Genomic DNA, 241,570 nt, shown 5'->3' on the forward strand with positions numbered 1-241,570 from the left:
TGTTGCTTCCTGACCTGCATACAAATTTGGACTCAGGTTCGTGACATTGTACAGGAGACAGGGATCAAGACCATCCCCATGAAAAAGAAATGCAAAAAAGTAAAATGGCTGTCTGGGGAGGCCTTACAAATAGCTGTGAAAAGAAGAGAAGCAAAAAGCAAAGGAGAAAAGGAAACATATAAGCATCTGAATGCAGAGTTCCAAAGAATAGCAAGAAGAGATAAGAAAGCGTTCCTCAGCGATCAATGTGACGAAATAGAGGAAAACAACAGAATGGGAAAGACTAGAGATCTCTTCAAGAAAATTAGAGATACCAAGGGAACATTTCATGCAAAGATGGGCTCGATAAAGGACAGAAATGGTATGGACCTAATGGAAGCAGAAGATATTAAGAAGAGGTGGCAAGAATACACAGAAGAACTGTACCAAAAAGATCTTCACAACCCAGATAATTACGATGGTGTGATCACTCACCTAGAGCCAGACATCCTGGAATGTGAAGTCTTGCTCTGCTTCATTCTGTATTCCAAAGCCAAATTTGCCTGTTACTCCAGGTGTTTCTTGACTTCTTACTTTTGGATTCCAGTCCCCTATAATGAAAAAGACATATTTTTTGGGTGTTAGTTCTAGAAGGTCTTGTAGGTCTTCATAGAACTGTTCAATTTCAGCTTCTTTAGTGTTACTGGTCGGGGAATAGACTTGAATTACCGTGACATTGAATGGTTTGCCTTGGAAACAAACAGAGATCATTCTGTCATTTTGGAGATTGCATCCAAGTACTGCATTTAGACTAATTTGTTGACTATGATGGCTACTCCATTTCTTCTGAGGGATTCCTGCCCGCAGTAGTAGATATAGCGGTCATCTGAGTTAAATTCACGCATTGTAGTCCATCTTAGTTCGTGGATTTCTAGAATGTCGACGTTCACTCTTGTCATCTCCTGTTTGACCACTTCCTATTTGCCTTGATTCATGGACCTAACACTCCAGGTTCCTATGCAATATTGCTCTTTACAGCATTGAACCTTGCTTCTATCACCAGTCCCATCCACAACTGGGTGTTGTTTCTGCTTTGGCTCCATCCCTTCATTCTTTCTGGAGTTTTCTCCACTGATCTCCAGTAGCATCTTGGGCACCTACCAACCTGGGGAGTTCATCTTTCAGTTTGTATCTTTTTGCCTTTTCATACTGTTCATGGGGTTCTCAAGGCAAGAATACTGAAGTGGTTTGCCATTCCCTTCTCCAGTGGACCACATTCTGTCAGACCTCTCTACCATGACCCGTCCATCTTGGGTGGCCACACATGGCATGGCTTAGTTTCATTGAATCAGACAAGGCTATGGTCTGTGTGATCAGATTGGCTAGTTGTCTGTGATTGTGGTTTCAGTCTGTCTGCCCTCTGATGCCCTCTGTGCCTACCGTCTTACTTGGGTTTCTCTTACCTTGGACGTGGGGCATTTCTTCACAGCTGCTCCAGTAAAGCGCAGCCACTGCTCCTTACCTTGGACGTGGGGTAGCTCCTCTCGGCCACACTTCTGCTCCATCGCAGCCACCATGCTTCATCAAGACAGTGTGGTATTGGCACAAAAACAGAAATATAGACCAATGTAACAAGATAGAAAGCCCAGAAATAAACCCATGCACCTATGGGTACCTTATTTTTGTCAAAAGAGCAAAGAATATTCAATGGGGCAAAGACAGCCTCTTCAATAAATGTTGCTGGGCAAACTGGACAGCTACATGTAAAAGAATGAAATTAGAACACTTCCTAACACCATTGTGCTTATGCTAAGTCGCTCAGTCATGTCCAACTGTTTGTGACTCCATGGTCCCTGCCAGGCTCCTCTGCCCATGGGATTCTCTAGGCAAGAATACTGGAGCGGGTTGCCATTTCCTACTCCAGGGAATCTTCCTGACTCAGGGATCAAACCCGTGTCTCTTTCTGTCCCCTGCATTGGTAGGAGGGTTCTTTACCACTAGTGCCACAACTATGCCTAATTATTTGTGGTGAATGAGTGAAGGAACAGGACTTATGACATTAAATAGCTAACAGAAAACCATCAGCTCACATGCCATGGGATGAATGGGGTGTGGGTGGAGAAAGAACCAAACAGCTTGCAGTTTTGATTGCTTTTAGGCAAAGATGGTTCTGTGACCCCCACAGTACAAGTTTAAAACAAACAGGACCACCTGGAATGAAATGAGACCAAAAGAGACTGTTGAGTGTGATACGTCAACAGGGAAATGTTCAGGAATGAAGTCATCTCATTAATAGTATAGTGAAGTTGCTCAGTCGTGTCCAACTCTTTGCAACCCCGTGGACTGTAGCCCACCAGGCTCCTCCGTCCATGGGATTCTCCAGGCAAGAATATTGGAATGGGTTATCATTTCCTTCTCCAGAGGATCTTCCTGACCCAGGGATGGAACCTGGGTCTCCCACATTGGAGGCAGACGCTTTAACCTCTGAGCCACCAGGGAAGCTCTAATTAATATAAGGGTAATAATCAACTAAATACACAAACTTTAAAATACATTTCCATTTTTAATTTAAAAAATAAATTACAGCAAATCTGAACAAAATGTTTTCTACTTCAGTGTATATCTTCTTACCCACTTTGTGTTTGAAACCCAACTAGTTCACACAATCAAGGCAACTGGGCTTTTGACAAAGTTTGGATGAACAATTCACAAAATGTGGCTAATGGATAAGTCTGGGATGCATAGCAAGCAGATAAGCCTTGGCTGGACTGTAAGCATCAGCCTGAAATCATGAACTTAAAAGGAAAACATTTTCCTTTTGTAGAGTAAAACTGATAATTCCACTCTCAACCCACCCAAAGGGCAACTTACCTTTTCCAATTTAACTTTACAATACTACTTAGTCATGAGGTAAGGATTTAAAAGCTTTGGAAGAGAAACTTAAGATTTCTTCTGACTCTCCATCCCTCTTTTTCATTCACTTAAAAGAAAGCTAGGCCTAAAAGGATTCTAAAACAATCATGTAACCTCAAATACACACACATATATATGCGTGTACATGTACTTTATATGAAGAAGTTCAGGTTAAGGTCCAGGGACTGACCAAATTGACCTGCCAAACGTATACCCTTTATAAAGTCTTCTTGTGTGTCAACAGTAGGGTTTTTTCCTTTCCATTAAACCTGCAAAATGACAGGAAGGACAGTACAAATGGAAGGGCCCTCTAAATGCCTTTGATAAATGACAGCAGATGCCAGGGAGACTTCCATACGGCTGGGAGAAGCCTGTGGCTCTCTGAGGTGGTAACTTGAGTGTACACTATTATCAAATTGGATTCATCTGTACACCTAAGATTTGTGACCTTAACTGTCTGAATGTTACACCTTAATTTCAAAACAAGAAATCACCCCATGACCCAAGGGCAAGGAGAGGGAAAGGAGTCTCCAAGCTTAGAGTTAGAAAAGGCAGCTTATAATCTCATATCCTGCTTGATCTCTGGCTCTGTCTTAGCGATCTGAGGGTGGCAGTTGTTTTTTTAATGGGTCTGACAGGGGAAAACAACTGTAATTTTGGAATCAAGGCATGAAGGTGGAGAAGGAGAAAGCAACCCCTGGCCCAGCACCTTATTTATGGCTTCCCTTAAGGCCAATGCCACTGTCTTGCCACTCCCATGACACACCACAATCCTCGTATCTGGGGCTGTTCCCTTTGAACACATTGGATTGTCACAACCTGGGTGTTAGGACAGTGTCTGACATTCAGTAAGAGTTTAATCTATGCTACATGAAACGATTCTTGGAAAAAAAAAAAATTCAAGACAAGTCGCCCAGATGGAGAGAGAGAGACAGGGAAGAAAGGATTTCAAACAAAAATTCCATAAACCAACACCCACAAAGGTTGTGACAATTTGGGGGCTACTTCCAAGGGCTTTCAATACTTGAGTTCTTATCAAGGAAAATAAGGACCAGTTGCTTCTTCAGTATTTCACCTACCTTTATGGTAATCCTAAAGCTTTGCAGCTTTCCTCTTTGACTTCAGGACAGACATTACTTAGGATCTTTTGTCAAATGGGACTCTTTCTGACCAAGAGTGAGTAGTCCAGTGTCCTCTGGGACCTCTTATTCACCACATGACCTGGAATCCTGTGTATTCAGGCAGGAGAGATCTAGGATTTGCATGAATGTGGGAAGGGAATCTTATGGGAAAACGTTATGTCAAAAAAGGAAATGTATTTGGGCACTGGTCTATTGGATGTCCCTGTGTGCTCAGTCACGTCTAACTCTGTGATTCCAGGGACTGTAGCCGCCAGGCTTCTCTGTCCATAGGATTTTTCAGGCAAGAATACGAGAGTGGGTTGCCATCTCCTCCTCCCGGGGATCTATCTTCCTGACTCAGACCAAATCCTTGTCTCCTGCGTTAGCAGGCAGATTCTGTACCACTGCGCCCCTTAGGAAGCCCCAACCTCTGACCAAAGGCCAGAACTTACAATGCACCCTTGTGACTTGAAAGGAACATGCTTCAGGTTTCTTTCTTTTGTGACGTAGTTTACATCCTTCTATTTTAACGGAGCATGTAAAGCTCATGAATCCCCTCCAGCCAGTCTGCCTTGCAACTTCTCAGAAGCTGCTCTGGGTTCCAGGTCAGCCCTGCAGATTCTCTTCCTCCTCTTCTCGTGCCACTTAAAATCAAGTCCAGATCTTTAAAAAAATTTTTTTTGGCCAAACTACGTGGCATGTGGAACCTTAGTTCCCCAACCAGGGATCGAACCCACCCCCCCTGCATTGGAAGGATGGAGTTTTAACCACTGGACCACCAAGGAAGTCCCCTGTCTTCAGGTCTTGTTAACAATTTGTCCCCAGTAATATATAAGATGCTACCTTTTAGAGAGGGACTGTTGTGTGCAGAACTAATCTGCACTCACCCTCCAAATTATCTTCTAAAAAAATAAAAATGAAGATCGATCATGCTTGTGGAGAGCTTCAAATATTATGTCGGCCCAGCAGAGACAAGAAAGGCCCACAGAGTGAGGATCTACTTCAGAGTCAGCCTCACTTGAACCCCTGGCAGTCTGCGTGGGAGGGATGACCTTTTTTGAAAGGCAAAAAAAGCTCAAGAGAATTTAAAATAATTCAAGGGGGTGTGCAAAGCTGAGAGAGGCCATAGCTGGGTTGATTCAACCCTGAACGGGTTACTTCCAGAGCCCTGGCTTCACATCTTTCTGCTACATCACATGCGGGTGCTCTGAGTGGAGCCAAAGAAAGAACACAGCACTAGCAAATATGCATTCTCATTTCTTCAGTCACCCTGGACACGTCTCAGAGGCTTTACTTCCCTGATGCTGTGATGAACTTACACGTCTCTCCTAGGAATGGTGGTGAAACAGGCACCCAAAGAGGCAGGCAAGAAAACCCCAATTTTTGGAAGTTAAATCTCTCTCTCTCTCTCTCCTCTGTGTGTGCTCAGTCACTCAGTTGTGTCCAACTCCTAAGGGCTATAGCCACCAGGATCCTCTGTCCATGGGATTCTCCAGGCAAGGTTAGTGAAGCGGGTTGCCCTGTCCTTCTCCACAGAATCTTCCCGACCCAGGGATTGAACCCAAATCTCCTGTATCTCCTACACTGGCAGGCAGATTCTTTTACCACTGAGCCATCTGGGAAACCCCCCACCTATCCTGGACCTCAAAGGCAAGGTGACCTGGCCAGGCTGCCGAAGAGTCCCTGGTGAGCATACCCACAGGCTGACCCAGGACATCCATACTCTAAATGTTTTCTATTTTGCCATAAAAAGCTAAGTAGTACAGAAATTATCTGGGACATTTCCACTATTGTTCCAGCTAGGGGTAGGGACTGAAGAATTCATCAGGGTTGTCTTCTAGAGATGTTATCTAGGTATAAACTCAATGAGAAAGCTGGGTTATTAGGGAGAGTCTGTAGTAGGATTTTCTGTGTTTAGCCTCAATTTCCTTATCTACAAAATGGGGGGTGGGTACTGGAGGACTTTTAAGGGCCGTCGAGCTCAAAAGGTCTTTAGTTCTGTGTGGCTGTTTACGTATCTGCTGATAATATTTGATCCTCTGAATCACCCTACCTTTTCTTCTGAAAAGAGGCCTGATGAGGGTACCGTGAACACATCATCAAATCAATTAAACAATCAAGAAGGAATAAATAATCAACAAGAGATATTGCACTGTATTCTCCAGGATAAAATCAGGTTGCAGATGGGGGGCCACCAAACCATTCCAATGAGATCTCGAAGCAAAGCAGTTCAATCCAGGCTTCTAAGTCCCTTATATCCAGTGATCTGAGCTCCGAGGTAATAGAAGAAACTGTGCCAAAGTCAGAGTCTTGGGAGTCTGTGGTAGGAAGAGGTGACTGCCGTGCAGAGAGGACCATTAGTTGGGAGTGTGGGGAACTCCTGGGAAGGTGGAGGGGGACAGTTTAGGTGGGTGGGGGAAACAGAGGCGCTCAGGGCTCACGGTTGAGTCCACATTCTTTCAACGATGATAGCCATTCCTACTTGAAAGCAGCCAATCTCCATGAAAAAGATGTTCTTTCCCGCAAAAAAAAAAAAAGCACAGGGAAACCTCAGAAAGATAGATAATTTTGGCTACCAAAGTACGTGATGTTGGTCTCTTCCAATAGGTTATATCACAGGGTGTGTCCACATGAGAAAACAATGTCTTAAGTACAGCTTTTCAGAAGCAAAGCAGGAAATTCCTGTAAGGAGTAGGTTTGTGAGGCTTTTCCCACCACCAGCACCAACGAAGAACTTATCCAGGCTCCTGGAGACCCTGGTGGTTCTGTGCTGGAGGCTGAAATGTAATAACGGTGAGGGAGAAACACAGGAAGTGGCCAACTATGGAATTCCACATGGGTTGGAGGAGAAATGGCAGGGCCTCAGGCATGGATCAAAAAGACGCTTTGGAAAAGACGAAACCAGTGTTGAGCTGGTGAACCTCAGTTCCAGATCAGGAAAGGAGGCCAGCAGGGACCCCGGGCAGTGAGGACCCTGCTTCTCCAAGGCCAATTCCCAGGCATCCGTGGTCCAGGTGCTCAGAGCTCCAGAGAGAGGATAAGATCCTTACTGGGATCCAGGCTCAAAAGAAAGGATGCCGGATTTCCGTACTTTTGGAGGTGGAGGGGGCGGGACTATGGCCTCTCTTCGGACAGGCAGTGGGGGTGCAATCTGTTGGGGTGGATACACAAAAGGAGACATGAGTCTTCCCTTTCTTCCTAATTTTGCCTTCTCCTCCACAATTCCAACATTCAGTGTTAGCTTAAAAGTGACCTGAGTTTATCTACAAAGCCTTTGCAAGGCAAAATTTTAGAGATATGACTAGTTTTATCTCCCCCTTTTCCCTTTTCTGTGTGTGTTGCTCAGCTGTGTGCAACTCTGCGACCCCATGGACTATAGCCTGCCAGGTTCCTCTGCCCATGGAATTCTCTAGCCAAGAATAGTGGAGTAGGGTGCCATTCCCTTCTCCAGGGGATCTTCCTGACCCAGGAATCGAACCCAAGTCTTCTGCATTTCAGGCAGATTCTTTACCATCTCAGCCACCAAGGAAGCCTCCCCAAAATAGCATTACTATGTGTTCAGCCATGTACGATGCTTTGCAGCCCCATGGACTACAGCCCACCAGGCTCCTCTGTCCATGGGATTCTCCAGGCAAGAGAACTAGAGTGAGGTGCTATTTCCTACTCCAGGGGATCTTTCCGACCCAGTGACCAAACCTGCCATCTCTTGTGTCTCCTGCATTGCCAGGCGTGTTCTTTACCACTAGTGCCACCTGGGAAGCCCGTATGTATAGTAAGGGCTCAGTAAATATGTGTTGAATGAATAAAGGAAACCACGGGAGGCCCTTCCAGAATGACTATCCCTCATTCACTCAGGCGTGAGTCAGAACTCCTGGCTTATTTCCCTCCTCTGGACCCAGGGTGAGGGCCCTTCAGTCCAATGAAACATCTTCCTTCCCATTGAAAATGCCTCTCTCTCTCAGGAAGGAATCAAAAACTGATCAGAGTGGCAAATCAATGGGACAACCTGCCTATCAAAACCTGGGGAAATCCAAGGTTACATTCCCATGAGTGGGTGCTCCCCGGCCCCAGTGCCCTTCTGTCACCTTCCTACCTCTGTGGGATTCCTCTGGCTGCTCTCATAGGGCTTGCTTTTGGGGGGAGGGGGCGGTGGGACATTAGCCGTTGTCGGTCCATCTGTCTGCAACGATGGGGAGCCTGGAAATGACACAAAGTAGATGAAAGCAGAGAAGTGTACTCACCGAGGAATCTCATGGCACTTCCGCTGGACACTGCCACCCTAAACCATCTGGTCAATCAAATCGCTAAGGTCACATTCTACAGTTTTTGTGGACAGAATGAAGACCTCTTACCTGCTGGGACACATGTAGCGCCCTTCCTTCACCAGAAGGCGTCATGAGAAACTCTTAAGTAAAAATTTCATGTTTTGTTAAAGGGTGTCACTGTTACACTGAAGATGAGAATATTTTCTAGAACTTAGGGTATTACTCTGTTCTCTGATATATCCCAAGTTCTTAGAAAAAAACATCTGTCACAAACTAGGTGGTTAATAAATACTGGTTATATTGGACTATTACAATTTATCATTTAAAGCAGCAGTCCCCAACCATTTTGGCACTAGGGACTGGTTTTGTGGCAGACAACTTTTCCATGGACCGTGGTGGCGGGAAGGGTTCAGGATGATTCAAGCACATCACATTTATTATGCACTTTATTTCTATTATTATTGCATCAGCTCCATCTCAGATCATCAGGCATGAGATCCTGAACTTACATACCCCTCATTTAAAGAGTGCAATATCTACTTCCTCCAGGAAACCGTGCCTGATTAACTCTGACGCTGGCTGACTACAGTCTCCTGTTTGGGGTGACGATCTATTCGTCCACTGCTCCTTGGTGTTAAGCGTCCCTGTACTTCATCTCAGGACTTGTGTACTGCTGACTCCCCAAACCTGAGTGTAATTTGTCTATTTCTTATCCTTTCAGACCCTTCTCCACATAAAGCACATGGCTACTTGGCCAACAGTTCCTAAATTACTTCCTATCTAGTTCTAGTCCAATCGATCTCATTTATACCATCAGCAATGGAAAACGGGCAGTGAAACCCCACGGTGCTCCCTGTACTGCTGCTAAGTCATGTCCGATTCTTTATGATCACAGAAGCTGTAGCCCGCGAGGATTCTCCATCCATGGGATTTTCCAGGCTAGAATACTGGAGTGGGTTGCCATTTCTTACTCCAGGGATTGAACTGGAGTTCCTACCTGGATTCCTACTCCCCACCCAGGGATTGAACCTGTGTTTCCTTTATTGGCAGGTGGATTCTTTACCATTGGGCCACTAGGAAAGCCCCACGGCTCCCTGTATAGAAAAGTTTAATGAGTCTTAGCAACCTAAGGACTCTGGCCAAACACTAATCTAATTGAATGACACCCATGACCACCAAACTGAACCAATTTGACTATCATCTCAGTCCTCTTGTGGCTATTTTGATTAAAAATGGCCCAGATTCATAAACATACTCCATCACCTAGTGAAATGACTATAAGGGGTCTCTACAGGTAAACTTACTCAGGGCCCTGTTCGCTTTAGGAGTGAGTTGGGGTGGGCTCAGGGCTGTTGACTGTGGAGGTGAAGCGCCAGGAAATGGTGTCAGCCGATTGTCCGACAGCTGGAGACTCTTGGGTCTCTGTGATTTCTTGGTTGGGCTCTAGTGGCGGGGGGAGAACAAAGCAAAACATTGTCACTGTGAAGAGTGTCGAACTCATCAATACTCTTTAAACAACCCTGTCTGCAGAGCAGAATCTTGTTAAAGGGCAAAATTCCAGGAGCCCTCTGTAAGTTTACCACACTAGCACATGGAGGGTACGAGGATGAAGACACAAACAGGGAATCCCCAGTGCACAGACTATTTTCTGGCTAGCCAATGGGTTGTGTCATTTAGTGTGATGAGCCACCCTGATTCTCAGGGATACCCGGTCCCACCACATTTAACAACATGATGTGGCTTATGGAAGAAAACGTACTTTTTATTTTTTTTTTAAACTGAAAGAAGGGAAATGACAATGTTTGGATGGGCTCATGGAACATGGTGGTGAGAATCACAACTCTAAGCATCGATCCACGTATTTTCACTGAGGATAGATCTTGTGCCATTACTGATTTAGAGAGCTGATCTCTGTACATGGTTTTCTCAGCACCATCTGAGATCTGAGCCCATCCTAGGCTGCTGTGTCCTGAGAAAGCACGACAGGCTTCAACCTAGTCACTCACAGTTATGATGTCAATGGTGAGAAGCCTGCCTACAGGGAACACGGTGGAAAACCTACAGTCATCTTGTTTTGGGTTTGTTGTTTTTACCATCAGATCAGGTTCTGGCACTTTCTCTGCGATGACCTGGGACTTGCTCAGACTCCAGTCTTTAATCTTGAACTTGCTCATCCGAGCCTCACTCTCCTCTTTGAGGGACAGATCTTCCACTCTGGCCCCTGACGAGGCCCTGCGCTCCAACAGTGGCTCCAGGCAGGACCTATCGGGGTGGGGGAGGGAGGGATTGGGAGGCCGGCGTTAGTGGATGCAAACTAGTGTACAGAGGCTGGATAAACAACAAGGCCCTACTCAACAGCATAGGAAACTCTATTCAGTATCCTGTAATAAACCGTAATGGAAAAGACTATGAAAAAGAATATATATGATGTATAACCAAGTCACTTTGCAATACAGTAGAAATGAACACAACATTATAAATCAACTACATGTCAAAAAAACAAAAGACTGACCTGTCAGCTACAAACAAGGACAAAGTCAGAAAACACTGATCACCTGCCAGTGAAAACTGATGCCCCAAAACCAGAGGGTACGACTCTTCAACAGCATCTTCACCTGTGGCTTCCTTCTCAGGTTCTAAACCCGAACTTCCAACTGCCAACTGAACATCTCAAGGTCTACAAGTAAGAAATGAGGCCATCCAAGCACGCCAAGAAAATACTAGTGAGTATTTATCTTATGCTAGGAAGATAAGATTTTACTAAACTTATAGGTAAAGAGAGAGCTCATACAGTAAGAGATGAACAGGCAGCATTATATAGTGGCTAAGAGCACAAGTCCTGGAGCCCTACAGCCTGCATTCAAATCTTACCTACATTTACTTGCTGGGTGACCTTGGGCAGATAATTTTTTCATACCTCAGTTTCCTTATCTGTAAAAATGGGGATAAGAATAATATCTATCTCATAAGGTCATTAGGGCTTCCCTGGTGGCTTAGACAGTAAAGAATCTGCCTGCAGAGTGGGAGACCCAGGTTTGATCCCTGCGTTGGGAAGATCCCCTGGAGAAGGGAATGGCTACCCAACTGCAGTATTCCTGCCTGGAGAATGCCATGGACAGAGGAGCCTGGTGGGCTACAGTCCATGGGGTCTCAAAGGGTCGGACACAATTGAGCAACTAATACTTTTTTCACTTTCAAAGGGTTATTACAAAATACTTACAACAGTACCTAGCAAATAGGTGTATGCATGCTCAGTATGTCCAGCTCCTGGTGACCCCATGGACTGTAGCCCACCAGGCTCCTCTGTCCATGGAATTTCCCAGGCAAGACACTGGAGTAGGTTTGCCATTTCCTTCTCCAGGGGATCTTCCTGACCCAGAGGTCGACTCTGTGTCTTTTTTGTCTCCTGCATTGGCTGGTGGATTCTTTACCACTGTGCCACCTGGGAAGCCCTAGCATATAGGAGAACTTCTCAAAAACAATTTTTTTTTAATTACATTGACAAATTTTAAATGCCATAGTAAGAATCATGATTAGATGCTGATATAGAGGGGAAGAATTTGATGAGAAACAAAAGTGTCTAGAGAGATTTTGAAATATCTCTCCCTAAACTGCTTATCAGTTATAAAGGGAAAAATAGTAAGTATTATTGTAATTAAAAAAAAATTTTTTTGGCCACCCCATGTAGCATGTGGGATCCTAGTTCTCTGACCCAGGATCAAACCCACACCCACTGTATTGGAGACACAGAGTCTTAACCTCTGGACTGACAGGGAAGTTCAATGATGTCTTCTTCCTCATTGGGCAAATGTGGGCAAGAGCAATAATCCACCTTGCCTGGGTCACAGCAAGAATAGGACCCCAGTCATCTGCTCTGTGTTTACTGCCCTAATGGATCAGCAATTACGGGGTCTCTGGTTCTCAATAACTACTTGAAAAAAAAATTTTTTTTTTAATGGGGCAGAGTTCAATTAAGAGAAGAGTTGTACTGAACAGAACAGAACTTCTACATGACTCTTTGAGACCCCATGGACTGTACCCCTCCAGGCGCCTCTTTCCATGGTGATTCTCCAGGCAAGAATACTGGAATGGATTGTCATGCCCTTCTCCAGGAGATATTCCCAACCCAGGGATTGAACCCAGGTCTCCCGCATTGCATACAGATTCTTTACCATCTGAGCCACCAGGGAAGCCCTTTCACAAAGTAAGTAGTATCCCTTTAACAGCATGACCGAAACCATAAAAGAGAAAAGCAAACCAGGTATTATTTAATCTTTAGGAATTTACAAGACTAAAAATAATAAAAATACCTAATATAAGTGAATATATTATGAAAAATGATATAGTCACTCATACATTTCATATGGCATTGCATATTAGTATTTGTGATAATACAGCAAGAATTATAAAGAATCTAAAAAAGACTGAATTTATGTATATGTAAAATTGAATCACTTTGTTGTCCACCTGAAACTAATACAACATTGTAAATTAACGATTCTCCAATAAAAATTAAAAAACAAAACAAAACAAACTGTAAAAAAAAATACCTCTCCTGAATAGGTCATACATGCTTTTGGAAGTGCATCCTATACTCCATGTTAACCAAAAGACTTAGAAATGATATGAGAATATATCTTAAGTGATCATAAAGCTAAATGTACACAAATACATGCTACTAATAATATAAATGCATTTTATATTGATACAACCTAAATGCTTTTATATTAAATTTATAATGAACTTTTATGATTACCTGTTTAGAGTGACACAGCTAAAACATCCCATTATAGGGAGAAGAATTAATTATGGCACATTCATATGCTGTACTGATAAACAGCCATCAAAAATGATGAAAAAAATCTTAATATTATATAGCACCGTAGATAGTGCTTATAATAAAAAGACAAAGAGGAAAAAGCAAATTACCAAACTCTATCCATGTGATAATTGCAACTATGTAAAGATATCTATGTCAATGTAAAAGGATGGATAAATAATTTAAGAAATAAAAAAACATTTAATTTCCAGGTAGAAGACCATTTGAACAGGTTATTTTTGTGGTATGGCTATTATAGCATGGAATTAAAAGATTACAAATTAAGTTTTAAGCCAAAAGATTTAACTTATATTCAACATTAAAATTCACACTGATGTTAAGTATTCATCATTTATATAAAATTAAGCAGTAGGTCACAAAACAGTACATCCCATGCTTTTCTATTTGAACACAATTATGAATTCACTCCTTTAAAATATTTTAAGTTTGATCACATGGAAAGGCACTCCACGTTTCCGGTAAGGAAGGTTGAATATCAAAAAGCCATAAACTCAATCCATAAATGTAACATCATATCTCAATAAAAATAACAACAGGATTCTAAACAAGTTAATCCAAAAACAAGCACTGAGTAAAACTAGCCAGGCAAATTCTGAAAAAAGCTATTAGACACTTAAAACCCTTTAAGATCTACAGTAAATAAGACTGAATTAGCAGAAGTGCATGAACCATATAGGTAGGTCTAAGAAATGGGGGGAAAGTCCATGAATAACCTAAAGAACACATTAGAATTTGATTTTTTTTTAAAATAAGGAGGACATTTCAAATCAGTAGAGAAAAGATGGTTTGCTCACTTAACATTATAGGCTAGCCAAGCATGGAAAAAAATTGGCTCTATACTTCATACCTTATAGGAGAATAAACTTAAAAAAGAATCATAGATTTTATTATAAATAGTGAAACTGTAAAATTAGTTTTTCGTAGTCTTACAGTAGGGAAGGACTTTAACCATGATATAAAATCCAGAAGTCATAAAATCAAGTATTAAGGTATTTGACTGCACTTAAACAAAAATCAGCACAACTAAATAAAAATTTAGAAGCAAAGTCAATAGACAAAGGAAAAATTAGGGTAATATTTCAGCTCAACACAAAGGGCCAGAATCCAACAGAAAAACGTACACGTGTGACCGCAATTCACAGAAAATAAAATACATACAAGCTACTAAACAAATGAAAAAATGCTCAATTTCATACAAGAGAAAGAAAACCACAAGTGCAACAAAACAAAATCCCCATGCCAAGAAAACATTTTCCACCTATCAGACTGGCAAAAATTAAAAGGCCTGATGATACACAATTTGGTGGCAAGGTGTGAGTGGCCAGGTACCCTTGCATAGTGCTGGTGGGACTATCAACGGTTATAATCTCTGTGAAAGTCATTTTATGAATAATTTTGAGAACTTCAGCTATATATGTTTAACAGTAATTTCACTTCTTGACTTTTTCTTATATTGCTATAATTAAATATTTACAAAGTAATTTTTTTCCATTCTTTTTTAAAATTAATTTTTATTGGATATAGTTGCTTTACAATGTTGTGTTAGTTTCTGCTGTACAGCAAAGTGAATCAGCTATATGTATACATATATATCCCCTTTTTCGGATTTCTTCCCAATTAGCTGACCACAGAGCACTGAGTAGAGTTCCCTGTGCTATACGGTAGATTCTCATTAGCCATCTATTTAATACATAGCGTCAATAATGTGTATATGCCAATCCCAGTCTCCAAATTCATCCCACCCCCAAAATAATATATATTGAAGATCATTCACTGCTATCACTACTGTGATAGTAAAAGGCTTAAATCAATCAAATGTCCATCAGGAAACAATGATGGAGTGTATTATGGTGTAGGTGTATCATGAGATATCTAACCTCAAAGAAAAGAGGAGGCTCTCTTTGTTCTGAAATGGAATGACTTCCAGATCTAGTAAGTGAAAAAAGCAAGGCAGATAGAGTATTATATACCACCATTTATATATCAAAAACATGTGGGAAAGGATATATATTTAGGAACTGCTTCTGTACAGATAAAAAGCTGCTGGAAAGGCACCAAGAACAGAACCTGGGGCACTTCCCTGGTGGTCCGGTGCTTGGGACTCCAAGCTTCCAGTGCAGGGGACATGAGTTCAATCCCTGGTCAGGAAACTCAAGAGCTACACGTCCAGCAGTGCAGCCAAAAAACAGAACAAAACCAGAAGACAATATCACTGGCCTCTGGAGAGTGGTACTGATAAGCTGGGAGTCTGGGACTGATGGGAGATTATTTTCATGATATACCCTTTTAAATTTCATATGTGATTATATTTCCTATTCATGAAATAAATTTTTAAGTTATTTTTAAAAACTGAAATAATGAAAGATTTCTCCAGTGGCCTACTGGGTCAGGATTCCCAGCTTTCACTGCCATGGCCCAGGTTCAGTCCCTGGGCAGGGAACTGAGATCCCATATGCCACCTGGTCCAGCCAAAAAAAATTTTAATTGAAATAATGAAAAACAAAAGGCAAGCAATAACTAGAAATTATTGTGAGACAAACTAGGATATGACTGGGTGGGTTGATAGGGTGTGACAGGATTATGGGTGATTTTTTTTTCTATTTTTCATAACTGTTGTTACTATCATGTAAATAATGATATTTCTCATGAGGAAGATGATGAGAAAGATCCCAAAACTAATAACCCAGGTACTGTGAGTTATTTTCCTATGAAGATGACACATCCACATTGACCAAGTTTCACTTGGGTGACCAAAGGCAAACATTAGGAAAGATTTACCTATCCTTCTTGGCAATTAGAGATCAAAGCCTTACCCATCAGATCCTGGTCTGGAAGGAGCGTTATCAGATGAGTTAGAAGAGGTGGAGATCACAGAGGAAGCCACTGAGGTGATGGACAATCTCCGCAGTGTGGATGACATGATGTAGGGGATCATCACAGATCCTGTGCGGCTCTGCTTCCGGTCGGTCAAGTTGGGCGGCTGAAGGAGACATGACCCCTCATGGTTAGCTGGCCTGGAATTAAGCCCCTAGCAACTGGCGCAGTTCCCACTGGTTTATGGCCAGTCCCATCTGTGTCAGTGCTGGGACCCCATCCTGATAGGCTGGTGCCTGTGCTTCATTGGCTGTTAAATACTACAAATGCTATATTCTTTTTCTGTAGTTGGGAAGATTTTATTGACACACTATTTTGCTTATTATGACATAATGAGATATTTTGTAATTGTGTATCACAACATCCTGACATTTTAAAGTCTAAGTTGTGAGTTCATTTTCTGTATATTTAACAACTCTACATTTATTTTGTTAAAGTATAGTTGATTTACAATGTTGTTAAGCTTCCGATGTACAGCAAAGTGATTCAGATATATATACACACACACACACACACACACACACACACACATATAAATAAATTCATTGGAAGGACTGACGCTGAAGCTCCAATACTTTGGCCACCTGATGAGAAGAACTGACTCACTGGAAAAGACCCTAATGTGGGGTAAGACTGAAGGCAGGAGGAGAAGGGGATGACAGAGGATGAGATGGCTGGATGGCATCACCAACTAGATGGACATGAGTTTGAGTAGGCTCCGGGAGTTGGTAATGGACAGGAGGCCTATATATATATATATATATATACACACACACACACTTTTCCATGGCTTATCACAGGATATTGAGTATTGTTTCCTGTGCTATACAGTAGGTCCTGGTTGTTTATCCATTGTACATATAATAATTTGCATGCATCTGCTAACCCCAAACTCCCAATCCATTCCTCCCTCACTCCCCTTGTGTAGTCCTCCCCCACTACCTTATATTCTTAGTTACAGACACAACTTAGGTTAAACCTGCCTTGTTTCTAAGACTAGAGAAAAATTCACCCTAATTTTCTATCAGTCCCATGAGAAGGGACAAACCAAGATGTTCATTACCATCAATAGGATAGCAAAACCTTTTGTCTGCTTCTCCAACTTAGCTTCTGAAAGAGGGCACTTAAAAAAAAAAGCATATACTGGAATAACAGAAGAGTTTAAGATTGAAACTATAAACCTAAAGCTTATCCTGGTGAATCTTAGGAAGTCAAGGAGCATGGATCTTCTGTCGTAAGACATGTCTCTGGTAGGACTGATTATCCCCATAGGCCACCATATCAAATCTAAATCTTAATACTGACCTGGGTCTAATAAAAACTAAATTCACTGAGTGAAAGCCACGTCTTTGCCATCTAGGAATTTGTGTAAAAGACAAATGTTCCTAAAAGAAAACTGGCAGCAGGTTAGGAGGTAAATTCATAGGAAGGCCTGACTAAACACTTGGATGACTGTGAGAGAGGATCAAAACGACACTTGGGAGAAAAAGGAAATAGAGATGGAGGCGTGGGAATTGGGGAACAGAAATACATGAAAAGAAATTCAGAGCTATGATTTGAGGAAACAGAGTTTTTAAAAATCTGGAGTTCAAGAATACAACTTTTGAAGAAAGTAGGATATGTTAAAAAGGACAGCTAAATGAAGATGGAACCAAGCATATCAACAACTGTAGAAGAGAAAAGGTTGGCCCATGTACCCCTCCACCTAATTTCTTGGAAGGAAAAGAAGAAAATTGTAGCTGTGAGAAATGTTAGGTTTAGTCGCTAAGTTGTGTCCAACTCTTGCGACCCTGTGGACTGTAGCCTGCCAGGCTCCTCTGTCCGTGGGATTTCCCAAGGAAGAATACTGGAATGGGTTGCTATTTCCTTCTCCAGGGGATTTTTCCAACCCAGGGATAGAACTCAGGCCTCCTGCATTGCAGGCGGATTCTTAACTGACTGAGCCACCAGCCAGAGTGAGAAATGTTACAACTGTTCTTAAAAAATCATGAAATCAGCTACATGCATTGTCAAATGTAACTCACAATTCTTTCTCCTCTTCAAAGGTGCAAAGGGTATGAATATTTCACCAAAACAAATAATAAAATTAAAAAAAAAGATTAGGAAAAACTATGAGTTGGACTAGATAGGACACAAATAAGTAGAGTCTGGGATGAGGAAATTCCCATTTCTAGTAGTGCGGTTTCCACAGTGTGGTCCCTAGTCCCACAGCACCACCTGGTGCACGCTGGAAATGCCAGTTCTTGGGCCTCACCCCAGACCAAGTGAATGAAAATCCCAGGGAACACGGCCCAGCAATCTGTCTTCACGAGCCTTCCAGGTTGTTCTGATGGTCATTCAAGTTTGAGAACCACTATCCTACACAACAGTTGAAGGTCATCAAGAGCAAACCATGCCTTTCCGACCCGGCCCTCCCTCTCCCACCCTGTCTGTTCAAGCCATCCCTAGTCTACTTTGACTATTTTGGCATCTGAAAAAAGGATCAGTATCACAAACAGTAGAAGAGACTAGAAAAAGGTCAGGAATAAGAAAAGCTCATAGGCTGTTGAGACAAAGCCTACCAGTGTTATGACCCCATAGCGCTTTTCCACTTTCTCCTTGAGTTCCCGGAAGCAGGAAGACAACCGGTCATGCAGTGGCTTCAGTTGCTCCGTCAGCTTCTCCCCATGGATGCGGATCCCCTCTGTCAGCAGAGGCATCTGGGAAAATGGCATGAGAGGAATGGGATGAGGTTTAGGAAGAGGGATGATTCAGATTTCGAGGCTGGGAGAGGATGAACGGTGGGGGTAGACAGGTCAACTGATGGACATAGAACAGATCAAATGAAAACGCTGTTTCTTAGCACAGGGCTTGGGAACCAGATGCCCTTGGGTTAAAGATGCAGAGGCATTCACATACCTAGGACACAAGTAACCAGGAGACCAAGCCAGGCAAACTCACATAAGCCTGGGGACCTTTCTAGGCAGGGGCAACTGATAGGTGTCACCTTGGACTGACCTGTATGACTGCATTTCCTCCCACTGTTTATAAAGGTAATGAGAGACAGAAACTGAGACCAACAATTCTCAGATGGAAACACATGCCAGTAAATCAACTGGGGGAGCTTAGTCTCCCTGCTAAGAAGACCACTCTCAACACTGCACCGTCTAATGAAATGCTCCTCCTGTGTCACTTTGCCAAATAAGTAGGACAGGCTGTGATTCTAAGAGTTTAAATAAAAAAGGAACCCTAAATGGGGGCTTGGAGATGGATGCCCCAGAGCAAGGGGTCTTCAACCTCTGGTCTAATGGCTGATAATCTGAGGTGGAGCTGATGTACTGATAAAAGGAATAAAGTGCACAATAAATGCAATGAACTTGAATTATTCCAAACTATCATTCCCAACCCCGATCTGAGGAGAAACTGTTGTCCACAGAACTGGTCCCTGGTGCCAAAAAGGCTGGGGACCGCTGCCCTAGAGAGTATCATGCAAGGCAGTCACCCAAGGAGCATGGGGTGCTGTCCCCCCACCTTCCCTGGACATACCTGCAAAGCTATTAGTCGCTTTAGCAGCTCAATCTTCTCCAGGTCTTCAGGATGCTCCTGCAAGTACTTATCTGTAAAAAATGCCTAAAAGGAGAGCATTGGCAAGTATTGATTAGAATGCATTCCTGTCTGTATATGTGACCCCGAAAGGAAGGGGAAGGAAATGGGAAGAGGGAAACACATCCTCTGTTCCTCCGGTGAACCAGGAATGATTAAGTAAACACAGATTCCATTCCTGGGATAGCCCTTAAATCACCAGTGGACAATTCAAAAAGGAATGGGGTATTTTGTAGTCTTTCTAGAATCATGCAATTCCTAGCAAGAGGACATCTTAACTATAGCTACATATACACGTCAAATCAACAGCACCAGCGGAGACTGTCATTCATTAAAATAAGTTCCCCAGAGAACTAAGAAAAGACCAAGTGACAATATCAAAAAAGTTAATCATGAGACTAAATGCCTAGATTTATAAAAGAGCAAAAAATTAACAGGCTGAAGATGTGGCTGAGAGTTTTCCTGCCTTGCAGACTGTATCACAATTACTGAAGACCTGCAAAAGTTTTAACACTTATACTCATCATCAATCTGAAAGGCTATTTTTAAGGAAAAAATGAGAAATGCTATAGATGTGGAACGGTTTTGAAAATATTAAATGCAGGTAAATGCAGGTTGTATTTATTATGGTATGTCAAGACCACATCACCCATGACATCATCAATAAATATTGATGTAAAGGCCCTATGATAAGAAAATAAACCCAAATTCAACCTACAAACATAGGTGTTACATGAAAGACTATGTTAAAGACAGAATTCATTAGGGGAGAAGAACCAAAGTCTATGGTGAACATTTATGCTCCAACAGAGTTCCAAACTAGAGTTACCTATTTCCTCCCTATACTATAACCATCACAAGCATAAGAATGCTTTCAGAGACCTTCAAATATCCCCCTTACTCTTTTCCTCCACTCCTTAGAAGGACCACCCCATTACATGAGATCCAAGAGTTCCAAAAACTATAGAATACAGTTATAAAAGAGGTCAGCGCATTTTCTGTGGAAAACAGAGTATGTGCAATATTTTTCCTTGATTGGTTGAACTGTGTCCCCATCCCCAAGGCACAGGTTGAAGTCCTAAGCCTAGGGCCTATGAAAGTGACCTCATATGGTCACAGACTAACTGCAGAGGTCTAGATGAGGTCATATTAGAATAGGAGGAACCCTTAGACACTGGTGTCTAACTGGTTTCCTTACAAGGAGGGGACATGAGAAGACAGATACCTATACACAGAGAGAACACCACGTGACGGGACAAGGAGAAGACAGTAATCTACAAGGCAAGGGATGCCAAAAGTTGCCTGCAGGACTTCCTTGGTGGTCTTGTGGTTAACAGTCTGCCTGCCAATGCTGGGGACATGGGTTCGATCCCTGGTCGGTGAAGATTCCACATGCTGTGAGGCAGCTAAGCTTATGCATCACAACTACTGAGCCCCTGCTCCAGAGCACAGGAGCTGCAACTGCTGACCTTACTAGCACTACAACTATTGAAGCCCATGAGCCCTAGAGTCCATTCACCTCAACAAGAGAAGCCACCACAATGAGAAGTGCACGCACCACAACTAGAGAGTAGCCTCTGCTCTCCACAACTAGAGGAAAAGCCCTCGAAGCAACAAAGGCTCAAGTCAGCCAAAAATAAATAAAAAATTTTTTAATAAAGCAAAGGCAGCCAGTAGCCCACAGAAGCCAGGAGAGACGCAGGGAGCAGACTCATCTTCACATGCCTCAGAGGGAACTGATGCTACAGACACCTTGCTTTCAGACTGTGAGGCAGTCAATCCCTATTGTTTTAAGCCACTCTGTTGGTGGTATTTTGTTATGGCAGCCCTAGGAAACGAATACGACAGAGAATATAAATGTATAGAATCCAAGAATCACAAAAAGGAAATGGGACATTTATGGAGCAGCTTGTTATAGCAGATTCATATTTAGACGGATTATCGATCTAAATGAAGTATTTAAGTATTTGCTTAAATCTTCAGCCACCTTTCAAAATACATGTACTTGGGACTTCCTGGTGGTCCAGTGGCTAAGACTCTGTGCCTCCAATAGAAGGAGCCCTGTCTCCATCACTGGTCAGGGAACTGCAAGCTGCAACTAAAAAGATCCTGCATGCCACATCTAAGACCAGGCATAGCCAAATAAATAATTTTAAAAATACATGTAGTTCAGGGCTTCCTTGATGGCTCAGTGGTAAAGAATCCACATGCCAATGCAGGAGGCCTGGGTTCGATCCCATGTCTGGGAAGATCCCACATGCCAGGGAACGACTGAGCCGGTGAGCCACAACTACCGAGCCTGTGCTCTAGAGCCCATGGGCCGCAACTACTGAAGCCTGCATGTCCTAGAGCCTGTCCTCCATGATAGAGAAGTCATTGCAACAAGAAGCCTGAGAATCGCCAACTAGAGAGTAGCCCCCACTTGCTCCAATCAGAGAAAAGCCTGTACAGCAACAAAGACCCAGCACAGCCCAAAACAAGTAAAATATTTAAAAAATACAGGTAGTTTATATTTTTGAAAGGTAATTTTTTTTAACCTATAATACACCCTAAAATTCCCAAAGCATCAGTTGAGTCATGGATCACCAGAGCAGAGTGCTCTGAAATTAATTATTCTAGCAGAGTCCTGCCTCACACCACAAAGGGCTGATAAATTACAGTAAATGGCTCCTGGGTTCCAATGACTAAGGCACTGATTAAAGAGCTGCCCTAAAATAGGTCACCTGTATCAAACTGGTAATGATGGATTTCCCAACTGACTGCAATAGCTCAAGGTGATCCAAGAATTTACTCTTTTCTTATACTGAGAAATATACAAAGTCACACATATTAATGAAAAGTATAAACTAATATTTTTGAAAAGTTCTTGAAATAAATTTGTTTATATATACTTCCTTTCCCTTTTCAATTTGAAGATGGTCATATTGGAAAAAACTTCATATAAAATTATATAATAGTCACAACAATGAGGGCTTCCCTGGTGGCTCAGATAGTAAAGAATCTGCCTACAATGCGGGAAACCCAGGTTCAATCCCTGGGTTGGGAAGATCTCCTGGAGAAGGAAATGGCAACCAACTCCAGTATTCTTGTCTGGAGAATTCCCATGGACAGAGAAGCCTGGCAGGCTACTGTCCATGGATTCGCAAAGAACTGGACATGACTGGGCGACGAAGCACAGCACAACGAGGCACAGACAAATGCTGCTTGATCCCACTTACAGAAGATACCTCTAACAGTCAAACTCATGGAGTGAGAAAGTACACTGGGAGAGGCCGGGGACCAGGGGATGGGGGGATGAGGAGTTAGTGTTTAATGGGGGACAGAGTTTCAGTTTAGGAAAGTGAAAAATTCAGCAGATGGATGATGGTGAGATGTAAATGTACTTAGTGCCACTGAACTGTACAGTTAAATATGGTTAAAATAGTATGTTTTATATTATTTGACTTTCACAATAAAAAAATTAAAATTATATAATTGTCACCAATATTGGCATATATAAATCAGAGTTTAGGGCGTTCTGAAAAAAAAATGAATACTTGGAAAGACACATTAAAATTTGTGCCAGATAGCTAATAGGAAAAAACACACACTGAAATCATTATAGTATTAAAAAAAAAAAGTATTGCCTTCTGGGTCCTAATATTGAATTCCATAGAAATACTGGAAATTATTACTGAACCCTCACATGGGCAAACTAGAATTGCTCTCTGGTATTAAGTCCTTACTAGCTGCTGAGAATAATAAGACTAAAAAAGGCTGAAAGAAGAGAAAGAAAGAGAGGACAGAAGAAAAAAGATCTTTCCAACAACAGACTCAGAGCAGTGGGAAACCCAATTTATCAAGAACATTCAAATCACACATTTCACCCCTAACAGGCAGAGAGAGACAGGAAGAAAACTGACACTGATCAAGCCTCTACCACATGGCAGGTGTTGTAGAATGTTTCTTATAGACAGGACGACTCCATTCCCGACATCGCTCTTGTCAGTTATGTATTTTCCTTACTTTTTCCAAATATGAAACCGGGGCTCAAGAGAAGCTAAGTATCTTGCCCAAGAGCACACAGCAGCCAATGGAAAGCCAGAACTGGGTCACAGCAGTGACTGATTCTGAAGCCCCTCATCTTCCCAGGGCACTGGGTACAAATGTAAATACAGGAACCCACAAGCTGCAAACTTTCAAAGATGTGAACATGCGTTCGCATGTCCAATCACACGAGCTGTTCTTGTGTCTGGTGTGCACTGCCACGTGCGTGTGTCCTCTACAAGTGGCTGTGCTTCGTGTACTTTCCTGTACAGAGTACACTAGTACAGGGTCATCATTTGAAGCCCAGGATGTCTGGAAGCAAGTGTAAGACAGGGTTCATGTAGCGAGTACTACTATACATTCAAGGTCCTGTACTGTAAGATTAAAAACTTTTTATTTTCCTGTTTGTTTACATGTGTTATTTGTGTGAAAAGTACTATAAGCCATTATAGTGCTGTAGAGCTGATTGTGTTAGTTGGGTACCTCGGCCACCTTTGCTGGATTTAGCAAAAAAACTGGATTCACACACATGCTCTTGGAATGGAACTTGTTCGTATGTAGGGGACTTACTGTTAAGAGAATCGGCCCATTTAACCTCTGCTTGTCCTTCCCGTCTGTCTCCTTTTCTTCCCCCTCATTTTCTGTGCTACTCGACAGGGGTGTTACTTGTTATATTTATATTCAAGAAGCATTAGTCCCTCAGTCGTGTCCAACTCTTTGCAACCTCATGGACTGTAGCCCACAAGCCTTCTCTGTCCATGGAATCCTCTAGGTCAGAGTATTGGAATGGGTTGCCATTCCCTTCTCGAGGGGATTTTCCCAACTCAAGGATTCAATCTGGACCCCCTTAATTGCAGGCAGAGTCTTTACTGTCTAAGACACCAGGGGAAAAGTTTTCAGGAAGACTCCCAAATTATTTAGCCACTGAAACCACACCTAACAATTAAAAACCCTCTATTATATATACTGAATGCATTCAGTTCTGTTCAGTTGCTCAGTCGTGTCTGACTCTTTGCGACCCCATGAATCACAGCACTCCAGGCCTCCCTGTTCATCACCAACTCCAGGAGTTCACTAAGACTCATGTCCATCGAGTCAGTGATGCCATCCAGCCATCTCATCCTATGTTGTCCCCTTCTCCTCCTGCCCCCAATCCCTCCCAGCATCAGGGTCTTTTCCAACGAGTCAGCTCTTCGCATCAGGTGGCCAAAGTATTGGAGTTTCAGCTTCAGCATCAGTCCCTCCAGAGAACACCCAGGACTGATCTCCTTTAGGATGGACTGGTTGGATCTCCTTGCAGTCCAAGGGACTCTCAAGAGTCTTCTCCAACACCACAGTTCAAAAGCATCAATACTTTGGCGCTCAGCTTTCTTTATAATCCAACTCTCACATCCATACATGACTACTGGAAAAACCATAGCCTTGACTAGACAGACCTTTGTTGGCAAAGTAATGTCTCTGCTTTTGAATATGCTATCTAGGTTGGTCATAACTTTCCTTCCAAGGAGTAAGCATTTTTTAATTTCATGGCTGCAGTCACCATCTGCAGTGATTTTGGAGGCCAAAAACATAAAGTCTGACACTGTTTCCACTGTTTCCCCATCTATTTCCCATGAAATGATGGGACCGCATGCCATGATCTTCGTTTTCTGAATGTTGAGCTTTAAGCCAACTTTTTCACTCTCCTCTTTCACTTTCATCAAGAGGCTTTTGAGTTCCTCTTCACTTTCTGCCATAAGGGTGGTGTCATCTGCATATCTGAGGTTATTGATATTTCTCCTGGCAATCTCGATTCCAGCTTGTGTTTCTTCCAGCCCAGCGTTTCTCATGATGTACTCTGCATATAAGTTAAATAAGCAGGGTGACAATATACAGCCTTAAGGTACTCCTTTTCCTATTTGGAACCAGTCTGTTGTTCCACGTCCAGTTCTAACTGTTACTTCTTGACCTGAATGACTGAATGCATTACCTCCAGTTAAATGGTGCTTCACCCAAACCCTATACAGTGGATTCCCACACAGTGAGCATTCCATTCACGCATTTCTAGAGTAACATATAAGACTCTTACTTGAACTAATTTAATTGTAGAGCCAGGGCCAGCATTTGTCCATGCAACCCATTGCACAACATGTCAGGGCAGGGATTCCTAGAATCTAGTTTCAAATAGAGTGTGGCTCTGTGTTTCCCACAGACGCTACTTCCTTTCTGGGGCATCCTCAGGTCTAGAGTCCACTAGAAAGCTTTCTACCTTCCAGAGGAGAGAGGGAGTGGGGGGTGGAATTCATAGGTAGTGAATCAAGCAGAAGTCCACCAGGCTGATCTTTTGGTGACTCTACCAGACACTGGCCTGACCCTGGCTGGGCGGCTAATAGTCTCTAGGAGGTGTGAGCTCAGGGAGAAGCTTTCCATTCATTTCATTTGCCCATTCCTAAAGTCGGGAGCATGAATACCTCTCAGAGAAATTGTAAGAAACTAATTCGCCAGCTGCACAATGCCACTGGAGAAGGAGGGAGAGATACACCCAACCTGGTGGCCCTGTGGGGTTCCCAGGATGCAGCCCACCTACCTTCTCATAGTTAGAGAAGCCCCCCATGACAGCTGGGTCCACGATGCCATTGAGCAGCATGGAGAGGGGATGCACAGAGAGGGACCGGTCCCAGGCATGCTGCTGAACACAGTTGCTGATCTTCTCATTGGTGAGCTCCATGGTTTCGATGGCATTCTCCAGAGGACTGATTTCCTCCTGTGGACAGAGCACATGGGAGAAGAGAGACACCGAGCTCCATGGTCACTTCTGGGAAGAAGCCCAAGCCTTCCACTCAACAGGAACACAATTCCCACCAAGCTATGGAGGAGTGATGTTCTGCTTGTTAAGATCACGTTTATTAATAAGGATAGAACACTTACTTGAAATGGTGTTGGTAAGCTGCAAGATAAGCTACTTTGTTTCTCAATATAGTTTAACACTTTTGCATGATTTCATAAATGACAGCTATTTTTATTTATACATTATAAATCCATTGAACACTCAGAATGTATGGAATCAGAGAGCAAGATGAAAACAAATGGCTAAACAGTAAAAACTAGGAGTAAGTAGAATTTTAATTTGTGATTTATTTAGAAGACACTCATTTTCTTTGCTAAGCTGTTTAAAATCTCAGAAAGTACAAGGATAATTTATATATCGGAGTTATGGTAATGATTATTTCTTGGGGCAAAGTGTCTATGGAAATTTTGAGAAGACAAAATTGGAGCTGTAAGAATGGTTGTTTCTTAGGCAAATCTTTCTTAAGAGATTCTTGAGATGATCAACAACAAGAGGGGAGCAATATATGTGACCCAAGACATTTGGGCACAACCAACAATACTCACTGCTAAGAGGTTTCATGCTCCTTTCATGAGAAAAGCTAAGAGATTCTGGGAGTCGCACATTCAGACCTACATTAACTCACCTTAGTATGGGTTCTATTGTTCATAGAAGTCGGAAATAATAAGATGTATTAGAATATTCAAGCTGGATTTTACATGAGAATCAAGTAAGATATAATATGGATTCAGAAAGAGCTCCTTCTGTGGAAATGTCTTCCAAACCAGATTCAAGAAAAATTGCCTTCTTCTTCACTTTACCCATGATCAACCAGCATGACCTCCTACTCCAAACTTGATACAAGCCTCTGTCCAAAATCACATTCACATTTCAAAAATAGTAACTTATCACTAGTGGGATGGAACACCTCAAACTTCAGATTTGTTCAAGACCTATTTCTTAATTGCTTATTTTCTGCAAGCACTGGGCTGAGAACCATTGTTACAAAAGTGATTAAGGTACAATTCGGCTGGAAGAAGCTTTGGACAGAGGAGCCTGGTGGGCTACAGTCCATAGGGTCGCAGAGAATCAGACACGATGGAGCAACTGAGCACATGGCTGGAAGGAGCATGTGATTTTTATAGGGTCAAGGTCAGAATGCAGAGGTCTCAAGACAAGTGAGCATGGGCGGTAACTCTTTAAAATAAGCCCAGGTTCTGACAGGGCATAGAAAAAGGGCATCTAACTCGGGTTGGGAGTTTCAGAGATGGCTTCCTGGAAAAGCTGGTATCTAAACTCAATCTCAATGGGAGTTAGGTTAAGAAGTAGGGAGAGGGCATTCTGGATAGAAAGAATGATCCAATGTCATAGAGGATTGAATGAGCACAGAATGAGCAATTTAGTTCCAGGCACAGAAGACCAAGTAGAAGAGGCTTTTAGTCCCAAAGACCCTGTCTACATGTGCTAGGAGCATGGGCTTTCTAGTCTAGGCACTGGGGAGCCATGGCAAGGTTTTGAGCATGAGAATGATACAGCTGGATTTTCACTATGGAATTCACATTCTGAGGCAGAGAGGGAAAGACCTAAGAAGCCACCAGGCAGGGTGGGGCCAATCAGGAGCCTTTTTCAACATCATCAGCCAGAGATGAATGAGAGTAGAAACAGCGCACCATAGTAGGACTGGGGGAAGAAAAAACCAAAACGGACTTAATAAATATTAGAAAGCTAAAAATGACCAGCTTTGGGGAGTGCTGAAGATGGATGTGAGAGTTGGACTATAAAGAAAGCTGAGCCCCGAAGAATTGATGCTTTTGAACTGTGGTGTTGGAGAAGACTCTTGAGAGTCCCTTGGACTACAAGGAGATTCAACCAGTCCATTCTGAAGGAGATCAGCCCTGGGATTTCTTTGGAAGGAATGATGTTGAAGCTGAAACTCCAATACTTTGGCCACCTCATGTGAAGAGCTGACTCATTGGAAAAGACCCTGATGCTGGGAAAGATTGAGGGCAGGAGAAAACGGGACGACAGAGGATGAGATGGTTGGATGGCATCACCGAATTGATGGACATGAGTTTGGGTAAACTCTGGGAGTTGGTGATGGACAGGGAGGCCTGGCGTGCTGCAGTTCATGGGGTTGCAAAGAGTCGGACACGACTGAGCGACTGAACTGAACTGAAGATGGAAAAGTCGAGGATAAGTGATGATGTGATGAGTTGAAAAATAAAAGGAGAGGAAGTATTCTTGGAGGAAAGAATGTAACTGATAGGAAACTCTAAGGAGGAATTTCAAAAATGTTTCTGGGTGCTAGCAGGATCCTTGGGGAGACAAGAGCCATTTGGTCTTATAAAAGAGCCATTCACTGGCAGTAACCTTTAGGATTGGTGTTGTTACATCAGTTTTATAAAGGAGTTCTATTCGACAAGCATGTCTTTTATTTCTCTTTTGGAAAATGAAGTTGGCTGGAGGAGCTAGTGAGTACCAGAGGGGGGGATTTAACAAAGGCTCTTATTTTATTTGGAGACAGAAATATTCTGAGTTCCACTTTCAGATGACTTACTATTGAGATCTGTTTGACTTCAAACCACTTGAGGATCCCAGGGAAGGTATAGGCAGTCGTATATGTGGTCCTTTCAATCCACATGGTCTGGTGGAAGGAAGGAAAGTGGGAAATGTTAGTTAGTTCCCAAGAAAAACAGCAAAATTCTCAGGTTTAGTTGAGATTCTATTGGATTTATTTTTAAAATTTTTAAACATTTTTTCATTTTATATTAACAAATTTTATTTAATATTTTATATTATTTTACTTTGTATTTACTTTATATTTAAGGAATTTTTATTTTTTTATATCGAAACTAACACAATGTTGTTTTCGTTTCAGGTGTACAGCAAAGTGACTCAGCTATACATATACATGTATCTATTCTCTTTCAAATTCTTTTCCCATTTAGGTTATTACAGAACTGTGAACAGAGCTCCCTGTGCTAGACAGTAGGTTCTTGTCGACTCTCTAGAGATTCTATTTTAAATGCCTCCTTAGTGAATTAGCCCAAATTTTCTACTAAACTTTAAAGATTCTATACGTTTAAAGCAGAAAGGAATTCTCTGTTAGGTCCCCCTCACTCTTTTTGATGGGAAATTTGAGGTCCAGAGAGGTGTGACATGCTCAAACCAAGTTCATGGTGGCAGCAGGCTCAGGAGTGGAGCCCAGTTCCTGGATCCCTAGTCTAGCGCTTTCCACTGAGAGGACAGCCTGCTGATGAGGTAACAAGTACATGGACCCGCTACACCAGGGCTGCCATCATTTCTGCTGTAGGTGCTGGTTGGGTGGATAGCCTCCATTCTGGATGTCAATTTCATCTTGTTTTAGAGGTCCAAGTGGTGAACTCACAGCAAACTCATTGTCAGGATCCTTTTCTCCTTTCCGGAATGGCCGAGAATACCTGAACTGCTGTACTTCGTTGGCTCTGTAGTAGCTGGGGAAAGACACAGTCACAATGCTGTGGCTTCTTTCTTACAATAAGCACTCCTCCGTCAAAACCTGGGACGCATTTCACATGGACTGAGTCTTATCCGTTAAATTTTCTGAACACTGATATAGTCTCCATGATGAAGGCTGGAGGTGGTACAGAACTTGATTTTATTGCACATCTTAATTACTGATGCATCTATCTCCCAGTTCACAATTTTAAAAGGCATATGGGGCTTCCCTGGTGGTTCAGTGGTAAAGAATCCACCTACGAATGCAGGAGACACAGGTTCCATCCCTGATCTAGGAAGATCCCACATGCTGTGTGGAGCAACCAAGCCCATGCGAAACAACTACTGAGCCAGCACTCCAACAACCAGGAATTACACCTACTGAAAGCTGTGGGCCCTAGAGCCCATGCTCCGCAACAAGAGAAGCCACCGCAACGAGAAGCCCGAACACGGCAACTAGAGGGTAGCCCTCACTCACCAGAACGAGAGAAAATCCCTCAGAGCAAAGAAGACTCAGTACAGCCAGAAATAAAATAATAAAACTTTTTATAAGACTTAAAGTAATAAAAAAAACTGTTAAATAAAAGGCAAAAGAACTTATGGCAGTGTTTGTGATCTCATTTGTATTACAGTTTCATCAGGCCAACTAGCATTTTAGCTTCTTAAGAAAACAGATGAGGCCTTCAGTCATGGGGGAACTCACCAAGCAAGGTGAGGTCAGCCATTACTGACCAGTGAATCCTTCTGGGTGGAAAAATGAACTAGGGGATCTGAACTCAAGAGCAAACTTCCTAATTTCCTACCCTCTACTAGAAAAAATAAAAATAAACCCCCCAAATTCTATGAGTTACCAAGCTCTTACCTTATACTGAACATGGAATAGATATTTGCTGTGGTCTGAACATTTGGGTCCCCTGCTCACCCCATGTTGAAATCTTAATGTCCAATGTGATGGTGTTAGAAGATGGGCCTTTGGGTGGTGATTAGCTCATGATGGTGGAGCCCTTGTGAATGGGGTTAGTGACGATATTAAAAAAGAAGAAACACAGAGCTTCCTCACCCCTCACTCCGGCAGGAAAGACACACTGAGAAAATGAACCATATATGAAGCAGGAAGTAGGCCCTTCCCAGATGCCAAAACTGTGAGGAATAAATTTCTGTGGTTTATAAGCCTCCTCAGTCTATGGTCTTCTGTTACGGTACAGCAAATGGATGAAGACAAGAGAAGGTCTTTCACACGGTAATGAATTTAAGGATTTGGTTTTGATAGACTTCTACATAAAGTGTGTGTGAGAGACACATGGTTTAAAATACCAAACAAAAAACCCCCACTTACTTTAAGATCTGCTCCGGAACTGGTTTATCCTTGTAGTTGGGTGGAAGGTTCATCACTGGCTTGACAGTGAAGCACTGCATGTCTGAGGAGCTCGTTAAGGAAGAAAGAGCCAGGAAGCTGTCACTGCAAAAAGAACTGCCTTTTCCTCTTGCTTTACCAATGGAAACACTACCCACACCAACCACTCCTTTGAAGCAAAGGCCAGGACCACACTGAAAATGAGGTTCCATTAGGTATTACCGCAATGCCTTAGTAAGTCATAATCCTAGAACACTTTTTTATCAGACACATGTCAAACAACCTTGCCAGAGGAAAACAGACATTAATGCAATTTCAGGAAAACAGGTGATTAGAAATTATTTTAACTTTGTTTTGGACAAGCATCCATCTGAAATATTCAGACTCCAGAGCCCAGGCAATACGAATTTCTTGTATCTTTGGATACCTTAGATTTGAACCTTAGACTTGAACTTTTCTGTCTTTACCAACAAAGTTTCCAAACCTATAGTTTTGAAACTGGCACTGGGTCTGGACCTAATATTGTTGTTGTTGTTAAGTTGCTCAGTTGTGTCCAACTCTTTTCAACCCCATGGACTGCAATCTTCCAGGCTCCTCTGTCCACGGGACTCTCCAGACAAGAATATTGGAGTGGGTTGCCATTTTTTCCTCCAGGGGATCTTCCCAAGACAGTATCGAACCCATGTTTCTTGCATTGGCAGGCGGGTTCTTTATCACTGAACCACCAGGGAAGCCCCAGACCTGACACTGACTCCCCATATTTCTCAACATGAAGGCTGCCTTCCACTGACACCAAAAATCACCTGGAGATTTACTCAAAATGCAGAATTAGAATTCACAGCTGGTGAATCAGAATCTCTCCATGGTGATTCTTAAATATAACACAATTGGAGAACCACTGGGCTATACTTTACAATGTTACAGCTTACAAAGCATTTTCACATAAACGATCTTTTTATCTTGATCTTCACAGAAATGCTATTAAATATTTGCGAAAAAATAAGAGTTCAGTTCAGCCGCTCAGTCATGTCCAACTCTTTGTGACCCCATGGACCTCAGCACGCCAGGCTTCCCAATCCATCACCAACTCCCAGAGCTTGCTCAAACTCATGTCCATCAAGTCGGTGATGCCATCCAACCATCTCATCTTCTATCATCCCCTTCCTTCTCCTCCTGTATCGTCCCCTTCTCCTCCTACCTTCAATCTTTCCCAGCATCAGGGTCTTTTCCAAGGAGTCAGTTCTTCACATCAGGAGGCCAAAGTATTGGGAGTTTCAGCTTCAGCATCAGTCCTTCCAATGAATATTCAGCACTGATTTCCTTTAGGATGGACTGGTTAGATCCCCTTGCAGTCCAAGGGACTCGCAAGAGTCTTCTCCAACACCACAGTTCAAAAGCATTAATTCTTTGGCACTCAGCTTTCTTTATAGTCCAACTTTCACATCCATCTAAGACTACTGGAAAAACCATAGCTCTGTCTAGACAGACCTTTGTTGGCCAAGAAATGTCTCTGCTTTTTAATATGCTGTCTTGGCTGGTCATAGCTTTTCTTTCAAGGAGCAAGTGTCTTTTAATTTAATGGCTGCAGTCACCATCTGCAGTGATTTTGGAGCCCCCCAAAATAAAAGTCTGTCACTGTTTCCACTGTTTCCCCATCTATTTGCCATGAAGTGATGGGACTCAAGCCAGCTTTTTCATTGTCCTCTTTCACTTTCATCAAGAGGCTTTTTAGTTCTTCTTCACTTTCTGCCATAAGTGTGGTGTCATCTGCACATCTGAGGTTATTGATATTTCTCCCAGCAAACTTGAATCCAGCCTGTACTCATCCAGCCTAGCATTTCTCATGATGTTCTCTGCATATAAGTTAAATAAGCAGGGGGACAATATACAGCCTTGACGTACTCCTTTCCCAATTTGGAACCAGTCCGTTGTTCCACGTCTGGTTCTAACTGTTGCTTCTTGACCTGCATACAGATTTCCCAGGAAGCAGGTCAGATGGTCTGGACCTAGGAAAATTCTTAAAGAAAATTCTTTAAAAAGCCAGAGTTACCCCTTTGGAAAACCAAGGCCTGGAGAAGTTAAGCAACTGGTTAAAATCAAATGGCTATGCAGATATGACTTTGGGATGAGCTCCAGGACTTGTGTTTCTACATCAAATCCATAAAGACCTCTTTTCATTGCCACACCAAGGAGGCATCTCAACTGTTTTCTGAACCCCCAAACTGAAACCTTTCTTTCCCAAGCATCTACTAAGTGTTAATAGGCCATACACTTCCCTTTGAAAGACATGTCAGTCAACTGCTCTATCGTTATTACTGACCATCTTTCTATAGCAACTGACCACTCTATACCTATAATAATTAATATGTACTGAAATGTTATTATGTGCCAGGGACTCTTCTCAGTATTTTACAGACAATCTTTACAAGAACTCCAAGGGGAAGAGTGATCATCACCCCCATTTTCTTGATAAGAAAACAGGCACAGAGAAACTGAGCTGCCCAAAGTGACATAGGAAGGGACAGCGCTGGGACTTGAACCTGGGCAGTTTGCTCCAGAGCGCTTTTTCTTATTTATCTACCATTCCCCACCTGCTCTGGCTTACCGACCTCTTTTAGAATACAGTAAGTCCTCTAAATATGAACCTTCGAGTTGTGAACTTTCAAAGATGTGAATATGCATGCCATGCCATCAACATCAGGCCTGAGTGAAATTGCAGCTTGCCCTCCTCTCCTATTGCTGATGATATCATCTCTACCATCTCCCTCCTCCCATCAGTAACTCTTCTTGCCTATTCACTCGACACCAGTCCCTGTATGCCAGCTGTGGTACTGGACTATGCACTTTTCAAGGTACTGTACTGTAAGATTAAAAGTGTTTTATTTTTTGTGTTTGTCTTTTATGTATTATTTGTATGAAAAGTATTATAAACCTATGACAATACAGTACTGTATGGCCAATTATGTTACTTGGGTACCTAGGCTAATGTTTTGGACTTATGAACAAATTGGACTTGCAAATGTACTCTTGGAATGGAACTTGTTCATACGTGGGAGACTTCCTTTACTGTTCAATTCCATAACATCTCTAATTTTTAAAATGCATGCAACTGGTTTTTCAGTAAGACATTATACATTACCAAAAGAGAGCTATGTGTCTTTATACAGGTTCCAGAATTCAGAACAGGAAGTCTACATTCTCCCCGGGCTCTGCCTGTGACTGTAACACACGTCCTTCCATACTCAAGATTTGCTTCTCATCTCCCTCTTTCAGTTACATCATAGCCCTGAGCTAAGGACATTAGGTTCCCGAAGCTTTTATGCAGATGGGACACTGAGTCAGGATGGTTAAATGAGTCTGAGGACAGGACCTACCTGCATTCAGGCACAGGACTGAACCCTCACCTTCTGTGGCTGGGCTGGGGCTGTAGCAGGTTCCAGAGCCCCGGGCCAGGACTTCCCTGGTGGTTCAGTGGCTAAGACTCCACACTCCCAATGCAGGGGGACTGGGTTTGATTCCTGCTCAGGGAACTAGATCCCACGTGCTACAAAGAGTTTGCATGCCACCAGCTAAAGATCCCATGTACTGCAACCAAGACCTGACAGAGCCAAATAAATTAGTAAATAATAAACGTTAAAAAAAAAAAAAAAAAAAAAAAGAGCCCCTAAGCTGTGGTGCAAGACAAGGATACACTGCTTGGGGGAAGACTTGATATCATCTCCTGGGGGGGTGGTGCTGCTCATCTTCTCCGCGTTGGGAAACTGGGTCAGCAGCCGCAGGCTGAAGTCTTCTCGCCTCTCGTACTCCTTCCCCCGGTAGATGAAGATCTTGTTCTGCAGGTCAGGACACGCAGGGAGAAGCATTAAATATGAACAGTGAAGGGCAATTGGGGATTCAAGTCTCAAGGAAGTCACCGTCCTCCCCAGGCTAAGTGCAGCCCCTCCCTCGCCACCACGTTCCCACTGAACACTTACTATGTGCTCAGAGCAACCGTCATATATGAAAGAGCTCACAGTTTATTTGGGGAGTTAAGTCAAAATGCTTCTCAAGAGGGTGCCCTAGGATGATAACTCGTGTGCAAGGTCTACACTGATCCACAAGGAGATAAGGAGTTTGCACCCTATCGGAAATTCATGAGGTCACTGGGCATGCTGCTTAGGTTAGCTGGTATTTCTCATGGCAAGAAAATGAAAGAATGAAGGGCATTCATATACACTGAGGTGCAAGCTCCTTTCTCATTCCTTAACTTACTGGATCTTACTTTCTCATCATGATCCAGTAAGTTAGGGAATCAGGACGTAAGTGACCCTGCCTCAGAGAACTCGAAAGTGCAAACAAGATCAATCAACAGGTTAGGTGGGAACAGAGAACAGGATTAATCGACAGCCAGTCCCAAGCCAATCCTGGAGATGGCTGTGGATGACAACATCAAGGTCTCATAGACAAGAACTGCTCTCAATACTAGTCTTTCCACTCCAAACTGCAGCTTTTTTTCCCTTTAATAAAATTAACAAAATTGGATGTTTTGGAAAAGAAATTTTTGCGAGGTCCCAGACACAGAAGAAATTTGCCTCACAGTTCCTGCAAGTTCAACTGTCACTGTTTTGATGGTTCCTGCTCCTCTCATTGTCACAAACATGAATACTTAGCTTAGTATCTAAAGCATACACGTATTGTGGTGTATTGTGTGTTCAGTCACTCTGTCGTGTCTGACTCTTTGCAACCCTGTGGACTGTAGCCCATGGTTCTGCTGTGTATGGAATACTCCAGGCAATAATACTGGAGTAGGTTGTCATTTCCTCCTCCAGGGGATATTCCTGACCCAGGGACTGAACCCATACCTCCTGCGCATCCTGCAATGCAGTTAAGATTATTTACCTCTGAGCTACTGGGTAAGCCCCACACATGATCCATTTTTAACTAAAATCTGGGCCCATACTGTCCTATAAAATGTTTCTTAAAAATCACTAGTCCAGATGAATGGACAAAGAAGACGTGGTACATATATACAATGGAACATTACTCAGCCATAAAAACGAACAAAATTGGGTCATCTGTAGAGAAGTGGATGGACCTAGAGACTGTCATACAGAGTGAAGTAAGTCAGAAACAGAGAAACAAATACTGTATATTAATACACAGATGTGGAATATATGGTACAGATGAACCTATTTGCTGAGCAGAAATACAGACACTGGCATAGAGAACAAATATATGAACATCAAAGGGGGAAGGGGAAGTAGGATGGACTGGAAGATTGCGACTGACATATACATATCTGGATTGACATACTGACATATAAGATAGATAACTAATAATGACCTACCGTATAGCACAGGGAACTCTACTCAATACTCTGTAATGATATATATGGGAACAGAAACTTAAAAAGAGGGGATATATTTATACATATCGCTGATTCACTTTGCTGTACAGCAGAAACTAATGCAACATTGTAAGGCAACTATATTTCAATAAAAAAATAAATCAGGAGAAAAAATTTTAAAAATCACTTGTACAGCCATACACTAAACATGTATTGAGCAAATTAGATCTGCTAAATGCTGGGGGTAAAATGGTGACCCTGCTCTGGTGGAAAGAAACAGAGAACGAGTAAGTTAATAAAATAATTTTGGTAATTTAAGTATCTTGAAGGCAATACACCTCTAGGCCCAACACAGAGGGCCATGAAAACTGCCCAGTCTTTTGGAATCGATGATTAAATGTTTCCAAGCTGGGAGAGATTTATGAGACTGATGTTGCATTATGTGATTTCATCATTCAGGCAGAACTATGGTGAGCTAGGGATTGGAGTATAAGAAAACACTAAGGGTATGACAACTGTGGAGAAAACCAGACAAGCAGAAGCTCAGCACAAGGGTGCTCAACCTGAAGGAGAGGGCTTCAAGGCACACTTGGGACTTGACTGGGTAGAGATGGAAGGATAGGGTTAGATGAGAAAAGGAGAGGGGAGGACAACCAGGCAAAAAGTACTGAGAGCAGGCAGAAGAAATGTTCTCGAGACTTCCTGGTGATTCAACGCTTAAGAATCCGCCTGCTGAGGCAGGGGACATGCGTTCAAGACCTGGTCCAGGAAGATCCCACATGCCGCGGAGCAACTAGGCCTGTGCATCACAACTACTGAGCTGGTGCTCCACAGTAAGCAAAGTCGCTGCAAAGAAGCCCACGCACCGCAAGGAAGAGTAGCCCCTGCCCACTGCAGCTAGAGAAAGCTTGAGAGCAGCAACCGAGATCCAACACAGCTAAAAATGAACTATTTTTTTAAAAAAGAAGGGTGTTTGGATGTGTTAGAATATGAAAGGCTTTGAAAGACAGGTCAGTAGTCCAAAGGCTGGGAATTTGCTGGAGGTTCTGGTAGGAAGGCTCAATGTGATGAAGGAAGAAGTGTCATCAGCCTAACGTGTCCAGCTGTAGGGAACTGCAGCAGGAGTCTGTGCGAGAAAGAGAAGCTGAGGGATCTCGTGTTGGAGCCTGTGGTATTTGGTAAAAAGCAAAGAGATGGGGGAGTGCGTGAGAGTTCTCAGATGAGAGCCTCAGGGAAGAAGAGTGGCACCAGTGACAGAAACAGATGAGAAGGAGGCCTGCTGGGGGCCAGGGGACAGGATGGGAAATTTACACATTCTGAGTTTGGGGAAATACTCCGTAACACAGAAGAGCATTCAGGTTACATCATTCATGTGGATTCTCTATTTTTCAGTACACAACAACAACACACAACATCTACAAACTCCTATACAGTTTATAAGAACTCCCATCTAACAGTCATTTCATTCTCAAATTAGCCCTGCAATGTGGACCTTATTTTTGTAACGTCCAGGTCAGAAAACCAAGACTTGATGGTTATATGATTTGGTCAAAATCACAGGTACTCAGAAGATGATTCAGACTCACTTTTTCAACTTGAAAGTCTAGACTTATTTTCACTGAATCACTGCTGCCACTAAGTTTACAACCATTATTCCATGTGAACTAATAATCACATGTAATAAGTGTACTAGCTATCAATATCTTACCATGTGTTAGTCACATGTGTTAGTTGTGTCCAACTCTTTACGACCTCCATGGATCGCAGCCTACCAGGCACCACTGTCCATGGAATTCTCCAGGCAAGAATACTGGAGTGGTAAGCCATTTCCTTTTCCAGGGTGTCTTCCTGACCCAGGGATCACATGCTGTCTCCCACATTGCAGGCCAATTCTTTACCGGCTGAGCCACCAGGGAAGCACCAATAATACTGGAGTGGGTTGCCACTGAACTGGGTAGCCATTCCCTTCTCCAGAGCATCAAGATGACAGCAAATTTAAGAACAGAACCTACTGCCAGGCTCCATCCCAGATCCCCTACTCTCGTTTCTCTCACTTCAGCCACTCAGTCGTGTCCAACTCTTTGCAACCCCAAGGACTGCAGCACGCTTGGCTTCCCTGTCTATCACCAACTCCCAGAGTTTGCTCACACTCATGTCCAATAAGTTGGTGATGCCATCCAACCATCTCATCCTCTGTTGTCCCCTTTTCCTCCTGCCCTCAATCTTTCCCACCATCAGGGTCTTTTCCAGTGAGTCAGTTCTTTGCATCAGGTGGCCAAAGTATTGGAGTTTCAGCTTAAACATCAGTCCTTCCAATGAATATTCAGGACTGATTTCCTTTAGGATGGACTGGTTGGCTCTCCTTGAAGTCCAAGGGGCTCTCAAGAGTATTCTCCAACACCACAGTTCAAAAGCAGAAATTCTTTGGTGCTCAGCTTTCTTTATAGTCCAACTCTCACATCCATCCGTGACAAATGGAAAAACCATACCTCTGACTAGACGGACCTCCGTCGGCAAAGTAATGTCTCTGCTTTTTAATACACTGTCTTGGCTGGTCATAGCTTTTCTTCTAAGAAGCAAGTGTCTTTTACTTTCATGGCTGCAGTCACCATCTACAGTGATTTTGGAGGCCAAAAAAATAAAGTTTGTCATTGTTTCCATTGTTTCCCCATCTATTTGCCATAAAGTAATGGGACTGAATGCCATGATCTTAGTTTTCTGCATGTAGAGTTTTAAGCCAGCTTTTTCACTCTACTCTTACACTTTCATCAAGAGGCTCTTTAGTTCCTCTTCACATTCTGCCATAAGGGTGGTGTCAACTGCATACCTGAGGTTACTGGTATTTCTTCCAGCAACCTTGATTCCAGCTTGTGCTTCATCCAACCTGGCATTTTTCATGATGTAATTTGCACATAAGTTAAATAAGCAGGGTGACAATATACAGCCTTGACATACTCCTTTCCCAATTTGGAACCAGTCTGTTGTTTCATGTACGGTTCTAACTGTTGCTTCTTGACCTGCATACAGATTTCTCAAGAGGCAGGTCAGGTGGTCTGGTATGCCCATCTCTTTCAGAATTTTCCACAGTTTATTGTGATTTACACAGTCAAAGGTGTTGGCATAATCAATAAAGCAGAAGTGGATGTTTTTCTGGAACTCTGCTTTTTTGATGATCCAATGGTTGTTGGCAATTTGATCTCTGGTTCCTCTGCCTTTTCTAAAACCAGCTTGAACATCAGGAAGTTCACGGTTCACATACTGAATCAAACCTGGCTTGGAGAATTTTGAGAATTACCTTGCTAGTGTGTCAGATGAGTGCAACTGTGTGGCAATTTGAGCATTCTTTGGCATTGCCTTTCTTTGGGATTGGAATGAAAACTGACCTTTTCTAGTCCTGTGGCCACTGCTGACTTTTCCAAATTTGGTGGCATATTGAATGCAGCACTTTCACAGCATCATCCTTTAGGATGTGAAAGCGCTCAACTGGAATTTCATCACCTTCACTAGCTTTGTTTGTAGTGATGCTTCCTAAAGCCCACTTGACTTTGCATTCCAGGATGCCTGGCTCTAGGTGAGTGATCACACCATCATGGTTATCTGGGTCATGACGATCTTTTTTGTATAGTTCTTCTGTATATTCTTGCCACCTCTTCTTAGTAACTTCTGCTTCTGTTAGGTCCATACCATTTCTGTCCTTTATTGTGCCCATCTTTGCATGAAATGTTCCCTTGGTATCTCTAATTTTCTTGAAGAGATCTCCAGTCTTTCCCATTCTATTGTTTTCCTCTCTTTCTTTGCATTGATCACTGAGGAAGGCTTTCTTATCTCTCCTTGCTCTTCTTTGGAACTCTGCATTCAAATGGGTTTATCCTTTTCTTCTTTGCCTTTATCTTCTCTTCTTTTCTCAGCTATTTGTAAGGCCTTCTCAGACAACCATTTTGCCTTTTTGCATTTCCTTTTCTTGGGGATGGTCTTGATCACTGTCTCCTGTACAATGTCAAGAACCTCTGTCCATAGCTCTTCAGGCACTCTATCAGATCTAATTCCTTGAATCTATTTGTCACTTCCACTGTATAATCGTAACAGATTTGATTGAGGTCATACCTGAATGGTCTAGTGGTTTTCCCAACTTTCTTCAATTTAGGTATGAATCTGGCAATAAGGAGTTTATGATCTGAGCCATAGTCAGCTCCCAGTCTTGTTTTTCCTGACTGTATAGAGCTTCTCCATCTTTGGCTGCAAAGAATATAATCAATCTGATTTCAGTGTTGACCATCTGGCAATGTCCATGTGTACAGTCTTCTCTTGTGTTGTAAGAGGGTGTTTGCTACAACCAATGCTTTCTCTTTGCAAAACTCTGTTAGCCTTTGCCTTGCTTCATTCTGTACTCCAAGGTCAAATTTGCCTGTTACTTCACGTATCTCTTGACCCCCCAGTCTGCCTTATACACAACCAGTGTTAACGACATGTAAATAACCCACCATCTTTTATATCCAGCCTGGAGCGTTCCTTTGCGTTCCAGATCCACATTATCAAATTGTCCACTCAAATGTTTTTGGATGTTTCAAATCTACATCACATGGAGTATGTCCAAAATCAAACTTTTATAATCTGAAAAGATGCCAAAACCCCTCTGCAAAGCGGTACCCACAGCTCTCTGACCCTGTTCTCTACCTGCCCTGTGTTCTTCAGGTGCTTCTCCAGCCTTATGGCTTATGAACCTGCTGTTCTCACTGTCTGGCCCCCTCATGAGAGCTACCTGGCTTATTCCCTTACTTCTTTCAGGGTTTTACTCCACTGTCACTTTCGTACTGAAGACTTTCCTATTCACTCTGTTTAAAATTACAACTCTAGGGACTTCCCTGGTGGTCCAGTGGTAAGACTCTGTGCTCCCAATGTGAGGAGTCCAGGTTCCATCCCTGGTCAGTGCACTAGATTCCATCTGCTGCAGCTAAAGAATCTGCATGCTGCAACTAAGACCCAGCACAGACAAACAATAATTTTTTTTAAAAAGATTGCAACTCAACCCCCATCACCAGGCTCTCTATTCACTTCCCCTGACATAGCTTCTCTACAATACTTGCTGAGTATCTACCCTGTAGGAGGCATTGTTCTAGCCCATCTGACATACTCAATATTTTACTTACCCACCTTAGTATTTTTTTATTTACTTGTCCCTCAAGAATATAAGCTCTACAATTTCAGGGAGTTGGGTTTGTTTTGGACTCTGCCCCCAGGCCTGTGGGCTTCCCTTGTGGCTCAGACAGTAAAGTATCCACCTGCAATGCAGGAGACCTGGGTTCCATCCCTGGGTTGGGAAGATCCCCTAGAGAAGCGAATGGCAACCCACTCCAGTGTTCTTGTGTGCAGAATTCCATGGACAGAGGAGCCTGGCGGGCTACAGTCCCTGGGGCTGCAATGAGTCTGACACCACTGAGCACGCATGCCCAGGCCTGTGTTACAGCAAGCACCACAGTGAGAGGTCAGTAAACACTTATTCAATGAGTGGATTCACTCTCCTCCTTAACTGTCCTTTCCCAGCATTGCTATCTGAGTGGACGGCTGCACTGCCCCACCAATTATGCAGACCAGAGAGCAAGGAATCGTTCTTACCATGTCCCTCTTCTTCTCATCCTCATCCCATCAGTCATCAAATACTGTTACTTCGTCTCCATCACACTCATCTTTCCACTTCTCTCTAAAGCCATTTCCCAAGGCTGGCTGTCATCTCTTCCCTGAGTATCTGCCATGGTCTCTATGCATGTCCCATCCATTCTCCATACCAAAGCCAGATGACCTCACCAACACAAAAAATGGGCACTGGCTCCCCACTGCTCTCAGGATGCTGACAAAACAGGATGTGGAACCCCAAAGCCCGACACGCTCTTCCCCTGCTTCCTGTCTCATCTCCCTGCCCACTTCTGAATCCCTCTCTTCCCACAGCACTGGTCTGTCACTTCCAGCGCCTGCCACACTCTTGCCTGCTCTTCCCTCTGCCTGGAATACTTTTTCCCTTTACCTCCTGCCCCTTTCCCCTTTTCCTCCCTTACCTTTACCTTACCTCCATCCCCTTTACCTCCTTAACTTCCAGTTCATCTTTCAAATCACAGGTGAAGCAGAAGTTTTCTAGGAAGTCTTTCCTGACTCTTAAAAAAATTTAGGTATAACTGACACAGTAAAATCTACCCCCTTAGTGCAGAATTCTGCCAGTTGTGACAGACATAACCACAACTACAGTTAGGATACAGAACAGTTTCATCACCATCAAAAATTTCCCTATGTTTCTCTGTAGGTCAAACTCCCCTCTGGCTCCAATTACTCAATAACCACTGATCTGTTTTCTACCCCTAGAGAAAGTACTGACTTGGTCAGAATGCCATATAAATAAAATCATAGAATACGTAGGCTTTAAGGTCAAACTGCTTTTACTCAGCACAATGCATCTGAGATTCATCCCCGTGTTGTGCGTATCAGGAGCTTATTCCTTTTCTTTCTTGAGCGGTATTCTACTGCATGACTATCCCACACTTTGTTGATCCCTTCAGCAGCAGCTCAGGGACTTCTGGGCTGTAGCTAATCTTTAGTGATTATGAGTAATGGTGCTATAAACAATCATGTACCATTTTCACGTCAACGTAGCTTTTTACTTGACTTGTGTATATACTACTTAACCAGCCCACCTAGTACAGAATACCTGTCTTGGTCAGTTTGAATTTTATATTCATTTATGTGGTTATTTAATTAACAACTCAGCCATTAGGGTGTAAAACCCATGAGACCAAGGACCACATCAGATTATAATCAGCACTGTATCTCTAATATCTGGCACACCGTGGTGGTGTTTAGTCACTAAGTCAAGCCTGACTTATTCGCCACCCCGTGGACTGCAGCCTGTCAGGCTTCTCTGTCCATGGGATTTTTCAGGCAAAAATACTGGAGTGGCACACAGTAGGCTCTTGCCACACAGCCATTGAATGAATGAACTATTTCCTTATTAGACACTGTAAGGAATGTATTTTCCTTTCCACTTTTTCTTTGCCTTTTTAAATTAGGGGAAGGAACATGGCCAATATATACGTACAACATAGCTCAGCACTAAAAGAGGCTTCTTTTCTGTGGGAGAAAATAAGAAGCTTTTTTTTTAGGTTTGTTTTTTGAGATTGTAAAATCAGTATCGCATGATAAAAAGTTTCTGAGAAGGAAGATAAACAGGGTCCTTCTCACTATTACAACAAAACTGGTTTAATTTTTGTGCAACTTTTGCAGTCTTGTCCTGGAGAGTATTTGTTTTCAAACTAGCCCTGGCTGGAAATCAAATAAACAATGAGACACATCAATCCACACCTTCCGCCAGCCTGACCCGCAGCAGCAGACCAGCAGAGAAGATGGTTCTGTTTTTCCTTTTTTCACTCCACCTGGGAAAAGTCATTTTGCAAAAGAGCTGCCAGAATACCAAAGGCGGCCAGGGGTGAAGAGACCAGCCGCTCAGGAAGTGGTTTTCCTCCCTGACCACCCACAGTGAGAACACAGGGCTCCAGCTGCTAACACACTAGACTCATCTGGAAAAGAGATGAAGACATTCCCTCCTCCAACTGCATGGCTCAATGGCCAGGGAGACCACCCTCGCGCTTCTTACCCGCAGGAAAGAAGGGAAGCCCTGTCCGTAGTAGCCAACAGCAAAGTACTCGGGCTGAGGCCTCATGGCCTTAATGATGTTCTCATAAAACGAGGCTCTTTTTTTCTGGAAGACAAAACAAGACATTTCATGGGGAGGTTACAAGGGCATCATCAGAGGAAAACAAAAAAGTTCAGGCTCTGTGCTTTGTTGTTTCCTATGTAACACAGAGAAATGAAAGGTTTTTGGAAAACATCTTGTGAGCCAAACACTTATCCTTCTGTTGGATCAGGGGTTTTGGGTCTGTGTCTATGAATGGGCCTAAGAGGGCCTGGGAATCCCTGTGCTGCATGCTCAGTCATGTCCGACTCTTTGCGACTCCATGGACTGTAGCCTGCCAGGCTCCTCTGTCCATAGGATTTCCCAGCAAGAATCCTGAAGTGGGTTGCCATTTACTCCTCCAGGGGATCTTCCGGACCCAGGGATAGAAATCATGTCTCCTGCATTGGCAGGTGGATTCTTTACCACCTGGGAAGCCCTGGGATTCCTTGCTGTTATATGCAGAAGGACAAATGTCTGTGCATTTCATCTGTGGGCAAAGCAGGGTTTTGCTTTCACCAGTTGCTTAAAGGGGTTCGGGACCCCTAAAAGGTTAAGAAGCACTTTTTGGGATTCAGGTGGGTGGTTACATTGGAACAGAGACACAGGAGGAAAGAAAGAGAGAACCTTCCAGTTCACGCAGGTAGTTTAGAATCAAGTCCTTGGTTCAGCTACAAGTACCCAGAAGGTGGTGATGATGTTCTGTTTTTCAATATCTGGTGTCATTCTTAACTCTTCCCCTGGAGAGAGGCTTTCTGGCCAGTGGGTACATGGTCAGCTTAAAAAAAAAAATTTTTTTTTTTTTTTTAAATTTTTTGGCTATACCACATGGCATGTGGGATCTTAGCTCCCTGACCAGGGATGGAACCAGTGTTCCCTGCACTGGAAGTGTGGAGTCTTAACCACTGGACCAGCAGGGAAGTCTCCAGCATCAGGTTTAAAGGAAGCAAAATAGGTATCCAGACCTGGGGACTTAGACAGCAGTACCACCCCCCACCCTCCACATACACAATGGTGTTAGCATGACTGTATTACTACACTACCTCCGTAAAAGGTTTCTATCACAATGTTTTCTTAGAAAGTTAACAGGTAACATTACTCACACTTGAGCTTAGTTTCTGAAATTCCTATGTGACTTTTTGCATGATGGCAGGAGCAGGTGCCATATACACTGACAAATATTTTTCAAAATGATCTTGACAATTATCTCCTCAAATTTTTACATGACAGTGGGTGACCTGACCTTTTGTGACCCTTCTACTAAAAATGACCCAATGTCATATTGTGTTGGCCTCCTACTGGGCATGGAAAAGGTTCACAGCTCTGAGGATGTGGACCACAGAACAAGTAACTCTATGAAGAGAAGATGTTAGAAGACATCGGAAGCATGGACAGTCTTCATGGAAGGCAGAGTAACCGAGAGGGGAAAGGGAAGCTCGATTAAGGACATGAAGGGTCCAAGGAGCAGCAAAAGGCACACAGCAGAGAGGGCTGCAGACAGGGGTCCTGAGCCCCCTATTAAGGATATTCTGGAGAAATACTGATGATAGCTTTTAGATCTCATCTTTCTTCATTTTTAATCCAAGCAAGGTGTACCTTCCCTTCGTAGAAAACATCATTTGTGCTGACTTGCTTACACTTATAACACCATTTTCATGACCACTATGCTCAGCTCCTCTGCAGGAGGAAAGACATCTTCTGATCCAGACTCACCAGGAGATCGCCCAGGCCCTCGTAGTCAAAAACTTTGCTCTCGTACGTCTCCGCCAACTCTTTGCTCAGCTTGATTGCCTTCTCCCACATCTTCAGAAAAAAAGAAAAGGAGGGTTACAAGTGGAGAACAAAGCAGTCATTGATCCAGCAGCAGAAGCCATTCCGGAGTCACTGGGCAGTGACTAAGGAGTCAGGTGGGTTCAGTTTCAGTGGATATTTCCCCACATGCCTCACTGCTAGGATCAACTAACCCTGGTTTCTGACATTATAAATCCACTGTACCTTGGCTGCTCTGCCAGGGGGCATTTTCCATTCTGTTTGCAAGAACATGAAGAACACCATGTGTCCCCCCAAAAAGCAATACTTAGTTGAAAGAACAAAGCACTAAAGACCACTGAAAGAGGAGGGGAACCAGTTTTGAAGCTTAGGTCTTGGGAGCATGGAAGTCTTGTTGGAGGGGAAGGGAAATAGGCATGGGCTCTGGCTCTGGGCATATGCATGTGTGTTTCTTCTGAGTTAGGCTGTTTGGGAGGAGGCAGGGGTATGAAAGTCTGACTGTACTGTTGTGTGGAATTTGGGAAACTACTTCTCCAATTCAGGGCACTGATTTGCTGTTTATAACTAAACTACCTACTTGGTCAAAGACAGCTTTAGGAAATGCCTTAGAAAAGTGGTCCCCAACCTTTCTGGCACCAGGAACTGGTTCTGTGGAAGACAATTTTTTCATGGATCGGGGAGGGGGTTGGTTTTGGGATTATTCAAGCGCATTACATTTCTTGTGCACTTTATTTCTATTAGTTATTACATCAGCTCCACTTCAGATCATCAGGTATTAGGTCACACAGGTTGGAGACCCCTGCCTTACAGCACTTATGACCAAGCAAGTTACAGCCAAATGCACATATCTGGCATCTGAGGCTAGTATCCCAGATTGATGAGCCTGTGTTCACTCTGGCTTTTCATAAAATGCCTCTCAGCTGGATACTATTAATAGCAGCATCTGGACATGTCCCATTTCAGTCGTAACCAGGCACCATGGTCCATTGCTTCTGGCTGCTGAAGGACTGTATTTGCAGTTCACACAGACTTGTACAACACTTTAAAACGAAATCTTCTAAGGCCATTTGCCAAATTTGTCCCTTCTGCAATCTCTGGGCCCGGACCACTCAAAAGGCTCTGAAATGTGCCAAATGGAGACCATTCCAGCTCAGCTAGAACTGATGCAGGAGGCCAGTCAACAGTACCATGGGGCCCAGTTCACTCCTTATTCGCCAAATGCTAAGCTATAAGAGACAGGGAGACAGCCTAGCGGAGAGGTTCTCAAAGTGTGATCCATGCCTGGTCTCTGGGAGCCCCCAGGACTCTTTCATGGGATCAATGAGGTCAACACCATGTTCTTAATACAAATACTCTTTGCCTTTTTTTCTTTTCTTTTCAATGTTTATGTATTTGTCTGCATCGGGTTTTAGTCGTGGCATGCAGAATCTTTAGTAGTGCATGTGGGATTTAGTTCCCTGACCAAGGATTGAACCTGTAGCCTCTGCGTTGGGAGCATGGAGTCTTAGCCACTGGACCACCAGGAAGTCCCTATTTGCCTTTTTTCAATGCTCATTCCCTTATGAGTCTACAGTGGAGTCTCCCAGTGGCTACAGGACGTGTGATGTCACAACATATTGGATGTCGAGGCGGATATTCGAATCCTGCTGTTTCTATGGAGCCAGATGATAAAGAGATTTGCAAAAATATTCTGTCACTTACTTTTTTGGAAAATACGGTCATTGTTTATAAACAGATATGATTTATATTAACAGGTAATAAGCTTACTATTGTTAAAAGAAAAAATATTTTAAAATTTTGTTTTAATTTCAAAGAATATAACCATTAATGGACATAGCCCCCATGAACAAAAGCTCTTGAGGCTCTTCAGTGATTTTTAAGCGAGTAAAGGAGTGCAGAGACCACAAAGTCTGAGCAAATACACTTGTTCTGTGCACCTCAAGTTATCTGTAAAACAGAGAGAGGATCGATATTACAGGGTTAGAGCAAGAATTAAATTAGAAACAGTCTGGAAATCACCCAAAATAGTAACTTGCACTAAACAGGTGGTAGTTATTTTATCATTATATTTATTTGACCTATTTATTTGATCAACAGGTTCCACTGGTAAAACAGTGGCGGCTGAAAATGGCAGGCTCTTAGAGAGTCAAATCTGGAAATCCTTTTTGTTGTTGTAGCATTTTCTTTCCCCACTACCTAAGCGTTTTCTTTTCTTTTTCAATTTTCAATTTAAAAGCCTTCCAACTGGATAGGTTTTCTCCAGATGATCAGAGATTCCATGACTTGGTGGCCCTGTTGATACATCTATTTTACTTTCCCTTGTAGGATTTAAGTTGCTTGTTACATGCAGTCTACGATGTGAGGCAAGCAGTGACCTAGGGATGGAAAATGCCCCAGGTGTCAGCCAACAACATCTTAAGAATGCACTGATAGTGATGGTACCAGCTCCTGGCCTTCAGCAGTATTTAAAAGGTACAATTATAAAAAAATAAAATAAAATAAAAGGTACAATTATGGCTATGAGAGTGGGGCTCTGGGCTGTTCACTGTATTCTCCATTACATTAAGTGTCCTCCACATAAGTGATCCTTATTTATTGCCTTTCTTACCTTGGGCTTCCCTGGTGGCTCAGAGGCAAAGAATCTGCCTGCAACTCAGGAGACTGGGGTTCAATCTCTGGTCAGGAAGATTGCCTGGGGAAGGGAATGGCAACCCACTCCAGGATTCTTGCCTGGAGAATTTCATGGACAGAGGAGCCTGGAGACCTACAGTCCATGGGGTTGCAAAGAGTCAAACATGACTGAGTGACTCACACTTTCTTACCTTATTTTATCAACTCATTTTCTCACCCATTAAAAATATCCAGCCCCCTTTGAATTCAAAGATATACATGGGAATAGTAAAGATTAAGTTTGGGGTCACTGCGGCATAATAAAAATCTGTCTGGTTTTTGTCTTGAGTTCCTGGTAGGGAGCTTCTAAACTCTTGAATCTCCCCAGTGATAGAAGTATCTTTGTAGTTCACAGTGGACCCCTCAGGAGACATGGGAATTGATACTGAGGTGACTTACGGCAGGCACGTAGATGGTCTGAGAATGGGGACTGGCCTTGCCAGAACCAACATCCATGTGATTTATGGGTGGCATGGGGACTCCTGCACTTGCAGCTGGCATCTGAAGTTTGGGCTGACTTGTTGGGAGCTGTGCCCTTAACCTGTAGGCCCTGCACTAACTCTGGCTGGTAAGGATCAGCAGTGTAATGTAGTAAGCGTGGCAGTCATTTCCCCCTTTGCCCTCACTCCCCCAACACTGACCTTGCCTTTGTCAAAATATGATATGATTTCTTGATATAGCTTCTCTTTAAGCTCTTGCTGGGTGTACACGTAGTAACTGTCCCTCTGAAGCAAATGGGGCACACAGGGCTTGTCAGACCACTGGAAAACACACAAAGGCAACACGAGAGATGAATGCAGCGCCGTTCATTTAATTAATTAAAGGGGCGAACACAAACAAACATTCACCTGGAAACCTTCACAGAAATATCTGTACATATCTGATTCATCCACATTTTCAATGATTCACTAAATACAAAAATTGCATACACACACACACGCACACAGCAGCTTCAAAACAAACAAGTGGCATGCCAAACGGACAAATACTGAAGGCATTCCATGAGGGTCAGGAATGAGGCGAGGCTGCCACCCAGCATGACTGTGGTCTTGCTGGAGGTCACCATTCATACAACCAGGTAAAAGAAAGATATCAAAGCATAAAAATGAAGAAAAGGGGGTTAAAAAAAACTATCACGTGAAAGCAATAATTGTATTTTTCATAATCAATCTCTTCACAAAGGTGCCTACTAAACACCTACCACAACTGATGAGAGAATTAAGTAGTGGGATTAAAAAATAACATATTCGGAAATAATTTAGAGATAATTAAGATAACAGAAGAAAAGATACCAATAAGGGTAAATTCAAAATGACTGGATATTCAGGCACAATCATGCAAAAGTACTTAATGCCACTCAACTGTACTTATTATACACGCATACAGTAGTAAATTTTACATTATACGTATTTTATCATAATTACCTTAAAAAGAGAAGATATCTAGGGATTAACATAACATCTACACAGAAAATGTTAACACACCATGGGAAGGCACAAAGCAGATCTGAACAAATGGAAAGTCATACCATGCTTTTGGATAAGAAAGTGCTATTTCATAATCATGGAAATTCTCCCTAAATTAATTTTTAAATGTCATGATTCCAAAGTCCATATGCAAAGATAAACAGAAAGGAATAAGGTGGAAAACTCTGAAAAAGAAGAGGAATAAAGAGTGACTAACAGGTCATAAAACATGCTGTAAAGAATTGATAATTAAAACAGTGTGGTTCTGGTGCATTATCCAACAGACACCCATGCAAAATACATAAAATCTAGAAAGAGGTTCCCTTGACTCTCCATATAGTGATTCAGTACATGATAAAGATGAGATCTCATACCAGTGATGAAACTGAACGTTCAGTAAGCAATATCCTCACTGAGCAGCGCTATACAGGGGAAGAAGTGGCGTCCACACGTGCCACCTTACACCAGGAGAGGAGAGTTTAACTTTCTGAGCAGCAAAAATGAAAAGATCTACAGTCACTGGGACTTCCCTGGTGGTCCAGTGGTTAAGAAACTGCTTTCCGATGCAAGGGACGCCAGTTCAATCCCTGGCTGGGGAACTAAGATCCCACGTTCCACAGAACAAATAAGTCTGCACACCACAACTACTGAGCCTGTGTGCTCTAGAGTCCATAATCCACAAGAGAAGTCCCCACAACCCCAACGCAGTACAGACACTGGAGTGTCTGATCACCCCACACTCAACAAGCTTTCCCCTCTAATCCAGTAAGTTTTCTGGTGCCCCATCATGAATATGAACTGTGAATGGCTGACTTGGAGCAAGTGGTCAAGCAGAAGACGTCAGTTTTTAATTCCAAACCTTAGAACAATGTACATGTATTCTTTAGGTATAAAACAAAATTGAAACTGTGTAAGAAAATTCATTGCTAGGGACAAAACTGGAGGCAGGGAGATGTAGAAGGAGGCTAAAAATGGAAATTTGGACCAGGATAGCAGCAATGGAGATAAAGAAAAATGGATAGGGTGGGGAGTGTAGAAGAGACTTCTGCACCCCCATGTTCAGAGCAGCATTACTCACGAGAGCCACAGAACAACTTAAGTGTCCATCAATGGATGAATACAAAGGTGGTTTATACACACAATGGAATATTACTTCACCATGAGAAAGAAGGAAATCCTGCCATCTGCAACAACATGGATGGAGCTTAAGGGCATTATACAAAGTGAAATAAATCAGAGAAAGACAAACACTGTATGATCTCATGTATATATGGCATCAGAAAAATCGAGACTTGTAAAAACAGAGTAGAATGATGGTTACCAGGGGCTGGCAGGTGGGGAATAGGAGAAAGACTGTTTAAGGATATAAACTTGCAACTAGTAGGTAAATAATTCCCGGAGATTTAAGACTGTCACATAAATTTTCTCAATTAAAAAGAAAAGATGGCTTCCCTGCTGGCTCAGTGGTAAAGAGTCCACCTACCAATTCAGGAGACACAGGTTCAATCCCTGATCTAGGAAGATCTCACATGCCTCAGAGCAAGCAAGCCCATATGCTACCAACTACTGAGCCTGTGCTCTAGAGCCCGGGAGCCGCAACCACTGAAGCCTGTGCACCCTAGAGCCCATGCTCCTTAACAAGAGAAGCCTCTGCAACGAGAAGCCAGTGTACGGCAAGTGGAGTGGCCCCTGCTCGCCACAAGCGGATAAAAGCCTGTGCAGCAACGAAGACTCAGCACAGCCAAAAATAAATAAATAGATAAATAAAATTCAAACATTTTTCAAAAAGAAAGTAAAGTGGATAAAGTGAGGGCAAGTCTTGGACAAAGGGTCCATGATTCTTGCTTGTGGAGAATGTGGGACCATGTGAGTAAAAGATGATGTATCTTTTATTAGATGGTGTATCTTTTATTAGATGGTGGTGCCTTTTAGTGAAATGGGGAGAAAGGAGAGGAAGGGACGAACCCAGGAGGCCAGTGGAGGAAACAGCTTGTGTTACTGACATGCTAAGTTCAAGGTGTCTATTAGTCATTTAGAGATTGATGTTGATAGAACAGTTTATATAGAATCTGAAGTTGGAGGAGCTGTCAGAGCTGGAAATAATTATTTGAGATTGATAATGGAGAGATGTATTTATATCCACAGCACAATATACATTCTCAGTGAGACAGGTAAATAGGGGAACACATGTATACCTGTGGCAGATTCATTTTGATATTTGGCAAAACTAATACAATTACGTAAAGTTTAAAAATAAAATAAAATTAGAAAAAAAAAAAGGAAAGTACTTCTACAGTTCTATATTTATTTACAAGTCACTTCTCTGCAGTTTTACATATTTTTAAGAACATATGGATCGATGTGCATTTTTTAAAAAAAATTAGAGTGTATTAGCAGCCTGAAAGGTGTGCTCTGCTTCCTAAGGAATTTTAAATAAATGATACCCACTCCTATGTTCACAGCAACATCATAAACAATAGCCAAGACATGGAAATATCAACTGATGAATCTAGACAATATGTATATACAGTGGAATACTACTCAGCCTTGAGAAGAATGAAATAATGCCATTTGCAGCAACATGGATAAACCTAGAGATTATCATGCTATGTGACATCAGTCACTTAGAGAAAGACAAATACTACATGATGTCGTTTACATGTGGAATGTGAAATACGACACAAATGAACATATCTATGAAACAGAAACAGACTCACAGAGAGAACAAGCTTGTGGTTGCTAAGGGTGAAGAAGGGTAGGGGAGGGATGGATTGGGAGTTAGGGATTAGCAGATGGATATTGTATATAGGATGGAAAAACAACAAGGTCTTATTACAGCGTGCAGGGAGTTATACTTAATATCCTGTGATAAACCATAATGGAAAAGAATATGAAAAAGAATGTGTGTGTATATATGTGTAAATGTGTGTGCATGTGTATATGTATATAACTAAATCACAAGAAGCAACAGAACTGGACATGGAACAACAGACTGGTTCCATGGTCCCCAATCGGAAAAGGAGTACGTCAAGGCTGTATATTGTCACCCTGCTTATTTAACTTATATGCAGAGTATATCATGAGAAATGCTGGGCTGGATGAAGCACAAGCTGGACTGAAGATTACCAGGAGAAATATCAATAACCTCAGATATGCAGATGATACCACACTTAAGGCAGAAAGCAAAGAAGAACTAAAGAGTCTCTTGATGAAAGTGAAAGAGGAGAGTGAAAAAGTTGGCTTAAAGCTCAACTTTCAGAAAACTAAGATTATGGCATCTGGTCCCATCACTTCATGGCAAACAGATGAGGAAACAATGGAAACAGTGACAGACATTATTTTTGGGGGGCTCCAAAATCACTGCAGATGGTGACTGCAGCCATTAAATTAAAAGACGCTTGCTCCTTGGAAGAAAAGTAATGACTGACCTAGTCAGCTTATTTAAAAGCAGAGACATTACTTTGCCAACAAAGGTCCATCTAGTCAAAGCTTTGGTTTTTCCAGCAGTCATGTATGGATGCGAGAGTTGGACTATAAAGAAAGCTGAGCACCGAAGAATTGATGCTTTTGAACTGTAGTGTTGGAGAAGACTATTGAGAGACCCTTGAACAGCAAGGAGATCCAATCAGTGCATCCTAAAGGAAATCAGTCCTGAATATTCACTGGAAGGACTGATGCTGAAGCTGAAACTCCAATACTTTGGCCACCTGATTGGAAGAACTGACTCAGTTGAAAAGACCCTGATGCTGGGAAAGATTGAAGGCAGGAGGAGAAGGGGACGACAGAGGATGAGATGGTTGGATGGCATCACCGACTCAATGGACATGAGTTTGAGTGAGCTCTGAGAGTTGGTGATGGACAGGGAAGCCTGGTGTGCTGCAGTCCATGGGGTAACAGAGAGTCGGACATGACTGAGCAACTGAATTGAACTGAAAGCACCTTGCTGTATAGAAGAAATCACCACAACATTATCAATCAACTATACTTCATAAAAGAAACTTAAAAGTAAGTAAATAAGTAAATGAATAATAATGGACATTTTCCCAACCTTGGTCTAAGTAGCTCTGCCTATTTAGAAGGTATACAAATACTCTTGGATAAAAGGGTCCTCCCTGAATAGGAGTTTTTCCCATCAAAATCATGACACGTACATGACGTGGTCCCACAGGCTGGACGGCTGACATAATGCCTTCCTGATCCACTCACCTGCAGGAGCTCAGCATGTAAGAGGAGTGTGTAGGCAGCTTCAGTGTAGTTCTCACAGTCCCGGTGCAAGTCTCGCAGCTTGTACAAGTACCTGGTCAGAAGGGGAGAAAGGAGGTATTCTGCCACTGGGGAGTTGATGGGATACTCGGCTCATGCCACAGCCAGGTGGCAGGAATAGTTACTTCCTAATCCCATAAGGCAGCAGTCCCCAACTTTTTTGGCACCAGTTTCATGGAAAACAATTTTTCCACAGACAGGGAGTGGGGGATGGTGGTTCCAGGTGATTCTCATGAGGAGTCTGCAATCTAGATCCCTCACTTGCGCAGTTCACAGTAAGGGTCAGGCTCCTATGAGAATCAAATGCCTGTGCTGATCTGACGGAGGTGGAGCTCAGGCAGTAATGGAAGCGATGGGGCACCACTGTAAATACACATGGAGCTTCATTCACTGGCCCGCCGCTCATCACCTGCTGCACAGTTCAGTTCTTCACAGGAGGTTGAGGACCTTGCTTTAAGTCTTTGTGCTGCTTCCTGTCTTTCCTAGTCCATCTGTTCTACTTGGTATTCTTCGTTTAAGGTAGTAGTGTTTAAATTTGTTTTTCATGTCTCAGACCTCTTTGGGAAGCTCATGAGAACTAAGGAATCTTTCCCCAAGAAAATGCATATGCTTTACATCCAAGTTTGTTCAGGGCTTCCTGAACCCAGGGCTAACAGTCCTTGACAGAGGGTGAATTTCATGTCTTTGCCTGGTTAGCTGGCTGGAGTGTCCTCCATCCTTCCCTGACACAGTCCTCGCCCTGCACTTCCTCATGTACTGATCTAAAGAGTTTACCTTTTCAGGAGGATGGGAACACATCACATACTATTTGGTTTCTCTCGAAGCATCATGGATGGTGTTCAGGTTTATCATTGCTTGAAAAGTAATTAATAAATCCATGACATAAACAGCAAGAGCAGAAATTTCCTTTGGCTTACCTTATGTAGATGTCCTCTCTCTTCTTTTCTTTGTAAAAATTCTACAAAAAAAAAGACACAAAATACAATTATAAATCAGTTATTGATGAGCTTGCCACAAAAATAGTCAAACCGCTAGCTACACTTTTCAACAGTGTCATTTTTCCAAAGGCTTTGTTCTTTCCCTTTAATATACCCACAAAATAAGGAAATGGCAGCATTTTGTTTTGGGTGTCTTTTTTTGGCCATGCTGTATCACTGCAGATGGTGACTGCAGCCATGAAATTAAAAGATTCTTGCTCCTTGAAAGAAAACCTATGACAAATGTAGATAGAATATTAAAAAGCAGAGACATTACTTTGCCAACAAAGCTATGGTTTTTCAAGTAGTCATGTACAGATATTGAGAGTTGGACCATAAAGAAGGCTGAGTGCTGAAGAATTGATGCTTTTGAACTGGGGTCCTGGAAATACTCAAGAATCCCTTGGACTGCAAGCAGATCAAACCAGTCAATCCTAAAGGAAATCAATCCTGAATATTCACTGGAGGAACTGATGCTGAGGCTGAAGCTCCAATACTTTGGTCACCTGATGTGAAGAGCTGACTCATTGGAAAAGACTCTGATTCTTGGAAAGATTGAAGGCAGGAGGAGAAGGGAATGACAGAGGACAATATGGTTGGATGACATCACTGAATCAATGGACCTGAGTTTGAGCAAGCTCCGGGAGATGGTGAAGATCAGTGAAGCCTGGTGTGCTGCAGTCCAAGGGGTCGCAGAGTTAGACACGACTGAGCATCTGAGCAACGTCAAGGTGGTATGTGGGATTCTAGCTCCCCAACTGGGGATAGAACCCAAGCCCCCTGCATCGGAAGCACAGAGTCCTAACCTGGACCCCAGGGAAGACCAGGAAAAGTTTCAGTTTATAAAAAGAAAAGTTGAAGAATTTTTTTAAAGACCAATGTGAGGAAAATCGAGGTGAACAGACAACAGGTCATAATACCCAAATCACTTGATACTCTGTTTTCTTAGGGAGTCAGAAATGGTAGGTATTTTGTTTACATTAAGCAGAGGAGACCACAGCTGCTAAATCTCTGAGGTCTTTGGTCCCAGTTATAATTCTTTAGGAAAAGGCAAGACCACAGGGTTCTACCACTTAGAGGGTTTTATGGACTAATTCTCTACTCATGGTATATTGCTTCTAGTGCATTTTCATCTGTGTCTGATACTTTTCAACAAAAAAGCAATCACATAAAAAAAGGCAGAGAAACAGTTTGAGCATGGCCTTCTGTAAGAGAGCTGAGTCAAAAGCTTATGTTGCATTTTCCATTCCTGTTTCTATATTTATCCTCAAGGTCTGAGGCAGTTGTTATCTGTGAGTTCAAAGCTGAGTTAGCCATTCCAATTATCTTTTTTTGGCCACGTGGTATAGCTTGCAGGATCCTAGTTCCCAAACTAGGCATTGAACCCGAACCCACAGCAGCAAAGGTGCTGAGTACTAACCACTGGACTGCCAGGGAATTCCCTTGGCCATTCCAATTAGACTCAGCAGGACACATACTTCAGAAAGGTTGTCAAGGGAGACCCTTGTGTCTGCCATATTTACTTAGAGCTGTGCAGTCAGGGGCGCTAGGCACTGCCCTCTTGGGGACCCAGGGATGTGGTACATACCAGCACGTTAACAGTACAGCTCATGCGGTTTTCCTTGCTCTCGTCATGCATGATGATGGTTCTGTAGTCCAGGAGATTCTCTAAGAGGCTGCTGACCAGGAGTGCGAATACTTCTCCGGAACTGGAGAGGTATTTATGTTTCCGGCAATGCTCTAGGAGCCTGGGGGGCAGAGGAGGAGACAAAATGCCTTGTCCCACACCTACATCCCAGCACCACCTGTGAGTGCTGCCCAAGGTCCTGGCAGCAGGTGGCGCTGGACCAAGAGACACACATCATGACTCCAGGTTATCCTATCCTGGAGCCTTCACTTACAAGGCTCTTTGCTGTTACTCAAGTTCTGCATTTTCTTTAGGTCTGCAGCTCAAGCCCCACCATCACTGAGAATCCCAGCCCATGATGCCCTTCTTTGAACTTCTATTTCTAAACAGAAGTATTTCTATTTCTTCTGTCTATACCACAGAAATGAGAACTTTTGCCCAAGAGGTTTGCGTGTACTATCTGATTCCTCTGGTCATTTGAAAGGATCATCTTTTTCCTGTCTTTATTCTCAGGCATCCTGAGGGAACTCTGGAGGGTCTTGGAGTAATGCCCAGCCTAGAGGAACCTAGGAACCTAGTAACATCCAGACATGTGGCTTTTCACATAAAAGTGTTATTTTTCAGGGAAAAAAGGCACAGGTGTAAATAAGTAAACAGAAGTTAAACTTTTGGTCTAAATTATCTCCCTCTGGACCCACATAGGAGCTTCTTAGATTAGACAGAAGAAAACTTGGTGAACAGGACAAAAAGTGGGTTCAAAGCACTAGACTAGACTCTGAAATTATTCTTGAGCACTGAAGATTTGTGCAGTCATATTTTTCTGCATTCATGATTCAAAAAGAATGAAGGAAAAACAAGATCTGTACGTGAAAAGTCACGATTTTTTTTAAGCGTAGTTTTATCACTTGTAAACACTGTGGTTATGTGTTTCTGTGTGTGGGTTAACTTTAGCATTTAATTCCTGTACAAGATCAAAACTGCAGAAGTGATAAATTGAGAGGTTTGAAGCTCAAATAGGCAGACCAAACGGATACAGGATGAAAAGATCAACCAATGTTCTTATCACCCATTACAAACAAAGTAAGACAGATTTCTAGAACTTCAAAATATAGACAAGTCATCAGTTCCATTTCTGAGCATCCTCTGTGCAGATTCCTTAAAAATTTTTTGAAAAAAAGAATAATAGAGTTGGGAGTGTCACTGTCCTCAACTCAGTCTACTGCCTACCACTTCCCCAAAGCAAGTAAATCCAGAAATGATCTAGGCACATATTCCATCAACAGTTGACCGAGTTTGCCATTATCATAAAAGTTCAGCGAACACAAGAAATGAACAGTTAGGGTAGTTAGAACCTAGGATGCTAGGGAAATCTGCAGGTAATAACAGTAACAAACATCAGAACAGCCCACATTTATCCAGCATGAGCTCTGTGACAGATACTATGTGAATACATCATCTCATTTAAATCCTCACCAAAATACAGATCCTATTATTGTAGATGACCAAAAAAAAAAAAAAAAAGGCATCACATAAATACAAAGTCAAAATCCTAGGATGTGGAAAAAATGGGATTTGAAGCACAATCTTTAACTCTAATATCTAAGTGTTTCTTAAAATTCTTTAATCCATCAATTAATTAATTTATGGCTGTGCTGGATCTGCATAGCTGTTTGGGGCTTTCTTAGTTGCAGCAAGCAGGGGTCAGTTACTCTCTAGTTGCGGTGTGAGAGCTTCTCATTTTGGTGGCTTCTCTTGTTGAGGAGGACAGGCTCAAGGCACAGGGGCTAAGCAGTTGTGGCACACAGGCTTAGTTGCCCCTTGGCACGTGGGATCTTCCCAGACTAGGGATCGAAGCCGTGTCCCCCGCATTAATAAGGAGATTCCTGACCACTGGAGCACCAGGGAAATCTTACCTGAGTGTTCTGAAACACTGTTTTTATATTGTTTTATAAAACGCTATTTTATATTGTTATTCCATACATGCAAAGGGTGCCAGAGTAGAAGGGCCAGAGGGTGCCAGAGAGGGAGGGAATGGATGAGCTGAGTTAGGGATGGAAGGAGGGAAATGAAAAGGACTGACAATGTACCTAGTGTTCCCAGACATCCTTTCCAGGGCATAAGGTATTTTAAGGGGACCTTGAAAAGTTTTCCCTTCTCCTCTAAATGACTGTTTTGAAGCCATAATTAGAGGAGCTAGCACTTTTGTTAAACTTCAGCAATTCAAACACTAGGAAAAATATCACCACTCAGTCGATCTCCCCCTCTCCTCCATCTGCCCTGTTCTTGAGGGCCAGGCTAGCCAGGAAAACATGAACATCTGACTCACAGCAGATAAATAAATGGCAGCAGTGGATGGTGTCAACTCCACGAACCTCACGGAAAACCAGTGTGGTGGTGACCCCAGCGATGCTGAGACTACTCAACTGGTCTGTAAGTGCAGCAGAAGCCCGTTTCGTCCATCACTAAATGATGCCGTCAGCTAGAGATTCTGTTTCTGAAATACTCACAGTTTTTCCAGAAGGACCTTGTATTGTTCGTCTCCTCTGCCCCCTTCTACTTCCTGGTCCAGCTTTGTGATCAACTCATTCTCAAACTGAAAGCAGCCAAAATTTCACAGAACGTCACAACCTCAGAAGAGGACAGGAAAGACATACAGCCAACATTTCTAGACTAGGACCTACCCCTCTACTGAATTGTGAACTCTCTTCAATATACACAGAGGATGATCACAGTTCACATCACTCATTAATAATGCACCTGCTAGCTAGCTAGCTTCAGTCGTGTCCGACTCTCTGTGACCCCATGGAAAGTAGCCAACCAGGCTCCTCGATTCTCCAGACAAGAATACTGGAGTGGGTTGCCATGTCCTCCTCCAGGGGATCTTTCCAACCCAGGGACTGAACCTGGGTCTCTTATGTCTCCTGCATTGGCAGGTGGGTTCTTTACCAACAGCACCACCTGAGAAGCCCAACAATGCACCAAGGCCATGTCAGCATTTTCTAAAGCGATCTGGCGTAACTTTGTCCTTTGCTTTATAATTGCAGAAAGAAAACTAGCCTAAATATTATTCTATCACAACTATGCATATAAAAATAGCTTAATGGTTTTAACTTTCCATTTTGGTTCCTGTTGAAGTCTTTGACAATGGGATTGCTTTTGCAGAGCTTCATAGCTGCAAAATCTTCCTTTTGATACTAATATACTATGTATTGATAGATAAGAAAACTGAAGTACGGGAAAAGGTATCAGGCAAACTAAGATCTCCAAACTAAAGACTTAAAAAACTAAAGCTTAATCCACTGTAACAGCTGTAAGAGACAGGATTAAAATGCATAAAGTCAAATTTTAATGATCCAGAGATAAGAGTGCTGCTTTAGGAAACACATACACCAAAAAGACTGCTTCTAAGACATGGCATCCGGTCCCATCACTTCATGGGAAATAGATGGGGAAACAGTGGAAACAGTGTCAGACTTTATCTTTTTGGGCTCCAAAATCACTGCAGATGGTGACTGCAGCCATGAAATTAAAAGACGTTTACTCCTTGGAAGAAAAGTTATGACCAACCTAGATACCATATTCAAAAGCAGAGACATTACTTTGCCAACAAAGGTCTGTCTAGTCAAGGCTATGGTTTTTCCTGTGGTCATGTATGGATGTGAGAGTTGGACTGTGAAGAAAGCTGAGCGCCAAAGAATTGATGCTTCTGAACTGTGGTTTTGGAGAAGACTCTTGAGAGTCCCTTGGACTGCAAGGAGATCCAACCAGTCCATTCTAAAGGAGATCAGCCCTGGGTGTTCTTTGGAAGGACTGATGCTAAAGCTGAAACTCCAGTACTTTGGCCTCCTCATGCGAAGAGTTGACTCATTGGCAAAGACTCTGATGCTGAGAGGGATTGGGGACAGGAGGAGAAGGGGACGACAGAGGATCAGATGGCTGGATAGCATCACTGACTCAATGGACGTGAGTTTGAGTGAACTCCGGGAGATGGTGATGGACAGGGAGGCATGGCGTGCTGAGATTCATGGGGTCGCAAAGAGTCGGACACGACTGAGCAATTGAACTGAACTGAACTGAGGACCAAAGATGGGCTATCTTAATTCTATGTCTAATTGCTTTACAAAATAAAATGCAAAAACAGAAGATTTTAGATAACTTTGATTTGTACTGTTCAGGCTACTGATTCTCCATTAGAAAAAAAAAAAAGAATTGGACTCCACATGCAGTAGTAAGGTGATCCACCACTCCTTACCATATGGAAATTGCCGTTTCCACTGAAATTGAACTCACACTGCATCATATCAAAGAAAATGGGGATGGTGGCTTTCCGAAGCTCTACTTCGGGGGTTAATGTGACTTCCAGAATGGGACCCACCATGGATGGGATGAATTTGATTTTATGGGGACCTGAAATGAAAGGAAGTGAGGATATTAAACAATTTCACCAGAAGTAAAGTGCTACAGTTTTCCTCCACAGGGCCCATAAGAAAAGAAAAAGTTGTGGGTAAAGCAATTCAATTCAGAAGTGAGTGACTAAATATTCTATTCTGATAACACGTGATTGTCATAAGAGACCCATACGTCAACCTGCACTTCCAGACACACAGACAAATCAATCGCAATTAAAATGACATTTTAACTGAATTAAAAGGAATTAAAATGAAAGACTTCCTCATGGAATGCATGGAGCACAAGGAGTGGTGTTCAGATTGTACACTTACCCAGGTTATACCACATGTCCCGGATCCTAAAGCCGATTTCCTTTCTCATGTCCCCGTATCTAGGAAGAAGACCATAAACCAGGAGAAAAATGTGCGGTGGAAACAAGAACATGTAATGCTGATACAATGATAAGGGGAGTTAAGAAAACCTGCGTTCTCTAGGTCACACTCAAGGTAGATAGTGAGGCAAAAATCACATGAAGAGATGCAGCTGACATGTAAATAAGCCCCCAAAAGACTGATACACATAGAGATGAGGGGACACAGACATAGAGATGGGGGTCCAGCAAAAGGTGGAGCCAAGTAAGTGCCAAAAATCACTGAGAAGATGAGAGCAACACACTTACTGAAGGGAGGAGGATGAGAAACACTCTGATTGCTCTTAAACAAAAATAAATAAAATACTAAAGAAAAGGAAGATGAATGAGGTATGACTTACATGGTAATATGGCTGATGATGTAACAAACATGCTGCCTGTATATACTTATATTAGAGTAACCCTTATCCACACCGGTACATTCTTTAAAGCGCTTACATTGGGAAGGTCTAGACATACATTCTCAAATGGGGTGATAACGTCTCCAAAGGGGTGAAAACTGGCCCATGGGGACAAAAAAAAAAGCTTACTGCTTTGGCATATAAAGTAAGGTATACATTTAGTACATAAACAGATATATTTAGTATATAGGTGGTATTAATATTTCATTGCCGGGGGGGTGGTGTGATTAGGAAAACATTTTTCTAAAAAGGTTCCAGGGACTTTAATGGCAGTCCAGTGGTTGGGACTCTGTTTCTAGTGCAGGGGGCATGGGTTTAATCCCTGGTCAGGAAACTAAGATCCCACATGTAGCATGGCATGGACAAAAGAGGAAAAAAGTTAAAAAAATAAAATTAAAAGGTTTCTTATAGAAGTTTACAAGGGAGGACAAAAATGTAGAGAAACACTGATCTAGACAGTGGTTCTTGGGTGGAGATGAATGAGTCACCTGGAAATCTTTTAAAGAATACAAAAGCTGGGGGCTGCTCCACATAACATGCCATATCAGAGGTTGGGGGCTTAGAAAATGGAAATAGGGTGGGTCAAAGGCAGATAAGGAGACTGTTCCCAGGGAATTCAAGTACAGATGTATGACCTACCCTGCCAGCAGAGATCTACATTCTCTACTCCTGTTACTATTGCACCCAACATTTTTTTCAAAATTCCTGCTTTGGAAATGCCTTCAAACGTCAGAATAAACATCATATTGAAAAATTTCTCTTACTATTCCATTTTAACAAAAGTATCTAATTTTACTATTAATATTATATAAGCATGTGTAGTCCAGACTGGCACATACTGGACAATAAATAACTATTCTTATTGCTTTTTACTACTACTGTTGATGCTTTTACTAAAAATAAGAAATCCTGAAAAAGAACTCATTTACATTCCTATAACCTTAATATAAATGTTTTTATTTCCTAAGGCTTAGCTTTACCAGTATGCATACACATTTTTATGTGGATTGTACATATAGTCACACTTTCCTGAAATGACCAAAACGAGAATCATTTATCCTAACTAGCCACTTTATCACATTTGGTGTCAACTCATTTCACCAAAATCAAATCCATCCCTGAATGAAATTATGCCATTTAAGATATTTTAAAGAATAAGACTAAGGTGTCCATCTTAAAAATCAAATATCTCTTGATAACCACCCCACTAGGAAATCTACAAAATAGTTTTTACTTTTATCTTTGAAAGTGCAGTCACTAAATCTCAACCTCTTAGACACCAATCTTAGTATTTAAGGGAAGAGTTAGAGGGATGCTAAAATAATTTTCCTAGAATCCCAGACATGCTAGCAGGGAAACAGAACAAAAACGTCATAGCCTTCAAATGATAAATTTCTTAAGCCCTTTTTAATTACACAGCCTTTAAGTTCCTAGGCTCTCAATGAACTTTGAAAAAGACTTGAGATGAAAGCAATGAAAATCTTCCCTAAATCTCTCATCACACTTGCACACAAGTCCATTTTGAATACTAAGCCAGGAATCTGGAGGGTATTTTTAAGTGATATGTTAGTCTTGGCTTCTCTGCAAAAGTAACTAAACCTGGGAGATAGACCAGTGGTGCCAAAGGAGTCTGCTCTGTGAATCACGAGTAAGAGCAGCACTAAGCTTGCAATTTGGATAAGCTGTCAGCAGGTGGCAGCTGTTCTGGGCGATGGGAGGACTTTCTGGCCTAAGTGCCTCTCCATGCAGGGATTTTATAAAAGAATGCGATGGTTGATTTGAAAATGAATGGGGCCCTGAGAAGAGATGTGAATCTGGGGCAATCTGAGGTTTATTAAATGATTATTTTAAGACCAAGGTCACTAACAATATGAGTAGCCAGGAAACAGTAATTTCCGTGATAGTAAAAATCCTGCTCTGAATAGAAATGGAAGAACCCCCTTCGCAATCGTAAGCACGTTTAAGAGGACACTTACTTTTCTACAATTTTGTTGCGCTTGGCTTGTGAGAAGGTTTCAAGCTGAAGGGACTCATGCGTGAGAAATGCTACTGCCAAATGGAAGTAATTGTTCCAGAGCTATTCAAAATTAATTGTGTGGGTAAAAAGAAATGGAAAATAACATTAATAAGGGTCATACTAAAACAGTGACACATAGTAGAAATTCACTCTCCAGAAATTAATAAATAAAGTAATATCCACAGGACATTTTTCTCTCTTGTGTTTCAATGATTCAGCCCTGAAAATTTTAACACTTTACTAAGATTTAAAAAAAATTTTTTAACTGTTATATTTGTTTCACTCTTGGGATAAAGGAAAATTGCTGCCAAGAAGTGCACCTATTTATAGTAGGTAGTTTGGCAATACTTATCAAAAGTCCTAGTGTTTTGCCAAACTTTTGAACTAGTAAATATTTTAGGACTTTATCCTGGAAAAATAAGGGTATTTAAAAAATATTTAAGTAAGTGCTATTTAACATAACAGAAAATGCAAACAACCTAAATTTTCATACATATATAAACACATATGTACATATATGCACACATACACATGTATACATATATGCAATATCCTCTGCTTATGTCTTCACTTTCAAAGTTCCACAGATACAAACACAGGCCATGACACAGCAGAAGCACATCACCAAGCAAATGTACCTGTACCGGAAGCAGAACCTTGTCTGCCCTCACCAGGACTTAGAATAATGCCCTGCATGCATAACTCTCTAACATTTGTTGGACGAATGAATGAAGATGGAGCTAGTGGTCACTTGTTTTGCTATCACTCTGGACTTTCAAACAGGTGTGTACACGCACTGCTCTCTGGACACACAACCATTTGTAGTAGAGGAATACCTGTGTGACTGCCTGCAAGCACTGTGTAAGGGTTCTAATAAGAGCTGAGGCAATCTGTCTTCCAAAATGAAACTCTCCTCCTGCTTCAGCTGAGAACTGAAGAAACTCCTAGGTGAACGGCATGCTTACCTGAAGTTCAAAGCTTGCCTGATCCATGAAGAATCTGGTGAGAACCTCAGCAAACTGATTTATGGCACGGAGGAAGACCCTGGCGGGGGGAAGAAAAACACACTGGATAAATAAGGCAAACTTCATGCTCTTTGAGACATTTTCTGGGGCTTCCCAGGTGGCTCAGTGGTAAAGAATCCACCTGCCAATGCAGGTGTTCAACTCCTGGGTTGGAAAGATCCCCTGGAGAAAGAAATGGCTACCTACCCAGTATCCCTGCCTGAGAATTCCCATGGACAGAGGACCCTGACAGGCTGCAGTCCATGAGGTAACAGAGTCAGACATGACTTAACATTTTCTATGTTAAAAACACCACCACCACCACAAATCAAGCCTGGATTTGTTAACCTAAGACCTTTAGATCTATCAAGATCCTTAGAGACCAAAAGCAGCACAGTCTACAGTGAAGGCCAGTTTCTCCAACTGTCTCTTAGCATCACTCAAGGCTGCATCACAGTTGAGCCAGTTGAGAGGATCAGCTCCTGAGACTCAGACCAGAGCTCTTTCTACTCTATCGTGACACTTGTGTTTTAAAGTCTACGACTTCGGATGCAATTGTTTCTCTAATCTGTATATAGCTGGGAAGTGTTTTCTAACTAGATATCAGGACTATGGAGACTTAATGCTTATCATAATAATTTATTTAGCTCTTGAAAAATCCTGAATCTGAGTATCTGTGCATGCGTGCTCAGTTGTGTCTGACTCTTTTCGATCCCATGGCCTATACAGCACACCAGGCTCCTCTAGACATGGAATTTTCCAAGCAAGAGTACTGGAGTGGGTTGCCATTTCCTACTCCAGGAGATCTTCCTGACCCAGGGATCGATACTGAGTCTCCTACATCTCCTACACTGGCAGGCAGATTCTTTACCACTGAGCCACCTACCACTTAGGAAGCCCCTAAGTATCTGTATTCAGTTCATTTGACTTGAATTCAACAAGTCTCTGTTGAAGACCAGCAACTGCAAAGCACTGGCTTAGGTTTTGTCTTGAAAGAGACACTTTCTGGTCTTAAGAAGGTTACAGCTTGGTGGGGTTCACCTGCAACCTGTAAATCGAACCTAGACCCAACAAAGAACATGGAAAATTCTAGGAGGGGGTATCAAATAGGTATAGGGAATCAAAAGGAGAGAAGAGGACATCTAGGTCAGAATGGCTTCCTTTGGAGATGGCATTTGAGAAGGACCTAAAGGAATGGGAGGCAGACTGATGGCCAGAGGCGATGGGGCAGGCACTGCAGGCGGAAGCAGCCAACGTGAGGGAAGGCACAGAGCATGCTCAGGCGCAGCAAGGGGTCAGTGTGGCTGTAGCGCACACTGTATGTGGGCTTCCCGGGTGGCGCCGGTGGTACAGAACCTGCCTGCCAATGCAGGAGACCCAAGGGATGTGGCTTCCGATTTCTGGGTCAGGAAGATTCCCTGGAGGAGGTCATGGCAACCCACTCCAGTATTCCTGCCTGGAGAATCCCATAGACAGAAGAGCCTGGTGGGCTATAGTCCATGGAGTCATAAAGAGACGGACGCAACTGAAGTGACTTAGCATGTACGCACATTGTATATGGTGGGAAACCGTGGAAGATACAGCTAGGAGAGCAGGGTGGGTCAGGATGCCGAAGCCTTGAATATTAGGATAATAAAGGCCGCAGGGTGGCACTGAAAGATGTCTTGCAGAGCTGATGATCAACACATGAGAGTGATGAGGTAACAGCAGAAAGAAGAGAGTTGAGAGCCCGAGTTAGAACGACTGATATAGCCTGGATGAAATCAAGAACAGGTGGGCATACACAAAGACCATAGAAGCAGGACAACCTTTACTTTACAGATGATGGACCTGAGGCAAAGAGACAAGACAGTGCTATACAAGGCTCAGAAATCTAGTTACCCGACCCAAGTTTTCAGATGCCGCCGGCCCCACAATGGGTGGTCTCACCTGTTCTGTGTCATATTCATGACCATCCAGTCTTTAGCGTAGATGTTCTTTCCAATTAGATCCTTAAACATGATAAAAGTTTCCATGAGGAAGTCCTGCAGAAAACAAATTAGGAATGACTGGGGGAAAACTGGGTTACACATCATATGCCTGGCTCGCATTACACTGATGGAAAGGGAGGAACATGAAGGCCACAGTCCCATTAACAGTCTATCTTTTAAGGTTCATGGGAATAACACAGTGTTTTTTTTTTTTTTAATTATTTTATATGGGAGCACAGTTGATTCACAATGTTGTGTTAGTTTCAAGTGTACAGCAGTGATTCAGTTATACACATACATGCACATATTCTTTTTCAAATCCTTTTCTCATTTGGGTTACTACAAAATATTAAGCACTGCTCCTTGTGCTATATAGAAGGTCCTTATTGGTTATCCATTTTGAACAGAGCAGTGTATATATAATACAGTATTCTTAGAGCTGTCCTATGATTTGATGTTTGTATCATATAATCTGGCTTCCCTGGTGGCTCAGATGGTAAAGAATGTGCCTGCAATGCAGGAGACCCGGGTTTGATCCCCGGGTCAGGAAGATCCCCTGGAGAAGGAAATGGCAACCCACTCCAGTATTCTTGCTTGGAGAATCCCATGGAAGAGAAGCCTGGCAGGCTATAGTCCATGGAGTCACAAAGAGTCAGATATAATTAAGTGACTAACAATTTCACATAGTCTGATGAGGGAGACAAGAATGAAAAAAAACTGCACAAATTTTATAAATTATAAAATAGACTATTGAAAAATTAAATGATTGGCTTAAGGCCATAGAAATCAAGAAGCAGAAAGCTAGGATCCAGACCTTTGGGTTCTGGATCCCAAGTCTACAGCCATAATATCATTAGTGCTTGACTGCCAAACGTTATCTGAATAAATCTACTGCATTTCAAAAGCATCCACCAATTGTGAGAAAACTGACACTTCTTTTTAACTTTTTGGAATCTTTTAAAAATTGAATTGTAATTAACACACAGTATCCTATTAGTTTCAGGTGTACTACATAGTGATTCAAAGGTTCTATACATGATCATCACACCTAGTCCAGTTCCATCTGTCACCCTACAGAGTTTTTAGAGTATTATTGACTGAATACCCTCTCTGTGACAGTACATCCTTGGTAATTATTTACTTTATAAACTGTCAGTTGGGGTCTCTTAATCCCCTTTACCTCTTTTGTCCACCTCTCTGCCCTCCTTCCCTCTGGTAACTACCAGTTTCTTCTCTGTATCTGAGTCTGAGAAAACTGATACTTCTAACAACTCTGAGTCCAGTTCTTCCTTATTACTCTAAGAACGGAAACAAAATGCTATAAATAAGAAGCAGAGTCAGGATTCTTCCTATTCCAGGAATGCTTCCGTGGGTAGCCTGGGGAGAAGGGTCCTAAAGGCTCCTTAAAAGAGATGTCAGCAGTGGACCATGATGACTGTAATAATTAACAAAAGCCCAGGATCGAGAAAATAGCCGTTCTACTCACAAGGCGGCTAAGAGGAAAAAAGTAACTCAGAAAAAGAAAAATCAGGCTAAAAATCAGCGCTTAAAAGTTTGGAAAGCTTTTAAATTTATTAGTTAGTTAAATTTAGACATTTTCCACTCAGATTCCTGAGATGAAAACCCAGTCCAATTTCTCTGGCACTAAACCGTGCAGTTTCAGCAAGTAAGGAAAGAACACGGGGCTGTGCAGGCAGGGGGCCTGGGTTCTATTTCTAATGATATTCCTCAGAGGCCCTAGTCCTGATGGCTACCCAGTGCACTTCGGAGGCCAAATAGCGAAGGATCAGGAACAATAACAGCCCAGAAGTCTGTGCTTGGCAATCTTCCTTCTGGTTCAGTGCAGACTAAATCATTTAGTGTGCAAGATTTTCAATTTTTCATCATACATTTTACGTGCACCCATTACTTATTAACTATTCCATTAACTTTTCTTCCCCCAAGTCAACAGGAGCTCATGGTTTGTGAAGTGAGGATGTAAAATGCTGGTTATCTGCTTCTGACACCGACTACGTTCAGCCCTAGGCGCTCTCAGTGAACTGTGAACAGTGATGGCATAAGAAGGGCAGCTCACAGGTCTCCCCAGGCCTTCCTTTCTCTCCTGCTTCCCAGGGTCCTTCAAGTGATTTCTTCAGAAGCAGTAGGACAGAGAGAAAGGAGGGTCCACTGAAGGTCAAAAGGCCTAGCCGCACCCGGCAGTTCTCCCACTAATGACCACTGTTCCCTTGGGAGCAATAATCCTTTTTTAATTAGATTATGCTGGGAGAAAAGTTCACATCGACCTAGAAAACAAAGGTTAAACCTGAGTTTAGGGTTGTTGTTGTTATTTTTTTTGCTTACTTAATGGAGCCAAATTACCAGGAGTTTGAACTTACTATAAATTTCTTTATTCTACCTGCTTTCAAAGGAAATCTTAAAAAATGTCATTCCCCGCCCCATCCCCCTGAGTAGGGATCGAACAAGGGTCCCCAGCATGGGAATGCAGAGTCCTAACCAGTGAACCTCCAAGGAAGTCCCAAGAAGTCACTATTTTTATATTAATTTTACCTTATGTAATAATAAAATATTATACACAGTTATAGTATAACATCATAATTATTATTGTAAGTAGTTGGTTCTCGTAGGTATTAACACTTACAAAGCGAGGCATTTTCCATAAGTCCAGCCATCAGTATTTACATTAAGCATTTCTTTTTTGGAGTGATGAAAATACTCTGGAATTACAGAGTTGTGACGGCTGCAAATGCTGTGAATATACTAAACAGCCATGAATTGTATGCTTTAAGTGGGTGAATTATATGGAATGTGAATTATATCTCAATAAAGCTGTTTTTTTAAAAAGTACTCACATTAACCCCCTCCCCTCCCCAGTAGGTACCATCTTATACATGAGGAAGCCAAGGTTCAGTGAGGTTAAACAGCTTGTCCAAAATTTCGCAGAGGGAAGCAGAATAGAATTCAGAATTCAAACCCAGACCCCGGTATTCCAAAGCCTGTGTTCTTAAACACACTGTACCATCTGCCTACGGAAGAGAAACACCACCACCCTCAGCTTCCACCTCTCAACCCCTCTCCTCTCCTCTGTGATTCTCTCGCCCAGATTTCTGGAAGCGCAGCTAAGGATGGCTATGGACTCATGTACCAGCCTGCCTGCGAGAGCATGGTCGAAGTGGAAGTCCACAAAGTCTCCAGACTAAGCCACAATACCTTATTGTGGTCCAAGACAGTATTCTGAGAGTTCACCACTGGATCGATTACAACTAATAATAAAAAACAGTACTGACTCAATAGACATGAACTTGAGCAAACTCCGGGAGACAGTGGAGGAGAAGGGAGCCTGGCATGTTGCAGTCCATTCGGTAGCAGAATCAGACATGACTTGGAGATGGAACAACAACCGCAACTTTCTCTCCAATTCTTTGTTATGTTTTTCCATCATGTAGACCTCACAGAAAGGACAGTGACTGGCAGGGAAAGAGCTGGGTATCCTTGAGAGTACTGGCCACATGCTATCCATATAAAAAAGGCAGAAAATGGACAATTGAGAGCATAAAGAAGACAAGACAAGAATATGCACAAATGATGGAAGTTACCCAAAGGAAGTCTAGTCTACTGAGACCTCAACTGTTAATCCAGCTCCATATCCAGCCCATTGCTTCACAAGACAAGATGATAACTTCAGGGATGATGTTTTGTTTTATGCAGAGTCTTAGTTCCCTGACCAGGAACTGAACTCGGACTACAGCAATGAAAGTGCAGAGTCCTAACCACTGGACCATCAGGGAATTTCCACTTTCAGGGATGTTTAATAGCCATTAACAGTTCCCTGAAGGAAGAATCATGGGGAAGCCGCCAGAGATCTAACTTATCTTCTTAAGCTACCTTTGGCTGTATGGTTAATAGTAAACTATTAAGAAAACAATTTTGTTTAAAACAAAAGAGAATGGAATATTTTCAACTGAAGACAACTTATAAATGTTACATGGGGCAGGTGCTACCTCTTTTTGTTTCCCTTCCCAGGGACTACTGAAAAGGATGACATCCACCACATCTCAGACCATGCACATCACGGTCTCCTAAAATCCTTGCAAGGGTGACCACTGTCCCTGAAAATGAGACACTGTCCTCTTCTGAGAGCAAAAAAGCCAAATGTTTCTAAGTACAGGGTCTCTCTAAATCAAAGAAACGTCAGTGTCTCCATGAGGACCTATTGGTATATGAACTCTTGTTTAGTCACTCAGTTGTGTTCAACTCTTTTGTGACACCATGAACTGCAGCCCATCAGGCTCCTCTGTCCATGGGACTTCCCATGCAAGAATACTGGAGCAGGTTGCCATTTCCTTCTCCAGGGGAATCTTCCCGACCCAGGGATGGAACACTCTCTTGCATCTCCTGCACCAGCATGTGGATTCTTTTACCACTGAGCCACTTGGGAAGCCCACATATACCGTACTCTTCTTTAAAGTTTATGGCAGAGAAACACTCTCCCTCTTATAATCACTGTGCAAAGCCACACAGCATTAGAGACGTGTGGGAAGAGAACCCACACAGAACTGATGCTCAGTTCTGTCAAAATATGAAAAGTCTTAAAGTGAGCAGGACGCAATGAAGACAACTTACAACGATGTCTTGTCTGGTTTTGAAAGTGCTGATGTAGTGGCTGTAGTGGCTGTCATCCATCTGCTGCAGGATGGCGATCATGCAAGCAACAAAACTCCCCTGGAAGGAGATGGAAAACACAATATATCCAAGCTCCTGAGACCACCAACTGACAAAGCAAGATGTGGGTACATGGTCTTCGGTTTTCTCTACCCAATTAAGTATGCAGACACTCCAGCATGCTGGAAACATACTGAATTCTAAAGGTCTAAAGGCATGTGCTTTGTAGTTTCTTGGTAAAAACAAGCTTCTTCTGGGTTTGAGAGGAGGGCTTCATTCATCCTGTGGTCAGCTCTGACCTCTGAAATCCCATATGTCAGGGGATACTGACTCTGAGATCCCAGCTAGATGACTAGTGAAGCTCAAACAACTTGTAGATGCTGAGTTGCTTGTTGAGAAAGATGGGTAGTAGAGACATCCAGAGAGAAATGCCAGAAATATTTAGATCATTTAAACAAATTTGAGCTTGGAGGACAGCAAGAGCAGAAAGAGAAGCAGAGGAGAGGACAGGAGAGGAGAGCTCCCTGCTAGACCACTTCAGTGTCATGCCTCCAGCTCTGGAGTCCTTTGGTCAGTAATTCTTGCATGTTAAGCTATGTAACTGTGGACCTGGTTTGAAGAAAGGGGTTGGATAATTAGATGTGTATTCAGTCCCTCAGCTGTGTCCGATTCTTTGCGGCCCCATGGACTGTAGCCCTCTAGGCTCCTCTGTCCACAGAATTTTCCAGGCAAGAATACTGGAGTGGGTTGCTGTTTCCTACTCCAGGGGATCTTACAGACTCAGGGATGGAACCTGCATCTCTTACATTGACAACTGGATTCTTTACCACTAGTGCCATCCCTGGTCTAGATAATTAGATGATTACCATCATTTCCATTTTTGAGGCCAGGAATTACATATTCAACTGGCTTTCCCCTAGTCCAATCATATTTGAGTCACAGACTTAATTTTCTAGCCTAAGGTAAGTACCCAAGGCAGAATCTGCCTGTATTCATGTAGTTATGAAAACAATACAAATTTAAATGAATTTGGCACAGAAGAGAGGAAAACCTAGCTGTTCCTGGGATGGAGAGAATAACTTCCTACATACAAAAACAATAAAAGACTATTCATGGTCACCTCTCTCTGGATGAATGCCTTACAACTCCTTTGTTTAAAAAAAGTTTATTTTTATAATTATAAAGCAATGTAAATTTATTGTATTAAGGCTTTGATATTTATTGCCAAACTAGCATACAGTTTGTATCACCATCAGCACCTAACGCTATTTATTTCTCCAGGCCTTTGTTAAAGTGTTTGTCCAAATTTTACCTTCTTGGAAAAGGTATTTTTGGGTCGGGGGCATGCCCTGAGGTTTGTGGGATCTGAGTTCCCTGACCAGGGATGGAACCCAGGCCCTGGGCAGTGAAAGCTCCCAGTCCTAACCACCAGGGAATTCCCAGGAAAGCCACTCTTTGTTTTTTTTTTTGGTCCTACTATGTAGCATGTGGGATCTTAGTTCCCCAACCAGGGATCGAATCCACATCCTCTGCATTTGTGGAGTCTCAACTGCTGGACCACCAAGAAGTCCCTAAAAAGCCATTCTTAACCACCTTACATAAATTTGTAACTCTATGACCCTGAATCCCTTTATTCCACTCAATTTTTTTTCCTTCCACAGCACTTATCTCCTTCTAATATTCTGCACTTATTTTTTTTTATTGTTATTCTTGCTAGAATGTAAGCTTTTCTAAGGTAGGGATTTTTGTTCTGTTTCCTGATGTATTTCTCTTGTCTAGAACAATACCTGGCTTATAGCAGTTTCTTACTACCTATTTTTTTAATAAATAGATTTTATTTACAGTAGCAATTTAGAAGAGTTCTTTTTCTATCCTCTAATTAAAATCTCATTGGAAATGGCGACCCACTCCAGGATTCTTGCCTGGAGAATGCTATGGACAAAGGAGCCTGATGAGTTACAGTCCACAGGGTCACGTGACAGGTGGGACACGACTGAGCAACTAAGCACACGTGCATGTAGCTTACACAACTGCAGGCAAAAGACGCTCCATTTTAACGATGATACAACTGGTCTCTCAACAGTCACCTCTGGTCTCCATCATACCTTTTACCTGACAGTTAGTAGACATAATAGTTGGAAAATAAGAGGCCAACACTGACATTTCTAACAGCATGCTAATCTCAAGTTCTTGAAAAGATTTTCTTTGAGCGAAAAGGGCTGCCCGGTAATCCAGGGCACCAATCTATAAGCATTTCAAGCATCAGGGGAAACAGAATGTGAAGGGGAGAACTGAATTTATCAGAATTTCTCTCATGGTACCTAAATGCATAGTTGGGAACATAACTTGGCAAGCTGCTGTCGGGGGGCATGGCTAACAGCATGCAGGGCGCTGCCTCCAGAACAGCTGTCTGGAGCCAGAGTCCACCTCAATCACATGGTGGTTGTGTAATCTTGTTCAGGTTTCTACATGTTTCCTCTTTTTAAAAATGGAGCTTACTATGAGTTTTCAGTGAAATATAAAGTGCTCAAGATACGTTCTAGCACACACACAAAAATGAGCTAACAGTGACCACTATTATTAACATTATTTTGGCTGAACATACTATTACTGTTATCATTCTAATGAAGGTGGATCCACATAAAACATGCAGACGTTGAGAATTACCATTACACTGCTTGAGATACTAGAGGAAATGCTGAATGCAGTCAGCTAAACTAATTTTCTGCTCACAAAAGCTCATATTTTCCTTAAAGAAAATATTAAGTAAGTATTTAAAGAGCATTAGAACTGGTCCCAAGTTCTCAGTCCACCTAGGGTGCCTGCATATCTCAGTGGGTCTCTGCTTTAATGTATAATATTAGAGGAGGTTTTTGTTTCACCGTCCATCTGAGTAAGACTCCTTAAGAATGTGTTCACACACTTTGTATTAGTGAGATCCTTAATAAGTGTCCCCCATTCATCTCCTCTACCTTCCAGTTGGACCATTTTCCCTCAGGAAAAAAATCAGCATCAGATTTACTGACAGTTAAAAAGAAGAGTCACCCAACCAGGGAGGATGTAAAGTTCGAGGCCCCATTCAATTCCCGAGGGAGCTATGCCACCCAACAATCAGTGCAGTCTAGAAACTGGGATGGGAAGGGCCTATGTGAATTTGGTCTCAAGTCACTGGTTCCCCAAACCCCTCATTGGGTAGGTGGGATGGGACATTGAGAAGCTGCAGTGGCCGCGTGGTCCCCTGGACGACACTCACAATATGGGGAGATTGTCGGCTCATCCCAATCACGGTCCGGTTGATCCTTCTCAGCAGCCGTTCCATTACCAGCTGTATGTGCTTCGCCGTGGGGCCCTAAGGAGGAAACACATGGATGGACACACTTCTGACTTGCTTCACTTTTCTTAAGGAAACCTTAGACAAGTCGAGATTTCTCTCTCATCTTGTTCTGGCTCTTGCCTACAAAACAGTCTCCTATCCAAAAGGGGGAAACATCGCAGAATGATACATAATGTTATTAAGTAATCTGCTTAACACCACTGGTTCTAACGTTTGAAAGTTGAAGGTGGAGACGCAGGAGAAGAATGTCTCCCTAATAACCTAGGTCATCTGGACTCACTGAGAGCTCCCTGTAGCTGCTGACTCAACAGTTTTGGGAGGACCCCCACTAGCATGAGGTACTGGGTCCTGACTCTGAGTAGATCAAGTCACTCAGGAAAATTAGGCACATGAATGGGAAGCAAAACGCAAATATACAAAGTTCTTGCCATCTTCTGTGTAGGAGGTTTAAAAAAAAGAAGAAATTCAAGTCAAGGACATTGCTATGAACTGAAGGTTTGCCTTCAAAATTTCTGTGCTGAAGCTCTAACCCCCAAAGGTGATGGTATTTGGAGATGGAGCTTTGGGAGCAAATCAGGTCATGAAGACAAAATCTGGGATTGATGGGTTAGTATCCTTTTAAGAAGGGACACCCAAGAGGTTGTCCTACCAAGGAAAGGCTGTGTGAGGACACAGCTAGAAGGTGGCTGTCTGCAGGCCAGCAGGAGGTCCTTACCAGTACTCAACCATGCAGGCAGGCTGACCTTGAACTCCCAGTCCTTAGAACTATGAGAAATAAATCTATTCTTTAATCCACAAAGCCTTCAGTATTTTATTAGAGCAGCTTGAGCAGACTAAGATAAGGAATTAATAATCTGACTCTGTCAGGTATCTATGAGCAATTATTCAACTTTGTGGAACCTTCAATATTCCTAGCTACAAGAAAAAAAAGAAAAGAAAAGTTCCTATACAGGAATTAGCTGGGCTGATACACCCAGCACTGCCTTGTGAATGTTTTTCTTTTTCCTTCTCGTGATTTGATATTACATTCCTTCAGTTCCAACTTATCAATATTCAACTCGCCTTTTCAAAGCCAGTATCCATTCCTGCTTCTTGAAAGATAGTCTGCATCTCCTGCTTAAGGCTTCCAACAACTAGATCATTGCTATTTCTGTACTTTTATTAAAACAGCAAGTATTATTAGTACCCCCTTGCTTTTTATTATTTCTTCGAATGAAAGTGACTCATAAAACCTGCCTCTTTGTGGGGTGTTGTGTTTTCCTCTATTAACATGAGTTCCATATGTTAGACCGCAGTAGGTGGGTCCAGTATACAGGCACCCTCTGAGTCTTTAACAAATTTACACTTCAGCAGGAGGGTTGGGGCTTAAATATAAATAAACAAAATACAAGGTTCCCCAGGAAGGTCAGTTTCATGAGGGGAGGGCTTGCTTCTCTTGTTCACCGCTGAAGACTCAGACCTTTCACAGTGTCCAGAGCACAGGAGCTGTATAAGGAGTGTTTGTGAGTGGAATTTACAACTCCAGGATGGTAAAAACCTTAAAACGTAAGGACAGAATAAAGGCAGCTAGTGGAGTGCAGGAATTTGGGCAGGACTGCACCAACAACTACTTCATGGAGGTGCTTAATGCAACTGGACGCTGAGGAATGGGGAAAATGTGAAGATGTAGTTATAGGAAAACAGGAGGGAATACTGGGCTATAAAAAAAAGGGGGGGGCATAAGAATAAACTTCAGTAATGAGAGCCTGGAATGAGCCGAAATGGTATAGGGAGACAAAGGGAATTAGTTGGTACATATAAATATGTCTAGGGACTTTATGTAGGAGATCTGGGTTTGATCCGTGGGTCAGGAAGATCCCCTGGAGAAGGAAATGGCAACCCACTCCAGTATTCTTGCCTAGAGAATCCCATGGACAGAGGAGCCTGGCGGGCTACAGTCCATGGGGCTGCAAAGCACTGCACACGACTGAGCGACTAAACTACCACCCCCAGGGACTATACTGGTGGTTCAGTGGTTAAGACTCTGAGCTTCCACTGCAGGGGAAATGGGTTAGATCCTTGGAAGTAAGATCATGCAGGCTGCATGCCTCAGCCAAATAAAAGAGATATTATCTAAAAAATAAGAGTAGAAAACATTTAGGTTTCAGAAGGAAGGATCAGCATCAGACAGCATATATGGAGAACTTCTCAGAAGCTCAAGAATACATACTATAGTGCTCTCAGATACCAAAAGCATAAGAGGGTAGAGGTTTCTACCTTACAAGCCTACACAGAGCTCTGGTTCTGAAAAGTTCCCATAGAGACCTCAGTGATGGTCAAACTGGGCTGGCCAGGAAATCAGCCAGCAGCGGCCCCCATAGCAGGCAGACTTCCCCAGACCTAGATTTGCCTGGTAGGTTCTAGCCAGGAAGAGCCTCTCTAAACCTCTAAAGTGGGTACCGCCTAATTCTCAACTCCTGGGATGAGCAGGGCCACACAGCTGTCCCTGTCCCCGGCCACAGGACCAGCATGAGCTGTGCTCCACATCAGGGACTCTTGAACTCACCACATCCTTCCTGTCCAGAACCTCCAGGAGGTAGCTGAGAAGCTGTGAGCTGGCCTCGTGGTCAGGCTTGCTGGAGTTGTCGTCTAACTGGCCGCTGAGCTGGTCTATCAGCAGAGCAAGCAGCACATCCCTGCACTCTGCGGGCAAGAAGGCAGACCACTCAGCAGCTGCCGGAGCACCCCCCCCCACATAACCTGGCTCCTTCCTACAGCCCCCCCTCTGCCTGTCCCTCCAGCTCCCGGCTCTGGACTCAGCCCTGCAGGGGCTCCTCCGGGCTACCTGGGAGCAAGTGATTTTTAGGCACGAAGTTCAACCCTCTACCTTGACCTTAAATGCAAAGGAAATCCCACCTAGTGTGTAGTCCCATGTTTATAAAGTATTTAACAATGTCTTTAGCTTTTTTGGCGGGGCAGGGGTGGAGCTTCCTTTGCCTCAGATGGTAAAGAGTGTGCCTGCAACACAGGAGACCAGGGTTCAATCCCTGGGTTGGGAAGACCCCTTGAGAAGGGGGAATGGCAACCCACTCCAGTATTCTTGCCTGGAGAATCCCGTGGACAGAGGAGTCTGGCAGGCTGCAGTCCATGGGTTCACAAAGAGCTGGGTACAACTGAGCGAGTAACACAGAGCATTTTTTTTTAAGGCATATAACTTTTTTTTTTTTTTTTTAAAAAGGACTAGGACTTCCGTGGAAGTGCAGTGATGAAGACACTGCCTTCCAGGGTAGAGGGGTGTCGATTCAATCCCTATCAGGGAATTAAGATCCCACACGCCTTAAGGCCAAAAAAAAAAAACAACCCTCAGAAGCCCTATTATAACAAGTTCAATAAAAGACTTAAACATGTTTTTAAATAAAATAAAATTTAAAAAGGTCAACTTAGGGATTCCCTGGCATTCCAGTGGTTAGGACTCAGCGTTTCCACTGCAGGGTGCACAAGTTTGATCCCTGGTCAGGAAACTAAGATCCCATAAGCCACGTGGTGCAGCAAAAAAAAAAAAAGGCCAGTGTGATATTTGTAAGCTAAGTTATAGGAAATTAATAAACTAAGCAAGTTATACGCTTTTAATTTTTTGACATGTTCTACAGACTGGATAAAATATACTCAAAAATTCCTATGAACGCTAAGCTTCATCAGCACATTTCAGTGAGTTTCACAGATATTCTTTTCATGCTTTGGCAGATACTTCGACTTCATACAGGAAGGTGCTGTCTTTCCACTATGTCTTCTTTCTGGGAACTTCATGATGATAAAATATTATTCTGATAAGTCCAGATATTCTGGGCATGAACAGAAATGACTGTGAACAGTGATACTACTTCCTCTGTTGGAATTATGCGGTGCATCCTTGCTCTTCAGCTCAAATGCCTCATCTTCATGGTCTCATTTATGCCTTCCACATCCTTAGAGGCACAAGTTATCACAGCATAATAAGAGGTTGACTAATACTAGGTTTTCTACTTAAGAGCACTCACTAGCTTTCTGCACCCCCCCGACCATGTTCTTGAAACAGTTGAAATATCTGAGCACAAATTCAGAGGCTTAGAAAATATCAGAGCCAAAAAACACTGCTGATTTGATCTAGTACAAGTCCATCCTTCTATAGAAACAGAAGCTGAGACTTACTAGATGGTCCTTTGTTTGTCTGAAGTTATATAACTAGCCTGGAGCAAAGTCAGAAGGGTTCTCTCACCAACCTACTCAACTTTTCCTGCTTCTGAGGTACCCTGGTGGTCCTCGGACCCTCCAGCCAATACACACAGCATGAATCACCCACTGGGACTCCCTGACCTGGTGGCAGCTTCAAAAACAGCTCCCACAGCTGGCCCACCCTGACGAGTCTTGGGTTTACTGGGAAAGGACCAGGTATGGGACCTCCTTCCCATGTCAACTTTGGGGCAGGAACACAGTGATTTACACCTGATGGCTCCTTGCTTGACTAGTTACAAAGTGAAAGAGTCTTTTATCAGTGTAAGAGTTTTCTTCCCTCGGTGCCCTCCTCCACTCTTAGCAGTAAAATGGTCATCTGGCTCACCCACAGCTCCCTCCAAACCTCTCTGATTTATTGTGACTGCCACTACTCCTGCCATGGTCAATTTTTTGCCATTGATGTGACATGAGTGGAGGAGTGGAGGAGAAATGTGCATAACCTGCTCTGCTGAGCAAGTACAAGCAGCAAGAAGTCCATCACTGCCCCGGGGCATCACGGCATCCCTGCCATAGGGTACCACCACCCCACAGCATCACTGCCCCCTGCCATGACATCATGGTATCACTGCCTGCCCCAGTCCCTGGTTCAGTTCAGTTCAGTTGCTCAGTCTGAACTGAACTGAACCAGGGACTGGGGCAGGCAGTGATACCAAGATGTCATGGCATGGGGCAGTGATGTTGTGGGGCGGTGGTACCCTATGGTTACTGATACTATACTCCATGTCTAGGTCAAAGGAGATGCATTTGTTTAAAAGGACCATCTTTCCTGCTTGCCTGTTGCTTTCTGGGGTTTATATTTTGAGGACAAAGTTTGCTAATTAATGCAACATTCGCTATAGAATTAAACATTAAAGAACACATGATTTTGCTCTTTCATGGAGCTAGGTGAAATGCTGAACTGATTTCACCTTCTGCTTAAAACCAGTTTCTCAGGAAGTGCTTAAGTATCACCAAGGACATAATTAATTTTTTTTTTTTTTTAAAGGCAGCATTGGCTGAGGAAGACAATTTCCATAAGCGGCCATTTTTGCTGGAGACTCACCTGACTGCTGGAAAAGATTGCTCTCTACTATCTTGGTCATGCAGTTCAGTTTCTGGCGAACTAAGTGGTTGTCAGGGATGCTCTGGATGAATTTGCAGAAGAGCACACTAGAAGAGAAACCCAGGTAGTTAGTGGTTTTATCCTGCCTTGTTGAAGGGGATAAGCTCTTCCTCTCTCGTGGGAGATTTTTTGGGCGTGGAGAGGTTGACCTGGAATTCTCTCCTCCACGACCGGAGAGTCTGTCTCTAAGAAGCCAAGGAGAGGCTATATTCTGCGTTCACTCTAGGGCTCAGCTGGGGAGCTGAGTCTGCCAAACCTGCCACTCACTCAGGTCCATCACTGCTTTGCAGACCTGTCTTCATACTCAATTTCTGCAAAAGCCTTTCTGGCTAATTCCACCCCAGTGTCAATCACCATGTGACCTGGCATTCCTGGGGTACTTAGGTATATGGCTGGAAGCATATTATTATGTATATTTTTCTTAGAGTTAATTTTATATCTGTGCATTTTCTTTCTTTGGAGAAAGTGCAAACCTCTCTCAGGGGCCTTTATCTTCCCTAGAACTAAGCACAGAAAGGTGTTCAGTCCATATGTGTCCATACATGTTAGAAGAATCACAGCATGTGTAGTAGTCCAAGCTGAAGCTGAGCAGGGGAGATGCATCTCCTGTTAAGAAATAACAGGAACTTCCCTGGTGGTTCAGTGGTTAAGAATCTGCCTTGCAATGCAGGGGATGCTGGTTCAATCCCTTGTCAGGGAACTAAGATCCCACATGCTGTGGTGCAACTAAGACCAAGCTTTCTGGAGCCCATGTGACACAACCAGAGAGGCCTGAGTGCTGCCACTAAGACCCAAGACAGCCAAATAAATAATTTTTTTTAAAAGAAACAATAGTTTTTGGCTATTCACCTGAGTTCAATAGGATCGAACACAAGTTTGACATCATTAATGATGCTAGGAAGGTACTTCAAGGCTGCCCCCTGCAAGAAAAACAAAAAAGCAGATTCAGTCATCAAGCAAGACAGATACAGAATTTCCTGCATGATCTCAAGAAGAAATGACCAATGCTGGGAAACACGAAACTGGACACGAATGTTCTTGTGATGAAGAAGAAACCTAGTATTGCTAACATACGCTCTCCTATCCTCTTTCTCCTAAAAAAATCTGGACAGACAGCTTTCCATTGTCCATTTAGAATTCATTTTTCTATCCAAGGAGGTAATCAAAACCTTGACATTTCCCTCACAAAGTTGCCAGAGAGAGAAGAAAATAAAGTTCAGATCTGAGTCCTTAGGAATTACATATTTTACATTTAAATAACTGCTAAGGATGATGATGATGGAGACTTTGGGCTTCTGGGGAGAAGGGAAGCCCTAAGAAGAAAGCCTGCTGCTTGAATCATTATCAAGGTCAATTGGCTAAATTCAGAGAGGCCATAAAAGCCATGCAAGGGATGTCTAAAAAGGTAGCTTGTCATCTTTGGGAAAATGTCTATTTTCCCAAAAAGGTCTTCTGTCCATTTTTTGATTAGGGTGTTTGGTCTTTTGATATTGAGGTGGATGAGCTGTTTTGTGTATTTAAGAAATTATTCCTTGCAGGTTGCATTGTTTGCAAATATTTTCTATCCTGTGGGTTGTCTTTTTGTTTTCTTTACGGTTTTCTTTGCTATGCAAAAGCCTTTTACTTTGATTAGGTCCCACTTGTTTATTTTTCCTTTTATTTCTTTTGCTCTGGGAGACTGATCTAAGAAAATACTGCTGCGATTTATGTCAGATAATGTTTTGCCTATGTTCTCTTCTAGAACTTTTAGGTGCCATGGATTATATTTAGGTATAATTAGGCACATGCAAAGATGCTCAACATCACTGATTATCACAGAAAAGAAAATCTAATGAGATATTATCTCACACAGGTCAGGGGTCTATAAACAATAAATGCTGGTGAGGGTGTAGAGAAAAGGGAACACTCTTAACACTGTTGGTGGGAATGAAAACTGGTACAAGCACTATGAAGAACAGCATGGAGGTTCCTCAAAAAACAAAAAACAGAGTTACCATACCATCCAGCAATCCCACTCCTGGGCATCTACCCAGAAGAAACAAAAACTCAAATCCAAAAAGATACATGCACCCCAATGTTCACAGCAACACTGTTCACAATAGCCAGAAGATGGAAACAGCCTAAGTGTCCATCAACAGAGGAGTGATAAAGATGTGCTGTGTGTGTGTGTGTGCGTGTGAGATGGAATATTGTAAGTGTTAGTCACTCAGTCATGTTCGACTCTTTGCCATCCCATGGATGGCAGCCCGCCAGGCTTCCCTGTCCATGAAATTCTCTAGGCAAGAATACTGGAGTGGTTGTCACTTCCTTCTCTGATAATGGAATATTACTCAGCCATAAAAAAGACAGATATCATATGATATCACTTACATGTGGCATCTAACAATAACATACATGAGTTTATTTATAAAACAGAAACAGACTCACAGACATAGGAAAAAAACTTAACAGTAATCAAAGGGGAGAGGGTAGGAAGGGATAAATTAGGATTAACAGATATACATCATGATATAGAAAATAGATAAACAATAAGGACCTGCTGTATAGCATAGGGAACTATATTCAATATCTTATAATAACCTGTAATGAAAAAGAATCTGAAAAAAATACATATGTATAACTGAATCACTTTGCTGTACACCTGAAACTAACACAACATTGTAAATCAACTCTACTTCAACAAAAATAGGTAGCTTATCTTTGGGAAATGAACATTTGAAAATACAAACGTACGAAAAAGTGAATACAAAGGGATTTCCCCTTTACTTTCTACACGTCATTCTAAAATTAAGTTTTCCATGAATGAGGATTATTTTTTTTTATCATGCACTGTAAGTTTTTCGTTCCCCAGAACATCCTCACCCACAGTATTAAGAGTAGCCCAAGTAGATCAAGCTGACCTTGATCTTGACAGCTTCTTCCATAGGCCTGTCCATCAATGAATTGAAAGCAAGAAATAACTGGCGGATGGAATTATTAAATTCATCTCCATCTTCACTTTGGCCATAAAATCTTAACAGAAAAAAAAAAAAAGAAGGCAGTCAGACATTCCATGTTTAAAAGACACTTTTCAATAGGTTTGTTGCCTCCCTGATACTAGCGGCCCACGCCTCACTTGTCACCTCTTCACACTGCACGGAGCCATCTCAGGTGTTCTAACTAAGGGGGACCAGGGAGGCGCCCCGAAGCTGGGAAGTCATCACCACCTGGACAAAAGGAAGGTAGTGATTTGTATGTAAAGTCCTACAACAGAGCTCTCCTCCTGGTCCCCTGAAGCTGTCTGAAGGCCAGTCTTGGTGATGTCCTCCATCATAGTGGCGTGTGGGCATTCCTGGAACAGGGTGGGGAATAGCCAGAAGCTGCTTCTCCTCAAGTAGCAGATGAGCCCTGCCTACAAGCCCACCATCCTCAGCTCATGAGAACAATGTCCAATAAGCAGGGGACTTTCTCAGCTACCCAGACTGACAGCTCAGTCTTGCCACCTCCTGCTCTCCAACCCTCCCTCTCTCTCACCTCTTCTAATCATGCTATCTAATCACTCTGCAACTTGAATCATTCTGTCTCATCACATCAAGATCATTTGTGCTGAAGTTTCAGACAATAGGTAGTAAAGTTCTTCAACCCAGAAATGATCTGAAACCAATCTAGTCTGTGAGTCCAGTTAGCATTCTTCTATCTACTGACCTAGCCAACCTGCTCCACAACAGGGCCCTCACAGGACACAGGCCACCTTGGCCTTCACTGATACTGCACTTCATTTCTTGCTTTTTAAATTAAAAAAATACAAAAACAAAAAACAAAAACCTTTTGGCCATGCTGTGGGGTATGTGAGATCTTAGTTCCCCAACCGGGGATCAAATACACCTGCATCAGAAGCTCGGAGTCTTAACTGCTGGATCTCCTGGGGAGTCCCTGATTCACGCTTGTTTAAGTAAGGTACCCTGCTTGTCTATCAACTGAAAAGTTGGTTTTTCTCCTAAGTAGAAATCAGAAGTCTCATGTCTCAAGAAACACAAAAGTACTGAAACTGTAGCCCAAGTGCACTTACGCTGGGTGGCCATCTTACCACCAACTGGTCAAGAGTAGGGATGGTTTGAACTTGGAATTTTATACACACACTCAAATATATACGCATATACATATTTATATTCGTCTCCTCCATTCACCTATAATCTATGGTACTTATGGAATGTGAACTTCTCTGAAAATTACTCAGAGGGTTTCTGCTAATTCTCAATTCATCCATTCTGCAGAACTGGAAAAGAACTTTATTTGCAATTTATTCCACGAAGTATCTCAAAATGAACATGTGCAAAACAGAACTCACTTGATTTTCCTGCTCATCTTTCAATAGTCCACATCTTGGCAAGTAGCACACCAAACCTAGAAGTTCTCTACAACTCTTCTCTCTCATTCTCCCACCCATTCTAATAGCAAGTCCTGTGACCCTAAATCCCTAAATCAGTCCACTCTCTGCATCTCACAGGAGACAGACCCACCGGATCTCACATTTGAACTATAACAGCCTATTGGAGGGAGGGTCAAGAGGGAGGGGATATATGTATAAACTACAGCTGATTCACATTGTTGAAACTAACATTGCAGAAACACACACAACATTGTAAAACAATTACCCTCCAATTAAAAAAAAAAAAGACTAAAACTTAAAACACAACAAAAAACAGCCTATTAAGTGGTCACCCAGGTTTCACTCTTAACCCCTGGCAATCCATTTTCCACCTAAGAGATGAGATGATCTTATATTGGGTTGGCCAAAAAGTCCGTTCAAGTTTTTCCACAGCATCCTATAGAAAAACCTAAATGAACTTTCTGGCCAGCTCAGTAAAATGTAAGCCAGATATATCACTACCTCTCTAACTGAAACCCTTCAGTGGTTTCCCATGACACCTGGAATGAAATCTGAACTCCTTAGGATGACCTAGGTGGTCTTCATCAGGCATCACTGCCTGTGAGGCTCCGTCCCCCCATTCTGGATCTGTGCTCCAGCAACAGTGGCTTCTCCTGATTCCTCCCACAGGTCACTCGGTGACCCCGCAGGACACTTGCCATAGCTGTTCCTACTCCCCACACTTCTCTTACCTGAGACTTTCAGAGGCCAGGTCCTTGTCTTTCAGTCTCAACTCAAACGCTAGCCACCGGAGAAGTCTCTCCCACCAGCTCAGCTCAAGGAGCCCTCCCAAGTCACTGCCACATCAATACCTTCCCTCCTAGCTTTTATCTATCTGAGATGATCTTGTGGGCTTCTTTATTATCTGTCCCCCTGACCTTGATGTAACCCACAAGCATCACTGGGGCAGGAACCTCTTCTCATCTGTGCTAGACCCCCAACACCTAGAGCATCCTACGTGTGTGACTTAAAAAAAGGAATTATGGACTTCACTGGGAGTCCAATGGTTAAGACTTCACCCTCCAACATTGGGGGTGTGAGTTCAATCCCTGGTCAGGGAGCTAAGATTCCCACATGCCCTGAGGCCAAAAACCAAAACCTAAAACAGAAGCATATTGTAACAAATTCAATGGAGACCCCCCCAAAAATATTAATTAATTAAAAAGGGACTAACATGAGATTGCAGGATTAAAACCAACCTTCTCAGTGTCCTATTGCATCTATAAAATCCAAGCGATTGACCACAACAAAATTCTGTAAAGCAATTATCCTTCAATTAAAAAAAAAAAAAATCCAAGCGAGTGGAGAATACAGATTGCTAGACTCTCTGTCCCAGCTTAAGCTCTTTTTTAGAATGAGAAAACATCAGGGGGAAAAATAATAATAAACAGGCCATCCAGGCCCAAGTTCAAGAGTCACTCTCTTAGTTTCATGGGTTAATTAACTTGGCTTTTCCACTGTTATCATGCAATCTGATGTTGAAAATGATGAACACAATGTTGTTGCTCAGTCAGTCGGTCGTGTCCAACTCTTTGTGACCCCATGGACTGCAGCATGCCAGGTTTCCCTGTCCTTCATCTCCCAGAGCGTCCTCAAACTTACGTCCACTGAGTTGGTGATGCCATCCAACCATCTCGTCCTCTGTCGTCCCCTTGTCCTCCTGACTTCAATCTTTCCCAGCATCAGGGTCTTTTCTAATGAGTTGGCTCTTCACATCAGGTGGCCAAAGTATTGGAGCTTCAGCATCAGTCCTTCCAATGAATATTCAGGACTGACTGCCTTTAGGATTGACTGGTCTGACCTCCTTGCAAGTCCAAGGGACTCTTCTCCAACACCACAGTTTGAAAGTATCAATTCTTTGGCACTCAGTCTTCTTTATGGTCCAACTATCACACCCATACATGACCACTGGAAAAATCGTAGCTTTGACTAGACGGACCTTTGTTGGCCAAGTTAAGAGTGAAAGAACACAACGGGCTGGATGCAATGAAACTTTATGAAGGGTAAAAGAGTCAGTGGATCATTAATGGAAACTGTTTTTTAAAATTTCATCAATTAAGGTTTTCTTTTTATGTTTTTATGAGGATTCTTATTGCTGGACATCAGGGTTTGGTTTGCCATACAAACTTTTAGGTAAGGGAAAGTTTCCTCAGTAGGACATCCTAACTGAATATGTGGAAATTCAGCATTAATTATGAAATACAAATACCAAACAATAAAAGACCATCTGAAAAGACTAACAGAGGGTGAGTATACACCCTGTGCTAGGGGAACACCGCTGGCTTCTGCTAGGGAAGAAAGAGTTGTCATTTGTCCAGCTCAACGTTCAAGTCATTAAACATGTTTATAAACCATAAAAATGTACAAATTCACTGTAGAAACTTTGAAAATGCAGATTAAAAAATAAACCTAAAGTCCTCTTACCTACAGTTTTACTACAATTTTAGCATATTATGAATCCAGTCCTAATTATTTTTGAAATTGTGATATTATGTTTTCTACCTTAGTCTTGAACCTATCAGGGTTCTCTTACCTCATTCAAATACCCTACATTTGAAAGGCTGCAATATACATACTGTAACATTCATCTTTGTTCATACTTGATGGATTTCTTTTCATAAATTTTTAGATGGTTTATCACTGGACAAATATCTTCCTCTGCTTTATGTGTATATGTTTGATTTTTATCCACAGTGCCCAATTTCCATGCTTAAAGAGTTTGTATTCCTATCAGCATTAAAACACATGGCTAAATTTGTCCACTCTTACCAAAGGATGATAAAGATTTTTCACCTTTATTAAATGTAGAGGTAAAGATGGTGTATGTATTACATTTTAATAGTATAAATTTTTTAAAAAATTTAACTGACCACTTGTTTTCTTTAGTAAATTATATTTTTGGTTTGTATTGTGTAAGGATATTTATCATTCTGTAGTTGATTTTTCAGTTCAGTTCAGTAGCTCAGTTGTGTCCAACTCTCTGTGACCCCATGAATCACAGCACACCAGGCCTCCCTGTCCATCACCAACTCCCGGAGTTCACTCAGACTCACGTCCATCGAGTCGGTGATGCCATCCAGCCATCTCATCCTCTGTCGTCCCCTTCTCCTGCCCCCAATCCCTCCCAGCATCAGAGTCTTTTCCAATGAGTCAACTCTTCGCATGAGGTGGCCAAAGTACTGGAGTTTCAGCTTTAGCATCATTCCTTCCAAAGAAATCCCAGGGCTGATCTCCTTCAGAATGGACTGGTTGGATCTCCTTGCAGTCCAAGGGACTCTCAAGAGTCTTCTCCAACACCACAGTTCAAAAGCATCAATTCTTTGGCACTCAGCTTTTTTCACAGTCCAACTCTCACATCCATACATGACCACTGGAAAAACCATAGCCTTGACTAGATGGACCTTTGTTAGCAAAGTAATGTCTCTGCTTTTGAATATGCTATCTAGGTTGGTCATAACTTTCCTTCCAAGGAGTAAGTGTCTTTTAATTTCATGGCTGCAATCACCATCTGCAGTGATTTTGGAGCCCCAGAACATAAAGTCTGACACTGTTTCCACTGTTTCCCCATGAAGTCATGGGATCAGATGCCATGATCTTCGTTTTCTGAATGTTGAGCTTTAAGCCAACTTTTTCACTCTCCACCTTCACTTTCATCAAGAGGCTTTTTAGTTCCTCTTCACTTTCTGCCATAAGGGTGGTGTCATCTGCATATCTGAGGTTATTGATATTTCTCCTGGCAATCTTGATTCCAGATTGTGCTTCTACCAGCCCAGCGTTTCTCATGATGTACTCTGCATATAAGTTAAATAAGCAGGGTGACAATATACAGCCTTGACGAACTCCTTTTTCTATTTGGAATCAGTCTGTTGTTCGATGTCCAGTTCTAATTGTTTCCTGACCTTCATATAGGTTTCTCAAGAGGCAGGTCAGGTGGTCTGGTATTCCCATCTCTTTCAGAATTTTCCACAGTTTATTCTGATCCACACAGTCAACGGCTTTGGCATAGTCAATCAAGCAGAAATAGATGTTTTTCTGGAACTCTCTTGCTTTTTTGATGATCCAGTGGATGTTGGCACTTTGATCTCTGGTTCCTCTGCCTTTCCTAAAACCAGCTTGAACATCTGGAAGTTCATAGCCTTTAATCAGTAAATTTATTGACCTTTGATCCTTACTATAAGTTACAAGTTTTTTTCCATGTTGTTTGCCTTTAATTTTATGATTTTTTAAAAAAACAACGTTTAAAAAAATACACATGCTCAAATCACAGGCTTGCAAGCCTCTTACTTGCAGCTTTATGCCTATTAACATTTTAGTATGTTACCTGTAGTTTCCAAAGTACACATCTGCCTTAGAAATATAGTTTAACAGTTTGGAAATCCAGTAGCGATGGCAATGGGGTTGTGGGCATTCCCAGAAAAGTGATTTTTTCATTTTTGATTTCTATTGTTTTTGATGGAACAGTTATCCTAGGAATTCAAATTGGGAATTATCATATCTTTAGGGCTTAGTTTCACCAGGCACCTCAGCTTTAAGTCAGCAAAGAAACACAAACCTCAGACACAAATCCTCCAAACAACAGCCACTATTTCCATCTACTTCCAACAACAGTTCACGATCCTAGATCTGCACGTCCAATATCACCGTGAAGCGCCTTGCTATTTTAAATACATTCTTGCCACAGGAACCTGATTTCCTAGACATCTGTCACCAACAAAGGCTCTCATTTAGGTTGCACATTGTAGCCACCTGCATCCCTCAGTCCAACTGCCACTACTGCCTTAGAAATTCTGCTGACCCAAAAGGACTTGGCATGAACCTCCTTTAAAGGTTGCACAGTCCACCCTTAAGTTTCCTTGGTGCCTCAGTGGTAAACAAAATGCCAGCAGTGCAGGAGACACGGGTTCGATTCCTGGGTCGAAAAGATCCCCTGGAGATGAGAGGGCAATCCACTCCACTGTTCTTGCCTGGGAAATCCCATGGACATGGGAGCCCGGTGGGTTGCAGTCCATAGGGTTGCCAAGAGTCAGACAGGACTGAGCAACTAAACAACAAGTCCACTCTCATCTTCAGCTCTGAAGTTCTGAAATTTGACAGTTCCATGATCCAAAAGCTCAAAGAGCTGAACATGTACACAAGGAATAAGAAAAAAAATACTGTCAGAGAGGGTGGAGAGCATCAACATCATATTACCATCACCATTACCTCAAGTAGAGTACTCTAGATTGGATGATGAACCTAAACAAGTACTTTAAAGCTTTCAAAGCAGCAAAAAGCAATTCCGTCTTGCTGGAATCATCTGCATTTGCCACGTAAAAGTTCAGTACCTTGGAGAGTTTCCTGAAAAAGAGGAGAAAGAGAAAAGCGTCAGTGGGCAAAGCGGTATTCTGGGGCCCAAGGTGCACAAGACAAAAGGGAACCTGGCTTCTGAGGAAGAAGTCGTAACTATAGTAACTATTTCTTCTAGAAATTTCTTCTTCACTGCAGTCTAGCTTCCCTTCTGCTTATAAACCAGGGATAGTTTCTTTTCCTTTGCAGGATTCTTTTTTTTTTTTTTTTTACTTTTTATTTTGTATTGAAATATAGTCAATTAACAATGTTATGATAGTTTCAGGTGGACAGCAAAGGGACTCAGCCATACAGATACATGTATCCATTCTCCCTCGAACTCCCCTTCCATTCTTTTTAAAAGGATCAAGAAAAAGAGCTGAAGGGACGCGAATTGCGAGGGTATTTTAATCTCTAGTATGTTACACAGGGGCTTCCCAGGTGGTGCAGTGGTAAAGAATCCGCCTGCCAGTGTAGGAGACACGGGTTCGATCCTTGGGTCATGAATATCCCCTGGAGGAGGAAATGGCAACCTACTCCAGTATTCTTGTCTGGGAAATCCCATGGACAGAGGAACCTGGTGGCCTACAGTCTGTGGGGTCGCAAAGAGTAGGACATGACTTATTGACTAAAACAACAACATGTTATGCTGACTTTTTCAAATGTTCTTGTAAGGATGGAATTGTCTGCCTAAGTAGCCACCTTAAAAGAAATCAAATTCCCTCCAATCTGCCCCAACTTTTTAGAATCTCCAAATTGGAGCCAGATGAAAATTTTATTGTCTGAGAAGAGCAGCCCAGAGCTCTGAGCATCTGAACAGATAAAACTGCTCTGGGATTGCTCTTTATGCTTTTCTAGGGTCTTTGGACTAGGCACTGTTTTAATTTGGGGCCATCTCACATTTTTGAGGGCACTGAAATTTTGAACTTTTCTTCTGGGAATCTTTTTGAGTTTTCCCAGTATTAAGAAAAATTCATAGCAATCATGTAGAATTGATCAATTATTGCAAATCAACTCAGATTACCAGAAGCACACCACTTGGAGTCCTGCACTTGGCTCTGTGTAATAAAGATCCAATGACAGGATTTCATCTTTTTCTTTTTTTGAGTATAGTTGACTTAAAATGTGTTAGTTTAAGGTATACAGCAGAGTGCATCAGTTTACACATATACATACACCCACTGTTTTTAATGTTTTTCCCATATAGGCCATTACAGAGTACTGAGGAGAGTTTCCTGTACTATATAGTAGGTCTTATTATCAATAGTTATCTATTTTATATACAGTAGTGTATATGTAGCTGTGTATATGTCAATCTTCCAACTTACCCCTCCCCTCCTGTATCCCCTGGTAACCGTAAGGCTGTTTTCTCCATCTGTGACTCTACTTCTACTTTGTAAATAAGTTCATTTGTACTATTTGTACATCACTTTGCCAAGGGTCCATATAGTCAAAGCTTTGGTTTTTCCAGAGTTGGACCACAAAGAAGACTGAATGCCAAAAAATTAATGCTTTTGAATTGTGGCGCAGGAGAAGACTCTTGAGAATTCCTTGAACTGAAAGGAGTTCAAACAAGTCAATCCTAAAGGAAATCGATCCTGAATATTCACTGGAATGACTGATGCTGAAGCTCCAATACTCTGGCCATCTGATGCAAAGAGCTGACTCATAGGAAAAGACCCTGATGCTGGGAAAGACTGAAGGCAGGAGAAGGGGATGACAGGATGAGATGGTTCATTGGCATCACTGACTCAATGGACACAAGTTTGAGCAAACTCCGAGAGATAGCGAAGGACAGGGAACCCTGGCGTGCTACAGTCCATGAGGTCACAAAGAGTCGGACACAACTGAGCTACTGAACAACAACAACTTTTTTTTAGATTTCACAAATAAGTAAGATCATATGAAGGATTTTGTCTCTTGTGGCTATTGCCTTGGAAATTCAGACTACTGGGTGTAAAGAACTGCCTCATTGGTTTATCTGCTGCTTCCCTGAACCTAGAGGGCATTATATCCATTGTGTTAATTGCTGATTATGCTTTAATGTCACTTATGTTTTATTACATTTTTGAACCATTATGCAGATAAAACCGAGAACTTTCTTGTTTAGTTCAGAAAAAGACACATGGGATCAAAGGTCTGAATGACAGAGCAGGTCAGCAGGTAGCCTGAGAGATCAGCTGGCAACAACTGGCACAATCAGGCATAAGCCACGTGAGAAACATCCCTGCCATCTCAACTACACTCCTGTCACTATCGTGTTGCTCTGCACAAAAACCAGAATGCAAGGGGCTGGGGACAGGCCACACTGTGGTGAGCTGGGCACTGCAAGGCAAAGCTCAGAGTAAACACCAGTCAGGTCTCATAATCCAAAGACAGAAAGAAGGCTTCACTCTGGGAAAGGTGGGGACCATTCCCTCTTATGTAAAAGAAAGAAAACTCAACCATTTTCTATCCTCTGAGCCAGTGGTCCCCAACTGTTCTGGCACCAGGGACCAGTTTTGTGGAAGACAATTTTTCTACAGACCAGCGGAACAGAAAATAGTTTTCAGGATGATTCTCATAAGGAGTTTGTAATCTAGATCCCTTGCATGCACAGTTAATAGGAGGGTTCACTCCTATGAGAATCTAATGGCACCATTGATCAGATAGCAGGCAGAGCTCAAGCGATGATGTGAAGGATGGGAAGTGGCTGTAAATACAGATGAAGCTTTCTTCACATGATCACCAGCCACTCACCACCTGCTGTGGGACCTGGTTCCTATTGGGTCACTGACTGGTACCAGCCCATGACCTGGGGGTTGGGGACCCCTGCTCTAAGCAATGACTTCTACAAAGCATTCGTTGTATAGAGTTGAGGGCATGACCTATAGTTCTCTCGTATGTGGTCCTCCTTCACCTTCTGATTGACCCCACTGGCACCTCTGGTGATCCCACTGACACCCACCTCCTAAGATCTTGGGTAGGGTCCTCTGTCCTGGATCATGCTCCTAACAACTTCAACTCCTCACCTATAGATGCTCTGGATTCTTAAGGCAGTACAGCCTTATCTCTTCCATAACTTCCCAGAGATGAGGGCCTGAATATAATCCTTTTTCCATAGGCGGAATTGTTGGATGGTTCCCACTTTCCACCAAGAAGTTTAGCACAAGGTTCTGTACTTTAGAGGTGCAGGTCCTCAGCTCATGGCCTTTTGGTTTCTCAACAACCCAGCCCCTGGAGTACAAACCGACAACCCAACCACAGACCCTTCCCGGGCCTGGTACTCACACGTAGGCCAGAGTGGCGCTGAAGTGCTTATAAATGTAGGTCTCGAGAACAGGGTTGAAATGCTGGAACTTGATGTCTCCTATCAGTGAAATAATAAACACCTGCCAAAGGTGAAAAATATAAATAGCAGTACAGCACAAACCCTGGCATTCAGTCAACAAGCTGGGTCTCAATGTATGGGGTCTTTTCCTTCTTGATTATTCTGGCAGCGTCCCCAACATTACTATTCCAGAGCTGAAGAGAAGTCTCAGGTTTCTTTTTATTTAACATGAACAGAGAGACCATGAAGTGTCAGGCACTGTGGTAAATGCTGGGAGGAAGACAATACAATCCAGCACCCCTGGCCTCAGAGAGCTGACCGCCACAGAAAGCAGGCGGGCACAGGTAAACACGTCAGGGAAGAAAACGGAATCGGAGGGGGCAGGGTGTGGGGAGGGGTTTCCTGGAGAATAATAGATACTATCTCAAGGATACAGCTAATGAAATACTGAACGACGTCTCTCTCCTCAGCGCAGTGTGGGTGCCCCTAAAAACTGAACTTCACCAGATTTCTGGGTCTCAATTTTCTGCTCAGATGTTAATTCTTATCAGGTGCCATCTTATCACTACCAGACACACAACCAACAAATAACCACTTTGCACCTACTTATGATGCATGCATGCGTGCTTAGTCACTCTGCCATTTTTGACTCTTTCCAACCCTATGGACTGCAGCCCACCAGGCTCCTCTGTCCATATTTCCCAAGCAAGAATACTAGAGTGGGTTGCCATTTCTTTCTCCAGGGGATCTTTGCCATCCAGGGATGAAACCTGGGTCTCCGGCATCTCCTGCATTGCATGCGGTTACTTTACCACTGAGCCACCTGGGAAGCCCATGTTCTGGTTTAGGGCCAGACGATTTTAAATCAAGTTAAAGGGATTCCTTATGTCAAATGTAGTAAAATACCTAATTTTCCTGAATGAGAAAGAAAAAGCATATCAAAAAAAAAAAAAAAGAAAAAGCATATCAAAAAGGAAGATTTAACAGGAATTGAAGAAAAAAGGTCTTGACTATAAGTCAATCATATCTAGGTACCACCCTGGTGGTCCAGTGGTTAAGAATCCATCTTCCAATGCAGGGGACATAGGTTCAATCCTGGGCTGGGGAACTAAGATCCCACATGCCACGAGGCAACGAAGCCTGAGCACTGCAGCTACAGAGAAGTTCAAGTTCAAGACCCATCACAGCCAAAAATAAATAAATAAAAAATTTAAGAAGTCAATTGTATCTAACATTACTTCTGGGAATGTTGCCTCAAGAATTCATCAGAGAGATGTATATAAATATTTATGCAGGAGGATATTGTCACCATTATTTATAATAGTGAACTATCAAAACCCACAAAGTTGTGAGAATGAACACTAGGTTAACATGCATAATTGCTTACCAGTGCATCAAACACGAGGAAGTCATATGTTTCATCATCTGACATTTCCATCATGATGTTAAAAAGTGCATCTAGTGTATCTTGCAAAAACTGAAGATAAGAAACAGAGAGGTTATCTGGTGAGTGCAGAAATATGAGGAGAATTAGATTTCAAAAGAAGAGGTTTAAAAATAGCATTTTCCTAAAAACTGGCACACTTGCTTCCCAATGCAGACTAAGGGTTATGTTTACACCCACTGGGTTCATTTAAGATGCTGAACTAAGGATGCAGTGGCTGTAGTCTTACCTGTGAATAAATAAACATACCTTCACAATCTCTCCTCCATCCACCTCCATTAACTTCTTCAAGTTGTGTTTAATATTCTGAGGGCTTGAGCGCCAATTTAACAAGCCTAACAGGTCAACTGGGAAGAACAACCACAAACCATAAGCGTTAGACACAGATGTGCACAGCAACCCACACACACAGCTCTGCAGAGGAGATCATTGCTCCTGCAGGTGGCTAGAACCTTACGCAGTCTTTTAATTTACTGTCTCTTACCTAACTCAAAGAAAACCTTTTAGTAATCTTTCCTTCTTCACAGAGAAAAAAAACCAACCACAATTGTACAAGAACCTAAAACATTTCCTGAATAGAATGCACACCTCTCATGTAAGATATCACCGTCTTACACATGAATCACTAAAATAACCTACCGACCTTTAATTTGCTGTACTGCTTAATTTGTCCCTTGTCACTCTGTGTGTCTTGGTGGATGCAGAGGGGAAAACAAACTTACAGATGTACATTAATTCATTTAAATATCACATCCACAGTGTAGAGATTTCACTGATTTTTTTTAACTTAAAAACAATTTATTTTATATTGGAATATCATTGATCTACAATGCTGTATTAGTTTCAGGTGTACAGCAAATGATTTAGCTATAGTGAGTGAGTGAAAGTCACTCTGAAATGTCCGACTCTTTGCAACCCCATGGACTACAGCCCACCAGGTTCTTCCGTCCATGGAATTTTCCAGGCAAGGATACTGGATGGGTAGCCATTCTTTTCTCCAGGGGATCTTCCCTGGGTCTCCCAGGAATCAAACCCGGGTCTCCTGCATTGCAGGCAGATCCTTTACCATCTCTGAACTACCAGGGAAGCCTGATTTAGTTATAAGAATATGTAATATGTATATGTAAAAAGAATATATAAATATTTATGTTTTTTTCAGATTCTATTCCCCATACAGATTATTACAGAGAATTGTTATATAAGAATAAATAAGAATTATATAGGAATATATAAGAATATATACTGTAATAATACTGAGTATACATAAGAATTATATGTAAGAATACACAGTAATGTATAATATGTAAATATATATAACACATAATTATATATATAAATATATAAAATTATATATTCATATATATGTATATATGTTCTTTTTAGATTCTATTTCCCATATAGATTATTACAGAGAACTACTCTGAGTAGAGTCCTGTGTGTTATTCAGTAAGTCCTTGATGGCTACCTATTATATAGGTATGTATATGTTATATATAGGTATGTATATGTTTTACAGGTATGTATATTTATTTCATAGGTGTGTATATGTTAATCTCAACCTCCTAATTTATCCCTCCACCCCACTTTTCCCCTTTGGTAACCAAGAACAGATTCTGTTTCATTTTATTTGTTTCATTTTTGAGATGAAGAAACTTAAGCTTTGTGAAATTAAATTACCCGCCTTAGATCACACAACTGCCAGAGAACAGCATGAATGGAATTTAATAACAGATTTTCTGATTCCCCAAAATCACGTCCTTGCTATTCTATCATACTCCCTCCCAGAGTTCTTCAAAGAAATAAAACAGATGGCAAATCAGATGGGTTGCTATACTGAAGGATGGTAGAACAGATGAATGGCCTGCAGGGTAACTCTGCGACAAAAATCTTCAGGTGTTTTTGGATTTAAAATGCAGAATTTGGGATCTATAAACCACTTACAATGGGCTTCCCTGGTGGTTCAGTGGTTAAGAATTCACCTGCAATGCAGGAGACCCAGGTTCGATCCTCGGGTCAGGACGATCTCCTGGAGAAGAAAATGGCAATTCAACCCAGTATGCTTGCCTGGGAAATCGCATGGGCAGAGGGGCCTGGTGGACTACAGTCCACGGGGTCACCAGGGTCAGACACGACGTAGCAACTACACAACCACAAGCCATTTACAGGTCTAATGAATGTCTAGATACTGAAAGTGTCACTTTAGTGTCATACTAAAGCAGGCATCTGGACCATTACTACTTTATCATTTTGTCTAGTACATCAAGTTACTATTACTATTCGTAGAGCATTTTTTAGTAAGCGTAGCACTATGTATTTTTAATCAATGGATCTGTATAAACACATATATAAGGAGTTGAAAATGCATTCTGTTCTTGAGAACAGCCAGTCTGCTTCAGTGTGTTTGTTTTACTGGCATGCACATGTTTAGTTCCTGGGAAGCCTCCAATGCCTAGAGACATCCCACTGTCAACAAAATAAAATCCCAATAGCATTCACAGTAGAAGGTGCTAAGGTCCCTCCTAGGGTTTGCCTGCCAGCCCATCACAGGCAGACAGATCAACTCAATACTCCCCAAGCTGTGGCATGCTCTTCAATCATTTCCTGTCTTTACTTCCCTTTGTTTGAAATGTCCAGAAATACTATACTGCTGTGACCAAAAATTCCATTCAGGTTTTATCCATATGCTGTTACGGAGGGACTTCGCTGGTGGTCCAGTGGTTGAGAGTCTGCCTTCCAATGCAGGGAACACAGGTTTGATCCCTCATCAGGGAATTAGGTGGAGAAGGAAATGGCGGCCCACTCCAGTGTTCTTGCCTGGGGAATCCCAGGGATGGGGGAGCCTGGTGGCCTGCCGTCAATGGGGTCGCACAGAGTCAGACACAACTGAAGGGACTTAGCAGCAGCAGCAGCGGCAGCAGGGAATTAGGATTCCACATTCTACTCTACGGGACAACTAAGCCCACGCGCTGCAACTACCGAGCTCGCACACTCAGAAGCCTGCTTGGTGCAACTGGAGAGAAACCCGCGCACCACAGCCAACACCTGATGAAGCCAGTAAATGATGTGTGCTCAGTTGCTCAGTTGTGTCCGACTCTTGTGCAACCCCACGGACTATAGCCCACCAGGCTCCCCTGTCCATGGGATTTCCCAGGCAAGAATACAGGAGTGGGTTGCCATTTCCTTCTCCAGGGGATTTTCCCAACCAGGGATCGAACCCAGGTCTCCTGCATTTGCAGATGGATTCTTTACAGTCTGAGCCAACAGGGAAGCCCAAATAGGTAATAAATAAATACACTTTAAAATTTATTTAAAAAAAAAAAGAAAAAAAAAGATGTTATGGAAAAACCCAAGCAAACTTTTTGGCCAACCCAATGCTGTGGATTTGGTCAGCTGCTACTTCTACCTCAAGACTCATTTCAAACTTTATTCCCTCTAGGAAGACATAACCAATCATTCTGTTCTATCTGCACTCCCTGTCCATATATATGTACATTAGGACAAATAAGTAAGGACACACTTGACACCTCTTTGCCTCTTCCCATAGATTGAAACACTTGAGGGGAGGGACCATATTGTATTCATTCTTAAAGCCATCACAGTGCTAGCCACCTAGCAGGTGTTCAGTACACGCTGGATCAGACGGCATAGCAGGATGGAATCAAAACCAGCAGCCCCAAGGAAACTGGTAGTGTACACAAGACAATTCTTCACTCCTTACATAAATACTTCAGAACAGACACTGTGCTAGACCTGTCCACTAGGCACTGTCCATTCCAGCTTCCCATCTCCTATTTCTGCCCGAGGCTAGTCAACCATTCTGTTCCACTGGTTACACTTCATTTCACGAGCGCTACCTAAGGAAAAGGACTTAGATACGCCATCAGCAGAGAAGAGTCGAGCAGCAGATTTTAGCATCTGCCAAGCACCCGCTCATCAGCCTAGAGGTTTATTCCCTAGAGATGCTTGCATGCTCCATCAGTGCTCATATTAAGGATGTATTTGGCAAAGGTGAACCATAAGGTCTTAGGGCAAGAAAAGTGGTGGCACAGTCACAGAAACAGGCCTAGACTCACCGTGTTTCTGGGATTCACACAGGTTGATGAATGGCTCTGACAAACTTCATTGCTGTATAGTATCTATCCCATTATATGGATGTACCAGAATTTGTTCATCCATTTTACTGTCAATGAACAACCAGATGGGGGAACGCTCTGCCAATCCAATGGTTAGGACCCCACACCTACACACCAAGGGTCTGGGTTCAATTCCTGGTCAGAAAACTAAGATCCTGCAAGCCAAAGCAGCACAGCCAAAAACAAAAAACAAAACAATGCCCCCAAAACCAGATGGGTTGTTTGTGGTTTTGAGACATCATAAACAACTGTGCTGTGTACATTCTCATATGCCTCCCGGTTTACGGGTACAGCTGCTTATCTGAGGTATAAAACTAGAGTATATTTCTGGGTTATCAGGAATGACCACCTTCAACCATATCAGATACTACCTAAATGTTATCCAAAGTTGTTTCAACTTACATCTCCATCAGAAGTATGTAGGAATTCATGATCCTCTAATTGACAGTCCTCAAATTTAGGGTAGTGATTACCTTTGGGAAAAGATTAGGACTGCAACATTTAAGAAAGAAAAAAATGACAAAAAAACCCTAAATTTTGCTACAAATATGTATTTTCAGATCCAACTCCATTACTTATGAGTTCAGGCACAGTATTAGGTAAGGTGTTATAGAAAAACTTGAATGAACTTTTGGCCAGCCTAATATTTCAGTTTCTTAACTCAGCATTCTGATCAGCATATTGACATTAATGATAACAACATGGGTGTCTTCCTGTGCGAGGATGTCCATGGGTAAAATGAGACAGCTGTGAAAGCCTGGTGCAAGGCCTATACCTGCAGAGACTTGACTCCCCTCTCCCTTTTTTAGAACAAATCTATTCTCACCCTCCAAACGGTCCAGCAACAAAATGATCCCATATAAATCGAGCTGTTCTAGTTTCGAAAAAATTCATAAAGTAATGAAAGCACCTACAGGCTCTGTTTGTGACAAAGTCCAGTGGCTTTTGACCTTTGGAGTCCAAACAGCCCTCCAAAGGCTAAGGAACAACACCTCTGGTCAGTCTCTGTGTAAAAGGAGAACAGATACATTCCTGATCAGCAAACGCCCTCGTAAAGTTGACGGTTTACTTATGTTCCTCAGCTGCTTCTTTCTCAGAATAAATTGAACTGGTTCTTTATCATTCCCATCATATTAGAAGAAAGCAGAGAAACAATAACACTTACGATCTGCTGCTGGGAATACCCTGTCTTTTCAAATACGCACAAGGCTGCCCTATCTGTCCCCTCTTCCTACTCTGTCCAGGCCGACAGCAGGTGAGATCAGGTGACTTGTCCAAGATGAACCAGCTAGCAAGTGGCAGAGCTGGGAACTGAACCCAGGCAACTGGCTCCAAATTCTCCTTATATATTTAAACAAAACTAAGGTTATGTTCTATGTACTGTTAACATTTTTCTATGTCTTTGTTTTGAAATCTTGAGTTGGCCCCAAAGTTCATTCATGTTTCTCTGAGGATGTTACAGAGGAACCTGAATGGACATTTTTGGCCAAGCCAGCTTTTTTCACAGTCTCATATATTTTATCATTTAATAACATTATAGACTTTGACCTCATCCCCAACTACTGGACATCTGGATTATTTGCCGTGTTCCCCCATTATGAATAATAGGGAAACCTCCTCCTACAAAAATCTTTGTGCACATCCCTCATTGTCCATTTACGTTCACTTTCTAGGGGTCACAGTACTAGACCAAAGGGTCTGAAAATATTTAAAATCTCTGATACATCTTCTTAATCATTTCCAATATGATGCTAAAGCTGAAACTCCAGTACTTTGGCCACCTCATGCGAAGAGTTGACTCATTGGAAAAGACTCTGATGCTGGGAGGGATTGGGGGCAAGAGGAGAAGGGGACGACAGAGGATGAGATGGCTGGATGGCATCACTGACTCAATGGACGTGAGTCTCAGTGAACTCCGGGAGTTGGTGATGGACAGGGAGGCGTGGCGTGCTGTGATTCATGGGGTCGCAAAGAGTCGGACACAACTGAGCGACTGATCTGATCTGATCTGATTTAACCTTTTATCAACAATTTATTTATACTTACTTTTTCCCTAACAACGGTTATATCGTGGATACAGTTTTGACATGTAAGCTCAGAATGCTTTCTAGCTTAATTTTTAAGGTGTTTCTCTTTTCCTAATTAATAGACTTTATTTTGGAGAAGGAAATGGCAACCCACTTCAGTATTCTTGCCTAGAGAATCCTGTGGACAGGGGAGCCTGGTGGGCTGCTGTCCATAGGATCGCACAGAGTCAGACACGACTGAAGCAACTTAGCATGCGTGCATGCACTGGAGAAGGAAATGGCAACCCACTCCAGTATTCTTGCCGGAAGAATCCCAGGGATGGAGAAGCCTGGTGGGTTGCCGTCCATGGGGTCGCACAGAGTCGGACATGACTGAAGCGACTTAGCAGCAGCAGCCACAGCAGTCTTTATTTTTTTGAGCAGTTTTAGGCTTGCAGAAAAAATTAAGCCCAAAATGCAGAGTTCCCAAATATCCTTTCAAGGTTGCAGAGTTTCCAGTATTATTAACATCCTGCATTACTGTAGTACCTTTATTACAACCGATGAGCCAACACTGATAAAGATCATGAACTCAAGGCTGTCGTTTAAGTTGGGCTTCACTTTGTATATTCTGTGGGTATGGACAAATGTCCAGTGACATATATCCCTGTACCCATTAGGGTATCATTTAGCATATAGCTTTACTGTCCTAAAAATCCCTCTTCTTTGTCTGTTCATCCCTCCCTCTCTGCCCGAGCCCTTTGTAATCATGGATCTTTTCACGTCTTTATAGTTTCGCCTTTTTTCTGGCTTCATTTTTGGTGCATGCTTTTACTTTCGCCTAAGTAACAGCTCTAAGCCTCACTCTATTGAGTCTAGACACTTGCTCAAGTTGAAATACTATCCATATTCTCTACCCAACCATGATTCACCAAAATAAATCTTTAGACCCTTTCTAAAGACCGAACACATGCTATCTGATGATCCTTGAGTGTCCCTTATATCTCAGCTGCTTTCTCTACCTTATCATCTCCCTAAGGCAGAGCCCCAACTCTTCTCAAAGGTCAAAGGGACAAATCATCCACACAGCACAGGAGATACAGAATTTTTAAAGCAAGTCCGCAGAGCATCTAACCCTTGGAGCACTATATCCAGCAGCACTCCTTAGAAATTACATAGGTTAAGTAAATAAGAAGCTGTTATTGGCTATCAAATGCCATGATATACACAAGAGAAGTTAAAATTGCTATCAGATTTCAAGAAGGGACAGAGTAAAGCTGACTCTGAACTGTTCAGCTGATTTTATGAAAACTCTCTGACTGCTTGAGGAAAAAAATGGGGAAAGAGGAGTCTACATGGCAACAGATGGAAAGGCTAACAGGAAATCCTCCCTGCTCTTTGCCATCCTTCTTGAGCAAGGCACGGATATTTGCCTGCCAGTGTCCTTCCCCTGCTACCACAATCTCTCATTACACACATTATACAAAGAACAGTATTAGAGCTCTTTGCTGCACTGAAGGAATGAAACATAAGACCTTCAAATTTTACAGCCTCCATTAGAATACATTTGTAGGTTTTACCATATTTAAAAAACACCAGGTTTTTCATCCTGGTTCAAAGACAGACAAAGAAGCCTCATAAAAAGCTTTAGCTATCTAATAGTTCTACCTAGAACATCACACAAAGAGCAGAATCCAGAAAGCCTAGGACCCCATCTCAGAAGACTGATGGTCCAGTCTCTTGAATTTAACAAAGGAGCCCAGGAGGACCCAATAGAAAACCCATTCTGGTGTCATTCTGGTCACCACGCCTACCATTCTGGGTGAGCTTCGTGGAACATATGAGGGTGGCAATCTGAAAGCTGTCCTTTGTGCTGTCTTTGGCTGGTGCAAAGTTGGCTGAGTTTTTAGATGCTTGGAGCTCCTTTTCTTCCATCTCCACCTTGGTTCCAGGCAAGGTCAGGTAGAATTTAGCATCTTCCATCTTCTTGTTGTCACCCTGCAAAGGAAGCATGTCAGGGACTCCAGAGAGTAGACAAAATCCCTTGGATGCAAATAAAATAATATTTATCGTGAGCACAGTGTATTTCTAGCATAAGAAAGTTTTTATAGTAGATCCCTTCTAACTCTGAGGTGTTATGATATTTTTCAAAAATCTGAGCCTAGAAATAATTTAAACATTGTATGAAAATGGAATAAGTAATGAAGCAGAAATCAGTATCCTAGTCTGTGTTATAAATACGTAAGTAAAGAGTAAGGATGGTTTTCCTGAATGTGTAAATTGTCACAGTTATACTTCACTGGGTCCCCTGAGAAGAAACAGCCAGCCATGGCTTCCAACACTAATTCTGAGCTCAGGAGCTATTAACAGAAATACACTTCAGGCAGCTTCATCTCAGAAAAGCTATCAACTGAAAAAATCCTCCTTGATGTTGTTGGACAAATGAGATCTTCTCAATATCTACTTTCGACTCTAAAATCTCAGTGGGAATGAGAGCTCTGCAGCACTCAGATGGAAGAATAAGGACAAAACTGATACCGGAGGAAGAGGGGCCCCAGAGCACAGAAACGGTGCCTGGCTCATGCTGATATGAAAACCACATCCTACCACACCCACCACCACACCCACCACCTGCTAACCCAGCCCAACAGCGCAGTTATCAACACTCCACAAGGGGTGATGCAAAGAACAGAAAGCCAGAGAACAACCTCTGGCTGTTCACCTCCATGATGCCATTTGCAGAAGGAGGAGGGACCATTCTTTAAAAAAAAAAAAATTTTTTTTTTTTTTTTTCTTGGCCATGCTGAACAGCATGTGGGATCCAAGTTTCCCAACCAGGGATCGAACCCACGCCCCCTGCAGTGGAAGTGTGACTGGCTGTCCCCACTGGACCATCAGGGAAGTCCCAGGACCATCATTTATTAGACTGAAGGGGATGGGAGTCCAGGAAGCTAGTGTGACCACAGTCCTCTGGGATTCGAGACTGGTAGGTGCGAACACATACAGCTCTAGAGAATATTCTGATAGTTATACACGAAGTCTAAAAGGAGTTTTCAGAATCATTTTCAGAGGGAGTAAGGAGGTCCTCAGCCTCTTTCTTTAGCACCACCTTATACACCACCAGATCGTGCCTCCCGTCCTGCAGAGTGGTGCCATTTATGTTCATCAGCTTCACAAAGGACACGCCAAAGGCTCGCTCCGATTTATCTCTGGCTGAAAAGACAAGAATATATGTCTGAGCGGGACAGAAGAATACCAGGAGTGATGGCTATGACAGCTGATGGCTCTGCAGTCAGGTGTTTGACCGCACACTCATTAGTTCAGTGAGCTCCAACAAGCCATATGGATTATCCATGTCACTGCCTCCCTGAAGGAAATAGTTCCTTAACTGAAATCTTCTGGTGCCCCCCACACATACCCTGCTCTTCCTATATTTATGAATGAATGACAACAGAATCCACTCAAACATCCAATCAGAACAATGAGTATCGACACTGACCCCACCTCCAGGCTAACCCCACATCCTAAGAGCCTCTGGACACCTCTTCTCTCCATTCCTGCTGTTCCCTCCTGAGTCCAGGCCACCCTCATCACTTCCCTGTATTCCCATAAGCTTTTCATAACAGGTCTCTCTGTCTTTAGCCCTTCAACCACCCAACATCTCTCCACTCTTTGGTATGAATTTCCAAAATCAAACCTAATCAGGTCAAATGCCATGCTTCCAAACCATTCCATGGGCTATCTCACTACTGCTGTTTTAAAACAGACTCAGTATGTATGTATGTACACTCTGTATATATGTATTTAGTTATATTTTGTTGCGCTGGGTCTTTGATGCTGTACACAGGCTTTCTCTAGCTGTGCTGAGCAGGGACCACTCTCTAGTTGTGTATGGGCTTCTCATTGCAGCAGCTTCTCTTATTTGGAGCATGGGCTCTAGAGCACAGGCTGAGTAACTGTGGTGCATGGGCTTAGTTGCTCCTCAGCAAGTAGGATCTTCCCAGACCAGTGATGAAATCCATGACCCCAGCATTGGTAGGCAGATTCCCAGCCACTTGACCACCAGGGAAGTACCTCAGCAAGTATTTTATTTATTATATTTCAAGGTTTGTGGACAGCAAGGAGATCAAACCAGTCAATCCTAAAGGAAATCAATCCTGAATATTCACTGGAAGGACTGATGCTGAAGCTCCAATATTTTGGCCACCTGATGCGAAGAGCCTGCTCATTGGAAAAGACCCTGATGCTGGGAAAGACTGAGGGCAGGAGGAGAAGGGGCGACAGAGGATGAGATGGTTGGATGGCATCACCAACTCCATGGACACGAGCTTGAGCACACTCCGGGAGACAGTGAAGGACAGGGAAGTGTGGTGTGCTGCAGTCTGTGGAGTTGCAAAGAGTCAGACACAACTTAGCCATTGAACAATAACAAAGTTGTGATGCCATCTAAGGTTTCTGTTCCTCTCTTTTTCCAAGATGCCAATGTGCCAGGAAAAGGGGTTATGTGTTTCTTGTGGCATCTGGGAGGGAGAATCCAGCCTCTTGAGGAAGGAAAGGGCCTCCCTCCTGGTCTTCAGAGTTGGCCTCTGAGCTCACCATGTTCCCTACTCAGATGTCTATGGCTGGGGTGGCTCGTGGCCCCTTCTCCCCACAGGCACACCTCTAAGCTCTGCTAGGTCTCGTGTGTCTCCAGACTGGCTGAGCAGGTATCTGTTATGAAAAGATTATACTATAGTCCGTTCATATGTTCTCCTCTCAATGGCCACTTGGGCCGTGTCCAGTTTGGTTGGGGATACCATGACTAAAGCTGTTATAAATAGATAACCAAATCACCACCACCACCTATATACTTGCAATCCCCAATCATTTTGGCACCAGGGACTGGTTTCATGGAAGATAATTTCTCCACAACCAGGGGCAGGAGGAATGGTTTCAGGATGATTCAAATGCATTACATTTATTGTGCACTTTATTATTATTGCATCAGCTTTACCTCAGATCATCAGGCATTAGACTCCAGAAGGTAGGGACTCCTGACCTATACAACACTCTTTAATGGCTCCTCTACAAGATGGTCTGAAAAGAATCTTCACTTTTCATGACCCTGCTCCAGCCTGCCTGGAATCAGACTGCCAAGGTGTCAATCTGGGTTCTTACTAGCCCTGTGACCTTGGGCAAAGTGAAAGTAAAAGTCACTCAGTCATGTCCAACTCTTTGCAACCCCATGGACTTCTCCATGGAATAGCCAGGCCAGAATACTGGAGTAGGTAGCTGTTCCCTTCTCCAGGGGATTTTCTCAACCCAGGGATCGAACCCAGCTGAGCCACCAGGGAAGACCAAGAATACTGGAGTGCGTAGCCTATCCCTTTTCCAGCAGATCTTCCCAGGAATTAAATCAGGTTCACCTGCATTGCAAGGGGACTCTTTACCAGCTGAGCTACCAGGGAAGCCCAACCTTGGGCCTAACATCTCTGTGCCTCACTTTCCTTATGTACAGATGTGGATAAAAGTAGTATGGATCTTATCAGACTACTGTAGATACTAAACAAGACAGTGTATAAATATAAATACCACATGGTATTTGGTACAAACTAAGAACTTGAGAAATGCTCCTTCAGTATAATGTAGAACTGGATGAAATTGCTAATATTTGACTATTTGCTACTGACCTATAAAACTGGCACTTTAAGATGGCTCAATTTAATATTATAATTGCTCCCACTTCAGCAGCCCTTTCCTTTTTCAAACACATTTCTCCACCATCACCCTTCGCTGGGTTAACCTCTGCTATCTTCGAGGCTCAGACAGGATGTAGGAAATCTTAGGAGTTGTAGGAAATCCCCAGGCAGGGTTGGGTGCTAGGCTTACAACTCCACATTTGCTGTTGTAACACGTCACATTGATCTGACCTTCATTGTCTGTTTTCATAGTCATCTTTCTAACTAGATCACAGAGACTTTTCAGAGCAGCGCCTGAGTCCTGTCTGCTATTATCTATTGAGGGCCTGGCCTGCAGTCTGGTAGGCAGACGGCAGTCAAAAATTTCAGTTTGGAAGGAAGGACTGGACTTTCATGCAGTGCTGAATAAGAACAACACTTCCAGACACTTGTGATCAATCGGAAAATAAACAATATTCTCCTTTGTTTGTACTTTAGAAACGTCAACTCATGAACTATGATCTAAAATTTGAAATAGTTCTTTCATTAGAAAAAAATTGGGGAAACTAGAGATTAAAAACTTTTCTGGCTTCAGGATTTCTCAGCAATATGACAACATACACTGTGAATGCCTAAGAGGAAAATATAATACACAAGCATTTCCTATCTCTATCCAACTGTGAAACTCATTGTGTCAGAGAACATCTATTAGCATCTTAGAGAACCTTAGTACTCACAGAACACATTTTGGGGAAATTCTGATACAGAATGAACAACACAAATCCTGGAAACCTAGAAAAATTCATTAAAAAATATTTCCTTAGCACCAGTGAATCCTCAAAGATGCCAAATATCTTGTTCTACAGACACACAAAAGTGCTGTCAAGCAGGAGGTTTTTTTGATGAAAGATATTGTTTTGATGAAAGTATGTCACAGACCTCCTAATACTTACATTCCTGAGACGACCGGTGTCGGAAGGTAAACCTTATATGGCAGCGAGTAACTTCTTCTATAGCAATGGACACCTGTATAATAATTCAGAATTACGAGTTTATATTAATTCAGTCCTTGGCACGCAAAGCTCATTTTATAAAATGAGGCCCATTTTAGTATCTGGTCATAAGGAGTCATTGTGATAGAGTGAGATTTCGTGGAGGACTTCATTCAAGAGAGCTTTAGCTATTTCTCAAAACCAAGTAAAGCTCAAGAGATCATCTTTGCTATTTATCATAGATTCTGAAAGCGGAGATACTACAAATTTCTAGTGTCTTCTCAAGTATGAAGCAGGAGATGCTTCAGAGTGAAAACATCAGTACCTGTACCTTTCAGACTACAAGCTGTACGTGAATACAATAACATTTAGGGACTATAACAGAAGGAAAGGGCTTTCCTGGTGGCTCAGTGGTAAAGAATCTGCCTGCCAAGGCAGAAGACCCACGATCGATTCCGGGGTCGGGAAGGTTCCCATGAGAGGGAAATGGCAACCCATTCCAGTATTCTTGCCTGGAGAAACCCATGGACAGAGGACCCTGGCAGGCTACAGTCCATGAGGTCACAAAGAGTCAGACATGACTGAGCACATACACACACTAGAACAAAAAGATAAAATACTGGAGAAAAGGAAGCTTTTTCTTTTTGCTGCTTATATGTAGAGAAGAGACAGGGAAAACAGAGGCATGGGTCAATGTAGAGAGCAGAGAATTTGTGGCAAGAGTTTAATTATGGTGTGGTTATATAATGGACTATTGTGCAAATATCTATCAAATCTCAACATGAATCAGCCATAGGTATACATATATCCCCTCCCTTTTGAACCTCCCTCCCAGCTGCCTCCCCATCCCACCCCTCTAGGTTGATACAGAGCCCCTGTTTGAGTTTCCTGAGGCACACCGCAAATTCCCATTGGCCCTCTATTTTACATATGATAATGTAAGCTTCCATGTTACTCTTTCCATACATCTCATTCCGTCCTCCCCTCTCCCCATGTCCGTAAGTCTATTCTCTATGTCTGTTTCCCCACTGCTGCCCTGTAAGTAAGTTCTTCAGTACCATTCTTCTAGATTCCATATATATGTGTTAGAATACGATATTTATCTTTCTCTCTCTGACTCACTTCACTCTGTATAATAGGTTCTAGGTTCATCCACCTCATCAGAACTGATTCAAATGCGTTCCTTTTTATGGCTGAGTATTATTCTATTGTACCTATGTAACACAATTTCTTTTTTTTTTAATTTTATTTTTAAACTTTACATAATTGTATTAGTTTTGCCAAATATCAAAATGAATCCACCACAGGTATACATGTGTTCCCCATCCTGAACCCTCCTCCCTCCTCCCTCCCTATACCATCCCTCTGGGTCGTCCCAGTGCACTAGCCCCAAGCACCCAGTATCGTGCATCGAACCTGGACTGGCAACTCGTTTCTTACATGATATTTTACATGTTTCAATGTCATTCTTCCAAATCTTCCCACCCTCTCCCTCTCCCACAGAGTCCATAAGACTGTTCTATACATCAGTGTCTCTTTTGCTGTCTCGTACACCAGGTTATTGTTACCATCTTTCTAAATTCCATATATATGCGTTAGTATACTGTATTGGTGTTTTTTATCCATTCATCTCTTGACGGACATCTAGGTTGCTTCCATATTCTAGCTATTGTAAACAGTGCTGCAATGAACAAGGGATACACGTGTCTTTTTCAATTTTGGTTTCCTCAGGGTATATGCCTAGGAGTGGGATTGCTGGGTCGTATGGTGGTTTTATTCCTAGTTTAAACTTGCATGCACAGCATGATTCAAGACATATTAAGTATGTAAAATTGTGGAGGATGGTTCAGTTCAGTTGCTCAGCTGTGTCCGACTCTTTGTGACCCCATGGACTGCAGCACGCCAGCCTTCCCTGTCCATCACCGACTCCCAGAGTTTACTCAAGCTCATGTCCATGGAGTTGGTAATGCCACCAAACCATTCCATCCTCTGTCGTCCCCTTCTTCTCCCGCCTTCAATCATTCCCAGCATCAGGGTCTTTTCAAATGAGTCAGTTCTTCACATCAGGTGGCCAAAGTATTGGAGTTTCAGCTTTAGCATCAGTTCTTCCAATGAATATTCAGGACTGATTTCCTTTAGGATTGACTGGCTGGATCTCCTTGCAGTCCAAGGGACTCTCGAGTCTTCTCCAACACCACAATTCAAAAGCATCAATTCTTCGACACTCAGCTTTCTTTATGTTCCAACTCTCACATTCATACATAACTACTGGAAAAACCATAGTTTTGACTAGACGGACCTTTGTTGGCAAAGTAATGTCTCTGCTTTTGCATATACTATCTTGGTTGGTGATAACTTTTCTTCCAAGGAGCAAGCGTCTTTTAATTTCATGGCTGCAGTCACCATCTGCAGTGATTTTGGAGCCCCCCAAAAAAGTCTTGCCACTGTTTCCCCATCTATTTCCAATGAAGCAATGGCACCAGATGCCATGATATTAGTTTTCTGAAAGTTTAGTTTTAAACCAATTTTTTCACTCTCATCTTTCACATTCATCAAGAGGCTCTTTAGTTTTTCTTTGCTTTCTGCCATAAGGATGATGTCATCTGCATATCTCAGGTTATTGGTATTTATCCCAGCAATCTTGATTCCAGCTTGTGCTTCATCCACCCCAGCATTTCTCATGATGTACTCTGTACATAAGTTAAATAAGCAGGGTGACAATATATAGCCTTGACGTACTCCTTTTCCTGTTTGGAACCAGTCTGTAGTTCCATGTCCAGTTCTAACTGTTGCTTCCTGACCTGCATACAGATTTCTCAAGAGGCAGATCAGGTGATCCGGTATTCCCATCTTGTTAAAAATTTTCCACAGTTTGCTATGATCCACACAGTCAAAGACTGTGGCGTAGTCAATAAAGCAGAAGTAAATGTTTTTCTGGAACTCTCTTGCTTTTTTGATGATCCAGCAGATGTTGGCAATTTGATCTCTGGCTCCTCTGCCTTTTCTAAATCCAGCTTGAACATCTGGAAGTTCACAGTTCACTGCCTGGCTTGGAGAATTTTGAGCATTACTTTGCTGGCATGTGAGATGAGTGCAATTGTGCAGTAGTTTGAACATCGTTTGGCATTGCCTTTCTTTGGGATTGGAATGAAAACTGATCTTTTCCAGTCCCATGGCCACTGCTGAGTTTTCCAAATTTGCTGGTATGTTGAGTGCAGCACTTCGACAGCATCATCTTTTAGCATTTGAAATAGCTCAACTGGAATTCCATCACCTCCACTAGCTTTGTTCACAGTGATGCTTCCTAAGGCCCACTTGACTTTGCATTCCAGGATGTCTGGCTCTAGGTGAGTGATCACATCATCGTGGTTCTTCTGTGTATTCTTGCCACCTCTTCTTAATATCTTCTGTTTCTGTTAGGTCCATACCATTTCTGTCCTTTATTGTGCCCATCTTTGTGCATTTATTATGCCTCCAACCATTGTGGAGGATGGTTACTTCTGAATTAAGATACAAGGGCAATTTATTTTTTAGTTATTTAGAGTTTTTAAGACTCTGACAATCAGAAAGTCAACGTGGATAAGCAACAAAGTTCCATTGTACAGCACAAGGACCTATATTCAGTATCCTGATCTCAGTCATAATGGAAAAGAATATTCAACAGAATATATATATATATATATGGATGAGCTTCTCGGGTGGCTCAGTGGTAAAGGATCCCCCTGCTAATGCAGGAGATGTGGTTCTATCAGGTCGGAAGGATATCCTGGAGACAGAAATGGCAACTCACTCCAGTATTGTTGCCTGGGAAATTCCATGGACAGAGAAGCCTGGCAGGCTACAGTCCATGGGGTAACAAAGAGTTAGATAGGACTTAGTGACTAAACAAAAACTAGAAATACATATAGATAATGGAATTGTTTTGCTGTACAGCCAAAATTAACACAGCACTGCAAATAAATTATACTTCAATTATAAAATAATAAAAAAAGAAAGAGCTAGTGGAGCCTAGGTTTCAGAAAAAGTGGGCTCTAGTGTAGACTCTGACAGAGAGCAGCTAGAGGAACATGGCTGCTTCACTTCTCTGAGTTCAGTTACCTCTTTAGAAAAAGGGCTACTGTTGGGGCTTCCCTTGTGGTCCAGTGGCTAAGACTCTGCCTTCCAATGCAGGTGGTACCCAAGTTGGATCCCTGGTGGGAGAACTAAGATCCCCCATGCTGCTCAGTGTGGTGAACGATTAACAAAAAGAAAAAGGGGTACTGTAACTCAGGCCATTTCAGTTGCAGAGCTGTTGCAAGGCTCACATGAGCTGACTGATCTCAAGAGCGCTTTGGAATCTGAAAACCACGTAATTAAATTGAAAAGAGGCCCAGCAAACTTGGTTAGAGGCCAAGAAGGAGAGAAATGTTAGGAAACTGCTCATGAAAGTGTGAAAATTTCCATTTGGTGCTGGACCATCTTGGCAGCCTCTTACATCATTACAACCACAAGTTTTTCTCCAAATTTCAACACGTTGACAAACTAGAACGTTATTTAAGATTTCTGAAGTTTCTGAAAGAGAAATGCTCTTCTAAAGAATTACGATGATCAGTTCATTTCTTATGGCACACCACAGGCAACCTGTGTAAAACTTCAGGATAAAGGAGGAAATCACTGGTGGGTAAAAGGGTCATTTGTGGAGATGTGTTTGGACCTACAGTCTGTCAAACAGTGAAGTAAGTCAGAAAGAGAAAAACAAATATAGTATATTAATGCATATATGTGGAATCTAGAAAAATGATACAGATGAACCTACTTCAGGGCAAGAATAGACACACAGACGTAGGGAACAGATGTGTGGACAAAGGGGTGGGATGAATCAGGAGATTGAGATTGACATATATACACTACCACGTGTAAAACAGAGAGCTAGTGGGAAGCTGCTGTATGGCATAAGGAGCTCAGCTCAATGCTCTGTGATGACCTAGAGGGGTGGGATAGGGGAGTGGGGTGGGAAGAAGGGTCAAGGGCGGGGGTATATGTATACATATAGCTGACTCACTTCACTGTGCAGCAGAAACTAACACAACATTGTAAAGCAACTATATCCTAATTTTAAAAAAGAAAGGAATCTAAAAGAGGTTTCATGTATGACAGAAGTTACTGATAGCACATTCTCACCTTGACGGTCTCATACCAACAGGGCTGCTTGACTTGATAATACACCACTGATTTGTACTCAGAAATGCCTTCATATCCAGCACCAGGATGAATCGCTTTCTTTGGATGGAAAGAAAAAATTAGGAGGTGATAATATTATCTAGACAGTCAGGGTACTCCACATGGCTAGCGCACGTCTTACATTGGCATCCATAAGCTGGTTACCTCTGGGGTGAAGAATGAGATGACTTTCTAAGAAGATGTGCTACATGTATACAATGGAAGACTACTCATCCATAAAAAGGAATGAAATAATGCCATTTGCATCAACATGGATGAACCAGAGATTGTCATACTAAGTGGTGAAGTGAGTCAGACAGAGAAAGACAAATATGAAATCACTCATATGTGGAATCTAAAGTATGACAGACATGAACTTATTTACAAAATGCAAACAGACTCATGGACATAGAAAACAAACTCCTGGTTTCCAAAGGGGAAGGTTGAGGAGTGGGAATAATTAGGAACTTGAGATGAAAAGATACGCACTATTCTATATAAAATAGGTAACAAGGACCTACTGTACAGCACAGGGAACTATATGGAATATGTTGTAAAAACCTACATGTTAAAAGAATCTAAAAAAGAATATACATAGATGATCGATAGATAATGCTGTACAGATAGACACTTGGCTGTATACCTGAAACAAACACAACACTGTAAAGCAACCATATGTCAATAAAAGAAATTAATTTAAAATGACTGAGTTTTGGGCTTCCCCAGTGGCTCATTGGTAAAGAATCTGCCTGCCAATGCAGGAGACACAGGTTTGATCCCTGATCTGGGAGGATCCCAAAGCAACTAAGCCCAGGCACCGCAACTCTTAAGTCTGTGCTCTAGAGTCTGCAAGCCGCAGTTACTAAGCCCATGTGCTACAACTACTAAAGCCCGCATGCCCTAGAGCCTGTGCTCCGCAACGTGAGAAGTCACTGCAATGAGAAGCCTGCACACCCCAACTAGAGAGTAGCCCCCAAACACCACAAACTAGAGAAAAGCCCAGCAAAGCCAAAAATAAATTAATTAAATTATATATTTAAAAAAAAAAGAGTGAGTGAGTTTCTAGCACTTTGAGGGTCCAAGTATCTTGATGCGTAGTTGCTAAGGCAGCCAGTACCAGCTTAACATTCCTCTTTGCTGAAACTTTTATTCTCTCTTCCATTCCAACCATATACTGTCCTTCCTTCCTTTCTTCTTTCCTCTTTCAGCGAATGGAGGTCTAATGAGGGTGACCCAGAGCTAAGCACACTGCATATGTAAAGCCGTGTGAGGTCCTGTCTACACTCTTGTTTTAAGGACTTGGTACATAGGTGTGGTGTGTCCACTAGAACTTAGGGTTGTGGCTCTTCCTAGAAAGGAACCACTTAGAGCAGTAGAGTCAGGCCTCCGTGGGGGTACTTCCAAGCTAGTTAGCAAAGCCACGATGTGTACTTGAACTCTTGGGGCGAAAGGGCTCTCCTAACAGCACAAAGAAATCATTCCCAATTGTGGCCCACGGCATTCTGCTTCTCCCTCTATGCAGAGGACAACTTGTCTTTAAACAACTGATTCCTTCAAAGACAAGCACATCCCCAGGAAGTGGTGGATGGTGTACTCTGCTGTGCCCTCACCACGATGCACTCAGTGAATGGAGTGGACTCCCCAGCAGGTAACTATGGCTCACACAAGAGGAGCCAGAGGTCACTTGGGCAGTAAAAGCCTGCCGTGACCACCCCTTGCCTATCCTCCTCCATGACGTCAGAATCAAGACTTAACTTCTGTTGGAGGAACAATGGACCGGAAGTCAGGACACCTGTGTCTGTTTCCTGCATCACCTCTGGGTCCTGTGCTTCCCTGAGAGAACACCTTATCCTCTCTGGGCTGCAGTTTGATGATCTCTAAAACTAAAAAGCATGGTAGTTGACCTCGAACCAAGAGCCCTTCCAGTGTAACAGCTCTAAGCAGTGCACCTCCACTGGTTCAGCTCACCCAGGTGGAGGACCTGTACCCTCCAGATCGAAAGGAGGACCTTATCAGATTGAAAGTGTCTAAATTACTTGAAAATGATTAAGAATCTCTACATCAGGGGCTTCCCTGGTAGCTCGGTGGTAAAGAATCCGCCTGCCAACGTAGGAGACGTGATTTGATCCCTGATCTGGGAAGATCCCATATGCCTTGGCACAAACTAAGCCCATGCACCACAACTATTAGGCCCAGGAGCTGCAACTGCTGAGTCCATGTGCCTCAACTGCTCTACCCAAGAGCCTGTGCTCTGCAAAGGGAAGCCACTGCAATGAGGAGCCTGCACACTGCAAGAAAGGGTAGCCCCACTCACTGCAACTAGAGAAAGCCTGTGTGCAGCAATGAAGACCCAGTGCAGCCGAAAATAAATCAATAAAAAGGAGAGAGAGGGAATCGCTACATTAGAAATGTACACCTGAAATCCTGGTGGCTTGAGGTCTTTCTCAGCACAGGAGAAATAATAAAATTAAGAATCTATGTGAATTTATTAATAAAACTGGTAACTGCTATTCACAAATTTAATGGGCTTCCTACATTTTTCTTGTGAAACACCAAATCCACTCTACAGTGAAGAACAATTAACGTCAGGCCTGAAGTCCTGTAAAGGAGTGTGTGATGGCAGTGGGACTACCGGGAACATACTAACCTCCAGGAGCCTGCCCTCCTCGTCATGTACAGACATGGTCACCTCCACGTTCTTTGGTGTCTTCTTTTTCCCCTTGTCAAACTCCCCATGGATCAGGGTGACATAAATATCATTCCGAACATCTCCTGCAATACAACAATCCATCCTGTGAGTGGTGCTACCTGGAGTCATTTTTAAATTTCAGAGTGCAATAAGATGTAAATTATATGTAAAATATAAAATGCTCTGACTTTGTAATAAATTATTTACATAGGAGTTTTTACACGTATTGTTCCCAATAGCTTACCTCATTTTACCTCTCCATACATAGCACAGTGTCTCTGAAGTACAGTTTAGTGCTATTTGTTGTACATGTGAAACTTATATAATATAGTACATCAACTATACCACAAAAAAACATGTGAGCAATGATTTATCCATAAGGATATTCATTGTGGTATTGTTTGTTAATGTGAAAACTTTGACACATCTTCAGTTTCCAACCATAGAAACGGTTGAGTAAATTAAGGTACAGTGAAATGAAATAATATTCATTTACTCCTTTAAAAAACAGACTGAACACAGACTCTGTTATGAAGCATTGTGCTAGGTGTTTGGGAGACAACGGTCAGCCATACACCCACAGCCTTGCTCTCAAGCAGCTTATAGTCTGCTGGGTGAGAGAAGCATTCTCAGACCATCATCTGATGAGATGCATCATTATAAAGTCAGGATCAATGGAGGGTGTGGGAATTTACCCTTTGGGCTGATACTGGAGGAATGAGAGTAGGAGGGAGAGTACATAGCATGTGCAAAGGCCCAGAGGTAGCAGACATATCAATGATGCTTTCAAGTGAAGGAAATCTGGTATGAGATGAGGTTATGGAAACAGACATAAGTCTGCCTGAGGCCAACAGAAGAATTTGTATCTTCATCCTAAATATAAACAGAAGTCACTGACATGTTTTCAGAAAGGAACGAGTGTGACGATATCAGAAAGGCATTTATAACAGACCATTCATGCTACCGTGTGGAGAATGAGATAGAAAGAACAGAACAGGGAAACCAGTTAGGAAGACATGGCAGTTGTCCAGGGAACTGAAGTCAGTAGCTACAATTTAGGGAGCTGCAGCTGGATAAAGAAGGGGGTGGAGTTGAGAGGCTTTCAAAGGGAAAACTGGTGGATCTTCTCCCTCAATCCTGTGTGAGGTGAAGGAAAGGAGGTGTCAAGGGTGATTTCCAGGTTTCTTGTCTATGCAAGTGGATGGATGAGGGGCTGTTCTCTGAGATAAAAACACAATAAAAGAGTCAGGCCCAGATGCTTAGGATGGCAAGTTCCAGGTGCAGATTTTGAGTTAAGAAATAAACAAAGAGAAAGAATGATCCAATTGAGGGTGGGAAGAGAAGGTCCTCTTCCCACCTCTGATTAAAGGAAGGGTCTTAGAACTAGAGATTCGGATTTATAGGCAACTAACACAGAGAAGCAAAATGAATGGATGAGGACTCCCCTGGTAGTGCAGAGCTCCCGATGCACATGATCCGGTTCAATCACTGGTCCCACATGCCACAACTGAGTCCACATGCTGCCGCTAAGACCCAGCACAGCTAAGTAAAGAAATACGAAAACAGAGAGTGGATGAGATCACCTAGGGAGAGGACAGCGTGCAGAAGGAAAGAAAGGGGACCTGTTAAAGACTGAACTGTGTCCCCCTCCCTCAAATTCACATGTTAAAGAGGTGACTAATGTAAAAGGCGGTCATATGGTGAGCCCTAATCCAATATAACTGATACCTTTATAAGACTAGGACACAGATAACACACAGACCAAGGGGTGACAGTATGAGGATACAGTAAGGAGGCGGCAACCGGTAAACAAGAAGAGGATTCCGAAGAAACAAGCCTACAGATATTTTGATTTTTGACTTCCAGCCTCCAGAACTATAAGAAACTATACTTTCATTTTTTATACTTTATTGTTTGGCTACACTGCATGGCATATGGGATCTTAGTTTCCTAAGCAGGGATCAAATCCTCACCTGCTGTATTGTATTTACCACTGGACCTCCAAGGAAATCCCAAATACTGCTATTGTTCAAGCCACACAGCCTGTGGTTCTTTGTCATGCAGTGCAAGCAAACCAAGAGAGGGCATAAGGACCAAATACTGAGGAACTTAAAGGTGAGGTCGAAGATAATAAGTTGGCAAAGGAATCCTGGGAGAGATGCCAGGGGCAGGAAACAAAGAGAAGAGTGTGGCATCACCAACAATGTGTGGTAACATTCCAAAAGAGGGAGTGAGCAACTGTGTCATATGCTAGCCAGAGACTATCATCAGGCTAAGAATATCCACTGGACTTAGAGACACTGTAATCTTTAGTGAGTAGTGACAGCCATTCTGGACAGAGAGAGACTGACAGGTGAGGAAACAGAGAACATATAATTGCTTCCACGAATTTAGCTACGAGGGAAAGTGCAGTAGAGGGAAGAATTAAAGACGACTCTGGAGCCTGTTCAAATGGTGACAAAAAGGACACCAGTGAGGGATGTTGGCCCAGATCTATGTTTCTCAAACCCGGCCAATTACCAGAATCCCCAGGAGAACCTAATAAAGGTCCATACAGTCAAAACTATGATGTTTCCAGTAGTCATGTATGGATATAAGAGGTGAGCCATAAAGTAGGCTGAGTGCTGAAGAACTGATGCTTTCAAATTGTGGTGCTGGAGAAGACTCTTGAGAGTCCCCTGGACAGCAAGGAGATCAGACCAGTCAATCCTAAAGGAAATCAACCTTGAATATTCATTGGAAGGACTGATGCTGAAGCTCCAATATTTTGGCCACCTGATGCAAAGAGACAACTCATTGGAAAAGACCCTGATGCTGAGAAAGACTGAGGGCAGAGAAGGGGGCGACAGAGGATGAGATGGCATCACTGACTCAATGGACTTGAGTCTGAGCAAACTCCAGGAGATAGTGAAGGACAGAGAAGCCTGATGTGCTGCAATCCACGGGATGGCAAAGACTCAGACAAGACAGCAACTAAACAACAACCTGGAGAACCCGGGTCTTACAAACTGAGTCAGAGTCTGGGAAAGTCTGGGAATCTGTATTTTAATATTACCCAGGTAATCCTGACTGGCTGAACCAATGACTTACATTTGAGAACCATCATTCTGGATGATTTTTAAAGCCTATTATAGCCCTGGCAGTTCATGAACTAATACTATTAAGTAGAAGGACTCTTTCCAGACAGATTTCAAAGGTAAATTCACTTTGCCCAAAGAAAAAAACTCGTCTATTACATTTTTTTTTTAGGTTTCGGTCTTGCTGAAGCAGTAAAACGGCCATCAGTTACAGGAAGAATACCAATACTTATTTTTATAAACAGCAAGAAAACAAACATTTTCCAAGAATGTTGATGAAAATGTATTAGGGTGAAACAGCTCTGTAAAGGATAAAGCAGATGAAAACTACTATTCGTGAGCAAAGAAGATGATCTCCATTTTAGAACTCTTTCATTTCTTCATTCCACAAATATTCTTTTAATACTCACTATGTATACAAATGCATGAGGCCATCAAATTATTTTGTGTGTGCATGCTCAGTCTCAGTCGTGTTCAACTATTAGCGAACCAATGGACTGTAGCCCACAAGGCTCCTCTGTCCATGGGATTTCCCAGGCAAGAATACTGGAGAGAGTTGACATTTCCTCCTCCAGGGGATCTTCCCCACCCAGGGATTGAACTGCGACTCCTGCATTGGCAGGCAGATTCTTTCCACTGAGCCACCAGGGAAGCCCATCAAATTATTATTGCTCCTTAATTTCACCAAGGAGGAACAAGAGCTTCAATTAGTTTAAAAGATCCTGGGGACTTCCTTTGCGGTCCCGTGGTTAAGAATCTGTGCTTCTATTGCAGGGGGCACAGGTTCAATCCCTGCTCAGAAAACTAAGATCCCACATGCTCTGCAGGGCAGCTAAATTAAATAAACAAATAAAAATTTTAAAAACCTGAATTTTTATGCACTAGATAACAGTTTGGCTTTCAAGAATTTTTCTAACATGCCAAAGATTGTTTATTCATATTTTTTTCTAATGAACATACAACATATTTGTGCTTTAATATTTATAATATATATTTTATATAATCAGATCAGATCAGATCAGTCGCTCAGTCGTGTCTGACTCTTTGCGACCCCATGAATCACAGCATGCCAGGCCTCCCTGTCCATCACCAACTCCCGGAGTTCACTGAGACTCATGTCCATCGGGTCAGTAATGCCATCCAGCCATCTCATCCTCTGTCGTCCCCTTCTCCTCCTGCCCCCAATCCCTCCCAGCATCAGAGTCTTTTCCAATGAGTCAACTCTTCCCATGAGGGGGCCAAAGTACTGGAGTTTCAGCTTTAGCATCATTCCTTTCAAAGAAATCCCAAGGCTGATCTCTTTCAGAATGGACTGGTTGGATCTCCTTGCAGTCCAAGGGACTCTCAAGAGTCTTCTCCAACACCACAGTTCAAAAGCATCAATTCTTCGGCGCTCAGCTTTCTTCACAGTCCAACTCTCACATTCATACATGACCACAGGAAAAACCATAGCCTTCACTAGACGGACCTTTGTTGGCAAAGTAATGTCTCTGCTTTTGAATATGCTATCGAGGCTGGTCATAACTTTCCTTCCAACGAGTTAAGCGTCTTTTAATTTCATGGCTGCAGTCACCATCTGTAGTGATTTTGGAGCCCAGAAAAATAAAGTCTGACACTGTTTCCCCATCTGTTTCCCATGAAGTGATGGGACCTGATGCCATGATCTTCGTTTTCTGAATGTTGAGCTTTAAGCCAACTTTTTCACTCTCCACTTTCACTTTCATCAAGAGGCTCTTTAGTTCCCTCTTCACTTTCTGCCATAAGGGTGGTGTCATCTGCATATCTGAGGTTATTGATATTTCCCCCGGCAATCTTGATTCCAGCTTGTGTTTCTTCCAGTCCAGCGTTTCTCATGATGTACTCTGCATATAAGTTAAATAAACAGGGTGACAATATACAGCCTTGACGAACTCCTTTTCCTATTTGGAACCAGCCTGTTGTTCCATGTCCAGTACTAACTGTTGCTTCCTGACTTGCATACAAATTTCTCAAGAGGCCAGGTCAGGTGGTCTGGTATTCCCATCTCTTTCAGAATTTTCCACAGTTTATTGTGATCCACACAGTTAAAGGCTTTGGCATAGTCAATAAAGCAGAAATAGATGCTTTTCTGGACCTCTCTTGCTTTTTCGATGATCCAGTGGATGTTGGCAATTTGATCTCTGGTTCCTCTGCCTTTTCTAAAACCAGCTTGAACATCAGGAAGTTCATGGTTCAAGTATTGCTGAAGCCTGGCTTGGAGAATTTTGAGCATGACGTTACCAGCGTGTGAGATGAGTGCAATTGTGTGGTAGTTTGAGCATTCTTTGGCATTGCCTTTCTTTGGGATTGGACTGAAAACTGACCTTTTCCAGTCCTGTGGCCACTGCTGAGTTTTCCAGATTTGCTGGCATATTGAGTGCAGCACTTTGACAGCATCATCTTTCAGGATTTGGAATAGCTCAACTGGAATTCCATCACCTCCACTAGCTTTGTTCGTAGTGATGCTTTCTAAGGCCCACTTGACTTCACATTCCAGGATGTCTGGCTCTAGGTCAGTGATCACATCATCGTGATTATCTGGGTCGTAAAGATCTTTTTTGTACAGTTCTTCTGTGTATTCTTGCCATCTCTTCTTAATACCTTCTGCTTCTATTAGGTCCATACCATTTCTGTCCTTTATCGAGCCCATCTTTGCATGAAATGTTCCTTTGGTATCTCTGATTTTCTTGAAGAGATCCCTGTCTTTCCCATTCTGTTGTTTTCCTCTATTTCTTTGCATTGATCGCTGAAGAAGGGTTTCTTATCTCTTCTTGCTATTCTTTGGAACTCTGCGTTCAGATGTTTATATCTTTCCTTTTCTCCTTTGCTTTTCGCTTCTCTTCTTTTCACAGCTATTTGTAAGGCCTCCCCAGACAGCCATTTTGCTTTTTTGCATTTCTTTTCCATGGGGATGGTCTTGATCCCTGTCTCCTGTACAATGTCACGAACCTCATTCCATAGTTCATCAGGCACTCTATCTATCAGAGCTAGGCCCTTAAATCTATTTCTCACTTCCACTGTATAATCATAAGGGATTTGATTTAGGTCATATAATACATATATATAAAGTTCCTCAAGGGGATGATGTTCTTTTATCACTACAATGATCAAGAAAGTAAATGGGTCAAATTAATGAATTCTCAAGAATACATATGCAGATCACTATCACGTGGTGGCAAGAAAGATGAAACTACAGTAGGAAACTGCAAAACGTTTATATTCCTATCACCACGAGTAAGGGGAAAGCCAGGAACACAGCTGGAGCTAAAGCCAACGGAACAGAAGGTCCAGCTGAGTCTGAGCTGAGCGGGCACCTTGCTGAAGTTTCCTGTCAAGGAGCCCACAGTGTTGGTGATGTCATCATGAGAATAGGCACCTGCAGATGAATCAAGTAATTCTCGGGGCAGAGATACTGCTATTTAGTGCTACTTAATGGGTGGTCTAGGAAGTATTTCAGAAGGACTTGTGCAGAACACAAAGGAAGAGAAAGCAAAGAGAAAATTTTGAGTTACTTTTAAAAGCGCTCTCTTGGGCTTGCATACTGGGTAGTTTTCTAAGAAACTGCAACTTGTAAACGATGAAATTTGATCCATGTTGCCTCAAGGGTCCCATTAGAGCAATCCAATGGTCACTGCAGCACTATTTACAATAGCCAGGACATAGAAACAACCTAAATGTCCATCAACGGAGGAATGGATAAAGAAGATATGGTACGTACATAAAATGGAATATTACTCAGCCATAAAAAGGAAAAAAAAGGGTCATCTGTTGAGACATGGATGGACCCAGGGACTGTCATATAGAGTGAAGTAAATCAGAAAGACAAAAATCATATTCATACATATATGTGGAATTGGAAAAAACTGTTATATATAATCCTATTTATAAAGCAGAAATAGACACAGAGACATAGAGAACAAATGTATGGACACCCAGAGGGGGAAGAGGTTGGGATGAACTGAGAGATGGGCACTGACGTATATACACTATCTGTGCATATGTGCCTTAAGTTGCTCAGTCATGTCCGACTCTTTGCGATCCCATGAACTGTAGCCCACTATACTCCTCTGGGAGAAGGCAATGGCACCCCACTCCAGTACCCTTGCCTGGAAAATCCCATGGACGGAGGAGCCTGGAAGGCTGCGGTCCACGGGGTCGCTGAGGGTCAGACACAACTGAGCAACTTCACTTTCACTTTTCACTTTCATGCATTGGAGAAGGAAATGGCAACACACTCCAGTGTTCTTCCCTGGAGAATCCCAGGGATGGGGGAGCCTGGTGGGCTGCCATCTAAGGGGTCGCACAGAGTTGGACACGACTGAAGCGACTCAGCGGTAGCAGCATACTCCTCTGTTCATGGAATTCTCTAGGCAAACATTATCCATACAGTGTGTAACAGATAACTAACAAGAACCTACGTATAGCACAGGAATCTCTACTCATTGCTCTGTGGTGATCTAAATGGGAAGGAAATCCAAAAAAGAGTGGATATATGTATAGGTATAGCTGATTCACTTTGCTGTACAGTGGAAATTAACACAACATTGTAAAGCAACTACACTTGAATAAAAAAACTTTTTTAAAGTGATGGCTACGTGGAAGAAAAGTCCTAGAGGATGCATAACAGGTGAATCAAGCAAAGCATTTACCTGGAAGGATTATCTCAGGAAAGCCCATCTTCCGTGCGATAGCTGTGGATCGATCAACCAAGTGTGAAAAATTTTTCTGAACTTGCGTGAGGTCTCCTGGCAATAGCTTCAAGGACACCCAAAGTCCTTTAAAGAAAAAAAAGACAAAATTTTAGCTCTTTGTTATGATCTATATAATAAATGCACACTCGAATGTTAAGAAAAATATATGCCTGGTATTAATACACAGATACATTACTGTAAATACATCAATTCTCCCCCAGTTAACTTAGAATTTTAATGACACTCCCAACAAAAGCATAGCAGGATTTCTTTGAGAATTTGACAGAGAGGTAAAACAGATGTTTGCTCTGGAGGGTGGGGGGAAGATGGTCCCTATCAGATACCAAAATACTATGAAGTTATAATAATGAGTGATATTAGTAGTAAAGATATCCAAATCAATGAAAACAATGAAATCAAGTACTATTATATACAGCTATTAAGCATACAGCAAAAGAGACATAACAAATCATGAAACAATGGATCAATTCCATAAATGTACTGGAATATTCTATTCTACTCAGAGCAGAATCAATCTAACCTCTCACCACACATTTTCATTAAAATAAATTCCTAATGTAAAAGATAATGGAAAAACAGACCAGAAATTTAAAAAGTAAGTGTACAGCTTTCTAAACCATTTTTCTACATATTGAAACAAATGAAGAAATCACAAAAGCAAAATAATTATCTATGCAAGCTGAAATTTTGATATTCATAAAAACACAAAAGGTATACTTCATATACCATACACTACATACAACTATAAAAGGCATGGCGAAATACTTCCAAGAAATTATGAGTTTATACTCACTAGATGGAAAATATTCAGATTACAAATAAACAAAACACGAATACACAATTCACCAGGAAATACAAGAAGTTTATAAATACTTGGCTAGCCAGAAACTAAAAAGTATGCATCCTAAGTAGATGACTACGACCTTTAGTATACAAAGAGTTTATAAAAACTGAGAATGAAAACTTTAGAAAATTATAAATACATATGAGTGCCAGATAATTTCAAGTCATTTTTTTTTAATGCAACAGAGTTATAGAAGTCAACTTTTCATCCCTCAAACAGGTAAAGAATTTTAAACATCAGTTTGCCAAGCAGGCAGATAGTAATTAGTGCCCATCTATAGAAAGCATTCTGGTAACATGTGCGTCTCCAGTCATAAGCTTATTCCCATCGTCTAATCCAGAAATCCTACTTCCGGGAATTTTCTGGGGGAGATAGTCCTAAATATGAAAAAGATAGTATGTATCTTTCAGAGAAGGCAATGGCAACCCACTCCAGTACTTTTGCCTGGAAAATCCCATCGACAGAGAAGCCTGGTAGGTTGCAGTCCATGGGGTCGCTAGGAGTCTGACACCACCGAGCAACTTCACTTTCACTTTCCACTTTCCACTTTCATGCATTGGAGAAGGAAATGGCAACCCACTCCAGTGTTCTTGCCTGGAGAATCCCAGGGACGGGGGAGCCTGGTGGGCTGCCGTCTATGGGGTCACAGAGTTGGACACGACTGACGTGACTTGGCAGCAGCAGCATGTATCTTTTATAGTATGTCTTATATATCTTCATATATAATGATAGCCACACCGGAGTTATTTAAATTTATAATGGTGACAAACTAGAACGTACTTAAGTATTTACCTAGGGGATTCCATGCTTGGGAAGAAAAAAAAATAATCCAAGCAATGGAATATTACACAGCCACAAAAATATTTATGAAGAGCATGAAAACATTTGAAAAGTATTTTGTTAGGAAGGAAGAGAAGGAATATTTTCTTAAAGTTTTGATAAAAAAAATTATACAGACACTGCAATTTAATTAGTTTAAGAATTTTTCACTCTAATAAATTACATCCTTAGGTTAGGAGTTCTAAAACAACAGAAATATATTTGGTTATTCATTTTTAGAATATGTGTTTCCTCACATCTATTTCTCACTCAGGGTAACAATAGATGGCAATAGTTGTCAATAGATGGCAAACTAAATATGCCAAAAATAACGTTTCCTAATTGCTTCCACTTCAGAAGACAATTACAAGGTGGTTTAAAAAGAAAAGTAACTCTAAAACTGACCCCCAATCATCACTACCTTGGTATCTAGATTTTAACTATTTTTCCTTGTTACCCGAATTAAAATTTAGTTTCAATCAGCAAAACTAAGTCAACAAAATGACATATGGAGGTATGAAAAAATGATTGGCTGGAAAGCCCATTATTTTATATGAAATCATATTCATTTACATGACTTTGGTCTCTCTCTTCGCAGTTTTTGGAAATGTAATGGGATAAACCTATACAGAGAGTGGAACATAATTATCTTCAAACTCTTTTTCTTTGTGCCTTAATTTAGAGCATTGGGATCATAGAGCAGACAAAAGTGAGACTTATCAGATGAGAATTCATTCTACACAATTCACAAAATACAGCTGCGAGACAATGCTCTCAAGTCTGAACTGCCGTCAGTGTCAGTCGGAAGTTGAGGTGGGCAGTCCCCAGCAGGGTCTGTTTTATATCAGAGAAAGATAATGAAAGGGCCAGAGTCCAAGGACTCAGCTCTGAGGGCCACCACTCCCGAGCCCCACCAGAGCCCCCTCCCCGCTTGGTACACAGGGCCGAGTACCTTGTCCTTTGTGATTCACTTCTTTGGTTGCTATCACTTTATTCAAGACTGACGTGAGTGGTTCATTCTCCCCGATCACGTGGGATGTTATCAGGGGCGACATGATTAGCTGCCTCTGTCGGATATATGTTTCCATGGCAATTCTGGGAAAATGAGAAATAACTGGTAAGACAAAAAGAGGAAGTCTCTGCAGCAGAGCCTCAGATACTGCTGGGTCTGATGGGCCTATCATTTGAAAATATAAATAGTAAAGCAACCTAACTACAGGATACTTTCCATCTTTATTTTCCCCACTGGGTGCCTATCTTAGCAAATTCATCTCAAAATGACTTGGGGGGAAAAAGGGGAAAAAAAGCAACTCAGGAACAAACAAAACTGATGGTCAAATGATTAGACTGAAACCAGAGGCAGTGCTTGATGTGCTTTCCAAGGTGGGAGAGGCCGAAGGAATGGAACTGTAGAAGGGTGGAAGCAGGGGCAAGAGACCCAGCCCCCAGTTCCGGTTCTACTTGACAGTAAGCTCTGCCAAAGTCTCCCCTTCAGGCTTCAGTTTCTTCATCTGTAAGGAAACAGACCTGAAAACACATGCCTTGAAAGCTTCCACCTACTGCCAACACTCAGTGTACCAGAGTGCTGCGTATGCAATGGATTGTGGATGGTGTTTGCAGAATCCCATGTGATGATGAACTATATATACGGTTGCAACGCCACAGGCACCAGCAAACAAGCCTCACGTTAACAATCAAATCAGGCTGAGATTCTTACAGGGTGATCAAAGAGGGAAGCACAGCCCCCATTCTATGGAAAGCACAAGCACTATTGGGAACTCCCTATCAGCCTGTATAGAACAACGGTCGCCAGTCTTCTCTGCTGTGGTTTTGGTCTCTTGCCCACAACACACAGGCCAGCTTGCTCTGCAGGGTTCAGACCTGTATCCTGACAACACACAGGAAGCATACTGCAGTACAGGAGCATGGTGGCTCAGTCGGTAAAGAAACCACCTGCAATGCTGGACAACCGGGTTCCATCCCTGGGATGGGAAGATCCTCCGGAGAAGGAAATGGCAACCCACTCCAGTATTCTTGCCTGGGAAATCCCAGGCTGGAGGGAAGAGTCTGGCAGCCTACAGTCCATGGAGTCGCAAGAGCTGAAAACAGACTTAGGGACTAAACCACCACCACCACACTGCACTATGTTCCTAAAAAGTGGGATTGCTGCAGAATGCGTTGTTTTCGAATGACACCCTCTCAGTCTAGCAGGATATGTGTATAAAACTCTCCCAATACAATCGCTGTAAAGCTTCTGAGGTTAAGTTACAAAAGCTCTGCCATAAATCTTGGGAGTTCAATGCCAGAGGCCATGATTTGCATCGTGAAGGCTTTAAAGTGGTTGCCGGCTGCAAAGTGAGTAGTAATCAAATTAGGGCTGGGCTCCTCGGAGACACAAAGCTTGTATTATTCTGTAGTGGAGACAATCTGAGGACTCAGTGTTTCAGCACAACTGCTAGAAAGAGTTGGTTCTGAAAGTAAGCGGGAGGCACATAACCAAACCAGAAACCCACTTCATAAAGTGAGACAAATACAGAGAAATGCATTGGAGACAATTCATATCCATAATACTGCTCCTGTTCTACAATTATTTATATTATTTGTATGGAGCAGATTAAATTTCATTCCATGAATGCTGCCTTGATTATTTATATATATACACACATAATATTGTATCATATTTTTTTGTTGTTTAGTTGCTAAGTTGTGTCTGACTCTTTGCAGCCCCATGGAATGTAGTCTGCCAGGCTCCTCTGTCCATGGGATTTACCAGACAAGAATACAGGAGTGGGTTACCATTTCCTTCTCCAGGGTATCTTCCCAACCCAGGGATTGAAACTGGGTCTCCTGCATTGGCAGGTGGATTCTTTACTGCTAAGCCACTGGCGAAGCCATTGTATCATGTTACCATATAGTATTTCATATAATGTTCAAGAATCTGCCTACAATGCAGGAGACCTGGGTTCGATCACTGGTTTGGGAAGATGCCTTGGAAAAGGAAATGGCAACCCACTCCAGTATTTTTGCATGGGAAATCCCATGGACAGAGGAGTCTGGTGCGCTACAGTCCACGGGGTCACAAAGAGTCAGACACAGCTGAATAACTAACAGTTCATATTCATGAATGCTGTTCCTAGTACATATATGCACAGTGCCTAATAATATATGTATATAGAGAGAAACAACATTCATAGATATGAAAATTATCTTTATCATAAGCATGTTTTTATAGTTTATATACTCATGTCTATGCTATGTATTTTAATATTTATTGTATTATAGAAGACACAGCAAACTGCCAAGGTTTTATTAAACTTTTTCTATGTATAAGTTGTTTAAAATTTTTGTGTGGTTAAATCAATTTCTTTTTTTCAGTCAAATCTCTGGTATTTGACTCAGAAAGACTTCCCACACATCACATGGTATAAAACTTTTATTTTCCTATAGTACTTTAAGACTGTTGGCTCTTAGCCTTTTATGTGTTATCATCTGGAAATTATGATGGTTTAAGTTGGGAGATGAGGATTTAACTTAGTTTTTGAAATGGCTGGCTAATCTTGAACAATAGCTTTTGCATGGCTTATCTTTCCCCACTGATTTTTAAATATCATTTAAAAATAATTTTAAAAATAACATAACCATATTATTGGGGTTGGTCAAAAAAGTTTGTTAGGCGATTCTTCCATAACACTTTATGGAAAATCCTGAACGAACTTTTTGGCCAACCCATTACTTATTATTAATAAAATCACATTAACTCAGATATCCCTGGGTCTAGTTTCTGGAATTCTCAGTTTATCACACTGATCTGTGGTAGTGGCTCTACACTGGCCGAGACAATCATCTTTCCTCACTGACATGACTGTCTCGTTAGGAGTCAGACACAGCAATGCTCCCAAAGCCGCCTGTGCGAGGTTAAGTGGCACGTGCCTGCTGGGGTCAGTCGTGATGTTCACAGGCACGCTCACTCAGTTACACGGATGGAGAACAGCTCTGCAGCGTCCCCCAGTGGCCCACTCAGGGCTCCAGTTCCCGGGGCTCAGTAAGGGGGCTTGAGTGCAGGTCAGGGGGCATCCTTCCAGGCACTCCTGGGCCGGCTTTCCTCCACTCGCAGGAACCTAAGGACTAGTCCACCCTTCACTCTCACCAAGTGTGCTCCCCAGACCTGCAGCAGCAGCATCACCCAGAAGCCAATTAGATGGAGACTCCAGGCCCACCAGATGGCGTTCTGCATGTATCCATCAAGACCCCAGGTGCTTCATGCACACGTTACAGCCTGAGAAGCCCTGTGCTGTCCTACTTAATTCCTGGTCCTCTGCGATAACCGTTCCATATGACAAAGTACAGGCAGACTCTGGCATTTATACGGTACCATAACCTGCTAGATGTGTCCCTTATATTGCTTCAGTCATTTCTGTAGAATCAGAAGAAGTTAGGTTACTCTCTTAAATTGCAGTCTAATACGAGGATTTTGAATATAGTCTTCTGTCAAAGAGTCTTCCTCGTCTAACCGGGCAAAAGGTTCCGAGCACTTGGTTCTGTGTAAATGCACCTCCCAAAGGCCTAACCCAGGTCTCAACTAACCTGGGTAAGTGCCAAAGTACTTACTGTTGAAAGGGAATAAAATGCTGCTTTTCTTCATCATCCACCTTGCCATGAACAATATCAGTAATATCCATCACTAGGAAAAAGATAAAACTTAATTAAAGAAACTAATTGCTGGACTTCCCAGGTGGGACTAGTGGTAATGAACCTGCCTGCCAATATAGGAGACCTAATAGATGTGGGTTAGACCCCCAGGTTGGGAAGATCCTCTGGAGGAGGGCATGGCAACCCACTCCAGTATTTGCTTAGTCCCTCCTTCACTGTTCGCCTGAAACTATCACAAAATTGTTAATCGGCTATATCCCAATACAAAATATTTTTGGTGTTTAAAAAAAAACAAACATAAAATTGAAAAAAAAAAGAAGCTAATTACTTGAGGCCTCAGTGAGGAACTGGAAAATTACAGTATCAGCAAACACAGAATCCTGGAGGAAGAGAGAGCAGGCAGAGATGTTTATTTTTTTGTCAACGATGACTCCCAGTGTCCCTAGGCTGGCAGAAGAGCAATTCATCAGGGTCCTTGGCAGGGGTCTGGGTGTTCTCAGATCAACCCTGCAGACTACCCTCTTTAAAAACTCTAATATCCAGGACATGCAGGCAGCCTAAATGTCCAGTGACAGATGAATAAAGATGTGGTACATATTTACAATGGAATATTATTCAGCCATAAAAAGAAATGGAATTGGGTCATTTGTAAGTGATGTGGATGGACCTGGAGTCTGTCATACAGAGTGAAGTAAGTCATAAAGAGAAAACCAAGTATCTTACATTATTGCATATATATGGAATCTAGAAAGATGGTACTGTTGAACCTACTTGCAGGAATAGAGACACAGAGAAGAGGCCTGAGGGCACAGCAGAAGGAAGGAGAGAGGGGGATGAATGGCGAGAGTGGCACTGACATATCTACACTGCCATGTATGAAACAGACAGCTAGTGGAGACCTGCTGTGCAGCACAGGGAGCTCAGCTTGCTGCTCTCTGATGACCTAGAGGGGCGGCATGGGCAGTGGGAGGGAGGTGATATATGTTTACACATAGCTAATTCATGTTGTTGTACAGCAGAATCTGGCACAACATTGTACAGCAATTATCTTCCAATTTTAAAAAAATAAATCAAAATAATAAATATGAAAAAAATTCTACTAGACCAAGTTGCTTAATTCTTGCACTGACAATTTTTACTAAGCCCGCATTCTAAGACACAAGAGAATACTTTTTTTTTTTTTTTGGGCAGGAGTGTTACAGAATAAAAGACCTGGGAGAGGAACTTATGACTTAAGTGGCCCACTGTCCCTCTGATGTGACCTTTTCTCACCCGGTTTCCACATAAACCAAGGGCAGCAGGTCATTAGCAGCATAGATTAGAAGACCATGTATTGATTTGCTCTTTCACATATGAGAAGAGCTATTAAGGAAGCACTGTACTAACCCCACTGCGTATATTATCTTTTTTATACAAATGTTAGTATCAGCCCTACTTTGAGAGATGAGAAGGGAGGCTCAAGAGGGAGGGGATATATGTATACTTATAGCTGACTGGCATTGTCGTACAGTAGAAACCAACATAACATTGTAAAGCACTTATTCTCCAATTAAAAATAAATTTAAAAAGAGGGGGTTTCTCTGGTGGTCCAGTGGTTAAGAATCCACCTTGCAACGCTGGGGATGTGGGCTCGATCCCTGGTTGGGGAACAAAGATTCCACATGTTGCAGAGGAACTAAGCCTGCATGCCACAGTGAAAGGTCCTGTATGATGCAACGAAGATACCGTGTGCCACAACTAAGACCCCATGCGGCCAAATAAATAAATAACAAATTTTAAAAAAGAGATGAGGAAACTGACCCACAGGGAAATGTAGGTAATCTTCCCTAGGTCAGAAGTGTTAATGGTTAAAATCAGGGTATGAACCCAACAGTGATCACAGGGCAAACCATGTAACCAAACTCTGCCTGCTCCCTAGAAAACTAAGAAGTGGGGCATTGACTCCACAGGCAGCTGAGGGGAGACAAGGCCCCAAGGCAAGAGGCCATCAAGCCTTGGTTAATAAATTACAAGCTAGTCATAAAACATGCACTAATAATCCACGCCCTAGCTAACCTGTTTGGAGATTAAAAGAAATTCCAAGCTATGACGCAATAATCATAAGAAAAACTAAGGAACCAGGAGGAAATGCTTGCTCAAAGTAACCTAAACACGTAATGTATTAGGCTTGGGAATTAATGTTAGTGTAAGGAAGCTGTAAAAAGCAGGCATGACATCAACTTGCTGTCAGCTCTTAAAAGACCCCCGCAAACATTGTGTGTGAGTGCATACACGCACACAAATATTGCAAAATTTGAATTTAAACCCTCAAGTAGGCAGTGCATTTGTGGACATCATCTAGTTACTGCTAACCTCTGCTGACGTTTGGCATCAAGGCTAAAACTAATCTCCATGCCCTGAACATACATACACACGCACACACACAGAAACACAGGAGCAAATAAAAGCCTCAAGCTTGATGTTCCAATCTCCTTAGCCCGGTTTGAAGGACAACGACCCTGAAAACGCCTTCAACTTCTATGAAGGAATAGATTGGTGTGTAGGTGGCTAAACAGTCCTGGGCCAAGGCTGCTTGCCTTTCCTGGGATTTCATTTTAATTCACTATCACGAATAGTGTTGTCTCCTCTAGACACAACCCGGCCAACCTTGAGAGGAAAGGGGTGTGGGGCGGTTCAAGGGACCCACGACGCACACAGCCTCCTGGGGCTGCATCACCAGCCATGTGACCCACAGGTCGATCTTGACAATGTGGAGTTTCTGGGTCCTCGTTCCAGGAGCAGGATTGATGGCTTTCAGGACTACTTAGTAACTAAAATGTCAGAGTAAGACCAAAAATATATATCCTCCATTTAACAAACTACAGAGGAAAATGCAGGGCCTCCTGGAAGGTTATGGAGTCTGATTGAAGCCAACGACCCTCTTTGAAAGCAATGCTGCCTCTGATGAGTAAATTTCCTAGACAGGCAAACAGCTTTCCAAGGAGAATTTTATTCAGATAAGATCAATACGTGGCTGCAGGCAAGGAAGATTCCAATAGACAAACAGAGGCTTTACCCAGAGGCTTGCTGTGTACAAGATACATAACTGGGCGGGGGGGAGAAACAAACATGGGGTATCTACATGAGCACCACCAAAAGCAAGCGCCTGCCAGGTCCAAGTAGTGAATGCGGTACGTCTGAGGCTAACACTTACAACCAAGTTCATCTTGCACTGTCTCTGGGTCTTCTCTTTCCTTCCTCCCTCTTTTCTTTCTTTTAAATTATTTTTATTGTGGAAAAATAAATACATAACATGGGGCCTCCCGGGTGGCACTAGCAGTAAAGAACCCACCTGCAAATGCAGGAGACCTAAGAGACTCGGATTCAATCCCTTGGTGGGGAAGATCCGCTGGAGGAAGAAATAGCAACCCACTCCAGTATTCTTGCCTGGAGTATCCCACGGACAGGGTGACCTGGCAGGTTACAGTCCATGGAGCTGCAAAGAGTCAAACACGACTAAAGCAACTTAGCATGCACGCACACATACATACCATGAAATTTACCATTTTGACCATTTAAAAATGTACCCCTGAGTAGCACTGAAAACTTTCACACTGGGACTTCTCTGACAGGCCAGTGCTTAAGACCTTGTCTTCTACTGTACAGCACAGACAACCCTACTCAATACTTTGACCTATATGGGAAAAGAATCTAAAAAAGAGTGGATATATGTATATGCGTAACTGCTTCACTCTGCTATACACCTGAAACCAATACAACACTGTAAATCAACTATGGTCCAATACAAATTTTTAATAAAGAAGAAAAAAAGACTTCATCTTCTAATGCAGGGGGTGGGGGCTCGATTTCTAGACAGGGAGCTATGATGCCACATGTCTTGTGGCCAAAGAACCAGAACATGAGCAGCAGAAGCAATATTGTAACAAAATCAATAAAGATTTTAAAAAAGGTCCACATCAAAAAAAGTCTTTAAAATTAAAACATTCACACTGTCATGCAGCCATCACCATTATCCACCTCCAGATGTTTTCCTCTTCCCAAACGGAAACTCTAAGCCTTTAAAAAATACCTCCTCTGTCCCCTCACCCTGCCACCTGTGTCTCTAGGAACTACCATTCCACTTTCTGTCTCTATAAATGTGATCATTCTAGATTCCTCATAAAAGTGAGTTATCATATAGTATTCATCTTTTTGTGACTGGCTTAATTCACTTAACACAGCATCCTCAAAGTTTCTTCAGGCTGAAACATGTGACGGAATTTTCCAACTGCTTCAGGCTGTTCCACTGTAGGGACAGACCCTTTTGTTTATCCATTCATTCATCAACAGATACCTGGGTTACTCCTACCATTTGGCTGTTGTGACCAATGCGCTGCTATAAACAAGAGTTTAAGGATGGGCATGTACACACTGCTATCTTTAAAATGGATAACCAACAAGGAACTACTGTATACAGTGCACGGAACTCAGCAAGGTCACGTGACAGCCTGGATGCAAGGGAGGTCTGGGGGAGAATGGATACATGTATAGGTATGGATGAGTGCCCCCACGCTGTTCACCTGAAACTATCCCAACACTGTCAATCGGCTAGACTCCAAGACAAAATAAAAAATGCAAAAGAAAAAGAGAGCCAAGAATGATTTATTGTATAGCCCAGGGAATTCTACTCAATATTCTGATAACCTATATGAGAAATGAATCTGAAAAAGAATGAATATATGTATATGTATAACTGAACACTCTGTATATGGATAACTGAACACTTTGCCATACACCTGAAACGAACACAACATGCAAATCAACTGTACTCCAATCAAAGATTTTTTTTTAAAGTTAAAAGAAATATAGTCCCTCATTGTACTTGGTTTGAACGTAGGGAAGTAGGATTGCTGGATCCTAAGTTCTACGTTTAATTTTTCTTAGGCCCCCATCATACTGTCTCCCCAGTAGCCACACCATTTTACATCCATCTCAGGCTCTTTCTGTACCTGCTACTCCAAAGGGTCTCCGGAGTCCACAGGTGTGCTTCTTGCCCTCCTTCAGCTCCATGTGGCCAACTCGGACAATCTGGCACACGAGGCTGATGCGGGGCCGGATGAGGTCTGTGCTACTGAGGTCCTACGGGGCAGAGAGCACAGAAAAAGGAGGTCACGTTCCATCACCCTCTCACCTCCGCTTTCTTTCCATTGACTCTACAATAGAATACTGTTCAGACCATACTTTTAAAATTTTATTTATTTATTTATTGGCTGTAACTGTTCTTAGTTGGGGCATGTAGGATCTAGTTCCCTGACCAAGGATCGAACCCGGGTTCCTTGCATTAGAAGCCCTGAGTCTTAGCCACTGGATCACCAGGGAAGTCCCCAGAGCATACTCCTTAATGCTCAAATATCAGAATGACTCCTCTCCTCCCCTATCTGCATCCAGCCAAGAACTCTCACTGCGTCATAGGAAAATGACTGTATTAAAAAAAAGAATAAAAAAAAAAAAATCCCCCAGCTCCTGCTTCAAATTTATAAATCAGATCATATTCATCCTCAAGTCTCCAGCTTATTCAGGGTCCTTTGTCACATAGACTTTATATCCTGCCAGGGCATATCTGAGCACCAGGTGCCTTCCAGTGCCAAATGAAATTAAAACTTATGAGACACTGACATTTATTTTGTATCCACACAGGCTGGTGATATTTCATCTTACCTTCCAAATAATCCTGTGAGGCAACTATAACCCAGAAATTTACATGCTCTGCTTTTTGTAATTATTCCTCTGTTTTCTGAGAGGTATCCACTGAGGGCTTCTCAGAGTGTGTTGATTAATGAGAAATGTGTGGATGAAATGTCTCTGTCTTTTTGTGGCTCATGCTCTAAGCTTTTTTGTACTCCTAGGATGGTTGAGTAAACCCACAAAGCTCACATAACTCATTCACCTTAACATCAGAAATGATTTAACTGCATCTCAAATTCTTTTCATGAAACAGCTTCCCAAGGCCTCTTTACTGAATCAAGAAAGAACTTTTTAAACAATCAGTTCACATCTATCCTCTATAATCAAGTTAACTCAGGGCTCCAAGCTAGGAATATATACCAATGACACTATCAACCTTGAGGCTTCTGTTAACAGAAAGACTTCAAGTGCCTCAGACGGTAAGAATCCGCCTGCAATGCAAGAGACCTGGGTTCAATCCCTGGGTTGGGAAGATGCCCTGGAGAAAGGAATGGCTATCCACTCTAGTACTTCTTGCCTGGAGAATTCTATGTACAGAGGAGCCTGGTGGGCTGCAGTCCATGGAGTCGAAAAGAGTTGGACACGACTGAGCGACTGAACTGAACTGAGAGACTCACACACAACACAAGTGCCTGCTTACATTTACTGGGGCACACCGGTACCATTTAATAACATGCGGTCATTTACTGGGGCACACCGGTACCATTTAATAACATGCGGTCATTTACTGGGGCACACCGGTATCATTTAATAACATGCTTACATTTACTGGGGCACACCGGTACCATTTAATAACATGCGGTCATTTACTGGGGCACACCGGTACCATTTAATAACATGCGGTCATTTACTGGGGCACACCGGTACCATTTAATAACATGCTTACATTTACTGGGGCACACCGTACCATTTAATAACATGCGGTCATTTACTGGGGTACACCGTACCATTTAATAACATGCGGTCATTTACTGGGGCACACGGTACCATTTAATAACACGTGGTCATTTACTGGGGCACACCGGTATCATTTAATAACATGCTTACATTTACTGGGGCACACCGGTACCATTTAATAACATGCGGTCATTTACTGGGGCACACCGGTACCATTTAATAACATGCTTACATTTACTGGGGCACACCGGTACCATTTAATAACATGCGGTCATTTACTGGGGCACACCGGTACCATTTAATAACATGCTTACATTTACTGGGGCACACCGTATCATTTAATAACATGCGGTCATTTACTGGGGCACACCGGTATCATTTAATAACATGCGGTCATTTACTGGGGCACACCGGTACCATTTAATAACATGCGGTCATTTACTGGGGCACACCGGTACCATTTAATAACATGCTTACATTTACTGGGGCACACCGGTACCATTTAATAACATGCGGTCATTTACTGGGGCACACCGGTATCATTTAATAACATGCTTACATTTACTGGGGCACACCGGTATCATTTAATAACATGCGGTCATTTACTGGGGCACACCGGTATCATTTAATAACATGCGGTCATTTACTGGGGCACACCGGTATCATTTAATAACATGCGGTCATTTACTGGGGCACACCGGTATCATTTAATAACATGCTTACATTTACTGGGGCACACCGGTATCATTTAATAACATGCGGTCATTTACTGGGGCACACTGGTATCATTTAATAACATGCGGTCATTTACTGGGGCACACCGGTACCATTTAATAACATGCGGTCATTTACTGGGGCACACCGGTACCATTTAATAACATGCTTACATTTACTGGGGCACACCGGTATCATTTAATAACATGCGGTCATTTACTGGGGCACACCGGTATCATTTAATAACATGCGGTCATTTACTGGGGCACACCGGTATCATTTAATAACATGCAGTCATTTACAAATGAACTTTCTGTAGAATGTTTAAGGACCAAGGAATCAGTCACGTTTCATCGAATAGAAAAAGTTGGATGTGAATTTGCATATAGGAAGAGCCTAATTGATAGGGGAGGAGGGAGGGTGAGTGAATCGCAGCTATTCTAAAACACTGTTAATTAAAAGATGGACCACGAATTTAATAATATTAAAATTTTTTTAATAATGTACATATTGACTGATAAATGTCTTTTTATTTCATGGGAAAAAAACATGTATCTCAGAATTGAGGAAATACTGTTTTGGGGAAGAGCTCTAGACTCTTTCTTGTCCACACTTACTAGGTGGTAAAGGTATGGATGGGTCAGTGCAGGGATAGAAACAGACCACTCTCGTCCTAGGGGTAGAGTTTTAATGGATGGAATGAACAACAAAAAGTTGAAAGGAAAGGAAGGAGGAAGAATAAGCCTGTACTGGTGTTACAGGGAAGAACAGAACCTGATTGCACGTTGGATCAGTTTACTTTAACCTTTGCTTCCCATAGCTTTTGTTCACTAAAAGGATACTGTCTATACATAATGGCCTGCCTCAGGGATACCTTCCCCTCTGCCTGAAGGGTAAACCATAGTCCCTTTGTTCAGGGAAACATCCAGATCCTGTCCACCTGTGAGTGGCTTCAAGACAGAAGAAATGAACACATCCCCTCCCAGAGGCTGGCCATTCCAGGAGATATTTGAAAGACTTATGGACTTCCTCCCCTTCCCTGTTGTATAAAAAAAAACCTGGCATCCAGACCCTGATAAGATGGTTATTTTGAGACACTAGTCTGCCATGACAACTCTGTCATGTGAAGAGTCGACTCATTGGAAAAGACTCTGATGCTGGGAGGGATTGGGGGCAGGAGGAGAAGGGGGATGACAGAGGACGAGATGGCTGGATCGCATCACCGAATGGATGGATGTGAGTTTGAGTGAACTCCAGGAATTGGTGATGGACAGGGAGGCCTGGCATGCTGCAATTTATGGGGTCGCAAAGAGTTGGACACGACTGAGCGACTGAACTGAGTCTGCCACCTTCTTGGTCAGCTGGCTTTCTGAATAAAGTTGTTACTCACTGCCTCAACACCTTGTCTCCTGACTTACTGGCCTGTCCAGGGGCAAGCAGAGCAAGCCTGAATCTGGTAACATGCAGACCACTGCCTCCTATCAGTCCTTTTGGTACTTTAATCTTAGACTCTTGTTTTCTTTGCTGTAAGAGGGACTAAGAAGAATAAGCAGACAAAATATGGGGGTGGCTTAAGGGAAAAAGGAAGACAGGGGCATCAGTATCTCTTTTAGGCTTAACGGGAGCTGGGAAACCCACCCACTGCTCAGAGCAGTTGGCAGCGGCTCCAGGGCTTTTCAAGCACTGATGTCAAAAAACGTGCAAGAACCCCAGGAGAGTTCCTAGCCTATGAGAAAGAGTCAGCAGATTCCAAGCTATAGCTCAGTACATTTCCTGGCTCTCAGTCCATATACAGCAGCATACCTCCTGCCTTGGGGAAACGGAAGAGCAGAGGGAAAAGTCCATTAAAATACAAGCCAACAGAAAAGTCTAGCCCGGTCTTTGCCCAGGCAATAACTTTGGCCTGGAAGACTCCTCTCTCTATCTGCACAGCTTACATCCTCTTCAACTGGAAGTTCTTACTCCAAAGCTCCTTCTCAATGAGAGCAGCCCTGACTTACCTATTTAAGACAGCATGCCTCCCCCAGCCCAGAAACTCCCAATTCTCCCAAAGCACTCAAAACTCTAATATTCTGTACAAAGTACTCATCTACCTGATTACTGCTTATTATTATCTGCTCCTTTGGGACAAAAAAAACTCTCGAGAATCAGGACATTCTTATCTGATGTGTTCACTGATATATGTCAAGTGCCTAGATCAGTGCCTGGTCTCTAAGAGGTGCTCAATAAATATTTGGTGAATAAATGAGCGGATTATTCCTAGTAGAGGGATTATGAGAATTGCAATTTTCATGTTTTCAGTTTTTAAGTTTTCTATATACTTACCACATGTACTCACGAACATCATAAACTAAGGAAAGGGTTAAACACAGGTAGGACTTACAGTAAAGACTGCTTGAAGGTTATTGAGCTTCTCGATTTCCTTGGGCATTCCATTACTGCCCCAACGAATTAGGTAGTTTTCACTGGTGAAGGGAAAGAAAAATATTCTCGGTGAGCACCTGAGTGGGGAGGAAGCTGCTCTCAGTACAGGCTTAATAGGGTCCAAAGGGGGTCCAGAAGAGCTCAGTGAAATTCAGGCAGGACTGAGACCACACCAATGACCATTCTCTGGTGTTCTGGCTGCAGCCCAGTTCCTAGAGGCACACCGAGTACAGCCCCACGACAAGCACTACTCAAGATGGGCCTGTGCCCAGTACATTCCACCAGATTCTATCTGGAGTCTTTCTTTCATCTCAAATCCTCTGTATAAATTTCAGCTTTGCTGAATCAGGAATATAATTTTATAAGAATTGTTCCAAGTCCATTCCCTGGAATCCACATCAACACACTCCCATAAGATTTCTATTTTAGAAACAAACAATTTTAACCATCTTCTCAATAATAAATATGCTTTCTTAGCTGCTCAGCAGATGACTGTAGGTTGAACAAAGTCTATTATTCCTTAAAGTCTTTGAAATTTTATAACCATTACTTTTTTAGAGCAGTTTAGATTCATAGCCAGTTGAGAGGAAGGTACAGACTTTCCTATGCCCCACTTCATTCCCGGGCTTCCTGGTGGCTTAGGCGGTAAAGAATCTGCCTATAATGCAGGAGACCCAGCTTTGATCCCTGAAATGGGAAGATCCCCTGGAGAAAGGAATGGCTACCCACTCCACTATTCTTACTTGGAGAATTCTATGGACAGAAGAGTCTGGCAGGCTACAGTCCACGGGGTTGCAGACGACTGAGCGATTAACAACACAACAACAGCACTCCATGCCCAGCCGCCCTCTTTATTAACAACCCCCAGCAGAGTGGTAGATTCATTGTTGTAATCACTGAACCTACCCTGAGACGTCATTATTACTCAGTCTGTGGTTTACATTAGGGGTCACTCTTGGTGCTGGATACTCCATGGGTATGGAAAAAATGTGAAAGGATGCACACCCTCTATGACAGTACCGTACGGGACGGTTTCACTGCCCGAAAGCCCTCAGTGCTCTGCTGGGTCATCCCTCCCTCGCCCCTCTCCTACAGTTTTTTGAATCCCTTCATCCCTGTCGCCATGGTCTGATGAGTTTTATTTATTTTTAATTGGAGGATAAGTGCTTTATAATATTGTTGGTTTCTACCGTGTATCAACATGAATCAGCCATAGCTATACATATGTCCCCTCCTTCTTGAACCTCCTTCCCACCTCCCACCCCATCCAGGTGGTCACAGAGCACTAGGTTTGAGCTCCCTGCCTCATACAGCAAATGCCCACTGGCTGTTTATTTTACACATGGTAATATACACGTTTCCATGCTACTCTCTTCATTCGCCCCACCCGCTTCTGCCCCCGCTGTGTCCACACGTCTGTTCTCTGCATCTGCGTCTCCACTGCTGCTCTGCCAATAGGTGCATCTGCACCATCTTTCTAGATTTTATATCTATGCGTTAACATATGATATTTGTTTATCTCTCTCTCATTTACTTCACTTTGTGAATAGGCTCTAGGTTCATCCACCTCACTAGAACTGACTCAAATGCATTTCTTCTTATGGCTGAGTAACATTCCACTGTATATATGTACCACAACTTCTTTATTCTGATGAGTTTTGTGTGATTTCTAAGACTCAGTGAAAACATGAACTATTACTGCACTGTTTCAGTAGTCACTCAGAAAAGCATAGCAGCCCAACGGGGTTAATTTTCCACTGCCTTGAAATCCTCCCCTTCGTCTCCATCTTCCCTTCTCAAACGCAGCAAAGAAATCCTCAGGGAGGTGGGGAGGTGAAGGTTGGGTATTTTCACAAGATTGATGGCAGATGTCCTGGGTCTCCACTACCTGATGAACTTGGACTGGTCCGGGTCATAGAGGGCCATGAACAACTCTGCATCTTCCCCGATGTTGCAGACAAAGTTCTTGAAGTTCACGAAGAGGCCATAGGTGTGGACAGTACTGAAGATCGACTGGCCCCGCAGATCCAGGTTCTGCAGAATGGACTGAACACAGAGGACAGGAGAGAAAGTCATCGTGGTTTCAGCAAATGGGAAACACTGGCAAAGACACTGGCCTCCAAACCGGGGCCAGATGTAATTATTGGGTTGGCCAAAACATTCATTCAGGTTTTTCCATAAGGAAGACACAGAAAAACACAAACGAACTTTTTGGCCAACCCAGTACCACCCAAAACAAGCACTTACTAAGAAAGTAAATGTAAAGAGACAAGTAATCGAGTGAGCAAAATAGAGTTATTATTTTAATGAAGGTCTTGTGAAAGGCCTTAAACCCAAATAGTTCAATAAATGCTGTCTAAAGAGCATATATCTAAAGGTTATAATAACTCATGGTTTTAATGGCTTTGAGACGTTCTCATCTCTCTCACAATGGCTTCTGGGGAAACCTCAAAAGCATAAAATTCATGATTCATTATCATTCTTTGGGAGAATGACTCTCATCGTAAATAAGACTCCACTGGACAGGTCTGTCCTCAGCCACAGTTAGCCATTAGATCCAGAAATGCAATGAAATGTCATTACAACTGTACTAAAAAAAAATAAAACCTACAAATTAAAGAAAATAAATAGTACTCTTCACTCATTAGAACAGAATGACTGGAAGAACATACACCAAAACATCAGTATGGTTGGGCTTCATAATGTAGGTGACTTTTTTCTTTTTCTGTACCTTTCAAATTTTTATTTATTGTCCAGTTACAATTTTTAAAATCTCTCAAAAACTTCATTTGTAAATATTATTGTTATTTCCTTTAGAAATCATAATCTAGGGACTAAATTCAAAAGTTTAAACAGTCAAAAGGGTTCTCTCCCACCCAGTTCTATTCAGAGGCATCCATTATTGGTCAATTTCTTGTCTATCACTACAGAGTTAGTCTGCACATAAGTAAGCACAGATGTATATTCTTTTCTGAAATACATATAACAGTATTTTATACACGTGGTTCTTGCATCTTGCTCTTTTCCATGTACTCTATATCTTTGCAATATTTCCAGGTCAGAACATATACTGCTGACTTGTTCTTTTTGTTATATTTTGCTTCTAAAATGAGAAAATGGATATTTCTTCTCAACAACATTGCCACCTCTGCTGTCACTGACTCCCTTTCCTTTGTTAAAAACAAACAAACAGAAGAGCAAAATAACAAACAAAAAAAGCAAAAGCAAAAACGGAACCTCCATGGCCAAGGTCTGCACATTTCAGGAAGCTCACCTTCTCCTCTTGGATCTTTTCCTCAATCCTCTTTGAGGCCATTTCATGGGCCTTGAAGAGGGCAACGGTGCTGGTTTCATCTGGGTCCAAAATGTTCCCATTGTCATCCCGCACCACCAGATCCAACCCCAGCATTCTGGAAACAAAGGAGTAGTCAGCTGGTTCTCCTCACCAGGAGCAGACTCTTTTCTGAAGACTCTTCATGGAGGGACAACCCTGGTGGTCCAGTGGTTAAGAATCTGCCTCCTAATGCAGGGGTCACGGGTTTGATCTCTGGTCTGGGAAGATTCCACAAAAACCCTGCGGCAACCAGGCCCATGCACCACAACTACTGAACCCCACCTCTGGAGCTGCAAGTGCTGGGCTCACAGGCCTAAAGTCGCTGCTCTGCAACAAGAGATGACACTCCAATGAGAAGCCCGAATACTGCAACTAGAGGGCTGCCCCTACTCGCCACAACTAGAGAAAGCCTGTGTGCAGCTACAAAGACCCAGCACAGTCATAAATAGAAAATAAGAGTTTTCATGGAAAAACCCAGAGGATTCGGATGAAAGGCTGGGTGCTGGACAAGTTAAGACGAGAACTCACTGAATTTTCTCGCTTCAATTTCAGCCTTCTTTCCAAACAAAACCTAAAAAATTTAGGATAATGTTACCCAAACTTGTAAATAATATGCAAAGTAATCTGGTCCCAATTGGCACTCACTCTAACCAATGCTTCTTTCCCCCTAATCATCTGTACTTTGCTATGGGAACTTCTATGAAAGACAAATGCTCAAATACTGGGGGACTTGTCCTGATTTCCTTAAAAGCACAGGCATGGGGGATAGTACTTCATTCAAGATTATCTTAAAGGAGACCAAGGAAGTAAGTCCTGGCATTGGTATCACAAAATCTATCTCAGAACCCGGACTTTGGTGTCAGCTGAACCAAAATTTACATCCTGATTTTAACACTTGCTAGCAAGGTGATAAATGTAGATTACATTTAAAAAACAACAACAACAAAAACTGTTTATTTGGCTGTGTCAGGTCTTAGTTGCAGAACACAGGATCTTTTGTTGCAGTGTGCAGCTTTCTCTTTATTTGTGGCTTGTGAGCTTAGTTCCCCAACCAGGGATTGAAACCAAGTCCCCTACACTGGAAGGCGGATTCTTTACCACTGCACCACCAGGGAAGTCCCTGAGTAACCTACTTAATTTTGCAAAGCCCTGGGTTCCTCATCTGTAAATACACTCTGTCAGGATTACAGGGGAATTTAATGAGATAATGCACATAAAGCACCTAGTATCTAGCATGTATCATGCTTTCAATGAATGTTAGTTTTGACTGCAGCAACTAGCACCAGAAACCTCTGGCTGTGTTAAGTAAACGTAGCTCTGGGTGTTGCATGGCAATAGTAAGGGCCATAGGCTCCCTGCCTGGCACCATCCCACCAAGGCTTTTATGCCCAACACCAAAGCAGAAAAAACTGTTCTTAGTTCTAAGAAGTTGGGAATTGTGGTTGAAACACGATACTGCAATCTGAATTCCCAGAAAGCATTCCTGGCACTAGCAATCCAGGAGTGGGGATGTCCAAATGCCAAGAAAACTCAGGCATAATAGTGCCAAGACATGTGCTAAGTCTTTGAGAAGAAAGCAAAAATGCCTAATTTCCCTTTGCCCTGTTTTATGGCTTCTCCATCAACTGATTCAGTCTGGCAGGTCCCTTGTCATGGGAGCCAGACCCACAGGCCACCCAGGATCATGAGCGATGGCCCATGTTGGCCTCTCAGAGACTGAATCATGGACGCACCGATGGAGCAGCTTAATTTCTCGAGCTGCTTCAAAGGGCTGAAATAGAAGGCAGGCATGTCCTGCTGTTTGTGGGATGTTATCATCTTGTAGCAGAGACCAGGGGCCCCCAGGCTGATGCCACTTTGTGCCAAGACTCAAAATACACTGGCAACATATGTGCCAGAGGGAGCCGCTTATCCCCTCTTAGCTGTTTAAGAAATCTCCCAGCACTGCTTTCAAATTGTGGTGTTGGAGAAGACTCTTGAGAGTCCTTTGGACTGCAAGGAGATCAAACTAGTCAATGTGAAAGGAAATCAACCCTGAATATTGGAAGGACTGATATATATTAGAACAACTGATGCTGAAACTGAAGCTCCAATACTTTGGCCACCTGATACGAAGAACTGACTCACTGGAAGAGACCCTGATGCTGGGAAAGACCAAGGGCAGGAGGAGAAGGGGGTGAGAGAGAATGAGATGATTTGATGGCATCATCGACTCAGTGGACATGAATTTTAGCAAACTCCAGGAGACAGTGAAGGACAGGGAAGCCTGGTGTGCTGCAGTCCATGGGGTTGCAGTCAGACATGACTTAGCAACTGAACAACAACAACAGAAACTGAAACTGAATGTCAAACGAATCATCAACAAAAACTGAGAAACTAGTCCAGTGTTTTAGAAAGAGCCGGGCAGGAGGGCTGAATCCCAGGTCACAATCAATTTTGATGAATTAATTCAATCTTTCATTTTCCAAAGGGCAGTAATATCAGGAACCTACATATATGCTGGGGCCAATGAGAAGCTTAATTAAGAGGTTACTGGGATTATAGAGGTTATTGAGGACATAACAGAAGCTAAAAGCATGCTTTACTATTCTGGCAAATCTGGTTTGCACACAGTATAAACAATAGTCCCACTTAGGGGAAGACATAGAGAAAGAGAGAGAATGAAGCTGCTGATTTTAAATCTACTTTCAGAGTTCTGTGATGGCCTAGAGGGGTGGATGGGAGTAAGGGGAGTACAAGAGGGAGAGGACATATGTATACATATAGCCGATTCACTTCATTGTACAGCAGACATTAACACAACAGTGTAAAGCAAATACACTCCAATAAAAAATTTAAAAAAAAATCCACTGTTAGAACAAACAGAGAAGGAAGGAGGGATAAGTCTGGTATTAACATATATAACTCCTATATATAAAATAGATCATCAACAAGGGTCTACTGTATAGCCCAGAGAACTCTACTAAATATTCTGTAATAATCTGTATGGGAAAAGAATCTGAAAAAGAATAGATACAGGTATAAGTATAACTAAATCACTCTGCTGTACACCTGAAACTAACACAATATTGTAAATCAACTATACTCCAGCGTAAAAAAAAAATTTAAAAAAGAATAAAGATTATCTCAGGTCCCAGAAACTGTCCGTTTCTGATGCTCAGACCTTCTGCGTTTGTCTGGCAGTGGAGTTCCTTCCATTCAAGCCCCAGGTGCCCTGCTCATCTGTCATCTCCTTGAAACCCGAGATCCAGCACGGGGCCTGTGCTGGCCCATGAAGGGCACTGGCAGTTTCTTCTACACAATTAAATGGCTCCCAAAGCTGAAAGAAAGCAGTACACACTATTCTTTTGTGACTCCAAGATCACAAGCCCTTGGGGAGATGTGTCCTCTGCCTAAATGTGACTGGGTTTTTCCAAGTTCTCAGTGAGATAGATGTCATCCCTGATTTACCTGTTCCCATGATCAATCTTGGCTGTGACCTTCTTCTTGAGCTCTGCCAGTTCATCTTTGGGGAGGGTGCCAGACAGGATCTGGGACCGCCACTCTATCAGGCTGTATGTCATCTGCTGCAGCTGGCGGAAGAGCGTGACCTTGTTGTTCTAAGGTGGGAAAATGAGGCAGAGGAAAGGACCAAAAATAAATGGTGTGATGGGAGATGAGAACATCTTTTGCCTTGATCCTTTATAAAGCGTTATTTAACCAATTATTCTGCCATATAATGAACTGTGCACTTTGAGGGGACCTCTTTTGGCTCAGTGGTAAACAAATCGCCTGCCAATGCAGGAGATGTGGGTTCGATCCCTGGGTCAGGAAGATCCCCTGGAGAAGGGAATGGCAACCATAATCCAGTATTCTTGCCTACAAAATTTCATGGACAGAGGAGCCTGGTGGGCTACAGTCCACGAAGTCACAAAGAATTAGGCATGACTGAGCAACTGAACATGCATACACAGAGCAAGCTGTGCACTTGGAGGCGACCTCTTTACATCACTAGGGATGGCTTTGCCCTGACCCATTCCCACCTTCTCCTCTGCTGCAACTTCAGAAACAGATAACCACTTGTAGGATGGACAGGATGGAGGGTTGGTCCTAACTCATAAGTGTACCAATCATCCACGTGCCTTAAACTTCTGCCCATGTTCCTCCTGTGGTTGAAACCAGCCACTTGGGACTTCCCTGGTGGTGTTAAGAATCTGCCTTTCAATGCAGAGGACATGGATTTGATCCCTGGTTGGGGAACTAAGATCCCACACACTGAGAGAGAGGCAACTAAGCCCAGGTACTGCAGCAAAGATCCAGCACAGCCCAAAATAGAAAGAACAATAAAAACAGCCAGCGATTTCCACCGTTCTCCAGACACACTAGATCACTTTGTAAGTCTCTTCCCATCTTGGCTCCTACCCACATTCCCAGCCACACCATACACTGATCACTACCTCAAAAATCTATGCTCCTTCCACATAAAGCCACGTGTGTTCTCCCACGTGCTCCAGATCCTCACAGTAACATGACTCCTCTACCTGGAACCACTTTTCTCCTCCTCCCGCCCGCAACCCTCCACATCTCACTCTCACAACACACCCTTCTCTAACTGCTAATTCTGACATCTACAGGATCTTAGAAGTTTCTTCCTCAAAACCGTAACTCTGGCTTGGTTGTCTCTCCCACAAATGCTGGAATTTGCTCCTCTCTCAGCACTCTACCTGTACCACATTGGCTAGCGTTCCTCTCCCCTTCGATGGTAAGAACCTACAGGACAAGGTTACTTTTGCATCTCTAGGAGCTGGTACGGAGTAGCCATTCAATAAAATATACCTCACCAATGAATTCTGGATGGGAAAAGAACTGTAATTTCAGAGATATGGGATCACTGAAAAGAGACTGTGACCAGTTATTATAAAGTCCCCAGAAAATTGTTATACCATCCCAAAAAACATTAGACCTGGAATAAATGAAACCATTATTCTGGGCTTCAGTAAGAACTTCCTTAACTGAACTAAAATGAACTTAACAACCAACTAATTATTTGTGCCTCAATCATTTTAAGAGTCTAGTGCTTGATATTCATACCATTATACCTTGGTTCTATCCAAAGGATGCATTCATTATATTTAAAAAAGAAAAAAAAAAAGTCAATAAGCATTTACCACGTGCTAGAAATAAAGTTCCTGTACATTCTACAGGAGAAGGCGACAATAAATTTTAGATATATGTAAATATATACAAATATTTAAATATGAGCATTTAAATAATATACATCAATATCATATGTAATATGTACATTAATTACATGCATATAATATATATTACATATGTAACCACACAATAGATAATTTCAGAAATGATAAAAAGTACAAGGAGACTCCTCTGGTAGTCCAGTGGCTAAAACCCAGGACTTGCTATGCAGAGGGCCTGGGTCCCATCCCTGGTCAGAGAAATAGATCCTACATGCTACAACTAAAGAGTTCACAAGCCGCAACAAGACCCAGCGCAGCCAAATAAATAAAAATAAATATTAAGAAAAAAAGCCAAAAGGAGGTAGAGCAATATGACAGGGCATGCCTGGTGGAAGGAGGCCTCCATAGAATAATCAGGAAAAACTGTTTTGTGCATCCTTTTTGATACACCAATATATCCACCACCCTCTGTATACTGTGAGACCACTTTTTTTTTTTATTCATAGGTGGAAAGTCGTGATACATTTGGATAACATATACTTCCAGAATTATCAGGAATATTACGATCTCCCGTAAAAACAATGCCAAAAAAAAAGCGCCGCACAAAGAAGCGGCTGATGGCTGTCAGGCACGTTCCTTAGTGATGCTCTTCTACATCCATCCCGGGGAAGATGCCTGGGCCAGGTATCAACAACAATCAAGGCTGAAAATATCCAAGATACTCCTGAACAAAAAGGAAATGTAGGGGCTTCCCTGGAAGTTCAATGGATAAGACCCTGCCTTCCAACGCACAGGGTGTGGGCTCAATCTCTCGTAGGGGAACGAAGATTCCGAATCCTGCATCCCACAGGGTGTGGTCAAAAAGTTAAAAAAAAAAAAAAAAAAGAGTACATGTGGAGTAAAGGGTCCTTAACCTAAGAGCGGACAGTGAGGACAGCAATGGGATTAGAGGTAAGAGCCCTTCAAGAAGTTCAAGGTTCTAGGCAAACAGAGAGGAAAGAGATGAACACATTTATCTATGATTGCAATACTCTCTGATAATCCCCTGGAGAAGGAAATGGCATCTACTCCAGCATTCTTGCATGAGGAATCCCGTGGTCAGAGGAGCCTGGTGGGCTGCAGTCCACGGGGCCGCAAAAGAGTCAGACATGACTTAGCATCTGAACAACTACTGCTAATGCCAATGATCTGAAAGCACAAAACACAAAAGCTGATTAAAATCATGAAACCACCTGCATTTTAGGCTTTTAGCATTTTCTGAATTGTCTCTTCCTCATCAGTCTTTAGAAAAACATAAATGAAACTTTTTTTAAAATCTCATTTTTGAAAAGAAGAGGTAAACTAACCCTGCTTTTTTATTCATTCATTTCCATATAAAATATTTCCATGTCCTTGTCTTTCAAACTGAGAAATCAAGCCCATAAAATCTTGTCTTTCAAAGCCTCTAGGCAGAAAAGGATCTTTTATTTCTTGCAAATTATTTGTCTGCTCCTAGTTTTTCCCCCCAATATTTTCTCATTTTAATTAAGATATTAGGTCTTATAATACAGTAAAGAAAGAGCTCCAAGTCTCCGGGGACTACCTATGAGAGACAGCTCTTTGTGTGGGGTACTTTTTCACAAGTTCTTGGTCTCAATTATATTAGACACTATCCAAGGCAATTTAATTATTGCCTGTCCATATCAGCCTGGTTTGCCAAGAGTTCCCCCAAGAAGTATGAAGATGGCCATTCTTCTTGCGATCACTGTGCCAAGTTAGTTCTGAATAGACAAGCTGGAACACATCAAAGGATGCAGTCTCCGACTGTAAGAAAATGGATTTTATTACCACATTCCTAAAATTGTTCTAAGAGGATGTTCTGTGCAGGAGCTGGTTCCTGACACTTTATGGATTCCTGGGAAAGCAAGTGAGGACAGGAGAGGGGAAAATCAAGCGTTGCCTATAAAACCAGGAGTCAAGGACTCAGGCCTCCATCTTCACCCCCCGTTCACGTGCCTCTCCTACTATCTCTAGCCCTACTAATTTCAGTCTTTGTACTAGCAGGCTTTCCCTGGTGGCTGAGGGGACTAAGAATCCACCTGCAATGCAAGAGACACGGCAGACATGGGTTCAATCCCTGGATCAGGAAGATCCTCTGGAGAAGGCAATGGCAACCCACTCCAGTATTCTTGCCTGGAGAATTCCATGGAAAGAGGAGCCTGGGGGGCTTCATACAGTCCATGGGGTCACAAAGAGTCAGACACAACTGAGTGACTGAGTGTGCACACACACACTGTCACATAATTCAGGAGTGCAAGGAATGTATTTAATAATGTCTTTGATCCTCCCTGCAAAAGTCAGCACAAGTCTGGACACAGGAGTGGACGAAAAGCAAACTGTGACAGCTCGGATTTAAAATGACACTCTGGTTTCAGTTCAAGGAACTTTTCAAAATTAATTTTTATTGTAGTTGCTTTACAATGCTATGTTACATTCTGTTGCATAGCAAAGCGAATCAGTTATACATATACATACATCCCCTCTTGGTAGGATTTCCTTCCCATTTAGGTCATCACAGAGCACTGAATAGAGAGCTGTGAGCAACACAGTAGGTTCTCCTGAGTTGTCGAGCTACACAAAATAGAGAAATTCAAATATTCCTCCAACCAGACAGTATAGATATTTCTGCATTTGCTGAAAACTTCTCCCTCTTGGCAATCTTTGAGGTTTCACTTTTTACATTTCTATTCTGGATATCTTTTTATGATTTTTATGGTTACCTGGGGGGTACAGGGAGAAGAGAAGGGACAGACTGGGAGATTGGGACTGACATATAAACACTACTATGTATATAATAAGGTAACTAGTAAGGACCTACTGTACAGCACAGAGAATGCTACTCAATGCTGTTATGACCAAATGGGGAAAGAATCTAAAAGTGTGGGTATATGTATATATATAACTGGTTCACTTTGCTGCACATCTGAACTAACACAACATTGTAAATCAATTACACAGCTATCCTTATTGTTATTTAGTCACTAAATTGTGTCCGACTCTTTAACCCCATGGACTGCAGCCTGCCAGGCTCCTCTGTCCGTGGAATTCCCCAGGCAAGCATACTGAAGCAGGTTGCCTTTTCCTTCTCCATGGGATTTTCGTGACCCAGGGATCAAACCTGCATCTCCTGCAAGGGCAAGCGGCTTCTTTACCACTGAGCCACCTCCGATACAAATCATATATTAAAAAAAAAAGAATTTCTGGAGATTAAAATCAAAGTGACAGGAGGAAAAGAAAAACAGCTTTGTCTTCAATAGTAGCAGGAATACAGAAACCATCCATTGAGTAAATTAGACATTCCAGGGTCATGGAGACAATGGTATCACTCACTGGGTATCAGAAAACCCAAATTCTATTCTCCATCTTCTTTCCCAAAGAATGCAGACCACAGTCAAAAGCCTCTTCTCTGGCCTTCTACTTCATCTCTCCCTCTGCAAAAGAATCAGTGTTTCCTCTGCTGACCCTCTCCTCTTCCATGTAAATGTTCTTTGCTGGAAGTATAGGAACTTACTTAATTTCTATCTTTAATTTGATCACCAACTTGCTAAGCGACTTTGAGCAAATTATTCCCTCTGGGATATGACCATCTGTAAAATAAGGGGACCAGCACTGAGATCCGTTCCCCAGGATAAGCGTCTTGAAGTCTATGGCTGAGATATTAAATTCAATTACTCCTCTAAGCAACTTCCTGATTAACTGTATCTGACCATCTCACTCTGATATATTCACACACTGGGGTGGCTCTATATCCAACTGCCCCATATAATAGCTCTTCAGAATGAATCTCATGTCTTTTCTGAGTATCTGGACCCCGTGGGATCCAGGATGGTATCCAGGTCTCTCTGTGTACTGTGCTGCACTGACCCTCAGTTCTGGGAAGACGGGAACCACACCTTCCCACTCAGTCTAGTGCTTTCTCTCTGTGTCAGACAAAGAGACAGCCTGGCTAGCGAAAGCTCAGTTTTTCAATAAAAGATTCCAGTAAAAGACAGTTTTTGTCTCTGGAAGCAGTGCAAGAAATTCTAAAAGCCAGGTACCAAAGTCAGAGGAAAACAAAACTGGAAAAATACTCAAAGCACCCCCCCTACCCTGTTCTGACCGTCATCCCACCTCCTCTTGCCTCTCATGAGAGCCACACACTGAAACAGGGCTTGTGACCCACAGAGAAAGAACTCTGACACCAGGACAAAGATTTCTATAGCAATTTTCTGTCCTTTGGGACTAAGTGATCAGATGTCAGTTTCAACCATGAAGCCAGCTTAAGTACTGAGAGAGTCAATTCCTAGGCAGACTGATAAGAAGTCCAGGGTTCCAAGGAGGAGAAAGGGTTTGGGGTTGGTTCTCAAGGAGGAGATAGGGGTCTGGAATTTTCAAGGAGGAGGAAAGGACAAAGGCTTTTTTTCCCCTCTATATTCCTTAGTCACATAAAATGTTTTTTTCTTTAAACCCAGAATTGATGATCACACAATAAACAACTCAGTTTAAACTCTGTAGAGTCAGCAAAAACAAGACGGGGAACTGACTGTGGGTCAGATCACGAACTCCTTATTGCCAAATTCAGACTTAAATTGAAGACAGTGGGGAAAACCTCTAGACCATTCAGGTAGGACCTAAATCAAATCCCTTATGATTATATAGCGGAAGTGAGAAATAGATTTAAGGGACTAGATCTGATAGAGTACCTGATGAACTATGGATGGAGGTTCGTGACATTGTACAGGAGACAGGGATCAGGACCATCCCCATGGAAAACAAATGCAAAAAAGCAAAATGGCTGTCTGAGGAGACCTTACAAATAGCTGTGAAAAGAGGAGAAGCAAAAAGCAAAGGAGAAAAGTAAAGATATAAGCATCTGAATGCAGAGTTCCAAAGAATAGCAAGGAGAGATAAGAAAGCCTTCCTCAGCGATCAATGCAAAGAAATAGAGGAAAAAAACAGAATGGGAAAGACTAGAGATCTCTTCAAGAAAATTAGAGATACCAAGGGACATTTCATGCAAAGATGGGCTCGATAAAGGACAGACCTAACAGGTATGGACCTAACAGAAACAGAAGATATCAAGAAGAGGTGGCAAGAATACACAGAAGAACTGTACAAAAAAGAGCTTCATGACCCAGATAATCACGATGGTGTGATCACTCACCTAAAGCCAGACATTCTGGAATGTGAAGTCAAGTGGGCCTTAGGAAGCATCACTATGAACAAAGCTAGTGGAGGTGATGGAATTCTAGATGAGCTATTTTCAAATCCTGAAAGATGATGCTGTGAAAGTGCTGCACTCAATATGCCAGCAAATTTGGAAAACTCAGCAGTGGCCACAGGACTGGAAAAGGTCAGTTTTCATTCTAATCCCAAAGAAAGGCAATGCCAAAGAATGCTCAAACTACCGCACAATTGCACTCATCTCAGACGCTAGTAAAGTAATGCTCAAAATTCTCCAAGCCAGGCTTCAGCAAGACGTGAACCATGAACTTCCAGATATTCAAGCTGGTTGTAGAAAAGCAGAGGAACCAGAGATCAAATTGCCAACATCCGCTGGATCATGGAAAAAGCCAAGAGAGTTCCAGAAAAACATCTATTTCTGCTTTATTGACTATGCCAAAGCCTTTGACTGTGTGGATCACAATCAACTGTGGAAAATGCTGAAGGAGATGGGAATACCAGACCACCTGATCTGCCTCTTGAGAAATCTGTATGCCGGTCAGGAAGCAACAGTTAGAACTGGACATGGAACAACAGGAAATCGGAAATAGGAAAAAGAGTTCCAAATAGGAAAAAGAGTCCGTCAAGGCTGTATATTGTTACCCTACTTATTTACCTTATATGCAGAGTACATCATGAGAAACGGTGGACCGGAAGAAACACAAGCTGGAATCAAGATTGCCAGGAGAAATATCAATAACCTCAGATATGTGGATGACACCACCCTATGGCAGAAAGTGAAGAGGAACTCAAAAGCCTCTTGATGAAAGTGAAAGTGGAGAGTGAAAAAGTTGGCTTAAAGCTCAAAATTCAGAAAACGAACATCATGGCATCTGGTCCCATCACTTCATGGGAAATAGATAGGGAAACAGTGGAACAGTGTCAGACTTTATTTTTTGTGGCTCCAAAATCACTGCAGATGGTGACTGCAGCCATGAAATTAAAAGACGCTTACTCCTTGGAAGAAAAGTTATGACCAACCTAGAAGGCATATTCAAAAGCAGAGACATTACTTTGCCAACAAAGGTCCGTCTAGTCAAGGTTATGGTTTTTCCAGTGGTCATGTATGGATGTGAGAGTTGGACTGTGAAGAAGGCTGAGCGCTGAAGAACTGATGCTTTTGAACTGTGGTGTTGGAGAAGACTCTTGAGAGTCCCTTGGACTGCAAGGAGATCCAACCAGCCCATTCTGAAGGAGATCAGCCCTGGGATTTCTTTGGAAGGAATGATGCTAAAGCTGAAACTCCAGTACTTTGGCCACCTCATGCGAAGAGTTGACTCATTGGAAAAGACTCTGATGCTGGGAGGGACTGGGGGCAGGAGGAGAAGGGGATGACAGAGGATGAGATGGCTGGATGGCATCACTGACTCGATGGACATGAGTGTGAGTGAACTCTGGGAGTTGGTGATGGACAAGGAGGCCTGGTGTGCTGCGATTCATGGGGTCGCAAAGAGTCGGACAGGACTGAGCGACTGAATTGAACTGAACTTACTAACTCTACTGTGTGTTTGTGTGAACGAATGACATGCCCTGCGTGAAGTGAGCATTAAGCCCTGCTCTTCTGTTTCCCAATGCCTCATAATGACTGAAGGCAGCCCAAAACGGGGAGCCTTACCGGGGTTTTAACCAACCTATCAATGCCAAGAGACACCCAACATCCCTTCGAGGGGAGCAGTCAGAAATATGCGAAGCATGTGGAGTGAACTTTCCTTTCTCGGCCAGCTTTTTCTGGTCTCTTTGTCCACTTCATAATCGCATGGGGAATTAGAACTACTAACAATCTGTTGGATCATAGACTTTCAAGGGACTTGTGACCCATGCTGTTACTGTGTACTTTTCCTTAGAAACCCCATATATGGAAGCGCTTAGCCTTGTTAGACTACGCAAGCCTTGCTACAAAGTTCCTAGGAGCCCCTATGTGAGAGGTGGAACTCTAGCTCCAGGGATGACTCTAGCTTGGCTGCCTGCCTCAGGGGCCAATGACCTGAAAGTGAGTCTTTGTCATGGTTGTGCCTCCTATCTATATGGATAGAAGCACTGCTGGTGACCGTGAGGTTTTTGAGGACACAGACTGGGAACTGCAGGATTTGTTCAGATTGGAAATACAGTGGACTTCTTCCTTTGGTAGTGCTAGCTCTTAGTGGACCAGAGGAGGCTCTCTGGTGGCTTTTGTCTCAACTCCTTAGATATTCTTTTGTGAAAACTATGGAAATGAACTGGAAGGATTGGTCCTAGTAGCTCGAAGACAAAAATCACTTTTTCCTCACTAGCCAACCCTCCACCACCTCTTTTGCTATACTGATGTGGCAATGACTCACCACTTCTACTGAGGCCAGGACTGCACTCAGGAATGGGCACCGGCACACATCAGATGGATCCCTCCCCAGTAGGCATAGCTTGGCAAACATTCTGGGAAAGCTACTCTGCTCCACCCCAGGTGGCATCAGAGAAAAGGGCAAATCAAAGGTTTTGATGGTATGAAACTAAGTTGGTCTGGGATGCCATCAGGTCTACCCTGTTGCATGGTGGTAAAACAGGGAGGGACGAGTAAGATGTCTGTGTTGGTAAGGGACAGATTAAGTCCGACCAGAGATGGAAAGCTTCGGTGGACAGTCTGTCTACACCCCCATCTAGAGCAGGAAAGGACTCTTCTGTTACAAAGAAGCCACAGCTGTAGATGCTTCTTTTTTCTCTCTTATAGATGGGAGCTAACAGTTCCAAAACCACTCCTTTAAAATGTATTAAAAAAAAAAATGTTGGAACAAGTTGGATCCCCAGAATTTAAAAAGACATGCCTGATCTTCTTCTTTGATACTGAATGGCCATGGTATCCTTTGGAAGATGGGGAGCACTGGCCTGTTAAAAGGGTCTCTCAATTACGATACCATTTTACAACTAGACCAGTTCCATAGAAAAGAAATGAGAAGAAGTGACATGTTCTTCTTTACCTCTCTGAGAGACATGCAGACTTATGTCATAAGGGTGCAGATTTGGATGTGAAACCTTCAGCTGCCTCCTGTTCTCTTACTTTGCCCCTGTATCTGGGGCTCCCAACTGAATAGGCTGAGAATCAGGGCACCCTTCCAGTAGGGGTTGCCTCAGTCTCAGTAGAAATTCAAACAGTACCAATTGCGGTCGAGACTATTTAGAGAATTCAGAAAAGTATATAACTAAAGAGCCTCTTGATGAAAGTGAAAGAGGAGAGTGAAAAAGTTGGCTTAAAACTCAACATTCAGAAAACAAGATCATGGCATCCGGTCCCATCACTTCATGGTAAATAGATGGAATAACAGTGGAAACAGTGGCAGACTATTTTTTTGGGCTCCAAAATCACTGTAGATGGTGACTGCAGCCATGAAATTAAAAGACGCTTATTCCTTGGGAGAAAAGTTATGACCAACATAGACAGCATATTATAGAGCAGAGACATTACTTTGCCAAGAAAGGTCCATCTAGTCAAGGCTATGGTTTTTCCAGTAGTCATGTATCGATATGAGAGTTGTACTATAAAGAAGGCTGAGCACCAAAGAATTGATGCTTTTGAACTATGGTGTTGGAGAAGACTCTTGAGAGTCCCTTGGACTGCAAGGAGATCCAACCAGTCCATCCTAAAGGAGATCAGTCCTGAATATTCATTGGAAGGACTGATGTTGAAGCTGAGACTCTAATACTTTGGCCACCTGATGCAAAGAGCTGACTCATTTGAAAAGACCCTGATGCTTGGAAATACTGAAGGCAGGAGAAGGGGATGACAGAGGATGAGATGGTTGGATGGTATCAATGACTCAATGGACATGAGTTTGAATAAACTCCGGGAGTTGGTGATGGACAGGGAGGCCTGGCGCTGCAGTCCATGGTGTCACAGAGTCAGACACTACTGAACAATTGAACTGAACTGCACAGTATATAGAAGCCTTTATGGGACTAACTTTACTTTATGACATTACTTAGAGAGATGTAATGTATGTCTTGGGACAGATGCTGACTCCTGACTTGAGAGCTCGAGTTTTGGGGGAGGCTACTACTTTTGGAGATGAATGGCTTGAACATGAGACAAGGGGAAAGAGGGAACATAAAATAGCCCTCCTTCCTACTGGGAGCCAAACAGTTTCCATAACATAGCCACTTTGCCAGATGTACTCTTATAGGACTTAAGTAAGTACATGCTAAGACTTTAAACTATGCTCAGTTGGCTGACACAGAACAGGGAGAGAAGGAAATTCCTGATAAACTCCTAGTACAGACTACAGGAGGCTCTCCACAAGTTTACTGATGTCAATCTTGAAAGTGCAGAGGAGGAATGATCTTAAAAGACAGACTTCTCACTCAGTCAGCTCCAGGTATCTGGTCTAAGTTACAAAACCAGGCGTTGGACCAAATCAATCCTTAGGAAAACTGTTACAGCTGGCTCAGACGGTGTATTATGGTAGAGAATACAAGGAAGAAAATAAGAGGCAAAAAAGAATCAGGCAAAAGACTGAAGCCCCAACAAAGGCTGTTTGACCTGCTCTGAAACGGCCTGAGAAAAATGCCCAGAGGGACCCATGTGAAAAGGGCCGGACTTGTTATTACTGTGGAAAGAGGGTACCTCGAGGGAGATTGCCCTCAGGCCTCTAAGCCGCCCCTGGCTCCATGTACTGTCTGCAAAGGACCATACCGGAGAAGAGGCTGCCCTCGTAAGTGTAGGCCCCAGGGTTCAGACTCTCAAGAGAATCGGGACTGAAGGTGCCCAGGAGTCCCCACACAAGCTCCCATCCTAGTGACACTTGAGGAACCCCAGGTATTATAACTGTGAGGGCCAATCAGTCGATTTTCTTTTGGACACTAGGGCAACTTTCTGCTCACTAAAGCCACTGGTCTGCTTTCCTCCTGATCCACGACTGTAATGGGGCTGTCTGGACAAGCCAAATATTTTTCAATCATTGATTTGAAGGATGTTTTCTAGAGTTAAACCTATATTAGATAATCCTCTACTATGACTTCAAGACAACTGAAAGGATTCTTGGCATTACAGGCTACTGCCACATTTGGATTCCACATTATGGGGAATTTGCTTGGCCTTTATATAAACTTATAACTGAGACTCAGCAGGCCCAAACCAACAAACTGGTTTGGTCTCTAGTTACTCAAAAGGCTTTAAGGCTCTTCAAATTGCTCTCTTGTAGGCTCCAACTTTGAGCTTGCCCACAGGCTCAGAGTTTCGTTACTTTGTTACTGAAAATAAAGGCTATGGCCTCATTGCTTAAGGGTAATTGTTGCTATTGTTTTGCTAATGCCTAAAGCTTATAAGTTAATTAATGGGCGAAATTTTACTGTACTGACTTCTCAAGATGTAAGTGGGATCTTAAACTCTAAAGTTCAGAGCAACAATGCTCCAGCTTTAAAGCTGCTGTAACTCAAGGGGTGTCAAAAGCTCTAGGAATAGAATGTCACTTACACTGTTACCGGAGACCCCAATCTTCAGGAAAGGTAGAAAAAAGCTAATGGCATTATTAAGAGACATCTGCGTAAGCTAACTCAGGAAACACAGGACGGTTTAAAGTTTTACCCATAGCTTTAATGAGGGCTCAAACTGCTCCTAAGAAGAAGGGACTGTCTCCATGACAGACTGTTTCCCTGCACAGATATTGTCATAGATCCTGAAGCCTTAAAATTAACTATGTGACTCAGCTTTCAGCTTTTCAAAAGACATTACCAGGAGGTTAACACCTGACCCAGCCTTTGATTCAAACAGGCCGCTGTTGAGCCAGGAACTGAGATGGGCCTGAGAATCTAGGTGGGCTTGCTTCTGCTGACTCCTGAAGTCCTGATGTCTGCCGTTTGAACCTCAAAACAATGCCTTCTTGTCCTGGACTCATTCCTATGCTGCATTCCACAATCAGTCTAATTGCTGGGTCTGTGGAGCACTCCCTTCCTCATCAATTGAAGACTTCCCAAGGTGAGTTTCTCCACTTCAAGGAAAGGACTTTCTTCAACTCGGAGAATATCTTCACCAACAACAATCATATATGACCGCTCTTCTTGATCTGATGACATCTAACAATCCTAAGACAGACTGATGCAACTATGGACATAATGTAACTTTTATTTTGATTATGTTTTAACTTGGTTTAATGACTATTTTCCTGCACATAAGAAAGTAAATGGGTCTAGATATGGTGGGTTTCTACCTGATATTTATCAAATATGGGATGAGGTCATACGGCTAACTCCTAAAAAGGGGCTCATACTATCTAATACTCCCATGTGCTGGGAACAAATAGAGCCATCCCCAGAAGTCAGCCAACTTAATTATAATGATTGGAAACAACTGGGACTTTTGCCTCAAGAAATACACAATGCAATCATTCCTGGGTTTTCCAAACCCAGTTTAGGTCCTCCTCTTGCCTGGCCAGGAACTGATTGGGACTGGATCCCTCAGTCACGCTGGTTTGCTCCAAACGGGACCTGTTGGCTATGTGGCTCTAACCTATGGGTGTGGCTTCCCCTTGGCTGGATAGGAAGATGCACCCTAGGTCTAACTTTTATTCATAGCTTCTTATTTTCAGAGCTTCCAGAGAAACCTATTAATCTGCCACACTTTAAAACTCCTTGGGCAATATCTGTATTTCACTGGTACGATCATCCGGCTACAATATTCGTTCTCTCTCTGGGAACTACAGATCAGATGTTATACTACAAGTTGATGCTCTGACTAACTTTCAGCCCTTAATGCTGAACAAATACAAATTAAAAAGGTGGTTTTACAAAACTGATTGGCCTTAGATTTTCTAACAGCTGCACGAGGAACTTGTGCCATTATTCATATCCAATGCTGTACATATATAACAGATATGAGTACTAATGTTACTCACTTTACTGAACACATGAATAAGATGATTCAGGTTTATGGATTCTCCTGAAGCCTCAGTCACGTCACTTTGCGAAACATTAACTAGCTCCCCACAGTGGAAAACTATCTTAATTGTAATAATTATAATTGTTCTCTTTCTACTGTTTGCTCCCTGCATCTCTAACTGTATAACTGGATTTGTTTCTAACCGTTTGAAAGCTTTTAAATTACAAATGATTGTCCAGGCTCTTACCAGTGCCACAACCTCCTCCAACTATTACTTGGGGCCCCTGGATCAGAGACCCTCAATATGAGGGTTAGGAAAATATGTTGCCTCAACAATTTAGGAACCAAGAAGCAGTTATGGAATGAAAACGATGCCCATTTCCCTTGGCATCATAATTTTACTAAAAGAAAAGGGGGGACAGAGAGTCAATTCCTAGGCAGACTGATAAGAAGTCCAGGATCTCCGAGGAGAAAGGGGTCTGGGGTTCTCAAGGAGGAGGAAAAGATAAACCCCCCCTTTTCTTTTCTCTCTACATTCCTTTTTTTCCTATAAACCCAGAACTGATGATTAGAAAACAAACAACTCAGTTTAAACTCTGTAATAGGGACTATATAACAACAATGTATTCTGCTTGAGAACAGTTTCTCCTTCCTGAAAACCTTCTGACTAATCCTGATATCTTAAAATGCATATTGTGGGAGTGGGTCTGGTTCAGTTCAGTTCAGTCGTTCAGTCGTGTCCGATTGTTTGTGACACCATGGGCTGCAGAACGCTAGGCTTCCCTGTCCATCACCAACTCCTGGAGCTTGCTCAAACTCATGCCCATCGAGTCGGTGATGCCATCCAACCATCTCATCCTCTATTGTCCCCTTCTCCTCCCGCCTTCAATCTTTCCCAGCATCAGGGTCTTTTCCAAGGAGTCAGTTCTTTTGGCCAAAGTACTGGAGTTTCAGCTTCAGCATCAGTCCTTCCAAAGAATATTCAGCACTGATTTCCTTTAGGACGGACTGGTTGGATCTCCTTGCAGTCCAAGGGACTCACAAGAGTCTTCTCCAACACTACAGTTCAAAAGCATCAATTCTTTGGTGCTTAGCTTTCTTTATAGTCCAACTCTCACATCCATACATGACTACTGGAAAAAGCATAGCTTTGACTAGACAGACCTTCGTTGGCAAAGTAATGTCTCTGCTTTTTAATATGCTGTCTGCTGCTGCTGCTGCTAAGTCGCGTCAGTCATGTCCGACTCTGTGCGACCCCATAGATGGCAGCCCACCAGGCTCCCCCGCCCCTGGGATTCTCCAGGCAAGAACACTGGAGTGGGTTGCCATTTCCTTCTCCAATGCATGAAAAGTGAAAAGTGCAAGTGAAGTCGCTCAGTTGTGTCTGACTCTTAGTGACCCCATGGACTGCACCCTACCAGGCTCCTTTGCCCATGGGATTTTCCAGGCAAGAGTACTGGAGTGGGGTGCCATTGCCTTCTCTGAATATGCTGTCTAGGTTGGTCATAACTCTTCTTCCAAAGAGTAAGCCTCTCTTAATTTCATGGCTGCAGTCACCATCTACAGTGATTTTGGAGCACAAAAAAATAGTCTGACACTGCTTCCTCATCTATTGGCCATGAAGTAATGGAACCAGATGCTATGATCTTAGTTTTCTAAATGCTTTAAGCTAACTTTTTCACTCTCCTCTTTCACTTTCATCAAGAGACTCTTTAGTTCTTCGCTTTCTGCCATAAAGTTGGTGTCATCTGCATATCTGAGGTTATTGATATTTCTCCCAGCAATCTTGATTCTAGTTTATTCTTCATCCAGTCCAGCATTTCTCATGATGTACTGTGCATATAAGTTAAATAAGCAGGGTGACAATATACAGCCTTGACGTACTCCTTTCCCAATTTGGAACCAGTCTGTTGTTCCATGTCCCGTTCTAACTGTTGCTTCTTGACCTGCATACAGATTTCTCAGGAGGCAGATAAGGTGGTCTGGTATTCCCATCTCTTTCAGAATTTTCCATAGTTTGTTGTGATCCATGGAGTCAAAGGCTTTGGCGTAGTCAATAAAGCAAAAGTAGATGTTCTTCTGGAACTCTCTTGCTTTTTTGATGATCCAGCGAGTGCTGGCCCTAGGTTCTATTTGGCTGGCAAATTTTCAATGAGAGGAGACCGATACTTTTAACAAAGAACATTTTATTAAATTTTTATTTTTATATATTTATTGGCTGTGCCATGCGACATGCAGGATCTTAATTACATGACCAGGGATGAACCCCTGTTCCCAGCAGTGGAATTCAGAGCCTTAACCACTAGACCAGAGAAGTCTCATTAATGAAGCTGTTGTTTAGTTGCTAAGCTGTATCCAACTCTTTGTGGCCCCAGTAGCCTGCCAGGCTCCTCTGTTCATGGGATTTCCTAAGCAAGAATATTGGAGTGGGTTGTCATTTCCATTTCCTGGGAATCTTCCTGGACCAGAGATTGAACCCATGTCTCTTGCATTGGCAGGCAGATTCCTTACCACTAAGCCACCAGGAAAGTCCGTATCAACAGAGTACATTTTAGCAATTAAGTTCACTTGATTCAATAAGACGTATTAACCACCTTCCACCGCCAGGCTCTTTTGTGATCTCTTTCCCATAAGAGAATCAGATCAAGTTCAGTCTCAACTTGTATGAACAAAACAATTTGCCTGACCAAACCTCACCAAACCATTTCTCCAACTGGAAGGTGGGAAACAGTACTTAATCTCAGGGTGAGGTGAGACAGGATGTGTTTATGACGACGAAACATCTCACAATTCCTGGGACAGTCTGTCTGAAAAAAAGTTTGACCCCGACAACCACACAAATATACTCTAGAGAATTCCTTGGCTGTCTAGTGTTTGGGACTTTGCGTTCTAGTGCAGGGAGAATGGGGGGCTCCAGTTTAATCCCTAATCAGGGAATTAGGATCCCACATGCTGCAGAGTGTGGCCAAAAATTAAATAAATAAAACTTGTTAAAAAATACAATCTAACTTGCCAGTTTTCAAGACCTGATTTTAAGTTGAGAAAACAGGACATTTGGACGGTGGGATAGAGATTTGTGCGTATTCAGAAAGTGTAACTGGGTTGTTGCTAGAAAAGTAAACTTAAGATATTATATCCACCTGTCACGTAAAAGTTTTTCAACGCATAGGAGTCCACCCTTCCATCTGGGCGAGTTCATACGGAGCACGGAAGAAGGAAAAGAAACCGAAGTTCAGCTCACTGCATCTACTTTCCTTGGCTAGAGAAAACCTGAAAGATTCTGAGAGGCCACAGAAAATCAAAGATGAAATACTATTCACCTAATGTAGCTGAGTAACCCTGTGGCTGGAAGGGAACCCATGGGGTAGGTGACACACCCTTATTATACTACTTCAGGGCAAAATTCCACGTGGATCCTTTCATCACGAATCAACTCTTTCATGAAGCAGTGTTCTAAAGGGAGAGTCAGTCAGGGGCCGTGACATCTGGCCCACAAGATGCAGGCAGTGTCCCAGGAGTTCGACACAGATTTTCCCTATTGAATTCTACAGCCAATCTGCAATGCATGTGGAATATATAATTACCGCTGAGGCTGAAGAAAAGAAAACTCAGGAGGTCCAAGGATTTGCCCTGCTTTGTAAAATCCACCAGTGGAACACCAGGAATCAAAATCTCTGCTCTCAGAATCCATTCTTTTCGTTTGTATTATCAGCTTTGTTATTTTTTCTGAATACAGTAAAAGTATATATACCAAGTAAGGGAGCAGGAAACGGCAACCCGCTCCAGTATTCTTGCTGGGAAATCCCATGGACAGAAGAGCCTGGGGGGCTACAGTCCATGGAGCTGCATTAAGAGTCAGACATGACTTGGCAACCAAACAACAAAGGGAGCAAGTCAGAACTTTTTTTTTCCTGGCCACGTCATGCAGCTTATGGGATCATAGTTCTCTGACCAGGGATTGAACCCAGGCTTGCAACAGTGAAAGTGTGGAGTCCTACCCACTGGACCACCAGGGAATTCCCAGCAAGTCAGGATTTAAGAAACGGCTCTCTGTCTGCCCCAGTGTTGCCATTTTACCAGGCAACCACTTCCTCCTTCACCATGCTCCCTCCTTCCCTGTTCAAGCTCTGAAAACACACCCAGCACACGGGATCCCGCTGAGGATCAGCAGTGCAGGCAAAGCACACCAGAAACTGCGGTAAATTTGCATGATACACTGGCATGCTCCCCCTTTCCTTTCTGGAAAGATCTCTGCCTCGGGACTGGAACCTAAGCTAAGGAGGCTCACAATTCTATGGGGAGAGACACATAGCCTGGTTACTGAGAGCGCAAGGCCACACCACCTAAGAGGACAACACAAGCCAAAGGAAGTGGCCTTCATTTGGGCGGGGAGGTGTGGCGCAGAAGGGAGCTTCAGGGTCTCCAAGTCAGGTCAAAGGAATGCCAAGCCAGGTTGTCCCACAGGAGGACAACCAGGACGGCAGCTACTTCCAGCTAAAACGTCAATACGCTCATGTCTGGAACTTCCCTCATGGTCCAGAGGTTAACACTGGGCCTTCCAATGCAGGGGGTGTGGGTTCGCTCCCTGGTCAAGGAGCTAAGATCCCACATGACTGGCAGCCAAAAATCAAAACATAAAACACAGAAACAATATTGTGACAAATTCAATAAAAGCTTTAAAAATGGTCCACAGTAAAAAAAAAAAAAAAAAAATCTTTACAAAAACGGTCATGCTCACCTTTGCAGGGTCCTTGATGGTTTGTCTGCACAATATTTCACAGCCACCCTCTTTTTATGCCCTTATGACTCTATGGAGTCAGCAAGGCCCATTCTACATCATTTTTACAGAGGGCCCCTAATTCAGCAGACACATGGAGACTTGAAGCTCTAAAACCAGGGTCAGTCACAGAAGAGCCAGGATGAGAAAGCAGGCCTTCTAATTTCTAATCCCCATCTGTCCCCTACAGCTTTCTTCTTCGCCAAAGCACACAAGGAAGATAATTAAAAGAAAAATCAATAAATAATATTAATACAACAAAGGAGAAAAGAGGGAAAGAGTGGGAATTACCACTTCTTTCTAGTCTGAATGAATGGGTTCCCCTTTCCCTAGCACGGCCATCCTCCCACACTAAAACGTATTTATGGTAATTTCACAAGCTTACAGTTTGAATGCTAAGAAGAAACCAGAATTATACAAACATCTTTCCTTTCTAGAATAATTACATGGCTGGCCTTAATCTGGTTAACAGACTGCATTTTCCTCTCACTTAAGACACTATATCTACCTCCTAATTTTCTCATGAACTGAGGCTGAAAAGAAGAGAACTAAGACATGTGTCACAGAGAAATGCAGAGGTTCTAAGATGTTCTTAAAGACACCAGAGAGAATGCCTAGTTTCATAATCAGTGGGAGAAAATGCATGCAAGATAGAAGTGCTGATGTGTTTTAGTAAAATCTGTATTTATCTTTACACAGACTGAAGGAACTGACACAGAATCAGAAAACACACACGGATAAAAGTGTAGGGGTGTGTATGTCATGAACGTGCACATGTGGATGTGAGCACACTTGCATGTCTCAGAGTGTGTGGGGGGAGTGGACTGAAAGCTATAAATTTGGGTTCCTTTCCCTTTTTTCCCAGTGAAGGCTTGCTATTTGAGGCTTGCTACTTTGACATAAAAGATTTAAAAAATTTTTTATTTTATATTAGGATATAGACAATTAACAATGTTGTAATAGTTTTAGATGGACAGTAAAGGGACTCAGCCACACATACACATGTATCCATTCTCCCCCAAACTCCCCTCCCATCCAGGCTGCCACGTAACATGGAGCAGAGTTCCCTGTGCTACACAGTACGTGTTGGTTATCCATTTTTAAAAGAGCAGTGTGTACATGTCCATCCCAAGCTCCCAAATTCTTGAGAAAGCATTTCAGAAATTCTGCCTGAAGTGAACTGTCAATGCTTTAGGAAGGGACGGGGGGGGGGGGGGGGTGGGAATGGAGAAAGCCAAGATTTCCATTTGAAATGGATCATCTCTGAATGGGTGAGCCTTGTTACCAAAAGCAGGAACAAATTCTCAGCCTTATCAACTGATGAAGATTCCCAAACTGAGTGCCTTTTAGTCAAGCAACTGCAGCTATAAGTCATCAAAAAATATTCACAAATAATAAAATAATTATCTTATGAGAGTCAAATTAAGATGGGAAACGTGCTGATCTCCAAGAAGGGGGTGGATTTTTTTTTAACTTAGAACCCCAATTCTGCTATTAAATAGTGGAATTTCCACACAGGAAGTTCCTCAACCAGAGCTTAAGAGATCTGGAAGCCCAAATACATGAACCATGTATCTTCCTCTCTGCCTCACTTACTTCTCATTTCTGGTCAATAGCAGACTCAGCACAATTACCTGTGGACATGGACTAGACACAGACAATGAACTCAAGCATGAGAGTCGTCTTTCAGCAAGCAGAAATGTCTAGTTCATCCCATGTTTGTACATTACAGCTATAAAAATCTCATTTCCCAGTACTTACTAGCTAACCCGTATCACCACTCACCAATTTCCAGAAAGAATCGGTTAAAGAACTAACTCATCCATCAACCTCGTTACATCCTCCACTAACCAATCAATTAACTGGAACGAGAGAGTGTTTTCAATAGAAAGACAAGATGATCGATGGGGATCAAAGGGCTTAAAACAGCATCTCTCTCCTCTCCTAGCTTGTGATTTAAGGACTTATAGGTCAGCTCTCTCCTGGGTGAAACATAAAGAGATCAAAAGATCACTTGCATTACAAGGCAGCGTGCCCCAGGGGCCAGATCGACTTGGCAGTAAGTGCTCCTGGTCCAGGAGGAAACATTATGGATTGATGGGTTTAGAAGACACATTGTGAAGAAAAAAAATGACTTAAATGGGGCCTTGAAGGATGTGCTGGCAGAGAAAAATCAGGTGCTTTTCCATAGAAGGGGCTGGTGATTTCTACTGCATGTCCATCCTATACAACCACAGCCCTGGGAGATGAAATATCTCACACTAACTCTTAGAAGTTAGGCTGAGTTTGATTCCTGCTTTTAGTACTGAGGGTCTAGAGTGAGGTGCTCTCAATAACTTAGTAAGACTGGCTTTTGAGTTAAAATGCAGAATACACACATGACTGAACAAAAACCAAGATGAGCACAGCTACATAAAAAAAAAAAGAGAGCGAGACTGCCTCTCAGGCACTGAGCCGAGTTCATTACCTCACTGATGTCATTCACACATACGGGAGTATACACTGCTGAGAATTCTTAGCCACGGAAGTGTGGAAGATGCCTACAGAAGGCAAAACTTAGTGACGCTTACCCATGAAGCCTACAGGAAAGAGGAAACTTTAGGAAACAGTGTCTGCGCATTTCAGTGTTGAGCAAGAGCATCCTCAAGTGGACACGGGTGCACCCTTGCTGCCACGAGACTCAGAGTTCTTGGTCTCCTGCAAGATGGCTGCCCCAGGTGCTAGCCTGATAAATATTTTTTCTAATATACTGACTTGCATGTGGAATCTTTAGTTATGGCATTCAAACTGTTAGTTGCAGCTTGTGGGACCTAGTTCCCTGACCAGGGATTGAACCCAGGCCCCCTGCATTGAGTGTGTGAAGTCTTAGCCACTGGACCCCCAGGGATGTCCCCAGCCTGATAAATATTAAGTGCTAAATTTACTTGTCTTTAAATACAGCAAAAATGTCAAACTTTTTTAGCTAGGCAAAAATTCGTAATTTTCTAAAATATATATATTATCCATACTATATATGTATGCAAAAGCTTCTCTACTATGCTTGATAAAGGCTTGAGAAAGAGCAACTACAACAAAGAAAAAGAGGGAGAAATTGGAAAACATAAACTAAATGAAATGGGAGCACCGAATATGTAGACTTACCTTGTCTTGATTACAAACCCACACACCCAACTTGGGAGGATGGTTTATGAGCGAGTGAATGTGCTGGTTTCTGTGTCATTTCCCACTGACCTGGCCTGTTAGCATCCTGACGTCAAGCCATTATTGTGATCAACAGTACTACGAGTTGGCCTCAAAAAGAAGACTCTTTAGAGCATGGTTTACCATGACCCACATTTAAGCATCGCTAAGGCACACTGGACACAATAGGGAAAGCCACCCTCATGGGAGCCCTCAACATGGCTGAGCACTGACAAGTGCCAAATGCTTATTCACTGGGTTAGATGGAAAGGCTAAGAGCATGTCCTCCAATTTCTCCACTGATATTTTTAGTTGCTCAGTCATGTCCAACTCTAGGGGACTGCATGGACGGTAGCCCACCAGGCTCCTCTGTCCATGTAATTCTCCAGGCAAGAATATTGGAGACACTCTCATCTCCAGGGGATCTTCCTGACCCAGGGATTGAACCCGGGTCTCCTGCACTGTGGGCAGATTCTTTACTGTCTGAGCCACCAAGAAGTCCTCCAATGATCAACTGGCGATACTTACATCTACTTTATAGGACTAGGATTGCTGTGACGATGAATAGTTCCAAGCACTTAGAAAGGATGATGGATTTGCAGTTGTCATCCTCATAACATTACAATCAGCATGTCAACTGGAAAAATACTAGCCTAATGTCTTATGGGCACTTCCTCCACCACCTGTATCCTCAGCCGCCCTCCTCCAGGAAAATGGAAGTCTGCAGGTTATCAGCCATTGTACTGTCCATGTAAGATGCACTCACTCCACATACAGAGCTAAGGAATGGCTGACCTCTTGTAGCAGAACAGATGGGCTGAGGGCCCAAGAACAGTGCCACCAGCTCCAAGCCTGGGGATAACTCACCACGTACAGCTTGCGCCAGATGACAGCCCATTCCCGCAGTGTGGAGGTAAGCTCTTGCACCAGGGGGAGCTCCCCAGGAATCACGGTCTCGTTCTGCCTAAAAAGAACAGATACAGGCTCCCTTTACTCCGGGGGGATCATCAGTGATTTTCCTGATGGACGTCATGATCCTTAGAACTCAAAGATGGACATGGGTTTGGCTGGTCTTGAAACCAAGCAAAACTTGTCCATTTAGGGGAGCTCTGGCAATTTTTATCACATCTAGCATTCAAGAAAAGAGAAAGAGCTTAACACACGATGATTCTCAAAATGAATTGTGTCTACAGTGGAATGGATATGGAGTCCAGCCTCTACTTTCTCATTTTTTTTTTTTCGTTTTGCTTTGTTTTCTGGTATTTTTTGTTGTTGTTGTTGTTTTTTGGCTACGCTCCATAGCTTGGGGGATCTGAGCTCCTGGACCAGGGACTGAACCTGGGCCCTAGCAGTGAAAGTGACGAATCCTAACTGCTGGTTGTTGCTGTTCAGTCACTCATTCATGTTTGACTCTTTGTGACCCCCTGGACTGCAGCACACCGGGCTTCCCTGTGCTTCACTATCTCCCAGAGTTTGCTCAAACTCATGTGCATTGAGTCAATGATGCCATCCAACCATCTCGTCCTCTGTTGTCCCCTTTTCCTTCTGCTCTCGATCTTTCCCAGCATCAGGGTCTTTTCCAATAGGTCAACTCTTTCCATCAGGTGGCCAAAGTATTGGAGCGTCAGCCTCACTCCTTCCAATGAATATGCATGGGACTGCCAGGGAAATCCCTCTATTTCCCCATTTTGAATCTTTCTAATGGCACCCCACTCCAGTACTCTTGCCTGGAAAATCCCATGGACGGAGGAGCCTGGTAGGCTGCAGTCCACGGGGTCACGAACAGTCGGACACGACTGAGCAACTTCACTTTCATGCACTGGAGAAGGAAATGGCAACCCACTCCAGTGTTCTTGCCTGGAGTATCCCAGGGACATCGGGGCCTGGTGGGCTGCTGTCTATGGGGTTGCACAGAGTCGGACACAACTGAAGCGATGCAGCAGCAGCAGGAACCTCAAGTACAGTAAGTCCCCTACATACAAACCTTCATGTTGCGAACGTTCAAAGATGCTAATGTGCATCTGGTTCCAGAAAGGAACCAGAACCTGTGCCGTCAACATCAGGTGTGACTGAAATCACAGTTTGCTCTCTGTCTCCTGCTGCTGCTGATCTTTCATCTCTACCTTCTCCCTCCTCCTCTCCCTTCTCCAGTCAGTAACTCTTCTTACCTGTTCACTCAATGCCAGCAGCTGTATGCCAGCTATTGTACTGGACTACTGTACTTTCCAAGGTACCGTATTGTGAGATTTAAAATGTTTTTTGTTTGCTTTTTATGTATTATTTGTGTGAAAAGTACTATAAATCTGTGACAGTACAGTACTATATAGCTGATGGTGTTAGTTGGGTACGTAGGCTAACTCTGTTGGACTTATGAGCACGCTCCTGGAATGCAACTTGTTCATATGTAGGGGACTTACTATACCACGTTAGGCTAGCTTCAGCAATTCCCAGGGATGGAAGCCTAAACTGAATCCTTTCGCTGGTTCTGCCAAGTTGCCATTTTATTAGTGAAGGTGGGCAAGTGGAGGGGTGTTCATGGCATAAGGTCCTGGGGCTTGTAACCTCACACAGGGCCTGCTGTGGGATAGAAGTGGGGCTCTCTTTTGCAACAGTGCTTGGTTTGCTTCTCATCTGCTGGCTACCTGCACAGAAAACGTACATATACCCAAATCTTCACTTACTCACAGTGGACTTTTAATACAAGGCAGACGTGACATTCATGCACGTAAATCCTGTCTGGTATTTTTATGATTAGCAAAAGGAAAGAGTGAAAGCAATCTAACAAATGGGGATTACTGGTGGAATTTCCAGACATCAATAAGAATACAAGATGCCCCATTAGGTTTGGATTTCAGATGGATTAATTTTTAACTCTAAGTATGTCTCAGGAAACACATGGGATATGAATGTAAATAAAAATTACTTTTTACCTGAATTTCAAATTTGACATTCTGCATTTTACCTGGCAACCCTAGTTATTGGGAACATGCCCCAAACTTTGCCTTTCCTCCAATGTGGCCATGGCTAGTGATCCTGGAGGCTGCCCAGGAACAGACCATCAGAAGGATTTTCCAGAGACTTCCTTGTGGTCCAGTGGTTAAGAATCTGTCATTTAAAGCAAGGGGTGTGGGTTCGATCCCTGATCAGGGAACTAAGATTCTACATGTCCCAGAGTGTAACCAAAATTAAAATAAATAAAACTTGCTTCTGCTTTTCTTTCTTTCTTTTTTTTTTTAATTAAAAAAAAAAAAAGGCAGGGGGAAGTTCTCCAGTAGCGGCAGGACACGTGGTTTTGAGTCCTGATTGTGTGTGAATTTGGGCACATTTCCATCTCTCATCTATAAAATGATGGTGTGGAATTTAGGGCTGAAAATGTTCTCTGTGGCTGTGAGCTAGTATGCCTCTGTGACCCACTCCTTTCTAACAGCCCTGGAATTCCTGCTCCAAGCTTTCTTTATTCCCTCCTGATGCTCCTGCCCACTGACTCACCATCAATGAAGTGAATTTTCTCTGCAGAGCACAATCACACATACTAGTTAGTTCATACAATTTTACATCAAGTTCACAACCAGGGACTTCCCTGGTGGTCCAGTGGTTAAGACTCTGGGCTTCCACTCAAACCAGGGGTTGCTGGTTTGATCCCTGTTTGGAGAACTGAGATCCCATATCATATGCCATGCGGTACAGCCAAGAAAGGAAAAAATAAACAAAAAAGTTCAGGGCCAATGTGGGGCCAGATTTGTTTTCTCTGATTTGCAGGGGGAAAGCCCCAGGTGCGCTGACTTGTCCAAGGTACAGAGATAAATAGCACAGGTTGTAGCTTGGTCACCTGTCATCCCCCAAGGTTCCCAAAGAGAAGGTTCTCAGGTCTAATGGCTAAAGAGTACCAAACGTTCATATGTGTGTGCGTGCATGCGTGCACAGATGCACACAGGCATAGTGAGCAGTTGGTACAAGAAGAAGATACAGGCCCTCTATGTTCATTCATTATCTGCCTCCACTGTCCCAGGGAAGGATGCAAGGGAGGAAAAAATATCCAAAGAGAAGGCAGAAGGAATGATATCAGGAAAAAAATCCCATTTCCCTTTCATCCAACAAATGGAACTGATGACCTGAGACAAATAATGCACAAAATGATACCTTTCAATTTCATAAAACCTATAATGATATTATACCTTTACCTCACCTGTTAGGCATTTTCCTATGTTAGAACTTACCCGCGGTCTTCCACAGTGGCCTCTTTCAAATGGATGTACGTTTCAGGGAAAATACCCTGTGGAGAGAAGAACTTGGGTTATGCGGCCATAAAAATCCCAGTCCAATATTACTCTGAGGAAAACATAATTCAAAGAGACACACATACTCCAATGTTCACAGAAGCACTATTTACAATATAGCCAGGACATGGAAGCAACCTAGATGTCCATCAACAGATGAATGGATAAAGAAGATGTGGTATACCATGTACAGTGGAATATTACTTAGCCATAAAAAGGAAAAGTTTGGGTCATTTGCAGTGATGTGGGTGGACCTAGTGTCTGTCAAACAGAGTGAAGTTAGTCAGAAAAACAAGCACACATATTAATGCATATACGTGGAATCTAGGAAAATGGTACAGATGAACCTATTTGTGGGGACGCAGATGGAGCAACATGGTGGGGGGTGGACTGGCAGAGGAGCATTCAGACACATACACTCTCATGTGATATCTAGTGGGAACTACTGTAAAGCACAGGGAACTCAGCTTGGTTCTCTGTGAGGGCCTAGAAGGGTAGGATGGGGAGCAGGGTGGGAGGGAAGTTCAAGAGGGAAGGGATATACGCACACATATAGCTGACTCTTGTTATACAGCAGAAAATAATACAACATTGTAAAACAATTATCCTCCAATTAAGAAAAATATCAAAAACCCCTCAGCTCACAATAAAGAGCACAAACAATGGCAAGTCAAGGAGGGGAGGGGCAAGGGCACCAGGGCAACACCTACAGTTTGCAGTCAAGGTCGTAGGCTGTCAATTACATAGGCTGGCCACCTGAACGAAAGCAGGGCTGAAACACTGAAAACATATAACTGAATCCTGGGGTTCAGAGAGCTTAAGATAAACACTTTGTAAATAAACAGGCAAACATGCCCAGGGTCAGCTCAGAGCATTTATAGATCCTGAAATGCCTCCAGATTCTACACAACAGGAGGTGCTTCTCTTAAAGGGTTTCAAGTAATTAGTAGATGGAGGGCTATGTACTTAGTGGTCCAGAAAATTATGGTGATTTTCTAGGCCCATTCCTCTCAGCACTTTACTTAAACAAAATGCATGGAATCAATTAGGCTTGGTTATTTTTAGCCTTTTCCAGTCTCAAACTGCTCTCCATTCTAAATCCCTAAGAAGCAATTTGATGTCGGTATTAAGACACTGCCTGTGGGAAAACTATGCCTAAAAAGACCTAAAAGAAACCCTGGAAACTGGTCAGGAGCAATCTGCAAAACTGTAGACTGGATCTCACCCACAGGAAGTAAGCCACGGATGTGAGTTTTCTTAAAACCAAAAGCTCCTGCTGTTCAACTGTATGACGTGCTCATCAATAAGCAGAAACACTGGCATTCAGAAAGGCACCGCTGGTCCCTACTTTACGTACTTTTCAGGCCAGACAAGGAAAGGTACTGGACTAACCAGAAAGTTCATTTGGGTTTTTATGCCATCTTACGGAAAAAACCTAAGTGAACTTTTTGGCCAACCTAATAGAAGAAGCTGTTTAACAAGCACCATTGGCTCAACTTGCTTGTAGCCCTGAGCCTGTTAAAACTGCAGCCATGTGGACATGGCATGTCAGGGGTAGCTGACCACAAAGGTGGGAGAGGGGCAGGCCACGCCCTGGGGACCCAGGTCAGAGACGCCCGTGTACTCAGTGATCCTTATTCGTTCAGAGCCAGAAAAACGAGTGCATTTCCACCAGGGTTGGTTGTGCATCTAGTTTCGTGTGCTACGTTTATCTGAGCAATTCTCTCCTTTCTCCCTTTTAATCCTCTGCCAATAAAACAGGAAAACAGCATGAAAATTTGAGACTATGCTGCTCCCAGCATTGGTGATGACAAGGTAGATCCTGCCACTGCCTGAGGCAGAAGCAGAATGGCCATCCTTTCCCTCCAGGCAGGAAGAACCAAAAAAACATATAAAGATACCTGCCCCTCCTCACTGTGAGAAAGGAGCAGGCATAGGGTACATGAGTGAGAAAGCATAATCCCAATCTTGTTATAACTGATAAAGACCCAGAACACACACAGAGACAAGGTAACACCATCTCTCTCATGACAAGGACAGGATTCAGACTGATTTTGGAAAACTGATCACAGAGTTAAACACTAACAAAAATGCACTGTGTGTGTAATTTCTTTGGGGTTTGATTAATGGGTTTCTGAAGCTCCAGGTCAGTCTTTAGGATGCCGAAGGAACTTTGGGTGTGTCTTCCTTCTGCTGCTGCTGCTGCTGCTGCTGCTAAGTCACTTCAGTCGTGTCCAACTCTGTGTGACCCCATAGACAGCAGCCCACCAGGCTCCCCCCGTCCCTGGGATTCTCCAGGCAAGAACTGATGTAAATGTTTTGTTGATCCCTATCTTTGTGGAGAACCAGACTGCCTGCCCAGTGCTCACCTTGAGGACAGGATGCTGAGTGAAATAAGCCAGACACAAAAGGACAAATACTGCCTGACCTCACTTGTATGAAGGTCTGAGAGTAGTCAGATTCATAGAGACAGAAGAGAACTGGGGTTACAAGGACTGGGAGGAGGGAAGAAGGGGGAGCTTATATTAAATGCTTATAGAGTTTCAGTTTGGGATAATGAAAAAGTTCTAGAGATGGTGATGATGGTTTCACAACAATATAACTATACTTAATACCCCTCAACTGTACATTTTAAAAGAGTTAAGGGACTTCCCTGGAGGTCAGCTGTTAAGACTTCATCTTTCAAGGCGGGGGTGTGAGTTCAATCCCTGGTCGGGGAGCTAAGATGCCACATGCCTTGTGGCCAAAAAATTGAAACATAAAACAGAAGCAATATTGTAACAAATTCAATAAAGACTTTAAGAATGGTCTACATTAAAATAAATAAAAGAATTAAAATACTAATTTTCTGTCAAGTATACTGTTTAACAATAAAGCTGTCCAGAACTCATAAAAATGTGGTGCACTGAATAACAATGAACCATTCAAAGTAGCAGTTAATCAGGAGCCATATTTGCAGGTTTAAAGGAGATGTGAAACTGTTGGTCCCAAGGAGTATTCTTGCAGAAGATTTTTCAAATCAAGAAGATAAAGGACTGATTAACTTTCATACACCTAAAACCTGATGACTGCTCTCTGAACAACAGGGAGAAATCCAAAACAGAAACATTTGTAACGTAAGTGGTTTATTTTGTAATGGAGCCCTGGGTTGGATCCCTGGGTCGGGAAGATCCCCTGGGGAAAGGAATGGCACCCCACTCCAATATTCTTGCCTGGAGAATTCCATGGACAGAGGAGCCTGGCGGGCTACAGTCCATGGGGTCGCAAAGAGTCAGATATGACTGAGCGACTAACACTAACGCAGGCAGCAATCATAGCAGGTAATTTGTACTGTGCATGCAGACATGATGATTTTCATATTAAGAGTTATCTATTTTGTTGCATTTCCACTGTTACTTGTAGGCATCATCGTTCCATGGTAGCATTTGTCCACTTGCAGCCATTTAATTGGTCTTGTAAATCTGAGACTATAGGCTTACTTTTTTTTAAATTTGTTTAGTGATTTATTTTAGCTGCATTTGGTCTGGGTTGCAGCACTCAGGATCTTTTGTTGCAGCACAGGGGCTTAGAAGCCCCACGGCATGTGGGACCTTAGTTTCCTAACCAGGGATGGAACCTGTGTCCCCTGCATTGGGAGGAGAAGTCTTAACCACTCGACCACCAGGGAAGTCCCTGTAGGCATTTTCCTATGCCATTCTGACACACAGAAAGCCAGAATAAACCTAGGTAATATGTTTCTGATTTCCAGCCTCTCTCCATTTTGTTTTTGCTTTCTCAGGGCAACCTATCCACTCGAGTTTAAAAAAAAAAAAGAAGAAGAAGAAGAACAACTAATGATTTTGTAGATATTACCCTTATCCTTACTTCCCCAATCCTGCCAGGATCAATAACCAGTTTCTGCAAATCTCTTGGCTTCTTCCATTTGCAAAACCACTAGCTTGTTTTATCACCATTCTAACCGATTAAGTCTGCTTGTAAATAACACCAGAAATTTCCACTGAAACAATAGGCTTTTCAAATAGCTCTTCCCCTAAAGACTGACAAACAAGGAGGCAGCATTAGGACAGCATTTCAACTAGGCTGATTGCTTCATGAAGGGGTGTCAAAGTTGAGCATAATTCATAACAGCTGACTGAATTCTCTGTTTTGCTTAGATCTACCAGAAAGATATTTCAACTTATAAGTCAACAAGTAAATGCATGGCCTTTGTCTTATTATTTCGCTGAAGTACAAAGTTTAATTATCAAGAACTGAGAAAAGCTCTTACTGAAATAATTCTTCTCAAGAGTGAGACTGGAAGCTTAAACGGGTTTTAAGAATATGAATACAAAAAATTTAAAAACACGAGACTTTGTCATTTAAATCCTAGTGAAGCACTCCAACTTTCCAAAGCAGACAACAGATGGATTCTGGTGTATTACGACATCATAAGATGCCTCAGAGATGCTCCAAAGAGTCTTACAGACTGCAGACAAAGAAAGGGAAAACTGTGGTCTGGGACCTTGTTTCAACAGAATTCACCTGCATCAGTTAAAAATATAAAATTCTGTTTGGTCTTAAAAGTTCATATGATCTTATCCGAGAGTGGCTTTTTATGTTTTAAAATTACTTAAAAAAAAAGGATTGGTGATTAAGTGACTTAAGTATTGCTGCTCTTGAAATTTAGAACTTCAAAATTATTCACTTTAATCCTGCTTTGAAAAATAACTCATGTTAATGCTCAGTCATGTCCAACTTTTTGTGACCCCACGGACTGTAACCCACCAGGCTCCACTGTTCATGAGATTCTCCAGGCAAGAATACTGGAGTGGGTTGCCAGACCCTCCTCCAGGGGATCTTCCTGACCCAGGGATTGAACCCGCGTCTCCTGCACCTCCTGCATTGGCAGGTGGATTCTTTATCACTGAGCCACAGGGAAGCCTGAAAAATAACTACCACTTCCATAACTGTAAGTAAAATAAACATGGATAGGGTTCAACCAAAACCAAGAAGCAGAAGTGGCTGTAAACTAGGTTCCCTTGTTAACAAGCGTACTAGAGGAAAGGCTTTTGCTCTAGTCCTAACATGCTCTCATTCACACCAGAACATCTGCTGTCCTGGGTTCTTATATGAAGGCCCAGGGAAACTAAAGTCAGCAAGAGTTTACTCCTTTAATCAAATAATTTATCATTATTTTCACTACATTTAAGTAGAAAATGAAGAGTCAGAGGCACAAGCATCTAACTGTGGGTATAAAAACTCAGCATCAGGATTTTAGGGAGGGATAAAAGGACTAAAACTGTGGGAGTGGATAACCACATTAAAAGCAAACATTCCTTTATTTTGGTAAATTATTAAATTGTCAGAGTTAATAAACTGTGTGTGCGTACATACACATGTGTGAATACTGACTGCTGTTTGAGCATCAACAATGTAGAAAGCTTAACTAGGACCGTCATGGTTTTAAACAGCCTATACCTTCTAGAAAGGTGTTTTTCTGGGCCCACACCTTTTTTTAATTAATTTTTATTGGAGCTTCGTTGCTTTACAATGGTGTGTTAGTTTCTGATGTACAGCAGAGTGAACCAGCGATATGTTTACACATATCCCCTCTTTTATGGATTTCCTTACCGTTCTGGCTACTACAGAGCACTGAGTAGAGTTCCCTGTGCTCTCCAGTAGGTTCTCATTCGTTATCTGTTTTACATGTAGCAGTGTGTGTGTGCCAGTCCCAATCTCCCCACCCACAGCCTTTCTGAGACTTCTGTGCTAGCTTCTTTTTTGTCTTGTGCTGTATTTGGCAAGTAAAACCTGTGGGTTTGTGTTTTCTCTTTCTACTGAGTTCTTGATCAGTTCTGAAATGTTCCTCTCGCCCCTCCTCTTCACCCTTTTGGATGGGAGCTAACTGTGAAATTGCACGGCCCCATCAACACTGTTCTTTTCAAAAGAAAGTGCTGACAGGCTATGCGGTGCCAGTCTGCAGTGTCACAGAAAAAGTGCTGACCTGACCTGAAATAAACCGAGAGGGTATTAACCTAACTCACAGGTTTTCTTTAGCTTGACTATTAGCAGCTCTGGCACTGGGGAAAGGAACCCATGAGCATCAGTGTTTTTCAAATTCTTTGCCCGTGATGGGACAGCAACCCAGCATGACTATCATAAAACATAATTAAAAATACACAAAATACTGTAAAATATACACCTAACACAAAAGTTTCCTGAAACATGACTTACCATGGCATTCCATTTTCTTTCTATTTTTCAGTTTGAGTTGTAAAAAGATGTAGGTTCTAACCCACTCTGTTGATTTCGTGTGAGTTTCACAGTTGGAAAACTAGGACTCTGAGGACTTTTCTGGTGGTCCAGTGGTTAAGACTCTGCACTCCCAATGCAAGAGGCACAGAGTCGACCCCTGGTCAGGGAACTAAGATCCCACATGCCAACGGTGTGGCCCCGCTAATAAAAACTTACTACTCTGATTCTCCATTTTATAAAAAAGGAAAGAGTCACATGGAAATGGGGAGACCCTGTGCTTCTGGGATATGAGCACTGGAACTAAAGGATAAACAGAGACGTCCCCCCTCCTCTGATACAGAGCAACATCCGTAGATGACCACATCGCTCAGGTCAAGCAATCAGAAAGCCTGCAGAGGCCCTACCTGGGGTGTCAAATTCATCTCCAGCTTTTATCCTTGAGTTGGCTGGTGGGAAATACAGCCATGGGACTTGGAATCTTTTACCTGAACAGTGAGGTCAGACACTTTGCTTTTGAATCTACAGAACAGCCATCAAAGAGAAAGCAAACTGGGCCCACAGACAGCAGATAATGGGATCAGATAAGACAACACAAGACTGGCAAACAGTAGATTTCCAAGGAGAACACTGAACCATAAGCCATACCTTTTTGGATTTATTTTGGAGGGTGTATCCTCTGTACCAACCTGTCAGGGTAGAAGAGAAGACAGAATTGAGTACATTACCTGGGACAACACACAGACATTAGCAACATACATCCTCATAACCCGGGTATCCTGCATTGCAGGCAGATTCTTTACCATCTGAGCCACCAGCAAAGCCCATGGTTTGGATGTGGAGATGGAATCCAGGATACCTCTAGCAGACAACATGAACGTTTTCATTTATTATATAGTAAAAATCTAGATTTATTTCAGAGCTGCACTGTCTTGATAATTAAAGGATTTAAAATTCACTTAGAACCACGCTTCATCACTTCTCCTTTGGAGAAAAGACCAAATAAATAAATAACAAGATGGAAGACAGCTCAGTCTCTTAACACCTTAATCCCTTCCAGTCATTCAAAAAATGCTTTTGCATGAATGAACATGAACTTTCATCCATTTATATACATTCTGTGAGCTACCTTACACTACTAAAATAGATATTTTAAAGTAATTTATATATATTCTCTCCTTCTTGCTTTCTCTCCCACTCCCACACCCCTCTCCCCCAGGATAAGAACCAATATTCTGGAACAATTTTAAATCAGAGTAGCAAACCTTATGTGTATATATATGTGTATATATATATCAAACCTTACATATATTTATACCTAAAAACAAACTGAAACAAATAAAACATTTTAAACAATTCTTGGCAATGCTGCAATACTCCTCTACATAAAAAGATTTTATATGTTTGCTTAACAAGGCTTTAAGTAAAGTCTTTAACTTTCTTTTAAAAATTCCAATCAGTACACATATTCCTATGGATGTTTTCCCACCCTCTATCTTATAAAGGGAGTATATAATTTAATCTATCCATAAATAGATACTGGATAATGAATATTTACTGAATACCTAATACAGGTAATTCACTGAAATAATTTTGCTCATTCCCTATAACCATGAGGCATCAGGGTGGTTATCCTAAGTAAACCTTGTCAGCAGGCCAGATGCATAAAGGAGCCATAAACACACAGTGAGCACATGCAAGCTATAATGGAAACTTCAAGCATACTGTTTCTGGACAAAATTATAATTGGAAAATACACATGCACTCCAATGTTCACAGCAGCACTACTTACAATAGCCAAGACACGGAAACAACCTAAATCTCCATCGACAAATGAATGGATGAGGAAAATGTGGTTCATACACAGAACAGAATACTACTCAGCCATAAAGCAGCAATGGATGGACCTAGAGATTATCAAACTATGTGAAGTCAGAAACAGCATAGGATATTATGCCATGGACTGCTATCTTTAATTAGGAGTGATGCTCCCTGTTCAGATATTTTTTTGTCAATCATGGGCTTTGATGCAAATCTATAACCAGTCCACAGCATAATATCCCATTCTAACCAGTTAAAAATAGGAAAATCCTTAACACTTTTGAATGCTGACAGTTTAAAATTTGAGAAAACATTAATAACTCTACGCTTCAAGAAGGTAAATTCAGCTCCCTAATATATCCAAAATAGTCTGTGTCCAGTGTTGGATGATTTTATATAGAACAAATTATAGAAGAGTTCTATTAGCAGATGCATGAAATTAAAAAAAAATTTTTTTTAAGTGTAGTTGGTTTATAATGTGTTAACTTCTGGTGTACAATAAAGTGATGTAGTTATGTATACATTTGTATATGTATATGTGTGTTTCTTTCCATGAATGCAGAGTTCCAAAGAATAGTAAGAAGAGATAAGAAAGCCTTCTTCAGCAATCAATGCAAAGAAATAGAGGAAAACAACAGAATGGGAAAGACTAGAGATCTCTTCAAGAAAATTAGAGATACCAAGGGAACATTTCATGCAAAGATGGGCTCGATAAAGGACAGAAATGGTATGGACCTAACAGAAGCAGATGATATTAAGAAGAGATGGCAAGAATACACAGAAGAACTGTACAAAAAAGATCTTCACGACCCAGATAATCACAATGGTGTGATCACTGACCTAGAGCCAGACATCCTGGAATGTGAAGTCCAGTGGGCCTTAGAAAGCATCACCACGAACAAAGCTAGTAGAAGTGATGGAATGCCAGTTGAGCTATTCCAAATCCTGAAAGATGATGCTGTGAAAGTGCTGCACTCAATATGCCAGTAAATTTTGAAAACTCAGCAGTGGCCACAGGACTGGAAAAGGTCAGTTTTCATTCCAATCCCAAAGAAAGGCAATGCCAAAGAATGCTCAAACTACCTCACAACTGCACTCATCTCACACGTGAGTAAAGTAATGCTCAAAATTCTCCAAGCCAGGCTTCAGCAATATGTGAACCGTGAACTTCCTGATGTTCAAGCTGGTTTTAGAAAAGGCAGAGGAACCAGAGATCAAATTGCCAACATCCATTGGATCATGGAAAAAGCAAGAGAGTTCCAGAAAAGCATCTATTTCTGCTTTATTGACTATGCCAAAGCCTTTGACTGTGTGGATCACAATAAACTGTGGAAAATGCTGAAAGAGATGGGAATACCAGACCACCTGATCTGCCTCTTGAGAAATCTGTATGCAGGTCAGGAAGCAACAGTTAGAACTGGACATGGAACAACAGACTGGTTCCAAATAGGAAAAGGAGTTCGTCAAGGCTGTATATTGGCACCCTGTTTATTTAACTTATATGCAGAGTACCTCATGAGAAACGCTGACTGGAAGAAACACAAGCTGGAATCAAGATTGCCAGGGGAAATATCAATAACCTCAGATATGCAGATGACACCACCCTTATGGCAGAAAGTGAAGAGGAACTCAAAAGCCTCTTGATGAAAGTGAAAGTGGAGAGTGAAAAAGTTGGCTTAAAGCTCAACATTCAGAAAAGGAAGATCATGGCATCCAGCCCCATCACTTCATGGGAAATAGATGGGGAAACAGTGTCAGACTTTATTTTTTAGGGCTTCAAAATCACTGCAGATGGTGACTGCAGCCATGAAATTAAAAGACGCTTACTCCTTGGAAGGAAAGTTATGACCAACCTAGACAGCATATTCAAAAGCAGAGACATTACTTTGCCAACAAAGGTTCGTCTAGTCAAGGCTATGATTTTTCCTGTGGTCATGTATGGATGTGAGAGTTGGACTGTGAAGAAGGCTGAGCACCGAAGAATTGATGCTTTTGAACTGTGGTGTTGGAGAAGACTCTTGAGAGTCCCTTGGACTGCAAGGAGATCCAACCAGTCCATTCTGAAGGAGATCAGCCCTGGGATTTCTTTGGAAGGAATGATGCTAAAGCTGAAACTCCAGTACTTTGGCCACCTCATGCGAAGAGTTGACTCATTGGAAAAGACTCTGATGCTGGGAGGGATTGGGGGCAAGAGGAGAAGGGGACGAGAGAGGATGAGATGGCTGGATGGCATCACCAACTCTATAGACATGAGTCTGAGTGAACTCCGGGAGTTGGTGATGGACAGGGAGGCCTGGCGTGCTGCAGTTCATGGGGTCGCAAAGAGTCGGACATGACTGAGCGATTGATCCGATCTGATCTGATGTGTGTTCCTTTCCATTATAGTTTATTATAGGATATTGACTATACTTACAATAGCCAAGACATGGAAACAAGACTTGAGTCTCTTCCAAGCGGTTTTCATCTCTTTATGTCCTATAAACCCAAGATGTTTTACCACAGACTGGGTTCACTTTCGGAGGAGAACTTACCAAAACTTTTGTAAACAGTGTTTTTGCACAGCTATCCATCGTAGAATTATGCTTCTGAAGCCTGTCATTTTTGAAAACTTTTTTTTGTTCTTTTAAACCTAAGTCTTCTCTAGGAAATGGCAACCCACTCTAGTATTCTTGCCTGAACAATCCCAGGGACAGAAGAGCCTGGCAGGCTACAGTCCATGCAATCGCAAAGAGTCGGATACAACTTAGTGACTTAACTACAACAACAAAGTCTTCTCTACAACTGTGGTATGTGTACAACTCCCTCTAAAGGCTCAAGGTCACCATGCTTAATTCTACAAAGTGAACGCTCACATTCCATGGCATTGGGTACTGGCAGAACACTGTCTGTTTCTGGAGTTTTCATCATATATGCTGAGGATTTTATAAATTCGGCTGCTTATAAATCCAAGAGATATGGTAATAGTCCAAGAGTACATTTGCTCATTTGCACGTCGCAAACCACAGTGGTGACACAAGCAAGAACATGAATTTCCAATTAATGCCAACACCTAAAGCAAGATAATTACAGCTAAATACAGTATGCTACTGGCCTATTGAAAGCGTTATCAACAAGCAGCCATAATCAATGAGTCGTGTGAACCCACTGGAATCTCAGTTGCTGTCTTAAATTAAAAAATGAAGGGAATGGTGGAGAGATGGTAAGTCCAGAGGATTAGGTGAAATGACAATCTCACTTTTATTTTAGGTGAAATGACAATCTCAAAAAGTAAGCTTCTGGAAACCATGGGGAACTTCAAAAGTGATTCTATGCAGGGACTTCCTGGGCAGTACAGTGGTTAGGACTCCACGTTTTCACTGAAGAGGCCTGGGTTCAATCCCTGATCGGGGAACTAAGATCCTACAAGCCACAGTGCGGCCAAAAAAAAAAAAAAAAAAAAAGTGATTCTATGCGAAAGGTTGATCTGTTTGGGAAAAGAGTCATTTCTATTTTCCTGGGGCTGACCCAATCCAGAATAAAACTGTCCCCTCCAATTTACAAATATCAGAGAGTCCCTAATTCCATTGTCAAAGTCACTTACTTAAGCTGGTTTCTCAGATAATTTCCATCAGCCAAGATTCCATCATCACCTGCTCCATTTTGCCTCACCTGTCCAAATGCATCTCTGGCCACTGCCCACTTTCTGGCTCCCACAGGACATGTCCCTTACTCAGCTCTTCACCCACTCTACATACAACCATTCAATAAATATTTATTAAGCACTAGTTTAGATACCATGGTGGAGTGGAGAACAAGAGTTATTACAAAGATTACACTCTAATATAAAATATGACATATATGATGATCTCAGAGGATGACAGAGCTGGGTAAAAGCACTCAAGGAGAGCACATGGCAGAAAATAATTAGCAACATGGGACATGATAAAATGAAATGAACTACAGCTATACACATCATGGGTGAACCTAAAAAGCATTATGCAGAATGAAAGAAACTAAATGAAACAGACATGCATAGTTCCATTTACATAAAGCTGAAGGGCAGAAAGACTAATCAGTCCATGGTGACCTAAATTAGCAGAGTTTTGGTTTTTTTTTGAAAGTGGGAATTGCACAGAGGAAGGTGATGGAACTTTCTGGAGCACAGGGAGGGCTCTGTATCTTGACTGGAGCATTAGACACACGTTGTACACTCAATTTGTTTAAATTCCTTGCATTGTACCTAAGATGAGTGTATTTCACTGTATATACATTTCACTGCAATTTCTAAAAAACATTAAAAAATGTAAACTTATCAAAGGAACAAAAAGCTACGAACAAAGCTAGTGGAGGTGAAGAATTCCAGTTGAGCTATTTCAAATCCTGAAAGATGATGCTGTCAAAGTGCTGCACTCAACATGCCAGCAAATTTGGAAAACTCATCAGTGGCCACAGGACTGGAAAAGGTCAGTTTTCATTCCAATCCCAAAGAAAGGCAATGCCAAAGAATGTCCAAACTACTGCACAATTGCATTCATCTCACACACTAGCAAAGTAATGCTCAAAATTCTCCAAGCCAGGCTTCAACAGTGTGTGAACCGTGAACTTCCAGATGTTCAAATTGGATTTAGAAAAGGCAGAGGAACCAGAAATCCAATTACCAACATCCGTTGGATCATTGAAAAAGGAAGAGAGTTCCAGAAAAACATCTACTTCTGCTTTATTGACTAAGGCTAAGCCTTTGACTGTGTGGATCACAACAAACTCTGGAAAATTCTTCAAGAGATGGGAATACCAGACCACCTTACCTGCCTCCTGAGAAATCTGTATGCAGGTCAAGAAGCAACAGTTAGAAATGGACATGGAACAATGGACTGGTTCCAAACTGGGAAAGCAGTATGTCAAGGCTGTATATTGTCACCCTGCTTATTTAACTTCTATGCAGAGAATATCATGAGAAATGCTGGGCTGGATGAAGCACAAACAGGAATCAAGATTGCCAGGAGAAATATCAATAACCTCAGATATGCAGATGACACCACCCTTTTGGCAGAAAGCAAAGAAGAACTAGAGACTCTTGATGAAAGTAAAAGAGGAGAGTGAAAAAGTTGGCTTAAAACTCAACATTCAGAAAACTAAGATCATGGCATCCGGTCCTGTCACTTCATGGCAAACAGATGGGGAAACAGTGACAGACTTTATTTTTCTGGGCTCCAAAATCACTGCAAATGGTGATTGCACCCGTGAAATTAAAAGATGTTTGCTCCTTGGAAGAAAAGCTATGACCAACCTAGACAGCATATTAAAAAGCAGAGACATTACTTTGCCGACATAGGTCCGTCTAGTCAAAGCTATGGCTTTCCAGTAGTCATGTATGGATGTGAGAGTTGGACTATAAAGAAAGCTAAGCACTGAAGAATTGAAACTTTTGAACTGTAGTGTTGCAGAAGGCTCTTGAGATCATGTTGATGTATGGCAAAACCAATAGAATATTGTAAAGTAATTAGCCTCCAATTAAAATAAATACATTTATATTAAAAAAAAAAAGACTCTTGAGAGTCCCTTGAACTGCAAGGAGATCCAACCAGTCAATCCTAAAGGAAATCAGTGCTGAATACACATTGGAAGGACTGATACTGAATCTGAAACTCCAATACTTTAGCAACCTGATGCAAAGATCTGACTCCTTGGAAAAGACCCTGATGCTGGGAAAGATTGAAGGCAGGAGGAGAAGGGGATGACAGAGGATGAGATGGTTGGATGGCATCACCAACTCGATGGACATGAGTTTGAGCAAGCTCCAGGAGCTGGTGATGGACAGGGAAGCCTGTCATGCTGCAGTCCATGGGGTTGCAGAGTCGGACATGACTGAGCAACTGAACTGAACTAATCAAAGGAACATTACGAAGTATCCACCTCAAAGTGACACAGAATTCAACAATAAAGGCATTGCTCAAGTATTACTGAATATTTTTGTTGGAAGGTACCTTGAAACCAGTTTCAGCCACGTGTGAAAAATCAGAATTTTTACTCCAATTTCTCGATTGTTTTTACTTTGTATTGTGTCTCTCCAATGACATTGTTCTTCTTTCTTGTTTGGGGCTCCAAAACTGATTCTGAACGAGTATTGCTATTTCCAAAAATTCAATCCCAGTCTGGAGATTCATTTACTCATTCAACAAAAAGATGCTTAGGAGAGCAAGACCTATAACATCCTTGTCATACTTGGTCTCATTTTTTAATGGGAAGAGAAAAACAAACGTGAACACACAGGGATATGAAAAGAGTCATTTCATTAAGGGCTAAAAGTTATTAGGGAAAGAGTGACAATGCACCCTCACATTCACTGCCGCACTACTCAGAACAGCCAAGACACAGAAGCAACCTAAGTGTCTATCAACAAAAGAATGGATAAAGATGATGTGGTTTATATACACAGTGGAATATTACTCAGCCATAATAAAGAATGAAATAAAGCCACTTGTAGCAACATGGGCAGACCCAGAGATCATACTAAGTGAAGTAAGTCAGAGAAAGATAAATATATGACATTACTTAAAAATGGTATTAGTCGATCAACTGCGTCTGACTCTTTGCAACACCATAGACTGTAGCCTGCCAGGCTCCTCTGCCCACAGGATTCTCCAGGCAAGAATACTGGAGTGGGTAGCCATTCCCTTCTCCAGGGGATCTTCCTGACCCAGGGATCAAACCTGGGTCTCTAGCACTGCGGGTAGATTCTTTATGGTCTGAGTCACCAGGAAATCCCAAATATACATGTGGAGTCTAAAAAAGGATGCAAATGAACTTATTTACAAAAACAGAAACAGACTCACAAATTTATGTTTACCAAAGGGGAAAGGTAGGAAGGAGGGATAAATCAGTAGGAGTTAGGGATTAACATTACACACTACTACACGTAAAATAGATAACAAACAAGGACCTACTGTCTAGCACAGGGGACTATATTCAATATTTTATAATAACCTAAAGATGGAAAAGAATGTGAAAAACAAATATACATGTATATGTTTTTTTAACTGAATTACTGCTGTACACTTGAAGCTAACACAACACTGTAAATCAACTATACTTCAATTTAAACAAAAAAAAAGTGACAAGTGGAGATGGGTTACTTTAGCATGCGTGGACAGAAAGTTCTCTCTGCTGAGGATTCACATTGCTAATGTGGTCATTCATTTATTATACATAAAACACTTATTCAACCCTAGCATGCCAGACACTGTCTTCAAGGAGGAAGGAAATAGACTGTAAACAAATAATGAAATACAAAAGGGCCTTTAATGGTAATGCTTGAAGACACTTGGCACACAAAGGCAGGGTTATGAATATGCTGAAGGCATTTACTGACTCGGAAGATTTTTTTTGAACCATAAAACCATCATTTACATGTGTAAGGCATGAAGCATTCTGTAAAATCTCTCATTTTGCAGTCCCAGAATAAATCTGTTTCCTCTCTGCTCCATCAGTAAATTATTCTTATTGTGGTAAAATATACATAACATGAATTTTAACACTTTAACTATTTGAAAGTACACAGTTCATTGGCATTAAGTACATTCGCACTGTTGTACAATCATAATTTTTGACCTTCCCAGGAATTAAAGGCAAGAAAGAGATAGGGAACCATGGTTTCTATGCACCTTCTCTGGGCAGTGTAGCCAGCCAGGCTCCTCTGTCTGTAGGATTCTCCAGGCAAGAATTCTGGAGTGGGTTGCCATTCCCTTCTCTAGGGGATCTTCCCAACCCAGGGATCAAACCCATGTCTCCCGCATTGCAGGCAGATTCTTTTCTGCTGAGCCACCAGGGAAGCCCAAAGCCTGGCTGGTCAGGAGTGGGATTCAGAACCACACCTTCAGAGGACTCTGGAACCTGAAGGCAGGTCTGTGCCTTACACAGCTAGGCCGTCCTGATGGAGGAAGAGCCAGGGCTAAATCCTGTTGGTTTTTGTATGTGTCACCGGCCTGGTAGCTCGCTGGCTGAAGCAGAGTTAATTAGGCCAAGGTCGAAGGTTCCATTCCCTGCAGGCCAGGTGAGCCTGTCAGGTTTCCATGGCCACAGCCTATTCTCACATTCCCAGTGAGTGTCCCTCAGGACAAGCCTGAGGTCCCTTCCTAGAGGGAAGCTGGGAAGGGGGGCAAACCTCTACTGGACTTCGTTGCTACATCTTTGTCTGAAGGCAGCACAGAGCCACTGGGGTTCAGGAAGTCCACTTTCTGAATGCAAGGACCATCTCAGTGGGGCTTTTGAAACTAAGTTCAAAGGCAGATAGCAAAAGGATGCAAAGACAGTCAGAGGCAATTCTATTCTTTAGTATCGTTTTGTGAGACGATCGGTCATCCATGTTAATAATCTGAGCTCGATTTTGTGCCTTTGAGTCAGGCATGTGCAGTAACTGCTAGAAGCCTGCGCTCCAAAGAACTGAGTTCACAGAAATTTAACACCCTCACCTCGAAAAAGAGGAAACAACAGGCAAGGAACTGAAAAGGTTGTCCAGAGTCAAGCAGTGACTTGCTAGCTAAGATGAGGATCTGAACATGGGCTTCCTAGGGCATACTTCATAGCTCACTGCCCCCTCACTGCTCCTGGTGGTGGTGGGGGGCAGCTTGGCCACAGAATCCGCTCAATATAAACCCCAAAGACACAAGCACAGCAAGTTAGCAGAAAAGAAAGATGGCGGTTTCCGGCTTTTGCTTCTTGAATGAACAAGAAAGAGTCGTGTCTTTGTGGTATCTGGCACACAGCAAACACTCAATACATTTTGGATGAATATATTAATGAGAAAGAGAACTCCTAGAGCTAATGGCCACGGACAGAACAGACTGATGGAGGACCCCCTAAAATCTGCTCCTCTGGGCCAAGACTGACTGCAAGGTCTGAGACATCCTTCTCTTCTCTCCAAGATCCCATAGCCAGTGGCAGAGCAGGGTGGGGCCCAAGCACCTGCCTGGGAGGCCAGGGACAGAAGAGACACCACTTCTTATGAGACTCATTGAAACCCAAAAGCCTAGGTCTCCATCCTGGTTCTGTACTCACCAGCTCTGCCAGACTCCCATTGGTCAACTATTCATTTCAAGGTAGGAAGGCTCTGATCTCTCAAACATCCTTCCCCCAAAACATTCCTTTCTCCTCCGCTCGTAAAATCCAACCCCACAGCTAAGAGAGGTTTGCTCTGGTTGCCCACAAGACATGGTGATGACATGACTTTTTTCCAACAGCACACACCTCCTCAGACAGATGGAAGGATCTGGTCCAGGCGGTGGACCCACAGGAGGAGCAGATTCAAGTTACAGCCGACAAACCAGAGGTGACATACACAAATTTCTCCTGCAAAACTGGGGACTCTCTCTGCGATTCTGAAGCTCAGTGAGAGGAAGGGAAAAGATCTCCTCCAGTCTGATCAACCTCTTGACTTTGGTTTGCCCATTCCCTTTCAATATGCTTGATGTGGCCTTTTCTTTGTTTTCTAAAGCAAAGTAATCCTGACAGTTGTTTGTCCCTCTGGCTCCTGGCACTAATTCCACTCTTCTGTGGTGGAATTTTCTCTAACTTACCCAACCAGTTTAAGCAAGCTGAAATAAACGGATGCCACATGCAGTTTCCTCTGTAGTAGCAATGAACTTGCTGGAACTTTCTCTTAGATTGATTTTGTTATCATCAGCACCGATATTTGCAAAATGGGAGAGAAAGGAATACAGGTTTGTGAATGAGGAATAATTTCATCAAATGGGATATATTGAAGAAGGCCTGCTTTTACAAGGAACAATGCTAGGTTCTGGGGGTGGGAGATGCTGATTTAGGAGTTTGGGACTCCAATAACACCCACTCCTGATCTGGAACAATTTCTAATGTAATTGCTAGTAGAACAGAAGGAGACAAGTGAGGATGAAGTCATAATTAACTTGCATGTCTAGTTAACCAGGATTTCTGGAATTTCAGTGCAGACTTTTTCTTTTTAACTGGAGAATAACTGCTTTACAATGTTGTGTCAGTTTATGCTGTATAACATGAATCAGCTATGTGTATACATATATCCTCTCCCTCTTGAGCCTCCCTCCCACCCCACCCCTCACTACATCCCCCTAGGTTATCACAGAGCACTGAGCTAAGCTCCCTGTGCTAGACGGCAGATTCCCTCTAGCTAGCTATTTTACACATGGGAGTGTGTATATGTCAGTGTTACTCTCCCAGTTCGTCCCACCCTCCCCCCAGGCCCCGTGTCCATGTCTCTATTCCTTCCCTACAAATAGGTTCATCAGGACCATTTTTCTAGATTCCATATATAAACATGTTAATATATGATACTTTTCTCTAACTTACTTCATTCTGTATGACAGACTCTAAGTCCACCCACATCTCTGCAAATGTCACAATTTCGTCCCTTTTATGGCTGAGTAATAGTCCACTGTATATGAACACGACACCTTCCTTATCCAGGTCCATCCATCTGTCAATGGAAAGAATTCTGGAATTTCGGTGCAGACTGCTTTTTCAATGAAACTGCCACTCCACCTGAGGACACTGGGATGAGAGGTAAGAGATGAAGGCTGCCTTCATTTCTGAAGGGGGCCAGAGGCTCCAGCAAGGCAGGAACCTGATCCCGGGCAGAGGGACTGGAAACACGTGAGCCTTCGCACAGAGGACAAGTCGGGTGATGTGAGGAAAGCCCTCCAGTGTGACCCAGTGCTGAATCTAGGATCCCTTCAGCCTGATCTCCTAGAAACCTGCTCTAAATTCCTCAACGGAATGCCTCCTAAAAATGAACAAGCAAGCCTACAATGTTGTGGACCCAGAGAGCCAGGGCTGAAAAGACACTACCAAGGGTGAGAAGAGACCGACAGTGCAGAGTTGGAACCCAAGACCGGTGACAACATCGAGTCCTGGTGTGACGTCCCTGGCAGTCCAGTGATTAAGAAGGCACCTGCCAATGCAGGGGACACAGGTTCAATCCCTGGTCAGGGGAGATCGCACAAGCCACAGAACAACTAAGCCCATGAGCCACAACTGCTGGGACTGTGCTCTATGAGAAACCACTGCAATGAGAAACCCAGGCACCGCAACAGAGTTGCCTCTGCTCGCCGCAACTAGAGAAAACTGGTGAGCAGCAGTGAAGACCTAGTGCAACCATAATAATTTTTTCTAAAGTCCTGGTGGCAAAACATCAGAAAAGCTGAAATACAAACCACGTGGGACGCTCCCAGAGTGTCAGAGCCAAAGATGGCTGAATCTGACCCATGTGCCCTCTTCACTAACTCAGGCGGGAGGACACAACCCAGGACCTGAGCCATACATCCTCAGACACACAGGGAGGGAGAGACTGCCACAGGCTGGTAGGTGTCAGAGACCCCTGCAGAGACCTCTCTGCTTGCTGGTCCTTCCTGATCCACCTACCACACCTGAGGGGCTTGGACACACTGTCAGTTACGACTGCCCACCACCTCAGTCATTCTTCCCCAGAGAGTGTGGGCTGCAGGAGGGGGACCGATCTCTCTGGATGTAGGGGGAGACAATTCTGCTAGGCTCCTGAAGAACAGGTATGCCTACCCACTTGGAGGAAGCCAGCTGCTGAAAACAGGTGGGGAGGAGGGGTGTGGAGGCTGATGAGCACCCTGCACCGAGGGTGAAGTGGGTCCAAGCACACACCGAGCTTGGGGGGCAAGCAGGAGACCATCGGCCAGAGGGACAAGTTTGTGTGGAAGAGCCACGGAGGGAGAGAAGTGCAGAAAGAGCTCACCCTGATACATTTGGAGTGGCAGGCAACTCATCTGACAGTCATTCAAACAGCAAAAGAACCTCACCCTCTGTGGAAAATTGTACTTTATGTTCAAAACAGAAATGCTGTTTCCCCAAAGGCCTTGGAACATGGAAAGAATGCTCTTTGGATTCCAGGGGCCCCTGGTGGGAATGAGACCTCTGCCATTTCACAGCTTTGTCAATGTCTTCAATGTCTCGATATTCACATTTATTGAACAGGCATCGGTAACTCTGATCTCCTAGGATTGTTAGAACTGAGATGCAGTGTACGAAAGCCCTTCACTCAATGTCTGGCACGTAGAGGAAGGGAAAACGCCAAAGCTGGAGCAGTGAGGACCCAAGGACATAATAGAGGGATCCACTTCTTCACTTAGGGCCACTATCTGCTTCCTATGCTAATGACTGCAGGGGACTCTATATGGGATTCTCATTCATTTGATTTCTGAGGCATGTGTCTGTGCTCCCTAGAACAAGGAGCAGAACCTCTCTAAATTATTAAATTACTGGCAACTGATCCCTGAGTTAAGAAGGTCCCCTAGAGAAGAAAATGGCAACTCACTCCAGTGTTCTTGCCTGGGGAATCCCATGGACAGAGGAGCCTGGCGGGCTATGGTCCATGGGGTTGGAAAGAGTCGAACAGGACTGAGCACTTATCAGCAACAATATAGATGTTGGAATCATGCTGGAGGAAGCTTCACCCTGAGGGCTGATAAGAATATATACTTCTGTTTTCCAACACAATAATTGCCTCCTCCAAGAAAAGAAAGAAAACATAACTTAAGGGAAAGAACAAGAAAAAGCAGAAGAAACAACTTGGGTGATAGAAAAACCATATGACAAGTGCCTAGAATAACCAGACAACGTGGTGCTGAATACCCAGGGCCTGAGCAGAGACTGAATATAGCCGCAAAGGAACTCAAAGGTCACCAGAATGGGTGACTCTAAGACCTGGCTGAACACTCAGCGGGCAGTGAATCTGCCAGGAAGACATGTAAAGAAGAAAAAGTCTCCCCGACCCATATCCTTTAATTCCAATGATAGTAACAGATACTTAGTCCTGCATGGTGAAAACTATACAAGCATTCAAAGCCGGGAATTTAGTGTTCATTGCTTCTGCCACTTAGAAGATGAACTAAATTGCTAGGTATAGTATAGCTATTTTAAAATCTATTTGGCAATACTGAAACGTGAAAGTGTTAGTCACTCAATTGTGTTCAACTCTTTTGTGACCCCAAAGACTGATCCCGCTAGGCTCCTCTGTCCATGGAATTCTCCAGGCAAGAATACTGGAGTGGGTAGCCATTCCCTTATCCAGAGAATCTTCTCAACCCAGGGGTAGAACACAGGTCTCCTGCATTGCAGATGGATTCTTTACTGCCTAAGCCATATTACTCAGCCATAAAAAGGAACGAAATTGGATGCTTTGTAGAGATGTGGATGGACCTAGAGTCTGTCATACATAGTGAAGTAAGTCAGAAAGACAAAAACAAATACCATATATTAACACACATATGTGGAGTCTAGAAAAATGATACAGATCGATCTGCAGCGCAGGAATAGACACGCAGGTGGAGGGACATGGTGGGTGGTGGGGATGGATTGGACAGTAGCACTGACATATATATACTACCATGTGTAAACTGGATAGCTAGTGGAAGGCTGCTGTATAGCAGAGGGCGCTCAGCTCCCCACTCTGTGACGATCTACAGGGGTGGGATGGGGGGTGAGGAGGCTCACGAGCAAGAGGATATAAGTGTACATACAGCTGATTCACTTTGTTGTACAGCAGAGACTAACACAACATTGTAAAGCAACTATACCCCAGTTAAAAGAAAATAAAATCTACTTCTATTGTCAAAGATAAATGCACACACATTTAATATTCCTGTTCAAAAGATAATCATTGAGGATGCCTATACAGAATATAAGGGTTAGATGAATAATCTGTAACAAGATTATTCTGTCTTGCCTTGTCCATCCCTATTTGTAGCCTGAGTTATACATGGAGGAGGCCAGGAAAAGAACTGATGTTCTCCTGCTATTGCTAGGTACAGTTAATACTACTTTGGGGCACATAAGTTTTATAGGTACTGGGGTTTCCACTCTTATAACACTTCTATTTTTTTAAACTTTTTATTTTGCATTGGGGTGTAGCCGATTAACTTTGTTGTGATAGTTTCAGGTGAACAGCAAAGGGATACATATACATGAATCTATTCTCCCCCGAACTCCCCTCCCATCCAGGCTGTCACATAACATTGAGCAGAGTTCCCTGTGCTGTACAGTAGGTTCTTGTTGGTTTTCTATTTTAAATAAAGCAGTGTGTACATGTTTGTCGCAAACTCCCTAACTATCCCTTCCCCCCAGCAGCCATAAGTCTGTTTTCTAAGTCTGTGAGTCTCTCTCTGTTTTGTGCTGTAACATCCCTTTCTATGGCATGATTTGCTTCCATGGGTTGAATAAAATGGGGGTGGCTTTAGCAGAGAGTTAAAATTTATGATGCTTAAGCCTCCTTACATGCTTTTAAAGGTCATAAATTACTCACAATACCATAAGCAAAGCAGAAACATCTATTTACTTCTCCCTCCAGATACAAGCAAGAGAACTACCTAATGCCAGTTTGCCCTCAATCAATTTTGAACTTTCCTCTAGGCCTTTTTCTTCCCATGAATACTTCACAAAGTCTTACCCAGACCCACGATGGTCGGACGTGCTGTATGTTGCAATGGGGGATGAGATACCGAAGGCATTTTTTGATAAAAGTTACAATCAGAAGTGTGAATGCGTGTGCCTGAGATGTAAAGAACCTATTCATCACTTGGCCTCCTTCTCGACCCCTAGATGCCACCAAGATCCCCTGGAGAAAACCAGAAGCTCCCAAGAACCCTCCTCCAGAACATTCCCAATACACTTCTGCTTTCAGGCTGAGCTTGCCTGTTTCAGTACATAGGTAGCTGCCCACAGAGAAGGCAATGGCAACCCACTCCAGTACTCTTGCCTGGAAAATCTCATGGGCAGAGGAGCCTGGTAGGCTGCAGTCCATGGGGTCGCTAGGAGTCAGACACGACTGAGCGACTTCATTTTCACTTTTCACTTTCACACCTTGGAGAAGGAAATGGCAACCCACTCCAGTGTTCTTGCCTGAAGAATCCCAGGGACGAGGGAGCCTGGTGGGCTGCCGTCTATGGGGTCGCACAGAGTCGGACACAACTGAAGCGACTTAGCAGCAGCAGCAGCAGTAGCTGCCCAAATGGGCCAACACCAAGTACCAGCTCAGGATGAAGTAACCCAAAGAAGGCTCCACTCAGAAAGGGTTCTGGGGCTTCCCTGGTGGCTCAGTGGTAGAGAATCTATCACCTAACAACGCAGAAAACACGGGGTTGATTCCTGATCCAGGAGGTCCCACATGATGCAAAGCAATTAAGCCCGAGCACCACAACTACTGAGCCTGTGCTCTAGAGCCCGGGAACTGCAACCACTGAAGCTCAAATACCCTAGAAAGCCAGTGCTTCACACCAAGAGAAGCCACCACAGTGGGAAGCCTGAGCACCACAATGAGAGTAGCCCCTGCTTGCCACAACTTAAAAAAACCCCTAGCAGCAACGAAGATCCAGCATAGCCAAAAACATAATAAAAATTTTTAAAAAGAAAAAGGTCCTCACCCTGATCCTAAAAGATCCTACATTTTCCTATATGCCAAGAACATACGTTTTCAAGATGGCATTTTAGAAGCACGCTTGAATATATCTCAAAAGGAAAAAGAAGAGAAGGCAGTCTCTTTTAAATAAAGATGAAACCTGAGGTAGGGGAGGTATAAATTGAGAGACTGGGACTGCAATATACACACCAGCATATATAAAACAGATAACTAATAAGGACATACTATATAGCACAGGGAACTCTACTCAATATTCTGTAATGACCTGTATGGGAAAGGAATCTAAAAAAGAACGGATACATAATATTAACAATGGGTAACTGATTCACTTTGCTGTACAGCAGAAACTAACACAACGTTGGAAATCAACTATATGCCAATAAAAACATTAAAAGATGAAACCTGAAATGAGACTTTTCACCAACTCTACTTTTTAATTAGTTTTTCTTATAAACACCCTCCTACTGCCAAACATCTATGGAAAAACACATCTCGGGAACACGTGTCCCCAGGAGTAGTAGCTGACCAGGTGGCCTTAAGGTGAAGGTCAAACAGATGTGGGAAATGACCGGCACACTCATCAAAACACCACGGGGCCTATTTTGCGTTCAAGGCTGGAGGCAAAATGTTTGCACGCAATCCTTGTCGTAAAATCCAAGCTGTTGGGCACACTGCCATTCACGTTTGAGAAAGGTGATTGTTTTCCTAACCTGGTAGGGCTATGGATTCTGAATGACAATGAAGTTCCCATTACTGTGACAAACAGGGTAACGAAAGTAAACGAAACTTACAAATACATCGAATGCCTTATTTCAGCTTATACCCAGTCAACTTTTATACATGCTGTTAAGGACTGATTTTTTTAAATCAAGTTTGATTTTCTCTCACTTGTTTTATGGTCACTAGCATGACTGAACAAACAGAGAAGGAACTGAGGTAGAGAAGGGAGTGAACAGAAAAAAGGAACAATAAAGGGATGACAAGACTACCAGGCTGACTCACAGGACTGGAGGAGGTGATGATACAAATTTTCAAATCAGAAGCTCTGAAAGCCTTTGATAAGTCCTGACTGTATCGCATGGTCCACTGGAGAGTTTTTTTTTTAAGTTTTAGGGAAGAATGGTTGATTTACAATGTTGTATTCATTTCTGCTATACAAAGCTATACACTATATTCTTTTTCATATTCTTTTCCATTACAGTTTATCACAGGATATTAAATATAATTCCCTACAGTATACAGTAAGGCCATATTGTTTATCCTTTCTGTACACACTAGTTTGCATCCACTAATTCCAAACTCCCAATCCTTCCTCCCCAACTCCCCTCCTCCTCCAAGCACAAGTCTGTTCTCTGTATTTGAGAGTCTGTGTTTGTTTCTTGGGTTCATTTGTGTCGTATTTTAAATTCCACATATAAACAATATTCTATGGTATTTGTCTTTCTCTTTCTGACTTCATTTCATACGATAATCTCCAGGTCCATCCAAGTTGCTGCAAGGCATTATTTCACTCCTTTTTCTGGCTGAGTAGTATTCCACTGTATATGTGTACCACATCTTCTTTATCCACGCATCTATCAACGGACATTTAGGTTGTTTCCATGGCTTGGATACTGTGAATAGTGCTGCTATGAACACAGGGGTGTGAGTATCTCTTTGAATTATAGTTTTGTCCCAATACATGCCCAGGAATGGGATTACTGGATCATATGGCAACTCTATTTTTGTTTTTGTTGAGGAACCTCCATACTTTTTTCCATAGTGGCTGTACCAATTTACATTTCCACCAACAGTGTGGGAAGGTTCCCTTTTCCAATGGAGGATTCTTAATTCCACTTCCCAGAAACACACTGATTAGGCTGCTTCTTGGAATAAACTCTTCCAATGGACTCTCTTCTTTTTTACGCCTCTGTTAGAAAGTTTGTCAGCTATGGAGCTAAAATCCAGTACCATGTAACTTTATCTACCTGTCATAATACTGCTTACTCAGAAAAGCCTGCTTTACAAAAAATGAGACTCAAAGGTTGTATAGCCCAAGTCGTAATCCATTTCTATTCTTTTTCATATCATACAGTATTGATTCTTGATTAAGGTGCATTTCAAAACTGGCCTCATTCCACACAGAAGACATAGCATGGGTATATTGAGAACCTCCTGATATACACACAAGTGCTCCTTTTTATTTCATCTTTTCAGAACTGCCCATTTCCTCCGGTTCTAACCCAACTGTTTGGGCTCTCCTCTAGGTCTTTACAAATTACACTGAAATCATGTAAAACTTTACTCTATGCCTGCCTCTGTAGAGCTTGGAAGGCCTTTGAGACATAATCTCATTTTGTTATTTCCAACAGGAGCCAAATTTGTTCTGTTTACCCCCAGAAAACACTGTTCACACCAGTCACTGTCTCTCTTGAGCTTTTGAGTGGTTTATGGAGGTGAAAACAAGTTAACTAATGGATATGAAGCAAAGGCAGGAGACTAATACCTGCTGATGGAACGACAGACCCTGGGCAAGAAATCCCTTGTGACTGGAATCTGGTTAATTACAGGAGAGGAGGGCTTCATGGCTGAAGGGATGCAGAAACCTGACTTTTTAAGTCACTTTGGTTTAATCACTTTCAATTCAAACAGTGACCCTATTTTAGATGAAGTGACCATGACATAAAGAGAATTCAAATGTATTGCCCAGGAACAGCTAAACCTAGATAAGATAGAAACAAAACTGTCCAATCTAAAGTGGTCCTGTGTACACACTGCTTTATTCAAAATGGATAACCAACAAGGACCTGCTGTATAGCACAGGGAACTCTGATCAATGATATTTGGCAGCCTGGATGGGAGGAGAGTTTGGGGGGAGAATGGATACATGTATATGGTTGGCTGAGTCCTTTTGCGTTCACCTGAAATAATCACAACATTGCTGATCGGCTATAATCCAATAAAAAATTATAAGTTTTTTTTTTTTTTTAAAGTGGTCCTTCTCTCCCTCTTCACCACCTTCACTTACCTTTCTGGTCTATGTAACACTACCCTTTTCTCCCCACAGCACTTACAAGAATCCAAATGTTCTTATTCTCAGATTTTGTTCACTTGTCTTATCATCTATCCCTTGAATGAAAACCCTAAGAGAGCAGGAACCTGGCCATTTTGTTACTTAGGTAACAGTGCTGTATCATCTCTTGTGCTCAATAAATGTCGTTGGCACCTAAGAGCATAGTACTTGCTCAGTGAGTCCTGTTGAATGAATAGATGACCACAGCTGAAATCTCTCCTAGGTTTCAACGCTTTCTCAGTCATGCTCATGGATCTGGGGTAGGAAAGAACACCGAGATGGAGAATAGTGGTCTCACTGACAAACCTTTTGTCTGGATAAACAAGCAAAAACAAGCCAGTTGCTGCAGGCAGGCCAATGCCACAGAGGAAGAAAGGGAAGGACACCTGCTTTGGTCCTTGCGGATTTCTGTCTCCTGAAAAAGTTGGTGAAAGCAACATGGAGGCGGGCTATGAAAGATGAGCAGTATATATCTTCTCAGTCAATTCCACTCCCTTCCCTTATCTTTAGTAACAAATGATGTTCAGGGACAAGGTCACAGAGAGAAACCATGATAAGGGATGAGGGATGGAACACTTGCTCATGTGGACTGTGGTCTCCTGTTTTAGAGCCAAAGCTCAAGCAGTAAGTTTGGCAGTTCCCCAAAAGGTTAAATACAGAGTTGCCATTGTTGTTGTTCAGTCACTAAGCCATGTTCCACTCTTTGCAACCCCACGGACTGCAACATGCCAGGCTTCCCCGTCCTTCACTATCTCCTGTAGTTTGCCCATGTTCATGTCCAATGAATCAGTGATGCCATCCAACCATCTCATCCTCTGTCGTCCCCTTCTCCTCTTACCCTCAGTCTCTTCCAGCATCAGGGTCTTTTCCATTGAGTCAGCTCTTCGCCATCAGGTGGCCAAAGTATTAGAGCTTCAGCTTCAGCATCAGTCCTTCTGATGAGTATTCAGGGTTGATTTCCCTTAGGACATACTGGTTTGATCTCCTTGCTGTCCAAGGGACTCTCGAGAGTCTTCTCCAGCTCCATAGTGAGAAAGCATCAATAATTCTTTACGGTCTAATTCTCATATATGAGCCAGCAATTTCACTCCAAGGGATAAACCCAAGTGAAAACATGTATCTACACAAAACGTGTACGTACAAGTTGAGGGCAGTAGCATTATTCATAATAACGAAAAAGTGTAAACAACCCTAATGTCCGTTAATTGATGAATGGATAAATACAACGTGATCTATGCATTTAATAATTATTATTTAGAAAGAAAAAGGTATGAAGTACCGACATATGCTACAACATGAATGAGACCCCAAAAGATTATTTTAAGTAGAAGAAGCCAGTCACAAAGGACCACATGTCACACGATTTCACTTACATGAAATGTCTTAGAACAAACAGGCAGACCTATAGAGACAGAAATTAGGTTAGTGGTTGCCTGGAGCTGGGGGGTAATAACCATGAATGAGTATAGAGGGTTTCTTTGGAGATAATGAAAACATTCTGAAAGTAGAGTTATATGATTGCCCTACTCTGTGAATAGAGTGCTTTGTAAATAGCCATTAAATTGCATCCCCTTTTTTAAAAATACTTTTTTTTTTTCCTGATGCGGAACATTTAAAAAGTATTTATTGAATTTGTTACAACAGTGCTTCTGTTTTATGCATGTGGCATCCCAGCTTACCAACCAGGGATCGAACCCACCCTCCCTGCGTTGAAAGGCAAAGTCTTAACCACTAGACTGCCAGGGAAATGGGTCAACTGGATGGTATTTGAAACCTATCTCAATAAAACCATGTTTTTAAAAAGCAACTCACGTGATAACCAAATCCTTCTGTAGGTAGTCTGTATAGGGCAGAGCAATGCTGGCGTGTCATGGAAGGAGAAAAGCCCTGCCTTGTACTACCAGGGACTGTGTGGGGTGACCCTACACACCCCTTACTCTCCACACTAGCTGTCCTTGATCTCTCTTTACTCGTTCAATAGACTTGAGCACCTACTGTATACAAGAAGCCATGGTAGGCAGGGGTCCCATGGATGAAGAAGGAGCAGACCTCCAAGGAGCTACCACTTGGAGAACCATTCACTGAACCACAGGATGGGAAACAACAGAGAGAGTCCTGCGCAGTACTGTTGCAGGTTGTGGGCAGGAAAGAAATTTCCAAGTCTGGGTTCTGGAAAGGTGGACTCATGTCCACGCCTGAAGAGCCCACCCAGGTCTGGTACGCAAATATCTCAAAGGCAGGGTGGGGTAGGGTGTCTGCGGGGAGGACCCCCTGGAGTCAGGAAGACAGGAAGCTCAAAGACACACCCCTGCCCGCCACCCCTGGGCCATGAAATGATGCCAGCACCACCCTTAAATTCCATCTGGCAGTACTGTGGGTGTTTCTACTTCGTTTATTTTTTTAAAGAGGTGGGGGGAGGAGGGCTAGAACACAAGTTATTACTCAGCATTTCCATCATGTTGAATATCTGCAAAGCACTCCTGCCTTCACTGTGTCCTGAACCGGCTATAATAATCAAGGAATTTGAGAACCCAGCCAAGAATGCGAGGTACTTAGCAGATAGAAGAATCTATTGCTCTGTCTGGCAAGGCGAGCACCATTAGAAAAAATTAATCCCATAAAATACACACTTTTAAAACTTAAGCCAGTATCATCATCTCTGTAAAAAGCTGATCTGTCACCTGGCTATTAATGAAGTGAAAAAGCTCATGCTCTAAATACCCCCATACACACCCTGACACGTGTCCACTTTTATAGAACAGGCACTGAGGTCCTTATTTTTTTTTGCAGGGAGGCAATGGAGACGCAGACAGAGAGAACAGACTTGTAGACACAGTGGGGGCAAGAGAGGGACGAATTGAAAGAGTAACACTGAAACATATCCATTACCATATATAAAACAGACAGCCAGTGGGAATTCGCTAGCTATATGATGCAGGGAGCTCGAACTTGGTGCTCTGTGACAACCTTGAGAGGTGGGAGGGAGGTTCAAGAGGGAGGGGACGTATGTATACTTATGGCTGATTCATGTTGATGTATGGCAGAAACTAACACAATGTTGTAAAGCAATTATCCTCCAATTTAAAAAAAATTTTAGGAAAAATACAAAAATAAAAAGTTTTCCCCTGGCATGTGGGATCTTAAGTTTCCCAACCACGGATTATACCTGCACCCCCTGCATTGGAAGCTTGGAGTCTTAACCACTGCTGCGTGTGTGTTTAGTTGCTCGGTCGTGTCCCACTCTTTGTGACCCTATGGACTGTAGCCCGCCAGGTTCCTCTGTCCATGCAGATTCCCTAGGCAAGAATACTGGAGTTGGTTGCCATTTCCTCCTCCAGGGGATCTTTCCCACCCAGGGATCGAACCTGCATCTCCTGTATTTCCTGTACTGCAGGTGGATTCTTTACCCACTGAGCCACTGGGAAAGCCACTGGACCACCAGGGAAGTCCCTGACATCCTTCTCTGGGATGAGAATTCTATGGCAGGCCCCCAAGCATTTCACGGTAACAAGAAAATCTGCTTCTTGCTGTGAGGACCTACAGCATCTGGATCATCACAATCCAGACAGAGCAGGGTTCAAGTAAGTTTTTTGCATGACTCTATTGACGGAGAAGGCAATGGCAGCCCATTCCAGTAGTCTTGCCTGGAAAATCCCATGAACAGAGGAGCCTGGTAGGCTGCAGTCCATGGGGTCGTCAAGAGGTGGACATGACTGAGCGACTTCACTTTCACTTTCCTGCATTGGAGAAAGAAATGGCAACCCACTCCAGTGTTCCTGCCTGGAGAATCCCAGGGACGGGGGAGCCTGGTTGGCTGCTGTCTATGGGGTCGCACAGAGTCGGACACGACTGAAGTGACTTAGCAGCACTGACTGCCAGTGCTTCCAGAAAGTATACTGCGGTGTGAGTTGTAATACATCAGGTGCAGTGTGGCTTTTGGACTCAAGCTCCGGAAGGTATTTACAATAGACGTGTTCGTATATTTATACTTATAGTCAACCAAGCTCAGTGACCACCTTACCTTGGTCCGTAGGAGTGCTACTTTGAGGAATGTTCAGTGGTCAACTGAGAGATTGCTCAGTAAAGTATAAATAGTATACACACTTAAAATGACCATTAATGTGAATCCTATGAGGACAAAGTGCATTAATCAAATATTTCCAGAAACATGCTTGTGTCACATAAATATGAAAAAATAACTCTGGGACTTCCCTGGCAGTCCAGTGGTTAAGACTCCATGCTCCCAATGCAGGGGGCATGGGTTCAATCCCTGATCAGGGAACTAAGATCCCACATGCTGCCCAGCAATGCCAATAATAACAACAAAGGAAAAGAGAATTTTGAAAATGTATTTAAAAGATATCAGCCACTTGATTTCAGATCAACTGTATGCTCTTCGCTCCTACACTCTGCAGGTCAATTAGAAAAGCTTAAGTATAACATAAGCACACAACAGGCACACAGAAAGAGCTAACGTGGTAAAGTGAAGAATTACTAGGTCTAGATATGAAAAAGACCAAACTCAGGAAGAGGAGACCAGCACTGGGAGCTCCTTTCCTCTTGAGGTATTTGCTGAATTAAGAAAAGATCCCTTGAGTCTCTGAGCAGCATTTAGAACAGCTTTGTGGGGCCAGGGGGACAAAAAAGGGGAGCCCTGGCACTGCCCGTGAACTGGCTGCAATTTCAGACAAAACAGACAGCATACTGCAGACAATGATCAAAGCTTTATAAACAGGAATTCAAAGTTGGGACTGTCTAATATAACAATTTCAAAATTGTATGTACCTCAAAACAGGTCTGAGAATACAGACCGCAAAAAACCCTGAAACCGTATGTCAAACCATATGACGTATGTCAAATCATAAACCGACACAAACTACAGTGGTGGAAGATTTAACACAGCTCTCTCAGTAACAGAAATTCAAAAGAAGATTAGCACATAGCAAATTTGGGGGAAAAAACAGGGATAAAATCAGAATCTAATTGCCATCTATAGAAATCATACCCAATACCAGTAAAATATATTTTATTTTCAAGCCTATAGAAACTTTTCACGTGTCTTACATGTACAGTGGAAAAATGTGTGTCCCCATAAAGGGTGATGTGCTGTGCTTAGTTGATCAATCATGTCCAACTCTTTGCAATCACATGGACCGCAGCCCACCAGGCTCCTCTGTCCATGGGGATTCGCCAGGCAAGAATACTGGAGTGTGTTGCCATTCCCTTCTCCAGGGGATCTTCCCAACCCAGGGATTAAACCCAGGTCTCCTGCACTACAGGCAGATTCTTTACCACCTGAGCCAGCAGGGAAGCCCATAAAAAGTAGAATGGATTGATCTGGCCCCTGACCAAGTGGCATGACCTAGTAAGGCCATGTTTAATATGCAAAGGAGCTCAAGAATGTAAGCAGATTATCCCTGTGTCTTGCTGATACCATAGAACTGACATATGACTGGACCTGAGATGGTGTGAATAAAAATGGGAGAGAGACAGCAGAGAGGGAAGAGACCATGCAGCCCTCCCTCCCTTCCTCCTCCCCACCTGCAGAAGCTGCACATCAACACTCTGAAGTGTGTGACAGGTAGAAGGATAATGCAAACTACCAACTCTTTGCCTAAAACCAAAGGGAAGCAGCAGTAACAGTGGAATCTTCTACGCAATGCAGCAGACAGCTTAGCTTTTCTGTGGCTGAGCCCTACTTCCTGTCCTTTTAACTTCCCATCTCCTCTTCTCCATCCTGTGTCTGTCTGTCTGAACCTCAGAAGCCGAGGTGGATTCTAGAAAACCACCCTCACAATGCCATGATCACAACCATTTATGTGGTGGGACCAGACCCTGCAAATTCACAGTTCTTGTCCTAACAAGCCTCTGTGCTCTGCTTAGTCGCTTAGTCATGTCTGACTCTTTGTGACCCCATGGACTGTAGCCCACCAGGCTCCTCTGTCCATGGGATTCTCGAGGCAAGAATTCTGGAGTGGGTTGCCATGTCTTATTCCAGGGTATCTTCCCAACCCAGGTATCAAACCCAAATCTCCTGCACTGCAGGCAGATTCTTTACCATCTGAGCCACGAGGGAAACTCACCATATGAGAAAAATCTGCCTCACTTCCACCTCATTCCTGCCCCAGTCTTCAGAAAGAATAAATGGATTCTCAGTTTTTTGCCTTGATTCTCAATGTCAGTGGCCTAGAGACGTGTTTGTTGTGCTCTAGGCATTTGGATTAGAAATGTGGCAACACTGGAGTTCTACTAGGATTTAGGGTGGTAGTGAGAAGTCTGGGGTGGGGCGGCATGAGTGCACCCATGACCTGTGCTCTTCAGATGAGCTGGGAGCCTGGATACTGTCCAACAGTCCACTTACAGGTTAACTGGGACACCCTGCCCCCCAACCCGATCTAGTTGCAGGAAATATACTAGAAGGCTTTCGGCACCTACAGTCGCCCTGACCTAATTCTTTGAAGGAATTTCAGCAACACCAGTAAGTCTCTCCCTCGTTTCTCCCCAAATCTGGCAACACTCAGAGGTGAGAAGAGCGAGCCACTTCATCAGCCATGCTTCCTTTGATCTCCCATCAGCCCAGTGATGCACTTGTCTCCTCCGGAGCCAGGGCCTTCTGCATCCAGAGTCACTTTTTTTTTTATTAAATCAATTTAATTATTTTATCTGAGAGAATTTTACTAAGAAATAAACTCTTTTGCCTTTTTGAACCTGAATTATGTGTACATGCTAAGTTGTTTCAGTCGTGTCTGACTCTTTGTGACCCTATGGACCAAAGCCCGCCAGGCTCCTTTGTCCATGGGATTCTCTAGGCAAGAATATGGGAGTGGGTTGTCATGCCCTCCTCCAGGGGATATTTCCAACACAGGGATAGAACCTGTGTCTCTTGAGTCTCCTGCACTGGCAGGCAGGCTCTTTGCCACTAGTTCCACCTGAGAAGCCCAGTTGAATTATATGCTCTCCCTATTTATTCATGGGGTTGCAAAGAGTCGGACACGACTGAGCGACTGATCTGATCTGATCTGATCTATTCACAGTACCTATGAAAAGACACCATCTTTCACATATTAGGGTCCTGCTTCATGAGAAGCCACCAGAAATCAAGTGTCTCATTTCACCTGGTTCTGTCACTAGCTGTATGACACAAGGTATATTATTTTCTCTGAATATTAGTTTTCTCAAGTATAAAACGAGCATTATGTTTCCTACATTTAAAAAAGTGAGTGTGGGGTACTCATGTAATTTTTAAGAGTTCTATAGTTTTTGACTTCCCTGGTGGCGTAGAGAATAAGAATCTGCCTGCCAATGCAGACGATAGGGGTTCGATCCCTGATCCAGTAAGATTCCACATGCTATGGAGCAATGAAGCCCGTGTGCACAACTACTGAGCCTGTGTGTTGTAAATAGAAGCCCACGCACCTAGAGCCTGTGCTCCACAACAAGACACCCCAAGAAGAAGTTCGAGCATTGCAACGAAGAGTAGTAGCCTCTGCTCGCCCCAACTAGAGAAAGCAAGGCAACAGAGCCAAAAATAAACAAAACCTTTTAAAAAAAGAGTTCTATAGTTTTGAAAGTCAGTCATATATATTTTTCCTTAATTAGAAAAAATAAACACTGCCTTGCCACCCTTAGAGGACTGTCATCAGAATTAAATAGGATGGGGATACACAAGAGCATTGTAACTTACAGATTGCAGAGTCACATATTTTGATTCTGGTCTCTGAGCACATCTGTGCTCGGGCACTCAGCTGGCTGTTTTGAAACCACCCTGGTACAAAACCCTAAGCGCTTCCTAGATTTTTACTAGCATCGCTTCAGGAAGTAAACTGTGTTGATGTTTGCTCCAAGAGCCTTATGAGTAAGTAACTCACACTGCTCGGGCCTCCCCACCCATCTGGCAGAAGGCCATCCAGACTTACCCTCATACATTTCCAGGATGTGAACTGTGTCTCCAACCTGCAAGGACAGCTCCACATCTTGAGAGGCGTTGTAGTTATAGATCGCTGGAAAGGAGAAACAGAAGACAGAAATGATGGCATCGGTGGCACTTAAAATACAAGTCACCGAAGAGCACACCCAGGGAACTTCCCTGATGGTCCAGTGGTAAAGAATCCGCCTTCCAATGCAGGGGACACGGGTGCAATCCTTGGTCAGGGATCCAAGATCCCACACGCTACAGGACAACTGAGCCCGTGCACCACAACTGCTGGTCCCTCTCACTCTAGAGCCTGTGCTTTGCAACAAGAGACGCTGCCATGTGCCACAGTGAAGACCCAGCGCAGCCAAAATTAAAAACAATATACGCAACTTAAAAAAAGAGCACATACTTTAGTTATTGAACCAATTCTCCAACAAATAACCACCTCTTTAATCATTTCAAGTGAATCCCCTTCTGAAAAGCAGAGAGCATCCTCCTGGATTCCCACTGCTGGCATTTTAGTCATTCCTCCATCCAACAAGTTTTGGTTGGTTGCCTGATATGTTCCACATATTGTGCTACAGACTGGAGACAGAGTGTTGAGACACTCAGATGTGGAACCTATACCAGGGATTTTTTAATAGTATAGTATGGGAAGTGACAGAGTAAATGTATCATTACAGACACAACTCCTTAATTAAAATGGTTATATTAAGAGTTATCAGCCTACAATACCACTGAGCTTCTGATCTCTTGGCCACAGGGCGAGCCATCTCCTGGCTTCCCTGACAGTAATTGGCAGCCTAAGGGCCAACTGTGAGTCCCATCCATCCCCCAGCCCAGTAATAAACTAAACCCCAGTGGCTTCCTTGCCCCCAGTTCTAGGCATCCTGTGGAAATGGGGCACCTTAGCACTTTCTCATCAAGGTGATCGCCATCAGCACAGCACTCAGGACTGGACCAGATGGTGAAAAACAGCAGACTAACTCTTGTACCTCCAAAAGAAGGTGACAATCCAATTTTAAGATGGGTAAGAGTTCTGAAGAGACATTTTACCATGAATTATATACGATGAATAATCAGAGCAAGAAAAAATGTCCAACAACCATTAGTCATCAGGGAAATGCAAATTAAAACCACAAGGAGCTGCAATTTCACACCCACTAGAATGGCTGTAACTTTTAAAAGGCAGACTTGGCAGGAATGTGGAGAAACTGGAACCCTTATGCATTACCAGTAGGAATGTAAAATGATATAACCTCTCAGTTTGACAGTTTCTTAAAAAGTTAAACATGCAACCCAGCAATTCTACTCCTAGTTATTTACAAAGAGAAAGGGAAACATGTCAACACAACTTCATGTGAATATTCAAAGTCACTGTCGTATGTAGAAAAATACCAACCCCCCCCCCACCCCCGCAAAGATACACATCAGATTTTGAAACACGCAAGTGTTTCAAGGTAGCAAAAAACAAGATAAAGATAGGAGAGGAGGTTATTCTGAAAATTCAGGCTGTGACCTAAACACAATCCTATGTATCCAGATAAGAGAGAGACAGAGGGAGTTTTAAGAGATTTACAGAAGAGAAGGCAGCATGAGGTTGGAGGCACAGGGTGAAGTAACGTGACCTCAAGTCAAGGATTGGCATCACCACTAGAAGCTAGAAGGGACAAGGAACAGAATTCCCTGAGAGCCTCTAGAAGGAGCACAGGCGGTCAACACCTTGATTTTCGATCTCTGACCTTCAGATCTGTGAGAGAAGAAAATCCTGTTGTTCAAGTCACCAAGTTTGTGGTCATTGGACATTGTAAGGACATTGACAAGAAGCCAACACAGCAGCATTATTTATAACAGCCAAACACCAGAAACAACTCATTCACTTAAGAATCAATGGATATATAAAATATGGTCTGTCCATACAATGAAATTACTCAGCAATAAAAAAGAATAAAAGGGACCTTCCTGGTGATCCAGTAAGACTTCATACTCCCAGTGCAGGGGGCCTGAGTTTGATCCCTGGTCAGGGAATTAGATCCCACATGCCACAATGAATGATCCTGCGTGCCACAACTAAGACTCAGTGCAGCCAAATAAAATAGAAATAAATATTTTTTAAAAAGGATTGAACTGTGGCTGATGCATGTCAATGTATGGCAAAAGCACTACAATAGAGTAAAGTAACTGGCCTCCAATTCAAATAAATATATTTTAAAAAATAAATAAATAAAAAGGAATGAACTATGAATACACTGCAACTCAGATGACCTTCAAAGACATTATGCGAAACAAAAGTCATATGTACAAAATATATTAGGCTTCCATTTATTTATCTGTAGTATCCAGAAGAAGCCAATGGCTGTCAATGGCATAGGGCATTTCATTGTTTCCTGGGGTTGAGGGTGTGAATGGTGACTGAGCATAACGGGCACCAGGGAGCTTTAGAGAGAGACGGAAACATCCTAAAATGGGATTTGGTGGTGCTGATGGTCTCCAAACTCTGCGTATTTACTCAAAATCAATGAACTATCTGTCTAAAATGGGTGGATTTTATGGTGTGTTAGACTTCAGTAAACCTTTTTTTTTTTTTAAAGCAAATGTATTTCTTGCCCTCTCTCATAATGAGTGAGCTGCTTCCCTTCAGGGAGAAAGAACCACCTTAGAGATTGGGTTCTATCCATGTACCTGAGGATCCAAGGAGTCCATGAGATTCCCCATCTCTGCAGCTCTGATGAACATGAGGCTGGTCACTCAATCCATTTGCCAGATCCCACAAGGGTCATCAAAAAGGGAAGAACGGTAACCCTGCCATTGCCAGTCGTGAACAGTAGCCATTGCCTCCTGCTCTTTTCCTGAGCCGGCTATCCACCTGGTTCAGCAGACTGCCAATAGACTCGGGCTCCCATCAGTCTATCTCGGAAAGGAAGGAGCAGACTACCAGCCCCACATTTTCAAGTGGCTTCTTTAAAAAAACAAAATTAAACATTGTATTTTGTATTGGCATATAGCCACTAACAATGTTGTGACAGTTTCAGGTGGACAGCAAAGGGACTCAGCCATACATATACAGATACATATACCCATTCTCCCTGAGGCTCCCCTCCCACCCAGGCTGCCACATGACATGGAGCAGAGTTCCCTGTGCTGTACAGTAGGTCCTTGTTGGCTATCCATTTAAAATGTAGTAGTGTATACATGTTCAAGCAGCCTCTCTTTGTGAAGAGAATCAATCAAATACGTGTTCTTCTATAGCCTTGGCACAGACTCCTAGAGGTATGTTGGAGGTGATCGACTACTGAGCTTTTAGACTGTATTATGAATTCAGAACAAGGGCAGGCTGATGAAGTGGTCTGGGAGAAACTGCACCGAATTCAGCAGAAGGAGTTAGTTCCCGGTTTCTAGACGCTTTCACGGGCCACAAGGCCACAGCTCCTGTTCCACTGAAATTCACTTCCTTCATCTGACCGCTACTTGATTCAAATGTTTTGCCTACTAAGTATACCGCTGGTTCTCTATGGAAAATGTCGGTCTTCATCTCTAACTCCCCCGAGCCGCATTCACTGCCTCCCACCGGACCGGTTCCTTGCTCTGGCCCCATCAGCGGATGGAATCAGGAAGTAGGGAGGCTGCCGTGTCACAGTGTATTATGTAACCACCAAGCTTCATGTCTTCCTTGTTCTTAGTCACCAGGAGAGCGAGCAGAGGCGCCCCACGGCTGCAGCTGGCACTGTAGCCCCAAGCTCCAAACGTGTACCAAGGACTGCTGCAAACACAGGTACGCACGCACGCACACCACAGGCTATTGCTATTTACTCGCTCAGTTGTGTCCAACTCTTTGGGACCCCATGGAATGTAGCCTGCCGGCTTCGTCTATGGAATTTTCCAGGCAGGAATTCTTGAGTGGGTTGCCATCTCCTTCTCCAGGGGAAGTTCCTGACCCAGGGGCTGAATCCACCTCTCTTAAGTCTCCTGAATTGGCAGGAGGATTCTTTACCAAGGCGCCACCTTAAATCCTAGATTCCTAAGCCTGACAATCAAAGTGCTCCCCAAATTATCCTGGCCTTAATTATCCACTGCTGCTTCATCATCTGCCAAATTGACCCTCTGCTTCAGTTGAGACTCATAATCTCTCCTAAATTCTGTGCCCCACTCACAGTTTACCTCTGTCTGGGGCAACGGTTTATCTTTTTCTTCCGCATACTGCAAAGCTCACATTCACAATGCAATTCCACAAATGATGAGTGACAGTGGTAAAGAATCTGCCTGCCAAGCAGGAGACACAGGTTCAATCCCTGGGTCGAGAAGATCCCTTGGAGAAGGAAATGGCAACACTCTCCAGCATTCTTGCTTGGAACAACCCATGGACAGAGGAGTCTGGTGAGCTACAGTCCATGGGGAAACAAAGAATCAGACATGACTTAGCAACTAAACAACAACAACAATCACCCTGCAAGGACCTCATTATTCTCCATCATTCCACAAGTTTTCTTTCCAACACAGTTTGGATTTTTAATCAGAGATAATCTTGTGTTATCATCTGCCACAAAGCAGAAGGTAAACCCCTCATGAATGGGGACCTGGTTACACATTATTTTGTCTTTCCAAAGAACTGGATGAGGCTCAAGGCACAAGAGTGGCTTTTATGAGACCCATCCATCAAAATTCAGTTATTTACCACTTCTTCCCCAAACTTTCAGATTATTTCCCTGCTTCCCCCAGAAGCAGCAGTTATGGTCTCCCACCACTCAAGAAAGGGGTATCCAATCATTCCCTTGTGTTTTTTATTTGCAAATTATACAAGACAATCTATCTTTCCAACATAAGCCTTCAAAGAGCTTCACTTAGGAAACATCCTTCAACAATGCCTTCTGCTGGAATGCCAAGTCACCAGTCACACTTGTGCTGTCTGTTTCATGTCTTCGGACTGAAGTACTAACAAGATTTCCAATCACTTACAATGACCTCTATTCATGCCAAGTCCGCACTTTTGAACCATGCCCTTCCCTCACCCTCTGTAATATACTTCATTTCCGTTGCAGTTTATGGTTTCACTTCCATATGGAATGCAGTCATTGTATGGAATGGCTGCCAATTACCATATTATTTAACGAGGAAACAGAGACTCAAAGGGTCAGCACCTTGCTCCGAGGAACCCAGCTTTATGAGCAGCAAAGCTGTTACTAATACGGCCCAATGATGACCTATTCATCCCATTTTACCAGACTGGTCCATGATGGCAAAGAGATGCCCTGGAAGAGTCTATGAGCAAAGAAAAGAGCCTGACCGATTCTCAGTATGTTGTCTGCCTTATGTGTGTGTGTGTGTATGTGTGCTCAACCACTCAGTGTATCCAACTCTTAGAATTCTCTCACTACGGGCTTCCCTGGTGGCTCAGTAGTAAAAAAAAAAAAAAAAATTCAGCCTGCCAATGCAGGTGACAGGTTCGATCCCTGAGCCGGGAAGATCCCACATGCTGCGGAGCAACTAAAGCCTGTGTGCCACAACTACTGAGCCTGTGCTCTAGAGCCTGGGAGCTGCAACTATGGAACCCATGTGCCCTAAAGCCCGTGCTCCACGAGAGAAGCCACGGCAATGAGAAGCCCATGCCCTGTAACTAGCGAGTAGCCCCTGCTCGCCACAACTAGAGAAAAGCCCATGCAGCAACAAAGACCAAAATGTTTTGGTCTTTGGCTTTTGCACAGCCAAAAACTTTAAAAAAAAAAATTTTTTTTTAAAGAATCCCCTCATTCTTTAAGACTCCAACCTCCTCAAACAAGCTTTACCATATAAACTGGTAATTGGTGATCATGTTGTCTGTTTGCCTGATGCTATTTCAGGCGTACAACTAATGCACTCAGTGGATTGTGTTTTCTCCCTGGAATGTGAATAAATGCTACAGAGGAAGACAGAGAAAGGAGAAATAAAGGAAACCCTTTGGACTGAACAAAACAGACTCAATTCTGCCAGTGACACAAGCATGACCTGGTTCGTCTAGGGCCTCAGTTTCCATCTGTAAACTAGGCACTGGACCGGATGACACGAAGAGTAACTGTGGCTGCAAGCCCCCTGATTCAGGAGGTTATGATAAGAGCGAAGACAAACAATTTGTGTTCTTTCAAATCAGCAGGCACCACCACAATCTCTTGTTTTGTCTGAGGAAATTAAACAAGAACTGTGAGTTGCTGTGTATGAACTGACTTGCTAGCTGCTGTGAAAGACGAGCTCCTGGAATTCTGCCCTAAGCAGCTTACTGTTTATGTCGCTAAAGTATAATTTTGTAGAGCCAACTAGACAAGATGGTATGTCTACAAATGTAAAACAGTTTGCATTTTACCACATCTTTGATTTGGCCTGGCCTTTTCTTTTGAACCAGACTTTTAAAAGACAGAGGAAAAGAGAAGAAATTTGAGGTCTTGGGATTGCTGCTGTTGTTCAGTTGCTCAGTCGTGTATGACTCTTTGTGACCCCATGGACTGCAGCACGCCAGGCTTCCCTGTCCTTCACTCTCTCCGGAAATTTGCTCAAACCCATGTCGACTGAGTCAGTGATGCCATCCAACCATCTCGTCCTCTGGCCTCCCCTTCTCCGCCTGCCTTCAATCCTTCCCAGCACCAGGGTCTTTTCCAATGAGTCAGCTCTTTGCATCAGGGGGCCAAAGTATTAGAGCTTCAGCATCAGTCCAGTGAATATTCAGGGTTGATTTCCTTTAGGATTGACTGATTTTAGGATCATGCAACAAAAACCAATAGAATAGACTGATAAGTGCCAATATGAGGACTGATTCTGACAATGAAAAGTTGATGGGTTACTAGTATTTAATCTTTTTGATAAATTAGGTTCTTTAATGAATCCTCAAATTACAGCCCCCAAAGAATAACTAGAACCTGACATGGTCTATTATAGTGTTTGGTAGTGTGTATGAAAGAAAGAGCCAACAAACACAGAACAAGCTCCCAATCTGAGTTGTCTGCTACTCCAGAATATTAACAAGATGATCAAACGTCATCATTTTCCTTTTTATCTTGATCTGCCTACTTCCAGCCAGTAGAACGGTAGACTGTGGACTTTCCTGGTAGTCCAGTAGTGAAGACTCTGCCCTTCCATTGCAAGGGGTATGCGTTCAACTCCTGGTCTGGGAACTAAGATCCTATAAGCCACACAGAATGGCCAAAAGAAAAAAAAGACTAAAAAGGTCAAAGAATTGATGCTTTCAAACTGTGGTGCTGGAGAAGACTCTTGCGAGTCCCCTGAACCGCAAGGAGATAAAACCAGTCAATCATAAAGGAAATCAGTCCTGAATATTCATTGGAAGGACTGATGCTGAAGCTCCAATACTTTGGCCACCTGATGCGAAGAGCCAACTCACTGGAAAAGACCCTGATGCTGAGAAAGACTGAGGGCATGAGAAGGGGGCGACAGAGGATGAGACGGTTGGCTGGCATCATCAATTCAATGGACATGAGTTTTAGCAAACTCCGGGAGATGGTGAAGGACAGGCAAGCCTGGCGGGCTGCAGTCCATGGGGCTGCAAAGAGTTGGACATGACCGAGCAACTGAACAACAACAAAGGAGGAAAGCTAAAACAAGGCAATTCAAAATTGTAAAATAGAAAGTCTTTGTTCTACAAACACTGGGAGCTTTACGCCACAGCTTCTCTAAGTAAGAAATGGATGTACCAGTATATTTTTCCAAAGAAGAGAATGCAGCAGAACCTCGAGGAAGATAACAAGTGGCAGACACAGCAGTCACCTGCCCCTTTCCCCTTTCTGGCTCTGTCTGGCTTCCCATTTGGGGCACGGTGGCAGCCATATCCTCAAAGATGGATACAACAACCCTCACCAATAGAACAGCAGAAGTCATTCAGTGAAAACTGGGAATCAGGAAGAACTGTAGAGGTAATAGAACAAGCTATCCTCAGCAGTTCTCCCAGGTAAAGTTAGACAATGAAAGGCAGGTGTCCTTAAGGACAGCAAACCCATTTTATTGCAGGCAGCTAAATACAAAGCTTGCTCCTTGGAAGGAAAGCTATGACAAACCCAGACAGTGTATTAAAAAGCAGAGACATCACTTTCCCAACAAAGGTCCATACAGTCAAAGCTACAGTTTCTTCAGTAGTCACATACGGATATGTGAGAGTAGGACCATAAAGAAGGCTGCACGCCAAAGCATTGATGCTTTCGAACTGTGGTGCTGGAGATGACTCTTCAGAGTCCCTTGGACAGCAAGGATATCCAATCAATCAATCCTAAAGGAAATCAACCCTGAATATTCATTGAAGGACTGATGTTGAAGCTCTAATACTTTGGCCACCTGATGTGAAAAGCCAACTCATTGGAAAAGACCCTGATGCTGGGAAAGACTAAAGGCAATAGGAGAAGGGGTGGCAGAGAATGAGATGGTTGGATGACCTCACCAACTCAATGGAGATGAACAAACTCCAGGAGATGATGAAGGACAGGGAAGCTGCAGGTCATAAGGTCATAAAGAGTCGGGCATGACTTAGCAACTGCACAACAATAAGAAAAGTACAAAGCTCCCCTAAGAAACAGCAAGAGAGTCTGGGAATAGCTTAGGATTTTAACCATCTTCTTGCTGCCCTTTCCAAGCATTTCTGCAGTGATTCAACTGAGGACTCAGGGTGTTACTGACAACACCAAGGATGCCTCAATCGTGGCCTCACGTGTACTCTCCACCTGGGAGTAGCACTAAAGGTACATATTCTAATGTCACCACGCTTACACTTCTACTACCTGCTGTTCTTTTCAGCTGACCTCTTTCTTGATGAGGAAAAGTAAGAGAGAGAGAGAGAAAGAGAAAAGAAAAACCAGAGGGCAACTAAGGAAGGATTTTAATGAAGAAGAAAAAAAAAAAAAAATTAACATATTAACAAGACCAGAACATCTTTCCTTAATCAGATAAGGCATTATCATCAGGTTCTTCTCAGTTCAATTCAGTCGCTCAGTCGTGTTCAACTCTGCGACCCCATGAATCGCAGCACACCAGGCCTCTCTGTCCACCACCAACTCCCGGAGTTCACTCAGACTCACATTCATCGAGTCAGTGATGCCATCCAGCCATCTCATCCTCTGTCGTCCCCTTCTCCTCCTGCCCCCAATCCCTCCCAGCATCAGAGTCTTTTCCAATGAGTCAACTCTTCACATGAGGGGGCCAAAGAATTGGAGTTTCAGCTTTAGCATCAGTCCTTCCAATGAACACCAGGACCGATCTCCTTTAGAATGGACTGGTTGGATCTCCTTCCAGGCCAAGGGACTCTCAAGAGTCTTCTCCAACACATTTCAAAAGCATCAATTCTTCAGCGCTCAGCTTTCTTCACAGTCCAACTCTCACATCCATACATGACCACTGGAAAGACCATAGTCTTGACTAGATGGACCTTTGCTGGCAAAGTAATGTCTCTGCTTTTCAATATGCTGTCTAGGTTGGTCATAACTTTTCTTCCAAAGAGTAAACGTCTTTTAATTTCCTGGCTGCAATCACCATCTGCAGTGATTTTGGAGCCCCCCAAAAATAAAGTCTGACACTGTTTCCACTGTTTCCCCATCTATTTCCCATGAAGTGATGGGACCAGATGCCATGATCTTCATTTTCTGAATGTTCAGCTTTAAGCCAACTTTTTCACTCTCCTCTTTCACTTTCATCAAGAGGCTTTTTAGTTCCTCTTCACTTTCTGCCATAAGGGTGGTGTCATCTGCATATCTGAGGTTATTGATATTTCTCCCAGCAATCTTGATTCCAGCTTGTGCTTTTTCCAGCCCAGCGTTTCTCATGATATACTCGGATGTGGGATAGCTTCTCTCGGATGCTGCCCCTGACCTTGGGCGAGGGGTAGCTCCTCTCGGCCACACTTCTGTGTGGTCTTCAGGTTCTTCTAGGTATACATTATTCTTACACAAAGATGAAAGTGAAAAAGAGCAAGTGAAAGTCAGTCATGTCCGACTCTGGGACCCCATGAACTATATAGTCCATGGAGTTCTCCAGGCCAGAATACTGCAGTGGGTAGCCTTTCCCTTCTCCAGGGGATCTTCCCAATCCAGAGATTGAACCCAATTCTCCCGCATTGCAGGCGGATTCTTTACCAGCTGAGCCACAAGGGAAGCCCAAGAATACTGGCATGGGTAGCCTATCCCTTCTCCAGCCGATCTTCAAACCTGGGTCTCCTGCACTGCAGGCAGAGTCTTTACCAACTCAGCTAAGAGGGTAGTCCAAAAACACACACAAAAAATGGTAAAGATGATCTTCTTCGCAACGAAGAAATAGAGACACAAATGAAGAAGACAAATGTATGACTACACAGAAGAAAGTGGTGGAGGTTGGAGGAATTCTGAGACTGGGATTGGCACTTACACACTATTGATACTGTGTATAAAATAGAGAACTAATGAGAAAATACTGTATAGCACAGGGAACTCTACTTAATGCCCTGTGGTAACCTGAATGGGAAGGAAGTCCAAAACAGAGGGAATATATGGAGTAGGAAATGGCAAACCACTCCAGCATTCTTGCCTGGAAAGTTCCATGGACAGAGAAGCCTGTCAGACTACAGACCCCCATGGGGTCGCAGAGTCAGACACGACTTAGCACACAGGCATTTGTATACGTACAGCAGATTCAATTTGCTGTATAGTAACCTAGATAGCATATTCAAAAGCAGAGACATTACTTTGCCAACAAAGGTCCGTCTAGTCAAGGCTATGGTTTTTCCTGTGGTCATGTACGGATGTGAGAGTTGGACTGTGAAGAAGGCTGAGCGCCGAAGAATTGATGCTTTTGAACTGTGGTGTTGGAGAAGACTCTTCAGAGTCCCTTGGACTGCAAGGAGATCCAACCAGTCCATTCTGAAGGAGATCAGCCCTGGGATTTCTTTGGAAGGAATGATGCTAAAGCTGAAACTCCAGTACTTTGGCTACCTCATGCGAAGAGTTGACTCATTGGAAAAGACTCTGATGCTGGGAGGGACTGGGGGGTAAGAGCAGAAGGGGATGACAGAGGATGAGATGGCTGGATGGCATCACTGACTCAATGGACGTGAGTCTCAGTGAACTCCGGGAGTTGGTGATGGACAGGGAGGCCTGGCGTGCTGTGATTCATGGGGTTGCAAAGAGTTGGACACGACTGAGCGACTGATCTGATAGTAGTAACTACCACAATATTGTAAAGCAACTATACTCCAATAAAAATTTAGAAAATAAAATATAAATGAGACAGATTGAAGATAAAAAATGGTCAGATCTAAGATTGGGCCCAGGGATCGAACCCAGGCCTCCTGCATTGCAGGCAGATTCGTTATTGTCTAAGCTACTAGGGAAGCCCAAGAATACTGGAGTAGGTGGCCTATCCCTTCTCCAGGGGAATCTTCCTGACCCAGAAATTGAACCGGGGTATCCTGCATTGCAAGTGAATTCTTTACCAGCTGAGCTACCAGGGAAGCACAAAATCTAATTTAAAAAAATAGAATAGAAATGAGACCAAAGATTAAAAATGGTCATATCTAAGACTGGGTTGAGCTGCGACATCTATCTTTCAGACAGAAATCATAATTGAGGAATAGAGAAGCTAAGATAAAAGCCACCAATTATTGTGGAATCTAGAACAAGCATCTTGACATGATAGTCAAAAACGTTGCTAACTATTTTCTCCATGTGTACATGAATTTGAGATAAAACACAATTCACTGGCGAAATGCATGATCCCCAACCAGGCTGGAAAACCCATTAATTTAAAACCATCAACCTGAACATTCAAATATAACAGCAGCAGCTTTGGTCCCGGGCTTATGTCTCTGCAGGGCCTGTTCCAAGATGAGCTCAGCCAGTCTACTTTCCCTATAGCCCGCTTTCAAGAGGGTCTCAGAACACTTGGACTGCAAGGAGATCAAACCAGTCAATCCTAAAGGAAATCAACCCTGAATATTCATTGGAAGGACTGATGCTGAAGTTGAAGATCCAATACTTTGGCTACCTGATGCGAACAGCCAACGCACTGGAAAAACCCTGAAGCTGGGAAAGATTGAAGGCAGGAGGAGGAGGAGGCAACAGAGGATGAGATGGTTGGATGGCATCATCAACTCAATGGACGTGCGTTTGAGCAGACTCCGGGAAGATAGTGAAGGACAGGGAAGCCTGGCGTGCTGCAGTCCATGGGGTCGCAAAGAGTCAGAGAGGACTGAGCGACTAAACAACAGAAGAATGAAAGCCCAGCTTTTCTATTATATATGGGGAAAGCACCAGGAACAAACAGAATGTGGGCACACGTGGCCGGGACGAAGGGAGAATCAGAAGAGCCAAGAGCTGAGGAGAGAGCCTGACACTGAAGAGATGTGGGGAGCCTCCTTTCATAAATGGAGAAACAGGCACTGGGTGTGTGATGGACCAAGGTGACACTGAATTACAGTCAGGCTCTTGAAGGTACTTTGCACAGCTTGGCCAAAAATCTACCATTCTGTTCTTTGGCAAGTCATTTAATCTTATGGCTTCAGTTTCCTCATCAATAAAGTGACATGTATAAACTGGTATTTTGCCTACCTCTTAGATGTTGAAGCTGAAATTCCAATACTTTGGCCACCTGATGCGAAGAGCTGACTCGTCTGAAAAGACCCTGATGCTGGGAGGGATTGAGGGCAGGAGAAGGAGGAGCAACAGAGGATGAGATGGTTGGATGGCATCACCGACTCAATGGAGATGAGTTTGAGTAAACTCCGGGAGTTGGTGATGGATAGGGAGGCCTGCCATGCCATGGTCCATGGGTTCGTGAAGAGTAGGACACGACTGAGCGACTGAGCAACTGAACTGAACTAGAGCTGTTGTAAGAGTAAAATGTGGTGGTGGTTTAGTCACTCTCATGTGTCGTACTCTTGCAACCCCATGGACTGTAGCCCGCCAGGCTTCTCTGTTCATGGGATTTTTCAGGCAAGAATACTGGAGTGGGTTGCCATTTCCTTCTTCAAGGTATCTTTCTGACCCAGAGATCAAACCCAGGTCTCCTGCATTGCAGGTGGATTCTTTACCAACTGAACCACCAGGGAAGCCCCATGAATAAAAAACATAAAAACGAGTAACTGTTGGAATGTTTTTGGAACCAAGATTTTTCAGCATCACAGAAAGACAAGTATGAAATAAAAAAGATACATAACTTTGGACTAATCTATTTGAACTGGAAATTCAGTATGAGTTTAGAATACTTTTCTCTCTTGAAAAATACATATTCATTTCAACTTGTGGCCAAAGCGGACCAAAGAACACATCAGGAATCAGATGCTACTATCCTGTCTTAAACATATAAAATATCAAAAAGGGGGAAGGGGAGGGTGGGATGAATGGGAAAGTAGCACTGATATATATACACTATCCTGTGTAAAATAGACAGCAGGTAGGAACCTGCTATTTAGCACAGGGAGCTCAGCCTGGTACTCTGAGATGACCTAGAGGGGTGGGATGGGAGTTGGGAGGGATGTTCAAGATGGAGGGGACATATGTATATATATGACTGATTCACTTCATGATGGTTTATTTGCTAAGTCATGTCCAACTCTTGTGATCCCATGGTCTGAGCCCGCCAGGCTCCTCTGTCCATGGGATCCTCTGGGCAAGAATACTGGAGTGGGTTGCCACTTCCTTCTCCAGACTCACTTCATATTACAGCAGAAACTAACACAACTTCATAAAGCAGTTATACTCCAATTAAAAAAACAAAAATATGACACAGTGGTTTTCAGACACTGAACAGCAATGCAATGCAGGAGAATGATGCTCTTACAGATGAGGAGATAAAGGAAATCTACAGTTGCATCTCCAGGCAGAAGTTCAGGGAGGAGAAATCCAAACAGCACAGTAGTCACCTTGAGATGTGAGGAGAAGGTTGAGAATTCAGGGAAGTCGAGGTGGGAAGCAAGCTCAAGGCAGAGAATCCAAGAGGTGAGGGCTGCAGCAATTTCCCTGTTAGCTTAGTTGATTACCAATCAGCGTGTGAAGAAAATTCCCAAGGGCAAGGGCAAGAGCAGAAGGAATAATTCCCAAGCCTCACAAAGGGCTGGGAACAGTTTCCATTCTCCACAACCAGAGTCGAGAAATGTTGGGATAACATGGCCATCGGCTTGAGTACTCAGAAGAGTAAGTGCCTTGGTCCTCAGAAGGACCATTTTGCCTGTGCTGGTCTCACCTGATAAAGATGAACTGCAGATCTGGAAAGAATAAACATTTCCTCATAACTCCATCCCACAACAAGGCTTAAACGCTCAACAAGATAAAACTTAAAATGTTTGACATCTAGTTCAAGATTACCAGGCATGCAAGGTAGAAAAATACTCCTTACCATTAGGAGAAAAACGAACCATAGAAAAAGACCTAGCAATGATGTAGACCAGGTAACAAAACAAATCCCAGTTAACTGAAAAAGAGTCAAATCATAACAAAGCATGTTCTTTGACTACAATGGAATTAAATTAAAACTCAGTAACAAAGACATTTAGAAAACCCCAAGATATTGGCCTTCTCAAGTAGAGCTAGTGGTAAAGAACCTGCCTGCCAATGAAGGAGACATAAGAGACACAGGTTTGAACCCTGTGTCAGGAAGATCTCCTGGGGGAGGGTAGGGAAACCCACTCCAGTATTTTTGCCTACAGAATCCCAATGATAAGAGGAGCCTGGCGGGATATAGTACATAGTGTTGCAAAGAGTCAGACACAACTGAAGCAACTTAACACACAAGGTGTTTGGAAACTAAATAAGACATCTCTAAAAAAAAAAAAAAAAGACAACATTAAGAAGAGGTGGCAAAAATACACAGAAGAACTATACACAAAAGATCTTCATGACCCAGATAACCACGATGGTGTGATCATTCACCTAGAGCCAGACATCTTGGAATGCAAATTCAAGTGGGCCTTAGGAAGCATCACCACGAACATAGCTAGTGGAGGTGACGGAATTCCAGTTGAGCTATTTCAAATCCTAAAAGATGATTCTGTGAAAGTGCTGAACCCAATATGCCAGGAAATTTGGAGAATTCAGCAGTGGCCACAGGAAAGGAAAAGGTCAGTTATCATTCCAATCCCAAAGAAAGGCAATGCCAAAGAATGTCCAAACTACCACACAATTGCACTCATCTCACACACTAGCAAAGTAATGCTCAAAATTCTCCAAGCCAGGCTTCAACAGTATGTGAACTGTGAACTTTCAGATGTTCAAACTGGATTTAGAAAAGGCAGAGGAACCAGAGATCAAACTGCCAACATCTGTTGGATCACTGAAAAAGCAAGAGAGTTCCAGAAAACCATCTACTTCTGCTTTATTGACTACACCAAAGTCTTTGACTGTGTGAATCACAAGAAACTGTGGAAAATTCTTCAAGAGATGGGAATACCAGACCACCTTACCTGCCTCCTGAGAAATCTGTATGCAGGTCAAGAAGCAACAGTTAGAAGTGGACATGGAACAGACTGGTTCCAAATTGGGAAAGGAGTACATCAAGGCTGTATATTGTCACCCTGCTTATTTAACTTCTATGCAGAGAACATCATGAGAAATGCTGAGCTGGATAAAGCACAAACTGGAATCAAGATTGCCAGGAGAAATATCAATAACCTCAGATATGCAGATGACACCACCCTTTTGGCAGAAAGCAAAGAAAAACTAAAGAGCCTCTTAATGAAAGTGAAAGAGGAGAGTGAAAAAGTTGGCTTAAAACTCAGCATTCAAAAAAACTAAGATCATGGCATCTGGTCCCATCACTTCATGGCAAACAGATGGGGAAACAAATGAAAACAGTGAAACACTATTTTTTGGGCTTCAAAATCACTGCAGATGGTGACTGCAGCCATAAAATTAAAAGATGCTTGCTCCTTGGAAGAAAAGCCATGACCAAAAGCAGAGACATTACTTTGCCAACAAAGGTCTGTCTAGTCAAAGCTATGGTTTTTCCAGTAGTCATGTATGGATGTGAGAGTTGCACTATAAAGAAAGCTGAGCGCCGAAGAATTGATGCTTTTGAACTGTGGTGTTGGAGAAGACTCTTGAGAGTCCCTTGGACTGTAAGAAGATCCAACCAGTCCATCCTAAAGGAAATCAGTCCTGAATATTCATTGGAAGGACTGATGTTGAAGCTGAAACTCCAATACTTTGGCCACCTGATGTGAAGAACTGACTCCTTGGAAAAGACCCTTATGCTGGGAAAGACTGAAGGCAGGAGGAGAAGAGGACAGTAGAAGATGAGACAGCTGGATGGCTCATCACTGACTCTATGGACATGAGTTTGAGTAAACTCCGGGAGTTGGTGATGGACAGGGAAGCCTGGCGTGCTGTGGTCCATAGGGTCGCAAAGAGTCAGACACAACTGAGCGATTGAACTGAACACATTTCTTCATTTTCCTTTCAGTGGACACTGGGTTAATTCATGTTTTTGCTGTCACAAATACTGCTGTGAAACACTGTGAACATACTTACAAATATATATATATATCCGGTACACTTGTGCAAGGGTTTTTCTGGGACAGTGGTTTTAAAATTGTCTGACCTGTAATCTATAGGAAGAAGTGAACTTCACATCATAACCCAATAATCTCAGCTTGCTTGTTGTAGTATAGAGAAATGCAATTTTTTTTTTGTTTTAATATTGACCAAAATTGGATCCTAGAACCTTCTTGCGTGCTCTTGGCTTCAGTCATGTCCAACCCTTTGTGACCAAATGGAAAGTAGCCTGCCAGGCTCCTCTTCTCCTTGAGATTCTCCAGGCACGAATACTGGAATGGGTTGTCATGTCCTCCATCAGGGAATCTTCCCAACCCAGGGATTGAATCCGTGTCTCCTGCATTGCATGTGGGTTCTTTACCCACTGAGCCACCTGGGAAGCCCCCAAACCTCCTTAACCTCACTCATTACTTCTAGAAATTTTTGTAGCAATCTTAAAAATTTTCTATATAGGTGATCATGTCATTTGCTAATAAACACAGCTTTATGACATACTTTCTCATTAGTATAAGCTTTTTTTGTTCTCATATTGCACTAGCTAGAACCACCTTGAAAATGTAAAATGGAGAAGCAGATATCTTTGCCTTGTTACCAGTATTAGGGAAGCACATTTAATGTTTGATTCAGTATGATGTTTGCTGTAGGTGAATCACATATACTTCTTATCAGGTTGAAGATATTTGTAATTTGCTAACATTGTTTATCATCAGTGGACATCAGATTTTATCAAATGTCTTTTCTGCATCTGTAGAGATGATCTTTTTTTTTTTTTTTCCTCTTACTGTGGTGGATCACATTGATTTTTGAATGGTTCTGGAGCTATTTCAGTTCAGTTGCTCAGTCGTGTCCAACTCTTTGTGACCCCATAGAAATAGGTTATGTTATATTCAAACACAGAATGCATTCATCAAGTGTGCACACATACCACTAACAAAATGTTGAGCGTATTTAATAAAATACGAGACATACCCAGGGTGGTTCCTTCAGATAAAATTTGAAGTCTTGGAAAACTAAATGAATTAGGTTTATAAAATATACACATGTGGTAAAACTATAGGAAATATTATGAAAATAAAATACACTAATTTCAGAATATGTTTACATCCAGGGTGAGACTAGGGTGTCAGACTATTGGGAGAAGCATGGGTATAGTGCTAATACACAGAGAACTTTCTTTGCAGTTCATGAGACGGGAACACATGCAGGGTTTTATTAGTTTCTTTTTATACAAACATTGTATATTCTTTAATGAATTTCACATGGAATATTCCATTGGTTCACAAATTTCAGCCTGCATTAGAATCACCAGGAAGGCTTGTTAAAACACCAAACTGCTGGGCCCCACCTCAAGACTTTGAGTCAGCAGGTTAGGAATGAGGCCCCAGAATTTGCATCTGAACACTGCCTGGTAAGAATGACACTGCTGGTTCAGGTCAACACTTCAAGAATCTCTGCGTTACTTATTTGAGTCTCATACAAACCTGCGAAGAAGGAAGCCTGAACATGATTTTCATTTCATGACCAAAAAAAAAAAAAAGCATTCTCGGAGAGATTACAGAGTTGACTTTATTACACCATTGCTAATCATACCTGCTCTGGACTCAGGCTACCTGTGTCCAAACACTGGCTCTGCATTTTTTTTTTTAATATATTTTTGATGTGGACCAGTTTTTAAAGTCTTTATTGAATTTGTTACAATAAGGTTGCTATTTTATGCTTTAGTTTTTTGGCTGCAAGGCATGTGGGATCCTAGCTCTCTGACCAGGGGTCAAACCCACAGGCACTGGTAGGTAAAGTCTCAACCACTATACCATCAAGGTAGTCCCTGTATTTATTGATTCTTATCGGAGGTAACTAAAACTCTTGGTGCCCAATTTTCTCACCTGTAAAATGAGTACAATTACAGCAGTTCACACACAGACCTGTTATGAGGATTGATGGATTATAAAGGTAAAACATTTAGATCTGTGTCTAGTACATAGTAAATCCTGGGTAAATGTTAACTTTATTACAACTGGGTTAGTTAGTGGTAGAGTTGAGACTCAAATCTATGTATTCATATTCAATTACTGTCAAAGCAAATGAGTTCCACAAAAGCTTATCTTTAAAACTATTTTAGACACCTTTAAAACTGGACAGCTTTATGGAAATTCTAGATCCAGCTGCCTTTGCCACTTACAAGAAAACTAGGAACCTAAGACTATATATAGCTAATTAGATTCAGTCTGGGATGAGCAAACTGGAATAACTTTCAAAACTCACTTAAGTGGTCTTTATAATAAATATCATCCTTTACTGAATTGTACTCTGAGGGTAAACAATGAAAACAGTAGAGAAACAAAACCAGTTACCATTTCTGGAATGAATGAATAAATCAAATAAGCAAGCAAGCATCAGGCCTATGAACCTGAGGAGCTGACTTGTTTACTTTAATATATTTATTTTAAAACCATATAAAATTTTCTTTACACAATACAACTAGTTGGAGTCGACTGACTGGAAAAATATGGAAGTTTCCTTTCAATATCATTTCTTCCTTTAGTGTCTAGAAAGGTAAATATTTCTAGGAATTAAGAACAAATGAAAAATCTAAATTTGACTGTATATCATTATAACCACTTTACACTTAAAAAAATATTTACCAGAATTCCATTTTTTTTTTTGCAACTACATTAGAAAATAATCAAAGTAGCATGCACATTCAAAATGCTCCCCTCAAAACTAAAATATTTTAGGTACGTATGTTCATTAAAAGAAAATACAGCTCATAAATTAGAAGCTAATTTACAGCACAATCTCAATGTTAATAGCAAAGTAACATTTTTCCAACCAGAAATCTAACTTTGCATGTTTTCTAGCATTTAAGCATAGGAATCACTCAAAAGCTAATGGAAAGCTTATTTCCTGGTCTTCCACACCAGCACGTTACATTTTATCTCTATACATCCAATGAGTCAATCAGCACTGACATACAGCAGAGCATAAAACAAGAACAAAGGTCAGCAGAGAACAAATATTTCAGAGAGACAACTGGGAATGTTAACTGTTTGGAGTCACTTAGGCATGACACCCATAGAAACCTGCTGCTCTTCATTGCTAGTCCCACAATTTCAACCTTTTAACCTCTCCTTTATGATAGAGAGCTGGGGACCACTACCTTTGGATGGCAAATGATCACCCTCCCTGCAGTCTCTCTTCCTGTGTAAAAGAGTTTGTTAAAGAGAAAAACAGGCCCAAAATGGCATCACTTGTGCTAAAGCCCAAGATTCCCAATTTAGATTTAATACCTAACACCAGAAATAGAATTTTAATCAACCAATCTGGAATTTTCTTGTCAGCACCAGTGAGGGTCATCTGCCAGGTGGACTCTATCCAACCCCCAAAGGAAGAAGAGATAACCTACATGATAAAACCCTTACTGTTCTCATCCTCCCAATAAAGAAGTGCTGGCCTAAAAATAATCCTTTCTTTCCTTTTGGTAGTACCTCCCTTGCTCAATCCTTCTTCCTATAACAACTTCCCCCTTCATACAACCTTTCACAGCCCCCTTCTAGTTGCTATGTGGGATTCTGCAGGATTCATGAATCACCTAATGAAGCTAAACAGATCTTCCAATTTACTTGGTTGGATTCTTTTTTTAAACACAGATAATAATAATTATGACATAGAGCTACTGTAGAGACTGAATAATAGAACACCAGGGGAAGAATTCATTATTTTGGTATTATAACACAACTTTGTATAATTGTGCCACTCTGATACTTCTTAAGACTACTTATAACATTTATGGGCTTTCCTGGTGGCTCAGCTGGTAAAGAATCCTCCTGCAATGTGGAAGATCTGGGTTTGATCCCTGGGTTGGGAAGATTCCCTGGAGAAGGGAACAGCTACCCACTCCAGTATTCTGGCCTGGAGAATTCCATGGATTGTATAGTCCATGGAGTCGCAAAGAGTCAGACACGACTGAGCAACTTTCACCTCATAACATTTATAACATCTATTCCCCAGTTCAAAAATTTTCTGATAGTTCTGTTTTCTACTGATGCATGTGAAGAATTTTCAAAGCTCAGTCCTGTCTGAATCTTCTTTTGTGATCCCTTACTCCAATAACCCTCTCTACTGTCCTCCACTGGACCAAATCCTATCCATAAAAGTATACAAAAGGCCAACAAATATTTGCATCTCATTTTTTATCATTCTCACTTCGTGCTTTCTATTTTCTGTGTTTTGTTTCATTTTTTATCTCTTGTTCTGTGGATTTCTTTCCCTTCTTCTGGCAATATAATAAGGTAATTCTCTGAATAGATAGGCTTTCATTGTACTTGTCAAAAACCAGAAACAACCCGAATGTCTTTCAACAAGAGAATAAACAAACAAGCTATGTTACATCTATACACCAGAATTCTTCTCAACAATGAAGAGGAACAATTGCTGATACAACATGAATGAATGTCACACCTGTTATGTTAACTAAAGGAAGCCAGACTCAACAGAGTACATAGGTACTGTAGGATTCCATACAGTGTATATTTATATGTACAGTATTCCATATATATATTCCAATCATACTGTATGATTCTGAAAAAGCTAACAGGGAGGAAGACAGACCAGTGGCCACCAAGTGCTGGGCATGGAAAAGGAGAAGGGGCTCAGGAGAATTTTTGCAAGTGATGGAAGTACTCTACATTTTGATTATGGTGGTAGTTGCACAACTGAATGAGTCTGTCAAAATTCACAGATTTATGCACTGAAAAAGGTAAATTTTATGTATATCAATTGTCTCTTAATCTTTTTTAATTTTAGTAAAAAAACAAGGGCTTGCCTGCTGACTCAGATGGTAAAAAATTTCTGTCTGAAAAAAAAAAAAAAATTTCTGTCTGCAACAAAGGAGACCCAGGTTTGATCCCTGGATCAGGAAAATCCTCTCGAGAAGGAAATGTCTACCACTCTAGTATGCTTGCCTGGAGAATCCCATGGACAGAGGAGCCTGGTGGACTACACTCCATGGGGTGGCAAAGAGTCGGACACAACCGAGCAATTAACACACAAAAAACGAAAAATCTCCATTTTACTTGTGATTGCTTTGCTACTTAAAAAAAATTTCCTGAACCTATATTTAATTATCGATACCTTAATTTAGACATCAATTCATGTAAGAGAAAATCAGTTCCTTTTATATCCTCAGCTCAGTTCAGTCGCTCAGTCATGTCTGACTCTTTGCGATCCCATAGACTGCAGCCATGAAATTAAAAGATGGTTGCTCCTTGGAAGAAAAGCTATGACAAACCTAGATAGCATATTAAAAAGCAGAGACATTGTTTTGCCAACAAAGGTCCATCCAGTCAAAGCTATGGTTTTTCCAGTAGTCATGAATGGTTGTGAGAGTTTGACCATAAAGAAGGCTGAGCACCAAAGAACTGATGTTTTTGAACTGTGGTGTTGGAGAAGACTCTTGAGAGTCCCTTGGACTGCAGGGAGATCAAACCAGTCCATCCTAAAGGAAATCAACCCTGAATATTCATTGAAAGGATTGATGGTGAAGCTCCAATACTTTGGCCACCTGATGTGAAGAGCTGACTCATTGGAAAAGACCCTGATGCTGGGGAAGATTGAAGGCAGGAGAAGGGGATGACAGAGGATGAGATGGCTGGATGGCATCACTGACTCAATGGACGTGAGTCTGAGTGAACTCCTCAGGAGGTTCCTCAAAAAACTAAAAATAAAATTATCACATGATCCAGCAATTCTACTCCTGGGCATACATTCAAATAAAACTATACTTCAAGAAGATACATGCAACCCCAATATCACAGCAGCACTGTTCACAAGAGCCAAGACATGGCAACAACCTAAATGTCCATCAAGAGATGAACGGATAAAGAAGATGTGGTGCACATCTACAGTGGAATACTACTCAGGCGAAAAAAGAAGAATGAAATAATGCCATTTGCAGCAACATGGATAAACCTAGAGATTATCATACTAAGTGAAGTTACAAAGAGAAAGACAAATACCATAGGATATCACTTATATGTGGTATATAAAATATGACACAAATGATCCTATCTATAATCAGAAACAGACTCACAGACATAGAGAAGAGATCTGTGGTTACCAAGGGGGTAAGAGGAGTAGGAGAAGGCTGGAGTAGGAGGTTGGGTTTAGCAGATATAAGCTTTTATGTATAGAATGGATAAATATCAAAGTCCTACTGTATAGCACAGGCAACTATATTCAATATCCTATGACAAACCATAATGAAAAATAATACTAAAACAGAATGTGTATATGTGTGTATATATAGATAACTTAATCACTTTGCTGTACAGCAGAAATTAACATGCTGTAAATCACCTATAACTCAATAAAAAAATAATAATTGCTTTGCTGGGTAGACAAAACATGGGATGTTTCCTCACACCATATATGGTAACAAATTTTCAATGGATTAGGGATTTCATGTAAAACATAAAATCACAGAAGTACTCAAGAAAAAAATAAAGACAATATATTTGTAACTTTGGGAAAAGAAACGCCTCCCTTAGACAGTAAAAACACTGCAGGTTTGATTAGATAAAAATTACAACTCCCACAGAGCAATAAAGCCATAAATGATATGTAAAAATGAATCATAAACAGAACACAATTTACAATATATTTATATGATCAATAGAAAAAAGCATTTGAGAAAATCAAATACCCATTCATGATTAAAACTCTGAGTAATCTAGGAACAGAGGGAACTTTCTTTACTTGATAAAATCTACAAAAATCCTATAGCTAATATCACATTTGATAGTAAGAAACTAGAAGCTTTTCCCACTAAGATCAGGAACAAGTCAAAGACGATTGCTCTCACCACTCCTGTTCAACATTGTACAGGAGGTCCTAGCTAATGCAGTAAGGCAACAAATGGACACAAACAATATATAGACTGAAGAAATAAAATGTCTTTGTCTACAAATGACATAATCTACATGGAAAATCCAAATCTTTAAAAAAAGGAAGTTCCGGAAACTAATTTCAGCAAGGTTGCAGGATACAAGTTTAATATACAGAAGTCATTTATTTTCCTATTTACCAAAAATTAACAAGTAGAATTTGAAATTAAAAGCACAATGCCATTTACATTAGCACCAAAAAAAGAAAAAAGAGAAATATTTTAAATACAAGCACAACAAGCTATAATCAAGATCTTTGAGGAAAACTGCTATGGGGTCGCACTGAGTCGGACACGACTGAAGCGACTTAGCAGCAGCATAATTCTGATTAACAAAAGAAAAGAAGAACTAAGTAAGTGGAGAGAGACTTCATGTTCAGGGATAGTAAGACTCAATATTGCCAAGATATCAGTTTTTCCCAACTTGATCTGCCTAGATTCAATGCAATCGCTATCAAAACCCCTCACATTACTTTGTGGATACAAACAAACTGATTCTAAAGTTTACATACAGAGTCAAAAGACCAAGAATAGCCAGAGCAATTCTGAAGAAGAGCAACAAAGTTGGAGGAGAGCTACAACAATCAAAACGTGGGGTACTGGTGAAAGAATAAAGAAACTGACCAACGGAACAGAATAGAGAACCCACAAATAGACACACACAAATATAGTCAACTGGTCTTTAACAAAGGGAACAAAGGCAATACAATGGAGGAGAAAGATAGTTTTTCAACAAATGGTGCTGGGACAATCGGACAGCTACATGCTAAAAAAAAATGAATTTAGATAAACCTCACACTCTTAACAAAAGTTAATTCAAAAGGAGGTCTTGTTGGCAAGAATGTGGAGCAAGAACTTTCATTTCTGTGCTGGTAAAAATGCAAAATGGTACATCCACTTTGGAAGACAGTTTGACAGTCTTAAAACACTAAACATACTTTTGCCATATGCTCTAGCAATTACTCTTTGATATTTATTCAAATGAACTGAAAACTTATGCCACATAAACACATGCACAGGGATGTTTATAGAAACTTTATTTATAGCTGCCAAAACTCGGAAGCAACCAAGACATCCTTCAGTAGGTGAATGGATAAATAAGCTGGTATGTTGAGACAATGGAATATTATTCAATGCTAAATAGAAGTGAGCTACCAAGGCATGAAAGGACATAAAGGACCTTCAGATGCATATTACTAAGTGAAAGGAGCCGCTCCGAGAAGACAACATACTGTATGATTCCAACTATATGACATTCTGGAAAAGGCAAAACTATGGAGACAGTAAAGAGATCAGAGGTTGCTAGGGGTTGAGGGGGAGGGAGCAATGAGGGTAGAGCATTAGACCAGTGAAACTATTCTCTACGATACTGTAGCGGTGGATACTTGTCATTATACATTGTGCAAAAACCCACAGAAAGTACAACACAAACAGTGAACCCTAATGTAAACCATGGGCTTTGGGAGATTATGATGTGTCAGCGTAGTTTAATCAATTGTTGTAAATGTACCTCTTTGGTGGGGGGTGCTTTTTTTTTTTTTTTTTTTTTTTTAATTTTTTTTTTATTGGTCATTCTGATTTTCTTTTCTTTGAATACTTATTGCATATCTCTTTTTCTCTTGGTTCCTATGCCTTTTTAAAAAATTGCAGTATAGTTAACTTACAATGTTGTGATAGTTTTAGGTATACAGCAAAGTGATTCAGTTATCAGTTCAGTTCAGTTCAGTCTCTCAGTCATGTCCGACTCTTTGCGACCCCATGGACTGCAGCCTGCCAGGATTCCCTGTCCATCACCAACTCTCAGAGATTTCTCAAACTCATGTGCACTGAGTCAGTGGTGCCATACAATCATCTCATCCTCTGTTGTCCCCTTCTCCTCTTGCCTTAAATCTTTCCCAGCATCAGTGTCTTTTCAAATGAGTCAGTTCTTTGTATCAGGTGGCCTAAGTATTGGAGTTTCACCTTCAGCATCACTCCTTCAATGAATATTCAGGACTGATTTCCTTTAGGATGGACTGGTTGGATCTCCTTGTAGTCCAAAGGACTCTCAAGAGTCTTCTCCAACACCACAATTCAAAGGCATCAATTCTTCAGTGCTCAGCTTTCTTTATAGTCCAACTCTCACATCCATACATGACTACTGGGAAAACCATAGCTTTGACTAGACAAATCTTTGTTGGCAAAGTAATGTCTCTGCTTTTTATATGCTCTCTAGGCTGGTCATAGCTTTTCTTCCGAGGAGCAAATGTCTTTTACTTTCATGACTGCAATCACCATATGCAGTGATTTTGGAGTCCCCCAAAATAAAGTCTTTCACTGTTTCCATTGTTTCTCTATCTATTTGCTATGACGTGATGGGACTGACGGTGGAGGCTAAGCATGTGTAGGATCAGGAGATACTGATATACAGGAATCTCTGCACCTTCCTCTCAATTTCGCTGCGAACCTAAAACTGCTCTTTAAAAACAAACTGTTTAAAAAGTTACAACATATATGACAGAGACAGAAAAATGTAAGTTACCAAGACAAACTGATGGCTAGTAAATACATGACCCACTCCAGTACTCTTGCTTGGAAAATCCCATGGACGGAGGAGCCTGGTAGGCTGCAGTCTATGGGGTCGCTAAGAGTCGGACATGACTGAGCGACTTCGCTTTCACTTTTCACTTTCATGCATTGGAGAAGGAAATGGCAACCCACTCCAGTGTTCTTGCCTGGAGAATCCCAGGGACAGGGGAGCCTGGTGGGCTGCCGTCTATGGGGTCGCACAGAGTCGGACACGACTGAAGTGACTTAGCAGCAGCAGTAAATACACGAAAAGATGCTCCACATCAGTCATTATTAAGGAAACGCAAATCAAAACTACAGTGTGGTATCACTGGAAAGGGAACCCTCTTACACTGTTGGTAGGAATGAAACTGATACAGCCACTATGGAGAACAGTATGGAGATTTCTTTAAAAACCAGGAATAATAAAATAAAATTAAAAAAAAAATAATAATAAAATTAACTAATCATAAAAAAAATAAAAACCAGGAATAAAACTACCATATAATCCAACAATCCCACTACTGGGCATATATCCTGAGGAAATCATAACTGAAAAAGACACATGTACCCCAATGTTCATCACTATTTACAATAGCTAGGCCATGGAACAACAGACTGGTTCCAAATAGGAAAAGGAGTACATCAAGGCTGTATACTGTCACCCTGCTTATTTAACTTATATGCAGAGTACATCTTGAGAAACGCTGGGCTGGAAGAAGCACAAGCTGGAATCAAGATTGTCGGGAGAAATATCAATAACCTCAGATATGCAGATGACACCACCCTTATGGCAGAAAGTGAAGAGGAACTAAAAAGCCACTTGATGAAAGTGAAAGAGGAGAGTGAAAAAGTTGGCTTAAAGCTCAACATTCAGAAAATGAAGATCATGGCATCCGGTCCCATCACTTCATGGCAAATAGATGGGGAAACAGTGTCAGACTTTATTTTTTTGGGCTCCAAAATCACTGCAGATGGTGATTGCAGCCATGAAATTAAGAGACGCTTACTCCTTGGAAGGAGAGTTATGACCAACCTAGATAGCATATTCAAAAGCAGAGACATTACTTTGCCAACAAAGGTCCATCTAGTCAAGGCTATGGTTTTTCCAGTGGTCATGTATGGAGGTGAGAGTTGGACTGTGAAGAAAGCTGAGTGCCGAAGAATTGATGCTTTTGAACTGTGATGTTGGAGAAGACTCTTGAGAGTCCCTTGGACTGCAAGGAGATCTAACCAGTCCATTCTAAGGGAGATCAGTCCTGGGTGTTCTTTGGAAGGACTGATGCTGAAGGTGAGACTCCAATACTTTGGCCACCTCATGCGAAGAGTTGACTCATTAGAAAAGACTCTGATGCTGGGAGAGATTGGGGACAAGAGAAGAAGGGGACGACAGAGGATGAAATGGCTGGATGGCATTACCAACTCGATGCACATGAGTTTGGGTGAACTCCAGGAGTTGGTGATGGACAGGGAGGCCTGGCATGCTGCAATTCATGGGGTTGCAAAGAGTTGGAGACGACTGAGCGACTGAACTGAATTGATAGCTATACAGGCTCATTAATTATTAAGAAATAAATATGTACATGTAACCACCTCCAAGGTGAAGAATTTCTCAATTTCCTCCTCAAATGTAATCACGTTTCTGACACTAGAGATACTCCTTGTCCGTGTTAAACTTATATATAACCTGAATCACCCAATATATGTATGCAACTCATTCATGTTGTCACCTTTACTCATAATTTGCTCATATTCATTGCTAACAGACTCCCATTTTATGAATCAATAATTTACTTATCCATGTGGGACGTGTCCAACTTGAGACTACCATAAATACACATTCTTACACATGTTTACTATGCATGCAAATTCAGTTCTGTAGGGTATTTACACAGAAATGTGATTGTTGGAGCACATGTTATGCATATGTTCAATTTTAGTAAGTACTATCAAACAGTTTTCTGTAGTTATATCAAATTACCATCCCAATCCAACAATGGGTGAGAGTTCCAGTTGCTCCACATGCTAACCAGCACTTGCTTTTAGAAAAGAAAAGCTGAGAACCCAATGATCTAATCAATCAGGAAGCCCATGAAACAAAAAACAACACAAATGAAATGCAAAAGAAGGAAATAATAAAAAAAATAAACATTCAATAGAAGGATCGACAAAGCCACAAGTTGGTAGATATTAAAAACTAAATGTCAGGAGGAGCCAAGATGGCGGAGGAGTAGGACGGGGAGAACACTTTCTCCCCCACAAATTCATCAAAAGAGCATTTAAACGTCGAGTAAATTCCACAAAACAACTTCTGAATGCCAGCAGAGGACATCAGGCACCCAGAAAAACAACCCAACTCTTCGAAAGGAGGTAGGAAAAAATATTAAAGACAAAAAAAAGAGACAAAAGAGGGAGGGACGGAGTTCCCTCCCGGGAAGGGAATCTTAAAAAGAGAGAAGTTTCCAAACACCAGGAAACCTTCTCACTGCCGAATCTGTGCCGAGCTTTGGAAGCACAGAGGGCAACATAACAGGGAGAAAAAATAAACAAACAATTAAAACTCGCAGATTGCAAGCCCTACGGTAACTCCCCCAGCGGAGAAGCAGCGCAGACGCCTGCATCCGCCATTAGCAAGCGGGGGCTGGGCAGGGAGGCGCGGCGTGGGCTGCATCGCTGAGAGTAAGAATCTGGCCTGAATACCCTGAGTGCTATCTGAGCGAAATAATTTGGGCTAGCAAACCAGACTGTGGGATATCTACCACGCGAAAAGCCAGCCCTAACCTAAGACCGCCAGGCCCGCACATGGAACAAAGGACTGAACAGAGATAGCCGGCTGCAGACCTTCCCCCTCCGGTGACAGGCAGCCAGAGCCGGAAGGGGGCAAGCGCAGCCCCAGAGAGACATTATCAATAAAACTGTAAGCAGGCTTCTTTGCTAACTAAAACTTCTTGGGGGTCTGGACAGTCAACATCTGCCTGAGAAGGTGCGCCGGTTTTACACCTAGATAACCGAGTGGCGGGGAGGCGATAAGTCGCAGCATTGGCGCTCGCCAAACACCTCATCACCTGAGCTGCTCGGACCTGGGAAGAGCACAAAACGCAGGCCCAACTGAGTCTGCGCCTCTGAGGACTACCTGAGTGCCTGAACCTGAGCAGCTTGGACCTGGGAGGTGCATGCAACCCAGGGCCAGCCTCGGATTGTTCCCGGCGGAACAACCTAGAGCCCGAGCAGTGTGGGCAGGGTGGCTACACGCACCGTGAGCGGGGGCAGACCCAGGGTGGCTGAGGCACTGTGAGCCCACGCCAGTGTTATTTGTTTGCAGCATCCCTCCCTCCCTCCCCACAGGGCGACTGAACAAGTAAGCCTTAAAAAAAAAAAAAAGTGTCCTCCACCATCCCCTTTGTGTCAGGGCGGAAACCAGATACTGAAGAGACTAGCAAACAGAAGAAGATATAACAGAGGGAAACGCCTTGGAAGCTACAGGCAATAGATCAAAACCCTGTGGTTACTACGAACTACATAGGAAGGGGCCTATAGATCTTGAGAAATATAAGTCTGACCAAGGAACTAGCCAAAAATGAACTGAACCCACAACACCCACAACAAAACCAAGAAAGTCCTAGATATATTTTTATTATTTTTACGATCATTCTTTTTTTTTAATAAAAAAAAAAAAATTTTAAGTCCTCTATTGTTCCTTTAATTTTTCACTTTGATAACCTATTACTTTGCAAAAAAAAAAAAAAAAGACCTATTTTTTTCTTCTTCAGCAAACTTCATATACATGTATTTTATAATTTTTTGACCTTGTTTTTTTTTTTTTTTTTTCTTCTTTTCTTTAACATTGTATTTTTGAAATTCCAAACTCTACTCTAGATTTTTAATTTTCGCTTTTTTGGTATATGTTATCAATTTTGTACCTATAGTTTTTTTATATAATTTCTGTGACTTTTTTCCTTCTTCTCTGTTTCTTTCTCTTCTTCTTTTATATAACATTGTATATCTGAAATTCCAAACTCTACTCTAGATTTTTAATTTATGCTTTTTGGTATTTGATATCAATTTTGTACCTGTATTTTCTTTATAATTTTTGTGACATTGTTTGTTTTTGTTTGTTTTCTCTCTTTATTTTTCTTCTTTTTTTAACATTGTATTTTTGAAATTCCAAACTCTACTCTAGATTTTTAAATTTTGCTTTTTGGTATTAGTTATCAATTTTGTACCTGTACTTTCTTTATAATTTTCGCAACCTTGTTTTTGTTTGTTCGTTTTTTCTCTCTTTCTTTTCCTTCTTCTTTTCTTTAACATCGTATTTTTGAAATTCCAAACTCTACTCTAGATTTTTAATTTTTGCTTTTATGTATTTGTTACCAATTTTGTACCTTTAAGAACCCAATCTTCAGGACCCATTTTTCACTAGGGAGCGAGATTACTGGCTTCACTGCTCTCTCTCCCTTTGACTCTCCTTTTTTTCTCCACCAGGTCGCCTGTGTCTCCTCCCTAACCCCTCTCTACTCTACCCAACTCTGTGAATTTCTGTGTGTTCCAGATGGTGGAGAACACTTAGGGAACTGATTACTGGCTGGATCTGTCTCCCTCCTTTTCATTCCCCACTTTTATCCTTCTGGCCACCTCTGTCACCTTCCTCCTTCTTCTCTTCTCTGTATAACTCCGTGAACATCTCTGAGTGGTCCAGTTGTGGAGTGCACATAAGGAAGTGACTACTGGCTAGCCCACTCTCTCCACTATTGATTCACCTCATCTCATTTGGGTCACCTCTAACTCCCTCCTCCCTCTTCTCTTCTCCATGTAACCCTGTGAACCTCTCCAAGTGACCCTCACCGTAGAGAAACTTTTTATCTTTAATGTAGATGTTTTATCAATGGTGCTGTATAGAAGGAGAAGTTTTGAAACTACTGTAAAAATAAGACCGATAACGGAAGTGGGAGACTTAAGTCCAAACCCTGACTCCAGGAACTCCTGACTCCAAGGAACATTAATTGACAGGAGCTCATCAAATGCCTCCATACCGACACTGAAACCAAGCACCACACAAGGGCCAATAAGTTCCAGGGCAAGACATACCAAGCAAATTCTCCAGCAACAAAGGAACACAGCCCTGAGCTTCAAGATACAGGCTGCCCAAAGTCACCCCAAAACTACAGACATCTCATAACTCATTACTGGACATTTCATTGCACTCCAGAGAGAAGAAATACAGCTCCACCCACCAGAACATCGACACAAGCTTCCCTAACCAGGAAACCTTGACAAGCCACCTGTACAAACCCACACACAGTGAGGAAACGCCACAATAAAGAGAACTCCACAAACTGCCAGAATATAGAAAGGACACCCCAAACTCAGCAATTTAAACAAGATGAAGAGGCAGAGGAATACTCAGCAGATAAAGGAACAGGATTAATGCCCACCAAACCAAACAAAAGAGGAAGAGATAGGGAATCTACCTGATAAAGAATTCCGAATAATGATAGTGAAATTGATCCAAAATCTTGAAACTAAAATGGAATCACAGATAAATAGCCTGGAGACAAGGATAGAGAAGATGCAAGAAAGGTTTAACAAGGACCTAGAAGAAATAAAAAAGAGTCAATATATAATGAATAATGCAATAAATGAAATTAAAAACACTCTGGAGGCAACAAATAGTAGAATAACAGAGGCAGAAGATAGGATTAGTGAATTAGAAGATAGAATGGTAGAAATAAATGAATCAGAGAGGATAAAGAAAAACGAATTAAAAGAAATGAGGACAATCTCAGAGACCTCCAGGACAATATTAAACGCTACAACATTTGAATCATAGGGGTTCCAGAAGAAGAAGACAAAAGAAAGACCATGAGAAAATACTTGAGGAGATAATAGTGGAAAACTTCCCTAAAATGGGAAGGAAATAATCACCCAAGTCCAAGAAACCCAGAGAGTCCCAAACAGGATAAACCCAAGGCGAAACACCCCAAGACACATACTAATCAAATTAACAAAGATCAAACACAAAGAACAAATATTAAAAGCAGCAAGGGAAAAACAACAAATAACACACAAGGGAATTCCCATAAGGATAACAGCTGATCTTTCAACAGAAACTCTTCAAGCCAGGAGGGAATGGCAAGACATTCTTAAAATGATGAAAGAAAATAACCTACAGCCCAGATTATTGTACCCAGCAAGGATCTCATTCAAGTATGAAGGAGAAATCAAAAGCTTTTCAGACAAGCAAAAGCTGAGAGAATTCTGCACCACCAAACCAGCTCTCCAACAAATACTAAAGGATATTCTCTAGACAGGAAACACAAAAACAGTGTATAAACTCGAACCCAAAACAATAAAGTAAATGGCAACGGGGTCATACTTATCAGTAATTACCTTAAACGTAAAGGGGTTGAATGCCCCAACCAAAAGACAAAGACTGGCTGAATGGATACAAAAACAAGACCCCTACATATGTTGTCTACAAGAGACCCACCTCAAAACAGGGGACACATACAGACTGAAAGTGAAGGGCTGGAAAAAGATTTTCCATGCAAATAGGGACCAAAAGAAAGCAGGAGTAGCAATACTTATATCAGATAAAATAGACTTTAAAACAAAGGCTGTGAAAAGAGACAAAAAGGTCACTACATAATGATCAAAGGATCAATCCAAGAAGAAGATATAACAATTATAAATATATATGCACCCAACACGGGAGCACCACAGTACGTAAGACAAATGCTAACAAGTATGAAAGGAGAAATTAACAATAACACAATAATAGTGGGAGACTTTAATACCCCACTTACACCTATGGATAGATCAACTAAACAGAAAATTAACAAGGAAACACAAACTTTAAACGATACAATAGACCAGTTAGACCTAACTGATATCTATAGGACATTTCATCCCAAAACAATGAATTTCACCTTTTTCTCAAGCACATGGAACCTTCTCCAGGATAGATCACATCCTGGGCCATAAAGCTAGCCTTTGTAAATTCAAAAAAATAGAAATCATTCCAAGTATTTTTTTCTGACCACAATGCAGTAAGATTAGATCTCAATTACAGGAGAAAAACTATCAAAAATTCCAACATATGGAGGCTGAACAACACACTGCTGAATAACCAACAAATCACAGAAGAAATCAAAAAGAAATCAAAATTTGCATAGAAATGAATGAAAATGAAAACACAACAACCCAAAACCTGTGGGACACGGTAAAAGCAGTCCTAAGGGGAAAGTTCATAGCAATACAGGCACACCTCAAGAAACAAGAAAAAGTCAAAAAATAACCTAACTCTACACCTAAAGCAACTAGAAAAGGAAGAAATGAAGAACCCCAGGGTTAGTAGAAGGAAAGAAATCTTAAAAATTAGAGCAGAAATAAATGCAAAAGAAACAAAAGAGACCATAGCAAAAATCAACAAAACCAAAAGCTGGTTCTTTGAAAGGATAAATAAAATTGACAAACCATTAGCCAGACTCATCAAGAAACAAAGGAGAAAAATCAAATCAACAAAATTAGAAACGAAAATGGAGAGATCACAACAGACAACACAGAAATACAAAGGATCATAAGAGACTACTATCAACAATTATATGCCAATAAAATGGACAACGTGGAAGAAATGGACAAATTCTTAGAAAAGTACAACTTTCCAAAACTCGACCAGGAAGAAATAGAAAATCTTAACAGACCCATCACAAGCACGGAAATTGAAACTGTAATCAAAAATCTTCCAGCAAACAAAAGCCCCGGTCCAGACGGCTTCACAGCTGAATTCTACCAAACATTTAGAGAAGAGCTAACACCTATCCTGCTCAAACTCTTCCAGAAAATTGCAGAGGAAGGTAAACTTCCAAACTCATTCTATGAGGCCACCATCACCCTAATACCAAAACCTGACAAAGATCCCACAAAAAAAGAAAACTATAGGCCAATATCACTGATGAACATAGATGCAAAAATCCTTAACAAAATTCTAGCAATCAGAATCCAACAACACATTAAAAAGATCATACACCATGATCAAGTGGGCTTTATCCCAGGGATGCAAGGATTCTTCAATATCTGCAAATCAATCAATGTAATACACCACATTAACAAATTGAAAAATAAAAACCATATGATTATCTCAATAGATGCAGAGAAAGCCTTTGACAAAATTCAACACCCATTTATGATAAAACTCTCCAGAAAGCAGGAACAGAAGGAACAGAGCAGAAAAAGAAAAAAGGAATCCAAATTGGAAAAGAAGAAGTAAAACTCTCACTATTTGCAGATGACATGATCCTCTACATAGAAAACCCTAAAGATTCCACCAGAAAATTACTAGAAATAATCAATGACTATAGTAAAGTTTCAGGATATAAAATCAACACACAGAAATCCCTTGCATTCCTATACACTAATAATGAGAAAACAGAAAAGAAATTAAGGAAACAATTCCATTCACCATTGCAGCGGAAAGAATAAAATACTTAGGAATATATCTACCTAAAGAAACTAAAGACCTATATATAGAAAACTATAAAACACTGGTGAAAAGAAATCAAAGAGGACACTAATAGATGGAGAAATATACCATGTTCATGGATTGGAAGAATCAATATAGTGAAAATGAGTATACTACCCCAAAGCAATTTATAGATTCAATGCAATCCCTATCAAGCTACCAGCAGTATTCTTCACAGGCTAGAAC

General features: G+C 42.4%; 1 protein-coding gene across 1 annotated transcript; it reads right to left on the reverse strand.

The window, feature by feature from the left end:
* Window positions 1–2,529: 2,529 nt before the first annotated feature.
* DOCK5 (dedicator of cytokinesis 5) lies at window positions 2,530–206,981 on the reverse strand. The gene is made up of 51 exons (XM_005903060.3): window positions 206,903–206,981; window positions 179,353–179,393; window positions 172,414–172,469; window positions 169,064–169,160; window positions 146,434–146,582; window positions 142,924–143,059; window positions 141,538–141,695; window positions 139,609–139,690; window positions 134,879–135,008; window positions 129,849–129,921; window positions 126,193–126,335; window positions 123,515–123,640; window positions 115,729–115,853; window positions 113,043–113,141; window positions 107,844–107,916; window positions 104,343–104,446; window positions 103,048–103,231; window positions 95,344–95,441; window positions 95,038–95,127; window positions 93,611–93,711; window positions 90,218–90,352; window positions 83,508–83,619; window positions 81,457–81,527; window positions 80,548–80,654; window positions 77,800–77,936; window positions 75,174–75,269; window positions 71,882–71,980; window positions 67,221–67,315; window positions 65,253–65,331; window positions 64,247–64,347; window positions 61,772–61,830; window positions 61,303–61,457; window positions 59,558–59,643; window positions 57,012–57,171; window positions 55,364–55,404; window positions 54,390–54,480; window positions 49,359–49,478; window positions 45,991–46,080; window positions 44,200–44,304; window positions 34,929–35,070; window positions 31,220–31,301; window positions 29,795–29,879; window positions 28,964–29,050; window positions 26,167–26,343; window positions 19,518–19,601; window positions 18,554–18,691; window positions 15,932–16,098; window positions 10,372–10,540; window positions 9,583–9,721; window positions 8,107–8,210; window positions 2,530–7,164 (listed from the first exon to the last, which is right to left on the reverse strand). Exons 1-51 carry the CDS (start codon window positions 206,910–206,912, stop codon window positions 7,060–7,062), a joined length of 5,493 nt encoding a protein of 1,830 aa, XP_005903122.2. The 5' UTR covers window positions 206,913–206,981; the 3' UTR covers window positions 2,530–7,059.
* Window positions 206,982–241,570: the final 34,589 nt, after the last annotated feature.

Source organism: Bos mutus, chromosome 8, assembly GCF_027580195.1.
Source record: "Bos mutus isolate GX-2022 chromosome 8, NWIPB_WYAK_1.1, whole genome shotgun sequence".
In the NCBI taxonomy this organism is placed as follows: domain Eukaryota; kingdom Metazoa; phylum Chordata; class Mammalia; order Artiodactyla; family Bovidae; genus Bos; species Bos mutus.

Excerpts from the sequence above, each read along its gene's own strand:
- DOCK5 (XM_005903060.3), bottom strand. Across the intron at positions 46,081-49,358 it reads CATATTTTGACAAAGGCAAG|ATGTGGGAGAAGGCAATCAA; the intron begins GTCAGTGTTGGG and ends TTTTTTCTGAAG. Across the intron at positions 8,211-9,582 it reads TAAAGCGAACAGGGCCCTGA|GCTCCCCATCGTTGCAGACA; the intron begins GTAAGTTTACCT and ends TGTCATTTCCAG.